At 41.2% G+C, this 251,985-nt stretch overlaps 1 protein-coding gene, 1 long non-coding RNA gene and 2 pseudogenes across 6 annotated transcripts; 1 reads left to right on the forward strand and 3 right to left on the reverse strand.

The window, feature by feature from the left end:
* Positions 1–49,880: 49,880 nt before the first annotated feature.
* On the reverse strand, positions 49,881–175,282 carry CEMIP2 (cell migration inducing hyaluronidase 2). Of its 5 annotated transcripts, none has more exons than XM_045772616.2 (24): positions 174,742–175,282; positions 157,669–158,011; positions 153,294–153,434; positions 152,136–152,697; positions 147,933–148,102; positions 143,299–143,487; positions 141,485–141,654; positions 139,751–139,960; positions 139,254–139,459; positions 139,040–139,109; positions 136,187–136,315; positions 133,599–133,687; positions 129,063–129,194; positions 127,741–127,776; positions 126,172–126,327; positions 123,632–123,809; positions 120,986–121,201; positions 117,337–117,545; positions 113,709–113,891; positions 111,217–111,436; positions 107,722–107,820; positions 103,389–103,543; positions 100,708–100,811; positions 81,391–82,666 (listed from the first exon to the last, which is right to left on the reverse strand). In XM_045772616.2, exons 2-24 carry the CDS (start codon positions 157,997–157,999, stop codon positions 82,587–82,589), a joined length of 4,035 nt encoding a protein of 1,344 aa, XP_045628572.2. In that variant the 5' UTR covers positions 158,000–158,011; positions 174,742–175,282; the 3' UTR covers positions 81,391–82,586. The 5 variants fall into 5 exon arrangements, with proteins under 5 accessions (XP_087714908.1, XP_087714909.1, XP_045628572.2 ...); XM_045772612.2 differs by lacking the exon at positions 81,391–82,666 and adding an exon at positions 98,319–100,358; XM_087858782.1 differs by lacking the exons at positions 81,391–82,666; positions 100,708–100,811 and adding an exon at positions 49,881–50,002.
* Positions 175,283–185,679: 10,397 nt separating this feature from the next.
* Positions 185,680–190,887, reverse strand: LOC123776476 (uncharacterized). The gene is made up of 3 exons (XR_015722909.1): positions 190,658–190,887; positions 189,936–190,172; positions 185,680–186,976 (listed from the first exon to the last, which is right to left on the reverse strand). It is a non-coding gene; the product is annotated as an uncharacterized LOC123776476 (long non-coding RNA).
* Positions 190,888–206,765: 15,878 nt separating this feature from the next.
* LOC123776423 (glucosamine-6-phosphate deaminase 2 pseudogene) lies at positions 206,766–207,175 on the forward strand (annotated as a pseudogene).
* Positions 207,176–230,501: 23,326 nt separating this feature from the next.
* LOC123776561 (U6 spliceosomal RNA) lies at positions 230,502–230,601 on the reverse strand (annotated as a pseudogene).
* Between the last annotated feature and the right edge of the window lie 21,384 nt (positions 230,602–251,985).

Below are 251,985 nucleotides of genomic sequence, written 5' to 3' on the forward strand. Positions count from 1 at the left end.
ATTATTCACAACATAGTCTTTAAGGATGAGTTCCTGAGTCTGGAGGTAGAGAATGGGACTGCAATTAACATGAAATTAAATGTTAGAGCTCTGTTCTCTACCTGACAAGAAACTTTGCCAGGAGATGGTAGTGCATTGCAGCAGAGATAACAAAAATGGACAAAAGACATTTCCTCCAGACCAAGAACATGTCATTCAGGGTGCCCAGCTAGAAACAACAGAGGACAGACAGCCAGGCACCCTCAGGTGTGGGGCACTGTCCACTGGGGAACTCAGACTCACAGAAATCTTCTGTGCTGTGATCTAACATGCGCTCAACAAGGTGGAACACCAAACCGTCATGACATAAAGATGGAATTACAACCGAGATCATGCGTGAGAAATGCTCTTGCCACCCAAGAGCCTACGAAGAACAGCAGAGGGACTAAAACTTCCTCAAAGGCACAGCGCCGGAAGAAGGAAGGTAAAGAAGCCACACAGAATATTTTTGTTTTCCAATGCTGCTACCCTCTTGGCCAACTTGGGCTGGCATATTTCTTCTTCTGTATTTTTATTTAAATATATTAAGTACATTCTTTAATTGCAAGTTCCCTGCGGGTATCTACTCTACTACATGAGCTTTTAGCATCCCCCATTCTGCACAGTGCTGTCTACAGAAAAACACATGCTCACACCCTTATTATTAGTTAAATTGAATTAAGAAATGCTTTTTTATTATAATAGTAAGAATGGCCAAGTTTTTCCTGCTTCTCTGGCTCAAATACGAGCTTTCACTGGTATTGCTTTTGCATGCAGAGGATGTGTAAGATTTGGGAGAAAATAAGCAACTGGCAGAAAATTAATAGAGCGGACAAAGCTGAGGGAAATTAGTTGGGCATCTTATGCAAAGCCTGTATTTTGGCTGATGTTCAACTCCATTTACTTTTTTTTTCTCTTATTCATCCGGACTAAGATGTATGTTCTCTCATTTCAAAAAGAAAGAAACCAAGAGCGAATGGAGGGATTGTTTGAGTCACAGCAAATATCTTTTCTAAAGAAGATTATATATGTCACATACAAATTAGATTTGAAGGGAAAAGTGAAGGGCAGGGGATTAGGAATTATGCCGTGAAGCTGGGGAAAGAAAAGATGAATTAAATAATGTGGAAGAGAGTAGTTAAATACCAAATCTATAATTCCTGACCAGTCTTACCTACATTTCACATTCTTGACGTTATTAATTGGAAGATATCAACACCTGGATGGGGAAGGGGGAATGAAAGGCGAGACCACAATATTTTAAAACAAAGTTGTGACACAATAGGACATGTGTTGAGCCTCCTGAAAATGCATTTAATCCTATTTAGTTTGGAAGCTTTGAGAAAAAGAAAACGCTAGTACATTTTAGAACAGGGCTGGTAAATTATAGCCCACTGGCCAAATTTGGCCCGCCACCTGTTTCTGTATGGCACACAAACCTGGGAATAAAGTTTTTCTTTTTTTTTTTTTTAAGATTTTATTTATTTATTTGACAGAGAGAGACAGCCAGTGAGAGAGGGAACACAAGCAGGGGGAGTGGGAGAGGAAGGAGCAGGCTTCCAGCGGAGGAGCCCGATGTGGGACTCGATCCCAGAACACGGGGATCATGCCCTGAGCTGAAGGCAGACACTTAACGACTGAGCCACCCAGGTGCCCCAAGTTTTTCATTTTTTAATGGCTGGAAAAAAATCAAAAGAAGAAGAATGTTTCATGACACTTGATGTTGTATGAAATTCAAATTACAATGCCCATAAATTTTACAGGAGCGCAGCGTCACTTACTCACATATTGCCTATGGATGCTATCATGCTCTGACAGCGGAGTTGAGTGATTGTGACAAGACACTGTAGTACTAACATAGCCAAAAATATTCGCTCTCTGGCCCTTGATAAAAAGTTGGCCTCCTCTTACTTTAAAGAATGCAGATGGATAGTAAGTTTGCTTTAACATAATGAGAGTTTTACCCACCCATATTTTTGTTGAATAGGAGCGGAGCGGGTGCCAGGGATTCTTATTCCCCTGGACTGCTCCATAGTACATGGGTCTAAGTTACAGTCACACCTGCTGCTCTGTGTCTATTGCCCTTGAAAGAAAACTCAGCCCCCCCCCAAGCCTAAGGAGATTATTTTATAGTGATTTGTCTTTATCATACTGGGTATACAAATTACTATTTCACATGTTATCATGTTTCTTCTTTTTTAAAATGTTATCAAAGAGCCGGTTTATTTTGCTACATCTCACATACAACCATGTTGTCAAAGAGAACTGCCCCACCACCTGGGTTTTGGGGGGGGGGTTAAGATTTTATTTATTTATTTGAGAGAGAGAGAGCATAGAGGGAGAGGGAAAGGCAGAAGCAGACTCCCCACTAATCAAAGGGCCCAATGCGGGGCTCGATCCCAGGACCCTGAGATCGTGACCTGAGCCGAAGGCAGACGCTTACCGATTGAGTCACCCAGGTGCCCCACCACTCTGTTTTATGACATAACTGTGTCATTACTTTGGAAATACAACTACCACAGCTTTATGGGACTTGACAGACCTTCAAAACAAGAGATTAGACATGGATGTGAATCATAAGGTGGATTAGTAAAATAAGTTGACAATGGAATAAATCACTGGTGGTCTTTTAATATTTGCCCCTGTTTCAATATCCACATTTTCCTTCTAAAGCCTAAATATTTTTACCAAATTTAATATAACAGCCTCATACTTTTAAAACCTGACTGTTTATAATCAAGGAAATCTTTCTACTACTCTTGCCCCCTCAATATGATGGAGTTTTCATGTAATATTCATTCTTGGTTGTGCTTTGCTTCCTATAGACTCCTTTTATTACTTAGCAACTTTGGTATTTTCCATGAGCTTTCTTTTTCTCTCCTGTAAAGCTCAAATAACAGTAAATATTAATGATAATTGCTGCTCCTGGCACCATTTACCTCCTTCGAAACAAATACCCAGTTGTACTTCTTAAAATTCGGGCCCCCAAACAAAGATTCCAGAAAGAGTTTCAGAATTCTTTATTAAACAAAAAAAATGTTAAACTCTCTTGAGGAGGGACTGTAATATTGAGCCAGATATCCAGCCTCCCCACATCTGAATCCCAAATATCCAAATTATTAAAATATAGAGATGAAAAGCTATATATGGCTCTGACTGGTTATTTATTTGGCTATAGTTGAAAGAGATTTCTTTTATTTCAATTTACCATGAGCATCACTAAGAAAATTAATTTTTTAAAATTTGAGTAGAGCTGGGGCGCCTGGGTAGCACAGCGGTTAAGCGTCTGCCTTCGGCTCAGGGCGTGATCCTGGCGTTCTGGGATCGAGCCCCACATCAGGCTCCTCTGCTATGAGCCTGCCTCTTCCTCTCCCACTCCCCCTGCTTGTGTTCCCTCTCTCGCTGGCTGTCTCTATCTCTGTCAAATAAATAAATAAAATCTTTAAAAAAAAAAAAAAATTTGAGTAGAGTTGACACACAATGTTATATTAGTTTCAGGTGTACAACATAGTGATTCAACTTCTCTATACATTATAATATGCTCACCACAAGTATAACTACCTGTCACCGTGCAACACTTTTACAATATCTTTGACTATATTCCTTATGCTGTGCCTTTTATTCCCAGGGTTTATTCATTCCATAACCAGAAATCTGTATCTCCCACTCCCCTTCACCTATTTTGCTCATCCCCAACTCCCTCCCCTCTGGCAGCTATCAACTGTTCTCTGTACTTATAGGTCTGATTCTGCTTTTTGTCTGTTTATTCACTTGGTTTTTTAGACTCCATATATGAGTGAAATCATATGGTATTTGTCTTTCTCACTCTGACTTATTTCACTTAGCATAATACCCTTTAGGTCCTTCAATGTTGTCACAAATGGCATTACCTCATCCTTTTTATGGCTATGTAATATTCCTGTGTGTGTGTGTGTGTGGGTGTGTGTGTGTGTGTGTGTGTGTGTCTCCACATCGTCCTTAGCCATTCATCTATCAATGGACACTTAGTTTGCTTCCATACCTTGGCTGTTATAAATAATGCTGCAATAAACATATGAGTGCATGTATCTTTTCCAATTAGTGTTTTTGTTTTCTTTGGCTAAATACCCAATAGTAGAATTATTGAATTATATGATATTTCTATTTTTAACTTTTTTAGCAACCTCCATACTATTTTCCACAGTAGCCATATCAGTTTATACTGTTACCAGCTATGCACAAGTGTTCCTTTTTGTCTACATCCTCACCAACATGTGTTATTTCTTGTCTTTTTTATTTTAGCCTTTCTGACAGGTATAAAATGCTATCCCATTATGGTTTTGATTTGCATTTCCTTGAATTAGTGATGTTAAGCATCTTTTCATGTGTCTATTGGCCATCTGTATGTTTTCTTTGGAAAAATATCTACTCGGGTTCTCTGCCCATTTAAGGAAAATTAACTTTAATAAAGTTTGACACAGTGCCTAGCATACAAAAGGCACTCAATATGTATTTTTTGAGTGAACAAAAGTAATTATAATAAACTATTATTTAGTGGTATTTTATCTTCCCAAAGCATTTTTCCATTTTCACACTTATCCTATCTCTGAGAGGTACCTAGGCAGGTGTTGTCAAAGATAATACCTGTCAGACCTTCACCAAAGCCCCAAAGGGTCGTTTATCATTAGACACAATCTGGTGAATATTAGAAGCGACAATTCCAAATTTCCAGCCAAGGAGTAGGCTTGAATTTGTCCATTATCTTAGCAGAAAAAGAAACTGGACTTTCTAGAAGAGATATGGGTCTACATGGCTACCAAATGCCCCAAAGTAACCATTTCTATTCTAGGGAAGCTAAAAACCATATGAACATATTAATGCAACTGATTGAAAATTAGCGAGTAATATTATAAGTCACCTCAAGATATTAATCATGAACCATTATGAGAAACAGAGGTAGCCATGATTTCCCACACACCCCTGCTTCTTAGGGAAGAACATACTCAGCCACGGTTTTGGAAAGTTCAGCTCTCCGTATAAAGGCTTCTTGCTTCATTGGTCATAGGCCATTGGTCTAGGGAACGATATTGTACTCAAAAGAGACTGTTTATCCATTCAGATGTGAGGAACAGGAACACTGAGTGCAGTGACCATTTGGCTTTGGTTTGGGGGGGCTTCCCAGAACCTAAATCCCCTTCTTAGGTTTGAGAAATTTCCCACCTTATGAGACACGGTGGGAGGAAGAGCCCTCTTTCCACTACAGAGCCTAGAAGCACCTGACACTGGCTTTCCCGACCTCCTTTAAAGGCAAGGAACTGGCACATGGCCTAGGCTGGACCAGTCAGACTGGACTTTGAAGTGGAAGCTAGTGATGCTCAGATACAGGGACACTAGTGAATCTGATTTCAGAAGGAACAGGATGAGCAGCCGTGAGAGCAGCACCAGCAGAATGCAAGAGCCTCCAGCATCAGGGGGCCAAGGATGAGTAGGGTCTAGTGTTCAGCAGCCATGGACTTCCCACGGGACCAGTTCTGTGGCACATTCTGCTGTGGTTCTGGCTGTGGAGTCTTCTGTTTCCTGCCCATTCCCCAGCCCTTCCAAACAATTCTGTGTGCTATATAATATCCTCCAGTAAGTTCCTTTCCTGCTTCAATTAGCCACAGTGGTTTCTGTTGTTTACAACAGAGAAGAGGAACTGATACACAGAGTCCAGGTCAGTTGGCTGCCAGCTTGAGACCACAAGATAGAGGAAATCTGAGATGTGAAGCTGCTGTTGGAGGCAGTCACGATAAGCCGTGTGAGAGCAGAAGACAGTCCACAGATCACCAAGAAAAGCAGACACCAAATACAATGAAGCTTTGGAAAAATAAAAGTCAAAGAAAGCGAGAGGCAGTCTGCACCCTATTTCCAAGTCCCAGTCCCATAAACACAGGCCAGACTTCATTTCCCACCTGTGGATTACCTCGAAATTCCCTGTTGTATCCTTGAAATGAATCCCTCCCTTTCCTAAAAACAGAGTTTTATTCCTTGCAACCAAATGTCTCCTGGTTAAGTCAGCCAGATAAATAGCAGATCATAATAATCGGGGGACATGCGAAACAGGACGACTGGGACCCAAAGGGACTTAGGGGACAAACCAAGAGGGGACTCTCTCTCCCTTTCTTCTCACAATGGAGAGTGGGGACTCTGCCTTTAGTTCAAGGGTCCTACAAGCATTATGTGCATGACTGTTGTATTGAAACTTAGGAATCAGCAAGTTAGTGATACTACCCAGTGCATACAAAAATCACTAGGTCACGTCTATATACTGCCCAAAGAGAACAGATAAAGATTTAGCTACAATGTTAACTGCAATTTAAGGGCTGAGAGAGCTCCCCTCAAAAAGGAAAACAGCTATAACATTGCATAAGAACCATCTGTCAAGATAGGCCCTGGATCAGAGAAGATGGTGGTGAGGCCTGCTGACAGATGGACAATCGGATCCACCCTGGGAGGAACGTAGACAGCCGGCTCCAATAGCCCAGGTTTCTGGCCATCCCTCGACACTTCCCAACTCCATCATGACTACTCCCAAATGCAGACACACCAATCTGAGCAAGCCACCCTTAGACGGCTGACTGCAGCTTGGGATCCTAGGGGGGACGGCACCACAGTCCACTCATTGCCCGAGAAACCAGAAAAGTACTCGGTTTCCTCCTGTCCCGGGGAGGGGGTACAGAAACCAGAAAGGTAATCTGCGATCCCCCTCTGCCTTCTGATCCTTTTTGGTCATTTTTCATTTTTTTCATTTCTCAGGTTAACCACGTTGGGAAACCATGAGAACCCTTTATAGAAACCACTTCGCTTCTGTTCCTGTTCTTGGGAGTGCTCCTGAATGGCCTTAAGCAAAGCCGCCTCTTGTCAAGGCAAGCTAAGGAATGATCATTCCAAATTCTGATAATCAAGGCAAAGACACCGATGTCATGGGAAATTCATAAGAATGACAATGACAAGACCTAAAGCTTGAGCAGAGCACAAAGCTCCATCAGTTTTCTCACTGATAAAAATCTATAGAATAACTCCAATTTGAAAATTCTGTGAATCCAAGATTAGCTGCTAAATTTTCAGAAAATCCCATCATCTCTCTGTATGATTAACATAAAAGTAGCTCTATTTACCTCAATGGCTTGTTGTAAGAATCAACTGAAAAAACATAAGAGTGGTTTGAAAGCTGTGTCGTACTAAATAGTCACAAAGCATTATCATTATAGGGGTAGTGCTAGTATTTGTAGACATACTTATCACCATTGATGTCTCTAGCAAGTTATCAGAATATAGAATCTGATCTTTGCAGATGATAGTTAAATGAGTCTGCTTATGTAATGTACTTAGAATAGAGTTCCAGGGTCAATACTCTGTAAGCATGAGTTTTTTATTAGGATGATGGGTGTTTTTTTTTTTAAGATTTTATGTATTTATTTGAGAGAGAGAGACAACACAAGCGGGGGGGGGGGGCAGGGAAGGGGCAGAGGGAGAAACAGACTCCCCACTGAGCTGGAAGCCCAACATGGGGCTCCATCCCAGGACCCTGAGATCACGACCTGAGCCGGAAACAGCCGCTTAACCGACTGAGCCACCTACTAGAATGATGATTCATAGCAGTAGCGGTTCCCATGATTCTCATCATTATTTTCAGTAATGGGATGGGGTTTTTGGCTTTACATACTACATAACTTTCTTATACTAGGAATTCAAGTGTTTGGGAACTATCAATCCCCTAATACTATCAGCCGGGATTACATTTACCAGCAGTTTATACCCAAGAAGGCAGCGTCTCACTACCGGCCCACAGACCCAGATTTATTATAGCTGCTGCCAAGAGACTGAGGATTTCTGTTGCATTTAGTTATGACCCCTTCTCAAAGTTTGCTTTTACATGAGCCTCTCCAAAAAGCCCCAAGGCCCTATATTTCTTTTTAATTAAAATGAAAGAAATTTTTGTTTGCAGCATTTCAAGGCAGCCCTTATTTCAAGGCATCACAAAACTCTTACTTTGGGGGAAATCTCTGTGTAATAGTTAAGTACTATTAAAGGCAGTCAAAAAGCCTTCTCAAATCATCCTAGAGTCTCAAGGCATAGTCTAAATACATAATAACTGATAAATTTAACACTCCATTATAGCCGCAAAACCAAGTCATATCACAGCCTGCTACAGCAAAAGGTCACTTCACGGGTGTCCCGGGGCCCAGCCATTGAAATGAGCCCAAGTTAGTTTCACCCAATGGCAACACTAGCATTCAACTGTCACCCTCTCCTTACATTAGCATGCTGTGATTATTCCCAGCAGTGGAGCTGGGCCTCCATGGTAACGCTCTTCAGGGAGCTGGGGAAGCTCTTTAATTATTAAAATGAATAATTCTTACCAACACATTTAATTGGAAAATATTGCATGTTAAAGGGGCACTAATGGAGCAGCTCTGAGAACTGAGCGGTATGATAGAGGATGCTTTTTGATGTGAATTTTAGCAATACTCTCCTCATCCCATCATACCATGCATTATTTACTTGCTTTTAAAAAAAAAATCTAGCATTTCATTTCTAAGTGGAGATGGACTTATTGAACCCACAAAAGCAAAGTTGTGAATTACTCCCATGTGTTTGAACCATTACCAACCCACAAAAATCAAATACTGTGAATTGTCACGTTATCTCTGATTGCTAGGAAATCAACCAAAAAATACCCTGCACATTATATTGGCCAGTTAATACAGACAGTCAGCATAGCTTTGCAGAGAGGTCTCTGCAGTATTTCCTTTCTTGAGAAACAAAAATTTAGATACTGAAAGTATTTGTCTAATTTCACCATGGATATCTGTAAGCATAGCTGCTGTATTTGCACGCTGTCATATCAATATGTGTTTCTCTGGGTGTGTTACGTATTCTCAGAGAAATGAGACAATCCAGAGCCAGACAGAAGAACGCAATCTTATTATTAATTTGTCACACTCGAATATAGATAATTTAAGCCCTCTGACATGTTTCCTTTAATGTTCTTAATAAAGAAAGTTTTAATCATTAAAGAAAGAAGGGGAAAAAAAACCAGGACCAGGGTTCTCATTCATTCTCTTCATTTTGAGGTTACAAAGCTGTTTCTATGAGGGAGGAAATGATAGAAACACAGGGGATAATCGTATGGAAAACTAAGGAATGGAAGACACACATACTTATCCATTGGCAAGAAGCTGTGTAATCATCAGAAATTTCACCCTTCAACTTGTAAGCATTTTCTTTGGAAGTAAAATGTTGCTGGTACTTGGCTTAAGGATTCCAAGAACTAATTAAAAAAAAAAAAAAGGCTAAAAGAGGCTACTTTGGTTCAGAGACCCTAGCTAGAGCTTTTCGTACATTCGGTTTAATAGATTTCACAAGGTTTGAGTAATGATAAACATCTCACATGCTGCCTACAAGAACAATGAGGCTAAAGTCATCCTAAAACTCCTCCCAGGGTCACCAGCACACCACCCATGGGCCCTCTGAGAGCGAGACACCCCTTGTGGGAGGAGTGCAAGAGCGGCCACCTCCAAGCACTCCCATCACCTTGGCTGGTTCTCCTGCCCACCCCACTCACTGCCCATCAGCACGGATCTTCGGGTCCTGAAATTCTCGCTCCTTGGCTCCACTTCTCAGTATCCCACACCCCCATCGAGTTTCTCCCCAGCAATGAAAAAGCATGACCCAACACACTTCTCAGATGGTGCAAATAGCAAACCACATTGCTGTCTCCAAATTCCCTAGCCAGCCTTCCAGATTCTCTAGCTTTCTAAAATCACCCTTCTCGTTCCACTGGATCTGTCAGACTGCCTGGTCCCCTAATGCTGGAGAAAAATCAAAGAGCTGCTTGACTGGAAAGACGTAATTACTATCAGTGACATTTCCATTAGGAAGTTTCCTATCGGGCTGCTCTCATCTTAATACCAAATACTCATATTAATGCTCCCCCAACTCCACTCCTTACACTAATTTTTTAAATTAAAATTCTAATGATTTATAATGAATGACTGCTCACTGCCAGGCTAGAAAACCAACAACTCGAGGGCACATAAATGACATGTATGTTTATCCACCTAGACTTCCATGTGCCTGATTTTACCTGTTCGGTTTACATCATATGTTAGGCTCCTGCAATTTTTAGTAGTTTAATGGCACAGGCAGCATAGAAGACATATAGACAAATAGAGCAATGGTTTTCAAACTTGCTTTAGCGGCGGCAACCTTACCTTCACATGAAATCTTACACTAAATGAGTATAAAGTCATTATTTATTAACATCCATTCGTTAGCATAAATGTAATTTATAAGTTTATATATGCAACAGTTTTAAGTCAGTAAATTTGTTTTATTAAAGAAAGCAGAAATCATGATTTTTTAAAAGATTTTATTTATTTATTTGAAAGAGAGAATGAGCGCACAAGCAGGGGGAGCAGCAGGCAGAGGGGAAAGCAGACTCCCTGCTGAGTAGGGAGCCCAATGTGGGGCTCGATCCCAGGACCCTGGGATCATGACCTGAGCCAAAAGCAGATGCTTCACCGACCGAGCCATCCTGGCACCCAGAAATCATGATTTAAATTGAATTATACATTCACCTCAATGCTCATTTTATTTGCATTTTTTTTTTGTTTCTTCACACAGATGAACTGTTTCTTACAGCTTGTCCTATGATCTCAAGATATTCCTCAATAAAGATGCAACAGCAGAGGTTTTATTCCAAAGCCTACAGGAAATCAAGATAAACTGGCACCCTAAGTTGGTGTGTAAGTGATTCGTAATGTGTGAAAGTTTGGTAATAACACACATGAGTTACTTCTTGAAGCTTGTTTGCATGTTATTTTATTACAGTTTTAATACTTGAAATGTATTTTTAAATGAAATCTGAATCGCACATTTAAGGAATCACTACAACGGGGCATGCAGAGCACAGTTTGAAAACCCCATGGAGGCAGATGTGATTGAAGTTTAGGGAGAAACAAGCAGCTAAGAGATAAGGAAATAGTTAACTCTCAGAAGGCTGTGGTTGTTGCTAATGGCAACCTCTCCCTCTTATCTCCCTCAGCACTTCCTGTATCCTTATCCCAGGGCTGATTCCATCCTCCTCGCCTTGCAGCGGGGTGAGCATGCCTGCCCCTCCAGGAGACAGGGTGCAACGGAAGGCACAGGATTGCTCATAGGGACTGAACTGAGTTCCTCCAAAATTCATATGCGGAAGCCCTCACAGGCCATGCGACTGTAGTTAGGATAGGGCCTTTAAGAAGGTAATTAAATTTAATGAGGTCATAAGGGTGGAGCCCTAACTGGATGAAACTGGTGTCCTTACAAGAAGAGGATGAGACACCAGAGGGGTGTGTGTGTACATACAGAGGAAAGGCCATGTGGGGACACAGCTGGAAAAGGGTCATCTACAGCCCTCCGAAAAAGGCTTCCCCAGAAACCAACCTTGCTAGCATCTTCCTCTTCAACTTCTAGCCTCCAGAACTTTGAGGAAAATAAATTTCTGTTGTGTAACCATCCACCTTGTGGTATGGAAGCCCAAGGAAACAAATGCAATCATGGAACAAATACAGCAGAAAAACATTGTTAAAATGAACACACTAAAGGAATTCCTTTTCGTCATTGTGAAGTCCCCTAAATTTGATACATTACAAAATGCTCAGTAAGATCACTGTGTAAGGACTGTCAAATTCTTCTGCCTAAATAAAAGTAAAAGCGTTTGGCATTCAAGCTTGACGGATGGATGTCCAAGGATCTGAAGGGATCTCAGCTTCACTGAACAGCTTTTCTCCCCAGAGCTCACAGCACAGGACTTTGTACATACACATTAAATTGGGAAAAGACATCTTTGGACTTTTTGAAACTAATGCATTTAGTTTTACATATTGCTTATGCTAGTTTCTTTTTCTTTACTCATGTTTTTCTCTTATACTAAGGAGAGCAAAATCTTGACACAGGTCTTGATAGTTACTTCTCTCTCAGTGCCTATGACAACCATGAATGATTGATCCTGACCCATTTCCCTCTAGGTTTAGACGGGGCTTCAGAATCCTTCTTAACACAGTTCCTCAGGCAGCCACTGTCCATCATCAGTTACGTAAAAGGAAAATCATTTGCCACCTCTTTAATGTCTTTTTTTTTTATCAGATATGGTTTTAGATCTCAGTATGTGACAGGAATTTCCAGTTTTAAATATTTTTATTTTTATTTTATTCTACTAAAGGGTAGATTTAGTGGTTGATTTTACCCTGAGCTGTTGAATTCATCAACTCCAAGGGCATCATTCATCCCCTGAGTTGTGCAATAGAAATCCTATAAAGGGGTGCCTGCGTGGCTCAGTCGATGAAGTGTCTGCCTTCAGCTCAGGTCATGATCTCAGGGTCCTGGGATCGAGCCCCAGGTTGGGCTCCTAGCTCATCAGGGAGCCTGCTTCTCCCTCTCTCCTGCTCTCTCTCAAATAAATACATAAAATCTTAAAAAAAAAAAAAAAAGCCTACACAGACTCACAGTATTCATATATACTCATTTTGTCACTTTTAACTATTTTGAAAAAAGTTACTTTTTTAGGCTGTCTTTGACTCCAATGTTAATGACTTACACATATAAACAACTAATTGGTTTTTCAATACCTTAAATCCCTCTAATAATTACCAAATAAAAATATTTATTTGCATTATTATTAAATGTTATTAAAAATAACTTACAATGGGATATCCAGTTTAGGATGGTGGCCCCAATGTAGCCTCTCCAAATTTTTCAACAAAATATCATCAGAAATAGAAAAAGATGGGGGCACCTGGGTGGCACAGCGGTTAAGCGTCTGTCTTCGGCTCAGGGCGTGATCCCGGAGTTATGGGATAGAGCCCCACATCAGGCTCCTCCACTATGAGCCTGCTTCTTCCTCTCCCACTCCCCCTGCTTGTGTTCCCTCTCTCGCTGGCTGTCCCTATCTCTGTCGAATAAATAAATAAAATCTTAAAAAAAAAAAAAAAGAAATAGAAAAAGATGAAAACATAATTCATTTTCAAAATCTAAGGCTGATAGACCATCAAGTCTAGGAGGTATCTGCATTCTCCACATAGTTAATCAAAGAGATTAAAAAATCATATTGGGGGGGGCGCCTGAGTAGCCCAGTCGGTTAAGTGTCTGGCTCTTAATCTCAGCTCCGGTTTTGATCTCAGGGTCATGAGATTGAGCCCCATATTGGGTTCTATGCTGGGTATGGAGCCTACTTAAAAAAAAAAAAAAAAATTTTTTTCAAAAAAAAAAAATCATATCAGTATCTGGAAGCAGAGGAAACCTTGGAGGCTGGGAATGCAGGACCAAACGTGTCAGTTCATCTGAGATTCAACTGCGGCACCAAAAGAGATGAAAATGATACCTAAGTGAACAGAATTAAGCCAAGGTCATCTGCATTTTCTCCTCCTTCAAGTATCATTAAATAGGGGACAAACACTGCCAGGCCTTCTTCTCCTTTTTTAAATTTGTTCACAATGCACTCTTTTGAGGACAACAACATTTTCTCTCCAGATGCTGCCATAGGTGATTTTCCTTTTCTTTTTTTTTAATACTTTTTTTTAAAGTAACTTCTACGCCCAATGCGGGGCTTGAACTCACAACCCTGAGATCAAGAGTCACATGCTCCACCAACTGAGCCAGCCAGGCACCTCAATGGTAGGTAAGTTTTCAAACCTCTGCCCTTCCTCTGGCTCTGCCCACTGCCTCTCTCTTGCTCTGCAAGGCTTCTTCCTAGACCTTTTTGGGTTGATTATCTCTACTCACCCTCAGGCCAAGGACAATTTGCCTGGGCTTAGGGTTGTCAGCAAGCAAGCTCTTTACATGACCTATATCCTGCTCTCCCTCTACTCTTAACCAGCCTCAGTCAAGATCCCTGATTTCATGCGAGCAAATGTAAGGGAGGAATATTTCAGTATTAACTGCTCTGGGCTTTCTACTCCCTCTTTTCAGATGCATTCAGGCCCTCCAGGCTTATGTCTTAGGGAAGGCAGGCCACAGGAGAACAACAGAGAAAAGTCATGTCTCAGCTGTCTCCGCATAGAGTTCGGAAATTCTCAGCACAGGTAATAAGGTGAGAAAGATGTTTCTGAGTCTCAAATCTCAGTTTTAAGTACCAAGAGGAAAAGTTTACCTTATTAATAATAGATAACTTAAAAGCCAGTTCTCCAGCCCAAATTTGATTAAAAGAGCAAAGAAAAAGGAAAAAAGTCAGACCCTGCAAAGTGTCCCCACCAGGTGCCCACCCTCTTGGGACAGATCTCAAGGGAGAGACAGCAAACTCCACACTGCGGTGGGGCCTGGAAAGCAGAAAGGACCTGAACTTACTTTCCAGGAGGGGCCTCCAGACTCTTGCACACACCTGGGGTGGTATGAGAGAAGAGTTCAAACCTTCCTGTATTCCCAAGAGCCTGCGGAAGTGGCTGAGAAAGGCTTGCCCACTGGGCAGCTCCTTGCAGACAGGAACAAATGCAGCCTGAGGACCCTGACACTAAGGCAGGGCTGAAGGTCAAAGGGCACAGATGTGAAATACCAAAGTCCACATGGGATGACTTCAATCTTCTACCTAGCAAAGAGACAGCTGCCAATCACAGGGACTGCCCACCCTCCCTGCAGTACCATCATGAGATTTAAGCCCCTAGGAGAAAAGAAGAGAGAAAATAAATTCTCATTTTATGGGGGTGGAGGTGGGGGAGGGAAGAGGTAGCAAGACCTGAATTGTCTGAATTGAAACCTGACATAACTGAAGTTAGCAAAAATGGACTAAGTGTCCAGTCACTAGGCACTTAAAATAAAGTCAAGTTGTGTTAGAAGAAACTGAAGAGAGTTATCATTTGTACTTCTAGGTAAAAATTCAGGGCCCTTCATAAATTTGGGGGCAGGTCCAGCTCTCAGTAGCACAATGAGATCTTCCTTTTACCCCCTTATTATGTTCTCTAATGTACTAACTGGAAATAGGACGTGAAAATTATAACTCCCAACCTCTGGGGCTAGGTGGGTTCTTTTCATCTGTCCCACACCCTTCCCTCCCCAACAGACAGAAAACAGCTACCAGCATACGCTGGACCTAGTTCGGCTTCAGAGCCTAGTTCTGCTCTGCCTGAATATGGAAAGAGAGAGGCACGGAACCACATGGGCTTAGGAGGGCTGCTTCTAGCTCACTGAGCATTTATTCTTTGCAAATCAGAAGAAGATGCCTGTTATACCAAGCACTCTTGTGCAGTACACAGCCTGCCCGAATGTACACAGTGGCCCTTGGTTGACAAATGAGAAACTTCATCTATTTTCTTCACAAACAAGAGCTAGGAGGAGGGATGCTCCTTTTCTGGTTGCTATTAGCCCTGGCACTACAAATAAGAAGCAGATGCAGAGGAAACAAGATGTTTTTCTGATTTTTTGTCAGATATTCTGTGTTTTATGAAGTAACCTGGTAAAACGATATGTGCTAATGCTTGTTTCTTTACTTAATTCACTCAATCCATCTCCAAATGCCTTTAAAAGAATGGCATTCCTGGGGCACTTGGGTGACTCGGTCAGTTGAACGTCTGACTTTTGATTTTGGCTCAGGTCATGATCTCAGGGTTGTGAGTGTGGAGCCTGCTTAAAATTCTCTCTATCCCTCTGCCCTCCCCCCAAATAAATGATAAAATAATGATAAAAAAATAATGGCATTCCTGGTCAGATACTGGAGTTAAGTCGTCCTTGACCGAAACCTACGTAGATGCCCTTCAAACTCAATGTATACCTTACATCTCCCCACAGAGCTCCAAGCTCCTAAGCTAAGCAAAGGCAACTACAGAAGATAAATTACCACTGGGCTCTCCTAGTAGTCCTTCCAGAGTTTTAAAGATGTTATATGTACTGATTCTTAGAGCTGTTTTTAGTATCTCCTGGAGATTTAGCATACATGTAAAATAGCCCCAGGTGGCATTCCTACGCAAATTATGTAAATTCACTAAGCCTCAGATTGCTTATAATCCAAATGGGGCTTACGGTATCCACCACGTAAGACGCTGTGACCCTAGCACATCTGAGAACGGCTAGCCCAGCACCCAGCACAGTGGATGCGTGTACACCTTCGTTTCATGAGCCTGTGGTTGTCAGGTCACACTGACGATGAGAATGCAGATCTCCCTGGCACGTGCCATATCTGCGTTGTGCAGGAGCTACGGATACATTTCAGAGATATAGATGATTAATTCTAGAAGGCCCAGGAGATGCCCCCGTGATTACAGTAGACGTTCATATAATTTCCCTCAGGGATTCCTCGCTTAAATCTGCTACTTACAGTCTCTGGAGGGCTGGACCTCATCACAGCCTCTATTCCAGATTCCACCACGATCATACCGGTGTCAGTGGTTCTAAAACAAGCCACTGTGGGCTGAAGCAAGCATCGCATTCCTGCTCTGCTAAACAGAAGAAAGCTAACCACCACGGCTCACTGTACCTCTTCTTCACAAAGCAACTCCGACAGTGTGTAGGGGGATCAACTGCCTCGTTTCTCAGGACTGTCCTGGTGTTAGTTTTGAAAATCCCACATACTTGAGAACCCTTGGTCCCAGGCAAACTAGAACAGTTAGTTATCCTACTTAAGTTTCAGGCACCAAACCTATGAAGCCCTCAGGGGAGCAGACATCATTCTCTATCCTCCAACTTCTACCCCATCCCAGTAAGCACACATGAACCTGTATTAGCTTCCTAGTACTGCCTAACAGATTACCACGAAGTTAGTGGTTTAAAACAGCACCCATTCATTAGCTCATGGTTTCTAAAGACCAGAAGTCTGAGGGCATCTCAGTTGAGATCTCTGCTCAGGGTCTTCTGTGGTAGAAACTGAGATATCAACCAGCCTGAGTTCTCATCTGAAGGCCATGGGGGAAAATCTACTAGTAAGCTCATTGAGGTTGTTGACCGAATTCGGTTCTTTGTGGTTGTAGGACTGAGGTCTTCATTATCTCACTGGCTGTCAGTTGGGGCCACTCTCAGCTCCTAGAAGCCATCTGTATTTCTTGCCACGTGGCCTCTCCATCTTCATAGCCACCAACAGGGAGTCTCCCTTGCATCAAATACCTCTCACACTTCCAACCTGTTCAAGGAGATCCCAGTCCCTTTCAAGGGCTCACCTGAGTAGGACAGGTCCACCCAGGATAATTTCCTTTTCTCAAAGTCATCTGGGCCAAATAACATAACTTAATTATTATCATATTTAATGGTTTCAGCCACTCTCAAGGAGAGGAGATTATACAAGGGTGAGGGTCATTGCAGGTCATCTTAGAATTCTGCCTACCACACCCCCTTTCCCAAAGTGTTTCAAAAGTTGCAAAAGATACCTGATGAGCGCAAGGCTCTAACACCTCACCGGACACAAGCAGACAGTCTCATTTGAGGTTCTTTAGAATCAACCAATGTCTTTGATACATTCATATATCCTTTCTCGTGGAATGAATCTTGATCAAAGGTCTATTATGACTTTAGCACTATGTCAAGTAATGGCGATCATGATGAACAAGAGATGGGACCCTTGCCCTTGTCTGATGAGGCAAAATGAACCCAATAATCATAAAATGTATTTGTGTCTTGGACCACTGTAAAGAATGTGAGATCCTATAAAGGGAGAATGTGACCCCATCCAGGGCACAGACTGCTGGTACCCACCAAAATCCACTCTCACATCCTCCTATAGAAGAAGGCAGAAGGCTGTCCAACTGTGCTGCATTTCCCAGCTTCTTGTACCCTTAGGTGTGGCCATGTGACAAAGTCCTCTCCAATGAGTACAAGGCAATCAGTACAATTTCTAGGCCTGGGCCATTAAACTCACGGTCACTCCCATGAGTGAAGATGGCATAGCCCAGAGCAACCATGAGCCATGTGTTGAGAATGCCAGAGCCTTGGTCAGGCTTAAGTTCTTGAACGACTATGTGGAAAGACTCTACCCCACTGCCAGACCCCCACCACTGCCACCACCAAAATCAGCCCAGACTGTTATATGGGAAGGAAAGAAATCTCTCTTTTGTTTGAGCCATTTCTTTTAGGTTTATTAATTCAGCAATTTAGGCTTCCTCAAGTAATAGAGAACTGCATGCTAGCAGGCAAAACAAAACACGACACTTTCTTATCGTACGTTTATGTAATGTGTAAAGGCTTTTGCATCTAGTAGGAGATTTAATCCTCTCAAAAACCCTATGAGGCAAGTGATAGGGCATCTATTATTACACCCACCTGCCAGATGAGGCTCAGAAGAATTCAGTGACTCAGGGAGGTTCCCATAGCTCATTAGTCATTTCTCGGATCTGTGACTGACTCACCATTTGGATTTGGACAAGTCATCCCTTTCTTTTTTCATCCATAGGATCATTCCTGTCTTCTCACCTAAGGGGAAGAAATTCTAGGGGGCTTGTCTATAAAATATTCTGACAGAAAGGCAACACAAATGTGATACTCAGTTCTGTAAGTTATGTATGCAGGAGAGCTATAATTTGGCAACGTCCTCCTAATTATTTACTCTTCAATATCTTGGGTCCATTGGAAGCAGATCGATATGCAAAACTATAAGCTACTAAGCCATTATTGATCTTAGATCTCAAATTTTAACATCCAAGCTAATCTCATTCTTGATCTTATTCTTGGTGGGCTCCTTTGGACTTCATTTACTCATCTGTGTATGTTATGTTTGCACCTTTTTAAAATCATTCATTCACTCATGTGTTCACCAAAATCGTACTATAAAAAAGTCCCTGTGCTAGGCAATAGGTATTCAATAGTAAACAACACAGGCATAGTCCTTGCCCTCAACAAGCTTATAGTCTAATCAGAGAAACCAGTAAACAGGCAATTTTATATAATTACAAATAGTCATCAACGTGAAGAAGAAACCGAGCAATGAAGAGAATAAAAACTGAAACAACACTCTTCTTATCTCTTTTTGCCTCTGGTTGCATAAACAATGCAGTCTACAGGGCAAGCCAGGGTTAGGATGATTCACAAATGTCTTATTTCCAAGTTGCCAAGATAGCCTATTTTCAAATTCTGCATGCTGGAGTAGTTTTGCTTTGCTTCTAGGAAGTTTGAGGAGCAACATTTGGTACTTAGCTTTAGTACATGGCTGAACTAAGATTTCTAATTCAGGTATCTTCCTGCTCCTAAATTGTTTCTGCTTTGCTTCCTTTTTCTGGTGGAAAAGAATAAAAGGAAGGAGGGAGAAAAGGAGGGAGAGAAGGAGAAAGGGAAAGAGAAAGCAAAGAGGGAAGGGAGGGAATGCTGTTATAACTGAAAGCCTTGCCATTTTGTTAAAGATTTATTTACTTGAGAGAGAGAGAAAGGGAGAGCATGCATGTGGGCGCATGTGCACACGCACGCGAGTAGGGGGAGGGGTAGCAGGAGAGAATCTTCAAGCGGACTCCCCACTGAGCGCAGACAGCTCAGTCTCACGACTCATGAGATCATGACCTGAGCCGAAACCAAGAGTCAGATGCTTAACCAACTGAGACACCCAGGCACACCGCACCTTGTTCTTTTGCACCCAACATTCTGATCATCTGTCCTCAGGCACTGACTGGGTAACCAGATGTGATGCGGGCCCTGAACCACCCTGGGAGGTACTTCTGTTCAAGGTCAAGGATGCCCCAGAACCATCATTTGGTTTGAGAAAACTACGCCCTTGCCCTGAAAGCCAAAGCAGAATAAGTGGCCTGTCACCACAGTTCTGTTTCCAGCAAGTGTGTTCTATGTCCCCAAACAAGCTGGCAGAAGAGCTGGTACGATCTGAAGCCTTGGGTGAGAAGAGAAATTATATCCAGAAAGAAGAACATTTACTTAAGTGCTTATTATATGCTTATTATAAATTACATATATATATATAATATATATAATAATATATATGTATATATATATATATATGTATATATATATATATATATATATATATATATATATATATATGTATGCGTGCTTCATGACAATTCTCTCGTTAAATCCTCCCAAACTTACCATTCCATAGTCTTCTCAGAGCATCCATCCTGCCCGCACCACCTGGCCCAGAGTGGTTAGGGTCTACTGTCATGCTCTCTTAAAAACCTCCCTGCATTTCTCAACCCAAAAGCAGAGGCAAGCCTCTCATATAGCTAGCCTGGCCATTTTACACACACCAATCCCCACACTTAACAAATGAAAACCTTACCAGAAACTGGATTAACATTTTAGGCAGATCATAGGCTCAGAGGCATATGGCAATGAGAGTAAAACCTTGGGCCTACACATTTTAATCCTGGTCTTTGTTCCAATCCCCTGCTCATGCATTTTGCCCTTTCTTTAAGCCTGGGAGACAGAGCACTGATGTTCTTGGCTCCCTACGTGTCAACGAGACACACCACCATGGAGCTGAAACCTTGGGGGAACACAGACCCAAAACATTTGAGAATAGAGCATATGGCTTCCTCGAAGCAGAAGAGCACAGTGACATGTGTCTTTACAAACTTAACAGGCTGTAATCTGCTACAGCTGCTATGGCACGGCCTGTCTGTCTTGGCATCCGACATCCTCTGTTCATAAATTAGCTTTTCAGCTGGGTTTAGGTGTGGAAACCAGACAGCTTCTAAAGTGAAAGAGGTTTCTGGAACAAAACTAAAAAGCATATTCGGATGCTGAGCCAAGTACTCATAATATTTAGGTATTTTGTTGATTAGCAGAACCGTCATTTCTTTATCAGTCATGGAAACACCAGCGCATCCATGGAGAAGCTTCCCAACCTTGCATACGCAGTTATCAGGGAAAATGACATTCCTTGTCTGGGGAGAAACCTCCTGATATGTAGCTAGGGAAGGGTTAGGTCCACAGCAGAGTTCTATGCTCTTCTTGACCACCACTGTCTGCTTCACCTCTCCCCACGGTCTGTTTCAGATGTTTCCAGGTGCTCCAGGAGCCACGGTGCATCACGGCGTTTTTTGGTTTTTGTTTTGTTTTGTTTTTATAGGAGGAGCGTTTCCTTTTTTTTTTTTTTTTTCTTTTTCTTTAAAGATTTTATTTATTTATTTGACAGAGAGAGAGACAGCCAGCGAGAGAGGGAACACAAGCAGGGGGAGTGGGAGAGGAAGAAGCAGGCTCCTAGTGGAGGGGGGAGTCTGATGTGGGGCTCGATCCCAGGACCCCAGGATCATGCCCTGAGCCGAAGGCAGACGCTTAACAACTGAGCCACCCAGGCGCCCCCATCACGGCGTTTACATGCTGTTCAACCCTTCCCGACTGGTGCATCCTCGCTAGTACGGTAGGTCAGTGACGGCAGAAATCACACTGATCCTGTGCACCCTTGTATTCCCACCACCTCACGCAGAATCTGCTGCATGAGAGGCGCACGGTGAGTATTTGTTGAATGGACAAACAAATTCCTTTATTCTTAGATCAGGTTTCTCCTCTTCCTTTGCACTCACTTTCTCCAGCTGTGGAGCATGCTTCCTGACCTCAGATTTTATTGTCCCCAGATGGTTCCTCACAAAATGAATTTTCTCAGAATCCCAATTTGTTGCATCCATGTGTTATCTGCAAAAGAAGTACTCTACTAGTGCACCTGCAGTCAGACAGTGGGTTTGTTCACTGCAGCCCGGGTGGAAGGAAGATTCCTCTTTCCTTGAGACCATAGAGAGATAGCAGTAATTTAGAATCAGCTAACATTTTATTTTTTTAAAGTGATTCTATTTATTGGGGCGCCTGGGTGGCTCAGTCGTTAGGCGTCTGCCTTTGGCTCAGGGCATGATCCCAGGTGGGATCGAGCCCCATATCAGGCTCCTCCGCTGGGAGCCTGCTTCTTCCTCTCCCACTCCCCCTGCTTGTGTTCCCTCTCTCTCTGGCTGTCTCTCGCTCTGTCAAATAAATAAATAAAATCTTAAAAAAAAAAAGATTCTATTTATGTATGTATGTACGTATTTATTTATTTGAGAGAGAGAGAGAAAGAACATGGCTGGGAGGGCCAGAGGGAGAGAGAGAAACTCAAGCAACCCCATGTTGAGTGTGGAGCCCAATGCAGGACTTGACCTCATGACCCTGAGATCACCATCTGAGCTGAAACCAAGCAAGAGTCAGACTGTGCCACCCAGGAAACCCTAAGTTTTTCTTTTTATTACCATAAAAGTAGCTACCGCTCGTTGTTATGGTGGGAAAAAAAAAAAAAAGCAAGCTACAAAAAGTGAAAACAAGATGAATAGAAAACCTCCCCTGGTGTCTGTGTCCACAGGTCACTATCCACACCCATCTCACTCCCTACACTAGTTCTTCTGTCACTATAGTTCTGTAATATAATACCTACCCCTTGAATGTTATGGCATTTTTCCTAGGATTCTGTCACCTTTTCCCCTCTTTTCTCACTTTACATACTGTTCCTGGCTTGTCTATATTATTATCAAGGCTTTGGGGACCCTACATGTTATTCAAATGCCCTTAGAGTTGTGCTGAATTGAATTGAATTACTCCTCTCTTCTCCTTCCCTTCAAGGCCTGGCCAACAGAGCATGCACTGGCCAAATAAACATCACAAGCCAAATAAAACATGCTGTTTATTAATGGTATTGGCGGAGCAGAGCTCTAGCAAAAGCTGGAATGGGAAACACAGCTCAGGCTCAAGGGACCCACTGCTTCCCAGCCTTGAGCCCCGAGACTCTGCTATGCCAGGAATAAGTGAGCAATAAAGGCCAGCACTGCACAGGCAACCCCAAATCCACTTACGTATCTACCCACATGGACACAGATTACAGGCCTGCTTCCCCAGCCCCAACACAGAGGAGCTGAGAGATGGCCACAGACAGAGCACGCTCACTCCAAAGCTTCACCCTGAGCTGATACGGCTTTGCAGTCGCCACCTGGCAGCCCAGTCTGACCCACGGGGGCAGACCAGCAGAAGGGAATAGCTGTTCTGCACACAAGGGGAAAGTCCTTAACTGTGAGCACCATGGATCCAGAGAGCAGAAAAAGAAGAAGGCATGCCATTAATAACACCATTAATACAGCGGCTCTGCCCACAGTAAAATGCAGTCCATTAACTTCAAGTTCTGAGCTACTGCTGAACCTTTTCTCTCTCCCTTAGCAGGGAGTAAATGAGGGAAGTGAGAAGAGAAAAAGCATGCTCCCCTGCACTCCCCCAATTAGTCCAATTATCTATGGGGTAAAGCTACAGTGAACAGCCAATACTGCTCCCCCAAACGTGCCTGGCACCTAGTAGATACGCCATAGATATTTGTTGACTAAATCAATCAAGAAATGACTATCAAATCTGTATGCCCGGTCCAGACCCCTGTCACGAACTCCAGTCCACTTCCCCTGAGCCTTCCTTCTTCTGTCCCATCTTAGTAAACAGAACCACTACCCACACATCATTCATGTTATCATCTTCCAGCTCGCTCCACCAAGGACAGATCACCCCCAAGAGAAATTAACTTATTACCCAGTAGTCAGAGTCTCTCTCCCTCTCCCTTTCATGTTTTTAACAAGAAGCAAGCAAAAACAAATTTTGCTTATTCAAAGGAATTTATCTAGACTTTTGATGTCCAAGAGACATTCCTTGAAGACAACAAAGATTGGATTCACATCCTCTTGCCTTCACTGTATCCACTTACTTGATGGATAAGTAGCCTGCAAACTTCCCTTGTCATAACTTATAAATTACGTTTTATGTCATTAAATCAAGTATATAAAATTATTTTTTTAACCACAACCTCCACCCCAAATGAAAACAAAAACAAAGAACTTCCTTGGATATTGTGTCTTACACACACATTTCTTTAGCAAATTAAAATTATTCTGCAACCCTTTCTCATGTTATCATGGTTAAAACTGTCTCCCACTGCCTTATTACCCCGTGTGATTTTTTTTTCTTGGCTTTAAAATTTTGGAAATCACCCTCCACTCCTAAATTACCAGTCAAGAAAAAGCGCTACTTTCTCTGTGATACGAAATGTTCAAAAGAATGTTAATAACTCTTTTTCCATGTAATTTTAAAACATCTCATTTCCTGTACAAGTTCTCTGAAAGTACCCAAAGGATCAAAGTATCAACATAAAAGACCCATCTCCACACCAATATCTTACCATACTTCATAGATTTTAAAAATTTGCCAACAGTTCTCATCTTAGCAAGAACCTAGATAATTCATTTACAGAACATCTCACAGCTCACTGGTTTGATTTGGCTAGAAATGGGTCACAAATGTGTAACACGACAAAGAATTCAAAGAAAACAATTAAGTATGGTATCAAACAGCAGTTGAATGAAAGAGAATAGGTATGTAACCAAGGCTTGGGTGTAAAAATAAATTAACACAATAAATGTGTAGACAGGGTAGAAATAAAATGTCACCCTTAGACAGGGGCTATTGTAGATGGAGACGTAACATTCATTCATTTATTCCTGGTTATTAAAGAAGAATATGATTTCTGCCCAGAAAGGATCTCAGAATGTTTATCCACTGGCTCATGAGGACTCTGTCCTGCATTTTATTTTAACTGGAATATTTGAATAACCAAAATATTCCATTCGCCAAGTTATAGAAATCAGTAAATCTTACTGTATAAACTAGTTCTTGGCATTCTCAGCCATTATTCCTACTTTTTATTATCCAGCCTGCATAAAGCTATTAAAGTAATTCTTTTCAGAATTGGGCATTTTTTTCTGGGAAAGTATTTGTAATAGCTTTCTTTTAACTTATGAATTTATTCAAATTAAATATCTGCAGGCAGGATCATCTCTGGAATATGAAGTAGTTGAAAAGTTCATATTCTATAAAGCCAGAGATCAGACCTCCAGTGGTCAATCTACCGCTTCTCCGCTGGGTGGCCCTGAGTGAATCATTTTTCTGACCTGCGAGGTTTTTATTTGTAAGATGGAGAGGATGACAATTCTTACCTCATAAGATTTTGGTGCAAATTTAGTGAAATTATACATGCAATGAAACAAAGACATGAAGGCACCCAATAAATCCTATTTTCAAAGAAAGTACAGGTGAATAATTTTATATCTTTTTAAAAAAGATTTTATTTATTTATTTTTTTACTTGAGAGAGCACAAGCAGGTGGAGTAGCAGGCATAGGGACAGGGAGACCCCCTGCTGAGCAGGAGGGAGCCCGACACGGGGCTCACTCCCAGGACTCTGGGATCATGACCTGAGCTGAAGGCAGATGCTTAACTGACCGAGCCACCCAGATGCCCCAGATAATTTTACATCTTTTTTTTTTTAAAGATTTTATTTATTTATTTGACAGAGACAGCCAGCGAGAGAGGGAACACAAGCAGGGGGAGTGGGAGAGGAAGAAGCAGGCTCCCAGTGGAGGAGCCTGATATGGGGCTCGATCCCAGAACGCTGGGATCACGCCCTGAGCCAAAGGCAGACGCTTAACGACTGCACCACCCAGGCGCCCCTAATTTTACATCTTTAAATGAGGAAATTCTTTCCATGCATGGTAAAAAACAAGAAACTATACATTAAAATATTAATATATTTACATAAAACAAAGTTTTTTGAGTAACAAAAATATTTCAGTCCAGAATAAAAGACACTTGGAGAAAAACATCTGCAATATATGCACCAGGAAAAGGGTAAATATGAGCAGTGCATCACATTCTTACAAATCAGTATGAGACAAACAAAAAAAATGGGTAAAGGATATGAATAGGTAATTCAATAAAAATGGGGCCAATACCTATATGAACAGATGTTCAGCCTCACTAGTAATCAAAGAAATATAAATAAAACAACAGATTGGGTATAATTAAAAAGATGGGCAAAACCCAGCATTTGCAAGAGTGGAGGCTTCTCTCATACATGTCTGGTAAGTATATTGATTGACTGAATCTTTTTAAAGGGCTCTTTGGTGATATGTATCAAAATTTTAAGTATGTACTCCCTTTCCTTGGTTGTACTTATTTGGGGGGGGAGATATTCTATATAGGTATTATTTCCACAATCGGACAAAAAATAAAGCTGTTTTCATTTTGTAAAATTAAAATAGTTTCTTCCCTTATTCTCAGGGTTGTTATGAGAATAGAATTACATTCTCTCCCAAGTAAGATCTCAGACAGCCTTACACGGAACGGTCACAGCTGTAATGACTGCTAACATCCCTGTACCACCTCATCAATGGCGAAGTACTGCCGCTCACCTTAATTCTCACAACTGCTGGCCATAAACAGAGCTGGAACTCTCATTGCTCTGTTATGAATGATTATGAGCCTGGAGGCTCTTTTTATCCCCACGTGGCATCAGGCATTGCCCCAAGGACTGGAAAAATGGAAAAGGGGCCAGAACTCAGGAACCTAGACCATCTTCTCCACTGGCCATCCCCTAGGGGGCACTCAACTGTCAGTAAGTTAGTACCTGCATAGCATCTTTAGGCTCTTTTGCCCATGGCTGGTTCCTTTGCCTACTGCAATATATCGCATAAAAGGGACTGCCTGCCATCTGCTGAATGCTGAAGAGCATCATTCCTCAATGCAACTTTGTGAAATCAGTCTTGTTCTTCAAGCTCTTTAACAGATCTGTCCATGGGATGTGAGAACTGCCCCCTTCCCGCCAGTAAGGCCTTAAATTTACACTCTTATCTATGACCCCATCAGAAATTGTGATGGACAAAATTAGGATGGGGCAAACTGCCCTGTAGTTATCCCAGACCCCAATCTCCACCCCCACCCACCCACCCCATCACACTTGTCAGGCCACTTTCCTACATTAGGGATCCAATATGCTTATCCTCTTTTCCTCTCACATTTTTTCAAGAAGAGAATGGAGGAAAAAAAAAATCCACAAGCCTTCTGAAACTCATTCATACCCTAGTATAAATGAGGCCAACAGCAATGGCATTCCATAACCACAGGATAAAAAATGTAAGGTAATATAATGAGGTTACTATACACGGGATCTCAGGGTATTCAATTATTTCCAAAATATTTTAAGGCAAGAGGCTTGTTTCTGACATCACATTAATAATGGTGGTGCCCCACAACATTTGTCCAGAGGACCTAGGCCCAAATTTAGCCAGATTTGGGTATCTAAAAATTGTTTATCAGTTTATCTTGAAAGTTAGGGAAATAGATTGTAATCTTCTCTATGGGACCTTAAACCTCACCAGCAATTGACTGTTAACAGCTGGTACGAGCATTAAGTTTACTTAGAATGTTCTGGAAAACCTTAAGAGAATTAGAATTTCTTTAAAATCTTAAAAAAGAATATGCCAAAGTATAGGAGTAGCACTTTTTGGCCTCAAATAAATCATAGCATCTACTATGAGCTCTATTACAAAAGAGCTTTATTAATGAAATCTTTTATTTTCTATATCCACAAAAGGTCAAATAAACTACAGCAGAATAGTATGGCATCAATAAGAATGACAATGTAGACTTATTTTTGAGGGCACAGAAATCTGTCCATGATATATATTTTGAAGTAGGTTAAAAGAATGAACATTATGACCCCATTTTTTAAATGCGTGTAATGGGACATTATTTTCAAGGAGGAGGAATTAAGCCAATGTGTTTTCATTCTCAATAATCCATAGTTGCAAGTCACCCTGTGGCTCCAATATCAAGACCTCTGTCAAATGGCCTCAGACAGGTTCTACTGGAGTGTAGAGAGGACACTCCTTCCAACAGTAGAAATCTATCCTGAGGCTGCCCCTTCCAGAGTGGATCAAGAAAGAATAAGGGAAAGGAGGTAAAGGATGCAGGTTTGTGCAGGCATTCTTTCTTGGGGCTGATGGCTCAGAGATGAGAAGGTGGGAGCCTATATGGTGCACAGATCGAAGAGAATGCCTAAGACAGAGGGACTTTCACTCTGCTTCCTTTAAGTAACCCTGAATTGCCCCTCAGCTTTTTTCTGAACTTTTTTTTTTTTTTAGATTTTATTTATTTATTAATTCAACAGAGATAGACACAGCCAGCGAGAGAGGGAACACAAGCAGGGGGAGTGGGAGAGGAAGAAGCAGGCTCATAGCGGAGGAGCCTGATGTGAGGCTCGATCCCATAACGCCGGGATCACACCCTGAGCCGAAGGCAGACGCTTAACCGCTGTGCCACCCAGGCGCCCCTTTTTTCTGAACTTAATAGGCATCAGACACTGTTGGAAAATCAAAAAGATACGTGGTTCCTGTTGTATCCCCATATCATACACACAAAAATAAACACACACAATTATGTGTGTGAGATGGGGAGAATATCACTTGCCCAGTAGAGATGACAGAAGTTGGAGCTAGATAAATAATGTGGCATGTGACTTAGAGCAGGCACTCTTCCAACTTGATCTGGCAGCAAACCTTCCTCCCTCATAGTAAACACAGGCTCCATCTCGCTTCAAAGCCCTGGCTACTTCTGGCCACCAGAAACGAACCAGTTCTCCAAACTAGACAAAAGACCATCTACTGGTTTCAATTAGTCATTAAAAGTGCTCTGTTAAGTAGAAAGAATATGGTCAGTGACCAACCCGAAGAATCCTCCCTAAGGAAAGTCTGCTTAAGATTCCCTAACAGAACAGCAAAAAAGAAGTTCTAGACAAAGCAGCTATGATTAGCAAATAAAAAGAAAAATAAGGGGGAGGAAAATCTCGTGGTTTAGGTTTCAAAACTGTCTATGTGCCATATAACACAATAACATGTTGCCAAATGCAGTCAGGCTATGGAAATCATGACCTATAATCATTAAAAATGGAGCTTAATGTCTTTCCATTGCCCACAAATTTAAGACAGATGACATGACTAGCCTCATCCCAGCCAAGCTAGACAGGGGTTTTGGGCTTGGGGGGTGGTGTTGGGTTTTTTTGTTTTGTTTTGTTTTTTGAGGTTTTTTTGGCCACTCATTATTCCCAGAGTATGATTTTCTAAGAACTAAAACCTTTACAAATATAACTAACCTTCCAACCAACTGCAGTTGCCAACTGGTTCTGAACCTAAGGCCATGTCCAGGGAGTTCTATAAATTTTGCATAGTGCCAAATACATAATCCTCGTTTCTAAACTTTCTCAATATGCTTTGACAATGGCAAGACAAAGGGAAAATTGTTATTGCAGTTAGAGCAATTGTTCAATGGAGCCCAGGCTTGTGGAAATATGCTGACTGCATTTAAAAACTTAGATTCTGCCTTCTTAGGTGTGACGTGGACCAAGGTACTACAGGGGGCACAACGAACAGCTTCCAAGGCCTTCTGCCTGCTGAGCAACCATGAAGCTGAGAGTCAAAACTCCGGACTTTAATTCTGATACCACATTTGGTTCACTGCTGCCCAAGTTTTGCTAAACATCACCATTCAATACCACTTAAATGTTTGGAAATCCTCTAATTGATGTGTTCTGTGGCCACATTTTCCCTTTTTTTTCTTGGAAATGCCAAAAGGGCTCAGTACCTACGTAGTTAAAGAATAACAAAAGCTGGAAAGCTACAATAGAAAATACTTCTAATATCATCGTGTGGCTGTTTAAGCCAAGCTTGGTTTTCTAGGTTTTCTGCAAAATTAATGTCGAAAGCAGTTTCTTTTTTCTGAGTAAGTTCTAATGGGGAGGGAATTGCAAATGAAAACTATTAACTGAAAACCATATAGCAATGTAGTACTATGCCTACATTGCAAAGTAAAAACAGGCAAATGAGATCGAGCACCTGCCATTGAAAATCTATAATTCGTATGTTCAAGTTAATTGTATTTAGCATCTACTATAGAACAAAAGAGCCATGATCCCTGCCTTTACAAAATGTGCAGAATGGTGAATTGATTGATAATTAAACAAGCAATTACATGGGGTGCCTGGATGGCTCAGTCAGTTGAGGATATAACTTTTGATTTCAGCTCAGGTCATTATCTCAGGGTTGTGGGATCGAGCCCTGCATCAGGCTCCATGCTCAGCACAGAGTCTGCTTGTCCCTCTCCCTCCCTCTGCTTACGTGCGCACACTCTCTCTCTCAAATAAATAAATAAAATCTTTTTAAAAAAATAAAATAAAATAAAAAGATAATTAACAAGCAATTACAATGTGTCATACTAGAAAGTCTGGGATGGTGTGGAGGCACAAAGGGACACCTACCATGAGCTTGGAAAAGTCAAGAAAGGCTTTCTAGAGAGGGCTAAAGCCTGAACTATGAATAGACTTTTCGAGATAAAACAGGAATACTCCCAGTTTTAGAAAAGATTATGCTGGTGAGGATAGGTGCTCATTTATGGCTTGAATTATTCATTCACCAATTCCACAAATATTTACTGAACACACACTGTATTCAGGTATACAGTAAAAGGGATTCCCTTCTTAATGTTATTATATTAGTAGTAATAGTTGCATCAAAGATAATGTTATCTCTATTATCTATAGGTTATGGATCATATGTTTATTAAATTTGTCTTTCATTCAGCAAGCACTGGACTGAATGCCTAAGAGGACAACTGACATTCCTCAAGTTGCTGACATGAAAAGGAGTCAAAATCAGACAAAGCTTCTGCCCACAATGTATGTCAATTCAACTGGCTAGATAATTATTCATTGTACTTCAATTCTTTGTGCTATGGAAAATATGTTGATTTTAAAATACACAGGAAGTTTTGTCAGGGATCTATGATTCTAGTCATTCCATTTATATATGAATACTAACTGTGCAGAATAATATATAGTATTAAACATATGATTAAAATATATGGAAAAATATATGGAAACAGTACCATAACTGGGGATGGAGACACTAATGTGGTGGTAGATGTTAAACAAGTTCTCGAGAAAACACAAAATATCTTACTCTGACTATTTCAGATTCTGTAATATAAATAGTCCCCACCATGGCCAATTGCAAACCATCAATGTTTTACCAATTGGTTTGCAAAATTTCTGAAAATTTATCAATCAACCTTCAGGAGCTGATATAAGCCAGCACTAGCACACCAGTAGGTGAAGGTAAGAGATGAAAACTCTTCCCAGTTTCATGCACTGTACTGGATGTATTAAAAGTAATAATTGATATTAGTCTCTAACAAATAATGATACAGATTGTCATTTCTAGGTAACTATTAAAAGAAGAGCAGAGGAACGTAGTAATAACAAGCAACTAGAGAGAAAATGGAATAATGAGAAATATTTAATCAAAGAAAATGCAAGAAAAGAGAGACAATGAAATGTAAAATAGGTAGGACAAATAAAAAACTAATAATAAGATTGTAGACATAAACTAAAGTATATCAGTAATTGTATTAAGTATAAACGGACAATATACCTCAATTAAATGTCAAAGTTCTCAGGGTGGATATAATCCAAGACCTAACTACATGCTACTTAACACCCTTTAAATATAAGGATATAAAATGAATAAAAGTAAAATGATGACATTTTGCAATATATACATACCAAATCATCATATTGTACACCTTAAACTTACACAATATTATATGTCAGTTATATCTCAACAAAGCTGAGAGGGGGAAAAAGCAACATATATTTCAAAAAAGCAAAATAATAGAAATATATAAACCACACAAATGTCAATTAATAAAAGCTCACTTAGCTATAATAATATTACATAAGGTAAATTTTAAGGTAAGAAAATTACTAGAGATAAACAGAGACATTTCATAATAATAATGGGTCAACTAGGAGGATAAAAAATTTTTTAAAAAGACAGAAAAATTTTTAATTTGTATTCAACAACAAAAAAAATTGATGAAATAGGAGCAACAGACAAATCCACAATTATAATTGGAGATTTCAATCCTCAGTAATTAATAGAATAAGAAGATAAGACAGTCAATAAGATTGTAGAAGATTTTAACACTATTAACCAACTTGGCCTAATTAACATTTATGCAACACTCAGCTACCAACTGTAATATATTTATTCTTTTCACCTGTACATAGAAACATATGCCAGGTCATAAGGCCAATTTCAACAAATTTTGACATGACTAAAGCCATATAGAGAACGATCTCTGACCACAGTTGAATTAATCATTTAATCAATATGAAAAGATAGCAAGAAAACTACAAATGTTTGGAAACTAAGCAATATATTTCTAAATAATCTGTGGGCCAATGAGGAAATCACAACGGAAATTAGAAGTATTTTAACTGAATGACAGCAAAAAAATATAACATACCAAAACATATTTGCTTCTAAAGCAGTCCATATAGAGAACTGTAGCACCTTAAATGCGTCTATTAGAAAAGGCTGAAAAATCAGTGACCTAAAAATACATCTCCAAAAGTTAGAAAAATAAGAGCAAAGGTGCTCAGGCAGTGAAGCAGGGCAGGATCCCACGTATGACACCATGATCTGAGGACCCCCTGGATTGTGAGAAGATCGGTTGGTGCCTAAGTACAGCATGGTTTTCAGGCATAGGCACCTGGAAGCCAGCTGAGAACAGCAAGTCTACAAGCTGGCTTTCTGCTCTGTATTGCCATAAACTGCAAACCGTTGCACAGTTGTGTGACTGCTTTCCTCAGACGGGTCCGAGCAAAAGACAGAAGCACAGCAAGACCCTTCCCGGGAAGGAATAGAGCAGGTCCGCTCCCCGGGAGTCCCTAAAATCTGGAGTTTTAAAACTCAGTCGTGTGCCCAAGATAAAAATGCTCAGACACAGGCAGGGTGAACACAGAGTTCTGACGGAAACCAGGGAGACAAGAGTGACTGACTGCTCTTCTGTGAAGACTCACTGACGAGTGGGGGGCACAAACTTCCAGCTCTGGGGCTAGAGAGCAGAGTGCTGCCATCTTAATCCCACCCATCAGGGCCAAAAGCCTTCAGAGAGCAAAACGGCACCACCTAGTGGAATCTGGAGCCGCTTACACCAAGCCCTGCCACCCTGCACACTGGAGACGCACTTCCACTAGGGCAAGTCCACCTGAGAATCAGTGCAACAGGCCCCTCCCCCAGAAGATCAGCACAAAGAACTCCCTCCCACCAAGGTTACTGATCATAGAGGGCTGCAAAGCTTCAGCTCTAGGGGAAAATAGTATCTAGCAACCTTTATACTTTTATTCTTTAGTTTTTTATTATTTTCTTATTTTTTCAATTCTTTTTTATTCTTTTTTAATTTTTATGTATGCTTTATATATATTTTTTATTTCCTTTCACTGTATTTTACTTTATTTATTTTTTCTTGCTTTCTTATTTTGGGACCTACTTTCTTTTAACAAGCTGACGAAAACACACCCAGGATATAGCTTGTTTGTTCGGTTTTTTTGCAGTTGTTTTTGTTATAATTGTTTTTGGTTTTGTTTTTCTTTCTTCTTTTCTTGTCTGGACAAAATGATGAGATGGAGAAATTCATCCCAAAAGAAAGAACAGGAGGTAGTACTTACAACCAGAGATTTAATCAATACAGATGTAAGTAAGATGTCTGAACTAGAACTTAAAACAATGATTATATGGATACTAGTTGTATGTGAAAAAAGCATAGAAGACACTAGAGGATCCCTTACTGTAGAGATAAAAGAACTAAAATCTAGTCAGGCCAAAATTAAAAGTGCTATAACCAAGATACAGTCCCAAGTGCAGGCCATAAAAACAGAGATGAAGAAAGCAGATGATCAGTGGTATAGAAGATAAAATGATCTCTCTCTCCCTCTCTTGCTCTGTCAAACAAATAAAGAAAATTAAAAAAAAAATACCATCAGCATTTTTCATAGAGCTAGAACAAATAATCTTAAAATTTGTATGGAATCAGAAAAGGCCCTGAATAGCCAAAAGAATGTTGAAAAAGAAAACCAAAGGTGGAGGCATCACAATTCCAGACTTCAAGCTATATTACAAAGCTATAATCATTAAGACAGTATGGTACTAGCACAAAAACAGACACACAGATCAATGGAACAAATAGAGAACTCAACTCTACGGTAAACCAACCTTTGACAAAGCAGAAAAGAATATCCAATGGAAACAAGAGAGTCTCTTCAACAAATGGTGTTGGGAAAACTGGACAGCCACATGCAGAAAAATGAAACCAGACCACTTTCTTACACCATACACAAAAATAAACTCACAATGGATGAGAAACCTAAATATGAAACAGGAATTCATCAAAATCCTATAGGAGAACACAGGCAACAACCTCTTTAACCTTGGCTGCAGCAACTTCTTGCTAGACACGTCTCCAAAGGCAAGGGAAACAAAAGCAAAAATGAACTACTGGGACTTCATCAGGATAAAAAGCTTTTGTATAGCAAAGGAAACAACAAAACTAAAAGGCAACCTATAGAATAGAAGATATTCGCAAATGACATATCAGATAAAGGGCTAGTATCCAAAATCTATAAAGAATTTCTCAAACTCAACAGCCAAAGAATAAATAGATCAAGAAATGGGCAGAAGACATGAACAGACATTTCTCCGAAGAAGACATACAAATGGCTAACAGACATATGAAAAAATGCTCAACGTCATTCAGCATCAGGGAAATACAAATCAAAACCACATGAGGGGTGCCCGGGTGGCTCATTCAGTCAAGCACCTGCCTTCAGCTCTGGTCATGATCTCAGGGTCCTGGGATCGAGCCTTGTGTCGGGTTCCCTGCTCAGCAAGGAGTCTGCTTCTCCCTCTCCCTCTGCCCCTACCCTCTGCTCATTCTCATTCTGTCTCTGTCTCAAATAAATAAAATCTTAAAAACAAACAAACAAACAAACAAACAAACAAACAAACCACAATGAGATACCACCTCACACCAGTCAGAATGGCTAAAATTAACAACTCAGGAAACAACAGATGGTACAGCCACTCTGGAAAACAGTATGGAGCTTTCTCAAAAAGTTTAAAACAGAGCTACCCTACCACCCAGCAACTGCACTACTAGGTATTTATCCAAAGAATACAAAAGTAATGATTCGAAGGGGCATATGCACCCCAATGTTTATGGCAGCAATGTCCACAATAGCCAAAATATGCAAAGAGCCCAGATGTCCGTCGATGGATGAAAAGATAAAGAAGATGTGTATACACACACACACACACACACACACACACACACACACACACACAGGAATATTACTCAGCCATCAAAAAGAATGAAACCTTGTTATTTGCAATAACATGGATAGAACTAGAGGGTATTATGCTAAGTGAAATAAGTCAGTCAGAGAAAGAAATATACCATATGATTTCACTCCTATGTAGAATTTAAGAAACAAAACAGATAAACATAGGGAAAGAGAAGGAAAAACAAAATAAGATAAAAACAGAGAGGGAAGCAAGCCACAGAGACTCTTAACTATATAGGGAACAAACTGAAGGTTGCTGGGTGAGGTGATGGGGTAACTGGGTGATGGGCAGTAAGGAGGGCACTTGATGTATGAGCACTGGGTGTTATATGCAACTGATGAATCACTTAATTCTACCCCTGAAACTAATAATACACTACATGTCAACTAAATCGAATTTAAATAAAATGATGATAATAATAATGAAAAAAAGAATCTTTCTACAAAGAAATCTGTAGGTTCAGCTGGCCTCATCAGTGATCCTACAAATAATTAAGGAGGAAATAAAAATATTATTTAATATTCCTTATTTATTCCAGAGAATAAATATGAAAAAACACTTCTAACTCATTTGATAAAGCCAGGATAACTTGCTTCCACAATCTGACAATACATTATAAGAAAGAAAATTCTAGGCTAAAATTCCTTATAAAGAGAAATTTTAGAAAATCAAATTAACAAATACATAAAAATTATGATATACCCTAATCAAATAAGGTTTATTTTAGGAATGTGGAGATGATTTAATGTGCTAAAATCAACCTAAGAAATCCTTCATATTAACAAGAGGAAAATCATGAAAATCTTAATAGATGCAAAAATATCATTTGATAAAATTAAAAACCCATTTATGACTTAAAACAAAAAAGCTGTTAGCAAAATGGGAACAGAAGGGAACTTCCTTTATCTTATAATGAGTATCTACATAAAAGCTACACAGCAAACATTTAGAGGATCAGTCTAAGAGGTCAATATCTAAATATTAGCAGTTCTAGAAAAAGAGAACAAAAACAAAAAGAAATTATCAAAGCAACAATAAAGGTGTTATCACAGTATATCAGCATATCACCAGTCAACAAAGAGAAAGTACTCTACAAATTTTGAAGAGATTTATCTTCTGTCCATTTATGGAAGAAAAAAATTTACCTTGAAAAAAAGATTATGTGAAATCTGCTAGCTCATATTTGCAGGGAATCCGGACCAAAAACTAGAAGAATTTCATCTGTAAGATTTGGACCCCTATAATTATTTCCCATTAATCCTTGATCTCCAAGGAAATGGAAGCAAACACCTCAGCTTTCAGGTACTGGAGTGAGTTTTTGCAGCCTGGCCACCTGCCTACCCCTTATATAAGAACCTCCACATTAGGAACAGAAAGGGGCCTTAAGTCACTGACATAAATAAAACCATAAACACACATTATCTCAGGAGGAATTCCTCAACCATGAATGGGTGTATTAGTAACATGCAGAAAATATTTTACAAAACTCACAATAATACAGAGGAATTACAACAAAAGCCATAAGATATGTTCACCCCCTACAGCCCATTTATTAAGAGATGGGTGTATTTAGGGGCACCTAGTTGGCCCAGTTGGTTAAGCATCCAATTCTTGATTTCAGCTCAGGTCTTGATCTCAGGGTTGTGAGTTCAAGACTCATACTGGCCTCCACATGGGACGTGGAGCCTATGTAAAAAAAAAAAAAAAGAAGAAGAAGAAGAAGAAGGAGGAGGAGGAGGAGGAGGAGGAGGAGGAGGAGGAGGAAAAGAAGGGGGGAGGAGGAGGAGAAGAGGAAAAGGAAGAAGAAGAGCAGGAGGAAGGGAAGGAGGTGGAGGAGGAGGAGAAGAAGAAAGAGAGACAGAGAGAGAGAGAAATGGATTATTTGGCTAGACAGTATTTTTAGAAATAGACAATTCATGTAACTTTCTCTTGATAACATTTGGGATATCTTGAAACATTTGGGTTTCTCTTGAAATGGTGAAGATCTAGCAATATTTGCCTGAATTTTCACAAGGCAACAACTGGCTGGTGTTGAGAAGCAGCTACCCCTTTAAAATGAAGCATTCAGTTCCTGATTGGCTATAGCAGCAACCCCTCCCTGTTGTCTTCGATCCTTTATATTACTTGGCTGGTGCCTCTGGGTATATAAGTTTGTGACCTGCGTCCTGTAGCTATGCCACTCAAAATGCAGTCCACAGACAAGCAGAATCAGTAATACCTAGAAGCAGGGAATAAATGCATATTCTCAATCCCTACTACAGACCCACTGAGTAAGAATCTCTGAGGGCAGCTTCCAGGAATCTGTGTCTTGACATGGTCTCTTGGGACACCTGGGCGGCTCAGTCAGTTACATGTCTACCTTCGGCTCAGGTCATGGTCCCAGGGTCCTGGGATCAAGCCCCGAGTCGGGTTCCCTGCTCAGCAGGCAGTCTGTTTGTCCCTCTCCCTCTGTCCTGCTCGTGCTCTCTCCCTCTCAGTCTTTCTCTCTCTAACAAATAAAAATCTTAAAACAAACAAACAAAAAAAACAACCACCATGGTCTCTTAATCACGTTTCTGTCCCACCTGAAACCATACGTTAGCAATTGCTTTTAGAACTTACCATGGAAAAGCTTTGTTTCCCATTAAGAATGGGTTTGTTTTTTCTTCTCACACAAAAATATATCCTACCTTCCCTTAGCTACCAGAAAGCTCAGACATTAGTTTGTGGATCTTTCTTGGAGTGACTATGTGTTCTGTCCCCCCGTCACTGCCCCTTGGTTTTTGCCTCCTAGTGAAATGTATTATTTCTTGTACAGCAATACTTTGGGGTTTTTTATATTAATGTCTTTTATTTTATGGAGTTCTTGAAAGAGCCTGAAATCCATCATAGAACGATATGAAGGTATGAATAGACACACAATGGTTCTGAAGTCTGACTGCCTTGGTTTTTTAAATCTTGGATATTCCATGTACTGGCTCTGTGATCACAGACAAGTCACTTAACAGTTCCTCATCTCTTAAATGAGGGATATATTTGTATGTCACAGGATAGCACTAGTGTTAGGGCTCAATCAGATAATTCATGAAAAGCAAATTAGCATGCCATCAGCAAACAGAAAGAATCACCAGTTAGGGATAAATTCCAGCTGCACAAAACAGAAGATCTACTTCAGAGATTACCAAATAAGAATTCATTTTTTCCCTCAAAAAATTTCACATTGAGGTGGTCTAAGAAAGCAACTCCTCAGCGTCATCAGCTGTCTCGAGTTACCCCTTTCTTTCTCTCTGCTCTGCCAACCTCAGTGAGTGGCCCTGATCCTATGGTCTCCTTGTTGCCTCAAGATGGAAACTCTACTCTAGCCTCATCTCAACCTTCCAATCAAAATGAGGCACTGGAAGTGACAAGAAGAAAGAGAGGGTAGTAATATTAGGAAAGGAAGACTTTTCCAGAAATCACCTACAAACCTCTGCTTCCTTTTCCTTGGTCAGAACTGTGTCACATAACTACTTCTAACTGCAAGACTTCGAGTTTTTTTAGCAGGGCACATTATGACTTTCTCAGTCAGGAAAAATGGAAGAAAAAACATTGTGTAGACAACAAGTTTTATCTGCCATCTAAAGACTCAATATCTGTTATTTTTATTTACAAAGAAAACTAAAAGATCAATCATATATACCAAAAAAAAGTTTGTGTGTATGTGTGTACACACACATACATAGTCTTGAAGCTTCCCAGTTGAAAGTTTCTATGCAAGCTTATATTGTTCAAGATGTTTATAAAATCACCAATATTAATAATAGCTACTGGCTATATCCAGGCATTAAAATATTTTATAATTACTACATTAAAAAAAATTTTTTTTATTAAGTAAACTCTACCCCCAACGTGGGGCTCGAGCTCATAACTCTGAGATCAAGAGTCACATGCTCTACTGCCTGAGCCAGCCAGGTACCCCCATACAATATTACATTTAATCTTCACAATACTATTAATAGCTATTAATATTTATACCCATTATATTGATGTGTAAACTTGAATATTTCAAAGAGATGATAACTAGCCCAAACTTACTTAGATAGTAAGTAGAATAGTTAGGATTTGGATTCAAATCTATTGTACTTCAAAAACCTCTGTTCTAAGATTCCTCTTTCTAAAGATCATTTCTTCCAGAAAAGAATACATTACTATTTCTTAACAAAGCAATAGCCTAGTCATTCTCACCCCCTTCATGGCTTTTTGTCCAAACATTCTCTCCTAGGCAGAATACATGTCTCATTAAAATATGGTCCATAGTTTCTCCTCACTGCCTGAACAAGGTTCCTGAGTGGGTATTTTTTTTTTATGTTTCTTTTTCCTACCAGAAAAAAAAAAAGAAAGAAAGAAAAGAAAAGTCTTTCAGGCATCGAAACACCCATTCTCCCCTTAACTCTTGCCCTTAGCCAAAGGCCACATTGCTCCTATTAGAGACACCGGAGCTCTGAGAGATGCATTTTAATAGTATTTTTGTAGAAATGTTGTAGATCTTTTTTAACACTCAGACCTTAAGAAGGTGAGAAAATGGCATGTGGGAAGACAAGTGTCCCTGCAGTTTATTATTTGAGAAGACAAATGGCTTTTTCACAGAAGATGAAAGATTATGAGAAAACAGCATTCGTTGCTAACCACACTTCACTGTTAGGATGGTTAAAAGGGAACTGACGTGCCGTTGGAAGAACAAAATCCAGGAGGACCACAGAGGGAGACAGTGGGCTACAGGCTGTCAACTTGCACTATGACCTCGTCCTTGCTGTGAAAGCAAAAACAAAGCCCTGGACCATCCAGCTGGATCTTAGAGAACTGAGAAAGGTACACAGGCTGGACTCCGGATGGTAAGTAACGCTTAAAAAAGGAAAAAAAGAGCTAAAGTTTCAACCTAGTTTTCCTCCCCATGGCCAGTTTTCCCAAAAGCATCCTTGCAAAAGATGGCTTATCCTTTTCGTCAGCAAATGAGGCATCCAGGTCCAATAACATAGTGCTAATGGGCAGCTCATTAAAATAAAAGGATGATACTTTTATGTCTCCCCTAAACTGGAGTTAGAATAATGGGTTGTTTCCCAACAGAGACCCAGCTCATCATCACTAATTAGATTCCCAAAATAGAGGTCTTTTTGAATATTCAGACTAGAACAAGAATCTCCTTTGTTTACGTCTTTGCAAGTATTTCTCATTAGATTCCATGGAAGCTGGCAGTAGATACCATGGATCAATGCACTCAACACCCACTTCAGGCTCCTTTTAGTATACGCCTTCATGTACTAGAAAGCTAATATCTACATAACCCAGATTCTCTTGTAAAAATACCTTTTAGAGACTTGTAATGCATAACCAAACAATGGGAGGTAGGGAGATCAGATCTGCCCACAAGAAGAAGCATCTGGATCTCCAGGGGCAACTGCAAATAAGGTTCTACTCTCAGGCCACTAACATCATAGATGTCAAGTGGCAAGTAATAGCAACAGAAAATCAGAGTTTCTCTAAACCATGTCTGACTGTATAGTATCCAAACTTAACTCCCCGACCCTCTTGGAAACATGATACGCTACTTAATGCTCTAAACTTAATCACTTTCTGTTTAAACTACTTAGAGTAGATTCTGTTATTTGCAACTAATAATACTGGACCATATGGAAATTTGCACCAGAAATGCTTGCCATAAATGGACCCTTTAAGAAAATGGTCACTTAATGTTAATTATATAAGTCTGCTCAGGCTGCCATAACAAAATACCAAAGACTGGTTGTTTAAACAACAGAAATTTATTCTCTCACACTTACGAAGCTGGGAAGTCCAGATCAAGGTGCCAGCTGATCTGGTTCCTTGGTAAGGGCCCTCTTTCTGCCTTCCAGATGGCTTTCTTCTCGAGGTATCCTCACATGGCAGAGAAAGAGCTCTGGTCTCTTTTCTTCTTCTTATAAAAACACTAATCCCATCCTGGGGACTCCACCTTCATGACTTCATCTAAACCTAATTGCATACCAAAGACCCCACCTCCAAATACCGTTTAGTCCATAACAGTTATTTATTCTGGTTAGGTGTAAAGCTGGTTAATGCTGATTAGCATTAGAGGTTGGGGCACTAACTGTCTAATGGACTTCCATAAAATTCAGTGTCAAATTACCAGTATGCATCTTGAAGGAAAGGGGCTCCTAGTGGGTTTTGGCAGACCAAGTTACTGCTATGAAAAGCTATGCTGACCAACATGGGGCATGCAATGGTTATGTGGGACGTGAGCTAGCTAGTTCAAACTGTGCTGGAGAGTTTTAATAAAAAATAATAATAAGTTTGGGATTTTAAATTCTTGGCCAAAGTCACAGTCAGAGAACCATGACTTTCATAATGTGGACATTATCTCTTGCCACTGCTGAGCAGATACTGCCAAAGAGAACTTGCAGGATCTGATCCTATGGGTTGTTAAAATATAACGTAAGTTCAATTCCAGCCTCATCCTAGAGTCCTACATGAGATTTAGAGCACTAATTTTGGAAGAGTAGATCCTCAAGAATAGGAATAGGGAAATTTGTGGGATTTGGAAGCTTCAAGTTACCCATCCTCTCTAACTCCACTGAACCTCCCTTATCAGCAAAAGCAGCTTTTGCCACCCTGTCTGATAAGACTTTTGCTGTCCCACTTGAAGACCTTGCCATGTTTCTTTAAAAGGATTGTCAATTCTCTTTACTTCTTACCTGTCCTCTCCTTATTACCTCCAAACCTATATAAAAGTCAGATCCCAGCATGTTTCAGGCCCATTACAGACTCAGAAGTTAAGGCTTTACACAGCAATACAATTTCAAGGTATAAATTTATACCAACATAATCCTAAAGGAGATTTGTGGGGATGGACTCTGAGAGTAATAAACAGAGCTGAGGGGGGGGGAAACCAATTTAAGATCAGGCCGATCTTTTTTATATAGGTGCACTTAGCAGATTCTGGATTCACTATGCTGTTTTGAATAGTTGGCAGGAACTCTGATTGCTCAACTAATTAATAACACTCAGCCTGATGGGGCCTCTGCTAAAAAAAGTAGCAGGGTTTTTCAAAGTGTCCTAGTGTTATCTTCTCTAGGCCAGAAATGAAGATAGGAGACACTGCTGCTGAGATAAATTTCCTAATTTCAATGGGATCCTGGAGCAACACAGGCCAAGTAACATCATTTAACTATAAGAAGCAAAGTGAGTGTAGTTACTGTGAGGATAGCAAGATGTAAGTAGTAATGAGAATGATTTGACCTGCAAAAATCTCTACAGTGGCTTATAAACCTTGAAATGCCTTAGATGAAAATTGGCAGCACACTCATTGTCATGATCTGTATAAAAGAAAACTCTAGGTTTGACAATGGACAGTTATGCTCTGTGAACCAATTTCAGACTTGAGTCAGTTTGCAGCTCCAGGGCCTCTTGAATCAAGAGGAGGTTGATCCTCTTAAAGAAGGTACCTTCTTTACCCTCAAAGGTACCTTCACTGTGGCTATTTATTAGGGGAAAGGGACATATTGATATCACTTGGAGATTCAATGAAGCTAATACTAATCTCTGGCGGCCCTGAACACCACTGCCAACTAACTGCCACAGTGGGAGCCTAAGTGAATCACCCGATAAACTACTTTTCTATTGAATATCACAGTGGTCTCAGAGGATCTTTAAATCCACTCTGTGGTCATTTCCATGCACCCTGAGTTTATGATTGAAATGAAGATACCTAGAAATTAACATAAACCATCCCCCACTGGTTTCATGACCATTGAGTAAAGACTTCTGTTATGAACTAAATGTCTGTGTATCCCCCAAAATTCATATGTTGAAGCCTAAACCTCCAATATGATGTATTTGGAGGTAGGGTCCATGAGAATGGCTCCCTCATCATAGGATTAGTACCTAGAAGATGAAAAGATGCAAGAGAGCTTGATCTCTCTCCTCCCATGAACATGAACAACAAAGAGATCATATGAGCACACAGCAAGATGGCCACCATCTATCTGCAACCCAGGAAGAGGGCCTTCCCTAAGAACCAAATCTGTCAACACCTTGATCCTAGACTTCCCAGCCTCCAGAACTGTGAGAAAAAATTGGCTGTTGTCTAAGCCATCTAGTCTATGGTATTCTGTCATAGCAACCTGAACTAAGACAACTTCTAAAATAATGGCTTAAAAAATACTACGTCTATGAGAGAATCCATGAGCAAGATGGTAATACCATTATATCTGTTTAACTTTCCTGTTTGACGTCTGTAAAACACAGCTGTTTCTTGGTAAATAACAGGTGTCTTATCATAAACTTAATCAGATGTTAATTCCAATGGCTGCTGCTGTTTTCATTTGTAACAATTTACCGGAGCAAGTCAACCCAGCATTTGGCATGTGATCTGCAACTATTTATCTGAAAAATGCTTTGCTTCTGTCCCATTATGGAACCCCAGAAGCAGTTTGTTTTCATCCAGTGGGGTCAGCAGATGCCCTACATTCTTTTGCCAGAGGGCACTATCTGACCTCTGGTTCTGTGCCATTATTTACTCTGTAGAGACTTTGTGTCGCCATTCCATGGGACATCATACTGGCCCACTACTCGAACGACATGATGACAGAAACTTGTAGACAGAGACAGTCAGGTACACTAGACGCCATTATGAGACACATGCCTGGCAGAATGTTAGAGATAAATTTCACGAATAATCAGATATCTGCCATCTCAGTAAAGTTCTGGAGGGACTAATGCTTTGTGACAATTGGGGGTAACACATACTTCATTTTGGTATGTTGCTCCTACTCTCTCACTGAGTAGTTTGTAAAGTTGCCAGCTTTGAATAAAGGGGAGAGAAGGCTCTCAGCCAATTAGTTACAGGGCGAATAATTCTGCCAATTGGCCCTTATGAACCAACAAACTCAAAGGTGTTTAAAGTATCTGTCACAAATCAGGATGTTATGTGGCAATAGTGGCAAGTCTAAAAAGGATGATCACAGGGGCGCCTGGGTGGCGCAGTCGTTAAGCATCTGCCTTCGGCTCAGGGCGTGATCCCGGCGTTATGGGATCGAGCCCCACATCAGGCTCCTCCGCTATGAGCCTGCTTCTTCCTCTCCCACTCCCCCTGCTTGTGTTCCCTCTCTCGCTGGCTGTCTCTCTCTGTCAAATAAATAAATAAAATCTTAAAAAAAAAAAAAGGATGATCACAGTGTAAGCAATCTGGAATTTGGAAAATAACCACACACTTTTTAGCAAATCACTATTTTCCTTCTAAAAAGTAGTTTCTGACTTGGTCCTAGGTCCTGAGAAGATGGACAGTGGGACACAAAGTAACCATGAGATCTGAAACACATGTGATAAATGCAGGTTATTGACCCACCAAGCCATAAACTTGAGTGTGCCCAGCAGCACCTTGTCATCAATGAAGTGTTACACTTTACATCAGTCTGGGGTAGGTCCCGAAAGCACAAGTTGCATGAGGATGTATTTTTATATACATATTCCTAATATGCCTATTTCTGTTGTACTGCCACTTACATGAACTGATGGGAAGTTGCCTTTTAGAAGTTGATTAAAGTGGGGCACCTGGGTGGCTCAGTTGTTAAGTGTCTGCCTTCACCTCAGGTCATGATCCCAAGGTCCTGGGATCGAGTCCTGCATGGGGCTCCCTGCTTCTCCCTCTGCCTGCTGCTCCCCCTGCTTGTGCTCTCTCTCTCTCTGTCAAATAAATAAATAAGATCTTTAAAAAAAAAGTTGATTAAAGTGGGGAAAAAATATCAGCTGGACTTACAAATGGTCTTGTTCAGCATCCTGGCATCAGCTGTAAATGGGCTAATTTCTAATTACAGCCTTAGTTAGGGGTGGCCTTAAAGAAGGGCAGGAGGAAAATGTATGGAGGAGAAATGACTGAAGTCTCAGATGTACAATAATTCACAGAAGGTAGAGGCTATTGGTTTTGTCCAAATGGTGGTGGACTTGGGTTTAATGACAAGATATCTGGAAAGAAATATATGTGTGATCTTTTCAGAATAAACCAAGTATAAATACATTTGTATTTAATACCCATCCAAAGTGCCCTCCTTAGAGTGTTTAACAGTAATCATGTAGACAACACGACTTATTCTCTGTATGTCAACTGACATCTTTATCCAGACCCCTCATCTATCAAGTAACAATAGTGGCAGGAATAAAGTTATGCACTGGTATAATGGCATCAAGGTCTAGCTGGCCAATACCACTGATGACTATTCAAACTTCCAGCCACAGAAACCAACTGCTAGCACCACATCTCTGGGAGATCAGCCATCCACTTGGTGGAGTGGGGAAACTACTTTGTCTTCTCTAGAATAGACATTTATTCTGAATATGGATTTGCCTTCCATGCCGGCCATGCTTATGCCAACATCACCACTCTGGGACTCTCCATTAAAGTAGACTAAAAATACCACTTCTGACCAATGAACTCAATTTTATAGCAAAATAAATAAAACAATGGGTACCACTTACAGGAGTCACTGACCTTGTGATGTTCTCCATCACTCAAAAGCAGTTGACTCTACTGAATAGTGGAACTGCCAACTGAAGAGTCGTAACATTAGCTGGGAGTTTGGATTGCTCTTCCGAAGTTTGCTCTAAACAAGTAAATATTTGTGCTGTTTCTTCCACATCCAAAATATACAGGCCCAGGATTATATTTATTTTCTTAGGCTGCCATCATCAAGTACCACAGACTGCATGGCTTAAGCAACCAAAAACCAAAATTCATTTTCTCACCGTTCTGGAGGCGGAAGTCTGAGATCAAGGCTCAGTAGGGTTGGTTCCTACTAAGACCCTTGAGGATTTCTCTCGTTGGCTTGTAGATGCCCTTCTTCTCCCTGTGTCCTCATTTCATCTTTTTTCTATATGTGTCTGTGTCTGAATTTTCTCTTTTTATAAGGACACCAGTCAATTTGGACTATGACCCAACTTAATGACCTCAATCTATCTTGATTTCCTCTATAAAGATCCTATTCCTAAATACAGTCACAGTCTCAGGTATGGGGGACTATGATTCAATGTACAAATTTTTGAGGAAGTCACAATTCAGCCCATAATAGGGACCAAAGGGGCAGAATTTGGAATGGCACTTGGCAGTGTTACCCCTGATAAACTCCTGACACAATTTTTGTTTTCCATTCTGGCATCTTTGGACTCAGCTTGTTTAGAGATCTCAGCACCTAAGGGTGAAAGAACAACTTTAGCTGACAAAATAATTGATCTAGAAAGTAAGAATCCTACCTGATAATTTCTCCTATTATTTCATATATGGTGCATTCATGGTGATTAATGTAAATTTAGTTATGGAATATCACAATGGAGTTATAACCAGCTAGGATAGGGATCAGCAAACTTTTACTGTAAAGGGTCCAATTTTAGTGGATATTTTAGTATTTCAGACTTTGTTGGTCATACAGTATCTATAGCAATTACTGACCTCCGCCATTGGGGGAGAAAAGCAGCCACAGACAATCCATTAAAAAAATGAGTATGGCTATGTTCCAACAAAACTTTATGTACAACAAGGGCACCTGGCTTGCTCAGTCTGTTGAGTGCATGACTCTTGATCTCAGGGTTCTGAGTTTGAGCCCCACACTGGGTGTAGGAATTACTTAGAATGAAAATCTTCTAAAAAAAAAAACAAACAAACAAACAAACAACAGAAACAAAAAACTTTATTTACAACAAAATGAGTGATGGGCTAGATTTAACCTGAAAACTGTAGTTTGCCAAATCCTAAACTAAAGGATAAAAGTGTGATTCAAGATATTTGCGGTAACTGTAAGACTGTGATTCTCCCCTTTGGGAAGAGGGTAAGGAATCATTGCATTCTGTTTTGCAGGAAAATGTTTTTGTTGTCATTATTGTTTTGAAGTCTAATTATCAGTCTTTGTAGTCCCAGCTAAAGAGGGAGACTGTGGAAGGTATTACAAACTTGCTCACTCAATTTATTTTTTTTTTAAAGATTTTATTTATTTATTTGACAGAGAGAACACAAGCAAGGGGAGCAGCAGGCAGAGGGAGAGGGAGAAGCAGGCTTCCCACTAAGCAGGGAGCCTGATATGTGGCTCGATCCCAGGACCCCGGGATCATGACCCAAGCTGAAGGCAATCGCTTAACCAGCTGAGCCACCCAGGCACCCACTCACTCAATGTCTAATCCCAATCCCTTTTACCATATTTTCCTGTACAGTAGAGAGTGGAAAGCTAACACTTCGCTTCTGAGAATCTGTTTTAGCTGGGGCTATACATGTGACCTGAGTTCCACCAAAAAAGACACATTCATTCAAGACCTGAGAGTAGAAATGAATAAAGAGAAACACAGCAGCCCTCAGGGAGATTAGATATTCAGACAAGCACACTGGCAGGAGTGTTTGGTTCTCTTAGTACTAAAATGGTGGAGATTTTACTGTGTGATCCCTAACGCCACTGGAGGAGAGCAGAAAGCAGCATTAGAGGGAAAATGCACTAGAAGACTTTTTGGCAGGACTGGAGATTTCTCCAGGCTGCACTGTTGTCAACTGAGCATCCCCCGTGGGTTTACTACCCTCCAAAAAAGAAACCTAAAAATTACAGTTGTTATTATATGAATCTCTCCTCTTCTGAATAAGGATTCTTGTTTTAATAACATTTTATTACCCAGAAACTAATATAATGCCTAACACAGAATTGGCACACATGAAACTGCAGCAACCTGAAATGAGCGCCTCATCAATACCCAGAACAGAAAGGATTATTGCCTGAAGTCCGGAGAATTCGGGTAAAGGTCACACCACTTTTCTTTTCCCTATACCAGCCAACTTCTGGGGACTTGGCTAGGGAAACTTATAACACAAAAACTTTAAAACGAAGACTCAAAAATGGAAGGCACAGATTTCACGGGGTTTTAAAACCTCACCTTTCACAAACAAAACCAGGTCTCTAGGGGTACACGAGATGACCACACAATAGCTGGTGCGTGTGTGGGTGGGTACACATGTGTGCGTGAAATCATTAATTTACATTTATAGCTAATAATAATTAATTTACACTAAACCTCTCAGTGCCAAAGCCTAGATATTAGAGGGGGAAGCATTTATGGTATATCTCCTATGCTTTAAGTAGTATGCTTCAAATGCTTTTTCTTACTTAATCCACACAACACTACAAAGTGGCTATTATTTCATCTTCACGGTCCCCACAAAATAGGTATTATGAGAAAACAAGGAGTGGGCTTGGTGAAATAACTGGTAACAGATATTTATTAAAAAGCCATTCTTAGGGGCGCTTGGGTGGCTCAGTTGGTTAAGCACCTGCCTTTGGCTTGGGTCATGATCCTGGGGTCCTGCGATGGAGCTCCACATCGAGCTCCCTGCTCTGCCAGTTGAAAACTAGTCACTGTGTGGCCATTAGATACGTCTGTCTTGTCTGCTAATGTGTAGGCTACATAGATCTGTCGCTTCCCATCCCCAGTGCCCAGCACAGAGTCTGACACATAGAGGCACTCAGGAAGCAGTTCCTGAATGAATAAACAAATAAACGAACAAATAAATTAATACCATGTACCAGGAGGATCGCAAAACACTTTACCTTAATTATCTCATTCAATCCTCAGAACAAACCTATAGGTTATGTCCTATTTTTGTCCCCATTTTGCAAATAAGGAAGCTGAAGGGCAGAAATAGAATAGCTTGCCTAAGTTCACATACATAGTGAGTGACAGAACTGAGATCCAAGTCTGGTATCTATCATATTGCTATTATATATTTCGATCGGCATCTTCAAATAGATTTTTATTGCCGTTCACATGAAAGTGAAGAATAAGTCACTACAAGACAAGCAAACAATCACAAACATAGCTTTATCACACGTAAAGGCTGCTAAGTGGAAGAAAACACAGTACCAGGGTTTTCTGGTATACCAGAATACCTCACTATACTGGGTTAGGTTTGAGACTTTTTCACACTTTTGTGGTAAGAAACCAAAGCTGAGGATTTCAGAAAACAAACTTGCACTGGGAGGGGTTTAGAAACAGCTCAACAGATCCTACCATTCTTCTACAACACCGTAATTTTAAAAAGTAGCCATTTTAGGCTTTTGCAAGAAAGAAAAAGGTCACAAATCAGAAATTATAAATAGATGAGTAAATTATCTTCCATACTGTTTCACTTTTATGGGATATTTTTTCATTAATTCCATCATCTGGACTATTTTACTTGCAAATGAACTTTTATTTATGAATATATGTATTTAAAAACAATTTTACATGAATGTATAAATGTGGACCTTTGACTTTTGTAATCTCTTATCTTTCCTCTACATACATCAGCTCTTACTCCCACCCCACGAGAATTCACTTTTACAACCTAGTCTATATCCTTTCATATATTATTTATGCTCACATAATTCTATTTAATCCTGTATATATACTTATCCATACACAACTAACATTAAAGAGACAAGTTTTTTGGTCGTTATTTTATAAGAGGGAGCTCACATCAACTATGCTTTTCGGTATCCTGCTTTTCTCCCTCAAACCCTCATGGAAATTCCTCCAAGTTTACTGGGATTGCTCTAATTAATTCTTTTCAAATGGCTCCATAGTATTCCATGGTCTGCATATAATTTATAGTAGTCCCCACCTTATCTACACAAGATGCGTTCCAAAACCCCTAGTGCATGCCTGAAACTATGCAGAGTACCAAACCCTATATATACTGTTTTTTCTTATACACACATACTTGTGATAAAGTTTAATTTATAAATTAGGCATGATAAGAGATTAACAACAATCACTAATAATAAATTAGAACAATTCTAACAATACACTGTAATGAAAGTTATGTGAATGTGGTCTCTCTCAAAATATTTTACTATACAGTACTCACCCTTCTTGCGATGATGTGAGATGATAAAATGCCTACGTGATGAGATGACGAGAGGTGAATGACGTAGGCATTGTGATGTAGCATTTTGTCAGAAGGATGGTCCACTTCCAGTCGCAGTTGACCTTGGGTAACTGAAAGGGCGGAAAGTAAAACATCGGATAAGGGGGTGGGGTACTACTGTATTCAATCTGGATCCTATTGATAGGAAATGTTCTTTTCCTATGGGCCACTAGAGAGCACCATTGGAGCAGTGTCAAGTTCAGCAGAGCCTAGTTTAGGGTGGAGAGTTGGGAGACTTATCCATTATCAGATATGCGTCATCATCCTCACTGTCCTGATCAAGTTTTGTTCATTCTCAGCTCTGGGAACCCAGAACTCGCTCGCTTCCTTCAATCAGTATCTTACCATTCCACCCCAAGTGGAATGATAATTGACTCACCCACAGTTGTTCACAGGCCCCGATGGAAAAGACTGCAGAAATATTATAATCGGCATACGCAACAAGAACAACTACTATCTCTGCTGTCACTGTAATTACTGCAATTTATGGAGAACAAAAAATTGCCAGTAATCAGGCTAAAACCTTGACATGTGTTACCTCACTTTATATTTACAACAATGCTGTGAAATAAGCACAACCATTATCCCATTCTACAGATGAAGTGTTTGGTACAGAGAGAACACACACCCAGATCCAGAACCTGGATCCAGAAATCCCAGGGATTTTCCTCCCATTTGTGTATTGAGTCTGTCACCGTGTGGCCTCTCCTGGATCTCCACGTTCAACCGCTAACAGCATCTGTCCCACCCCACACCTAATCCAAATTCCCTCCAGTTTTCCAGACTGCAGAGTTCCTATGATTTTGCATTTGTTATTGCTGCCTTCCTCAGCGTCCCAGACCCCAACCAACCCTTTATCTGGAAGACAAATGCTCCTTCTTCAAGGAGTCAGATTACATTTTTCCTTGTTTGGGGAGCTTCCCCAGGTAGACTTAAATACCCCTTCTACCTCAAGATAATGGGAAAAGTTGCTTACTTACCTAATTCTACCACTAGAAAGTTCTAAAGCCAAGTCTTACTGTCCCTAGCATCCCTGTGCCTGGTACAGTGGTTGGCACATGGCAGATATTCAATACGTGTTCATAAATGAATAAATGACTGAATGAATGAACTATAAAGGCTCTTTCTTTAAAAACCAAAGTCAAACCCAATTCTTAGCAGCATAAAATAAACACATAAAAGCCCAAAGACTTGGGTCACTTCCTTTCAGAGATTTCTGTGACAAATCCATTTACCAAGCCAATCAGTCACAAATAAAGAGCCCCTGGTTTTTGTGTGCAGCTGAGCCTGCAGTGCTCCCCCGCCTCTGGATCTGGACAGTTAAAACTGAAGGAAGAGAGAATGTGCCAGGCTATTCACATATGCCTAGGGTCTGCTATTAGTTGCTACTGAGAGATAAGATGAAAATTTTTATTAGAGTGGAAGTACTTCAGGCTCCAGAGTTACACAGCAGCTGTGAGGGAAAGGCTGGGGGAGAAAATTCACCTTTCATCAGAAAAATCTGTGGTAAAAATGGATAGCCTTTTTCTCTTTAACAACACATGCAGAAACTGTTTGGCTTGGTTGGTCTTATTATTTCCTCTTGCAAAAGGCTTGCCAGTCCTCCTGGGTAAAGAAATGAAGACCCAGCAATGTGAACGTCTTTGGGGCCACAATTAGAAATGTTCTTTCTCATGTGGTGTTTTCTTTCCTGTAAACTCCAGATACCACTAATGAGCATGCCCAATTATTACATCTGTTGACCAGGGGCAGTCCTCTTTTCTGCCCTGGAATACAACATTGTCTGGCAGCTCCTTCTAATGAGAAACTGGATTATTGCAGATTCTTTGCCCATGAATACAGTCAAGAAGTCAAAGTCTACGTTGAACTTGCAACCAAAAATGCATATATTCAGAGTTAAGAGATCTTTGGAGGGGGCCTGAGTGGCTCAATTGGTTAAGGGTCCAACTAGTGATTTAGGCTTAGATCATGATCTCATGGGTCATGAGATAGAGCCCTGCATCCACCTCCCAGCTCAGTGGGGAGTCTGCTTAAGATTCTCTCCTTCTGCCCCTCCCCCCCACTTGCATGTGGGCGCGCGCGCTCGCTCTCTCTCGCTCTCTCTCTCTCTCTCTCTCAAATACATAAATCTTTTAAAAAAGAAAGTGAGAGAGATGTTTGGAGAGTTTTTCTCCCTCTCTGGCAGAAGCTGGCTTTCTACTTATTTGTATGTTTCAAGCCTAATCAAATAGAAATAGGTATATTTTTCCTCTTCATGCCCCCAAATTTTAAATGCATATTTAATATCACAGAATTAGAAATTTGGATGGAAGCTCTAAACACAGGAAGCTCTGCAACACAGACAGAACTCTACTTAACTCATCCCTGGAAGCAAACCAGCCACCCTTTTCTCAGAAATATCTCAAAAGGACATCATACACCGGTGCATCCTGCTATCTCTTGGCACAATTTGCTTCCTTGAAGCTCACATACCATTGTCTTCATTTCCTCTGCTGCTCAAGTAGGAGCTTAGTTTTTCCCACTGTCTCCAAAGTCACTGTGGGCTTTTGGACTATAGAAAGATCTGTCTATAGACAGGTCCCTGAACACATTGTGCTGTTTTGTGCCTGTGTCTTTGAACCTACTTTGCCGTCTGCCTGGAAATCTTCTCTTTACCTGTGATCCACTCTCTCCCACATTACAAACCCCTACTGAATCTCCAATATCCAGGTACTTTGTGAAGAGCCTCTTCTTCCTCATCATGCTCTGTCACTCCCCAATCTAGGGATATTAAGTACTAGTTCTTAAGTGCTACCAACAGCTCTTTGAAAACCGCGCTATTCAAAATGTAGTCCTTAGACGAGCAACAATAGCATCACTTGGGAGATTATTGAAACTGGGCATTCACAGGTCCCACTTCTGACCTATTGAATCCTTTTATCTGGGGGTAGGGCCTGGGAATCCAGGTTTTAACAAGCTTGCTTGAATTTAAGAAGCACTGTTCCACAATATTTTAATCTCAGATAACCTTTGGTAATTGTAGATTTAATACTCTTGACAGACCAGAAGGTTCATGACATGGAACCATCATCATTTTATTGAACAAAAGTAGAACAGAATTGGAGGTCATTTAATGAAAAAAAATTATAATAGCCTGGACTCTGTGTATCACTAAAATTATCACTCTTCATTCTTAATTACAGACATATTTTGAGGAAGGAATTATATGGCAAATTTGGAAAGTCACAGATACCTCCCATGAGAATGTCAAACGTCAACACTTTTACCCTTTAAACGTTACATTGGAATTATTCCTTTGCATGTTTCTTTCACGTTAACTATAAAGTCTAGATCCTTCTCTTATTAGTTTTAAAATGAATGAGCACAGGCCCTGACACACGGTTAGCATTTAACATGTTAACTAAAACAATGAATGAATGAGTGAGTGAATGTTCACACAGAGCATTTTCTGAAAGCTCACTGCCTATTTTAGATAATATAGTCACCAAACTTAGCTTTGATTTGGTCTCTAAAAATAGTTTTCGCTTACACTAACGTTTTTTGAACTGACATCCCTAGACTAACCAGCTGCATCAGCATCGTCTGGGATGTATATAGTGTGCCGATTCCTAGACCTATCCTACAATATTGTTTCTGAATCTCCAGTTTGTGGAATCCAAAAATCCCACGATATTCTTATGTAGACAAAGTTAGAGAACCATCGGATTATGCGGTTACCCCAATTTGCAGCACTCTGAAACTGGTCACTAACCATCAAGTAAGGAAAAACTTCCCTAACCAGAAGGCTCATTATCTAAATTCAGTATAGGAGCAGTCCTAAAGAGATAGGAAAGAAAGCAAGAATCCCATGGAGAAATTTCATTACGTAAAGATTCAAACAGTCCCATGTGTTCCATTGTATGTTTGGATTGAAGTCCATACCTTTGTCTATAGTTGCTTTGGGAAGTAGGAAAAGAGTTTAAGAAGTTTCATTTGCCACCCCTTACATAAGAAAATGGTGAAATATACTCCCAGGAATTTAAATCAAGGGAAGGAAAACAAGTAAAGGAACTAGGGGAATTGTTTTTCAAAAAGAAAAGCGAAAAGCCAAACATAGAATTATATATTCTTCTCAAGCCCCTTCTCTCAAAAGAGTCTGATGCAAAGGCCCAGTAGACATCCATTTACCACGGTATGATCTCAAGAGGTTGAAAATTTGCTATCTGTTCCCTGAGAGCTCTTTAACTGGAGATGTGTTCTCCTGTTCCACAATTTAAGATAACATCTAAAATATAAATACACTAAAGGGAAGGAAAAAAAAACCCACCTTGGCTTAAATTCAAAATATAATAAGAGAAGATAGTGGTGAGAGTATGTAGCTTTTTTAATATCCCTAATCACCCCATAAAAACAGAGCCAAACCAACAAGCTACATACAGTATCTATAACATTAAGTAATAAGTTATTTCCAGAATTGGAGTAAGTGAGGACAACACACCAAGACTCGTGTATTATTAGCATCTATACAGGTAGAAGCCAAGGGAAGTAAGGGGGCATCTAGCAGATCTGAGAACAAGTTAACCCCAGAATTGCCTGTATATATATATTTTATCTATTTGAGAGACAGAAAGAGAGAGGGCAGTGGGGAAGAGCAGAGGCAGAGGGAGAGAATCTCAAGCAGACTCCCCGCTGAGCACGGTGCCCAACACAGGGCTCGATCTCATGACCCTGAGATCAGACCTGAGACAAAACCAAGAGTTGGCCACTCAGCGGACTACACCACCCAGGCACCCTGCCAATATATATTGACTGGAAAGTGTGGGTGGCCAATTTGAGGACCACAGCTGAACTGGAAGGGTTGTTCACAGGTGAGTGCAATGAGATGGCAGGAAGATTTTAAGAAGCTGGATTAATCTGGGACTTAACTATGGAAGTGAACTTGCCAAAGTGCTATTCCAGGACAAAGCTCAGCACTAGGGAGAAACTGCGGGGATATAACCTAATTTGACAAAGAAAAGGAGGAACAAAAGAGAAGGTCCAAAGAAAGTGGGGATGAGGAATAAAACCAGAAGAGCTCTAGAATTATGACACCATTTTTTTTTACAAAAACAATAAAATAACAGAAAGAAGGAACTCTGTAGCAATCAAGCTAGACAAGCAATCCTGACCCATCCTTCCCCCCAAAAGTTGAGAAAAACTAATCTCATGTGAAAATGAGCAACAGAAAGGAATTACAGTTGAATTTTATACATTTTTATAAGAAAATAGAAAACTAGGCACAGGAAAATATCTCTGTAGATAATGAAAGCTCACCAGAAAAAAAGACCACAGAACAGATGAAAACTATAACTTAATATTTTTCAAATGAACTAATGGAGATTTTTCTCATGATAGAGTATGATCTTGAGATCATGACCCTGAGATCAGACCTGAGACAAAACCAAGAGTTGGCCACTCAGCGGACTACACCACCCAGGCACCCTGCCAATATATATTGACTGGAAAGTGTGGGTAGCCACAAACCAACAAATCATCATCAATCAGAATGAAAAAAAACTCAGAAATGAGGTGATAGAGCTAAGGACAAAATATGAAAAAAATTTTTAAATCATTTCAAAATGTAACATAAATCCCACCACAAAAGAAGATATCCAAATGGCCAATAATAATGTGGAAAAAATGCCCAGTGTCACTAATCATCAGAAAGTCAAATTTAAGCCACAGCAAAATATGACTTCACCCCCCACACACACTAGAACAGCTAAAATCAAAAAGACTAATGATACCAAGCACTAGCAAGGATGTGGTGACAAACTCTTATACACTGGTGATGGGAATGTAAAGTGATACAGCTGCTTTAGAAAACTGCTTTGCAGTTTCTAATACAGGTAAAAATGCATCTGCCCTATGATCCAACAATTTGGCTCCAAGATGTATTTTCCAAGAGAAATGAATGCATATGTTCTCACAAAGATTTATACAAGAATGTTCATCACAGCTATAATTTATAATAGCCAAAATCTGGAAACAACACAAATGTCCATCCACAGAAGAAAGTATAAATTGTGGTGTTTAGATATGAATTGCCATAAGATTTAAAGAGGCTGGATATTGTATTGGATATTTTTTATTAATCTCAAAAAACATTACTTTGAGTGGAAGAAATCAGGCACAAGCATATATATAATTATCTTATGATCCACTAATTTGAAATTCAAGAACAGGCAAAACCAATCTCCAGCAATAGAAGTTGGACTAATTGTTACCTCTTTTTGGAAGTAAGGGTTTTTACTGGAAAGAAGCATGAGGAAACTTTCTGGCATGATAGAAATTTCTATATATTGATCTGTTTGATGGTTACACAGGTGTGTGTATGTGAGTCAGGAGACTGCAAGACCACTCCCAAGTTCAATGGTTTACAAGGAGGCCTCAAAGGACTCAGTATAGAGTCACAAGCATGGTTATAATGTATTACAAAAAAAAAAAAAAAAAAGGATGCAAAGTAAAATCAGCAAAGAGAAAAAGCACATGTGGCAAAGTTCAGAGTAAACCAGAAGCAAGAGTCTAAGAGTCCCAGTGAAGTCACACAGGATGCTGTTAATTCCTACAGCAATAAATGTGGTATGTGTGAAGTGCTGTCTCTGAGGGAAACCCATTGAAGACTTAGTGCTAAGATTTTTACTGGGAACTAGTCACAGAGGTAGCTTCTGCCTAGCATGTACCAAATTACAAACTCCCAGAAGAAAAGCAAATCTTCAGCATAAACCATATTGTTCCCACAAATACACAATGAGCCACTCTTTTAAAAAATTTAAATTCGTTTTATTTATTAATTAGCAATCCCTATACCAAATGTGAGACTCAAACTCACAACCCTGAGATCGAGAGTCGTATGCTCTTCCAACAGCCACCCAGGCACCCCTACAATGAGCCACTCTTACCAGAAAACAACACAAACCCTCTCAAAATTCAAATTCCTAGCAACCTTGCAAGCAAGCCTTTTTAAGGATAGCATTCAAGTCTTCTCGGCTAACTCTTTCCTGCACAATATGCAAAAAAAAAAAAAAAAAAAAAAAAGCCTCACCAAGCTGCACATTTTAAGACTTCGGTGTTTTACTTCATATAGATTACATATCAATTTTTAAAATTTAAACATATAAATAATATGAATGACAGTCTACAGATTCTCTTCTGTGAGCAGTTTGTCATGACAGTGAAATAAGAAAATCATAATGCTTTTGGAGGCCTACAAACAGGGCAAAGTAAAAAGGGGCTCTACCTCCCTCAACTTGTTAAGGCTCAGCTCTCTCGGGGTTGTAAGCAGCATAATGTAATGGAAAGAACGTGGACTTTGGCATCAAACTGGTCTTAAAATCTGGCTCCATCATTTGCTAGCTCGGTGATAACAGTCAAGATAACTCACTTATCTGAGCTCCAGTTCATCAGCAAGCTGAGGGTGGTTATTTGCCACTGAAATGTTGCCAGGATTAAATGAAATAACACATGCAGTTGGCACTCAAAAAAATGTCAAGTTCCTTCCTACAGGAGATAAAGCTCTAGAAGATAAGACATACATATGAAAAATTATAAGGCAAGAGAGAACTTGCTAAGTGCTGCAAGGGTTGTTCAAAGTTTTCACTGCTATAGGAGACCGGGCAGAAAGGTTCCTGGTAGCCTGAAACAGAACTCTGTGAGAGGTGGCATTTGAGCTGGTGACTCACTGTGTGGTTAAAATTTTGAGATTCAGAGGGGAAGACGGGGACATTTTATGACCGGGGAAGGGTACATGCACATTCACAAGCTGGATTTGTCTTGGGCTTTTGTCAGTCCAAACTCTGCTAGGAGAACTAGCATTGATTTACCTACATGATTTGCTGGGGCCAAACCATTATGGGGATCAAACATAATGCCATGCTGAAGGGGGTGATACAGTGGGTGCTTCCACCCTGCGTCTAAGGCCAATGCCATTTTTGCCTCTTGACATAGAGCAATATGGAGCATGGATATGACCTCAACCAGGAACACTACTGAATCCATAGGCCAAATAGTAGCTTCTATAGAAACATCAAACACAGGCACATCCTGCATTCATTACAGTCCCCTCAGACTCCACTCTTTTTTATTTATTTATTTATTCAATAGACATTTGTTGAGTGTGTAGTCTGTGCCGGGCATTGTGCTAGGATGAAATGTGTGGGTACCAGCCCCAAGGAGTTGACAGACTAGTCAGAAAGGTGACATGTAAATGCATGGATTACACTAGAGAACAGAACAGTAGGGGCTGTAGGGTAGAGATGAATGAAAGACCTCAGGATCATACAGGGTAGGGCTGGGCCCTAGTTCGATGCACGTGGTTCTACTTCAACAGTACTCTCACTGCTGACAGTTAAACCAAAGGACGGATCTGATAAGCTAGTTACTTTCCCAAACTGGTCAAATGAAAAAACACTGGGCTCTAGGTAAGGTCGGAGTGCCCTCTGCTGAAACAGGAAGCTGGAATCAGAAGACAAACTACTCTAGTCTCGTTTATATTTTTTTAAAAAAAAACCACTCTCTATACCTTTTAATTTGTAGAAATGAATAAATATCCTCTTGACCTAATATAATCCATTTTGAGTCTCATTGGATTCTTATGTTTATTGGTTTATTGGTTTGGGAGCATAAGGGACAGCAAACGCATGTGAACATCACATGGCAAAATAGGGTTAGGCTAACCAGCATATAAAAGCTTTCCAGGTTGACTGGTGGGCTATCAAAATCCAAGGTGGGTTAGCCTAGGGCCTTTTCATAGAATGACTTCATCACTGGAGCCTCGACTTCCTGGCAAGCTACTATGTGTTTTCATTCTCCCATCCCAACATTTTATGTGGATGAAAAGAAATTCGGCCATGAAAGACATGGATGAAACTTAACCACATATGACTACAGGAAAGAAGCCAACTTGAACAGTGTATGTACCACAATGATTCCAACTGCATGATGTTCTGAAAAAGGTAAAACCATGAGACAGAAAAAGATCAGGGGTTCCCAGGGGTGAGAAGGGAGGAATGAACAGGGCAGAAACCACTCTGGTGGATACATGGCATTATACATTTGTCCAAATCCACAGAAAGTACAACAGCAAGAGGGAACTGTCAGCTGCGGACTTTGGGTGATAATGGTGTGTCAACACAGGTTTGTGATTGTAACAAGTGTACCACTTTGGTGGGGGATGATGACAGTAGAGGGGGCAGCACTGGGGAGGGGGAGGGATGATGTATATATGGGCACTCTCCTACTTTATGCTCAGTTTTGTTGTGAACCTAAAAATCGATCTATTAAAAAAAACAGAAAACATCAATCCCAGCTAAATTCATAAGGGCAGACCTCAGGAGGCAAAACAAGTTCATAAAAAGGTAATTTGTTTTACCATCTAAAGGGGCCGCAGATCGGAAGAGAGGATGTGTGTGTGAGGGAATGTATGGCAGTGTGAGCTTCAAAAAAATGCCTCATTTCTCTCCTCTTGCTCCAACCTCCATAGCAAGCGACAAATCCCAAAGACAATGACGACCATTACATGTGGCTTACTTTGTGACCGATTTAGTAAAGACTGAAACCTTCACTCCGAAGTAGTAGAGAGTGATCTTAATTAACTCATATTTTTAACATGCATCCCAGACTGCAGCTCACGCAGACATTCAGATTGCTGTGTGACTGCGGAGGGGGAAGTGGCCCGCTTCAGGACCCACCTCCAGCAGCCTGGGGCGGTCCAGCTCTGCTGATGGAAGTGTGCTGAGAACACAGCCCTGGTTTGCTCTTACGCAATCGGAAAGGCAGTAGCAACACCGCGGATCATACACGGGGAGGCTCTAGAATAAGGACTCTCTAGCAAACGGGTTACCTTAAAGCAGCAATCGGGGCTGCTGAAAGTCAGTGTCTTTCTTTTGGGCTGGATTATGTGATCTGAAGTCCTTTTTTCCACTCTGAATTAACTTCCCAAAACGGATCCCCTATTTTGAAACAGTGTGATTAATGAATTTTCAAAAATGTCCCAGAAGAACCACTGTAGTTATTTACTTAACTGGCATTTAGAGTAAAATAATTAATTTTACTCTAAAATTTTAGAAACGTTCCTTGCCTCTTTAATTATGGAGGCTAAATATCTCGTCACTCCTGATAATTAACATGCTAGCACACATGAAAAGGTAAGGGGGAGGTCTCTTGAAACAGGTGCTGAATGCCTTACTTGCAATAAATATCCCCAGCCACCATGAGTTCCTACATCTGGTAGAGATTTTGTAGCCATGAACATCTGGAATTTAATTTGCTACACGTAGTAGAAACCCTTTTCATTAAAAAAATATATAAATTCTTCTTTATTCAAAGTAATTTGCAGTCTTTTATAATCCACTCACACACACCCCTACAAACCCCCTTTGAAAAAAAAAATCTCCACAATGCCTATTGTGAAAATCCTAGGAATTTTTTGGCTTTGCAAAATAGTAACAATGCAATTCAAGCGAGGTTATTCCAATTCCTTTCTCCTCATTTCAACGCACTGATGAGCTCTGGCTTTATAATTAAAGTGGCCTCTTATGTTATTTCAACCTAATTATTCAATGATGTCATCTACCTTATTCCATGGCCTGTGGATTCAACAGTATGTATGAAGGCGTGATAAAAGGTGGTGGGATGGGGGTGAGGGGGGCAGCAGCAAGTTCATTTGTGTTTATTGCACACAGTGTTCTTTTCCTGTGGAAATGGGCTTTTGTGACTGTCCTTTTCCTAGTTCCATGGATTGCCTGCCCCACTGCAAAAGGCTGCTACCAATAACACCCTTACTTTCATTTGTGAGACCCCGCCACCACTTCCTGGAGATAAAAGTGGCTTAGATTTAGGCACAATGTAAAACATATTCCAAGACATTTCTTGAATGGCATTAGGATATTTAAAGAAAACCTAACAGACAGACCTTAGGCAAAATGGCCCTTGCTTTTTTATGTTTTGCCATCTTCAAATATGGCATCAATCCAGCTCCAGAAAGCAAAAAGGAGCCATTTGATAACATCAGCCCCCTTTGTCAGTCTCAATGGTGGCAGGGTGCCCCAAAGGACAAAAGGCTAGAAGCTGACATTGAGATCCTGAATGTGTCTTTCTCAATTCTTTTGTAAACTTGGCCTGTGGGCAGTGTCCTGCACCCTATAAACCAGTAAGTACTTCTCAGAATGATTTCCTCCTCCTTTGAAACAGATCCCGAAAGGAAAGGAAACGTTGACTCTGACTTTTCCCTCAATTACTCATACTCAGCATTTTCTACGTTCACTAACACCCATCTCATTAAAAGAAATCTGTCCTCAAACAGTTACAGCTGTTACAAAAATGTTATGCTCCTTTCCTTCATCTATTTCTCCTTACAACAAATTTTCCCTTTGGGTCAAATACATCATATTCAATCATCAATTCAAGTGTTAAAGCACTTCGTTATTTTTCTAATAATTGAAATGTGAATTGATTGCCTGCAAAAAAAACATGTTCAGTCCAGAGAAACACATCCCTGTAGGTGGGACCTTTTGAAATGGGATGGTTACATATGGGAAATACACAATATGGGAACAGTTTAGGGTGGTTCCCCTACGTGGGTACCAGCTGACCTTCCAGTAGTCCTTAGCTTTAAGACGAAATGAAACGTAAAGTTGGGGGAGTAAAGGAGGACTTATGGTCAGCTTTGTATTGTATATGAGATTGGGAACATATGTTTTTTAAGGAAAGGAAGCCTGACACAGTGAAGCCTTTTGACACAACAAAGGAAGGAAATTGATCTAAGTGTCTGCCTGTACTGTGCCATTTGCTGTGATCAGTCTCTCATTCAAGCCTGATCTCTGGCGTCCCTGTTTGTATTGGAGCCATTTCCTGCATGATAGTACATTCCTGTGTGACACACCATGCCTGGGAAAAGGCAGTATCACCTACCCCCACCCAGGCAGACACAAACTGTAAGACGTCATCAGAACTCTTCCGTTTCCGTTGCTGGGCGTTGGCCATTCTGCGGGGCTTGCATCTTTCTCTATTGACTTCCTGCTCAGTTAAGGGAAAACTATAGAAGTGTCCAAAGACTTGATTTCAAGATGAATTGGCAAAGCATAGAAATGGAAGACAAGAAAGAGGGGGAAATATATTTCAAGGTCCAAGATTTTATCATCAGAATTTTGAAGCCTTATAGACTTTATCTGTTCCTTGCACTCAAAGTGTGATCCCTGGACCAGCAGCATCAAATTACATGGCTGCCTATTATAAATGTAAAACCTCAGACCCTACCTAAGACCTACTAAATCAGAAACTGTATTTAAACATGATACTCAGGTACTTTGTGTGCTCCCTTCAGTTTAAGAGGCCCTTGCCTCTCAACCCATTTATTTACAGATTAAAAAAAAAAAAAAAAAAAACAGAGTCTCAAGTAAGTAGCTTGTGCCAAACCATAAAGTTTTACATCAGAGAAGCTAAGACAAGGACCTTAATATGAATGCTTCAGCTACTCTATTTTTGCTGTATGTGAAAGGAAGACCTACAGCTCAAATGCCCCAGGAACAAAATTCCTTCAAACTCATCAACATCTTTCACCTCACAGGCCAAACCAATTTCACCTTATCCATGAGAGTCTCTTCACTTCTGTCTTCATCATCTTGGAGTCCATTACAATCCTCCTCCTCCTGTAAACTCCTGAACTTCCCTAGGCCTCTTTCTCAAAGTACCTACCATGACTGAACTCAACTGCCCACATTCTCCTACCTACACCCAAACAGACGAGCAAAGCTGGAGAAAAATCACTCCACTGAATATATTGCTATCACTTCACATTTAAAATCAGCAACCTCAGCCCTGAACCCTCAGCAGTGCCGATTAATCTTGCTGTTTTTCTCTTGGAGTAGCTTTTCCACTATTTTTATACCGTTTCCAATTTCCTTACACTTTCCATCATGCATTCTCAAGTAATGACTTGTCTCCAACTTCACAGAGGTCATACAAGGAATTAGCCATCAAACCCCTCAACTTCCCACCACTGATTCTAAATCAACATAACCTCCTGCATCTGCCCATGCCCATCTTCTCCTGTCCCCCCCCCTTTTACAGTAGATAAATCACCCATCTCCTAACAAAGGTTAGGTCAGAATAGATTGTGAAACTCATTCACTGTGCTCTTCTCTGGAAGGGACTCCCCCGCTCCACAGATCGCCTCTCTTCCCTAAAGACGCCACATGCACACATTCTTGCTTCTGAGTCCATTTAATCTGCATTCAGGTTTATTCTAATACCTCCCTTCTTAAAGAAGAAGCCAGCCAGCAAAATCCTAGAGAAAAATCTCTCTAGTTTGATCCCTATTTCAGTGTGGTCCTTCACAGGTAGCTTGTAAGCTTGTAGTTTGTAAAGTTCTCCACAAATGTTCATTGTGCTTTTTCATCTCTCATTCACTATTTTTCACAATGACTCCATTGATGTATGATCATTTATTTTTAATTTAAGTAATAGGGGGAAAATTAGAGAAGAAAGCAAAAAAAAAAAAAAAAATACTGGTACTCTCACAACCCCAAAATAAGCATCTTTTTTCTCTTTGTACCATTTTTTTTCATCCAAAAAGAAGATGAGTAAGTAGCGGGGGTGGGGAGTATAAAATGTAAAATGAAACTGTACTCTATATACAATCTTTTTAATGTAAAATTTAATTGTTCTTGAATTTAACAGAAGAAATTAAGACCGACTCCTTACTCTGAACAATAAGGAAATTTGCCTTTTGTAATTCACATTTTTAGTTTCATAAGTTATATTATTATTTTAACTTTGTCAAGATTTTTAATACTTAAAATCTGTTTTGTAATTATAATCCTCCAAGTAGTCAGTCCTGGCTTTCTACTTAAACGTATCTAACCCTGAACACTGATCATTTTTACCATGGGTTTTCCATTCCTGAGTATATTCAATACATATGTTTGGGGTATCTGGACACTGGGGAGATGAGTATGAAAAAAATGGGTAAGATCCTGCATTCGCAGAACCTACATTCTAAAGAGGGAGAAAGAAAATAAACAAGGCAAAACAAAACCAGATACTTCTCAGACTGTGTGTGGTAAGTGCTACGTATGTAAGGATACATGGTGAATAAGTAGGAGGAAAAGCTATTTTAGCAAAGAAAGGCGTCTCTTTAGATGTGACATGTAAGCTGAGTCCTGAATAATTCAAAAGACTCCATCAATAAAAGGCCTTAGAGGAGAAACCTTCTACATGGAAGGAACAGAAAATGCCTAAGGCAAAAATAAGTGTGGCTTCTTTAAGTACCAGAAAGAAGGTCAATGTAGCTACAGCTTAGTGGGAGAGTAGGAGAGGAGCCTATGAGGTAAGAGATAGTCAGAAGTCATTTCACACAGAAAATTTCAGATGATGAAATTCAAAATGCAATGTAAAAGCTTTAGAAGGTATAAGCAAGAGGGCGGAAGAGGGATGTGAAGTGATTTACATTTTTAGAAGACCAATTTGACTAATGCGTAGAAGATGAATTGAAAGAAGAGGTGGGATGAAAAAATAGAAGCAGAAAGTCCAGCTAGGAGATAATACTAGTAATCCAGGCAAGAGATGATGATGTGGACTAGGGTAGTAACAGTGAAGACATGGAGAGTGACGTCTTTGGGATGTACATCGCAAACAAAATGGATGGAACTTCCTCGAGTAGATGGAATGACCAGTGGAGGAAGAAGAAAAATGGAACCAAGGGCAAATTCTAATGCTCTGTGTGTTTGATTGGTTTGTTGGTTGGTTTTGTTCTACTTGAGCAACTGGGTTAAAATTAGTGCTGCTTACTGAAATGGACGAGGCTGGAGAAGTAATAGGTTGGATTGAGAACAGGGGTCCAGAGTGTCACATTTCAGATATCTATCAGAAATCCAGTAGACAAGAGGTACCTATGTCTAGTCTAGAGTTCAATGGAAAGAGAAATTTAGAAATGGCCAACATATGAGTAAAATTAACACCAGGAGGAAAATCACCATGGGTAGACAGTGGTCTTCCACCCTCACTGTGCAACAAAATCATCTGAGCTTTAAGAAATATTTGTGCCCAGTTCTCTAACCCCAAAACAAACAGCATATGTGAGGACTGAACATGGCACCAATGTAGATAGAAAAGTGGACCCAGGACTAAGCCTTTGGGTACAGTCACATCTGGAGGTTGGGAAAAGGAGAATCCAATAAAGAAGACTGAGAAGGAAGAGCTAGGGAGAAAGGAGAAGTAGGTGTTGTCCTAGAAGCCAAGAAAAGAAAGTGATTCATGAAGGAAGGAGAGGCTACTCTGCCGCTGAAGACACCGGAAGGATGAGAATCAAGTATCTATGGTGGAGGAAGCCAAATTACCAACCATATATTTTTATCAGGTAAAGGGAAGCCATCAGCTAAGAGAGTGTAGGAACAGAGTGATACTAAAGGTTGTAGGAGAGAGAGGAAAGTATATAAAGATCATTTTGAAGATTTAGAGAGCAAGGAGAACACACAAAGAAAGCCAGGAAGCGTCAAATGCTCTTCTGATAATTATGGGCATAAATTTTAAGTGGGACTGTGACCAGTCTATTTGTATTAGTTACTCCAACCTCATTCAGGTGCTCAAAGCAGCAGATTGTTGGATTTAATCATGGTAGGGTTTTTGTTTAGAGTTTTGTTTTAGTTTTTATTTGTTTTGCAAGTGAATATAATAAAAGAAGAGAGGGAGGCAGCGCAGTGAACTTACACCCTCATTTCCTCAGGGTTGACCGCAGTGACAGCCCATAGCATAAAAGCCTTTGATAGAGGGTATCTCTTGCCTTAAACCAAGCACCAGCCATACCAGAAAGGCTATCATTCCAGGGAGAATTTGCCAAAAAGATAAAATAAAACAACAACAGAAGTATTGCTCCTACTTTCAAAGAATGCATTAAGTAAATCTAAGCTGGATACGGTGGGAGTGAGGCAAGAAAGCTTGATGAATTATGAAACGTGGTAGGTCACTGGGCTGATAATACCAGTGAAGTGGAAGAATTGGTAGGATTTGGACTTGAGAGTGAGCCAGGAGCCCAGTGGTGGTGAGACTCTGTTCTAATTGCTTTCAACTCTTGCATTTTCCTTCTGGGTGCACTCTGAAATCTTCAGCTTTCTCTCTATGGAAGTAATTTGATTTTCAGCTGTGTGTACTCTGTTCTTTGTTGTCTCTAATTTATGCGTAAGTTTTGCAATGACGTTGTTTTGGTCCTTAATTTGTTCCCTTAGCTCTGAAATCTTCTGCATTTCATGCTGTTGTTTTTTTACCATTCTGTCCTTGAGTCCTTATTTTTTATGTTCCTGTTCTAATAAAGAATGCCTGGGGTGCCTGGGTAGCTCAGTGGGTTATGCAACGGACTCTTGAATTCGGCTTGGGTCATGATCTCAGGGCGGTGACACTGAGCCCTTCATCCGGCTCCACAATGAGCATGGAACCTGCTTAAGATTCTCCCTCTCCTTCTGCCCCTCCCCCCTCTAAAAAGAATTCCTGTTCATACATCATAAAGATGCAAAGCACCCATGGAAATATGGACTGAACTATTCATCTGTGTCTTATTATGTTCTCACTCCTTCCCTTCTTCACCCTCTCCTTCCCTTTCCTTCCTTCTTTCCTTTTTCCCTTTCATTTCCTTATTCCTTCGGGCCTATCCTTCTTCCTTCCTTCCTTCCTTCCTTCCTTCCTTCCTTCCTTCCTTCCTTCCTTTGGTCCTCCCTTCATTTTCTCCTTCCCCTTTCTTCCTTCAACTCTCTTTTCCTTTCTTCCACTTCCCTTTTTCCTTCCTTCCTTCTTCTCAATCTATCTAGCACCATGCCTTTTTTTTTTTACCCACCTTTAAGGGGGACAGCTCTAACCAAACTTCTCTGTGCTCAGATAGAATACAAATCAGTTCTCATTGACACCTTTGCAGCTCATTTGACACTGCACTGTTTTCTCCTCTGAGTTATGGGTTAAAGAGTAACTATTGTTTTAGATTCATTTTCCCATAGTCTCTGGCGCAAAGGAAAAGAGGAGAACTCTGCTGGGGCTCTGGGTAACTTTAATTTGCAGACACAAGTTCTATTTTTTCAGAAATTTCCTTAATATCATAAAATGCACATTACCTGTGAGTGCTATCTCCCCTAAAACTATTCCCATGGGGCAAGGGTGCCCAGACTTCTTCCTATGCTGCCTACTCACTTCCTTCATCTGCTTCTCCACAAATTTGGCAATATTTATAAACATTTTATAAGAATTTTCACCTACTGGGGCACATGAGTGGCTCAGTTGAATGTCGGACTCTTGATTTTAGCTCAGGTCATGATCTTAAGGTTGTGAGATCGAGCCCCGTGTCGGGCTCCATGCTAGGTGTGGAGCCTGCTTAAGATTCTCTATCCCTCTTCCTCTGCCCCTCCCCCTTCTCCCTCTCTTATTAAAAAAAAAAAAAAAAAGAATCTTCACCTCCTATTTCCCCTTGTGCTGCTTCTGGAAGGTGGAAGTGGGTGAGAAGCCATGCTAAGCACCGTGACTACAGACTCTCCTAATTCTTTCTTCGGCTACCAGGTTCTCACAGTTAGAGAGTGAGATTATAGCCATTTCCCTGTTTGCTTGCTACTGGTGAACTCATTGCTGGTTTCTACTGTATTTGTTTGAGGAACAGAGATTTTTCTGATCCTCTTTCACACTACTGTCTAACACGGGAGCAGCAGAAATGCAGTCTCCACCCTCGGAGAACTCACATTCTAGTGGAAGGAGAAAATCAACCAACCAACCAACCTTGCAAAGACAGACAAAGTTTCATGGTATTTCAACAGAAATAAAAGGCAAGGAAAATAACATCTCTTTAGAAGTGTCTCACTAATTTTACTGTTTACTCCCTGGATCAATTACTCACAGGAGTCCAGTCCTGTGAAAGAGCACATCACAGCAGTCCCACGTCTTAGGTGCATGGAAGCTTGAAGGGAGGCTGCTGTTAAGTGGGTTGTGATCCCACACTTAATAGCAACACTTGTGATTGGGGATAGTCATGGGAGCACTCACAGGTTAGACCCACTAAACCAGTTCTGTCAACTGGCTTGCAGCACATAGAGGGACACCCTGACAGGTAGGGTTTACAAATTTCTGTGGTCGGCTCACACCATGCGATTTCAAGCTACGAACAATCTAATAACCAGCTTGAAAAGTCCTGAATAGTTAACAGTGGGCTCTGTAGGCCAATACAAGACAGCAAGAGGCAAGCCTTTGAGCCTGTGACCATGAGGGCTGCTGCTCTGGGAACCAAGCTGCAATCCTCATTTTTGGAATGGCTTTGAACACATTAGTCTTAGTCTCCATATTTTCATTTTTATAAGAGGATCAGTGGCATCTAGCGGAGAGAAATTTGTGAAGGTTAAATCAGATAATGAGTTGTCTGTAAAATCTTCCTAGATCATCAAGAACATACAGTGGAGGATCTACTTGTGAGCTGAGCTCTGAACCAGGGATTTGGGGGAGCCTCAAAATAACTGAAGACTGGTTTGTGCACCTAGTCTCGGTATCACTCAGGTATGCAGGTGCGTTTCCTTCTAACAGGTCCTATTTCTCCCGTACACATGTGTCCGGTTTAAGCCACCTGAGTGTCCAGGAGTGACAAGTGGGCCTCCTGCTCTAGTCCTGACTCTGTGGGGACTTCTGCCCAGGTAATCTGGCTCTTCGTTCTGCTACATTCTTCCTGATTTGGAAGAAGCAGCTGGTTCTCAGCACTCAGGCCTGGAGACCTCAGAGGGAAGTTTTCCATAGTAGATGGGATTAAGCAAGAATTTTACCTCCCTCCATAGCCTCTGGTCCATTATTATATGTGACCCTGAGCATTCCTCTCCTCAAAGACTCCTAAATAGGGCAATCCACAAAAGGCAGCCAGGTTGCCATGGGTCACATCAGCCAAGGCACGTTTCTATCCTGGAAGACAAAGCCCTGCCCATGCATTCCCTGGATAGCTGAGCTCTGCCCCCTGAGGAAAAACCTCCTTATGGGAAGGCAGAAAGCACTAGGTTTGGATACAGACAAAGGCCACAGTTTTCTCATCAGTAACCTGGGCATCATAATTATACACACTTCACAGTGTCATGTAAACACCAATTGAGATCATGTATGTGAAATATTCAGTCTAGCAGCTCATACATGTTAGCTCGAATTATTGTTAAGTACATCTGCTTATTATTAAAGATATCTTTCTAGTCTTTGTGAAGCATTACCTATGACTGTCTTAAAACATATGCCTTTAAGTAAACCTCAAACTTACTATTCAGGACTTGTTTCCCTGTGTTGCTATTTTTTAATTTATCCAAAGAGTCTTCTCTGATTCTTTATGCCATTTTGCCTGACAGGAATTTTTTTGTGTGGTTTTGCTGAAGATGTCAGTTTTTACTGTTATAAAAATAAAAAACTTATTCAAGAGTCATTTGTCCAACATTTTTTTGAAAAATCTTTTTATCTTATTTCTATTACTTCCCTTTTTCTTTATTTTTATAATGCAGACTGAGAAGGAACCAGGGCCAGGATGATAGCCATGGGGAAATTTTTAGAGGAGGCTAGATCCATTTATTCACTTCACACACACACCTGTTGAGTACATGTCTCATGCCTCTGTGCCAGCCACTACTCTAGGAACTGAGGCCACAGAGGACAAAAACACAGTCCTTGGCCTCAAGGACCCTAGTGATTAAGCAGAAGATACAAACAAGCCAAGGAGCAATAAATGTATGGTGTGAGAAATGCTAGATACAAAACTTCTGATGCTACAGAGCCTGTGGGTCAGGGTAAGCTACACTGGGAAAGACAGAGACAGGAAAGCCTTTGGTAGTTGGAAGTGACAACTGAGTGGCTGAGGTATGGTCAGCTAGGAAAGGGGACAAGGAAGTCCCAGACAGAGGGAACAGCATATGCATAATTACAAAACCACAACAGAGACTGGTATGCTCAGAGAACCATATGCAGTGTGATTTTGTTAGAAATCAGGAACATCCTGATGGCAGTGGGGAGTGATCAAAGGACCTTAATCAGGGGAATGAAGAGACCAGATCTGTTCTTGGAGAGGTCGCTTGGTAGGGATATGGAAAGACTTAAAGGGGAGAAAGCCTGAAGACAGAGAGACTACTTAGCAGGTGAGTACAACAGGCAGAAAATGAGGACGGTCTAAGCCAAGGCAATTGCAGTGGAATGCAGAAAAGTAGAGAGCTAAAGAGATATGAAGTAGCCAAATCAATAACTCTCAGTATCCATATAGACATGGGCAGTAAGGGGGGCAGAAGGATCAAACTTGATTCTTAAATGCTTGACCTAGGCATCTAGACAGAGAAATTAAAGTGGCATTCGCTGACAGGAAGCACAGGAGGAAGGTGGATGTAAGGAATTAAATAGTTACCCATTTTTAGGTATTTTAGGTTGAACTGCCCATAAAATATACAGATCAGATAGAAAGAGTGGTGCGGTAAACATGTTACAATATGTATGTGCACAAATCATTCCATTGTGTATCTTAAATTTACACAATGTTATATATCAATGATTCTGTAACAAAGCTGGGGGGAGAGGGGGAGGTGGTGAAATAAATCTAGTTTGGAGTCCAAGAGACAGATCTAAGGAGGGGATAAGTGGCAATCAAGGTCAGAGACACATGTCAAGAATAAGTAGAATGAGAAGAGAATAGAGAATCAAGGAAGCAAGCCTGAGGAACATAAATACCAAAAAAGAAGAGACATGGAAAGACAAAGCCAAAGAGATATAAAGGAAATAAGAAAAGTTGGAAACCATATTAATACCCAAGTTTCAAGACTCAGTTCAGGTACCACCTTCTCCAGAAAAGCCTTCTCTTGGTGTCCCCCCACCTCACCAGCCTATTTTTTCTGTTTGCTTATAAGCAGAGTTACAGCCCAGCGCCCATGCCCTTCTACTGAAGCACAATTTCCCTGTCTCCTCCATACCCCCCATCTCCAGCCTTTAAAGCTCTCAAGAACAGGGTTCAAGTCTTACTCATCTCCATATCTCTGGCACCTAGTTTGGTTTCTGGTACATCCTATCTACCCCATCAATAAATGTCCATTCAACTAAATTGAAATCAAGGGAGGAAAGGCATTCAATAAGTGGAAATAATCAGCTTTATGAATGACTTCCAAGAAGCCAAGTCAAAACACTGTACTTACCCACACACAGTGAACTGACAATGCTCTTGGCAAGAGAACTTAGTGAATTAAGAGAGGCAGAGACCAAACAACCATGGGAGTGGATGGAGACAGTGGAGAACATACTAGCAGCTTTCTCTTTTAAGGAATTTGATGGTGAAGGGTTATGTCACTGCATGTATTAGCTGGTCAGAAACGGATTTTCACCCTAATGGCTCTTCATTTAGCAACAAAAGTTTTCAGAAATCAGTGTTGTTAAAGGAGGAATAAATAGGCATAATGGAAATGGGAAAGTCATGGAAAATCAAGGAGGACTTTTTTTTTTAAGTTGGAAGATAGTGAAGCATAATTGTAGACCAAAGGGAAATAAAAACACGTAAAGAGAGAATAAAGACAGGGGAGTCGGAGGCGCCATCGATAAACTGATACTCTGAGAAAGTAAAACGAGAGGAGATCCAGAACACGGGTCAGTGAACAGATGTAGAAGGAAGGCCACTGTTCTCACAGAAACAGAGGGGCATGAAGGGAATAAAGGATTTGGATTCAGATCCATGTGTCAGTAAGCAGGGGAGGAGAAGCTCAAGTGGGAATGCTTACTGACCTCTCTTTTTCTGATTACATGCTAGGTGGCATCCTCTGCTGAGGGTGGGGCACTGCTGGGGAGCGTTAGGAGACCGGGGAAGGTGTGTGTAGTTGCAGACAAACAAGAGGCTGCTAACTGGAAATGTGCAAGAAGGTTACTGCGCGGTGTGAAAGATGCTGCCAGCTTGCTGCTGCTAGCAGCCCACGACTGCCCCTATAGGGCTCCTGCTACAGGAGTTCAGTATGTTTGCATAGCATCTGCATGAACAAAAGCTGGGGTGGGAGGATGGGGAAGGAACACCGCTGTGTGGCATTGGTCTGTAAGAATTACATTTATGAAGGAAAGAACACATTTTTACATATTTTTTATTCATCTTGTATATATACAGTACTGTTTTGAATGTTTAAATTGTTTAAATAAGTGTCACCTCCAGGTCCATATTCAACAATTTGCTTTTTTCACTCTTTTTGTTTTTGAGACTTACCTTATTAATACATGTAACTGGAAAATTAGATTTAGTATTATAGTTTTAAGTGAATGCTAGAAACACTAATTAATTTTACTTCAAAAAAATACTTTTGCAGAGAGCAAGATTTTAATTATGCTTTCTTAATTTTTTTAAAGATTTTATTTATTTTGAGAGAGAGAGCAAGAGCATGAAGGGAAGGGCAGAGCCACAGGCAGAGGGAGAGAGAGAATCTCAAGTAGACTCCACACTGAACGAGGAGGGCACAATCCCACGACCCTCAGATCATGACCTGAGCCAAAATCAAGAGTAAGACACTTAACTGACTGAGCCACCCAGGTGCCCCTATGCTTTCTTAATTTTAATGAACTTTTTAAAATACACTGGCTCTATTAATTGAAACAAGAACAGAAGAATACTTTATTTAAGTGAAAAATACAATTATCTATTACAAATTCTATGACGAACAAAATAAACACACATTGTTTCAAGTTCACAAGTTAACCATCTTTGGACAAGAACTATTAAACAAACTTCTGCATATTACGCAAAGTTCTTTGTTCTGTTTAGTAAATAGACTTAGAGATAATTTCATGATAACAAAATATAAAAGAAGCATAGATTAATTTCAAACTTGGTTACTGGAATGGAAATACTCTTTAACTTTCTGCATTATCTTTGTAATCTAAACAAATAGTGGCTAACCCAGCGTTTTGGGTTCACAAAAGCCCTCATGTCAAGGACTTCATGGAAATTTCTTATTTATCATTGAAACTATAAACTACATGTTTCAATGATAATTTTAGCTGAGGCTAGTTCCAAGTATCTGGGGTCAACAACGTTGTCTAGTAAAGAACATTAAAGAACCCACAGGTAGAATTTATCTCCACATAGTACCAATTCATTTAATTCTTTGCAGTATTCCCTTTTATGAAGATCTGACATTTTTATCCACTTGCTGGTGAAAGAGTTAGGTTATTTCCAGTTTTTCATTATCACAAGCAATGCCACAAGAGCATTCATGCCCACACCTCCATGTGCAGAGATGCAAGAGTTCTGATAGGATCCTAGTAAGCAGAACTGCTGGGTCCCAGAGAATATGCATCTTTAGTTGGATATGATATGAGCACCATATCCTTACGAGGTAGTATCAGACTGTTCACAAAGGAATTGTACCAGTGCATCCTCTCACCACCTAGATGGGAGACTTCTGTCTTGTTTCTCCACATCCCTGCTCACATTTAGAATTATCAGGCTTTTAAGTTTTCATGATCTGTTGGGTAAGAACACATGTTTTAACTTGTGTCTCTGGTTGCTAATGAGACAAAACACCTTCCTGGGCTTGTTGATCATGCTGGTTTCCTTTTTTTGCCTAATCATATCATTTGCAAATTTTCTCAAGGTTTTGTCCTTTCTTTAAAGATTGACAAGGGTTCTTAATATATCCTAGATACAAATTCCTTTTCAGTTTGATGTGTTGCAGAAACTGTCTTCCAGTCTATAGATTCAGTTTCACTGTCTTCATTTGTGTTTACTATTCTCCTTTTCTTCTTCATTATGTTTTCTTCCTTCTTGCCTTCTGTTGTACTTACAACATTTTTATATATATTTTTTTCTCCTTTGTGGTTTTAAAGCTGTTTCTACGCTTTTCATGGTTACTCAGTTTTTTGACCTACAGAGCTAGCTACAATATTTTTCTACTGCAGTCTGGAGGAGTGGCTCTCAAAGTGTGGATCCCAGACTGGTAGCATCAGTATCACCTGGTAATTGTTAGAAATGTAAATTCTCACGTCCTACCATAGACCTAACGAATCAGAACCTCCAGGTGGGGCCCACAACCCATGTATACCAATTGATTCTTAATGTACGCCAAAGTTTGAGAATTACTGAACATCTCTACCCATCTCCTAAACAACCAAAGTCTTCTTTTCCTACCCAATCGAAAAATCTCAACTCCCATTTCTGCCTTTCCTGCTTCCTTGGTATTCTTATGTAGAATTTTGAGTGCGTGTGCATGTGTGTATGTGAATAGTTCCAATCGTTAAATAAAATAATATCATATTATTTTCTGGTTTTTTGAATCCCCAATTCTTAGATATCTGTTAATAGCTATTTCACTGAGAATGTTAAGCAGCATTTTTTCCTAATGCTTTTTGAAACTGTATGGTCCTTATTTGAGTCATACTTTATTTGGATTTCGAATTCAATTTTTGCACTTACTTGCTATCAGCACCTTGAAAGTGTTACTTTGTTATAACCTGGCATCAGCAGGTAATAAGCCTGTTGTTCATCTAACAGGTTTTTATTAGCAGGCATTCTGTCTCTCTTGTGGTTTTTAAGACTTTTCTCTCCGTGCTTCGAGTTCCACAATATTACCATTCTGTGTCCATGTGCATCTATTTCTATTTATCCTCTTCATTATCCTTTGTGTTCATTTACATGTGAGGGTTTGTGACTTTAAATGTGAAAAGTCCTTAGTCTCTCTCTGAATATTGTTTCTCACCCTCCTTCCTTTCTTCTGAACTTCCTGTTGGATGTAAGCTTCTTGATCTATCTTCTATGTCCTTCCCCTATTTCTCCATGTATTTTTTCCTCTTCTCTCTCTCTACTACATTCTTGGAGAATTTCTTTTTTTTTTTTAACATTTTTTAAAAAGATTTTATATATTTATTTATTTATTTATTTGAGCGAGAGAGACAGAGCGCAAGAGCATGAGCAGGAGGAGTGGCAGAGGGAGAAGCAGACTGCCCGCTGAGCAGGGAGCCCAATCCTGGGATCATGACCTGAGCCGAAGGCAGAGAGCTTAACTGACTGAGCCACCCAGGCGCCCCATTTCTTGGCGAATTTCTTATGCAATTACTGAAAGCACAGTATTTTTCTTCATATGTGTCAGGAGAACGTTGATGCAACCTACTGCGTGCTTATTTCAGCCTACATTTTTCATGCACAAGATACGTAAGTGGCTCTATTTCACATATACTTCTTCATTTCATTTCTGCTTATTTTTGTTTGGTTAATTCTTGCTCTTTTTATGGAAGCCCTTCTTTCTTTTTTTTTTTTTTAAGATTTTATTTATTTGACAGAGAGAGAGACAGCCAGCGAGAGAGGGAACACAAGCAGGGGGAGTGGGAGAGGAAGAAGCAGGCTCCCAGCAGAGGAGCCTGATGTGGGGCTTGATCCCAGGACTCCGGGATCACTCCCTGAGCCGAAAGCAGATGCTTAACAACTGAGTCGCCCAGGTGCCCCTGGAAGTCCTTATTTCATTTACCACTCTAAGGATCCTAAAAACACATATTTAAAGTCTTTTTCATATTTCTCTATTATTTTCATTGTACCTAAAGTGAATTTGTCTCCAATGGTGGGCAGTCATAGGCTAGATTTCTTCATATGTTCTGGAATTTGCACCCCAAGTTCTCTTGGGTGAAATCTCTCTTTCCTTGCCTTCCAGCCAGCCTCCCACTTCTGGTGGGGGACTTGTAATCTCCTCTGGCCCTGCATGCCCTTGATGGTACTGCAGATAATGAAGATCTGCCACTGTCTGAGGCCGGCCTCATTTGGGGTTGTGAACTTGTACAGTGTCTTTCTTTCCTGGACACAAAGTTTCATAATGTAGCAACGCTAAGGAGCTTTCCAGTCTCCTTTCTTAACTAGGGGAGCCTCACTCCAAGCCCTAGTTTCTAGAAGCTCCTATCTACTTTCAGACATACAGCCCAGCCAGGTCCAACCCCAAACGCAACCATAGCTCTTTTTGTTGTGTTTCTGGTATGGGAAAATATTATTCTTTCTTGTTAATGTATGTATTACTTTCATTTTCTCTTTTTATACTGTTACATGTTTGGAGCAAAGATGGAGCTTCCAAAAATAAATTTATAACGTCTCCTTGATACCCAAGGTCTGACAAGGAATCTGCTTTATTATGTTTTTAGGACCCAGGAAGGCATACAGAATGCTGTAGACTTCCAGTTACCAATCGGCATGTAAAGAGCTTGGAAACTATCATTCCAGCCTAACAATGAGTTAAAAGCCAAATAACCTGAAGATCAATAACTGAACATACAGAGAATCACAGCTTAGGAAAACAGAAACCTCCAATGAAACCAATACCGGGGAGGAAACCTCAAATGTAACTGACAAATTGCTGGAGGCTCAGTGCTGACAAGTGGACAGTGACTATTGGAGAAAAATCCTTTCATGCTTCCAGCAGGGGAAAAGGATCCATTTTGAAATATGCTAGAGAATTTTCTTTTTTTTTTTTTTTAAAGATTTTATTTATTTATTTGACAGAGATAGAGACAGCCAGCGAGAGAGGGAACACAAGCAGGGGGAGTGGAAGAGGAAGAAGCAGGCTCATAGCAGAGGAGCCTGATGTGGGGCTCGATCCCATAACGCCGGGATCACACCCTGAGCCGAAGGCAGACGCTCAACCGCTGTGCCACCCAGGCGCCCCGCTAGAGAATTTTCTTAACAAGACCTGCTCTCAAGAGAGCCTGACCTGCTGGGATTTTTATCAGAACCTAACCAATTTCTGGGAAGGGAGCTATCCAACTAGAGCTCACTCCCATCCACCCCACCTAACTGGGAGGGGTGGGGGAGGCAGAGGCACGTGTGAAATTGACAGTGCAGAGGCACTGGCTCTGGAACACTGAGACCTAATTGTAGGGCTATCAAACACCTCCTCCTCCCCCACACCACACCACCACACTACTAAAGGTCTATTTACTAGAGGGTTTTTTTTTAACCAGTACACCATGTCTGGCTTTTAACAAAAAAGCACAAAACATGCTAAAGCAAAAAACAGTTTGAAGAGACAGAACAAACATCAGAACCAGACTCAGACATGCCAGGAATGAGAACTATTATTAGGTCTATTATTATGAGACCGGGAATTTAAAACCACTGTGATTAATATGCCCAGGGCTCTAATGGAAAAAAATTGACAACAGGCAAGAATAGATGGGTAATCAGAGAGATGGAAATTCTAAAAAAGAATCAAAAAGAAATGCTAGCAATCAAAACCAGCATAACAGAAATGAAAAATGCCTTCAATGCGCTTGTCTGTAGACCAGATACAGCTGAGGAAAGAACCTCTAGGTTTGTGCAAATGTCAACAGGAACTTCAAAATGTGAAATGCAAAAAGAATGAGGACTGAAAAAAACAGACAAACAAACGGAATACTGAAGAGCTGTGGAACAATTACAAAAAGTGTGACATCTAAGTGTAATGCGAATATCAGAAGCGGAATGATGTATAGTAATCAAGCTTGCATCTGTATGACCAATTAAGAGAAGTACTCTCCCTGTAACTCTTTGTGAAATTTCCGCACCACCAGATCATAAGCCACCCAAGAAGAGCATCTTTGAAGGCACACCTCATGTGCAGCAGGGATAGATGTAGAAACCATAAAGACCATCACTGTAACATAGTTTGAATAAGGTCTAAACAGGTGCTGGCAGATGCTGGCACAGATACTATGGCTGAGCTAGGTAAGCAGCTGCTATATTCCTCCCACAGTACCTTGGCAGCACCTCATGACCCTTCTCAATGCAATGCATTGAGCAGTTGCTTCCAATTTACTGGAGTTAGCATGCAAAAGGAATTCTGGTATTCATATTTCTAAGCTGTGTCTGAGGCAGCTTCCTTCTACAAAACAGTAATTGGTTAAAAATAATAATAATAACAATAATAATAAATAATAATGTCAAATGAACTTGAAAATACCAAATCAAAACTATACAGTTGTTTTTAACTGCCAAACTTCACCATGTACGTTATTCATTTCTATTTTCCGAACTTCCTACACCAGGAAGGAACAGCTCACAGAATGAGTGCTCCCTGGAACAGACTTCAACACAATTGGTTCTAGAAGCATTCATGGATCCACGGTTTATGGGAAAATAGAGAAGTCTGGAGAGAGAGCAGCAGTTAGCAAATTTTCTCCATAAAAGGCCAGTTAGTAAATATGGGGGTTTTACAGACCAGGAGGTCTCTGTCACAACTACTAACCTCTGCTATGGTAGCCAAAAAACAACCATAGTCAACACTGGGTGTAGCTGTGTTCCAATAAAACTTTATTTAGGAAAAGAGGCCTGTGAGCTATAGTTGGCCAGCTCCTGCTATAGAGCATAACGACGATACTTTGACCAAAAAAAAAAATCTTTTATTCAACAAATGCTAATTGAGTGCCTACTATGTGTGCTCTGCTCTGCACAGATGAATATATGTGTTGGGGGAGACCATAGGATTTCGGGCACAGACACACACAAAGTCACAAGAACATCATAGTTTACATTTACAGGCAGTTTTTCACTTGACTTGTTTTAAAACTAGTATTTTTAGGGATGCCTGGGTGGCTCAGTCGGTTACGCACCTGCCTTTGGCTCAGGTCATAATCCCAGGGCCCCACGTCGAGCCCCACGTCGGGCTCCCTACTCTGCAGGGAATCTGCTTCTCCCTCTCCCTCTGCCCACCCTACCCCCCTCCACCCCCGCTCGTGATCTCTCTAACAATAAAATCTTTAAAAAATAAAATAAAATTGGTATTTTTAGTACCACCATTGCACAGAAAAGGACATGAGACTCAAAGTTCCTTGGGTGGCCGGCCGTGCTGGAGAAGGCCGCTAGAAATGGAAGGTGGATGGCCACACCTCTAGTATGGCATTTTTAGGTCACCTATACTTTCTGTGTCAACTTAACATTGCCTTCAATTTATATTGAAAACATCAGGAAAAAAATAGCTTATCAGCTTTTGCCTTAGGCGATGGAAATAAATCCAAGCCCAGGGGGTTCTACGTTCCAGGGTGGAAGAGATTCTTGGGTTGTTCAAAGAGACTGACCACATCTCTTCCAACTCACTAGTCGTCTCGCAGAACTCAAAACTTGGCCAGTGGGAAGGCAAGATAGAAGTACCCTCTGTTCTTTTTCAATGTTTTGTTTCAAAATCCTGAACGAAGAGCTTTATTGAAGTCTGACTAGCCTTTATCCTGCAAAACTTTCTGAACAAAGCCTCCACAGCTTGGTTCTTTTCCAGGTTCTGTTGATTCTGGGAAATCAAGCTAACCTCAGACATGCTTGGGCTTTGTTCAAATCACCACCAGCCTCTATTTACACGCCTGTTCCCCGTGTCAGCTGTTTAGACTATGGCCTTCAGATAACTGCTGCCCCCAGTTACACCACGTCCTTCCCTAGGAAAAGAGAACTCCAGGACGATTCAAGCATTTGGCATCTCCCAACTACAGAAGCAGGGAAGAGGAAGCAACTTACAATGAAAGGGGATATTGGTGCCCACGATTACTTTCTCAAGCTCTGTTCCTGTATCCTTTCTAATTGTAACCTTTTTGAATAAGCACTAGGAGTTAGCCTCTTTTAGACAAAAGAAACCATTGAAGTCCCCATAACACTATATACCAAGTGGCTGTTGTGAAACAATTAGCATTGTGGCCAGACATAGGGCTCGGATTTTAAAAAGTGCTGCGTTCCTTGAAATTCCGTAGGCTTGGCTGCCCCGCTGGCCACAGACAGAGCCACTGGAATGTTTCACACAGCAAATGTTGCTCTCGGCCTAAGCCGTTTGTTTCTCTTTTTAGAATTCCTATGGAAAATTTCCTATGAAACAGATTTGAGAGTCAGAATGAATAAAGAGCTTCCCTTTGAACAACTGTCTTCCACTCCCCCATCCCTGCCACACCAGATGAAAGAACAAAAAAAAAAAAAAAATTGTTCTCAGACTACACAAGAGAATTTGGGCCTCCTAAGGGCTTATAAAAGCTAAAGAAAGTGGGGGCCATTCTTGTATGTGTTTAAATGAATGATCGACATGAAAGCAAATTCCTGAAATTCTCCTTGGACTGGCATCATTCAGTATAGGCCATTCCCAAACCAAAGTATTGTGCCTACATCCGCCAACGGGGATTGTCACCACTCGTAAACATCTGTAGATTTAACTCACCCCAGAGCTCTAAAGAAGGGGAATCGGGCCTTCATGATTTCTGCAGAACAAACCCAGCTTGACCCCACAGGGGACAAAAACAAAGCAAAGCAAAATGAAATCACAAGAAATAGCTATGATTATGGGAAGGCAGAATACAGAGATAGGGAATGGAGAAGAGGGTTGTGCTTGGGAATTTGTAACAGACAGTAAGGAACACCTGACCAGCACTGAGAACCCTGCCTTCCCTTAGGCAAATAAGGAAGCCATACATTGACGTGGCTTTAATGCCCTAGCAGCTTACCTAATAAACTCACCAAAATCTCAGCCTATACAGACCGTCCCTGACCTACCATGGTTTAAGATTTTTCTCCTTTAGGATGGTGCAAAAGCGACATATCTTCAGTAGAAACAGTGCCTCGAATTTCGAATTTGGATCTTTTCCCAGCTTAGCAAGATGCAGTGCCCACCCTCTGAGCCGGGCAGGGAGGGGCAGCGAGCTACGGCCCCCAGGCGTCCCCACAATCACCAGGGTAAATAACGGAGAGGCTTACAACTGTTCTGTACCCACTCAGCCATTCCGGTTTTCATTTTCAGGGCAGTATTCAATAAATTATATAAGATCTTCAAAACTTGGTTATAAAATGGGCTTCGTGTTAGATGAATTCGCCCAGCTCTCCGTTCATGTGCTCTGCGCACGTTGAAGGAGGCCTAGGCGAAGCTCTGGTGTTCCTTAGGTTAGATGTACTCCAGGCATTTTCAACTTAAGATATTTCAACTTACAAAGGGTTTGTGGAGATGGAACCCCATCTGAAGTAAAGGACGATCTGTCCCCGCCTCAAAGTTGCAAAATCAAAACACCAACCAAGCCAACTAGGTTTTAAAGTCGTAGCCAATCAGGGGCGCCTGGGTGGCACAGCGGTTGAGCGTCTGCCTTCGGCTCAGGGCGTGATCCCAGCGTTATGGGATCGAGCCCCACATCAGGCTCCTCCGCTATGAGCCTGCTTCTTCCTCTCCCACTCCCCCTGCTTGTGTTCCCTCTCTCGCTGGCTGTCTCTATCTCTGTCGAATAAATAAATAAAATGTTAAAAAAAAAAAAGTCGTAGCCAATCAGTAATTTCCTTACTTTGCTTCCACCTTTTCTCCAAAAGAAACTCCCCGCAGCCGCTGTGGGTGGGGCGCTCGTGGCTAGGCAGCTCGGGGCTGCTGGATTTGACTCACTGTTTGCTCAAATACATTCTTAATATTGTACGTGTGCCTCAGTTTATCTTTTAACAGTCCTGATGTCAGGAGCGGGAACTGAAGAGACCCCCCCCCCCTACCCGGCCCCTCACGACGCCCGTCCCCCACCGCCACCACGTGCCCGGGGAGCAACGAGCCAGCCGGCGCACCCACCTGTTGAGCCCTTCGGCTCACTGCTTCTGGGGGGGGCGGTGGGGGGAGGCCTCTGGCAGTCGCCTTCCTATCCCAGCGTCACGGATTCTGTGAGGCGCTTTCAGACTCCCAGAGCATTTCTTCTTCCAGGACTGAGTGTGGAGACCGGCCCGAGTCAGACTGGGTCCGACTTCGAAAGCGGTCCGGACCTGGGTCCGACTTGGAAACCAGTCCGGGTCTGGATCCGACTAGGAAACCGGCCCGGGCATCTGTCGGACCGAGTCTGACCTGGAAAACAAACCTTACCTGGGTCAGACTGGGTGCGACTTGGAAAGTGTACCGAGTCAGGGGTCAGACTAGGTCCGACTTAGAAAAAGGACTCTGTCAGACTGAGACACCCTGACTTTCTGTTTGATTTCCATCTTAGTCGAAGATCCTCTCCCCGATGTAAAGAAGCAAATTAATAATGTGCCTGGGGCGGGGGAAACCTGGATATCATTCAAGTTGAAACACTGTGGTTCTTTAATGTTTCGTTTTTTCAGATTTAAGGAAAGCCTTCTCTCTTTTTCTCTAAGCTATCGGCAATTTTGTAACGTATACTTTTGTGAACAGAATTCAAACGTTTGCTATTTCTCCGTACCGGAGCCCTCCAGTTCTAGAGGCCAGGAGTCCAAAATCAAGGTGTCATTAGTGTTGGTACCTTCTGGAGGCTCATAGAGAACGCATTTCTTACCTCTTCTCTATTGTGTGATGGCTGCTGGCAATCCCTGGCATTCCTTGGCCTGTGATCGCATGACTCCAGTCTCTGTCCCCAGCTTCGCACCGCCTTTGTCCTGTATCTTTGCCAAATCTTCCTCCCCTTCCTCTTAGAAGGATACCTGTCACCATATTTAGAGCCCATCCTAAATCTAGGGTAATCTCATCCCAAGATCCTTAATTTTATTACATCTGCAAAGACCCAACTTCCAAATAAGGTCATATTCACAAGTACCAGGGATTAAGCCTTGAACAGATCCATTGGGGGAATACTACACAGTCCTTTTGAAAGCATGAGAACAATGATTCCACACCCCCTTTTTCATTTCAGGAACGGAGCCAGATACCAGAAACCCATAAATGAGTAAAATTAATGCAGTCCTTATCCTCAGGCTCAGACGAGTCTTCACCTTCTCTCCTGCCGATAGCCCGTTGGAAATGGTTTCCGAATTTTTCTCCTGGCTTCAAGTCTAACAAGTGTTACATCTGAAACAAGACAAGACAAAACAAGACAAAACAAAACAAAAAACCTATAATAGCCCAAACAGGCACGGTTATGCTACAATAACAACCACTATGTCTCCGTGTCTCCAAACAACGGTTTAGGTCTTATTTGTGTCTGTGACAAATGAGCTGAGGATCTTCTCAGTGTCATTCTCACTCGGAGACAAAGGCTCATGCTTCCATAGCAGCTCAGGCAGGAAAATGCTCAATGACAAATCAGATAGCGTCTCTTAGGGTTTCTGCCCAAAAGTGGCACATGTCACATTCATTCATTAGCATTCGTCACTGTAAGGTCTGCGGCCATGCCTAACTTCAAGGCAGGGAGAGAAGTACAATCCTGATAGAGGCTTTGAAGTAGGAAACACTGGAAATAGTCAGCAAAGAGCTCTAACAGCTCCCATGATCGTCATACTGTTTAAGCATCTTCCATGGATACATCCCACCTGCAGGGCAAAATGTACACTCCTTAGCATGGCCCCCGGGCTCTATGTAGTGACCCCACTGTTGTTTTCAGCTTCATTTCTCCCTCCTTCGTTCACACACACACACACACACACACACACACACATATGCTCCAGATACTCTAAATTTAACTACTCAAAATTCCCTGCCAGGTCAGCCTCTCTGTAGCCTCAGGGCATTTGTTCACCCCCTTACCTTTACCCGGAGCAACCTTTGCCCTTATTCTTTCTCCAAGATTTTTCTTAAAGGTCACTTCCTCTCTGAAATCATCTCCTCAGCTCAAATTAAACCCCCCATCTGTGATCACATTTCCTTCTTGCATATCTCATTTTTGCGTTGATTTAAGCACTCGAGAAGCAAATTGTGTGCCGAGCACTGTGTTGCAATAGAGAAAAGGGCCCAGCCCCAGCGCTCAAACGCTTGTGTCGCTTGTGGCGTGGGGGAGAGATCTGGGTAGAGAGCAAAGGGTGTGTGAAGCTCAGAGATGAGAAAACATGTGGTGGTTTGGAGAACTGAAAATATGTACTTAGGAAATACAGGGGAAATATGTGGCCTCCATTATAAAGCAAACTGAACCACGGATCTTGAATTAGAGAACAAGAGAGTGCCTATTTCCTACTTTCATGATTCATCATGATTTGGCTCCTTTTCTATCAGTCTCTAAGAGAGATATTCCTCTTTGTCTCTCTCTTTTTTTTAATTAAATTCTGCCTCCAACGTGGGGTTTGAACTCATGACCCCAAGAGCAGGAGTCGTATGCTCTACCCACTGAGCCAGCCAGATACCCCCCTCCTCTTTGTCTCTCAATGGCACCTCCTATTATTATGTGTTATCTTTCTTTTTCTCTACACAATTTCTTGCTTAATACCCTATTAGAATTCTCTTAATGTTAACATTTTTCAATATTAATATTGTTACATCAAATTTGTTAGTATATCAGTTTCTCTCCTTTCATTTTGATCACTCCAAATCCTTTTAAGGCATATCTATAAATAGCATATAATTATTATGTTTTTTAAATTGAAGTATAATTGCCATATAACCTTATATTAGTTCCAGGTGTAAAACATAATGATTCGGTATTTGTATTTACTGCAAAATGATCGCTACAAGTCTAGTTAACAAGTTACCATACATACTTACGCATTTTTTTCTTGGGAAGAGAACTTTTAAGATCTACCCTCTTACGAATTTCACTGTTTAATCCCAAACTGAGAGATTTTTGTATTCAATATTAAGAGAAGTGAGAATAACCTGCATCTATGTATTATAATTATTGATGTATTTGGGTTAATTTCTACCATCTTTATATTTTATTTATTTATTTATTTACTTTTGCTCTTCATTCTTATTGTTTTTCTTCTTTCTGCTTTCATTAAATAGATCAATTTTTTCGGCTTCTTTCTTTTCACTTTCCAGTTTGGAAGTTACGCATTTTGTTTACGCTTAGCATACATTCTTACACTTACAATATGCTGACAAAGTCAAAGTTAATCAGTATCTCTATTCTCTATTGGAAAAGACGGGACCTTGGCACACAGTAACTTCCTCTGCATCCTGATGAGGCCGGACACTTGGTTCCCGGAGCCGTTTTGAAAGCATAAGCAGAACTGTAGTTGTTTAGTTGTGCTATTAACTTAGCTCCACGTTCTGTTTTGTTCCCTACTTATGCACCCCTTAACCTCACGCACAGTCATTGACTTGGCCTTTTTACCTCTACTCTCTGTTTATGCACCGATTGTACAAACTTAATGGGGACTGGAGGGTAACATTTGTCTTGAAATTATCTAATGTTCCTGATAGAACCAGTTCTGAAGGGTGCCTCATGGTCCAGAAGAACACAGGGCTCTAGGTTGTTTCAAGCCCCGCCCCCTTAAAGTTTTCAAGAAACCCCTCAGTCTCCTCTCAGGTATCCACCTCCTTCCCCAAACATATATAAGCTGCCCCTGGGCTCCACAGGGCAAGACAGCTTTGAGAATCATCCCTTGCCTTCCTTTTGGGCTGCCCTTCTGATAATAAAGCTCTCTTTGCTTCAAAACCAGCGTCTCGGACATTGGCTTACTGCTCATCAGATGCACGGACAAGTTGAATCTGGTAACAATGACTTCCAAGTTATTATGAAGTGTTTTATTTCCAGCTTGTTTCCAAACACAAATATTGTTATACTTGTTAGGTTATGAAAAGTACTTTTTAAAACCATGTTCCATGTTTTACTGCTCTCTTTATTCATCGTTGCTTCTCGGACCGCATAGCATCACTCTGCAATCAGAGGAGCCTGCCTCATTTTGGTCGAGGAGAGCATCTTCATCAGTGGTAGGTAGAATCTTGCTTTGTGGGTGCAGTTGTCTACTGCTAATTACCAAGGGGGAAGTTAGCTATTTAGATGTGCCCATCTGCTGTCTACAGCACCACCGTCAGAACTGAGCATCTGGGACCCTGGAGTGGGACCCAGCATTTGGAGGGTTTCTCTTGCCCCCCATCCACAGTGGCCATCTTCAAGAACCAAGGAATCCAGGAGCCCAAGAAGACACAAACCTCTGCGCATGCACCTCTTGTCCTCTTCTGGACCATGTTTCAAAGATTCAGGACTCGACTCTCCTGTGTGGATGGCAATATTTAGGGGCTGGCTTTCAGTATAAGTTTCTAGTCCCAGTGAAACTTCTGCTCCCGCTCTTTGAACTAGTTGCTTCCTAGTTTCCAACAAGTATACATTTTCCTTTATTCATTTTGAGTTCAGCTATGTGTGTGCAGGGGTGGGGCGAATTTGAAAAAAATGCATTACTAATAATTCTATATGTTTTGAGTAGAGGGGTTGTTGGAGGCTAGGGAAGCTAGATTTAGTATGTACTAAATCCACTGCCTTAACCTTAATTTTACATGTAAATTAAAGTAAAATAAAATTCGTTGAATCACATTAATTAGCTTTAAAAAAAACTACTAGGGACGCCTGGGTGGCTCAGTCGGTTAAGTGTCTGCCTTCGGCTCAGGTTATGATCCCAGGGTCCTGGGATTGAGTCCCACATCAGGCTCCCTGCTCAGCAGGGAGTCTGCTTCTCCCACTGCCTGCTGCTCCCCCTGCTTGTGCGTGCTCCCTCTCTGGCAAATAAATAAATAAAAAAAACTGCTATACATTAAGTAATCCTCTTACTGTGGCCCAAATCATACCTTGAACTAAGTATGATTAATGCTAAGGCCTAGGGCAAATTGCTTTATCATTCTGAGCTACAATTTCTCTCTTTTTTAAAAGATTTTATTTATTTATTTATTTATTTATTTATTTATTTATTTAAGAAACAGAGAAAGCATGAGGGGAGAAGGGACTGAGGGAGAGGGAGAAGCAGGTTCCTCACTGAGCAGGGATCCCAACATGGGGCTCAACATGAGGCTCAATCCCAGGCCCTGGGATCATGACCTGACCCAAAGTCAGACACTTAAGCTACTGAGCCACCCAGACACCCCAACAATTTCTCTTTTTAAAAAAGGTGAGTGGGTTGGGGCGCCTGGGTGGCACAGCGGTTAAGCGTCTGCCTTCGGGTCAGGGCGTGATCCCGGCATTATGGGATCGAGCCCCACATCAGGCTCCTCTGCTATGAGCCTGCTTCTTCCTCTCCCACTCCCCCTGCTTGTGTTCTCTCTCTCGCTGGCTGTCTCTACCTCTGTCAAATAAATAAATAAAATCTTTAAAATAAATAAAATAAAATAAAATAAAATAAAATAAAATAAAATAAAATAAAAAAGGAGAGTGGTATGGGCTGCACATAGCAACTTCCTTCCAAAGAGTACAGCCTAGAAAGAGGAGAAAACAGAGTAACTTTACAGATGAGAAACCGACAAACACTACCTCTGCCAGAGACTCAAGGTTAACATCAAAGATGATAAGTCATGTTAATAATATGTATACTTGATACAATCTGATGAGAACAGTACTTTACTTCTGTGGTGGTCTTCTCCAATGTAATTATGAGAAAAATATCAGGCCAATTCCAATGAAGGACAGTGTACGAATTCCCTAACTACTACACTCAAAACTGGCAAAGTCATTAGAAACAACAAAAAAGGGAAAGTCTGAGAAACTGCTATAACTGAGAGGAGCCCAAGGAGACATGACAAATACATTCACATAGTATCTTAGATGGGATTCTAGAACAGATAAAGTACATTAGTTAAAAACCAACATAGATTGAATAAAACATAAACTCTATTTGGTTCATTAATTGTAGCAAACGTACCAACTACTGTAAGATGTTAATTATATGGAAAACTAGGTGTGGGGATATATGGGAACTCTTTGTGCTGTACAATCTTCACAATTTTTCTATCCATCTAAAACTATTCTAAAATTAAAAGTTCATTTAAAAAGATCTTTTTAAAAAGGAAAAAATTGGATGAGATAATTTTTTTTTAAAGCTCAATGTTCTTTTTTCTTTTTTTAAGATTTTAGTTATTTACTTTCACAGAGACAGCCAGCGAGAGAGGGAACACAAGCAGGGGGAGTGGGAGAGGAAGAAGCAGGCTCCTAGCGGAGAAGCCTGATGTGGGGCTTGATCCCAGAACGCTGGGATCACGCCCTGAGCCGAAGGCAGACGCTTAACTGCTGTGCCACCCAGGCGCCCCTGGATGAGATGAGTTTTAAGAGTTTTTAACCTCAACATTCTGATATCTAAATCTAAAATAATGAATCTCTAAGGTCAGCAAGAGTAGAAGGAAACTGGATCATGCAGCTTCAACAATATGTTTGCAACCATAAATATCATGTCACCAATACTTCTGTATTTATTTGTACCTTCTCTATGTAAGGGCCAAGGGCAGGCCACCCACAAGTAGGGCCACTTTGGCAGGAACATTTTTTTCTGTGAAAAGCAATCAAAACCCAGCAGATTCTGGAAAAGCTGTTTATCTCCCCCCTCAATTGTCGCTTACATCAGGAAGAAAGCTGTGTAACAGAGTCCCCTTTACCCAAGAAACTTACCGTGTCATAGGGAAACCTTTGACTCCAAACATCTCCTCTCACCTTCTTGTTAATGGTCTTTCTCCCTTTTGCATCCTCAGACCCCTACCCCTCTCCTTAGCTCACAGAAGCATCATGTTGCCTCACTGTCTGGAATTTCCATGTCTGTGGATTCCCTATACATACGTGATTAAATTTGATTTTCTCCTGTTAATCTGTCTCACATCAGTTTGATTCTTAGTCCAGCTAGAAGGACCTTGAAGAGAAGAGGAAATTCTTCCTCTCCAACAATTGACTTAGTTGGCAGGATACTTGAACTCAGAGGACATTGCTTGCCCCGGACACCGCTGCAGTGGAGAGGTCATTGGGAAATCTGACAAATAGGCAGCACATGTTAACATTTCTTGCCCTGGCAGCTTCCTGACATCTCTATATCTGTGGAGTCAGACGAAGGGTAAGTAGTGAGAGTCCTGACACTATGTCACCTCTAACCTCAAGAAAACTTCCGTGTAATGAGGTACACTGTAAAACCACACACAGCCAACAACCCCATGGCATATACATGGCATATACCTCTTAGGTGTTAATATGGCTCCAATAGACCCAAAGCTCAGCTAATGCTGTTAATGTACATATTAGTTTCCTTTTGTCTTGTTCTATGTCCTAAGAGCTTGGCTTTGTGACCAATGAGAACCTTCTCTTTGGTCTCTACCATCCTGAGGGTGCACTTAACTGAGGTGCACTTTGGAGGCCAAACAGACCAGGAATCCAAGTCTCTCTCCCTCTCCCTCTCTTTCTGTCTGGCCATGCCAGCTCTCAGGGGTGTTTGTCATGAGATGTTCCAACCCACAGGAACCTTTGTCATGTCAATCTTTGTTGCCTGGTAGCGTGGAAAGTCCCATTCCAGTACTGCCAGCCCAGCGTCGCAGATTAGCAGGTCTGTGGCTAGAGGTATGTCATGCGCTGGGGGGAGGCTGGAGACACTGTTTTCATTACACCATGCTTACCACCTGTGCAACAAACATCTTTGTTTTTGTAGGCTAATTTTGACAGTGAACTTTTGGATCATGGGGCTGCATCAGCTATGCCCTCTTTGGACACCTCTTGCATCTTTGGTTAAGCCATTAAGCCATATTGGTTTGAGTCATTATTAATAGATCCTACTCATCAATGGCCAGATGATGGATCCTTTAAATTGCCTGTATTTACAAGAAAAATATTCTATCTTTGGAATTTCCATGCCTGTGTGGATTTCCCATATATATGCTATTAACTTTGACTTTTCTCCTATCACTCTGTCTTATGTCAATTTGATTCTTAGTCCAGCTAGAAAGACTTTGAAAGGAAGAGGAAATTCTTCCTCCCCAACATCTACCAGTATTACCCTTTCTAAATGTATTTATATTGATACTTAAACATAATTCATTCATTTTAACTGGAATATATTAGTGCATTTTATGAGTACACTATAATGTATTTATGTGATCCCTCAATAATGAGCATCCAGGTTCTGTCCCAATTTTTTACTCATATAAACCCAGCCATAAATATCCCCACATATTTCCTTGCACACATGAACAGGAAACTCATAGGAATATATATATAACTAGGATAACTTATATACAAAACTATTAGATACTACCAATTTGATCTCCAAAGTGTTTTTACTCACTTTCCAGCCAACAATATATCCAAAAGTTTCATTTCCTCTACATATTCATAAACCCTTTGAATAGTATCTTTTTTTTTTTTTTTTAAGATTTCTTTATTTCAGAGAGAGCACATGGGCGGAGGGGCAGAGAGAGTCTTAAGCAGACTCCTGCACTGAGTTTGGAGCCCAATGTTGGGGCGAAATCTCATGACCCTGAGATCACAACCTGAGCTGAAACCAAGAGTCAGTTGCTTAACTGACTGCACCACCCAGGCACCCCAATATCTCACTTTTTAATTGCGTTATCCCTAAACACTAATATCTTTTTCAAATATGTATTTGCTTCTCAGGTTTCCTGTTCTGAGTTGGATATGATTAACACTCACCCATTTTCCCTTGGTTTGCTTTTATTTTTAATGTTAATGATTTATATAAGTTCTTTATATGTTTTTGAGTTACACTAGTTACAAATACCTTATCCAAATTTATGCTGTGTCTCTTGGCTTTGCTTGAGATACTGTCATACAAAATGATTACATTGTAATCTAGTAAACAATTTCTTTTTTTTTCTTATTTTTTTAAGATCTATTTATTTAGGAGTGCCTGGGTGGCTCAGTCGGTTAAGTGTCTGCCTTAGACTCAGGTCATGATCTCGGGGTCCTGGGATAGAGTCCCTCATTGGGTTCTCTGCTCAGACGGAGAGGGAAAATTTAGCAGACTCTGCACTCAGCCCAGAGCCGCACATGGGGCTCAGTCTCAGGACCCTGAGATCACCTGAGCCAAAACCAAGAGTGGGATGCTTAACCAACTGCACCACCCAGGTGCCCCTGTGTTTTTTATATATTTAACATCTATTTCTCTCTTCCAATGTCAAAACTATATTCTTCTGTATTTTCTCTAAAAGTTTTATAGTTCTACTTTTCACACTTAAATGTTTAATTCATATGGAGTTTGTTTTTCTTCACGGTGTTTGGTAGGAATCCAACTGTATCTTTTTCCATGGAGAACCATTTATTCTCACTCTATTTATTGAGTAGTTTATCTCTTACCCACTGATTGTAATGCCATCATTGTTAGAAGTCTATTTCTGGGTGCTGTGATTCATTCCACTGTTTAGGCTGCTTATTTAAATGCAGATTTGGGGGTTTCAACCAAAAATTCTAACTCAATCCACCTAAAATGGAACCCCTGAATCTGCAGTTTTAACAGTAAATTCCACGGTTCTGATGGAAACAGCCCATAAACCTCATTTTAAACGGATAATTCTGGGCTTTGGAAAACAATCGAGAACAAAACCCAGAAGATAACACTCCATAACAGTGATGTCTGTCCTTTATAACCATTCTTTTTCCATGTGGTACCTGAAACCTTAACATTCACCGTTACAGCCCATTTCAAGGCAACCTCACAGAAGTCTCATCAGAAAGGCTAAACTGTTCTTTCTCTCTAAACGTAGAAACTCATACCAAGCAGATGGGCACATCTAAATAGCTAACTTCCCCCATGGTAATTAGCAGTAGACTTAACTTCAACCACAAAGGAAGATTCTACTTACCTCTGATGAAGATGCTCTCCTTGACCAGAATGAGTCAGGCTCCTCTGGCTTCTTCTTCTGACTAGGCCCCTGACCTTGGGTTCTTGGGACCTTTGGGCCCATTTAATCCAGTTTTAGCAGGATTCCTGCTGTGTCAGTTTAGGGAAAATCCCCCACCCTTGGTATCTTATCACCCTGTCAAAAATCCTGTAAGGCCGGAATCCCCCTACTCCTGTTTCCTCTTACTAATTTCCCATCACCCAATCTCCACCCTGCTCCTTGGCTATGAATGTCCATTTGTCCTTGTTGTATTCCGAACTGAGCTCCATCCACTCTCCTGGTACAAAACTCCATTGTAATACCCCTTGAATAAAGTCCACCTTACCGTCTTTCACAAGAGTCCTGAGCATTTTTTTTTTTTTGTTTAACACTGTACATACCAGTAAAATATTCTCTGTATAGCCCTCACCAAGACAAAGTCCTTTAACAGGGTAGGAACCAAATTTCGTTTTTAAAATGTAAGTATTTGACATGTGGTGGATCTCATCCCAAATCCTCAATTATATAATTACAAAAAAAGAAAAGAAAATCTATGTTTCAAAGAAACATCCTTAATATAAAATTCATGTCACTTATCTCAAAGTTAGACACCCAAGCGTATTAAGGCTAAACAAAACAGAAGCAGTATTCAAAAATGCAAATTGCATTGAACATTGTGAAGAATCTGTGTTAATAAATAACACAATACATACTTTTTTACACACTAAAATGATACATCGGTGCACAATACGATAAAAGTCATAATGTTGAAGACTCAATTAAATTCAAGGTTGTCATGTTGAGAACTTTTAACTAAATTAAAGTGAGATAGCATTGAAAACTCAATTCAAGGTGAAGGTTGAAGTGATAAAGACTTTAAATTCATGGTTATAGTGATGACATCACGCATAACCTCTCAGGCATATTAGACAGACAGACAGACAGACACACACACACACACACACACACACACAGTAACAAGGAGGGCAGGATTTCTTTAAAATGAGCACTGGGTATTATATAAGACTGATGAATCACAGGCCTGTATCCCTGAAACAAATAATACATTATATGTTAACTAATTGAATTTAAATTTATTTTAAAAGTTCATTGCTTTTTTGTAAAAAATAAAATAGCAAACTCAGAAATTTAGTGACAAGACTCCACTGGCTCTGACCTGCTAACTGAAGTGTAGAAATATTTAATGGAAAAAGTTAAAAAAAAAAAGTTAAAAAAAAACACACAAAGTTATTTTTCTTCATCTCATTCTGTATTTCCAACTACTACTCTTTAAGTCTTTCATTGGGTACCTTTATGCTTCATATTAATCATTTGTCTTTTGTAAACAGATAAAGGACCGAATAAAATGAAAAGAACTTCTCCTGTTAATTCAAATATATAGCAAGGATATAGGTATTAAGTTGATAATTTCAAAGTTGACTATCCAAAATATCCAGTAATTATACTTGTCAATAGATTCTGAATCCCATTATTTTAGGTAATAGCGCATTAAAATTCACAACTGAAATTTAAAAATTATCCCATTTCAAGGAATTGGAAACAAGAGCCAGAAAATATAATCAATATAATAAAATCACCCTGCCTTCACCCCCAAAATAATAATTTTGTATTTGTAATTGACCTTCTTCCTCTGGATCAAAGTGCACAGGAAACTCCTAATCCTTATGATCTCTAATCTTGTTTATGTATCATCTATCCACTTGGATCCTCATTTAACCTTGCGGGCGTATGTTTTCAATATGAGGCTGTAAGAAAGGAAAGCTATAATTACCCAATCTCTTCCTTTCAGCTATTGAAATAAAGCCATTTACAAAAATGCAAGACACTATAAACAAAGGGGATTTTTCCAGTGCTCACAGAGCACAGCTTCCAGGAAGATGCTGGCATAAATACGCTTTCTTGTGGCCAAGCCCCTGGGCCTGGAATCCAAACAGATTATATGTTTCAGAGTCAGGTAGGGTTACTCATCGAGCCTGTGTTCTGAGAACATAACTAAGGGGTAGGAATATCAGAGTATTATCCATCACCTTCTTGAAGATGATCAGAAGGGATTCCATTCAAATACAAATGCTGGTATCTTGTCCATGGTATTGACCCCATTACCCAGGGACTGATGATCTGGTTTGTGGACTTTCCAGATTGGTAACTTCCCCTAGGCTTTGATAGCTTCAGCTTCATCTGTAGGCGAAGTAAGCAGGAGAGCAAAATTGCTTCAGATCAGGTACATGAAACTTCCAGCAACAAATTACTTGTAGCATTATAAGCACTATGGGCTGATACTAAAATGGCATCGTTGCCTAAGAGGAAACTAGTTTTAGACGTGAGGACTCATCTGACTTCGAACTCGTTTAGCAAGGGCTCAGGATCCTGAGGGCTGGGCATGGAATATGTAAGCAGTGGTGTGAAAGGTACAAAGAGGTCTGGGAATGTGGTCTTGCCCAGTCTGAGCAGACCACAGCAGTGGACCCCGGGCAGTCAGGAGGAAGCATGACAAGGAAGAAATGGGGGTGCAGAGAGACATGGGAAAGTTGGCTGCTCATTTTCCCATCCCTCCGCTCAACTTCAGCTTGTCGTATCAACCTCAGCTTTGAACCATTTCACCGTATGTTAGCATTTTTCCTGCTTGATAAGAACAAAAGTGAAAATGTGGGTGGCTGAAGGATAGAGCAAGAATTAGAAATGAGTTGTTTCTAGCCCATGTGAGTTTAGGGCAAGAGGGATTGGAAGAGACAAACTATTAGCTGAGCTGCAGTTTTCCCTTCCAGGAACGGAGAGCAAAAGCCGCACACACCAGCTGTGAAACAGGGTGCAGACACATGGTCTCACTTCAGAGCTGCCTTTCCACGTCGCGTAGCGCTGGCCTGTACACAGCTGGCTTGCTGAGTCAGAGGGCTGGCACAACCAAGGGCACAAATGCAGGTATCATGAGGACGCTCAAACCAAGTCACTGAACACATACTGCCGGGCCCAAAGTCCTGTTTTCTAGATACAAACAACTCAGTACAGAAAGCGTGTTAGAAGTAGGCCGCGGGCTTTCGCAGGGACTTTCCAGGGGTTCCCAAATCTGGCATTATCTCCAAAGTTTGCTTTAAACAATAGAGATTCCCTAATCCGTAGCCCTGGAAAAACTCCTAAATTAGAATTCACAAGTGTCTGGAAGTCTACGTTTTTTTCTGTTTGTTTTTGTTTTTGTTTTTTTTGTAAACAAACCACCCAGGCATTGTTACTGTTGATGATGGACCATGTTTGGGAACCATGGCTGTCTCATTTAATCTCCTTTGTAATTTTACCCCAATATCGTTAGTCCCATTTTACAGACAAGAAAGCTGAAGATCAGGAGTAGGAATCCACTCGAAGTAACACTGCTAGTAAAGACCCCTGAGGGGCATCAAACCTAGCTTGGTCACCAGAATATCCATGGTATCTAAGGCAATGAACTGTCTCAAATCCACTAACAACTCCCCAAGAGCCATTTTCCTTAGAAGACTGCTCACGTGCACATTTTGGGAGGCAACAGGTTTTGGGTGGGTTCTCTCTCCCCGACCAGAACCTCTTCTTCCCTGCCACATTGGGAACTAACAGTGTTCCTTGCCCCCTGAGATCTAGCTGATCTAAGCCTTCCACTCTCAGGAACTGGGTGTTTAAGACCAACATGGGCTGGTGGGAGGAGGTGGAAGAAGGGGAGCCCTGCCACAGTCTCCCACAGAGTGTCCCAGCCTCTCTCGGCAAAGAACAATTTCATAATCCCCCAAGCCCATCCAATGGCCTCCCACCCCTCCATAAAGTTTACATGTTAAAAGGCTTTCACTTACAAATCAAACTGCTTGTATGAAGTCCTTCACTCTATCTTTAAAAAAAAAAAAAATCTGCAATTGGTCATGAGCTCTTCCAAGAATGTGAAATAACCAGGGTGGATACAGTTCCATCCCAAAGCAAAGAAACTATGCTTTTGTTAATCTGTGCAGCTTGATTGTGGCTGAACAAACATTTTCTTTTAAACCTAAAACTAACAAGAAGAACGTGCGGAGAACAAAGGATGGCTGGCACTCCATCATGGGAATAACTAAGCCAAACGAATAATTCTAACAATGAGAATTTCAGATGACGGAGAGAGGCTTTTATCACAGGCTCCAAACCTCTGCCCCAGGAACAGTTATAGACTGTGCTGTGCACATGGGATCTGCCTTGCATCTGACACAAAAAGTTCTAGGAAAGACTGCAGAGATCAGGGTTAAAAAACACAACATTCAGATTTGTCCACATGTGCTCTGTGCTGAAGGAAAGGAGAGGGAGAAGTAACAGGAGCTCACTACACCTTATGGGCTTCTCAAAAAAGTTCTCAGGTTTTTCTTTAGAAGAAACACCTGGGGAGCTTGTTATAAAATTACATTCCCAGCTCCAACCCCCGGAGATGCCCATTCTCCAGTCTGAGTTGGGGCTAGAGATTCTCCACCCTCATCAAGCACCTCAGGTGATTCTGATGCTGGTTTTTTCCGTAACTTTCTACTTAAAAAATTCTCAAACCTTATGAAAGCCCCGAGAAGAGGATAATGAACACCAGTAGACCCTTCACCAAGAGCAAGGGTCAGCAAACATCCTTCATAAAGGAACACAGTAAACATTTTCAGCTTTGGAAGCCATGTAGACTACCCAGCAAGCCACTCAGGTCTGCCATTGGGACCCGTGAACTAGTCCACATATAAGCCAATAGGTGTGGCTGTTTTCCAATAAGACTTCACTTATGAACACTGAACTTTAATTTTCACATCACAAAATCATGCTCTTCTTTGACTTTTTCCAACGTGTTACCTTTAAAGATGTAAAAGCCATTCTTAACTCAGAATTGGTACTACACCAGTCAGGGGGCAAATCTGTCCTCCATGTCACTTTGCTGACCTCTAAGGAATCCAACTGTGGTCGTACAGTCTGAGCTCTTCTGAGGATGAACTTGAACTTGATGACTTTTCATATCCAGACTAATCACACTGTCCATCTTAGGAAAATTGAAAAACTGAATCTATGAGGTTGTTTTCTGACTCTCTGATGTATTTTCAGATGGAACATTTCACAGCTTCCTAATGGCTTATATTTTTGGATGCCCTGTGGGGCGCAGTTCTTCATTTAGAAATCTTCATAGTTCAGTCAGTCACTCTCTAATTTTATCACACAAAACAAAGTGTGTGTATGTCCTTCCCCACAACACTAGGGCCTGATTAGCATCTTCTTCAGTTTCTCTCTTTTTAAAATTTTATTTATGAGAGAGAGAGAGAGAGAGAGAGAGAGAGAGAATGAGCAGAGGCAGAGGGAGCAGCAGAGTCCCCACTGAGCAGGGAGCCTGACACGGAGATCGATTCCAGGACCCTGAGATCATGACCTGAGCCGAAGGCAGATGCTTAACGGACTGAGCCACCCAGGCACCCCCAGCTTCTCTCTTATTTTGAGGACAAATGGGTAAAAAATAAAACAAAACCCTCTGCCTCCCAAATGGTCCAGCAAGATATGAATAGAATTTTATTATTTGTGAACAAGGGACTGAGGATGCCTTTCCTTGATTTTTCCCTCTCTGACCTTTGGTTGCAAATCAGCTCCTGCCCAGAGTATCTGCTAGCATTTCTAGCAGACTGGGTTATTACCAAGTTAAGACAACAGTAATGATACAAATCTGTTACCCAATTACTCCCATTCACAGTCTTCACCTTTAGGGGAATTTCTCAAGTTATTAAATATGGTTTCCTAAGTATCTGAAAGCCAAACAAGAATTCTGGAAGGTAAGGTCCAACTCTGCATCACAGAATCAACAAACACGGTCATGATGGGATCTGGGTACTTACCTACAAGGACCAACTGGGGTGGAGGGGAAGCCCACCTGAATTCACTAAGTGCATTCCTGTTTATTAAAATGCTTTCCACTGGACTTACCCAAACATGACCTCATCTCTCAGGGAATGAACACCTAGTTATCTGAAGCCTTCAAGCGTCTATCACCTCATGGCCTGCCCCTCCTCACAACAAAGTTATCCACTTAATGGCAAGAGATGTGTTCTCTCCTGATGAAGCTGGAGAACAGAGGTCATAAAAGCCCCCTCACCAGCCCTGCATCTGAATGTCAGCTTAGCTGCTGCTAAGAGACCAGGCACCTGCCTTTCAATCTTCCTGCAAGCTCTCCTCCAGCTTCCAAAGAGCCTATGTGGCACACGGGCTCAATTGCGGAGGCAGGAACCTCACAGCAGAGACTTATACCCCGCGTCCGAGACATCTGAAGGCCCTGTGTTTCTCATCAGCTGGCTGATATGTGGACGGCCACATTTCTGGAGCCCCGCCAACTGCCTCACCTGATGGAAACTGCTTACGAACTTATAAATCACCATTGAATCTATTTTCCCCACAGAAATAAAACAGATCGCTGGCTCCCCATTGCCAGAAATGTATTTAAAAGCTTAGTTGACCGACTTAACAATGTGAGACGATTAAGGACTAAAAACTGTATTTAAAGTTCTATTAAAAGAAGACAATAGTGAAGTGCTGTTTAGGGCTGAGGGTTCTGGAACATAGGAACAGCAAATAAGAATAATAGATAAATGTGATTTTGTTTGAGTCACAAAAAATTACGGACTCGAGTTAAACAGTGGACCCATTATATTAGTGCAGTGGTTTTTAAACCTGGCTGTGTGCTGGAATCACCCAGGGAGCTTTAAAAAAATTCCAATACCCAGGCTGCATCCTACCCCAATTAAATCTGAGTGTCGGGGTCGGGGGTGAGGCCCAGGGCTTAGTATTTTTTAAAGCTCCCAGGCAATTCCATTGCACAGGCTCGGGGGAGAAGGTCTGCACTGCAGAATGGGGTCCCTGCCCTTCTGAAGCTTAGCGTTTCCAAATCTACTTGGCAGACAATTTCCCTTCCTCATCTCTGCCAAGAGCTTTTCACGGCTGGAAGCTGGAATAAAAAAATGACTGATCGATTGACTGAGTCACACGCATATATAAAAAATACATGCACACGTATTTTTATTTAACTTAGGCCCTGATAATTAGCATACAAATCAGAAAAACCGAGTGCTTCAGAACTTATATCGCCTCTCCAATTCTTCAAAGAACCAAACTCTAAAAAAACACGCATAAAAGATATTTAAGTCATAAAAAACACACACGCACACACAAACTTTAATCACCTTCAGGAACCATGATCCAATAATATATTTGATAGGTAAGATCTCACTCATCGATATACAAAAGAAAAAACAACATCAACGACAACAACCCTCAACTTTAAGACACATGCCCTTAGCAAGAGCACTTAGAGTTAGAATGGTTTATCGGTAGCATTTTGAGGTAGCATGTTTTGTAAAGTAACAGAAGTCTCAGACCTGCTCTGCAGTTTCTCCTGGACACAAAGGGACAGACCCTCGGCCTTTGCTCTTGGTAGAGGAGAGTGAATTTGTCCGTATTTACTGCCAAGTCAGCCTGAACTCACTTCCTACCCTCTCGCCATGGCCATGTCTTCATACGCTCCATGTAGTGCAGGTTTGGGAAAAGGCAAAGGCATTTTTCGATCCTTCTTTCCCCTCGGTGTGGTGTCATCCCTGGCGGTGGAGCTAATCTTTCTGCTACATACAATTCTCTCCGGCAGGACATTCACGCACCCAGGGGGAAGGGAAATCGGGCATCGCGGCACTTTCTTTCTTTTAATTGGCTCTAACAATTTAATTAAGAGGGACCAACTCCTCTAAGGCTCTACAAAGTATTGTTTCTGAATGTCCCCCCTCCATGATTCTGGCTCGTCAAAGGCTCTCCCTTTTTTCTCCCCGAGTACAATATTTTGGGGTATCATTAAGCTTTCTGTAATTTTCCTGGCAGGATGTTGAGCAGAAAAGCTTAAAAAGAAAAAAATCACACAAAAACAACAATGAAATCGGGTACAGGAGCAACCCCAAGAACAGACTTCCTTTGTGCCAGTTGAAATGACCCACATTTACAGTTCAGAAACAAGGCCTTCTTCTTTTTAAAAAAATGTAAATAGTCAGCTCAGCTCTGCATTTTAAACACAAATATACAGTCAAAAGAGGCTAAGGATTAAAGCTGCAAATTCGGTCCCAATAATTTCAGACCTTGGTGAAGATCAAATTTTTTGCCCAGAGGCGCAAGTTTAGAGGGATGTTAAATCCCTAAAGCCCTTTCGTCCCAGTATGCTTTCCGTTGAAAAGTTCAACCCTTGGAAGGAATCAATGTACAAATGAATAAAAATAGCACATGCCCCAGGCAAAAAAGGGCATGAGCTGGGCCTGAGTTGCCACTTAAGACTGTCATTGAGTATCCTATATAATCTGCAAAGGCTGCCGCCCCGATCCAGGGCTCCAGGGCCCGGGCAGCACCAAACACACCAGTCACCCGAGTCAACTACTGACCCAAAGCCAAAGACACGACCAGGTATCAGATTTCAAGTATCCAAGGTGCTACAAGAGCTGGTCCGCTCCAGAACTCGGGCTGACCCTCAGAGGCCCCCACCTCCCTCCCCTGGCATCCTGTCCTACAAAAGGTGAAGCTGCTTATAATCACTAAGACACACGGAGTGGCCGTGGAGGGACAGGAGAAATGCTCTCCGAATATACCAGCCTAACAAACACAAATAAATTCTTCAACACTTTGTACAACTAGCAGGTGTGCCTGCTGGTATTCAAGCCATCACTTCAAATTCTTTCGTCCCCTCTCTGTATCAAACAGGAAAATGGTTCCATTGGGTTAACAGTGTCATTTTTAAAATGCCATAAATTAAATAAGTTAGTTCACATTTTTTCTTCCCCCAGCACTTAAGTTACAGTGAGTCCCTAATGTGCTTTTGCAGTCTGCATTAACAGCTCCAGATCTCTCCGGCGGACAACGCTGGCTTGGGGACAACCGTATTCTTCCAGCTGCAAAGGTAGGAATTGTTCAAGCAGCCCGAGGCCCTGGCCAGCAGGACTGGTAAACAGCTTAGCCCAAGATGGTTTAAAGTTTCCGCTGAATCCCAAAAATATGGTACTCCCTTTAAAAAAAAAAAAAAAAAAAAAGGGCAATTTGTCCATCTACTTGTTCCAGGCAAGACAATGTGGGAGGTGAGTCAGAGGTGAGCAAAACAAAGACAGCTATGAAACAGAAAAGCTACACTTCTTTACGTCATTCAATGAACTCTGACCACCCACCTCTTGCCCCAAATAACAAACCACATCCCCAAACACTTCCTCTAATAATGTCTCCTTATTTAACAATTATCTTAATGATACCCACTCCAGCAAAATAAGCTCATGAAGACAGGCTGGGGGCTATATTCCACCATAAAAAATGCTTCTGTGGCTGGACTCACAAAAATGTCAAGGAACAATACAAATACAAACCTTTGTTATAAAGATGAGCTGGTTTGGCTAATCCCAGAGGTACTAATGAATTAGAAATATTTAAACGCTTTATTTCTCCTCTTGTGCTCAACAGAACAATTGACCTGTATGTAAAAGTCAGAAAATTGGAGGGAATTTCAATAAATGAGCATGTATTAGTTGAGAACCTTTCTGAGATGAATACAGCAGAGAAATACTAGATAAAAGCAGAACTAAAAACACACAGGAAAAAAAGAAACAAAAACCAAGATGCTTTTCTCGTCCCTGCTGTTAAAAGTTCTGTCCCTGCTGTTAGAAGCTCAGGCTTCCCGGCCCCACCCAGGACCCACCCAGGACTTAACGTTGCTATTACAAGGTGTCTCCAAGTGTTGGGAAAGCAAAGTTCATTTAGGTCTGTTGACCCAATAGCTGAACTGGGACTCATCTCTTTTATGGAATATATTAATAAGGGAGGTTGGTTTTGTTTCAGATGCTCTATTTATCTATTCATGTCCTATTATCTACTTATAAAATAAAAGAATAAACACCAATTCTAAAATGAAATAAAATAAAATCCGCGCCCCAAGGTTTGGTTTAAATTCCATGTTTATTATGCAGCATATCAACACATATACTAAAATCTGTCTGGATTTTCTCTTCTCCTGATCTCTCTCTCTCTCTCCTCTGCCAATGCTATGCGGGCTTAATTACTATGGCCTCATGATTTATTTTAATGTTATAAAACAAGCCCCCTTGTATTATTTTAAGTTGTTTACAAAGATTTTATTATTCTCCCACATTTATTCTTCTACTACCCTTTTCTTGAACTGTTATATATCCATTAGTATTCATTTTCTTAATATGGGTCTTGGCATGTTGATGTCATTCTAAAGCAAGGGTGACCATTCAGAGTCTGAAGGGAGGTCCGACCACAGCAACCCTACAGGCCTGACCCTCTTCAGGCTCGTCCCATGAGATCATTTACAGGTCCCCAGGGACCCCCAACACCCCAACATGTGCCTGGTTCTCTAGAAGACACTAATAGTTGTTCCATAACCTCTTAACACTTTGTTAACACTTTGTTAAGATACAACATACAGGGGCACCTGGGTGGCTCAGTCAGTTAAGCATCTGCCTTTGGCTCAGGTCATGATGCCAGGGTCCTGGGACTGAGCCCCACGCTGGGCTCCCTGCTCAGCAAGGAATCTGCTTCTCCCTCTCCCTCTATAGCTCCCCCTGCTTATGTTCTCTCTCCCTCTCTCAAATAAATAAATAAATAAAATCTTCAGGGGAAAAAAAAAAGATACAACATACATACAGAAAAGTATCACTAAGTGCATAGCACATTGAAATTCTGCACACTGAACATACTTATGCAACCAGCCCAGATGAAGAAACAGATCATTACCCACATCTTAAAAGCTTCCTTCAGTCCCCTTTCCAGAAACAACCTAGTGACTTTTTAACGAGTTGGGTTTTAACTCTTAAATCTATAAGGTACCTTACAGGACTGCCGTGTTATCCTAAAAATTTATGGTGAGCGGTATGCCCTGGATTGGTTTAGGTGAACTGAGTACGTGTTTTCACCATTAGGAAAAATCTTTAAATCCTTAAAGAAAATTGAGGACTTGGAAAGGAATTCCCTAGAAGTATCTTTTTTTTTTTTTTTAAGATTTTATTTATTTATTTGACAGAGAGAGACAGCCAGCGAGAGAGGGAACACAAGCAGGGGGAGTGGGAGAGGAAGAAGCAGGCTCCTAGCGGAGGAGCCTGATGTGGGGCTCGATCCCAGAACGCTAGGATCACGCCCTGAGCCGAAGGCAGACGCTTAAGGACTGCGCCACCCAGGCGCCCCTCCCTAGAAGTATCTTAAAGCAGAAGACAGAGCTAGACCTGCACACTGACTATTACACTCAAATAATCCAATGACTTTATGGGACTTCCTGTCATGTGCAAAGAGTGTAAGTCATCAGATGACCAAAGATGCATTCAAAAACCAGACAGGACCTTACTCCCCAGGAAGCTTATGCCCTTCCCTCAGTTGCTTCACTAAGTGAAGGTCTGCATGTAAATTAGCGTCCGCGGCACAGCCAAGGGAGGAAGAAAGGAGCCTGAATTCATCTCCTTGCCTCTAAGCAGGGACTAACCAGTCCCTAGAAAGAAAGGTTTTGCTCATGTGCATGCTTCTTCAGAGCCCAACAAAACAAAACCAATCAGGCCAGGGCTCTTAAGAGACCAGGTATGTGTCCACTTAAAACTCAGTTGACTCCTTTCCAGTCACTTCCACGTGAGCCAGGTGGTGAACTCACAGCACAATGCTGTCTGCGGGCTTACCAGTGCGACAGAGGGCCCCAAAGGTCAAATTGCCTATCAAATTGCTTTAAACGGGAAATGAACCTTCTAAGTGAGTTAGGTGCAAAGTAATTGAGCAAATACTAAAAAATGGGATAGAAATGTTCCAAAATACTGAGCAATGCCCGTTCTAAGAGCCTTCACGCCATTTGCAAACTCTGCTCACATCCGGGCTTTCACTGTGCAATGCTATGCAGCTTAGAACACATGGGTGTCAATCTGAGACGAGGATTTCAACAGCCCTAAATGCCCACACAGTTAAAGGGTGGAAAGACAAACCAAAGCTCAGAGTTAACCAGGTGTCAGCTGTTCCAACGGCCTGTCCCTGTTACAGAACAAGCGTCACCTACCTTGGAGGGATGCCTGTTCTCAAATACTCTTCCATGCGACTGACATCGGCAGGAGAGAAAATCTTTTTTTCCACTAACCGGAAGGGAACGCTGCAGGCATCCACAATGAGGAGGAGGACACCTGGGTTTTGGATGGTAAAGTCGGTGCCATTGACCTGTGAACAGAGAAACGTCTTCTGCTGTCACCAGCCCTTCGTATCTCCAGGATAACTCATCTTTCTCGGTCTTCTAAACCCATAAATCAAGTTCTATTTCCAGGATTCAAACCGCATAATCCAGTGATGCTTTCTCCACCAACACCTGAAACCCTGCCAGTGTTCTCCTAGGCTGTGCCCTTGATCGGTCTTTACTGGTTGGATTGGATGCTCCCCGCAAGGCATAGCAGCCCACACTCTGCTGAGCAGCGTGACTCTCGCTGAAGGCGTAAGGACTTCATGCCTACCCCCCACTCTCTCACTGGGGTCAAAGCTCTCACACTCAGCGATCAGGTCCCAGCCTCTGTACCACAGTTCCGACAGCTCACTTACTGTCACACTGGTTCAGAGAAAAACATTATACCTTCCCCGACACAGAAACCCTCCCAGTAGAGTTTGGGTTTGGAACATCAGAGGAGCCAGATGGCCTCATCTCCTTTGTCCCATCCACAGCTCTCCTTTAAAATCAAAATGGAAAAGTGGTCATTTCACCAGGATGCTAAGCCACAAGGTATTAATATATTTTGTTCACAGTTATTGTGAGCTGAAATTTCCAGTAGTCCTCTCTAAATTACATTAGTGGTTTGAGACCTCTTCAAGAAAAAGGAACTCCAGACACATCCAAATATCATTAATTCATTAGCCAAAAAAGAAGGAAAAAAACTCATTGGATTAAAACAATGATCGAATGCTAATTTAAGGCATAGCCGCTGTTCCTATTTTAAATGTATAAAATTGGGGCACCTGGCTGGCTCAGTCAGAGGAACGTATGGCTCTTGATCTCAGGGTCCTGAGTTTAAGCCCTGCACTGAATACAGAGATTATTTAAATAAATAAATAAATACAAACTTAAAAAAAAAAAAAAAAGGTTTGTGGCGCCTGGGTGGCTCAGTGGTTAAGTGTCTGCCTTGGGCTCAGGGTGTGATCCGGGCGTTCTGGGATCGAGCCCCGCATCGGGCTCCTCCACTGGGAGCCTGCTTCTTCCTCTCCCACTCCCCCTGCCTGGGTTCCCTCTCTCGCTGGCTATGTCTCTGTCAAATAAATAAATAAAATCTTTAAAAAAAAAAAAGGTTTTCCTTGAAAAAAATAAAATGTGTAAAATTATAAACTATGCTAAAAGCTAACAAAGGAGAAATGCCATCACCACTACACTCGCTTTTGTTTGGGGAAATTACATTTAAATTTTTTTTTTTTAAGATTTTATTTATTTGAGAGAGAGAACGAGAAGGGCAGAAGGACAAGCAGATTTCACACTGAACACAGAGCCCAACATGGGACTCGATCCCAGGACCCCAAGATCATGACCCCAGCTAAGGTCAGATGCCCAACCAACTGAGCCACCCAGGCACACCTAAATTTTATTTCTAATTGCTACTGGTCTCACAGGAATCAAAATGACTTTTTGGCTATGTTTATATTGCTCTAATCCAGAGAACAACTATGGAAATCCTTGAGGTAAAGTACCACTTTATTTTTTTATTTTTTTATTTTTTAAAAAGATTTTATTTATTTATTTGACAGAGACAGAGACAGCCAGCGAGAGACGGAACACAAGCAGGGGGAGTGGGAGAGGAAGAAGCAGGCTCACAGCAGAGGAGCCTGACGTGGGGCTCAATCCCACAACTCTGGGATCACGCCCTGAGCCAAAGGCAGACGCTTAACTGCTGTGCCACCCAGGCGCCCCTAAAGTACCACTTTATATCTGGAAAGACTGGAAGTGATTATTCTCTTATTTTTAAAAATCTGAATACTAAAACAATTTGAGAAAAATATATATAATGATCCCCAATACACTTAAACTGTCCTCTTGAAAAGCACCCCCTAAAACCTATTACTTAAAGAAAACACAAAAGTTTCCATAAAGACTAAAGCAACGCCATGTCCTAGCAAGGACTCCTCAGGCAAATGCTTGCTGTGTGACTTTTCTGGGGTCCTGAACACCCAGTGTGCAGTAACGGAGTTAAAAAAGTGTCTTCAGACCCTGGAGCAGAGCCTGCCTGAGATTTTTTTTGGGCAAAACAATATCTTCTTGAATTGTTTAAGTGAAGTTAGTAGAGCAGAGCGACTCAGCACCCCCTTGCTTCCCTTCTGCAACGGATGCCTACCACAGACCACGCCAACAAGGCTGGGATCAGGTTCTCCATGCGGCCGACTGCATGGAGATGCTGAGCCAACAAATTTTATGCCAAAAAAAATTACATCATGAACCTACTACTCAATGAACAGTTGCTAACGGAAGGCAATAGGCATAAATACATAGTTGGGAAATCTTTGAGCTACATTTAAATTGGGATAGTCTCTATTTATTTTTAATTTTGTGTGTGTAAGGTCACGAGATCCATCCGTTTCACAAATTTTAAGTGCACGATACCTAATTACTGACTATAGGGACAATGTCTTACAGCAGATCTGGGGAGCTTATCCATCTTACTCACCTGAAACTACATGGCCTGTTGACCAGTAACACCCATTTCACCCTCCTGTCCCCCCAAGCAGGGATATTCTTAATTCAGAGTTATTGAAAAGTTTTTTTTTAAGTTTTTTTATTTATTCATTTGACAGAAAGAGAGACAGCCAGCGAGAGAGGCAACACAAACAGGGGGAGTGGGAGAGGAAGAAGCAGGCTCCCAGCACAGCATGGAGCACGATGCAGGGCTCGATCCCAAGACCCCAGGATCATGCCCTGAGCCGAAGGCAGACACTTGACGATTGAGCTGCCCAAGTGCCCGTATTGAAAAGTTCTTAATTCAGAGTTCAGTCCTGGAGATGCACGGTGGTGGTGCTCGCATACCATATGAATGTACTTCACACCACTGAACTATACACTTAAAAATGGTTAAGACGATGAATTTTATGTTATGCATATTTTAACACAACAAAAGAAATTTGGAAAGAAATAAAGAATAAGACGCAATTTTGTCCACATACATGTCGATTTGTGATTGTGTTGTCCACCACTTTAAAAAACTGAGCTCCCATGGTTGGAGGATGGGTCAAACAGGTGTAGGGGATTAAGAGGTACAGACTTTTCCAGTTATAAAATACATAAAGTCACAGGGAGGAAAAGTACAGCATAGGGAACAGAGTCAATAATACTGTAATAACTTTGTATGGTGACAGGTGATAACTACACTTACCATGGTGAGCATTGCATAATGTACATAGATGTCAAATTGCTATGTGGTACGCCTGAAACTAATATAACATTGTATGTCAGCTATACTTTGATTATAAAAAAAACAAACAAACAACAAAAAATGAGCTCTTTAAAGAGACCATGTGAAGGGTCCCTGGGTGGCTCAGTCGGTTAAGCATCTGCCTTTGGCTCAGGTCATGATCCCAGGCTCCTGGGATCGAGCCCCACATCAGGCTCCCCACTCAGCGGGAAGCCTGCTTCTCCCTCTACCTCTGCTGCACCCCCTGCGTGTGCTCACTCTCGCTCTCTCTCTCTGGCAAATAAATAAAATCTTTTTAAGAAAATTAAAAATAGGGGCAGCTAGGTGGCTCAGTCAGTTAAGCATCTACCTTTGGCTCAGATCATGATCCCAGTGTCCTGGGATCGAGTCCAGCTCAGTGGGGACCCTGCTTCTCCCTCTCCCACTCCCCCTGCTTATGCTCTCTGTCAAATAAATAAATAAAATCTTTTAAAAAAATAAAAAATAAAAATAAAGAGACCACATGAGACTGGGACCAAGCCCTGGCTAGATATCAATTAGATGGCTAGACACCTGCCACCTGCCACCTCAAGAGATCCTATACGGTGGCACTCAGGTCAACCTGATTCTGGACAGATCTCATGCCAAGAGCTGGTTACCACTGGCTAGCTTGGCTCTTCACCCAAATTCTATGCATTGACAAGGAAGCTCAGGCCTATACTTCCATAAACCCGCCTAGAACAGAGGACTAGCACTTTGTGAACCAATTTTAACATTCACCTCAAAGTCATCAATAAACACAGTCTAGTGAGAAAAAAGGACTTAATACATTTAACTTATTTAAAAACACAAATGTTAAGGCGGTATTTATGCCTCTATTATATTGCTTGCCACCAAGTAACTGTTGCCAGGGATAATTCATGTCACCGGGATGAAACATGAAAGTGGGAAACTGAGGCAGGGTACATGCCAGATGGTACTTACAGTGATAATAGACAGGTCTCCACGCTGAGTCTCTGCTTTACTGGGTGACTGGAATTGCACAGGGAGGTAGCTTTTATGAGGATCGCTAGTAAACACCACCTAAACAGGGAGGAAGATCGGTATTTCTGTCAACCACATCTTCCTTCAAAAAGGCCTCAAAATCAACTCAATTATATCAAACCCAATTGTGGCTTTTTTTCCCCCCTGTGAACTTTTTGTACAGATTGAATGGCCTGGAATTCCATCTTTTGATCCAGATTTAATACAAGAAGTGTATATCCCTCATTTTCTGAAATAATCCCAGTCTCAAATAATTGTAATCTTGTTCAGAAAATCAATTCTGCAAAGGACTGAGTAAATGTGCTTTACACTTACATCTTTGTCCTTTTCAGGTCCTTTTCAGACCAGTTATCTTAAACTGGGACTCAGTCACTCCAGAACTAAGAGAAGTAAAGGTGACAAGGATTACACTGTTCAAAACCTTTCAGCAGGCAGTGCATCACCAGACTAGCTTCCTCTACCTGACTTGCAACGTGTCCCATAAATCAAGCCACGCCTTATATCCAGGCTCCTTTTTTTTTTTTTTAAAGATTTTATATATTTATTCGACAGAGATAGAGACAGCCAGCAAGAGAGGGAACACAAGCAGGGGGGAGTGGGAGAGGAAGAAGCAGGCTCATAGCGGAGAAGCCTGATGTGGGGCTCGATCCCATAACGCCAGGATCACGCCCTGAGCTGAAGGCAGACGCTTAACCGCTGTGCCACCCAGGCGCCCCTATATCCAGGCTCCTAATCCCACTGTTCTACCACCTTCTGCAGACAGCGTAGCAACCTTGATTTCCTACAAGTGCTTCATCTCCTTTCCCGCCACTCTGCCTTTGCAGATGCTGTTCCCTCCCCAGGAATGCCCTCCCCTGTTTCTTTCTACTCCATGAAATCACTCCCAGCCTCCAAGTCCCACCTTGCACCTCCTCCCCAAAGGCTTTCTTCTCATTCAAAAGCAGGCCTAACTCTCACACAATTCAGTACTTAAAGTATCTATCCTTATGAATGCATGTCAACAACTTGATTCCAAGGGCAAACAATCATGATACTCAACATTCAGAAGCTCAGGTTTGCAGTCAAAAATCTGTGTGAATTTTCCTACTTACTCCTCATGTATGTGTGTTTCTGATACTCAAACTCATTCCTTCAAATTTCCAAGTAAAAGTGAGGTTTCCAAATGCTTCAAGTACTTTGCATATGCACCAAGTCAGTAATCGATACATTTTTTAAAAAATAAATTCTAATCAATGTTTCAAGTACACACAGAAAAACCAGGACATTAATAAATATTAACGTATGGAACCATTTAAAAAGATACGCTTATAATATTTCCAATGATGATTATTTTTATAAATTATCATGTTGCGGTTGTTACAATAAATTATATCGTCTTTCCTGTAATGAAGGACTTTAACAAATTCAGCTTGAGAATTAGGCTGGAGAATTTACTTCCCCACAAAGATTATCTAAAAATATCACTTTAGGGGCACTTGGGTGACTAAGTCAGTTAAGCGTCTGACGCTTGATTTTGGCTCAGGTCATGATCTCAAGGGTTGTGAGACTGAGCCCCACACAACGGGCTCTGCGCTGGGCATGGAGCCTGCTTAAGATTCTCTCTCTCCCTCTTTCCCTCTCCCCAGAATATAAAAATTAAAATAAAATAAAAAATAGATAAAATGTTACTTTAACACTCAAGATATTACATGGGACAGGCAAGGATCTATATAAACTTCTTCATATACATGGTTGGCTTGGTTGGTGAGTTGGTTGGCTGGTTGGGTGGGTGTTAAGTGGGTTGGTTGGCTGGAGGTGGATTGGTGGGCTGGCTGGTTGGTTGATAAGTGGGTTGGTTGACAGGTGGGTTGGTTGGTTGGTAGGTGGGTTGGTTGGGTGGTTGGATGGTTGGTTCGTTGGTAGGCTGGTTTGTTGGTTAATAGGTGGATTGGTGGGCTGGTTGGTTGGTGGTAGGTGGGTTGGTGGACTGGTTGGTTGGTTGGTAGGTGCGTTGGTTGGCTGATTGGTTGGGTGGTGGATGGGTTGGTGGGCTGGTTTTAGCTGAGGTGGAGAATAGAAGCGGCACAGGGATATGAAAGATTGAAACTGTGGATAGGAGTTGCCATTGAAAAAGTACTCATATATCATAACAGGAGGAATAAATCCATGTTCCTCTCCCTGCTCTTACTACCACCAAAAGGCAAAAACAGGGGCGCCTGGGTGGCACAGCAGTTAAGCGTCTGCCTTCGGTTCAGGGCGTGATCCCGGCGTTCTGGGATTGAGCCCCACATCAGGCTCCTCCGCTATGAGCCTGCTTCTTCCTCTCCCACTCCCCCCTGCTTGTGTTCCCTCTCTCACTGGCTGTCTCTATCTCTGTCTAATAAATAAATAAAATCTTTAAAAAAAAAAAAGGCAAAAACAAATGAGAAACATTTTTGATTCAGTAGGACTGGAGTGGGACCAAGAATTCTAGTATTTCACAAGTTCCCAGGTGATGCTGACGAAGTTGGTCTGGGACCACACTTTGAGTACCATTTCACTTAACCCATATTTGTCTGTGTAAAGGTTAAATATTAATTAGAGCAATATTAACTCTATACTTCTTTTTCACTCAGAGTTGGTCTGACTTCTTTGAAAACCCCATGCCCAATTTGAGCTCATATTTTGGATTTACTTTGATTGCCATGTTTTCTTAAGATCCAGAGGGAGAACTTGTAATGAAGAATATGTCAGGAGAAGAATTTCACTTCTAGCCAAAGTTAGTTTGTACTTTTAATTGCAGGTAAATATAACAGTACATGCTTCAAAATTAATGGTAGCTTTCCACCTTAAAAAAGGGGGGGGGAACAATTTTCATATGAGTTGCGTTTTTTAAAAGATTTATTTATTTATTTTAGTGGGGAGGGGCAAAGGGAGAGAGAAACTCAAGCAGACTCCATGCTAAGTGTGGAGACTGACGCGGGACTGGATCCCACAACCCTGAGATCATGATCTGAGACAAAATCAAGAGCCAGGATCTTAACCAACTGAACCACCCCAGGCACCCCATATATGAGTTGCATTTCTGGAAGAGAAATTTTATAGTCCTCAATAAAACAAAATATTTTTCTACATTACTGATGTATAAATCCAATAGCAATACTGTAACAGAATTACACCTGGGGGAGAGAGGGGAGGAAAATGAGGACCAAAAAGTCTACAGTCATCCAGGGTAGAGTGATGTATCACAGGGGTCAGATATTTCTATTATGAATTTGGGCTAATTTGCTTCTTAGGATTATCACATTCTAGAATGGGCCAAAATTCAGGAGAACTCATGCAATATTTATAAATTGGCAATACAGATGTTTCAAAGAAAAATGTGCCTATTGGCAAAATAAAGAAACAAACAAAAAAACAAAACAAAACTGCTTTTGTTTCTTTCCTACCCACAGCCCACTCTTCTTCCTTGTTTACCTGGCGGGTCCCGCAGCCTTGACAGAGTCTGGTGAGCATGGAGGGCATGCGCTTGAGTGCCGACGGCTTCTTGTAATACTGGGGATACGCTTTGGCCATGCAGTTACTGGTATCTTTTGAGTCTGTTGCTGCCTGGATCTTGACTCTTTCACATCCCTGAGATGAACAGTAACTGTGGCCATCCCTGTGGCTTTTGGCTTTGAGATACAAAAACAGCAACCTGAACAGAACACAAACCAATCCATGGGATGTTAGAACGGAGTCTCACAAACTCACAAAAATTCCTCACACTGGCTCATGGCCCAAAGGGCTATTCCTCTAACAAAATAACTTTCCCTTAAAAGAAAATAAACTACAAATCTAATAAAGTTGTTTCTCCTTCCTTTCTATCCTCCTAGGGCCCTATGTCAAATGCAACACTACTTTCAGAAAATATTTTGATAACCCAATTCAGTCATTCCGGAACATATCAAAGTTAATTTCTGGAGTGAATTAGTTCAATAGGTAATTTGGGAGGATGGACTTTGGTTTGGTTCAGAACTTACTTGGAAAATTTTAGACTTGTGTTGAGTTTAGGATTTCGTAAATTAGTATGCTTTTATTTTTTTAATTTTGGTTTATGAAACATTTTGGTTTAAGGCATAAATTTGAAATAAATAAAAATAGCAACTGTGACTTGCTTGGCTAAGGCCAAGATCTGGTCTCACATCGATTCCTGTGATGTTTACTAAGAGCAGATGGGCCTGAGGTCCTTCTGTCTGTACTTCGGCCAAAATCAAGGGAAAGGAACAGTCCCACCCACTCTGAATTATCCTCCTGCTGCCAAGATGAATGGAAAAGTAACTTCCAGGCAACAGTCCAACATCTGTCAGCAAACCTAGTCTTTCTGAAGCAAAGGAAGTCAAGATTGTAAAGCATTTGATCAAATGTGATTGATTACTAGAGATCATGAATTTATACTTAATATGAAGTCAGTGAACAATGAAAAGTTGCGTTTATGAGGTAAAAATCAGCCATTGTCCTCACATCAGTACTTTTAACATACATACATAAGGAATGAAAGGGACCTAATTAGGCCTTGGCCTTCTGACATAATTAATAATCATCAAAATGAACAGAATTAAAAAGAATTAGAACCTCGAAGGCTGAGGGATTCTAAAAATACCGGAATGGAAAAAAATATTTCCCAGCTAATCATTCATTTGTGATCCCCAGACCATCCTCACAAATTAGGGTGTCCATTTATTTTTGTGGGAAATCAATGGGGAATGTGGAAGTTCTGTCATCTGTAGAATAAAAATCTAAGTAGGTTGTCTTAAGTCTTACTAGAAACTGAAAATCAGCAACAATTATGATCAGAAAAGACTTCAGCTGGTCACACGGGCTGCTGGAGGAGCCCTGGAGGGCAAATGAGCTGCATCCTCTTCAAAAACGAAGAAGACACTTGACTGAACCCCAACCTCACGCCCCCTTCTCCCCATTCTGAACTTTCGTCTTTCCCCCAAACATGCCATGCCACGTTCTTCCATGCCTTCATGCACCTATCCACACTGCTCCTGGGGACACCTGACCCCTCTCTTTTTCCATCTCCTCCAACTCATTCCTCAGGAGTTAACTCCAGTGTCACCCTCTTGGGATGTCACTGGTCACCCTAGGCTGAGCTTCCGGGTGACCTCGGAAGGCACACTGAATATCCCACTATAGGAATTACAGCATTTAAGTCTCTAGCTCACTAATGACTTGCTTTACAAGCCCACATCCTTCAATGGACTGTGAATTTGCGGAAGAAATGGGTCTTATTCACATGAGTACCTTTACAGTACCTAGACGATGGCATGTGATAGGAATGTCAGCTTAAGGAATGGATACTGAAGGAGCATGCTACTTGCTGGAAGAGTACAGGAGATCGAGCCTACCATAACCCAAAGGCTGAGAGACTGTAACTGGATAAAGGCAGACAAAGCCAACAGGACCCCGGGTGAACAGGATTAGAATTAAAAAGTGGAAAGACGCAGCCTAGAGAAAGTTGAAAGCAAATATGCCATGGTTATACAGTGGTTTGGTTTTGGTGGTTTTTTTAAACTCAAGGTCAACTTGAGAGATCACCTTAAAGGAAGAAAAAAAGGAGCTTTCCCTGAAATATGAACTCTATCCCATGTCAATAATCATCTTAAGGGTTGTCACAGAAAAAAAAATTATTTTAATTTTCAATTGGGCCTACTGGTTCTTTATTGACAAGGGTAATTTCTCTCTCGAAATTGCCTTAATAGGTATATGGCAAACAGCTTCATTTGATTCCTGCCGCCAAGTGTAATTATGAGTTATTCTACTGCTCTAAACCTCTAATAGTGATGAGCAGAGAATTACCCACATCAGCTGCTTTTCTGAACAGCCGTCCCATCACAACCTATTCTTAGTTAGGCTGAAGAACTAGTAATTTCACCATTAAAGAAAAATAGCAATAATTCTCATTCACGGTTGCGCCCAATTACCCCGTGCTGGAGTCAAAATAGAATTTCCTCTCCGACTGCTTCCTCTGCAATTCTTCCAGGGAATGCACAGGCTCATAGTCTTCCATTTTGGATAATGAGCCATTATGGCGCTGTAAAAAGCCAAAGGTAACCTGAAAACTTGTGTTTGATGGATAGCAGAGGCCAACTCGAATCCAGTCATTCCTATAAAGGAGAGACAATAAAACAATGAATTCACACTTGAGCCTATATATATATTTTGAGTACTATAGCATATGTAAATTTCAGCCACGATTTTTCTCCTCCTTCAATGTCTGATGTGTATTGATTGAGCCACTAACAATGGAGGCTCTGTGCCCCAAATACTAGCAAATCGTCCACCTCTGTAGGTTCCCCAAACTTCTCTTATCAATGTATTTACAGCAATCGTCTGGCTTACAGAAATGTCTTGGTCTCGACAGGACTTCAGAGAATGTGAACAGAAGCTGGATAAAATGTACTTAGACACTGAAAGAGGATAATAAAATTAAGTGAGATGGCTGGGAATGGGGTCTATGAAAATGGATGAAACGCTAATAGCCTGACAGTGGGAGTGTACGCTGGTAAAACCTTTACAAAAATTTTTTTAAAATTTTACTTACTTACTTTTTTTAAGTAATCTCTACACCCAAAGTGGGGCTCAAACTCACAACCCTGAGATCGGGAGTCGCACGCTCCACCCACTAGCCAGCCAGTTGCCCCTCCAAAGATTTTTTGGTTCATAAATATATTTTTTTGTTTTATGATTGCATTAGGATAAATACTTAGTTGTAAAACTGCTGGATATAAAGGCATATGTATTTTTAAAGCTTTCGATGTGTATTACCAAATTGCTGGGGTTTTTTTTTTTTCTTATGTAATATCCTGTCTCTAGATATAAAATCAACACTTCCTGGAAACCATTAAAAATATTTCCCCTTTTTTAATCATTTGCTGTTTGAGGGCATTTTGTAAGTTGTGTTAAAATACACATAACCAGGGGCGCCTGGGTGGCACAGCGGTTGGGCGTCTGCCTTCGGCTCAGGGCGTGATCCCGGCGTTATGGGATCGAGCCCCACGTCAGGCTCCTCCGCTATGAGCCTGCTTCTTCCTCTCCCACTCCCCCTGCTTGTGTTCCCTCTCTCACTGGCTGTCTCTATCTCTGTCTAATAAATAAATAAAATCTAAAAAAATAAAATAAAATAAAATACACATAACCAAAAATTTATCTTTTTATCCATTTTTTAAGTCCGCGGTTCAGTGGCATTAAGTACTTTCACAAGGTTCTACAATTACCACCACTCTTCCAAAGAATTTTTAAATAATAGGTAACAAGGCCTTAAAATTATTCATTCAGGTTTTACCAGTAATCCCTCTAAAGAATAATTAGTAACGTAGACCAGGAGAGATGCTCTATGAGGTACCATTTATAATAGCAAAGAGGGGGTATAGAGGGGCTGGCAGAAGAAAAACAAGGTGCATGCTCACAGAGGAAGAGAGGAGTCAAATAAATTTTGGTATATCTATATGCTCCGAAAACACACGAGGGTGGAGAAAGAGAGAAATAATAAGTTTCTAATGCCTCACTTTGATTAGAAGAATTATAGGTTATTTCAAGTTTCTTGATGTTTTTTCTTTATTTTCCTTGTTTTGTTTAATGAATAAGCACAGCTTTTATTATTTTTAAAGTGTTATTTGTAGAAATGGCACTATGACAAAATCTGTGACCTCTCTATAATCACATTAAATTCGGGGAAAAAATTGTCCATCCCTTCCTCTTGCCTCTGCCCATGATGTAATTTTTACAAACTTTGAGCTACTAAGCAAGGAAAGTCTGACTGAACTTCAAAAGCCCATGCAGATTCTTGAAACTTCTTGGTTCAGCCTCGTTTCACTTTAAAAGATTTTTATTCACTCACTATTTGTTCAAAAGTTACGTGTGATCCTTACAGAACCTTGCATACCATTTGGTTGTCATCTCTCACCTCAAGTTCATACCCCTCCAGATAGAAGTCTTCGGATTCCTGATCACTCTGACATTTCTCCTTGGTCCTCTCTGACCATTGCTGTTCCTTTCACTGCCTTCCCTGCAGCTTACTCCTGGGACTGGTCATACCAGACTGGCTTTTAGAAACCTCACCCTGGACACAATGTGAACCAAGGACTGGAGGTGGGGAGATCATGTAGGATCCAGGCAAGAGATGATGATGGCCTGAACTCAGTCACAAGCAGCAGGGGTGGAAAGAAGTGGAGAGACTGGAACACCATTAAGGAGATAGGACCAACAGGCTTTGGTCGCTGATGGGATGGGATGAAGGAAAGAAGAGTCAATGATGAGCCCTGGGATTTTTTGCCTTGGTTGACTCAGTAGGCAGGGGTGCGGTTCTCCAACAAAGGCACAGAGAAACAGCAAGTGTTAGAGGAAAACAGTCATGGTCCAGTTTAGAGCAGGTGCTGGGGCCCTAACATCTCAGAAGAAGGGCATCCACTAATACTCACAGATCCTTGGAAGTGACCTACTTACAGCTGAATTCCTACATGTTCTAGGCCCACCTCTCTTCATTTCAAGTGGGTGTTTTAAGAGAGTTATGACAAGTCAGAGTGTTATGACCAGCCAAGGAAATAAGCCATTTCAATTTTTCCAGTACCCATCTGAGCAGTTTCAGGGAGTCCCCTGGGTTCACCATCACACATAACTAGATTGATTACCTCTGCCTTTCAAAACAGTCCCATTCCTCCTTTCCAGTGTCACCTGTCACTTCCCATGACACACCCCACGCTCCCATCACCCTGACTCCATCAGTCCCTGAGCAGAACCAGCCCTTTCTCAATGGTATTGCTTTTATAACAAGACTGATCACTTAGTACCACTTCCTCCGTGCACCCTGGCCCCGCCCCTGTAGGCAGCATTATTGCTCTATCCTCTGTCCACTAAAAATAGCATTGGTTTGTCGACTTACTTAAAATTTTTTCAACCTGGATAACAGAACTTCCCGCTGGATAATAGAAGCTCCCGAGAGGCAAGTACTTTCGTTCATCTTTAGATCAGCGGGTACACAGAAAACACTTGAATAAATTAATGTAAAAATAGAGCCTTTGATTGAAAGTAATATTATCAGGACAGACAACTGAAATCAAGAAGGGACAGAAAGAAGCTTTCAGGCAGGGGTGGTTAAGTGCCTGGCATCATGGCCCACTTCGTCCCCCTCTTGCCTGGAGCTGACATTAGTTGTCAATCACACCACTCTCTTCTGTCAGGTCTGAACTCGGCCTCAAAAATCTTTCCATTTTCTAGATAACCAAGAGCTCAGTTGGAACGCCAGATAAAACTTCGTCCCACCCCAGCTACGGGGAATTAAAGCACTCAGCAGACTATAGTAAAAGCTCTTGTTAAGTGGCTTTCTGCACACTATACCTCGACCCCAGACAAAAAGAAATGTTTTTAAAATGACAGGATTTAATCTGTGAAATGGCTTAATTCCATCAACAAAAAATATACAGCCTCCACACAAGAGGAACAAAGTACGTGAAACTGGCATTCTCCACTTGCTACAAAAGCAATATGGTATCATTTGTCTCCACGAAATTATGACTGGCTCCACCGGGTGATGTAACAGGAACAGAAACATACCTGTTGAAGTTTATGAGGTATAGAAAAGCAGTTCTTGGTGCCGGTCCATTCCAGTGGATGGTGTAGCCCTTCTCCAGCATGATCACAGGCTGGTACTGAGGAAAGGCAGCCTTCTGGTTAATGCCCCTGAGCACCATAGGGTAGGAGGGATACTCGTCTCGCGCGATGGTCATCGTCAGATTCTGAGCGCTCCACGTCTGCACATAAACCTTCAACAAGCAATTAAGAATTAAAGGGGAGAAGACTCTTAACTACAGAGAGCACACTCGTGGTTACGGGGGGCGGGGGGAGTGGGGGGCAGGGGGAGAGGGGTGAAATAGGGACTGGGGATTCAAGAGTACTCTTATCATGATGAGCACTGAGTCATGGGTAGAATTGCTGAATCACTACATCACACATCTAAAACTAATCGAACACTTTAGGTTAACTATACTGGAATTAAGAAAATTAAAAACTTAAGGGGCACCTGGGTGGCTGAGTCAGTAAGCGTCTGCCTTCGGCTCAGGTCATGATCTCGGGGTCCTGGGATCGAGTCCCACTAGGGCTCCCTGCATAAAAATCTTTTTAAAAAATTAAAAACTTAATAAAAAAAATTTTTTTAGAAGAATTAAAAAGGAGGGAACGAAAGCTTAGATAAGCGAAACAAACATTTCCAGCACAAAGTTCAGTGCCTCTCCTTCCAGAACAGAGGTTCTGTGATCAGAGCCAGACTAAATGAGTAGCCGCCAACTCCATCCTAAGTTATACTTAAAATGCAGCCGACTTAAACTGAAATGGTAAAAACAGACCAAGCACCCTGCTAGCCAAGATCTTCCTCACCCCTCCACAGCCGCAGGCCAGCTTATTCATCAGAATATAAAACCTTTGCGGCTTATATAGCTTGTCAAAGAAATACCTCAGCCTGAAGAACACACATACAAAGAATCCGTAAATTAATGTGAAACTGATACCCTCCAGTCAAATCTGAAAGACTTTCCTCTAAAATAAGAGATGGAAAATGGAAATACCTTAGAGTTTCGGCTTTCAGTTTTCCATGACCTACATCAGCCCGAGAAGTCATTTTTCATCCATTCAAAAAAAAAAGCTATAAAGCACTTTGCAAAAACTGGAAAAATATATTAAACAGAGACGAATTTGAAAATCCTGAATTTAGTCCAGTGGCATTTGCGCCCCTTGCTGTGCCAAAACAAAACCTTCTCCAAATGCATCTTCCAAAGAACAAACCTCGGAACAATTCCCTAAAGCAAATCATTATCCTGTAACAGAATTCTCCAGAAGGATTAAAACATTTAATCCACAGAAGACTGCATTTAATCCACAATACTTCTCTATTTTTCTTCCTCTCATTTCTACAGTTTTGTCTATATTGATTCCTCATGTATACAACCTGTGAGCCAGAAAAGCTCCTTAAGTCTCATTCATGTTTGACTATTTCAATATAATAATACTCTTCTTTACAGACATCACTTAAAGATTTAAAAATAAAGATAGGAAACATATATTTTGAGACTACCAGTTGTCATTTAAATATATTTAATTAGTCTGTAGTATATATTATAGTTACTACACATACATATTGTACTTATTTTAAAAATATATTTCTATTTAACCCATATTTACTATATAGGTTATATAAATACACAATATAGAATATTGAATATAAGTTGAAATAATAATGTAATTTTATTTTTTTTTTAAGATTTTATTTATTTATTTGACAGAGAGAGAGACAGCCAGTGAGAGAGGGAACACAAGCAGGGGGAGTGGGAGAGGAAGAAGCAGGCTCATAGCAGAGGAGCCTGATGTGGGGCTCGATCCTATAACACTGGGATCACGCCCTGAGCCGAAGGCAGACGCTTAATGACTGAGCCACCCAGGTGCCCCGAAATAATAATGTAATTTTAAAACTAGGTTGTAATATAAAAAACAGATTATATGTAATAGGTTATATGTAATATACATATACGTATCAATCAATCCATCTCCTGCCTTCTTCCAAATCCAGGAAGAATAGGAAGTGACACATGTAACTTTATTTTATTTTTTTTAAGATTTTATTTATTTATTTGAGAGAGAGAGAGCGCACGAACAGGGGGAGCAGCAAAGGCAGAGGGAGAAGCAGACTCCCCGCTGAGCAGGGAGCCCGATGGGACTCAATCCCAGGATCCTGGGATTGTAACTTGAGCCGAAGGCAGACGCTTAAACCGACAGAGCCACCCAGGCGCGCCAGTAATTTTAGTTCTCCTTATGTTTCCACCTTTCTTCCTCAGCCCCTTTAACCCTTGGGTTAGCAAAGAGCTAAAATATATTTACAAAGAGCCAATTATTATTCTATCTTGAGATCCAGGTGCTTCTACCTTTTGCCTGAAAACATATAGTCTTATTTTGTTTCTACCTTTTGCCTAAAAACATATCATCTTATACATTATCTAAGTAACAACGAATGGCCGCAAATCTGGGCTCCCAGCCCAAATCCCAAATTCTCAGGAGAAAATTTCTGACTTATGGTCCTACCATTCCCAGAACCTCCTTGGAAGCATTAGATGACTTACTTCTTTCTTCATCCTCCAATAAAAGTTGAATTACTGCTCTGCTTTGTAAGATAGGAGGATCAGGTTGACATTCTCGAATATATTTGAAATCCAAAGGGTTGACGGGCACATCTATAATAATTTTCTATTTTTTTTATAAAGATTTTATTTATTTATTTAACAGAGACAGCCAGTGAGAGAGGGAACACAAGCAGGGGGAATGCGAGAGGAAGAAGCAGGCTCCCAGCGGAGGAGCCTGATGTGGGGCTCGATCCCATAATGCCGGGATCACTCCCTGAGCTGAAGGCAGACGCTTAACGACTGCACCACCCAGGCGCCCCAATAATTTTCTATTTCACTGGCGAGCACACACCACTTTCAGACAGACACACACCCATGAAATTTAGCTAAAACTGTAGCTACAAAAAAGAGCTAAAAGCTCTTTGGTTTTTGCTTTAACTCTAGAATGTCTACAGCATCCTAGGTTAACTTCGTTTTAGCAGGCAATTCTGATTAAGGATAAGATGAAAGGAAAAAGAAATTACATTTCAAACCACATTCTTTTCTTCTCTAGTTAATTCTCCATTTTTTCCTTGACTTTCCCAGAACTTAAGAATAACATTTTTTTTCCTTATGGGGATGAGAAATCCCACAACAAAGAAGCTAATACTCCTTTAAAATTAAGCCAGAAAAACTCCCTCCCATCTTTAACCCTCTGCCTAATTCTCTAATTTAGTACAGAGAATGACCCCGAAAGCAAAGAATAAATCTCCTTCTCAGTGGGCACAGCGGTAGCATGGCAAGAAAACCAGGCCTAAGACTTAGGAAATATGGGTTCTCACCCCCAACTATATCCCACATATTTAACCAAGGACAAATCGTCCTACCACTCTTGGACCCACTTTTCCATTTGTTTAATTGCCTTGGAGCAGAACTTGAAATAAAATTGTAGGAGTCCATGATCCCTCATAAATTTTTTTTTTCCTTTTTATCCTAAAGAAAAACCATGGTTAGAAAGGATCAATCATGCTGGAGAGCAGGAGAGCACTCCTCACGGAAGCGATGCTGTTAGGAGCTGGTTCGGAGTCAGGCCTCATATCGATTGCACAACGGCCTACCTGGGCATAGTTCCCGCTGCAGACCACCGCGTTCCATTTGGTAATGTTCACACAGCTCGGGTGGCGGATCAGGTAGTTGTCAATTCTTCCCACGTAAGCATCCTTGTATCCTGTCACAGACCCATCGATGTCGTGGAATATGGAGTTCTTATCACCATCCAGCTCACAATCTTCAAACCAGGGGCCGGGCTTTCCAAAGAAGACATTCAAAGAGACCTGCCGGCAGTGAAAAACCAGGACGTCACAACACGGAGGCTCCTATCACCCTGGCCGGTGTCCCCTGCAAGGACCCCACGGCATATGCCTTACAACTGGTTTAAGCTTAGAGCAGTTGCGAGTCACAGTTCATGGTCATCAACGATGGCACCCAAACAAAGTGTTCAATTAATTACGACATGGTTGGGCAAAAAAAAAAAAAAAAGTTACATAGCCTTATGGAGGTCAAGTAGCAAATGCTGAAAACATATTTGGTGTTTTCCTTTTTCTCCCATTTAAAAACAATTACCTGCTCTCCAGACAAAACTAACCTTGATAAGAGAATTAGAAGAGTTGTGGGAAGGGGAAATATGCAGTCATGTATATTTGTTAAAAATTATAAACTTTACACTTAAGGTGTGTGCATTTCCCTGCCTGCAAATTATACCTCAATTAAATAAAAATCTATTATAAATTCTATCTTCTGAGCTAGTTCATCCTTTTATTTCACTCCAAATGCTTTAGTTGCTTGTTCATTTGACTCTCCCCCCATCACCACCAAAAAACAAGTATAGTTGCAAACTGAAACACCTTCCAAGTGTTGTCTTGGTATGCAGGGTGACTGCTGAACTCACTAGAATCTGCTGAAAAGTGTATGTTACCTTCTCCTCAACATAGACCAAACCCAGCTCAGTGACTTTCATGTCAGGTAGAGTTAATTTAAGGCTTTGATTAAACACATAGTACAGAGCTGCAAAGCAAGCTGCAGGTGACATGTTTATAGTCCTTAGCTGCTTCTTATTAGTGGTAAATTATTCACGCTATGCATGCCTTGCAGATGCACCTCTACAATGCTTTCATGCACTCAGCACCCTCGGATGTCGTAAAATCAACTCAACATCTAAATGATAGGCAACTCAAAGAAAAATCAGTGATGTCTGGGACAAGTGGCTCTAAATTCCTAGGTGTAGCCTTTTTTTTTTTTTTTTTTTTCATTTCCCTTGTACCTTCTATGGTTAAATTTAAGAAACGTTTAGGGCATATTTCCCACCTGTTCGGGGAGAATAAAACTGCCTTTACAAACCGTTCCCAGGGCATCAGCACCATCAGACCCCCAGGCTGATGACCACTACACTTGAACAGCACGGATGTTAGAACTTGGGAACCCCACAGCCAATGTAACACCCAATGAACTGTTTTTCAGAACGACTGTGTCAGCGGTCACTAGAACTCCATGTGTGGGAAGGTCTGTGTAGGAGGCAAGTGAACACCCAACCTCCACCCTGGAAAGCTGCTCCAAGGACCGCCCTATTTATTTATGTGGGAAGCTATCTGCCTAGTGTAGCCCTCCCTCTTCCCCCGGAGTCATAGGACCTAAAAGAGAACCAGCCAACCAAGCTGGCATCCCAATTTGCACCTGGGCTTCAATTTCATGCCTCATTCTAGAAAACCAGATATAGACTCTGGTCCTATCCCATGTTCTATTTTAAACTAGGCAACCGCAGAGTCAGCCTGTGGACTCTGAATGAATGAGAGAAATATGAGCCACTTCCCAGTTGCAGCCGCCTGTGGGAGCGGTGAGCGACACCACCTGAGACTCAACCTCCCTGTACCATGGTCATCTTGGAACAGGCAAGATGGCGGAGGGTCAGGTACGTCATCAGACTGTCCTATGTGCTCAGGGTCCAGAGAGCACTGATGAAACTACTAAGAAAACCATTTCTGTGGGCCACTGTATTGAAAGCAATTATTTCTCAGTCTTCTTTGCAGTCTTCATAAAAATCTTCCAACAGTGTGTATCTGTATCTGTCTTATTTTTTTTTTTAAGATTTTATTTATTCGACAGAGATAGAGACAGCCAGCGAGAGAGGGAACACAAGCAGGGGGAGTGGGAGAGGAAGAAGCAGGCTCATAGCGGAGGAGCCTGATGTGGGGCTCAATCCCACAACGCCGGGATCACGCCCTGAGCCGAAGGCAGACGCCTAACCGCTGTGCCACCCAAGCGCCCCGGTATCTGTCTTATTATACAAGCCCAGTACTCCTCTTCTTTCCCATCCTTTTATCCTCTGGTTCCCCAGAAGAATAAGCCCCAGACAAGTAAAATACCAGGAAGAACTCAACTCTCTTCATAGATTATTACAAATGAACTCCCCCAAATCCTATGTCCTGCTGTTCCTCTGAAACTCTCCCACGCCATGTCATCACTTTAAGTCATGGTCCCTTCCGAGGTGTAACTTGAAGGTCAAAAATACCTCAAGTCACGTGGGACTTCTTTTCTCACCTTGAACCCAACGGGACAGCATGGATGGAAAGAGGAGTCTTTCTTGCATCTACTTCTCCTCCCAGTTATAAAGACTCAGTACGAATACTTTGTGTTTTTGTCTTTGGGAATGTGCTATCCCCCCTCCTCCTGCCATGGTCACCACACAGATCCCATAAGGACATACTTACATGTGGACCAAACTTCACGAGGGAGATGTTATTCCTGGGAGTTATCTGCCAGGGATTCTTCACGAGGAAGCCAATAGCGCTGGTGTACCTATCCGGGGTGGGCACGTATTTTTTGAAAGTACACCTGGTTAGATGAATGGGCCCGTCATAAATCTGAAAGCCTCTAATAGGGAATGTCCTGTTGAGATACAAGATTTTGTTTAATGCACACGGGCCTCTCCCTGTACCCGCACTTCACGCACACATTTGTTTTATAAACACTGTTGGATCTCCCGGACACGCTAAGCACAATTCTAGGAGCCAATGGTACCAAGATAAGATCGCTGCTCAAATGAAACATATACTGCAGTGGCAGAGGCAAACAGGAAAAGAAAGGATAATTTCAGATAGTAAGTGTTGTGGGGGACAGTGAGACACAGTACTACGACCGATGGGGGGTGAGAGACACGCTGTCTGGGACAGAATGGAGTCCTCTCTGAAGACGTGACTTTTGCTGCCTTGAATAACCCAGTTCAGACCTTTTATTTGGGAACTCATACACTTTCGTTTTGGTTCCAAAATCTCTGGCAGGAGAACAAAAGACAAATCTTGTGCTTTCACGGAGAGAACCTCCCCTCAAGCCACTAAATGACAGTAATAAGATAAAATGATACACTTAAAAGTATCAAAGTGTAAATCCTCAAGGCTTACTACGTCAAAGGGGCTGGCTGGAGTGAGAAGTTCGGTTTCTTCATTTTCCTCCTTTCTGTTAAAACACAAGCTCCTTAACTACTAATCATAGATCATTAATCATAATTAAGGTACAAAACCCATAATATTCTGGATCCCTTAGGTGTCTAACCCTGTGAAATTCTGTAATGGAACTGCCGCGGACTTCTACAGCAACTTTAGTTTACAACTTGGCAGTGTTTTACAGTCGAAGCGTACTGCGAGCAAGGAAATGAAATAGCTTGGTTAAAAAAAATCTATGCATTCTGATGTATTTGTAAGGATAGATCCCAAAATGGTTCTCTCACATAGAAAAAGTTTTCAAGACATAGTAATATAAAGACTGGATCCATCGACTAATGAGGAGTCTTTGTTTTGGAAAAGCCTCCTTTGCAAAGAAGCAGGGGGCATTTTGAAATAAAACTGGAGGACGTAATGTATGTGACTGTAGAGTTGGTATTTTGCACACCTGAAACATAATACTGTAAGTCAATTGTACTTCAATCAAAAAAACAGAGAAAGAAAAGGGGAAAAAAAAAAAAAAAACCAACCCAGAGGCTAACATTAAAAAGAAAAACCAAAAACGGAGTTGGCCACCATCATCCCGCCACCATATGCCAACCAACACAGCCATTTCTCGTTACACATCAGAAAGACAGCTACAGCTGACTGTGACAGCCTCCACTTTCAGTAAGGTCCTCGTTTATAAAGCAGGATAATGACAGTACCTACCTCACTGGGCTTTGCAAGGATTAAGCGGAGAATAAAGTATTTAGAACAGGGCCTGACACATCGTCAGCATTTAATAAATGTTAGCTATTAAAAATCCATGAAGTTTCTTTCCCAGTGGCTTCCAAATAGTCTGGCTAACAGGAGTGCTACACAGAGCGTAGCTTATAATGGCATTCTAGATTTCCCAAAGACAAGCACAGGGGCAGCGGAACCAAGCTCACTCTTTGCCAGAAGCTAGTAAAGCCCTTCGGCCAACCAGCACCGCTCCGGCCCTCCAAGCTAGCAGCCCGCTGGGCCCATCCCCCCCGACCTATCCTAGCCCAACGGCCACATACGGAGCACAACTTTTAAGGGGACAGCTGCTTGATGAATTCTGGCAGAAGCTCTAACACGAGACCTTTAGAGCAGGAGTTTTTCCTCTGTTTTTCTCACAAGGAAAATGAGGACAATTCCAAACTGTGTCTCAGAACTAAGGTATGGATTAATTAGTTAATAGCTCCCTAAAAGCTCTGAAGAATCTTTCTGGGGATAAGTACAATTTTAACGACTCTGTGATTACTTTGACAGAAAACATGCCAAGAGTCTCCTCCATACAACTGAAACACTGGTAATGATATGGCCGTGGTTCAGGTTTGAGTCAGCCTTGCCATCAACCCACTCTTATTTTCTAGGACTCTTTTCAATAGGTTATTTCCTTTTTCCAGTGGCTATTTCTGCAAACCAACCTCACAAATTGAGGCAAAAGTGACCTCATGTCATAGTTTACAGTTTGGCCAACTTTCTGTGGTTCAAGAAAATAAGAAAACAAAAAAATCAGCAGCTTATAGAAGGCCTCATGCAAGGAATGGAAAACTGAGATAGCTTCCTTCGTTACGAAATCTATAAAGCATTTGACCGTTAAATGCTCCAGATTTCCAGAAGATAATATATACAACTGTAATAGCAACAGTACCAAAAATAATAATAGAGGTAATCAGGTAAGGTGGGAAAAGTGTCACAGTGGGAACCAATCCACCCAGGATTAATATTAGAAATGTCCATAAGGGTTAGGTTTTCATTTCTTGTTCAAATATAACAGTCCGCTGTTAAGCAATGCTTACCTGTTCCGAGGCAGGGTCCGGGGCTTCTGGTCTATTCCTCCAGTGCCCATATACTTGTTCTGACCTCCCTGGAAGCCGTAATTCCTGCTCTCCCCAACAAAGAGAGACTCAGATACTTCCTGGCTGGAACCTTCATCACTTGGAAAGCTTCCATCGCTGTGAAAAGGAGTAAAACCATTACCGTCCCCTCTCCAGGAGATTGAAACTGACCCTCAGATAAAGGCAAGCGATAGCTGGGGACACCTGAGAGGCTCAGTCGGATGGGCATCTGCCTTTGGCTCAGGTCATGATCTCACGGTCCTGGGATCAAGTCCCGCATCGGGCTCCCTGCTCAATGGGGAATCTGTTTCTCCTTCTCCCTCTGCCTGCTCCTCCCTCTGCTTGTGCTCTCTCACTCTCTCTCGCTCTCTAATAAATAAATAAATTAAATCTTAAAAAAAAAAAAAGGCAAGCTATACCTGAAAAAGCTAAAAGTTTTCAAAGCAGCCAGGAGTTTTTTCAAATACAGATTATCAAGTCATCAAAAAGTCCTTCTAAACTGTGAACCGTACCTCATAGAAATCAATACATGGTTTGCAGAGTAAAGAGATGAAACTGCATTTAGTAGCAACAATGGATTAGTTTAGTCTCGAGCAACAGCACTGCACATGGGAGAATGAACTTGCTCTGAATGTAACAGTTCGAGGGCAAGCGTGTTTAAGACAGCAGCCAAAAGAACTGCTGTCCGGAGACAAATATGGCACATAAAAAGTTCAGGTCTTAGGGGCGCCTGGGTGGCACAGCGGCTAAGCGTCTGCCTTCGGCTCAGGGCGTGATCCCGGCGTTATGGGATCGAGCCCCACATCAGGCTCCTCCACTATGAGCCTGCTTCTTCCTCTCCCACTTCCCCTGCTGTGTTCCCTCTCTCGCTGGCTGTTTCTATCTCTGTGTAATAAATAAATAAAATCTTAAAAAAAAAAAAAAAGTTCAGGTCTTAAAGATCACTGCAAAGTTAGACCAGCATCTGAGAAAGAAGTTATTTAATATGTTCCCAACTGTTATTCCCTTCCTCTCAAGTGTTTTCTTCTTCTTCTTTTCTCTTGTTTGAAGATTTTATTTATTTATTTGACAGAGAGAGAGAAAGAGCAAGGACGTGCACAAGCAGGGGGGAGGGGCAGAGATGGAGAAGCAGGCTCCCCGCTGAGCAAGGAGCCTGATGCCTGGATACCGGGATGTGGGGCTCTATCCCAGCACCCTGGGATCATGACCCGAGCCAAACGCAGACGCTCAACTGACTGAGCCACCCAGGCACCCCTCAAGTGTTTCCTTCTAAGCAAAAAATTTGACGGGCCTACCTTTCTATGGAATTCCAGCTATATTAACCTCCAACTTTGGTACAAATTCAATTAATTAAGAAAAATCTATTTTTGGCCCTCTAGTGGTATTAGGAAATGGGTGTTTTTTTAATGCTAACATAATGATAAAACATTCCTATGTCCAATCAAACAAAAACAAAAACAAAAAACCCCGGGCTATTTTATCTTACAGCTTTAAAATAATCAAGGAAGTATTTTTAAAGTGACTACAAACCTGGCAAAGGTCAGCCCTATTCCATTATCTGCAAATCTATAAGAGAAAAGAGAATAAAAGAACATTTAATTTACCACCTCATGTAACAAGAGGTAATTTCTCTCAGTATTCAAGTTTTAGGAAACCCAGAAGGTTCCAATGTTTACTCTCAAAGACCACAGAAAGCGTTTCAATTCCCAATAGCCAAAAGCACAGACTCCACAGTGAAGGAGCCCAGTTCAAATCTTGGCTTTGCCGATTTCTGGCTGCGTGACCCTCTGTGACCTTGGGCAAGGGACTCGACCTGACTCTTCCTCAGTTTGCCCACCTAGAAGTTGAAGCAGTAACATAACCCTCCTCACCGATACTCAAGGGCATTAAACATACTAATTAATCCCACCCTTTAGGACAGTGCCTGGCACAGAGTACAGCAGCCTATAGTCTGCACTATAATTGTTACTTTAATAATTATTTTTGAAAACAATTAGATCTTGGTATTCTCCTCAAAATTTTCAACACTAATACCCAAGCTACTTCTACAGACGTAATACAGAATTCATTTTTTTGCACGATGAAAGTCAGAGGTGACAGTAAAATGCCAAGGAGCTAACATCTGTGCCAGCCAGAAAAAACATGTTTTTCTAGACTCTTGAACACCAACTCTTAGCTCAACGTACATCAAGACTTCTCCTAAAATTATACAAATGGGAAAAAAGTGAGACGCTTACTGCCTCAAGTCATGTTAAGACAGAAGTCAACAGACTTATTAAGGTGGAATTCACAACTTTTGTTTTGAATGGCAGTGGAGAAGCATCAGGAAAACTTTTGAGTTTCCAAAAGGAAAGGAAAAAGATCCAGGTAGTTTCAAAATCTTTATTTAGCTCTCTGACATAGACCATGTTTGTTCTATGAAGTTAAATCCCCAGCTTCTGCTCAATCTCATCAAAAAACTCTGATGTCACCAGACAAGTTCAGTTCCAATAAAAGCAGCAGAATGAGACGATTCCAAACATTTGCAGTCTGTGAGCGCGAGCGCACTTCCTCAGAGCTCACCCTGTCTCTTCGTAATAATAATATGATTCCAGGGGCGCCTGGCTGGCTCAGGCAGAAGAGTGTGCAACCCTTGATCTCAGAGTTGTGAGTTCGAGCCCCACGTTGAATGTAGAGACGACCAAAAATAAACTTAAAAATAATAATAATAGTAGAATTCCAGAAACTATCACTGTACTTTTAGTACGCTGGCTTTTTTAATAGCCTTAAAAAATAAATACACTGAAAAATAAATAAATAAATTCATACATACATTGGTATTATCAGATAATGACTTTGCAGGGAATACCTACGCTGAATTCTGAACGATGATGTCTCCCCCTCTGACCCAAGCTCCGTTGTCATTATTTTTAAAAGAAATGAGCCTGTCAATTAAAGCAGCAACGCGTGGCTTTTCAGGGTCTGCATCCTGATGAGGCCTAAACCTTGGGGTTTAAAAAAAAAAAAAAAAAAACTTTTTAAAAAAGTATTGGAAACCAACTATTTACAATTGTAAGCTTAAGTGTCAAAAGGCAGGATTTATATTTGACCAAAACAAACAAACAGAACCTTGAGGCACAACTTACAAATTCATTATTTGTATTCCAGATATTAAAAAAAAATTACATTTATTTACACAAGATTCCAGAGAACTGCTTTCATAACTTCTTAGTTGTTTTTTTAAATCAATTTATATTATAGAATGGGACACTGCAGAATAGTCTAAGCACTAAAACCATTTCGAAACAAACAAACCACCACCACCACCAACAAAAAACCCGAAGACCAGGAAATCTGGTATGTTTTCACAAATTCTTAAGCTATGCGATACGAATATAAACATACTGAATAAATTCGTCAGGTATTTCAACATACGTATATGTGAACTAGAATATTATTTGAGTTGTGTGCTGATGAAATGTTTTAGATACAGAGATAAAACTAGTACAAGATCTTAAACATGCCTAAATTTAAGACAGATTGTATTTAATTAACTTATTCATTACAGAGACTGAATTTTACCTTTTATTCTGTTCCTTTTAAAACAGTTAATAAAAAGGTCAAAAATTGGTGTCAAAACCATCCCCTATAACAGATCAAATTAATAATTCCACAAGGTCAACCTATTTTTTTTTTTTTTTTAAAGATCATTTCTATCTTAATCTTACAAAGCTTGGTAGGGGGGGACAAACTAGAGAGCTTTCCGAAAACCAATTCAGCAGTTTGAGATTTTCAAACATGCAATCAGGAAATACCATTTGCTCAAATGCCACTACCTTGGTTGCTGGCACACAGTAGGTGCTGCGATAGGAGAAGCAGCCAGAGAACAGCAAGTGCAAAGTCCTTGGTCATGGCTGAGCTTGGTACATTCAGAGAACAAGCAAGTTGGCTGGAGAGTAAAAAGCTTGGGGCAGGGGCACCTGGGTGGCTCAGTTGGTTAAGCATCTGCCTTCGGCTCAGGTCATGATCCCAGGGTCCTGGGATTGAGCCCCGAATGAGGCTCCCTGCTCAGTGGGGAGTCTTGCTTCTCCTTCTGCCTGTAGCTCCCCCTGCTTGTGCTCACTCTCTCTCTCTCTCTCTCTCTCTCTAATAAATAAGTAAAATCTTAAAAAAATATAGAAAAATAGAAAAAGCATGGGGCAGAGGATAGAGAGCCGAGCATGTACCAGGCAAGGACGTGGTTCTTTATTCTAAATACAGTGGGAAAAACAGAGCACAGAATACTGGCTGTAAGGACCTGGGGGGAGCAGGGTACAGGCAGGTGATGGCCAAAGGGTATAAAGTTTTACTTATGCAAGATAAATAAATTACAATTTTTTTTTGAGAGAGAGAGAGAACATGTGTGCATGTGCCTAGGCTAGAAGGGGCAGAGGGAGAGAGAGAGGAAGAATCTGAAACAGGTTCCACGCTCAGTGAGACCCCCACACAGGGCTCGATCTCACGACCGTGAGCTGAAATCAAGAGTCGACTCAACCAACTGAGCCACCCAGGTGCCCCTGTGCAAAATAAATAAAGTCTAGAGATCTACCGTACAGCATGGTGCCCATAGCTAATAATCCTCTATTGTGCACTTAACATTTGCTAAGAGAGTAGATCTTAGGGTAAATACTCTTACCACAGATACATAAAAAATATTCCTAAATTTTTTAAATGATAAAGGAAGTGGGGGAAAACTTTGGGAGGTGATGGCTGTGTCTATGACCCTGATGGTGGTGATGGTTTCATGGGTGTATACCTATCTCCAACTCCCCGAGTTGTATACATTAAATATGCACAGTTACATGGTAATCATACCTCAATAAAGCAGGTGGATAAACAGACAGACAGACAGACAGACGTGATGGTAAATCTTCAGAAGCAGGGAAGCAGGGAGTGATACAACTAGATTTCACCTTCTTTTTTTTTTAACTGGTCACTAGCTGCTACTTGGTGAAAGGACTGGCGACAATGGACCACAGGAGACCAGTCTGGCAAGTGTTATATCCGCCCTTTGACTGTGTATATGACCCTTACACTAAATAGCTCTGAGCTAAGGGGTGAAAAGTCTGACTCTAAGCCGTCACCCACCCTCTGGCATTGCGGATGCTGGCAGACAGCTTCACAGTCATTACATAATATCAGGCAGATGGAAGAGTTCTGGAAAGAAAACTATACAATGTTCTAAAAGCCGGCCAAAAAAAAAAAAAAAAAAAAAGTATCCTAATGCAACATTGCTGCCGCCATCTTGTCTCTTCTGAAATTCCTGTCCATATACATCAATTGTTGACCATTTGCTTGGATACTCCTTATTTTCAACCTCTTTCCCACTTGATGTGTAGATGATAGTTAACTTTCCCAATTTTTCTCATCCTCATCCATGAGCTTTCAGCATGATTTCCAACCTCCCTTAATTGTCCTCCGCTTTAAATACTAGTTGGCTTTCATGCTCTTTCGTTCCATTGGATGAAATGTCCCAATCTCAAACCAAGAGTTTTCCCGCGTTACAATTTCCCATCTTTGGATGCCTGTCGTTTCTCATCTTGAAGACACAAGGAAAGGCTCATCTGATTAACTGTTGAGTCAACTTCCCCTTTGTTGAACAGACTAAATACCTTCTGGATCCCATGAGCCTGATGTTTAATTCATGGGCTGGCTTATTACTCATTGTGTTAGAGTTTTATCATTTTTACTCATGTCTGGACTGCATGAATGCATGTGGGCCTAGTCTACACATTAGTTTATACAAAATTAAATGTATACACCAGCTGCCAAATGTCTTGTTACTCATCTTCTATAATCAGTTCTTTTCAATAACAACTTCCAAATGGAGTCTAATTCCTAATATGTATGCATTTAGAAACTGGCAAGAGAAATAATGAAGAGCAGAGAAAAAACTACCATCATCATAGTATCATATACACATACCCGGTAAAGAACTTCTCAGGCCATGATGGATAAACTGTTTCATTGGCAAGTCTAATTAATTCTAATTAATTCAGAATTCTCATGAACTCTGAAATATATATTCTCATCCATCCACTCATACACACACATCATTTTTTAGGGCAGGGTAGAGTCAACTGTGGTGTGTTTAAGGACCTTTCTGTTAACACTAAGCAAAGTACACACTATTAGTTCTACCAGTTAAAATAAACTCTTAAAAAGCACCAGTGTCCTGCTAGCAAAGATTTCTTTGTTTTGCCAGTTAATATTCTCTTCTTGGTTCATCGTTGGTTGTCATCTCTATGCTCCTTTTTCTTTTTAAAGTTTATCTCTTCTTTTCCCATTTCATATCTCACTCAGCTGTTAGGTATCTGGCAACTTGTGTTTTATTTAAATAATGTCCATAGTTTCTTGGCTTCTCAAATGCCATCTGATCGTTGCCTGAAGATATTTCAGGCTCAACTTGACCTTTAAGGAATCCTGATGAGTAATTTTACTAACTGTACTTTGCCCAGTTTTCTCCTGACCTCATGCTTTATTACTGTGTTGCAAGAATCCTGCTTCGCACTTAAATGCACTCACCGACCTACAGTGTGGCTCTTATCTTATTCCCTTGTGAACAACAGGGCCTGGCATCTTTTTCTTAAATGTCTATCAACAGAGTCTCTTAAATCTAGCACCCTTTCAAAACCGGACGCTGGTCAGTCAACTTGAAGTATCGGAAAATAACACACACACAGTTTCTGCTGAATAGGACTTTAAGTTGCTATCTCTTTTCCAGAAACTCTTAATTCCATTGGAGACATGTTATTGATTTTGGCTCTTATTTAGCATGTACGAGAATTTTGCTGAAATGTTCTCCCTATTCCAACCACATTCTGTGGTTATAAAGGAGAGCAACATAGAGCCCAGCGATGATGGGACTCTGTGACTACAGACAACTGAACCAAACTAGCTTGCTCATCAAGTTCAAGACCTTTCCCTGTGAAATACATTCAATGCAACGTTCCATTTTGACCACTAACAATAAATTCTACATGCCTTGGTTTTCAGGAATGACACTAAAACATCTTAGCTCGTTTTTTCAATGAATCATGTTCTACTTCAGGCCAAATGTAGGCCTGTTTTCAACATCTCTCTCTCCTTTTTTCTTTCTCCTTCTGCATCTCTCTCTAACATCAATTTACAACTGTGAAAAAAATGGAGAAAGTACTGATTTCTTTGGCATCTCAGTAAGATTTTAAAACCAACCAACCAACCACAGGACGTAGAACAACAGAAAACAATGTTTTTCCCAATACCCTCCTGCAAACCTTGAAAACTTCAGTTTAAACGTGTTAGTGGAGAAGAGAGCACAATGGCTTAACTCAGGAAGTTTTGCTTTAGCAAGATATGGCCAGAGTGTAGGGTCAGAGGACGAGCTCTACCTTGCACTGTTATCCAAACAGAGGTACTCCCTTGGGTCTGCCGCACTGGCGTTGGTTGTTTTGACACCTTTGTCAATAAATAAGCCAGCCTGGAAAATATAATAATGGACCGAAATGAGTATGAAACCTAAGTTAGATCTACGTATATATGAGGATTCATGAAAATTAGTTGTAGCTTCTCACATCCACCAAAACGAGGGGAAAAGGAACAAACAGCAAAGGTTTTATGAAAACAATTACTTTTCTGGATATTTTACTTCATATAATTTTATTCAATCAGTCATTCCACAAATATTGATTTAGTGCCTACCTTATGGGAGGCACCAAGCATGATACATTAACAAGAAAGCCATGGTCTCTGCTGTTGCTGACACAGAAGCTAGCAGGAAGACGTGCAATTCAATAAACAATTACAACCCAGTATGAGAAGCATATGATGAAGGAAGTAGACGGAGCTTTAGCAACACAGAAGACAGGCACCCACTGTGATCTTTCTCATAGGTGGGAGACACGGGACGCAGGGGAGGTCCCCGCAAAGCAGCGACCTCCTAAAGCTGAACCAGGTTGGGGAGAACATAACCACACAAAAGAATGGGTTGGGATGAAGGGCGGGGACTGCGTCGGAAGCAGCTGAAGAGCCCAGAGGAAAGGACTCAAGGAAATCGTTTGTACAAAAAGACTGGAGATGAGGGAGAGCGTGACCCACCTGAGAAGAAAGTCTCAGATGGACTCCCAGGAAATGGATGGAGGGAGGAGGAAAGGCAAGGAAGAATGCTAAAGAGAAGCAAATGGCAGACAACATAGAGTTGATACATCAGCGTCAATTCAATGGGGCTTTTAATAAAGGCAATGTAATTAACTGCATGTTAAGAACAAAAGCTCTAGCCAAGAGGACGGATAATGGATTAGAAAGGGATAAAGATGGGGTAACTGCGTTATGGGTATTAAGGAGGGCACCTGATGCAATGAGTACTGGGTGTTATATGCAACTGATGAACCACTAAATTCTACCTCTGAAACAAATAATATATTCTATGTTAAGTATAAATAAATAAATAAATAAATAAATAAATAAATAAATAAATAAATGACAAAAAGAGCGCTAAGAGATAAGGTAGGACATGACCTCGATAATCCAGAAGAAAAATTAAGATGACCTAGATTTGTGGCAGTCGTTAGCGGGGGAAAATGGATAGAGTGAGACTTCTTTACGAGGCACGATTAGCTTTAGTAATTAACAAAATGTCCAAGGTGAGGGAAAGGGAGTGATAAAGATTCATTTGTTTCTAAGTTTGGGAAATTGGGTGGCCAGTGGTTTCACTTAGTAGAACAGAGATATGGGAATGGGTCTGAGGATAAAAATAAGGATTTTTAATTCTGAACACATTTTACTTATGTGTCCCTGAGCCATCCAAATGGTACTCGGTTGGCGGTCAGACAGACGATGACTGACCTGTACTAGATACAGATTTGGGGAGCATAAGCAACCGAAGCAGAAGGGTCAGCGTTGCTGTATTTATGACTGATTCAAAGATGACAGGTTACTCTCAGAGGACTCCCAGGGTTGGGTTTGCCTTGGCTATAAAAGTATTATTCTGGATAGTCAGTCCCAAATTAAACAAATTAAAACCTAATCATCCACTCATTATTTAGAACTCATATTCTTATAATTAATAGATTTCTACACATCCTCATGGCATTGGGCATTAAAAATTAATTAGAATGAGATGTTTTTTTATACCACTATAATTAGAAAATTTTGAGGATTTCCACTTTGAAATGGTACTCTCAACAATGATTCGCCTTAATCAGCTACTCCGCTCACACACAAAAAAAATTCTGACTAAGGTGTTTTTGCTCTCTCAAGTCTTCAAGTGATTCCACTCTTCAAATTATAGCACACTTAGGTTTCTAAAGCATCCTCTCAGTACCAGAAATGGGAAGTATTAATTGAACTTTGATGTGGAGCACATCAGGGTAGGCACTGTATCACAGAAATGAAAATATCAAAGGGCCGTGTGAGCACAAAATGAGGCAAACGAGTTATCTCTCAAGGGTGGGGATGAAAGCTAAATATCGTGGAAACTGGACTTCCTAAGTGGCCTTCTGTTTACTTGATCTGCATCATTTTAAGTTAGGTCAAATATCATAAACAATATTTTACTACATAATTAGTATTAAACACCCAAGAGGACTCTACTGACACTGTGAACTGAGAGGAGAAAGTATACTTCTTATCTAATGTGTACATCCCTAAAACATGATACTAACGATTGGAAAGAAGGTGGGAGGGAGGGAAGGAAGGTATGAGGGAGGGAACAAGGGCACAGGGATCAAGTCCATCATTATAATTATTCAGATTGTATGCACACGCGTTGTGTGGGTGGCTATGCCTGTGCGTGTATAAATGGGATATTGCACATAATCCTGAATGTGGAAGGGTTATGGGTCTGCTTCTTTAATCACAAATTACTTTTTCTGATGACAAGTTTTACCGAAAACTGACATTTCTCACTTGCATTTCTCAGCATTCCATCCTTCACCCAGGAAATCACATGAACTGATTTTGTTAAAACCTAGGAACCTACCTTAAAACTTGAATGGACTCTGTTGTTATAAAATATTCCCAATGGAGTGAGTTCTGGTTTTGCTAAGAGCTGCAATCCACTGGATTCCCCTGTAGGTTCCTTGTGGAATAAATACCATATTCCAGCATCCTGTCATTGAAAGGGCAAGATCAAAGCCTTACTTTATGAAGCCACTCTAGGATACACGCTCATTAAACGAAGTGCTTTGTAAGCAAACTGAATCTTTTCAACACTAATTTTTCATTGTTTCGGGCTCAGAGTTGACGAGGAAAGTTGTGCACTCATCCAGCGCGCTCAGAGCCATTATAATCAGGCTTTAAAAAAACAAATTTAATTCTGCTTGCAGTACCGGATAGAAGTAATTGCTGATACCAAAACTCATTTTCAAAATATACTTCTCCCAACATTATCTACTTTCAAAAGTTATGCAGAATGAGAACCAAGCAAGCCTTCCTTCCTTCCATGTGACCAGAACAGCACGGCCTTTTAGCAATGAGTGTTTTTCTGTTTACCTCCAAACCTGATCAATAGATGAGTCATACTCATTAAACAACCATCCGCCAACACGCAGAGCTCACTGACTTCTTTCAAACAACTCCACTGCCCTTCCTGTCCCGAGGCAGATTTTTGCCAAAGAGAAAAAACCACCACACGCATGAATCAGGATGCTGTCTCAGTCTGGATCCTGTCTGTTCACTTTCAGTATTACTGACCTTAACAGGAGTAGCAGACCAGTTTTCATAATGTCTGACACTCAAAATGAGATATAAAAATCAAAACTAGTGGTCTTAATCCCCACAACAAGTGTTTTATTTTACATTTTAATTAAAAACCAGCCTGATGCAAAGAACGAGTTCATGCGATAGAACTTTGATTGAATAGGTTGTTCATACTTTAACATAAAGTCCAAAACTATGCTATAGAGTCACGTGCGGCAAACATTTGTTTAGTGACCACTCTGTGCCAGGTGTAGGGTAAGGCTATTCTCAAAGAATTCAGTCTCATGGGAAATAGAGAACTAAAATATATGTATTAGGTATCACATTCATTGTAACAAAGTTTTTTAGAAGCACAGAGAGATGAATTGTGGGAAGCAAACATACCATATCCACCAAAATGAGTGCAATATTTAACATTTTTCCACGATAAAGGCTTAGAGATGGGTCTTCCTAAAACAAACTACCCTGAAAAAATGTCTTTGCCTCCTCTACACTTCGGGGCACAAAACAGAGCACAGAAGACCTGGAGGCCCCATACCACAGCCCTAAAAGCTGAGGGTAGAGCAAACCCTCCCAGGACTCAATGGAGTCGTGGGGGGGGATCAAGGGGGTAGCAGCTGTTTCCTGTTAAACACTGTGGTGTCAAAACAGGTAAAGGGAGCTTTGTAAAAGGCAGTGGAAACGTACAAGAAGAAAGAGTTTGATTTATTTTGGGAGGAAAACTCTTGCCAAAACATGAGTTTTACTGGAACAGTTTTTCTAGAAAGAAAAGAAAGAACTCACAGAATGAAAAGGAAGAAGAACGAATATAAGATGGAAAACAAGAGACCCTCTTTCTTCGTGTCTCACATGAGCCCTAGGAAGGGTTTCTGGCAACCTCGTCTTACATTTTTTCATGAACCATTTGCAATTTGCTTTCATCTTCAACCCGTGACTTCTGAAACAAGCTGAAAGGAACCTCTGCTCTGACTATTCATTTGAAATGTAACACAGATCAGAAGATGATCCCAGGGTAAGGCTGCGTATCAAACCCGAGGCCATCTTGGCCCCAAAACTCATCTTCTAATTAGAAACTCTCAGTACAAACTTGATAGAGGCTCAACAAACATTTGATGAAAAATGAAAGGATGGAAACCTGAAATGATTAGATGTCCAGGTTAAGTAAGAATTTTGTTTTATGTTTTTAAGGAAAATCACAGAAGTGAATTCCACCGTCACCCAGTGATGCCCATATTCTAGTTATGTGGAAGAAATACTCCCTTCCACTACTCTTTTACTTAGTCTTGGGAAATAATGCTAGGTACCTCTTTCCTTTTAAACATTTTAATAGCCAAAATATACAAATATGAATAGTTAGGCGTTGCTGCAAAGCTCATATTTCTGTCCTAAGCTTTGCAGCACAGACATAATCATAATAGTATAATGTCTTCAAGATTCGCTCTTCCATTATAAATTAACAGTTTTAAATCACACTCAATTATAAATGTAAATCTCTCCCAAGTTTATCCAGGAGACATTTCTGCCATCCAAAAATAGTTCATTTATTCTCTTAAGTTATTCTTGTATGTGTACATGTCTCTGAAATAATTCAAGGCACACAGTTAATTTAAGGCACTGAGTTTAGCTGTTTCACCAAGGAGATGAAGCCCCTGAGTGTGTATGAGCCCTTCAGTGAACAAAAGGAAGTATGCTTTGACTAGTGTGACCACTGTCATAATGTTCTACAGAACAATCCATTCCCATAAAGAAAAGCTAAGGCTTTCTTTGTTCATCAAAACTGAAAACTGAAATGATCAGGCACTTGGCCACGCGTGACTTAGCTACAAGAAGCCAGAAAGATTGCACGTGGTCCACTAAAATGCACTCTGCAGGTCCGATAACCCCACACATCGGCCCCACCTCTCTTCCTCCATTTGGCATCTGTCTTTCCACACTCATAAATACCAAGTGGCATGAATGACGCAGAAGAAACAAAAGAACCATCTCAACCATATCCTGCTTTCAATGAAATAAGCAGTTTCAGAAAACATCGCTGTGCTCGAGCTGGATTGTCACACATGACCTCACATCCCTATAAACCGGAATACTTCTAAACGTGAATACCAAACAACTGAAAGCATTTGCTATTACTTACCTGCGAGCCTGCAGCTGCATTACTAATCAGGTTATTGTTGGGATGAGCAATCCAGAAAGTTGAAACAGCCCTGCAAGGCATTTTTTAAAAGTGACTTAAACATCAGTCATGCAAAAATCCTGCCCACTAAAAAACTTCCCCCAGAACACCTTCCCCCAAAGTCAAAGGCCTTGAGCATCACTCATGAGTCTCTCTCTCTCTACCAGTTACTCACATGCAGTCCGTGGCAGGCACAGGGACATAAGTGCCAAACACCTTGTCTCTCATGGTGGTGCACATGGAGTTATTTCTGTCAGTGGGGAGGAGGGTGCCGGGTTTGGTGAGGAGGCCCAGATTGTGGAACAAAGTATTTCTCTGCTCGACACCGTCTTCCAAAAAGAAACAATGACCCAGTGCGTCAAATCCGATTGTGTCTTTAATCTGCAGAAACACAAATGTGTAATGTCATTGGTAACATGGTTGATCAGGGTTTAAGTGACAAATGCTATCCATATAGCATGCTCAGTACAGACGCAAAGAGAAGTTTTCATCTTAACTGAAGGGGCAAACCCAAATGTCAGGTGTTACCGATCTCTTAACAGAGAAAAACATCAGAATTTTCAGTCAAAGGAGGACAGAGTAAGGCATGCGCTACAAGCATTTACATCAAATGGAGAGGTTGTGACAATGAAGGAGAGTAACTATGCGTCAGCGTAGTGACAGGCTACGTACCAGCAGACCGTTGGTCCCGTGCACAGTGATGCAGCGGGAGAAGCTGTGATGAATAGATAAGCCATCCACAAATGTCTCATGTCTGTACCCCCCCTTGTAATCCACGTCTCCACACAGGTGAAAATGAACAGGATACCGCCCCAGCTGCTGCTGACCCATGTGTTTCAATTCCACGTAAGAAAGATGGACGGAAGTGAAATTTTTCCTTATCTGGAGGACGAGATAACCGAAATCAAACCGATACACTTTGGAATATTCAAGTAGCAAAAAATATGGTTCTAATAGAAAATGTCTAAAGGAGAATGCATATTAAAGTATTTCTTTTCTTTGGCACCCTGCTTTCCTGGATCTCCAGTTACTAATTTAGCAAATGCTTCTTTTTTTCTTCTTCTAAGTAATCTCTATGCCCAAGGTAGGACTCGAACTCACGAGAGCAGGAGTCACATGCTCTACTGACTGAACCAGCTGGGTGCCCCAGCAAATGCTTCTTAACATAAGTGAGTACTTCAAGGAGCCATAAAAAATAGCCTCTAATTAGGAATAAAAGGAAATGTAACCAGGAAAGCTACAGAAATGATTTCTATATATGTACTGTGTTTTGGTTTGTTCAAATATTTTGGTCATTTCCAGTCTTGTCTTGTTCTTTCATTTCTATAACCTCCACCACAGTTCGAAAAATAGTTATTTGTAAATCCTCCCTCAATGTTTTAGCACATAATATTATTTACTTCAGTTCTTTTTAAAAATTTATCTGTGATCCACAATTTCAGCACTCTATTTTTAAACACTGGGTTTTTAATCATGATACTAAAAACAAAGGAATAACACGGACCAACATTTTAGAACACAGTGTAACAGAAATGCTGCTAACAGCCAAAACCTACTCAAGGGCAAAAAAAACTGATTTTAAAACACATGTAGCCAAAACTCAGCCCAGAAGTCCAATCACGTCCAATTAGAATGCAGTGCAAGGCTTCCCATGTGGCAAGTGCTCAATACTTTTACAGAAGAAAAATTTGCATACAAAAAATATTTTTACAGAAAGATATTTTGTATGTGCATATCACTACTGCTTACCCTTTCATAATATCAAGTTTTTTGTTGTGGTTTTTTTTTTTTTAAAGATTTTATTTATTTATGTGACAGAGAGACAGCCAGCGAGAAAGGGAACACAGCAGGGGAGTGGGAGAGGAAGAAGCAGGCTCCCAGCGGAGGAGGAGCCTGATGCGGGGCTCGATCCCAGAACACCGGGATCACGCCCTGAGCTGAAGGTAGATGCTTAACGACTGAGCCACCCAGGCACCCCCATAATATCAAGTTTTAAAAAGACTCATTTGATCCTTTCAGAGACTGCATGCTTGAGACAAAATGGTTTAACTACAGGTGGAGGTCAACCAAATGAAGATATAACTTTCTCTTTTAATTATGCAAAATCTCTTCACCGTCACTGAAGAGAAAACTAAAATATGATTTCTTTTTAATATCACATAGATCTCATTCGAAAACTTGGAAGTTTTGGGGCTCCTGGGTGGCTCAGCTTTGATCCCAGGATCGAGCCCCACGTTGGGCTCCCTGCTCAGTGGGGAGTCTGCCTCTCCCTCTCTCTCTGCTCCTCCCTGCCCTGTTCATTCTCTCTAATAAATAAATTTTTAAAAAATCTTTAAGAAAAAAAAACTTGACAGTGTTTGCAAACGTGTATTTAACAACCGAGGAACTCATTAAATCTTTGCCTACCATGACATGTCCCCCAAAGGTATCATAATCAAAGAATTGGCACTGGTTTCCAGCATAGCATGAGTCTTCCATTTCTCCTCGGATTACAATGTTCCGGGTGAGAATCCCGACCTCTGCTCGCATGTCTACACCATCAGTGATCTCACCCATGTGCAGGAACTGAGGGGCTTCTGATTGACATGGACGAGAGACAAAAAATACTTTAAAAAAGAACATATGAAACATACCAAAAAGACAGTCCTCTTTATTCTGCAACTCCAAGATATCAAAATTTATTGTCTGCTTCCATTCCGTAATACCTCAGAATCACAGAATAAAAGGAAGCAAGGATTTTAAATATTTACTCTATAACCATTCACTCAATGTCAAAACCACACACAGACAGGGAGCTTAATCCTCTCCTGAATGGCACCAATATTCTGGAATCTACCTAAGTATCGCCCCCCCCCCCTGCCCGTCTCTCTCTCTCTCTCATTCTCAGGTTCCTGTCCTTATGCTCCTGTTCTAATCCCCTGAGGGCACATGAAGAACCAAAGGCATGGTGAATCCAGAAGAATGAATGTTTTTGTAGATGTTGATAACGGGGTATCACGTTGTTTTTGCTTTTACTTCAAAGCTAAAGTAACATGCATTTAAATGTTAACAGTACAAACATTACCATATTTCCTTTCCTATTTCTTCTTATTTTAACATTTGTATGCATTCTTTTAAATTTGCATCTTTTTGGAAGTCTAGAAACACTTTAATAATGAGCTTTTCTCCGATGTTTTTATTACATAACCTCAGGAAGGAAAAATACAAATAAATCAAGCAGTTGAGATCATGGGAGATTCATTATCATGTAGACTTGTTAACAAGAGTGAGAATTTCCAAACAAAATTAATGCCAGATGGTAACATAGTTTTTTGGGTTTTCTGCTTATGCTCTATATTATCAAGAAGGAAAAGTACAACACTGAATGAAACACAGAGAGAAAGTGCCAAGTGAGCCAATCGTCCTATTTTTTTTTTTTAAAGCAAAACCTCTTTCCCTTAAACTACAAAGCTCTAAATTGCCCACCAATGTGTGCTTATTAAATAGTTACTGTAAACTCCTTGGTTTTATATCGTAAATGTATATAATCTTGAGTACAGAAGGAAGGGGGATGATGTAATAAATGAAATGCATAATGGCAACATATAGATGTGCTTTGCCTATTACCTGGCTCAGGGTAAGTACCTGGTAAATGTCAGCCACTCTTCCTAAACAGAGCTTCCAGTATGGACCTCACTGCACCCTGCCTTCCCTCAAAAAACATACGATTCCAGCTTCGGACAAAAAATGTAGTCTATGAAAATACCTTTCTGGTTCTATTTTAAATATTAGTGAGATCTGTTTTTTTGCCAAGGAAGTAGGCACTCAAAAATCATGAGATTTTTTAATTAAGAAGAAAGCCTTCTATTTAAACACGAATCAGTTGATAATTGAGATTATTATTATTTGATAGCAGAAAATTAATAAGAAAGAAGTTGGATAGGATCTTGAAAAAAAAATCAATCCATCTAGTATGTCTCTTTTTTTTTTTTTAAACAAAGAAATAGCACAAAACACTGATTCGCCTGTTACGTATCATTCACAGCAACACTACTGCTCACTAACTACTCTTACTCACATCCTCTGGGATGTAGTGTTCAACGCACCCCACTGCTAAGATCTTCAACATCCAGATGATGATGGTGATGGTGATGATGAGGGCCCTGGCTTTGGGGTGGGGTGGGGGGACGGGGGATACTGCAGGAACCAAATGCCAAGAAGCATGCTGAGCAGTCCGATACCTTTGACTTTGACTTGGAAGCGGTTGCACTCAGGACAGGGGAGTAGAGTGAACTCTTCCGCTTGGTACATAGAATAGTCTGTGCTTGCAACCACGATCTGGTCTCCAGGTTTCCAACTACTAACATCATCCAGCAGATGAAGCTTCACTCCATCTACAACCTCCACCCGGAAACCTGAAAGAGAAACACCTAAACCAAAAAGCAAGAGAAAAAATGATGCATTAGTAGGCATTTTTCCCCCCTAAAATCAACCAACTCACTGACTCACAAAATTTGAGATACACAGAAGTCAGTATATTTTTACCAACACTAACCATGTGCCTGTCATTCTGCAGATACTGATGATAAAAAGATGAACATGGACAGCCCTGACCTCCAGGGTCGAGAGCCCCATGTTCCCCTAACATGGGACAGGAAACGTCACACGCCAGCAACTATTCTTTTATAATTCTGAAGAAGGCTCCCGATCCCCAAATCTCTGGCTGTACTTCAACTCAGTGCTAAAACTATAATACTGCTTCCAAGCAGTCCTAAAATGTTGTAAGAACTTATCCTACATAAGGAGACGCTGCCAAACACAGAACAGGTCTGTAATAAATGCTCAGTGCTTCAGTGTGATCCGGACACAGGATGAGAGACAGAACATCAGCATGTTATGTAATCTTAAGAATAAAAGTTTGCCTTAGGCAATCTCTCATTTCTGAGCCTTTATTCATCCTTTATTCTTCAGCTACAATGTCCTTCCACTCTTGATCCACCAACCAAAATACTATCCCCATCTTATGAAGGTCAGGCAAATCTTTTTTTTTTTTTTTTTAAGTTGATTTAAGTAATCTTCCCCCAACATGGGGCTTGAACTCACGACCCTAAGGTCAAGAGCCACATGCTTTACCAATTGAGCCAGCCAGGCGGCCCAAGATCAGGCAAATCTTTAAAGACTTCCCCAACATCCTTCTCATTCTAGCGTTCCCTCTGGTATTATTCATGCCCGTCCAATGGGAGAATAGCTCACTTCCCTGGAAGGTACATTCATGAAGGCAGCAGAGTGGGTCTACCTGTATATTTGCGCCTCTATTCCGTCATGCAAACTCACAGATGTCTGGTGAAGGGATAAGCACTCCCACTATGATCTGCAATGTCACCCAGAAGCCACAAGATAGTGTCCCTGTCCAACTCCATTCCTTCCCTGTGATAACGCCAACTCTGCAGTCTATGCGACCCAGGGACTACTGATCACTGATCTCTCCCAATGCCTTCTTTTGAAACTAGAAGTTGGTTCCCAACTGGGCAGACAAAAACTGAAAAGTTGATCCAACATCTCCTTCACTTACTCTTTTATGTGCAACCATGTGTAGAAACATTTCCCGCTTCTAAAACATCCGCGATAGAATCGGTCACAAGCCAAAAGCTGACTCAATGCAACTGTATACACAATAAATAGAAGTCACTTCATAAGATCGCTAAAGAAGGAAAAACACTGCATCTCAAAGGTATTTATTTCCTTGTATCTATACTCATGACCATCCTTCTGATTAACTGCTACACTATTCTGGGGTGACTTTAAGATATTGATCGACACGAAGGGCCAATGGCAGGAGTGAAGAAACACACTGACTCAAGTTAGGGAAACAAAAAGAGGGAAATTCGGGCAAGGCACATGGAATGCTACAGATACCCCAACAATCCTGAGCCAACTCTCCTGAAAAAACCTAACCTGAGTGAGTCGTGGATTCTGTTCCTTGAGATGCCAACCTACTATGCGTTTGTTTTCACAAAGGACCAAAAAGTAAAGTAGCTCTCTTTTGTATATATTTCTTGCATCCAGATACTAAAGCCTATGATGGGATTTGGTCTAAATAACATTAATAATAATGACTCTAATAACAACAGCCAATAGTTGCTGGGACTTCACATGCATAAATAAATAAACTTTTCGGTATGCCTGGGTGGCTCAGTCGGTTAAGTATTTGCCTTCAGCTCAGGTCATGATCCCAGAGTCCTGGGATGGAGCCCCGCATCGGGCTCCCTGCTCAGCCGGGAGTCTTCTTCTTCCTCTCGCTCTGCACCCCCTGCCTTCCACTTGTGCTCTCTTTCAAATAAATAAATAAAATCTTTTTAAAAATTAATTAATTTAATACATAAATAACTTTTCATCAAAACAACTGGGAGAGACAGAAACCACTATGTGCACTAGAGATGAAGAAACCAGAAGTCAGGGAGTTTGAAGAACAGCTGGAAAATGGTAGACCCCACAACTGAATACTAATTGAACTCCAGAGCCCAGTTTCCTAACTTGGTCATTATTCTGCCCTCCCAAGAATCAGAAGCACAGGGGCGCCTGGGTGGCTCAGTCGTTAAGCGTCTGCCTTCGGCTCAGGGCGTGATCCCAGCATTCTGGGATCGAGCCCCACATCAGGCTCCTCTGCTGGGAACCTGCTTCTTCCTCTCCCACTCCCCCTGCCTGTGTTCCCTCTCTCGCTGGCTGTCTCTCTCTCTGTCGAATGAATAAATAAAATCTTAAAAAAAAAAAAAAAAAAGAATCAGAAGCACAAAGATAACCAAGAACCTCAGCAGCAATGAAAATCGCTGCCCAAATTTTCAGATATTACCAAAAAAAAAAAAAAAAAACTAAAAAAGAACTAAGAAACATTAATTTTTTCCATATAATTTTTCAAAAACTGCTTTTTAAAGATGAGGACGGCTAGATACATCAGGTTCAACTTCAAAGACCATTAGAATTTGTTGCTGTTTAAAAAGAAGTGCAGAAGGTTAGACCGGGAAGATCTGTGTTATTCACAAAGTCCTCACTTTTTCCTAGCTTCAGAAGAAAATCCTGCCTAAGACTTCCTCCCATTAACACTAGTGAACTGGAAATATGAAAGGAAATAAGCTCACCCTCCTTGCTTCCTGGAGAGATTTTCCACCTCTTCCAGAAAGCAAGCGTCATTGAGAACTCAGGACCCAGTATCCTACAATAGCTAGAAGCGACCCTCTTCCAGAAATGAGTAGTCGTTGGTAATGTGGAAATGAAAACAAAAATTTCCACAGAGGAAATGTTGACCTGAGGTTTGTCAGTAATTATCCTCTGCATGAACTCTTACTGGAAGCACTTCCACTAAGCTCTTCGTGCAGGACCAAATTCTTGCAAAGAAATGCTTGTCATCCGCCTTTGCCTTTTGCCAGAGGCAACCATGATGGGGTAGAAAGCAGTGGTCTTGGAGGCAGAAAGCTGACCTTCCTCGTCCATAGTAGGTACGGTCTCCTCAGCCCAAACCAGAAGGCTGCTTAGAAGCAACATGTGAAAGTCTCTGTGACATAGGAGGAACTCTACTTACCTGCTTATTTTAAAGCAAAAGACTTTCTCTCTTTAACTGCAATGCTACAAAATACACCATTATACCCCAAGTCATGTTTGGATCATCATTAAAATAGCTAACACCGAAGGCTTCCTAGGCACGTGGTGCGAAAAACTTCATAGTCTTCCCCCTGGCTACCCGAAGCAGCCCTCTGTGGTAGTTTCTCTCATCCTGCCCATTTTTCAGATGAGGAAACTGAGCGTTAGGAAGGTAAAGTCACATGCCCACCATCATATAGTAAGTGAAAGAGCTGGGCTGTTTCCAGAATTCCATCTTAGGAAACATACTGCCACCCTGACGCTCAAAACCGAGGTATGAGCCCTAAAATCAACCTTTCTGGGTAATAAGGCACTGCTCGATTACTCATTTCACAATAATTTTGGTATAATTTTTGCTTGCAAAAGAAAAGGTAGTGGGCAAGCACAGACAGGAGGCTGCCTATTCATACCTGGCTTCAAAAAACCTGGCAGCGAAGGAGGTGAGTAAACATCGTTAAAGAAACAAGTCAGAGGTGCCCTAAACCCAGGACTGGGCATTATTTGAACAAATTATGGTTCTTCTGAAAAGTGAATGAGAATAAAAATTATGTAAGAAAATGTTAAAGACCTAAGGTAACCGTATAAAATGTTACTTAAAGCGAGAGAAACAGGTTAAAACAAAATGAACACTAGGGGAGAAAACACATTTAAGATAAAAATGACGAGATTATTTACACAAAAACAATTCTCTCTGAATGACAGGGTTAGAGTTTAATTTTTACTTTGGACTTTTCTGAGTTTTCTGATTCGTTTAGAAGATAAACGCATTAGCTGGATCATCAAGGAGAAATTGCTACGAAAACGAGATGTCTGTTTGTATGGCATGTGTGCAAAAGCAGTATTTGCTCCATGTCTACATAAAGAGATGATCCAAAGTACAAAAGCATACTCACTGTCACTGAGCATAACCGAAGGCAACTCTTCCTATCACATGTAGATTGGTTCAAACGGTACCAAATCCAGGAAGCAAATCCATCTCTAATAGTTAACCACACTTTATGACTCGAAAATCAAGAACAAAGTCCAGTTGGGAGTGACCAAACCAGAACAGAGCATTGTCCAATCCAGCAAGAACCCTTTGAGTCGAAGGGATCGACTATAGCAGGGAAACTATTGGTTTCATCTTCAACCAGCTGAGAAATCTAATCAGACTGTCTTCTGAATACACCACCACCTAAAAAAAACAGCCTTTCACAGTACTTACCAATGTCTTAGGGGAGTTTAAACCGTACTTGCTTACCTTCAATCCATTCACTATAAGCTGTCACGGCGAACTTCTGACCATCCACAGTATAAAATTCTCTTTGGGCAAGAGCCTTCCCTCCACTGCTATGATTTTCATAGTTTCTCACGGATTCATTGCAAGAAGTACTTCCTCCATCGATGACACCAACCAAAGCCCACGCTTGCCTAGAAGGGAAAAGAGCATGTGCCTTATTTGTCATGGTACCAACCCAGATCCTTGACACAGATGTTATGTCAGATGCTGCTTAATGCTTGAATTTCATTTTTATCAATCTCTCTATCTCTTTTGCCATGAGGCTACAAGTTCAAACCTTGACTGAAATAACCGACGTCACAGAAGGAAATGCATCTGGATTTTAAATCCTTGTTTGTCCAGCTCTGTAACAAGTGAAACACCGATGGCTAGGACTAAAATGAATCACTGTCTTCCTTCCACCATACACACCCCTATTATTCACCTATCATTCTGGCCACAAACCTATTTATTTCCCTTCTTTTAAAACGAGTAAGGCACGCACCCCTATGTTTACAGCAGCATTATCTACAATAGCCCAAATATGGAAAGAGCCCAGATGTCCATCGACTGATGAATGGATAAAGAAGAGATGGTATATACATACAATGGAATATTAGTCAGTCATAAAAAAGAATGAACTCTTGCCATTTTCGAAGACGTGGATGGAACTAGAGTTTATCATGCTAAGCGAAATAAGTCAGTCAGAGAAGGACAAATACCATATCATTTCAGTCATACGTGGAATTTAGGAAACAAAACAGATGCACATGGGGCAAGGGAAAAAAAGAGAGGGAGAGAGAGAGAGGGAAGAAAACCATAAGTGACTCTTAACTATAGTAAACAAACTGACAGTTACCAGAGGGGAGGTGGACGGGGGGTGGGGGGGGTGCGGGAATGGATGAAACAGGTGATAGAGATTAAGGAGTGCACCTGTCATGGTGTGTTCAATCACTATATTGTACACCTGAAACTAATATTAAGCTGTATGCTAACTAACTGGAAATCTAAATTAAAACTTTAAAAGGAGAGAAAAGAAACATAAATAAAAATAAAATGAGAATTGCCTGCTCTCTTTTGAACTCTCAGAATGTTCTCAAATCTGGCTGCATCACAGAATAACATGGGGAGCTTTAGGAAGCCACCCACACTCAGACCCAGCCCAGACTGATGCCACCATCATCTCCCCAGGTGGGGCATGGCATTAGTATGTTTTCAAAGTTCCCCAGATGATTTGAATGTGCAGTCACACTTGAGAACCACTGAGTTAGAGAATGGTTCTCAGACTTTGGTCCAGTCACATCGCTGGGCCCCACCCTCAGATTGCTTGAGGTGGGGTCAGAGTATGTGCATGTCTAATAAGCACCCAGGTGATGCTGATGCTACTAGTCTGGGGACCACACTGAGTTAGAGGTCAGAGGTTAGAGCAGCAGTGATCACCCCTGACTGCACATCAAACACCTGTGGGTCCTACCCTTCGGAGATTCTTATGTAAAAATTTCCAGCGGGGCCCTGGGCATGGGATTTTTAAAAATCTCAGGAGTGCAAAGCTGAAACCCACTGGGTTACTGGTTTCTTAACAACCTTAAATCAAAGTTGTATAATCACTATCCAACAGATTTAAATTTTTACATGCCCTATATCTATTTGTTGAAAGCAACTGTGTTTGAAAATGCCCTTTAATTTCATTTTATTTCTGTAATAAACATCCCAGGGACTTGCTCAAACTTGTGGCCAAAATAAAAAAAGAACGAAGACAAAAAGCCAAAAAAAATTTGCCTTAAGATTCCTGGTTTAAAACCCGGAAAGAAAAATGTCAATTTCCCACTCCAGAGGGAGATCATATATATATCTCAAATGTAATCTATGCCAGACAGATGGCGGGATGTTCACAGATACAAGTTAACCAAAGCATGCCTATATCCTTATAAATTCCACACCTGCCCCTGCCTGGATTAGCGACTCTTCAGCTGACTATGCTTTATAACTCTATTTATATTCCTCGATACAGCACAAAGAATCAAATGCCAAATGTCTCCACTTATTATCTCCTATGTGAGAGGAAAGGAGAAGAAATATCAGAGGCTTCCTTTATTTACCAGAGCTGCCTCGGCAACTATAGAACAATGTTCTATTCTCCTGACATTATCTCCAAAACACTCCTACTTCCCTCCTCCACTTGAGGAAAATTTCACTGCACCAGAACAGTATCTTCAAAGGCGTATGTTTATGTACATTGGAGATAACGTCAAAGCAATGGAACATTGGCAAAGGATCACAACTCAAATTCCTGTCCAATCAGCAGCACTATTTTAAAGGGAATTTAGAAACCAGGAGGAAAGGAACCCAAAAAAGTCAAACAAGGATCACACGAACCCAGAAAAACAATGGAGTAAAGAGACAAGAGTTGTCCTCCTGGCATATCCTGGATAATGAAACGAAGTAGGTATCTAACTTTGAAAAGATGTTTCCACTTCTAGGTCAATACATTACAGACTATGGACACATGGGTTTTAAGAGATGGATGAAAGAACATTTGGAGAAGCCCTTTTTGTAAGAGAGGTCCGAACTAGAAGAGATGTCCAGCAGTGAATACACTGGGGTAGAGCCGTACAAGAGAAAATGAACAGCAATGAAAACAAACCAGCACTACACCCACCAACCTACACAACCCTCAGTGAACACAGAGCTGAGCAAAGAAGCCAGATACAAAATAGGATATACTGTCTGCTCCCATTGATACAAAGTCCAGAAACAGGCAAACCTGAACTTTTATGTTCTCCACAAATGCTGGTGAGCGCTTATCTTCGGTGAGCAGAAGGAGTGATCAGTGAAACAGAGGGGACAGCACAGGAGCTTTCGGGCCACTGGCAATGATCTCTGTCTTGACCTGGATGGTGGCTATCCAGGTGTCACGTTGTGATAAGTCATTAAACCCTGCATTCTTGTTTTTAGCACTTTTCTGCGTGGGTTATTCTATTTAATCCTCATTTTTCAGGAACCCACCTCCGAGGTCTGGCACCTGCTATTCCCTATCTGGAAAGCCCTCCCTCTCCAACTGCCTACAGAGCATGCTCCTGAAGTGCCCTCAGGTTTCTCTCCTTTGGGAAGCCTCCACAGACGGCCCAGGCCAATTTGGGGGCTCCCTCTATTTGCACTCCCATCCCAGCCTGGAAGCAAGGGTCTCACTGTATGCTCCTCCTTAGGAGTGTTTATTCACTGGATTAAACAAGGGCTCTGAGGTCGTGTTCTGTCATCTCAGCACCTAGGGGTACCCAGCCCTCAACACCTCCTCAATATCCCCGGGGTGAAGAAAAGGCATTTCAAGAACATTCCTGACACTCTTCTTCATTAACTTTGTCTTCTTAACTTTCTCTAGAATTTCCACAGGTACCCTTCCATCCCAACAACCTATCGATGGAAAATAATAACTAGATCCATCCACCAACTAAGGAAAAAATAACTAGACCCTCTCAACATGTGAGTTTTAACACCTTCTTCCTTTCACAGCAGACATTCCCTGGCTTTAGGAAGAACAGTCAGCAGAATGAAACTTCTCTTTTCTGAATGACTTGTGCAGCCAGCTACTTCCCCCAGCCTCAGGGCTGCAGGAGGAAAGCCTGGTGAGCGAGCGTAGGAGGGCCGGGCGCGCCGGGCAGCAGCAGTGACTCCTACTGTGCGCGCGAACTTCCGAGCCCTGCAGCTGCTCGCTTTCAGACCTGCACCAATCAGACACGCAGATGCAAATCAGCACGCAGAGGACTCCAAAAAAGGAAAAGAAAGGGGCAGCGCCCCTCTCTCAGTTTTTTTAGACAACTTTGACACCTCCGCGTGCAGAATCAAGTAGCCTGGGTTTCAAACGGTCTGCCCAAGGTAATGAAAGAGGGAAGTAAACTGCCCTGGAGCAGCCTGGCTGTTTCCCAGCCGCACATCTCTCTTCTTCACTTTCCAAAGCCTGACGCTCCGGTTCCCAAAGTGCTTAATAAACCGGAGCCAAGATAAGAGTGTTTTGTAACCAGCATCCTGCTCCCCCACCCCCGTCCCATGTTTCGAGGCAAGAGTGGCCATTCTGACACCCCGAAGCCAGGCTATGGTGCGTTCTGTCCCCTTCTGCAGGCCCTTCTCCTGTCACACAGACACAGACTCCAACACGTAGCTGGGAAGTAAGGTAAAAGGTCAGCCCACCTGTAGCCCAGGCCTTGGATCAGCTTACTTCCCAACCGGTCCTGGATCATTTGTATGGTTCCTTGTAAGAGGCTCTTGGCTGCCGAGTCTCCAACGGCTATGGCAACAATCCGGCCTGGATCCTGTATTCTCAGAAACTCCTGCAGCCGTCTACTCTCATTGTGGTATTCGTGGGTATCAAACCTGGCACTCTCCAAAATTTTGGCCGTGTCTTGGTCAATGATTCTCACGTTGAGGCCCCTAGAAAAGTCCTTTTCAAAGGCATAGGACCCAAAGGTCAAGCCCGAGGAATGCAGAGTTCTCGCCAACAACGTCCATGAGACCTTCTGTGCCCCGTGTATCTCCAGTGTCCCGCCAGCTTCCACACCAATAAATTTTTTGCCAAATGTTGGCATACTTTCACCTTCATCTGACTTGCCATACAAGGCAATTGTCGCTTTGGATTTATAGCGGCATTTTTCTGCTCCAATATGAAGCGCCCCACCATCCTTGATCAGGATGTAACGAGTCCTCAAAGTAATATTTCTGGATCCATCTTTATCATCCCCAAATACAAGCAATCCTGCAAGGAACAACACTAGTATCAGCCACCTTCTGAAACATCTCTCTGGGATATAAAGAAATAGAGTTTACCTTAGTGGGGGTGGGGAAGAAAAGACTCTTCTGCAATGAACTGGGGGGAAAATTATTAGGAGTCTGCTTAGAAAATTAAGCCTGTTTTCAAAATAGTAAAGGTAGAAATGGACAGTTCATGTCTCAACATGCTAGAAATGCCCCGGGGCATGAATTTCAATCCGTTCATTTTAGGACTAAATTATTTTTAGAAAAATATCTAAGAGCCTACAAATCATTTTTACATGTTAACCCATGTTAATTCTCTCATCACTCTCTGTGGCTATAACAAAGATTTAGCTATGAGAGATCAGCTTCTGTAACTGTTTCCTTCCCTATCACTCAGAGGTCTTGACTTGAATGATTTCTAAGGGCCTTTTAGCTCTTGAATTCTATGGTTCTACCTTAGGAACTCCTCATGCCCCATGGATGGACCGACACCGCATTCTAAAGGCTAAGAATAGTTTTCTACTTAAAGACCATCAAATGCTCCCCCCATAGGAACAAGCAGCCTTGCAGCTCCCATAGGCAGGGACCATTCCTTACCTCCATCCTGAATGACTATAGAATTCACCGTGGCATCTGAGGTCAGACGGAACATATCTCCCTCCTTGATAACAACTTGCTTCGCAGAATCTTGTCCTGGATCCCAGTTCCTGAGACGTGGGTTTTGATCTGGGCAATTCTCTATTAAAAAAAAAAAAAAAAAAAAAAAAAAGCAACATCGGTATCCCATCAATGCAACAAAATGCAAGAATGCCTTTAGCCAGAGCCAAGTACTATAATCATTTACAGCAATCTGCAAGTGATGGGCAGACCTGTTTTAAGTTCCTGCCCTAAGGATGGAAATCCCATCCCATTCCACCCAGCAGATATGTCCAATACTTTACTTCAATGCATAAAAAAGTTTGCTCTACAAAACTAAGTTGCTACCACCTAGTTCAGATCAAACTCCACGAGATAAACACGGAGTCCCCCTGCATCATCTACTCTGAAAATAAATTAACAGCAAGAGGCAAAACTGTGAACTGTCTTTGGACCCACACTAGGAAGAGGTTTTAGAAAAAAAAATATATTCGCAACATACTAGTAAATTAAAAATGGGAACTGCTGAGTAATAGGTATGTCAGCTCTTCCCAGGTTCCTTCCTGCACATGTGAATCATAAAGTAGGCGACAGAAGCACCTCTATCACTCCACAGATGGCAGCTGATAAATGTCAGCTATGTGCAGATACGCACGCTTTCCCAGTGAAACTGCAAGATGCAAACGGCCAAAGGCATGACTTCTCATTTTTCAGAGATGAGGAAACTACAGATCAGGGAAGCCAAATCCAAGATTACTCAGCAAGTTGAGAGATATGCAAGTTCCCCCTTAAGAAATGAGGTTTACTGGACGTGTGGTATTCCTTTACTAGAATTAGGATTTGCCCCTTGAGTAGATGATGAAGGAAACATGAAGGTATTCTGCATTGCTACAGCTATGTAATGCATGAGACCTGCTAGAATTTAGGGGGCAAGGGACAGGAATGACACTGGTTTTGATCAACTCATGACCAAGTATTTATGGAGGATCCATTTGCTCATTTTATCCTAGATACTATAAAATTTATAAAGCATAGAATGAACTCACAGTCTGCAGAGCTTGTGAGAAAAGCCACCAGATAGGAAATAATTAAACACTGAACAATGTGGTAGTTGTGTGATGCGCAAATGAGCTCAGAGAAAGGAAGGGTAGGCTGGAGCACCTAGGCAGTTTCGACAGAGCCGAAGGACACGAGACCTGGCCCTTCAAAGGGTAGATAGTACTTAAATAAGAGCATGGGGGCGCCTGGATGGCTCAGTAGCTTAAGCGTCTGACTCTTGATTTCGCCTCGGGTCATAATCTCAGGGTCGTGAGATCAAGCCCTGTGTCGAGCTCCGTGCTGGACACAGAGCTTGCTTAAGATTCTCTCTCTCCCTCTCCCTCTGCCCTTCTCCCAGCCCCCTCTCCAAAAAAAAAAAAAAGAAGAAGAAGAGCATGAAGGTGAGAGATGCAAGTTCCCCTCGCTATCTAAGTCTGTTGTTTGCTCAGTTAGAAGAGCAAGGGGCAGCCCATGATGAAACTCAGCCCAGGCAGGGATAGGCAAGGTGTGCTTGGGAATCATATGAAGGTAGGAGGTACATGTTGGGAAATCACAGGAGGGAAAGTGGAGAGGCTGAGTGCAGCACAAAGATATTAATTTTTATAGAAAGAAAATTCTGATTCCTCATTTTGAATTGCATAACCCTTAATGCCAACGTCTCACTTCTAAGCACTCATGTTGCCCTAGGCTCGTACTTTCTCTTTGAGGTGATGGTAACTACTGCAGTTCAAATCAGCCTCACTGGTTAAGTCCTTGGCAATTATCTCATAGAATTTTTCTCAAAGCAGTTTCATAATCACCGATACGTAATTCAGATAAGTCAGTGATCATCACTATTAGACTAGAAATAATCCTTAAATGTTTCTTTCCATTGAAGAAACAAGAAATCTCTTGAGGGGCGCCTGGGTGGCTCAGTCGTTAAGCATCTGCCTTCAGCTCAGGGCGTGATCCCGGTGTTGTAGGATCGAGCCCCACGTCAGGCTCTTCTGCTGGGAGCCTGCTTCTTCCTCTCCCACTCCCCCTGCTGTGTTCCCTCTCTCGCTGGCTGTCTCTGTCAAATAAATAAATAAAATCTTTAAAAAATATATATATATGTGTATATATATATATATATATATATATATATATATATATAAAAAAAAAAAGAAATCTCTTGAATGTGTTCTGACTTAATACTAAGGATTTCTTCAGCTTCTCTTCAACCTCCCTCTCTTTCCATAAAACAGCGAGCAGGAATTCTCCACGATGTTATATCACAAGCAAATGGATGCCCCATATAACAAGCACTATATGCCCAGCTACTGAGAAGGAAATCCAGTCTTTTGACATGTAGTGCCTACTGAATGGTTATATAATTTCGCTTGGTTTTTGTTTTGTTGTTGCTGTTGGTTTGTTTTTTTAGAGAGGAAGAGAAAGACTCTTCAGCAAGCTCCATGCCCAGTGTAGAGCCCCACGCAGGGCTCGATCTCACAACACTGAGATCGTGACCTGAGCCAAAATCAAGAGTCGGACGCTTAATTGACTAGCCACCCAGGTGCCCCAATTCTTCTTGTTTTTAATTATTTCCCAGGACAGCATGCTTCCCTAGGAACCATCGCCAAAAACTCTATTTCTTCCCAGTAAAGTACACTTAATGAGAAAATACATGGTCTGCAGAAAGCACTGACGAGCAGATCCGCAGCCCTGCCTTCCCGGCTGCCCACGGCTAGGCTGCGGGTTCATTATCAAGATTATGTAACAGCAATAACCACAGTGAGGCTGACCCTGAAGGATGTCAGCATACAACATATTTCCAATGAAGTTCTACACTTAAACTGCCAAAATGTGAAACTAAAGAATGTTGATTCAAAGGAACCACATCAGTGATTCACTGTCTTAGATGGAAAATGAAAACATCAATTAAAGCCACAGATTTCAGCTTTGATCCTCCCCCCAGATCTGACATCTCTTTACTGCAGATTACTTGGGAAGAATGAACCAACTGCAGTGAACTTCGTTATTTCGCGGGAGAAAAGGGGATAGGAAGTCAGTGTGAAGAGCCAATAGAAAGCAACGTGACCAATTCCTTCTGTGGTCTACTGGCGTGGTCAACGAAGACGCTGATATGAACATCTCTCTTACTTCAGGTCTGTTCTCTTAGAAGCACTGACACAATCTCCCCCAGAACTTCAAAGTCTATAAAAACCCCTAAAGCACCCATGGAAACAAAATAAAATAGTATCTGTAAGTCCTACAAAGGATAACATGCTTCTCAGATGTTCTATCCATTTAAGGAGGCATCTAATTGGACAAAAATCTGCTGTAGAGAGGAAAGGAAAAAAAATTGCAGACAAAAATGATGCCCAACCCAGGGTGTTATGGTCCACTTCTCCTCCAACAGCCCTGAGCCCTCGGGTTTTCAGACTGGTGGATGGGACCCTATCATGAGGCCATTCTTTGTTGATACTAGATTAAGGCTGACTGACAATGAATTTCTTCAAAACCATTTTAAGTATTGATCCATTACCCATCTGAAAAGCAAAGGCCATTTCAGAAATGAAAACCTGCCCACATGATATTTAACTATGAAGGAATGAGTGATTTTTAGAGAAATGTATCAGATCTTAAAGCTCCTAATGGATATTTTCCTTCGAGAATATACACTGTTCCTCAAAAGTACTTGAAGCTTCTCTTTTAGAATAGTCTCCCAGTCAGTTTCAAGCCACAGAACACAAATCTTAGTATTTTCACTCATTTTTACAAAAAAAAAAAATCAAATGTAGTTTTATCACTACATTTAGTAATTTTTTTAAGATATATTATTTTTTCACTTTTCATTTTAAGTAGGCTCCACACCCAACATGGGGCTCGAACTCACAATCATGAAATCAAGTCACATACACTCTACGGCCTGAGCCAGCCAGGTGCCCCTATAATTCAGTAATTTTTATCACTAAAAACGTTGGCACTCAGAAAACCATATCTACCAGGATAAAATTGTGCTACCACAAGAATTCAGTAGACTCTTAAAATGAACATTTTGAAAGGAAATGCTCCAAGAACATCTTGAGAGCTGGGACAAAGCAGCAAAGTGGAAAGAAGAGCAATCCTTCGATTATATCATTTCCACTGGATTCCTTTAACAATTGCTTTAATAAGCAGTTATGCCTCCTATTCTCTAATTATATATGAATTAGCTAGAGCCAAGTTAACACAAGTTTTCCTTTTTAGTTCCATTCTACTATTTCCTTCCCTCCTTCTCCTAGACCATGTGCTTTGTACGCGTGCATGCCCACACGTGCATACAGGCGCCACTTACCATCTGGAGCGTATTTTGAGGAGATCCCTAAAATGACCGCGAGTGCAACAAAAAATGAGAAACTAGTGATAGCAAAGCAAATGAAAGTATTTTTGTGCCGCTTCTGCTTTCGGCTTTCTCTCTGGGCTTGCTGCTCTTCAGGCGAGAAAGCAAAGGTGGCCCGGGCTTCCTGTCTGATGGAGGTCAATTTGGCTGAAGCTTGGCTCTTTGGAGGAGGAGGGGGCCGCAGGGGCACAACCTTCCCTGGAACATAGCCGGATGAGCGATGGCTGTTTCCATTCTGAGGCTGAAGGAAAGCAGGGGAGTGTCCCCTGGAATCAGTGGCATGCATGATACACTGTCACTGTGAAAAGAAAAAAATCAAGGTTCAGAAACACTGAGAGTTATAATGTTTTTTTTTTTAAGATTTATTTATTTGAGAGAGCGCACAGACGAGCTAGCAGGGGGAGGGACGGAGGGAGAGGGAGAGAATCTTCAAGCAGACTCCCTGCTGAGCGCAGAGCCTGACATGGGGCTCGATTCCAGGACCCTGAGATTATGACCTGACCCGAAACCAAGAGCTGGCGGCCCAACCGACTGAGCCCCCCAGGCACCCCTGTAATGGCTTTGTGAAGTGGTTTTATTGTGATCAAATCACGTAGCAGAAAACTCACCACTTTAACCATTTTTAAAGTGCACAGTCCCGTGGCATTCAGTACCTTCATGATTTTGCACAGTCGTCACCACCACCCATCTCCAGGACATTTTCATCATCCCAAACAGAAACTCTGTAGCCATCTGGCAAGAATTCCCCATTCCTCCCTCCCCCTAGTCCCGGGTAACCACTGTAATGACTCTGAAAATACCGAGTCAGTGCACACCTCTGATAAAATCACTAACTGTCTTCTAATGTCAATGACCCTGGCTACACCTCTGAATCACCCGCTAACAGGAGTGCCCCGTGCCACACCCCGAACAATGAAGTCAGGATCCAAGCATCTCCATCTTTTAAATGCTCCCCCCGACCCCGCCACCAAGTGATTCTAACAAGCATCTTGGCTGAGAGCCACTCTCCTAATGCAACTGTTCTCAATTTTCATTGTGCCTAAGAATCACCAGGGTATTTGTTAAAAATGTAGATTCCTGGGCTCTCTACGCCAGGGATTCCAGCCCCACTGGTGCAAAGAGGGCCACGGATTTTACATCTTTAACACATACCTGGTGGGACACTGAAGCAAGTGGTCACACTTTTTGCGAATCATGACTCTAAGCTCTTCAAACTGAAGTTAAAGTCCATGCATCCTACGAGGACCCCACGTTGGCTTGTTCCAATAGACAAGGTGTTATGTCGAGGTGTTCGATTTCCCCACTGGATTTATCTTTCAGTGAAGCAACTTAAGCATTTGTACCTGTGTTATCCTTTAACTATGGACTAATTCATAGATTATGAATTCATTTAGTGAGAAAACCTAAAGTCTACATTCTCTGGTTGAAAAAGAGACCACAGGCCCAAAATGTGCTAAGGCCACGTCACCAAACTGAGACTTAACACTTAACCTAAATGAGGTCTCAGGCTCTCTCAGGAATGTAACCTTTAACCAGTCTGGAATTACCTGGTAAGCACTAGTAAAATAATCTGCCTGACAGACCCCTGCCTTCCCCAAAGGAAAGTGACCTCGCCTGAAACAATCCACTCTTTGCTAGAAACTTCTTTTTCTGCCCCCTCTGCCTAAAAAAGCCTTTCATTTTGCACAGCTCCTTGGAGCCCTTTTCTATCTGCTAACGTGAGATGCTGCCTGATTCATGGATCATTAAGTAAAGCCAATTAGATCTTCCAACTCACTCAACTGAATGCTGTTTTTTAACAATCTCCTTAAATCCTCAAATTTTGTTTAAAAATAGGCATTCAAATATTATAGTTAGAATAGTTTTTTTAAAAAATCTAACTCAGAGTCCTTATTGCCAGGCACTGTTCTAAACCTCTCACGTGTATTAGTCATCTAATACATTTTATACAACAAATCTCAGTAGCTCCCATGGTCCCCATTTTACACATGAGAAAAACTGAGGCCTAGAAAGGTTCATTAGCTAGTATATGGGGAAGCCAGGATTCAAACCCAGGGCGCTAGAGTTCAGGCTCTTAACCATTATACTAACCATATACTAACCATTATACTAATGTGTGTTTCAAAGCAAATGAGGCAATAATGTCAAAGAAATCAGTTTTCTGATTTGCAAGCTAGAATGAGCTAAGTATGAATATTATATTCATTAGTCAGCACATTAATATTTTTACAAATTCCTCATGCAAAAGTTCACTACAAATGATTCTTACCCAAGAGAAGCTGACACACACATAAAACAAGGTCAGGCCCTTTTTATTCTTTATAGTAAGCACTTGTAAGTTTCTGAATGAAAGAGTAAAGTTATGAATGCAACCCTATTCTGTTACTTTGCAGAGTCAAAGAAAGAATGCAGGGAAGCAAGAAATGCTATGCTTGGGGCGCCTGGGTGGCACAGCGGTTAAGCGTCTGCCTTCGGCTCAGGGCGTGATCCCGGCGTTGTGGGATCGAGCCCCACATCAGGCTCTTCCGCTGTGAGCCTGCTTCTTCCTCTCCCACTCCCCCTGATTGTGTTCCCTCTCTCTCTGGCTGTCTCTATCTCTGTCGAATGAATAAAATCTTTAAAAAAAAAAAAAAAAAAGAAATGCTATGCTTATATCATGTTCTTTTTGCAAGGACCATGGATAAATGTGTTCAGTGGCTTCAGAAACACGATGTTCAACCACTTCCATTACTTCCCTTCCTTAATAACTAGAGCATCTCAGAGTCACCTGTTCATTCAGTACCGTTGTAACTAATCCCCTCATCTTCTGCCAAAACAATGAATAAGATCCGCATCATAACGGTCCCCCAAATTGCTCTAAAACACAGCAAATCCATGAAACACAAAATGTGGTCATTAGAAAAGCCATCAATAAGCATTCCCAGGGCCCAAACGACATGGAAATTAATGGGAACAGAAAGGGAATCTAATCAGGAGTTGATGCTGATTTTACATGGGGCAAAGAACATTCTCAGAGTCAGTGTGTCTGTCAAAAACACTTGGTTAGCGGGGTTTGATTTCTGAACAAAAGTAATTATTTAGAAGAAGCTTAAGCTCCGTGACAAAGGGAAGAGAACACGATTCAAGGTGCTATTGAAGAAACTGCTGCATGTGCCAAACAGCAGAGCGAAATAATGGAGACATCCTGCTGGAACAAATGAGAGAGTATAACAAAGACCCCTTTATGATCCTTTATTAACAAAGAAAGGGCTAAACTAGATATTCTTGAGTGCCTGGCTCACCAGGGTGGGAGGGGAATCATGGCTCTAATCTGCTCTGAAAGGGAGTGGGAAGCTTTTGTTTGAGGCAGCAATCATCAGATACTTCATTGTTTCGGGGTGAGAAAGGTTGTTATTACTTAACAGGCTGGAGGGCCCTTTTGTGGGAGATGATGCGTCTCCAGATGTACCCACAATATAATAACAGGCAGTAAGAGGCTAAATGAAGCCACCAACCCACTGGGAATAATTTGTGTCTTCACATTGACAAAATGATATCCTAACATGGAAAACTCAGATGCTCTCTGCCACAAACTAAAATGGTCAATAAATGAAAAATAACTGTGGCTGTGTTTTGCCCATAATTCTTTTGTAAAACCAAATATATATATATATTTTTTTTTTAATTTTTATTTTTTTTAAGTAAACTCCACACCCAACATGGGGCTTGAACTCATGACCCCTGAGATCAAGAGTTGCATGTTCTACCAACTGAGCCACCCAGGTGCCCCAAAACTAAATATATTTATGTTCATATTCGGAGCCCATAAGCTCCACTTTACTGGAAAACGTGTAAATGCATAAGCAACAAATACAATCATTCTTTTCCTAAGAAGTAAACACACTGTTGAAAACTACCTTAAAACTACAACCAGGGACGTCTGGCTGGCTCAGTCAGAAGAACATGTGATGCTTGACCTCGGGGTCGTGAGTTCAAGCCCCATGTTGGCTGTAGACATTACTTATATAAATAAATAAACATTTAAAACATTACAACTAAAAGAATCATTTTATGCAGATTTCTCTTTCAATTTATCATGATTTTTAAAGATACAAGATACAAATACACTGCTTTAGAATTTCATTTGATATTTGTGAGTTTAGGAGCAGTATTATGAATCAATTACTTAAAAATATAATGATTGCTAGTTATAGATTTAAATTATTTGTAGGAAGAACTGACATTTCACTCATTCAATTGTGAGCTCCTGCGGTCACTAGAGAATCGTGGTAAGCACCAGGGAGGACAGACAAAAGATTTGCAGCATCCAAAAAAATTCCTAAATTCAATTTTAATCACTTGCTTGAAGGCAGAGTGGAACTGACCAAGGAAATACAGTTGACCCTTGATTTGGGGGGTGGCTAGGGGCACTGATCCCTGCCTCCCCTGCCCAAGCAGTCAAAAATCCATGTATAACTTTTGACTCTCCAAAAATTTAACTAATAATGGCTTACTATTGGCTAGAAGCCTTATGGATGACATAAAGGTTGGTTACCACACACTTTATAAAATGTTATATGTATTATACACTGTATTCTTACAATAAAGGAAGCTAGAGAAAAGAAATTGCTATTAAGAAAACCACAGGAAACAGAAAATACATGTACAGCACTGGGCTAGTGTGAGTTTGGGGTTCTGAGAACAAAGAGGCACCTAACAGAAGAATGCATGAAGAGTTCCCTCTGGCTTTCCAGACTTCAAGGTGAGTATGAGCTGTCATTTTAAAGTTTTTATGACAGACCAGTGTTTTTACTCAATACACTAATAATTTGCTCATATTACATGTCGTTTTTAAGAGGGCTGTCTTTCTAGTGTAAGAACACAGCACTCTACAGAAGGAACATGTTAGCATTTTATGATGTATTTGAACAGCTATTGCAGCCTAAGCTAAATCCCTAAACACAGACAGATAATCCAAAACGGGAGAAAACCAAGTCATTCGTGTTGAGTTTGGAAATGCACTCCATGAAGGTTCTGAAGCATAACTTTTGGTATGTGAAAGAATTATCTCATATGTATTTACCAGATGGTAAAAAGGCTTACCTGAAAGGCTTAGCAGCAACTAATTAATTAAAAAGTAAAACAGTAAGTAAAAAAATATCATATGTCATACTTCATACTATCATATAAATAAATAAATATCATGCCATTAAAGATCTTCCCAGGGAATTTAGGCAAACATTTAAAGTACATAATACAAGAAATTACTAAGAATATGAAACCATATCAACTTGAAAGATATAAATGCAAACGCTAAAAAAGGGAAAGCATTCAAAACCTACTACTTTTGTCTAAAAAAAAACTCACAAAAAAAAAACCTTTAAAGCTTGCTGTTATTTTAAATAGAATTCTTCTGTTGGATAAAAAGAGTGTATAATCTCGGGGCTCCTGGGTGGCTCAGCCGTTAAGCGGCTGCCTTCGGCTCAGGTCATGATCCCAGGGTCCTGGGATCGAGCCCCACATCACATCGGGCTGCCTGCTCGGTGGGAAGCCAGCTTCTCCCTCTCATACTTCCCTTGCTTGTGTTCCCTCTCTTGCTGTCTCTCTCTGTCAAATAAATAAATAAAATATTGTTTTAAAAAAGTGTATAACCTCAAACAGTAACTCGAGATGGGAAGGGTCTGTGCATTTGGCGAGAGCACTCAATGAAAAGGAGTAATCACAGAAAATAGTTTATTTTGGAATTTCAATAACGTTAAAGGAGATCAGACTGGCGAGAGTTTCTTGGGCCTATAAAAAAAGAGCATGACTTTAAGAAAACTGAGATATGCTCATTTAAAGTTGTCAAACACCATGCTATCCTATCCCATCCATGAAGCCCTGTCATCTCAGGATTCTACAAGAAGTTTCTTGGCTGTTCTTCCCTGCACTCTATCTAAAACTCTTATTGGGGGGCTCCTGTACTGGCTGGCTCAGTTGGTAGAGCCTCTAACTCTTGATCTTGGGGTCATGAGTTCAAGCCCCACATCGAGTGTAGAGATTACTAAAAAAAAATTTCTTAAATAAAACTCTTGTTGGATCATCTTGCTTTCTGCCTTATGTTTCAGTTCGCATGTGGACTTGTCCATCCAAACTCTGCAGTTGAATATGAGCTTCTTGAGTACAGGGACTAGTCTTACGTAACTCAGTATTCTCACAGGGCCTTACAACACACAGTAGGTCCTCACTAGGTGCTTGTTGAACTTAGATCACACCCTACCTCTATAGACCACACACACACACACACACACACACACACACACACACACAGAGGTTGGAATTTCCCACTCAATCTTTCTTCAACATCCTTGAGGCTCAGGGAAATTTGTCTTATCTGCCTATATCTGTTGCCCTGATTTGGGAAAAACTAAGAACATTTACTACTTCAAGCAAAAAACCCAAAGCATTAATTTTTACAAAATGCAATCCTAGCGTGCAATCTAGCAGGTGGCTAAAGATATTATTACCAACTGCAAACAGGAATTCTAAAGATAAAAAGCGGCAAACTAGACAAGCTCAACATTTCACAATATTTTGTAATACTTGCAGCAAAACAGTAGGAAATGCAGTAGGCACATAGGAAAAAGGAAGGTGTTCCACCCCACTTCATATCATGCAGACAGACGATAAGTGCTGTCATCTGGGGCGCCTGGCTGGCTCAGTCGGTAGAGTGTGCAACTCTTCATCAGCAGGTCGTGAGTTCGAGCCCCACATTGGGCACAGAGCTTACTTTGAAAACGATGTTGGGATCAAAGGGAAAATCTTCTCAATACAGACACAGCGGTAATTCAAAGCCAGTAAGCGCTCTTTAAAAGGGCTGAGTTTTCACGTTCTTTCTACTGCCCAGATGCTAACATCAAAGACAAACCGCCTACTATACATGCTTATTATTCACACAGTGGTTGAGGACGCTTGCCCTCGAGGCTGTATATTCAGTCCCCCAAACCACGCAGCCTCTCCAACCCAGTGGAGAGGGGCTCTTCTAGCCCACTGCCATGCCATGCGTACTGACCCCATCCTATCGAACGCCTAATGAAAATGCACTACTTTCAACTCATTTAAAGTCTTTTAAATCCTACCTACACTTGCTATGCGAACTTATTTTTGAATGGAAAATTCAGGCTTACAGGAACAGTCAAGAAGCTGGCATCACCTCAAGTTTACTCTTCTTTGATCAAGCACATAATTTTTGAAACAGTATCCAGTCTAAAGGTCGATTTTGCAAATTATAGTCGAGTTTCGGAACAACTGGCCAAAATCTGGCTGAGGAAACTTCCTTTTATCAAGATCTTGGTTGGTCTTTACCACACACCCACTGGTATGCTCTCGGTCACAACAAAAAGTAACGCACGCCAGGAACAAGAGGTGTTTGTGAATTATCTTGAAAATAAATGACAGATGTTTGTAATTATTAGTAATTATGACCTAATTAAAATTTTAACCAGCTCCTAATGGCCTTGAACTTCCAATGAACGGTTCCAAGTTCCAATCTCCCAATTTTAGGAGAAAGATAACATCAAGGAATCAAGTATAGGGTGTTGGGGGAGGGTGTAGTTGTAGATTCAGATTATGTCTATAGTTGGTTAACAATGAGCTCAGCACTTTAATCATATAAAGCTGTTCTGTAAGAAATAAGCTTAGAAAAACCGACTTTTTGGCCCTTTAGTTTCTCAAAATGTCAAATAAATACTTAAGTGCGATCAATATTTTCATGAAGATTACGTATTTAAATACGTATCATAAAGATTTTTCAAAAACAGTGGTTGAGGGGCGCCTGGGTGGCTTAGTTGTTAAGCGTCTGCCTTCAGCTCAGGATGTGATCCCAGTGTTCTGGGATCGAGCCCCACATCAGGCTCCTCCGCTAGAAGCCTGCTTCTTCCTCTCCCACTCCCCCTGCTTGTGTTCCCTCTCTCGCTGGCTGTCTCTGTTGAATAAATAAATAAAATCTTTAAAAAAACAAAAACAATGGTTGAAAAGTTTCTGGGGGAACATCCTTCTACACATAGTTTAGGGGAATATCTTTGAATGCATATCCTATTCCCAGAGCATATAGGATAAAATAAATTTTTAAACAATAATCCTTGCAACAGAATTCAACAGAAATGCTAGGTCTGTACTTATAGCTTTTTGGAAGAGAACAGACAGATGGTGGAGGAAAATTAAGTTCAGTTCCATTCAGAGATCAGCTTGGTTTGTGCAAGCACACACCTGAAGAATCCAAAGCCCTGAGACTTCCAAACAGAACAGTGCTCTCAGACAAACCTATTCTCCATCATTACCTTGCACAGGAAGGCCTTTTGTCTCTTCTTTTCAACTCTCCAAACCACGGTGAGTCACTATCACCTGCAGTTGCCTGACATGTCTCCAAGAAATACGACACTTGGCATGGTTAGTTTATTTACATTCATTCTGGTTTACTTTTACTAAGCTGATCCTGCCCAGGCCAATGTTCAGAGGCAGAGGGGAAGCACCAACCCTCCATTAAAAACCTCTCCCTATGCAGGGAAAGGATACAGGCTGAGAAATCTTCATTTTTATTCTCCTACCTTCTTTTTCCACTTGGTCAATTTAGACACATACGATGAATGATACTCCCCAAAGTTGAGCAACTATTACGTATAAACACCAATACACCCAGACTTCTAGTCTAGTCCCATGCATCATTGTTCACAGTACCTCTTGCCTCAGAAGGAAACCACTCTCCCAGTACATACTAACTCTGTGAAAATATAATAGGGAGAAATGACAAGGAAATTTTCAAACCTATAATCTCCTAAAAAGACTAAATTGACTAAAAATTATTTTTTGTCGCAAAGCATCTGAGTCAGAATAAGTATTATTTAAAGGCAGAAGACATTGGGTTTTTTTTCCTGCTGAGATACTCACTTTTTGTTAAGCTCTACTGTTATTAAGCTCTTGGCCAGAAAACCATAGTCAGGAAATAATAAATCCCTGGAAAACAAAAATTAACTAAAAATACTAAGAGTTGGGTTATGTGGAAAAAAACAAGGAACAAATGAATGCTGAGTTTACGGGTCTGCAGTGAAGGAATTCAGATTAGCAAATCGGCTACAATTTCACTAAAGTGGATATATCCTCGAAAATTAGGTTGGAATCCCCTGTTAAATATGGATTCCTCTGAACAAAGAGTCTTTATTCATAATATCTGGTGCACAAAGTAAACCAAGTGAACACTTTCCCATCTTAAAGTTATATAGGCGACTTTTAAGAAATGTTTTCAGTTCATTCTTATAGTCCTCTCATTTATGCAAGGGACAGGAGACAGATGTCTGATTTTCCTGACACCAAACATACTCATTAATCCTGTCTTTTTCAAATCTGTTAAGCATCTCCCTGAAAAGCAGTGCTTGACCCCAAAGCCAAGATGGCGGACAGAGCGAAAAGGCTGAAGAACATTACCAAGGGCAACAAAAGACAAGCAAAAGAAAAAAGGAAACAGACCCACAGACCAACAGGAGAGAAAGGCTGACGATGAAGAATTTCGAACACTCCTGACCCAGTCAAAAATAAATTTCAAAAAAGCAAAGTAGATAGACCCCTGGGTGGAAGGAAAGAACTGAAGGATAAACAAAATTGAAGGCAGAACAATCTTCAACTTGGAAAACGGGAGAAAGGAGAGGGTGGGTCGTTTTACCTACCAGTCCTCTGCTCTTCACTCCTATTTCCTTTTCCCAATTATTATTCCTCAGCTTCTTTTTTCTCCTTAATTCTCTCTATTGAAAAGCTGCCCTCCTTTCTCCCCTCCTTCCCAATGCTCCTTAGACCATCCCCCTCCGCCCTTGTTCCCCACAGGCTGGGAGGACACAGGCTCCCAACCTGCTGACAGTGACGGATGGCTGCCAGAGAGGCACACAATGCCCGATGCAGGCGTGTCATCAGCCTTGCAGCTGGCCTTCGAAAGAAAGAACCAAAGCCAGCGTCTGACCTGAGGGAGGCTGATTTAATTAAGGTTACAGCGAAGGGCAGAGCCCGCCTGTGGGCTGCATTCTCTGCCGAGCGCCAGGGACAAAGCCCGAAAATACTTCTCAAGAAGAAAGAGCCAAGAAAGTTAACGTTGGTTAAATTATTGAAAGTAGGAAAAAAAGAAAAGGCAACAGAGATTTGCCTGATAAAGAAGCAGAGGCGCATCAAAAGTCCACGATCTCTTGAGATACAGACACCAAAACGCAATGACAGTAGAAAGCGGGTAACGAGGCGGTTTGGACATGCCTTCCAAACTAGGAAATATTCCAAATGAAGAATGAGATGCTCCGACTGAAGTGATCTGGGGCCACTCAATCCAGCATCAAAGCGAAGTTTCTATTAATGGCAGGGCCGGGACTGGAATCCAAATGTACCATTTCTTTTACCTACAACACATAGCCTATTTTAAATACAATTCTCACCACTGAGAGTAAAGGCCTGCCCGACAGGGAACACATTTAGGCTGGAACATCTCTTAAGAGACTCTGCTAGATGATGGGGACCCAACAGTGTACAAACAAACAAACAAACAAATCTCTACCTTCAAGGAGCTCAGAGCTCAGTGTCGGGGGGTCAGGAGAGGACCCAAGTTAACAAGTAAGTACAGTGCATGTCAGGGTAAAGACCCTGGGCTGGTGGGTCTGAGGAGGTGATCGCCTGAGTTTATTAGATCTCTATGAATGGAATGGAGTTACATTTTTAAAACCCCTAGCAAACTGACTTACCCAAATGCACGCCACCAGACCACGACCGATAGCTTCCTTTGCACGTAGAAACTAAAAGTTACCACAGAACTCAGCCCCTAACACGACAACACACTGTCCAACAATGACCAGTATGGGAGGAAAACAACAGAAGTTTCTTGAATTCTCTGGAAGGCTGGCAGGCACAGCATCACCTGCAGATGCGTCCCTGGTCAAAATAAAAACAGTCCTAGTGCCTGATCTCCTGGGGCGTCTGAAACCTAGGTTTCTGTAAGGGACCATATTACACCTCCTCCCATCTCGAAGTCCAGCAAAGTCAGCAGGGAGGACCAACGAATGAGCAATTACTCTGCACTAGAGGGTGCATGGCCTCTGCATAGCTGAGCAGGGACAGAATACCGCCAGTAGCAGTGGGACAGGTAAACAGGGGCTGCATGATGAGCTCAAGGGCCTTAAGCACAAAGAGGGAGCAAGAAGAAATACTTGAAGTTAGCCAAGCTCAGACCACAGAGTAACTCAGCAGCGGGGGAAAGTTATCCATGAGCTAGCTGACCATACATTGTGAAGCGTGACCATAGGGAGAGGACAGGCAGTGTCTAAACCAGCACAAGCACTCGGGAAAGCAGCTATTAATATTCATCGAAAGACGTCATTAACCGTGTTGAAAAGACGATTCATCTTCCATTTGGCCTTTTCAGCTCTATCTCTCTACACAGCCCACTCGCTACCAAACTGCTAGCTTCTCAATATTACTAGCACTTTGTTTCTATCTGAGCACGTCCTAGGGTGGCTGGGGAAGGGCTGTCATCAAGTACCCACTGCACGATTAAAGCCACATCTCCGGCATTAAGGAAACAGAATTTTTTAAATCCTCACACGAAGTGGATTTATAGAGGTGACACTGGTGGTAGTAAAAACCAGTATGTTTTTTTACCACAATAAGAAAAAAAAAAAGACTCATTTTTCTCATTCCTTCTGAAACAGGAATCAGGCATTTGTCCTTGTGCTCAACTTAATCTTTCCACTCCCTAAAATGTTAATAATTAATTTTCCAACCTCACTGTATGCGGAAAAAAACTCTTCATTCTTCAGGGAAGTGAGTCACCATCAGTGAGGACCATTATAAGAACAGAAGATCGGCAGTATCCGAGTGCGAGCCAACAATTAGGCAGGAGCCCCCAAATCAATAATAATTTCACTCCTCGGAGAGACTTCATAATTAGATAGGACCAAAACATCTGGCTTGTGGTGGATATTCAAATGTTTTAAGATATTTATATCAAACTCAGAGTCAATGAGGACAATTCTTTTCTCCGTGGCTTAACATGGATCGTCTTAAATTGCAATCCTTTCAGGCAACAAAGTTCCAATCACACTTCTATGCAGTGTTAACACCATTTTAAAAACTATATTAAAGCTAAGACTGCTACCAGCTCTCTGAGGCAAACTTTTCATAATATAAAGCGTCCAAGTGCTGTCAATCTTTTACTTATTGTCCAAACGAAAGTGGAGCCCTGATAAAGTAAATATCAAAGGTTGATCACTTGTGGCCAGGTAATGAAAATAAATGTCACGTTCCAAATCTGCCTACAAGGTTAGACTAATACTAACAATTTCAAGACAGATTTGCCTAATCGATGAAAAGACAGATTTGATGGGAGATAGCAAGTCCGTGTTTTCAGTGATATGCAGCATCCCAGGCTGTGCCATTTTTTTTAAAGAGGCATTTTCATAAGGACCCTATGCTTCCTTCATCTTGGTACTGCTCACAGCAACCAGCACAGAGCCTTGCACATCTTAGGAATGCAATAAAATATTTGCCGAACATAGTTCCCGACAACCAACATTAATGGCTTCCCAAAGCAAGAACAGGGAAAACAAAAGGCCATGCCAACATATTTCTAATACACTTGTATCCTATGATTCACAACACAAATCTGAATAATGTTTCCAGGAACTTGTTTTTAAAAAATGTGCACTTCTACAATATTTTACATTTGTGTACTATTCGTGAAAGATGCAAGTAAAGCTAACATTATTTTTACACTTAGTTCCTTATTTGCCAGAAATTTCTTACAAGTAACATCACCCCACTGTGTACATCATATCATGTGTAAATCCTCCCAGACACAAAAGGTGGAGTGTCTGCTTTAAACTTGGGTGCAATGGGTTTCTAAGCCCAAATGCAAATTATTTCCCCATTAAAACATTAAAATAACTAAATTGCTAACAAAACCAAACAGGAACAAATTAGAGTATATTAGAGGGGGAAAAAATGCTGACTGGAAGTAAGGACAAAGGGGTTCTTGTCCCTGCTCAGCCATTAATTTACTATATGACCTTTACCTAATTAGTTAGCCTCTCTGGGTCTCAACTTCCTCATTTTAATATTACTTTTAAAGTCCTTTCAAACTACATGCTAAGATTCAACATGTCCTGAAAACTGATTTACATTCGTACTGACCCCCTCCTCCCCAAATCACACTGAACGTGCTAGTTTCAAATATGAGTATGGATTTCTATCGAACGCAATTTATTAAAATGTCAGATGAGCTTAAGTCCATTTCAAGCAGAGAATCAGGCAAGGAGATTAAAACAAATAGTGCTTGTAGATTCAAGTTTCACCTAGATAGCAACTGTTCTTCCGGGGGGAACAGCCTTTTCCTTTAACAGCATCCTTGAAAATTGTACCTCTTTACAAATGGAGAAAACTAGTCAGGGCCATTGCCAGGGTCTCAAAAATGCAGCGGTATGGCTTTTCCTTCCTTTTCCCTTTTCCATATTCATCTTGTGAGGGGAGAGGAGAGCAGAAGGGCTAGCGTGATTGAGAGAGAGGGTAGAAGAACGTGGCAGTTTCAGGACAGACCCAGACAAGCCCCTCTCAATTGAGGTACTGTACAAGTCAGCCCATCCTTCTAATGAGTGCTCACAACCCAAACGCAATGAAAAGATTTCCTGTGGCTGTGATGGGAAGAGGCCTGGACACGTTGAGGAATGCCCTATGACAATAACCAACATAACCATCTGAAAAACTGCACTCAAGCTGAGATTCAGAACGCTCCGGAAAGGGTCAACAAAACAGAAATCTGCCACTGAGACCAGTTAGACTAAGTTATGATCTGGAGCTTAAAAAATTCTGAAAAGAACATATTCTGGAAGTACCTTTTGATACCAAACAGCACTAACCTGTATGGTACTTTCTTATATACGCAGCAAGTTAAATCAAAGTTAATCCACAAAGAATTCAACAAATTATTCTTAAACGAATTTTACAGATGAACAAACAACATGTAAAGAACTGGGGGATCCGGCCAGCAGCAAACGGTTAGCAAATGTCAGAGCCTTGTTTTAAACTCCATTCTGACTTCAAGTACTCCAATCTTTACATTTCAAAAATGGTACCACTGATGCCCGTGTTCACTCCCTATTATTTTTGTCCGATTTAGAAAATTTTATTTTTCACTAAAATGCTTCCATGCCTCCCCACCGCCCCCGCCAACTCCCAATCTGGTCCTCCTCTGGCTTCTTAAAACTTTCTATGCATCATGCTCCGAACACTCATACACACTGACCGGGCCTTCTCCAATTGTTCATTTCCTTTTCCCCCAGCCTGGGCTCATTCCTTCCAACAGCAGAGACTGCCTCATCTTTCTTTATAGATGGAAGGCACCGCACAGATTAGCTTGGCTCCCTGTGACTTCCAAGTTTGAACCATTCCATCCAACTCCCTCTCTCCACCGACAAGCACACGGTGGGGATTCAGATTGCTTCCCAAGTGCCTGACACTCGATAGGTGAATAAGAATTGTTAGTTGAATGCGTGGTGGGTGGGTGGGTGGATGATGCAAGATCCTATTTTATAGCAGTTTACAAAGTACACATTTACAGCCAGTATCCCGTGGGAATCTAAAACTGTGCACTTAGGGGCGCCTGGGTGGCATAGCGGTTAAGCGTCTGCCTTCGGCTCAGGGCGTGATCCCTGCGTTGTGGGATTGAGCCCCACATCAGGCTCCTCCACTAGGAGCCTGCTTCTTCCTCTCCCATCCCCCTGCTTGTGTTCCCTGTCTCGCTGGCTATCTCTATCTCTGTCGAGTAAATAAATAAAAAATCTTTAAAAAAAATAAAATAAATAAAACTGTGCACTTAATAATAATTTCAGGGCACCTGGGTGGCTCAGTTGGTTGGGAGTCTGCCTCTGGCTCGGATCATGATCCCAGGATCCTGGGATCAAGTCCCATATCGGGCTCCCTGCTCTGCGGGTGGCCTGCTTCTCCCTCTCCCTCTCCCTCTGCCTGCAGCTCTCCCTGCTTGTGTGCTCTCTCTCTTGCTCTGTCAAATAAGTAAAATCTTTAAAAAGTAATAATAATAATAATAATCATTTCAGTGTTCTCTTTCTGCACTGCGGCTCATCACATCATTCTCAAATTCAGAACCGGGCCCAGAGGTGCAGAGCTGGTTAGTAGCCTTTCAACTTCTGAAATGGCCCACCACTACTTTCCTTTATAAGCCTGTCTTCTCGCCACTCCCAAGGTAGCTTGGGAATAGGCTAGACTAGGTTCATTAGAACACGAAGGAGGTGTTGTCCCATTCTGGTTTCCTATTGTGAAATCTGAGACTTCGGAAAATCTGTAGGTTACAGGTTAGATCAACAAAAGAGCCTGGACTCAAACAAATTCGCTGTGACCAAGAAAACCTAAACAAGCACAAGGGAGGAATGTACTAATTGGACCTCCCTGTCCACACACGCCTAGGCTTCCTGCACAGGCTGTTAAAGCAGACAGGGAGGTGAGGGCTCAAAATTCACTTCTAACCTTAATTTTCTGAGCTTAAACACACATTCATCAGATAAAACAGGATCAGGTGGAATAACTGAAAGCCAGGAGCAGACTTCCAGTTCCACCCCACACACTCTGACCCTGTAGTGCAGGTACACAGAAAGTGAGGGGAGTGACTGTAAGGTAAAGGACCCAACACCAGGAGGTACTACCCAGTGTCTACTAAGCACAAGTACCCACTGCACTTTCTTCTGCTTTGCCAAGAAATGCAAACCCAAAAGAGCCCTTGAATAGCTAATCAAAGGCACATAACCAGAGCATGATGCCCAGACCAGTTCTGAAAATAGCAAGCTTCCTTCAAGGGTCAAAGATTAAGAGCTCCTTTTTGCCCACCAAAGAACCCTAAGGCTAAATACTTGAAATGCATTTTTAACACAGAGCCACTTCCAACAGGTAGGTCTGGCTGCCCAGAGGGCTGAGGCCTCCCTCAGCTCAGGTGAAATCTCCCTCCATCCCACTGCCTCTAAATTCTCATTTTGTCCTGGTAAGGGCTCCCAAAAACAACGCGTGCACACCCTCAACACATGCAATTATGCAACAACCCATCACATTGTCACACTGAAACCAGGAGAGTGGACACAAGCCAATAAGTGGCTCCTGTGCGGAATTAAAGTTCTTAAAATTATTAAGCACTCCATCATTAACCCCGACTGTTGATGAAAGGAGACGTATATCGAAGTCTGTTTTCCTAACCTTAGGCAGAGAATTTAAGTGAGTGGTTTCCGCTCCCTCAGCAGAGAGCATCCAGGGACATGGGGACCTTGGTTTTATTGCAAAGGATGTAGCAACTGGCATTAACTACTAACTCCGGGATCCTCACAGAACGGGATCCCCTCCTTTGCCAAGACCTCCCAACTCTGCAAAGTAAAGCTGGGAGTGGGGTCCAGTGCTGAGACTACCCCAGCCGTAAAGAAAGCTGCAAGCATTTTAACCCCCCCCCTTACTTTTACCAACACAAAGCGGGGTAAGGTCTGAAGGGTTGGTTCACCAACCCAGGGGAATAGTAGACAAAGGTCACCCCAAACGCATCCGCGCGCGCACCGACGCCGAGACTCTGCAATGCACATTCTACCAACCTTTCACCGTGGTCGGCTTCCTGTGGGGTTTACACCCCCCACCCCAACACTCTCCGGAAAGTTTGAGGCTGTTCACACCGACTTTCAAAGGTCCATTGTTTCCTTCCCCGTAAACGTAATGAAAAGAGAGACGGAGAGAAAGAAATCAAGACGCGGTTCCCCAGACCCTTTCTTACGGAGAGGATTTACTCCGGGGGAGTCCGGTTACTCCGGATCCGGAGAGGAGAGAGACCGGGAACGGCGGAGCGCGGGGGGAGGGCGGGAGGATGTTTTCCATTTCAGCAGAAATGCCTAAATGCCAGGCCGCCGGGAGCCGGGACTGTGCGCGGGGCCGCCGGCGGCGACCTCGCACTGGCCCCCGCTGGCAGCTGGGGAGGCGGGGCGGGGCGGGGGGAACCCCTCCGCGGCTTACCTTCCCCTCCCCCACTTAGCGTCGGCTACTTCAGGTGCCTACACCGCAGTCCAAAGAGACGGAGCCGAGCTCCTAGCGTCCCCGTGTCCGGATCTGCTCTCCATGGCCAGAGAGCCCCTGGAGCCCCACGCCTGCTGCCGCTGCCGCTGCCGCCGCGGCCGCCGCTGCTTTTATGCAACTGGCAGCCGCAGCCTCTGCCTGGAGGTGAAACGCTCTCCTCCCGGGAATGACGCGCACTTCCCTCCGCCTCCGCCTCCTCCTCCTCCAGCCCCGAGCCTCGGGGGCAGGGGCCTCGGCGCGCTCGCTCCTGGAGCAGCCGCTCGGCTTTCTCCGCTCTTTCCCCTCCGGGAGTAAGAGAACCTCAGCCCTGGCGGCGCGCGCCCCAGCGTCCCCGCGACGATGGCAGGAGGCGGCAGCGCGGGGCAGAGTGGGGGTCCCGGGAGTCGCGCTTGTCCCTGGTCGGCGGGCGCCGCGGCTCGCTACGGTCGCGCTCAGCCTCCGCCGGCCAGACAAGCCACCCGGCTCTGCTGGGCCGAGGGCTGCCGATTGGGCGGGCGGGCGGACGAGACGGAGGAGGCGGGGGTAGAGGAGGAGCCTGCGGCCGGAGGAGGCGGTGACCGCGCTGGGCTCCTCCCGCCGCCCGGCTCCGCTGGAGCTCCGGACCCCAGCGCTCAGCGCCTCCCGCCGCGGAGCCAGGGAACCGCGTCCCCCCGGCTGCGGCTGCAAACTCCTACCCGGCCAGCCTGAACCTGAGCCGGCGCCCCCAGCACCTCGAGGCCGAGCCTGACAATAAGCCTGCCTCACCCCCCGGCCGAACCTGACAGTGAGCCCCCATCACTCCCGACCGAGCCTGACAATGAGCCCCCATCACTCCCTGGTGGAGCCTGCTCTCCCCCATCCTGTTCTGGTTGAGCCAGACACTGTGCCCCCATCGCCTCCCGGCTGAGCCTGACTGCGCCCCAACACCCTACGGCTGAGCTGGACACTGCGCCTTCACCGCTCCCGCCAGAGCCAGACTCTGAGCCGAGCCATCCCCAAAGGGACTTCCATAACTCGCGAAAATGTTCTGTGCGCCAGGCCAGCGCACCACGGCCGCCCCCACCTGGCCAACCGTGGGCGCTGGGTTCTCAGCCCTTTCCGAAGAAACAGCCCGCTCTCGGACTCGGGACAGCTCCTCTGGCAGCGCAGAACGGTCCCGGCACCCGGCTCTCCAGCCAGAATAAATATAACTTTGTTTCCCCACGCCCCCTGCCCGCGTCACTCTGGACTGGCTGCCGCTTGCAGGGGTGGCTCTGAGCAAGCCCGCCCACCCCGATGCCTATGGACCTCTCTACCGACTCCCGCACCCAGGCTGGAGTAGCCCAGCCGCCACCACCCCGCCCCTCGCTGGACCTGCCCCCATCGAGGAAAAGCCTTGGCTCCCGCCGAGGGCGCGGCCGGGGCTTCATCAGTCAGACCCACGAGGTCCCCAGCTAGTGACAGCAGCAGGACTGCCAAATCCAGGCAGTCGTCATCCTCTGTTTAAACCGGAATTGGAAGTTGTCCCGAAAGGGAACTCTTTCAGTGAATACTGTACAGATAGGGGTGTTCATTTTTCAGGGGCGCTCTTCCTCCCCCTCCCCCGCCTTTTAATAAAACCTTAGTCATGTAACAATGACACACCCAGCAGGCGGGAAAGGGAATTCCCTATTTCCACGAGTCTGGTGCAGGAGTTTGTAGAAATCAAAAAATTTCCAAATCTTGGCTGATGATAAGAATCCCCTGGGGAGCTTTGAAAAATTCGGATTCCCAAACTTCACACAACCTACTGAATCACAGGTGCCTGGAGTATGTAAATTTGAGAAACGGTGCTACATCCCCGAATTAATTAAGACCTTGGAAAGATGCCTGCACAATAGCAACATGGTCCAGTGCTGAGAATTTAATGAAACTACCCAACTTGGGGAGCCACTGTCCCTCTGGGAGAGGGAGGAAGGTTCTTGGAGTGAGGCAGATGCAGGTGCCTTCAGCTGGGGCCCTGATCTCCCGGTCCTGGGATGGAGCCCCATGTGGGGCTTCCCCAGCAAGGGCAGTCTGCTTCTCCTTCTCCCTCTGCCTCTCCTACCTGCTCCTTCTCGCTCTCAAATAAATAAATAAAATCTTTTTAAAAAAGAAAAGAAAAAGACAGATGGTTTTGAATGACAAACAGGAAGGGACAATGGACTATTTTAGTGATCAAAGGTGAAATGTTTAGGACCATGCCTTATAAAGACAGGATAGGAAATGTGTCACCCTGTGATCCTAATCACTAGAACCCAGAAGTGTTGCTTTATACGGAAACAGGGTCTTTGCAGATGGGATTAAATTAAAGATCCTGAGTTGGGGAGATGATCCTGGGTTATCAGGGTGGGCCCTAAGTGCCATCGCATGTATCCGTACAAAAGGGAGGCAGTCGGAAGACAATGTGAGCACGCAAGCAGAGGCAGCCACAGGAACGGAGTGGCAGCAGCTGCCAGAAGCCAGAAGGGGCAAGGAAGGATTCTACCCTAGAGCCTCCAGAAGGAGGGGGGTCCTGCCCACTGGGTGATTTCAGACTTCCGGACTCCAGGAGCATGAGAGAATACATTTCTGCTGTTTTAAGCCACCAAGTTTACAGTAATGTGTTACAGGAGCCATGGAAAACACATACATCCTCTGGCCTGCGCAGTGCCAACTTTGCATTAAAATGCCCATTTTCTGAATCTTTGTTAAGTTGCAGGCACTTTGCTTGGAGTTTGAATATGTTATGTAGTTTAATTCTCCCAAAAATTGTTATTCCAACTGCAGACACAAGGACACTAGGATTCAGAAAGTCTAGAGAGCCTGCCATAGCAAGAGCCTATTGGAACCAAGTCTGCCAACCATTCAAACATTAAAAATAACAATTAAAAACTCACATAAACTATTTTAATCAAAGTTTTGGGTTTAAAGAGGTCTTACTTCCATAGCCTATACCTATTGCCAAAATCAAAAGAAATGGACATGGATATATGGGGATATTGTGCCTGGAGGGTGGGGTGGGCAGGGGATGTAGGAGACTCCGTACCTTCTGCTCATTATTGTTGTGAACCTAAAACTGCTCTAAATAAAGCCTTTTGCGGGTGCCTGGCTGGCTCAGTCAGTAGAGTATGCGACTCTTGATCTCAGGGTTGTAAGTTCAACCCCCATGTTGGGTGTAAGGATTACTTAAAAATAAAATCTTAAAAAAGAATTTTTTAATAAAAAAATAAAGTTTATCAACACAGAAGGGGGCATTGAATCCTTGTGTGGCTGACCTTTGAGAACTTATGTTCTTGGGTGTTTATCAGGAAACATAAAAAAATCAAAGGTTCTTAAAATAAGGTAGATGGTTTTGAGAATACAGACAGTCCCCAGCTTCCGATGGTTTGACTTAATTGTTCAGCTTTATGATGGTGCAAATGTGAAACGCATTCAGTAGAAACTATACTTCAAATTTCAAAGTTGGATCTTTTCCTGGTCCAGCCAGAAGTGGTATGAGACTCTTTCGTGATGCCTGGCAGAGACAGGGAGCCCATAGGTCTCGGTCAGCCCAGCGATCACGGGGGTCAACAACCGATACACTCACAACCATTCTGTACCCAGACAACCATTCTGTTTTTCACTTTCAGCACAGTACTCAATACATTACAGGAGATATTCAACACTTCGTTATAAAATAGGCTTTGTGTTAGATGATTTGGCCCAACTGTAGGGTAATGTGGGTGTTCTGAGCACGTTTAAGCTGAGCCAGGCTAAGCTATCATGTTCGGTAGGTTATGTGTCCTAAATGCATTTTTGACATGATATTTTCAGCATATCGTGGGTTTACCCACGTGAGCTGAGGACGTTCTGTAATGTGAACGGAAGTTACACTGGACGCAAAGTGAGAGGCCACAGACTTCTCTGGTCAATGGAATTAATGTTGTTACAGATTGGGTTCCCAGGGAAGCAGGCTCTGAGACAGAGTGGCAAGATGTTCATTAAAAAATCTCCATGAGGTCAATACCTTTGCAGGGAGGGACAGGAAGCAGGATGGGACAGAGGGAAAAGTTGAGCTGCCATGTGAAACCAGCAACGGGCTCAGCCAACCTCCCCTGGAGGCACAGGAGCCAGCATGGCCCTACTGAATTACTGCCCCTAGACGCCGGACCTTTACATAGCCCCCTGAACTGGTCATTGGATGTGGTGCATCCTGGCAAGTGGCATGACCTTGGGAAAGGCAGCTCAGCAGCCCAGGCAGACCTAGGCAGTCCTGGAGAGGGCTGGCTATGAATAACCCTCAGAACTGGTCCTCCCTTGAAGGCAGATCTGGTAGTCTAGTACAAGTAGGTAGTCACCTACTCCCTCACTGTTTTTCTGTCCTTTCCAGATGAGGAGGGAAAGCCCCAGGATAAGTGAGATGCTCATATTATGCCTTGTTGTTTGTTGTCCTGGTGGTGGCAGTGCTCACAGTCTTGAGGCAGAATAGCACCTTGGCTAAGAGTGGAGGCCCTTCGGTCACACTGCCTGCATTAGAACCATCCCTGCAGGATAACTTCAGACAAGATGCCCAGCCTCTCTGTGCCTATGTCTTCATCTAAAAATGGGAATAGGAGGGGCGCCTGGGTGGCACAGCGGTTAAGCGTCTGCCTTCGGCTCATGGCGTGATTCCGGCGTTATGGGATCGAGCCCCACATCAGGCTTCTCCGCTATGAGCCTGCTTCTTCCTCTCCCACTCCCCCTGCTTGTGTTCCCTCTCTCGCTGGCTGTCTCTATCTCTGTCGAATAAATAAATAAAATCTTAAAAAAAAAAAAAAAAGGGAATAGGGGCAGGGCACCTGGCCTGCTCAGTCAGTTAAGCATCTGCCTTCAGCTCAGGTCATGATCTCAGGGTCCTGGGATTGAGTCCCGCACTGGGCTCCCTGCTCAGTGGGGAGTCTCCTTCTCCCACTACTTCCCCCTCTGCTGCTCCCCCCACTTGCATGCTCACACTCTCTCCCTCAAATAAATAAAATCCTTTAAAAAAATGGGAATAGGGGCACCTGGTTGGCTCAGTGAATAGAGCATGTGACTCTTGATCTTGGAGTTGTAAGTTCGAGGCCCACATTTGGCATAGAGCTTACTTTGAATGGATGAATGAATGAATAAATGAATGAATGATAGTACCTAGTCCATGCAGTTGTTATGAGGGCTAACTATGATAACGCTATAAAGGGCGTAGCCACACACTTCATAAGCACTCAGTGCCTCCGGCCCTCTCTTCTTTAGCCTTCCATGATTGGCTAAATTAGAATCTTATATCAGGTTACACTCACAATGACTTTTTTGGTGGGGATTGGAAACTGAGTGCTCTAAGATACAGGCTGGAGGTCAAGGCCATGAAAACATACAGTGAACACGATCTAAAGGAAGCTGGAACTTTCTTTTTAATGGTGAGGAACAATGGCCACACTCCAACATGCCTTATTCTTTCAGCCTTTCTGGCTCTGTACACACATCCTTTCCCCATCTCTCTGAAATGCCAGTTCTCCTGGCTGGCACATCCCTTCCCACACTTACCACTGTCCCTTTACCTCCTGAAAACTAGATCAAATGTGACCCTCTTTGTGAACATTCTAGGGTCAGTCAGGGCCTCCCCTCAGCTCCAATGGCTCTATACACACATCTGTTACACCCTACCAGCACCACGTCGTGATGGTTAAGTACTTCTTATCCCCAGCCATCCCCATCCTGCCTGCTTCCTTGCAGCTGGCAGACTGGACACCTGAAGAATCAGATTCAAGATGGAGCCTCATTTTTTAAATAAATAAATAAATAAATAAATAAATAAATAAATAAATAAATAAATTTATTTATGTATGTATGTAATCTCTACACCCAACGTGGGACTCGAACTCACCACCCTGAGATCAAGATCGCATGCTCTTCTGACCGAGCCAGTCAGGCACCCAACCCTCATTTGTTTTTAAATCCTAAGGGTCTAGGGCAGTATTGATGACAAAGGAGTCCACAGAGCCCTTCAGTAGAGGGGAGAGGATCAAACACCATGACCTGGAAAGAACTTGTACACCTCAGCGTTCAGTGTTTTAATGCCCCTCCTTGCTTCCTACGCTCCAGCTCCAAAGCCTTTGCAGGCATAACCTCCCTTGACTACCAGCCACCCTTCCCCTCTGTTTCCCCCCCCCCACCACCAGGCTATTAGAAATTAATTCCTACAAACAGTGTTTCATTCTATAAGGGTCTGAACACATCGTTTTCAAATCTCGTTTTTCTGTTCATCCTTGTTCCTGGCTATATTTGGTGTTTGGGTGTGGAAATGATTCTCCAGGTGACTAATGCTCCTCCAGGAAGGTGTTGATATGCTGTTTGCCATCCTCACCTTAATTAAAAGTCTTAGAAGAATTTTCCCTCATTGACCGAATGCAATAACATTACGGAATGTTAGTGTGACCTTTCTCCACTGGGGTCCAGCTGAGTGTCTACAAAACCATCTTTTCTTTCTTTATGTCCTTGCATCCAACCAACCTCATTCTCACACTTCATCAGCTTGTCGTGAAGACTGTATGTTTCCAGTTAAACTCTCTGGATCCTTGCTTTAAAGTATGATGTAAGCAATTCTGATAAAGCTAAAACTCTGACACAGTCTTTTCAGAGAGAGAAGAAATATTTATTTATCAGCCTCCTAGATCTGTTGGGTACATAGGAATGAAACCTCTTGTCTTTTTCTCATCTGAAAACACAGCCTTCTACTCTTAAAAAGTGACATTCCATTCTGATTCCTATGCAATATATATAAAATATGCACAAAATCAATTTAAGTTATATACTATCTCTATATAAGTGGTTTTGCTTTGTTGGTGGTGAACCAACACCTAGAATGTCTTTCACAACCAAAGACACTGTCCCTGAGAAGGGAAGTAGGTTGTCTGAGGTCACTCAGCTAGAATAAAGCTGCTCCTATAACGTATTTTGTATGAAGATTTTCTTTTACCATGTCTAAGGTATATGCAGTATTTTCACCATTATCTTATAGGTTTGCTGTATGAGGATTAGATGATAAATGCAAACTGAAGAAATACACATGAGAAATGTATTATCTTTTTGTTATATTCACAAATGGATGTGTACTGAGAGATTTTAAGTAACAAATTAGCACAAGAATTGAGAAAGTTGATTATGCATAAACTACATAATTTAAAATAACACCAACATTCTGGGGCACCTGGCCAGCTCAGTGTGTGGAGCATGTGACTCTTGATTTAGGGGTTGTAAGTTCAAGGCCCATGTTGGGCATACCGCCTACTAAAAAATAAAAAAAAATTTTTTTTAAGTTTTTTTAATAAAATAAATAAATAATACCGACATCCCGAAGTCATGCATTATCTCCTGGGTTTTATCCCTTCCTTCCTGTTCCTCCCTTCCAGGCTACCAACAAAGAAGCATAAGCCCACTGTACCCTGAAAGATTAAGAATCCTGTGTATTCATCAAAGAAGCAGAATTAGAAAGGAGAAGCAAAATTAGGAGCACCTTACCTGCATAAATTCATAGCTGTCAAATTCCCCAAAGTATATTGTATAAAAGGTCCGGGACACCTCAGTGGCTCAAGATGGTCAAGCGTCCAGCTCTGGATCTCAGCTCAAGTCTTGATCTCAAAGTCAGGAGTTCAGACTCCAGATTAAGCTCCATGCAAAAAAAAAAAAAAAAAGCTCTCTGAATTTCCCATAGTTACAATTAAAAACTAACATAGAATAAAAAAAAAAAATAGATCCCTACAGTCTCAGGGGCATCTGGATGACAAAACAGCTGTTCAGGAAACTTGAAGTCACCAATGATTTGAAAGTCCGCAGTGAAGAACTTGTTAGAAGTTACTCTCAGTCTACCGCAATTCTACAAATCTCTTCTGCGATATGTCCACATTCCTCTCTAAAGAAATGAATGTGAGGGACGCCTGGGTGGCTCAGTCGTTAAGCATCTGCCTTCGGCTCAGGGCCTGATCCCAGCATTCTGGGATCGAGCCCTGCATCAGGCTCCTCCAGTGGGAGCCTGCTTCTTCCTCTCCCACTCCCCCTGCTTGTGTTTGTTCCCTCTCTTGCTGGCTGTCTCTCTCTCTCAAATGAATAAATAAAATCTTTAAAAAAATAAAAGTAAAATAAAAATAAAGAAATGAACATGAAACTATTTTGAAAGACAATCAAGATTACTTGAGGCAAAGGACAAAGACCGTATGATTCCACTTACATGAGGCGCCTAGAGTAATCAAATTCACAAGGACAGAAAGTAGAATGGTGGTTGCCAGGGGCTAGAGGAGAGCGGCATTGTTCATCTTTAGTAGATACAGAGTTTCAGTTTGGGAAGATGAAAAAGTTGCAAAGATGACTGGCGGCGGTGGTTGTACAATAGGAATATGTTTAATACCATTGAAACTGACACTTAAAAATGGTAAATTTTACATTGCCACAGTAAAAAGATTACATCTTGAAATATTATAAACTAACAAAGGTCATCAAATATTTCCCAAGTTTCTGAGAGTACAATGGAGAAATGACAAAAGTAGAAAAATCTGATTTTATGTTCCATTTGGATGTAAGAAATTACTGCAACTTTAAATGGAGGCATTGTTTTCAGAAAACTGTTAAAATGCACTACTAAGGTGGGGGGATGCTGGATGGCTCAGTTGGTGGAGGACGTGGGGTCATGAGTTCAAGCCCCACACTGGGTGTAGAGATTAGTCTAAAAATTAACAAATAAATAAAAATGTACTATAAGTGCTTAAAAATGGAGAGAGGAATTTCAGCCCTTTCCATGGTCACATCAACACAGGTTTTCTTGTGTAAATGAGCTGAATACAGCTTAGGAAACTCAGAGCTCAGTTATTTATTCAACAAATATTTATTGTTGGCCAATGTGCCAAACACTGACAGATTCTGGCGGTAAGACAATACGGCCAATACACTTCTGTAGGAGTTCCTCTCTCTCATCAAAGGAAATTGACAAGTAAACCAGTAAGCAAATGATAATACGGATTGTGATAAATTCTTTAAAGGACTTAAACAGAATTATGAATGACGAGTGGGACAGAAGACATTGATGGCCCTCAATAACCCATGCTCCCAGTATCCATGCTCTTGTGAGGTCCCTTCCCACACTAGCTCTGGACTTGGCCATGTGACTTGCTTTGGCCAATGCAACAATGGTGGAGTGATGTAAGCAGAGGCTTCAAAAGCATTTGCACAAGTTTTGGGGGTTGAGGTGGGGAAAGGGGTATTTAAGATCATGTGGTCAGGGAATACAAAGACAGTGGTAGTTAAGATCTAAAGGATGTTAACTCTGAGAACAAAAATTTGAAAAGAAAAATACATTATAGGGGCGCCTGGGTGGCTCAGTCGTTAAGCCTCTGCCTTCGGCTCAGGGCATGATCTCAGAGTCCTAGGATCGAGCCCCCCATCAGGCTCCTCGGCTGGGACCCTGCTTCTTCCTCTCCCACTCCCCCTGCTTGTGTTCCCTCTCTCACTGGCTGTCTCTCTCTCTGTCAAATAAATAAATAAAACCTTAAAAAAGAGAGAGAGAGAAATGTGGATCTACATGAAAGGTGTATGTATTTATGACTTTGATAAATAATTGTCAGTCTTTCGTAGAGGCTATGCCCGTGTATTTTCCCAAGATCAATCATGAGAATATCTCTCACCAGCAGCATATATCAGCACATATGTAGATAAATAGATATAAATACAGACATAGATATAGATATGCACCTATCTTTGCCATAGGAAAAAATACCATCCCTTTGGCATGTATTTGTCTAATCATAATCAAGGATGAGGGTCCTTTCACATATACGAGAGTCATCTGTAGTTCCTCTTCTGTGACTTGTCTATTCATACCCTTTGCTTGTTTTTCTACTGGGCTGTTGTCCTTGTCATTGATTTGTAAAAGCTCTGTATAGGTTAAGGAAATTACCCCTTTGTTTGTGATTTGAGTTGAACGTATGATTTCCCAGTTTAGCAGACTGATGTAGGGTGGTCAATAGCTAGAAAGTAAACTATACCAAGACAACCGCACTTAAATGAAAAAACGTTTGTAAGCTACAGCTTGAACCATTGTAAGAAAGTAACAACGGACGTGCTGAGGAAAAAAAACTAGTACCTGCGGGCAAGAAGCACACAATGAGGGACAGAGAGAAGCAGCACGTGGGAGGAGGGGGCTGAAGAGAGGGGGCACTGCTGTCAGAGGAGAGGAAGCCCCCTCTGAGGCCAGACTGTGAACCTGAGAGACTGAATTTCAAACTGTAGGAAATTATTTAAAGCAGTAGGTGATACCACAGGTCAAAGATCGGGCTCTAAGTTCAGTCGGTAAGCTCCTGTTCACCTTCTGAACCGTTCAAGTCTTGTTCCTCTCTCTGTCTCACTGATACAAAAATGGCTACCAATGAGAGACACTTAATAAGCAAGGCTCCTAGAGCCACACTGTTTCAGATCAACTCTCAGCAATAGCACCTACTTGCGTGTGCCTTTGGGTGACTTACTTCAGCTCTCTGGGCCTCCGTTTCCTTATCTGTAAAATGGGACTAATCGTAGTACACACCCCTACAGAGTTATTATGACAGTATATGAGTTGAAAAATGTGAAGCGTTTAGAAGAGCACCTGGTACATATATGCATTCGGTTAAAGTTATTTAATGTTACTGGGGCACCTGGGTGGCTCAGTCAGTTAAACGTCTGACTGGATTTCAGCTCAAGTCATGATCCCAGGGTCGTGGGATCCAGTCCTGCCTTGGGCTCCGTGCTCAATTCAGAGTCTGCTTGTCTTTCTCCCTCTGCTCCTCCCCCACTCATGCTCTCTCTCTCTCTCAAATAAATAAATAAAAATCTTTAAAAAATAAAAATAAATTTATTTAATGTTATTTTTTTTTTAAGATTTTATTTATTTGACAGAAAGAGAGAGCACAAGCAGGGGGAATGGCAGAGGGAGAGGGAGAAGCAGACTCCCTGCTGAGCAGGGAGCCTGATGTGGGGCTCAATCCCAGGACCCTGAGATCATGACCTGAGCAGAAGGTAGATGCTTAACCGAAAGGCAGACGCTTAACCGACTGAGCCACTGAGGTGCCCCTTAATGTTAATATACACTAATACACACATATACTTAGTGTATTTCAGACAAGTAACACAGTCTCTCAGATTTTCAACCACTGTTGTGTACAATTATCCTCATTTCACAGTAGCAAAACTGAGGCTCAGGAAAGTATATAAGACCCACTTTTTTCATCACCTTTGGGTCACCTCCCAATATTAAAGAAAATAGTATCTTTACAAGGAAAGCTTGTAGAAAAAAAAATCTTACACAGGCAACCAGAAACTATCTTCAAGTATAGGAAGGGTTATCATGAGGACCAGAAATTAATGTTGTTCTGTTGCTCAGGGGGCAGAAGCACTATCAATAGGTAAAAAATCAAGGGATGCAGAATTTGGTTCAACCTTATGAAGAAGTTGCTGTTTATACTTTCCAATGTAGCTCCATTTCCCAGCTCAGTACTTGGCAACAGCTCTCAGCTCCCAATAAATATTTGTTGAATGAATGAATGAATGAATGAATGAATGAATGAATAGCTTTCCAAAATGGCACAGATGGCCTCAGAAGCACTCCATCCTGACATGTGTACGAAGAGGCTACCGTGAAGCACCTGATGGAGGGCTACAAGAAATGACTGACATACAATTATGCTGAGTCTTCAGGAAGAAGCATCATCTAGAGAATATGCAGTAAGAGAAGTTCTTCTCAGAACCACTAAGGGACTGAATTCTGGCTTTGAAAGTTTCTGTACTATAGGTGAAAGTAACTTCAAAGGGGACCCTCGTCAAATGTTTCTCATTGTTTCTGTGGGACACAGGTGTCCAGAGGCAAGACCACTCTACTGACATTTTAAACAGGTAAAATCAAGCAAAGGAAAAAGGCTGTAAGCGGCACGCCACGGCAAGAGGGCAAAAAAAAGAAGAAGGAACGGATGGTTCAAAAGAGCATGGCAACGTATGAAGTATTAATATAAATTAATGATAATTCCTACCATTTGAGGATTTATGATGTGCCAACCACTGTGAGAAACTGAAGTCTCCATGGAAAAATGAGTTATCTTCCAATTTTTGAAGGTACTGGAGCCCGAGAGGACCAAGTTCAAATTCTGACTGGAACGTTTAATCACGGTTTGACTCTAGGCAAGCTTCCCAAATCCTCTGGTCTTCAATTCTGTCACATGTAAATCAACAAAATTGGAGATAAATAATTCCACAGAGATAGAACACACTAGATGCAAAACGTCTCCCACAGGACCCGATATATTCTGGCACTGCCCCCAGTCGGTAAAATATAAGGAGCTGCCTATGATAGCTGAAACGGACCAACGGTTCAACGGCTTGCTTCATAAGCTGGGGAGTTCTCCATCTCTGGAGGTGCTTATGCAGAGGCTACCCAGCTACGTGCAAACAGCAACACTTACATAATGCTTCCGACGCGCCAGGAACTGCTGTGTGTGATTATAGATATTTATGAATTCTGCTGATCCTCCCAACCCTATGAGGTAGATACTGTTAGCCACATTTTTACAGATGAGGGAACTAAGGAGCAGCTAAGTGGTTTGTGTGACAGGATAACCACTAGAAGGTGCCAGAAATTTCAACCCAGAAGTCCTGCCCTTAACCACTTCATTAACTGCCTGTAAGCAATAGTGTGAAGGACATTTCGCTTTTAGTGGTCGCGTGCTGGAGTCCATGACCTTGACGTCCCTTGCAGCACAGAGATCCCATGGCCCCTAAAGTCTGTCTCGTGTGAACAGCTAAAGGGCTTCGACCACGACAGACAGAAGAGCTCAGTTTCACAGGAGAAGCAGTAGATGGCCGCACGAGGGGCGACCCGAGGCGCAGCGCGTCCCACGTTCCAACAGCGCCCCTCGGACAGGGGCTGCTCAGACCCACAGAACAGCTGGCAGGTCAAGGCCAGGCAGCGAAGCGAAGGCGTTTCCCGGAGCCAGACCCTAGGTGTCACCAGTGCGACAGCACCGCCACTCACCCTCCCGTCCTCTGCACTTGGGTTGCCACAGGAAATAACACTGTCAGCAGCGCGGAGCTGGGGCGCTGACGCACGGAGGGCGGAAAGGGCGTGGGTGCGAGGGCCGAGGGCCCGGCTGTTTGTGCCAGCAGCGCCCTGCTGCCCCAGCCGCGCTCCGCCCGCCGCCGCTCGCTTCCTTGCCCTGCAGCTGCTCAGAGGGGGAGCGGGGAACCCACCGCCCAGAGTTCCAACTTTGGTTTTAAAGGTTATTACCGTGGATTTAGGCTTGGGGTTTGGACTTTGAGGGGAAAGGGGAACAGAGAATGAACGGGTCATAACAGAACTTTTCTTCCTTTGTCCCCCCTGCCTTGAACTGCATTTAAAGTCTCATGCTAGCTCAGTCTGCTGGAGAAAATAATAAAGCCGTGCTGACTGACACGTGCGTATTCGTGAAGAGAATGCTTTCACACGCTCTGTCTTGTTTGACCCTCCTAACACACCTGTGCAAGAGACAGGACAAGGGTGATCATCCCCATTATACAGATGAGAACAGTGAGGCTCAAGGAGATGGTAAACTACTCAAAACGGTACCCACTTTGTCTCCAAGAGATAAAAGCATCCCTGGTTTTTAAATTAAATACTTCTGTATGATGAGCCCATGTAATCTATAAAGACTCGGCACTATTCAAACTCCTTATTCATCATCTCCCCGCCCGCCCCCCCCCCGCCCTCCATTATATTTACTGGTCACAAGAGGAAAAAAGTTACCACCCAGAGAAAGGAAGAAGTCAGTTTTAGATGAAAAGAGACTTAAAATACACACTAAGTGCAATCTATGGTCCTTGATGGGATCCTGATTTGAATGAATCAATGAAAGGCACATTTGGGATCAAATGCGAAATTTTGAATATAGACTAGGCATTAGGTAACATTAAGGAATTATTGTTAATCTTGGCAGGGATGATGATGGTATTGTACTTATAAAGAAAAACGTTCTTGTTTTTAGAGCTTCCTCATGACATCTTTAAAATATATTACTGGGACGCCCTGGTGGCTCAGTAGGTTAAGTGTCTGCCTTGGGCTCAGGTCATGATCCCAGGGTTTTGGGACTGAGTCCCACAAGGGAATCCTTGCTCATCAGGGAGCCTGCTTCTCCTTCTGCCTGCCACTCCCCCTGTTTATGCTCTCTCTCTCTGACAAATCATAAATAAAATCTAAAAAAATAAAATATGTTAGCAAAAAACTAATACATAAATGAAATATGTTAGCAAAAAATAATAATAGAGCATATGTGACAATATGCTGACAATTGTTAACTCTAGGTTATGGATATACATATAGGTGTTTATTTTACTATTCTATTTTTCTTGAGGTTTAAGTTTTTCATAGTAAGTTAAAAAAACTGCTGAGAAAAACAGTGACTCATTCTTCCTTTTACAGTTAAGCGTCTTTGTCTTTTTAATTTTTTTTGTATTTTGACATTCTCCTTGACTGCCTTTCAGTGTATAGAAAATTTGATGGGTGGGACACCTGGCTGGCTCAGTTGGAGGAGTGAGTGACTCTTGATCTCAAGGTCATAAGTTCGAGCCCCACATCAGGGGTAGAGATTACTTAAATAAATAAATAAACTTAAAAAGAAAAAGAAAATTTGGTGTGAAACATAAATGCAGGAAGAGACTTCATCTTAACATTTGACTAAAATTTTACAGCTATAATTGTCTTTGATCACACCCTGCAGATTACAAACAGGAGCCTAATACATAGAATGTGAAAAAGTTCCTCTTAAAAGAAAAGAAAATGGTGCTCTGATGGATTTTTTTTTCCCTTTTGCGTTTCATTTTGAAACCATCCAAACTTACAGGAGTTGCAAGAATGGTATAAGGACTCCTGTGGACCCTTCACCCTGATGCATCAATTGTTAACACGTTGCCATGTTTGCTCACCACTCTCTTTCTATCTACACAGTTGTATGTATTTTTTCTGGACCATTTGAAAATAAACAGCAGTCATTCCCTTTTACCCCTAAATACTTCAGCGTGTATCTCATGGGAACGGGGACTTTTTTACATAACAACACAACTAAATTCAGGAATTTTTAGCATATACAGTCCCTATTCAAACTTTGCCAACTGGCCCAACAATGTCCTTTACAGTATCTTACCCCAATCCAGAATTCAGGATCAAACCTTTGATCATGTATTGCATTTGGCTGGTGCCTCTCTTTAGTTCGTCTTAATCTAGAACAGCCGGTTAGCCTTCCTCTGTCTTTCGTGACATGAACAATGAAGAGTATAGTCCAGTTGTTGTGTATAATTTCCCTTAATTTAGGCAGAAAACCTACTAACGCTCTTTATAATTCCAAGAATTTTACCAATTCATCTCCTCTCTTCTTCAAGACCTAGAATTACATTTACAGGAGAAAAGAAAAATTGAACTGTTAAACCTTGAAAGTATATATAAAGAACTTTATTCTCCCAGAGAGGATACAGAGAGGCCTCACTGATGAATGAAATTAGTTAAATAAATTTACAACAATATCAGGTTTAAACTAGGTGAAAAGATTAACTGGTGACTGTAATAATTTAGTAATAAAACATACTACTAAGGGAATCTCTAGTGATCTCTAAAAATTTGGGTTTCTTTTATTTTAATTATTATTATTTTTTTACTTTAAAAAAGGGGCACCTGGGTGGCTCAGTTGGTTAAGTGTCTGCCTTCAGTTCAGGTCATGATCCCAGGGGACTGGGATCAAGCATCAGGCTCCCTGCTCAGCAGAGAATGTGCTTCTTCCTCCCTCTGCCTCTCCCCCTGCTCATGCTCTCTCTCTCTCTCAAGTAAATAAATAAAATCTTTAAATACATACATACACACATACATACATACCAAACAGGAGTGCCTGGCTGGCTCAGTTGGTGGAGCATGTGACTCTTGATCTCAGGGTCATGAGTTCAAGCACCAGGTTGGGCATGAAGGCTACTTTAAAAAACAAAACAAAAAACAGCAAACAAACAAAAGCCTTAAAAAATTGCATACACCTTTTTTTATCTGGGACATGTAAGGTATGTTTATACAAAAATAAGAAAATCAAACTACAGCTTAAGATATCTTCCACAATGTGGATTCTGCGATAGAAGTAACCTTAGAGATTATCCAAGCAACTGATATTTTACAGAAAAAAAAAAAAAACACCAAAACCCAGACTATATCCTACAGAAATATTCAGACAAGTGTATATGGGTATTTTTACAAGGATGTTTCCCCAATACTGTTTATAATAATGGGGGGAGGGAATGATCCCAACGTCCATCAATGGAAGGGTTTTTCTTTCATTAGGCAAATTTTTCAGAAGTTATTTTTAAAAATTTGGGGGGGAGGGTTGCCTGGCTGTCTCAGTCAGTAGAGGATGTGACGCCTGATGTCAGGGTCATGAGTTCAAGCCCCAAGTTTGGCGTGCAGCCTACTTTAAAAAATAATAAAAATAAATTTTTAGGGGCGCCTGGGTGGCACAGCGGTTAAGCGTCTGCCTTCGGCTCAGGGCGTGATCCTGGCAATCTGGGATCGAGCCCCACATCAGGCTCTTCTGCTATGAGCCTGCTTCTTCCTCTCCCACTCCCCCTGCTTGTGTTCCCTCTCTCGATGCCTGTCTCTATCTCTGTCAAATAAATAAATAAAATAAAAAAATAATAAAATAAAAAAAATAAATTTTTAAAAATAATTTTTATTATGAGGATTTTAAAAATTGTTTTTGTCAATATATGAAACTCTCTATAGCCATAAAATAATAACGCAAATGTATATTTAATAAAACACGCCCATTATATATGAAATGGCAAAGCAAACTCCAAAATATCATCTTCAGTATAATCCACCCTTTTCTAACTAAATGCATATAGGTGTGTGTGGGAACTGAAAAAAATGAAAATAAACATACCAAAATATCACTAGTGATGGATGGCCTCCAGGCAAGACTAGAATTGATTTCAATTGACTATTTTATCTTTAGTAAAGTGTGAATTTTATATCAATCATTACTTCATTAAACAGGAAAAATAAAGTTACTTTCATTCCAAGAAGAAACAAGTATCTTCTTTTCATTTCCACTTTGACCAGTGAATATTAACCATGTCCCAAAGCATGTGGAACAATGCTATGGAATCATTACTGGCTGGAGACATTATTCTTAATATCCAAGATTAGAATTGCACTAAAGGTAACATGGAAGAAAGACATACCAACAGTGTATTTGTAAGTGGCATTATGTCACTGGGATCAGAAAGCAAAAAAAGAAAGAAAGAAAGAAAGAAAGAAAGAAAGAAAGAAAGAAAGAAAGAAAGAAAGAAAGAAAGAAAGAGGGAGGGAGGAAAGAAGGAAGGAAGGAAGGAAGGAAGGAAGAAAGCAAGAAAGCAAGAAAGCAAGAAAGCAAGCAAGAAAGAAAGAAAGAAAGAAAGAAAGAAAGAAAGAAAGAAAAGGAAAAGAAAAGAAAAGAAAAGAAGAAAAAGCAGAGTATGTCTCACTCATTTGACAATGACATGCTGTGGGAAATTTTTTGGATGGATGGGTGGATGGGTGGATGGATGGGTGGATGGGTGGATGGATGGATGGATGGATGGATGGATGGATGGATGGATGGATAGATGGACTGACAGGTAGGTGAATGGATGGGTGGATGGATAGATGGGCAGATGGGTGGATGGACAGATGTGTGGATGGATGAATGGGCAGATGGATGGACGGACAGTCGGATGGATGGGTGGATGGAAAGATGGATGAACAGATGGATGGACGAACAGACTTCAATATGTGTGAATGTACATGGCATACCATTCCATAAAGAACTGGAGGCAGCTGGGAAGAGAGTTGAACAGCTAGATTGATCTAGGTTTTCATTCTTTAGTATTTATAGTCAACTTTCCCAGTGACTGTACTTTTCTCAGGTTATTACACCCTTCTAAGGAAGAGAAGGGAGAAGTTCAGCCTCTGCTACTCCTCCAATCTCTGCCCTATAAAGAGCAACAAGGAGTGGATGAAAGCATGGGGAAGAGTGATAACCACCACTATTTGATGAATTCTTAACCTCTGGAGGAGATTTCTGCATAATCCAGAAATATGTACACCCAATTCTGGCTCTATTTCCGGAGATTCTTGAGGTCCCTGAATCCCACCCATTACTTTCGTTGAGACTCACCATGTCCATGTTAAGAACTCCCAGGTTAAACTGCAGCAAGAGAGGACTGGACCTGGCAATGACAGGCAGAACAGACCATAAAAGCTTTAGAGATCAAGCCCTGGTATTTCTATTTGACATAGGGGATCTTGCTACCTTGAATGGAGCTGCAGCAAACAGGCACTTAAAATTAGAATGGAAAGGGATGGAAGTTAGTATATTTTTCTGGTTAATACTTTGAGTTAAAACAATGCCTTTCAAAACAAATAATTCACCACAGTTCCAAGTGGTGAATTAACGACAAGAGTCCATGATTCCTCGCAAAGAAAAAGAAAGACAACTGAGCATGCATTTATTTATTAAACAAATCTATATTGAGTTTCCACTGTATGCCAGGCCTTGTTCCAGGAGCTGGAGACGTACCAAGGAACAAACAAAGCCTGCCACGTGGAACATGCTTTCTTGTTGAGGTGGGGGAGGAAGACAATAAACAAGTAAACAAGCAATTATATGATATAATGTCACAATGTAATAAGTGCCAGAAAGAAAAATACCATAGGGGAAAGAGAAAAAGAGCAATGGGAAGGTTTTATGACAGAGGAGAGTTAGGGAAGGCTTGGCTGAGAAAAAGACACTTGAACAGACGCCAGAATGGAGTGAAGGAGCAAGCCATGTAAGCATCTGGGGGAAGAGTTTTCCAGGAAAACAGAACAGGAAATGCAAAAGCCCTGGAGAGGGAATGTGCTCCATGTGTTAGAAACAGCTAGGAGGCCACTGCGGTTGGAGGGAGGTGAACAGGGGAGAGGGCGGAGCTAAATCCAGGAGGTAAGCTGGTGTCAAACCACGTAAAGGCTTGGCAGCCATAGGAGAGGCTTTGAATTGTCTTCTAAGAGCTGTGAGAAGCCACCAGAAGGAGGCTTTCAGAAGGGCAGTATCATGATCTGACATATTTTATAATGGGTCATTGTAGCTGCTATGTGGGAAAGAGGCAGAAGGAGGGTGAGAGCAGAGAAGAAACAAGAGAATGCTTATTTTTCCCTTTCCACATGGTACTGGTGATTTTTGGTGGCCCAGGGAAAGAGAACAGAGATATAAAAATTATTGGATCAAACTGAATCCTTCAGACCAGTTCATTTTACCAGAATGTCACCAACATCTGGCTGATGGGCCCTGGAAATGAGACAGCAGTCTCCCACCTAATGTTAACTGTGATATTGTGGTTTATAATAATATATATTTGGTCTTTGTCCCAATTTCTTGCACAGAGCTTCTAAAACCCTTGGAATTTCCTTAAGTGATGAGAGCAACAAGAGTGTCTTTGGTTGTATTAATAAGGCATCTTTAAGACGGAACCTAAGGATGGGGACTGGTTACCCGGGGAACCAACCATATGACTAGAGGGTTGGAACTTTCAGCCCCATCCATCCCCCGATCTCTGGGGAAAGGAGAGGGGTTGGAGGTTGAATCAATCTCCAATGGTCAGTAATTTAATCAATCATTCCTATGTAATGAAGCCTCCATGAATACCCAAAAGGACAGGGTTCAGAGACCTTCCAGGTTGGTGAACACATGGAGATTCACGGAGAGTGGCTTGCTCTAGAGAGAGCACGAAAGCTCCACATCTTCCCTTGCCCCATACCTTGCCCTCTGCATCTCTGGCCTCTAGCTGCTCCTAAGTTATATTCTTTTATAATAAACCAGTAATCTAGTAAGTAAAATGTTTCTTTGAGTTTTGTGATCCCCTCTAGCAAATTAATCAAACTTAAGTGGAGGGTCTTGGGAACCTCCAATCTAGCTGGCCAGTCTGACGCCTAGGTGACAAGCTGACTCGTGATTGGTATCTGATGTGGGGAGGTGGTAGGCAGTCTTGTAGGACTGAGCCTTTAACCTGTGGAATATGATACTATTTCCAGGTAGATAGCGTCAGAATTGATTTGAATTGTAGGACACCCTGCTGGTACCTGAAAGTTGCTTGGTGGTGTGTGAGGCTGCAGATGTGGCCCATACCTCCTTGTTAATTGTATCCTAGCATCTAAAGGATTTAGGGATTTGGCCTCCATCATATTTCCATTAATTCACCAGTCTGGCACCTGCAGAATGAATCTGGTAGGACAAACTGAGTAGTAGTCTGATCACAGCTGCCAGGCCAGATGTAGTATCTTAGGTAGAGATTAACATGGCCTCAGGCACATAGATTATAGAAGACCTGTCAATAGACATCCCTAGACACAGTGTTTCTGTTGGACACGGGTACCCAGCAACATCAGTTGTAAGCACCGATGATAATCTAGCTTAATTTCTGAGACAAGTCTCAACCCTGGAGGTCTAAACCAATAATACCCCACTCTGAAAAGGTAATCGAGATAACAGTTGAAGTCTCTTTCTTCCTCCAGTCTGGAAGAGTGTCAAGATGTCTTTCCATAAGCCATCAAAAAGAATGAAATATTGCCATTTGCAAAAACATGGATAGAACTAGAGGTATTACGCTAAGCGAAATAAGTCAGTCAGAGAAAGACAAATACCATATGATTTCACTCATGTGGAATTTAAGAAACAAAACAGATGAACATAGGGGAAAGGAAGGAAAAATAAAATAAGATGAAAATTGAGAGGGAGGCAAACCACAAGAGACTCTGAACTCTAGGGAACAAACTGAGGCTTGGAGGAGAGGTGGGTGGGGGGATGGGCTAAATGGGGGATGGGCATTAAGGAGGGCACTTGATGTAATAAGCACTGGGTGTTGTATGCAACTGGTGAATCACTAAATTTCACCCTTGAAACTAATAATACAATATATGTTAACTAAATTGAATTTAAATAAGGAATTTTAAAAAATCTTTCCATAGATCAAGCTTGTATTCTTGATTTTTTTTCTTACATTTTATTAATTTATTAGGGAGAGAGAGCATGTGAGAGAGAGACAGAGAGAGAGACAGAGAGAGAAAGAGCAGGAGCAGGGGCAGAGGGAGGGGGGGGGAGAAGCAGACTCCCCCCTAAGCAGGGAGCCTGATGCGGGGCTCAATCCCAAGACCCTGGGATCATGACCTGAGCTGAAGGCAGATGCTTAACAACTGAGCCACCCAGACACCCCTACAGTTGATCATTTTTATACCACTTTTATAAGTATTCCTGTTCACATTCTACTTCAGCTTTGAATGTGGTTACCAAGTGTCTAACCCTTAAATTTCTAGATAGTATTGTCCTCTCTGGCCAAAGAAGCACTTTCCCTAGAAAGCCATACTCCAGCAATGACACTTGTGCCAAAGTGTATACCATTTGTACAATATCATATAGGCCAACTGTAAATATCTCAGAGAACAATCACTGTTCTTAAGTACTCTGAAATTTTTTTCTATGTAAATTATTGTAAACCATTTTAATGATTGGGACAATGGAAGTTGATTTTGATTCCGCAGACGTGTTCTTTTCTATCCCAATCCGAAAAGGACCAGAAACAGCTTGAATTCACATGTAATAGACAACACTATACATTTACGGCTTTCCCTCTGCGTTATATTAGCTCTCCTTCCTTCTGTCACAGTACAGCCCAAAGAGATCTAGATCATCTCGACAGCCCACGGAACATCCCGTTAATCTATGACTCTGGCAACACTGTGCTGATAACATCAGAGGCCTTGGTAAGACGCGTGCTCCAGAGGCTGAGAGGCTTGCCGCATCTGTATCTGAAGGGATATTTTATCTTGTATCTTCTACTGTGAAGAAGGAAACACAGTGCCCTCTGGGCCTTTTTAGGTTTCAAAGGCAGCATATTACACAGCTAGAGGTAAGGCTTTGACCCATGTACTGGGTGACACAAAAGGCTGCCAGCCTTGAGTGAGGCCTGGAGCAGGAAACAGGTCTGCATCAAGTCCACACTACAGTGCTAGCAACCCTGCCACGAGGCCACGGACTCCGTCAGACCCTATGGTGTCAAAGATACAGTGTGGCGTTCACAGCAAGTCCCAGTGAGAATCCCAGCACAGGCCATCCTCCCCAGGTAGTGTCTCTGAGCTGGTCCTCAAGCCATGCCTTCAACGACTTGTTCCGACACTCCCTCAATCAGCAAGGTAGCTTCTGGGGGCGTGGTGTGTGATAGGGCCGTGATCGCAGACCCACTCCCACATTTCCTGTGCTGTAAAGTGAGCCCCAGTCCCTGGACTGATGCCACGTTACATGGGATCCCACACCAGGGAATGAAACACTTCGTAAGCCCTCACGGAGTGGTTCTGGCTGAGGCTCAGAATGCAGAGAAAGGCAAACCCAGGCTCAGGAGATGTGTCTATTCCTGAGAATAAACTGCTGGGCCTTCCAGGATAAAAGGAACCCATTATACTCAACGTCTTCCCTAAGGTCTGTTGCTAGCAGCTGGACATTCATCAGTGGCAGTCTTGGTAAGTGGAAATCAGTAATGCTTGTTCCCTGCATAGTCTCTGTCCCCGCTACCATGGACACTTGATTCATGCGTCTATCATGCTAGCAATGAGATAGCCATTGACAGGGGCTGGCCATCAGTCAACGGACCAGGTCATTTTGTCTACTTGGTTGTTTACTGCCTCTTCTGTAGATGCTCTCTGAGAGATGTTAACACTTGAGAGGTTTCATGCCTACTCCTGTATTTCTATTCATATGCCCCTATGCCAGACCTCCTTGTCTGCAGCCTTCCAATCTCCTTTTTCCTTCCAGATCCCTGGTCAACTGGCCAGGCCATCTGCCACTGCCCATGAGTTTTCATATATATTCTAACCTCAGGCTACGTCTCTCCCGCACAAAGTACACTACTCAAAACTCTATCCACCGGGAGGACTCTCCCTTGCCATTGTCTTTTAAGGCTGCTGAGAAGGCTGTAGAAAAGATACCATTCATTTTTAGCTTGCACTCACATGTAGGGTGGACCCATCTGCCAAACAAAATTGACTTTTTTCATTCTTTGGTTGGTCATGCAGAATGCCCGTACAGCCATGAGTGTGAGCTCTGGAGGGTCACTGGGGTAACTGGTAGAGGGATCATGGCGGAGGAGAGAGGGTATCTGGGATCTTGCTCATGCAGCTTACTTGTACCCTCTGGTCCTGCCTCTTCTCAATTCTGGATGTAGCACCTTCATTTTATGATGGATTGCTTCTAGGATCCCCTTATTTATGACGTGGTTGATCCACTCCAGTTCATGATGAGAAGTTTTACTGCATGATCACTTGGTAACCAATTGACAGGCCTGCCTTCTATCTTGACCAGAGCTTTACAGAATGGCAGGAGTCATTTTTCAAAGGCACGTGATTCTCTACAGCAGATAGCATGACCTTGCTCACCATTCCCGAGGCCCTGAATCATGATCCCCCACTGGAACTTGCCACAAAATCTACACAGCATATTTTCCTACCATTGAGAGCAACACCGTGGGGTCTGCAGGCTCACATGGCCTGAGGGATCGCCCTGGACCTGAGACACAGTGCTTTCCTGCACAAGATCCCACAGAAACCTGGCAGTCCTACACGTCACTGAGTATAAGAACGGCAGCAGAAACCAAAAAATACATATGCCTTCAAGTTTTCATCTATTTTTGATAAACATGACAGTGAAGGTGGTTGAAACCTGGAGGACCCAGCAGAAATACTTCAATTTGCATGTAGGGACCCAGCCCAGGTAAATAAAAGCTAGAGAACACAACCCTAAAACCATCTAGGATCTTTTCTTCCTGAGGCATGCAAATATCTAACTTTCTAGTTGATCAGCCAGGCATGAGAGTTCTACCTTGAAAACAAAAAAGTACATCCTGTTGTCCTCATGTCTTGATCTCAAATGGGTTCTTGTTAGCTATTAATACATTGCATTTTTTTAAGCAGAGGAAGTGGTTAGGGCAAATTATTTTCTCAAAGGCTTAGAATGGTACAATGCTCCATTTCCCCCCACCACATACTCAGAAAAGATATCCAAGTATCTATCTGGCTGAAATTCAAAAAGTTTTCATTGACTCAAGTCTAGCAGAAGGGTCCCAGTAGTAATACAATGTCCTAAGCGTCCCAATTTTCTACTATACATAAAAGCTTAGTACTTACTTGTGATTATTTTAGGGGAATCCACTTTGGAAAGTATTCAGAAAAGTTCAAGCTTGGCTAGTGCCATTTTCCTGTTCCATGTCCTTTAGCATAAGATTCAAATTCACCATATGGTTTTCACGAGATAAATAATACTTCTAGCTACCATGTATTAGTGTTTATTATTTATTACTATAATATTATGCTAAGTATAATCATATTTTTTACTAGAAAAATCTAGCAAAGTAAGGTTGTGTGAGGGGTCTACAAGGCCACTCCCAGTCTTAATGATTTGCTAGGGAATGATTTACATGACACTCAGCATATTGTCACATTCATGGCTATAATTTATAACAGTAAGTAGCTATAAAGACAAATCAGCTTCGGGAAAAGTTGTGTAGGGTGGAGTTTAGAGAAAACCATGAGCTTTCAAGAGTCTTCTCCTGGTACAGTCACACAGGACATGTGTAATTTCTCCAGTAATGAGTTGGGACAATGCAAGTAAGATGTTGTCTAGCAGAGAAAGCTCACTGGGAGACTACGTGCCCAAGATTTTTATGGGGGGCTGCTCAGACAGGCACTCTGTGCTTAGCATGTCTTAGATTCCAGACTCCCTGAAGGAAATCAGGTGTTTGGCATAAACCATATCACTTGCACAATTTCAGCACAGTAAGCAACTCTGTTTTTTTTTTTTTTTAAGATTTTATTTATTTATTTGACAGAGAGAGAGACAGCCAGCGAGAGGGAACACAAGCAGGGGGAGTAGAAGAGGAAGAAGCAGGCTCCCAGCCGAACAGCCTGATGTGGGGCTCGATCCCAGGACCCTGGGATCACACCCTGAGCTGAAGGCAGATGCTTAACGACTGATCCACCCAGGTGCCAGTAAGCAACTCTTAATGAGACAACAGTGGGAACCCTTCCCAAATCCAGATTGCCAACCAAGGGCCAACCTTGCAAGCAGGACTTTCAAAGGATGGCAACCTCAGGACTGCTATGTCTGCCTGTGCTACATCTTTTAACCCTTTACTGCATACAGGCATTATTAACCTTCTTTTTTTTTTTTTTTTTTTTTAAAGATTTTATTTATTTATTTAACAGAGATAGAGACAGCCAGCGAGAGAGGGAACACAAGCAGGGGGAGCGGGAGAGGAAGAAGCAGGCTCATAGCTGAAGAGCCTGATGTGGGGCTCGATCCCATAACGCCAGGATCACGCCCTGAGCCGAAGGCAGACGCTTAACCGCTGTGCCACCCAGGCGCCCCCATTATTAACCTTCTTAAAATATATTTTACATTTTTACATTTTATATTTTTCAATCCATTCTACTTATATTACATATTTATTTAAAATATTTATATTATATTTTTAAGGTGCCTGGGTGGCTCAGTTGGTTAAGCATCTGCCTTTGGCTCAGGTTGTGATCCCAGGGTCCTGGGATCAAGCCCTGCATCGGGCTCCCTGCTCAGCAGGGAGCTTGCTTCTCCCTCTCCCTCTGCTGCTTCCCCTGCTTGCACTCTCTGTGTGTGTCTGTGTCAAATAAATAAATAAAATCTTAAAAAAAAAAAAAAAAAGAAAAGAAAAGAAACTCAAATAGGCTGATATCTTGCTCAAGACCATACAGGTCATATATGGCAAAGCCAGTGTCTGAACCACAGTATATGTGGTTTACTACTACGTTGTAATGTCTCAAATCATAGCATCTAACATACGTAAAATAGGTTTCATTTTGAGATTATCTTACATACACGCCAATCTTCTATGAATAAATTCTTCCACTGATAATTATAGCTGCTATCAGTCTACAGACAGAAGGAAGAAAAGGTAGAGGTGTTAGTCTCGGTATTTCTCATTTCTAAAAGATGTGTGAGGACTTTTGCTTTCCAGGACTGCATCTAAGAAGCTGAGAAGTCACCACCCCATCCTAACAAAAAGCAAAAAGCTGAATAAACTGAAAAATCAACAATTATTTTTTGATTTCTTAGACAAGGGAAGTCACTGGGCAAACTGCTACCACCCCCCCCCAACCCGAATTGGAGAGACTGACAGGTAGATACAGAGGATTTACCAAAGCAGCAACCTCCATGGGAACCAGTGTCAGGGTAGGAAAAGCTGAACTGTCATTGGTGAACTACTGGAGGCTCAGTGTGGACAAGTCCAAGAGATACAAACTTCAGGAATTCAGTTATCAGGAGGACCCCATCCTTCTTGTTTCACGTCCTGGAGCTCTACCACTTTCTCCCCTGGGCTGGGGGGGGGGGAGTGGAATAAGGAATTATTCTGAAATACATCAGATCAGGGCACCTGGCTGGCTCAGTCAGGAGAGCACACGACTCTGGATCTCAGGGTTGTAGGTTCGAGCCCTACCTTCAGTGCAGAGACTTACTTAAAAATAAAACCTAAAAGGGGGCATCTGGGTGGCTCAGTCAGTTGAGTGTCCAACTCTTGATTTTGGCTCAGGTCATGATATGAGGCTCGTGAGATCGAGTCCCGCTACAGGCTCTCTGCTAAGTGGGAAATCTGCTTGAGATTCTCTCCCTCTCTCTCTGCTCCTTCCTGCACTCGTGCTCTCTCTCTCTCTCAAATAAATCTTTAAAAAAAAAAAACACCTAAAAAAATAGAAATATATCAGATCATTCCCTTGTTAACAAGGTCTGCCCTCAGGGGAAACTCTTTTTTTTTTTTTTTTAACATTTCATTTATTTATTTGAGAGAAAGGGAGAGACAGCCAATGAGAGAGGGAGCACAAGCAGGGGGAGTGGGAGAGGAAGAAGCAGGCTTTCCGCTGAGCAGGGAGCCCGATGCGGGGCTGGATCCCAGGACTCCAGGATCACGCCCTGAGCTAAAGGCAGACGCTTAAGGACTGAGCCACCCAGGCGCCCCTCAGGGGAAACTCTTTGACCAGAATCTAACCTGCAGGGGTTTATCAGAGCCCAAGAGGTTGGGGAAAGGGAAATATCCAACCCCGCCTAGCTTTCCAAATGGGAGAAAAGAAATCCCCAGCTCCAGCCCAGTCTAGCCATCCTGTCCCACCTGAGGAGAGGAGGAAAAGAAGAGAAGCAGCTGGAAAGCTCACAGTCCACAGGCACAGGCTCATCAAGAGACTGAGACCTAATCACAGCACCACAGAACGCTTCTCCTCCCCCACCTCACCATTCAAGTAGGTGGATGGGACGAACACAAGAAAAACAGACTCAAATACAGAGAGCAAACTGGTGGTTGCCGGCATGGAGGCGGATGAGGGCATGGGTGACTAGGGAAAAGGCATTAAGAGGTACAAACTTCCAGTTATAAAATAAACAAGTCACAGAGATGAAGAGTACAGCATAGGGAATATAGTCAATACCATTGGTCAAAACAAATGAAGAAATAACGTGTGTATTTCTGAGCCTTTTAACCCAAAAATGAGGCCACCCACGAAAGACGCTTATCCCCCCTTTACCGTACTAAAGCACAAATACAAAGAGATAAAAACATTGTCTAAAAATAATAATGAATCAATCTATTCTTACCCACTTCTGCAGTGCAGAGAAACTACTTTGTAGCAGTGTAAACCCTGGCCTTTGGCTCTGCAAGCTCCTTGCATTTGATTTGCAAAGCAGAAAAGGATTCTCTTATGGGTCGTTATTTATATATCAGCACAACAAATACTCTGATCAACTGCCCAATCCTAACAAAATGAGGGACCTTTCCTGATTCACCTCAGCCGCACGTTTCCTATCAAATCATAGAAGCTTTATATAAATGAATCAGGTTTAGGCTTAAGACAGGAAGTCAGTGGTTACTTCAATCACCCCTTGGCCCATCTGTCGTTCCTTTGTCTCCCTAAACAATGCTTTTACGACCCAAATGCCACTCTAGCCTTGGTGAAAATTTCAGCTCCACAATTTGCAAATGAAGTGAGCTTGAGCTAACTACTCTGACTTTCTGAATCTCCTTTTTTCTCATCTGTAAAATGGGGATAAGAGTAACAGTTTTTTCATGAAATGACTCTAAGGATTTCATGATATAATGCATGTAAAGCTCTTGGCACAGTGCCTGGCATTAAAAAAATACTCAGTTAATTTTATGTTTCTCACTATAATCACAAGGGCCATTAATGATTATCAGCAATCTTTTTTGACATCTATGCAATCTATTAGAACAAACATCTCTCTCTCTCCCCTTCCTCTCTCTGTCCGTTATTTTTTTACCGGTAGCATTTATGTAATGTTAGCATTATTCTTATCTACGGGGGCTGGATATTGGAAAAGTCATGGAAAGATCCAAATGGGACCTTTGGTGCCAAATGTTGGGAGTGATGGGATTCATCTGGGAATTTTCCAGTGCTCGTGAGCAAGAGCGGAATGTCACAAGATGCCAAGACAGCAGGAAAGTGAGCACCAGTGCAGACCTGGAGATAACTTTGTAACTAGGAATGGAGGCTGCATTTGCTGGCACTTTCTTGTAATCTTTCCTGATAAACTTCTGCTTATTTGGCATGTGGGTTGCTAAGGTGATGGGATGACAGGAGGGAATTGTGCAACAGATGGTCCTAATATATTTAAACTTGACTAAGGTTTATTCCTTCGAGGTAAAGCTGTAACCGTAACCTAGCTGCCAAGATCCAGTGAGCATCTTAAGCTTAGACTGGCTTATCTTTCCTACATTTCCTTTTGACGCAGAAAGCCACCACTTGGGCCCAGCAGTAGTAGGGTTTGGGGAGGAGTGGGGAGTGCTGATAGCAGTAGAGTTTGCTTAGGTTATAAGTTTGAGCCCCACATAGGATGTAGAGATGACTTTAAAAAAAAAAAATCGAAGAGTCAAATGGATTAACAATTGTGGGAACGTGTAACAAAATGCCACACATCATAACAATATTATGGTATTACCTAATTACTGCTTTGGACTGAGGCTTCATACAACCTTTTCAGAGAAAGGTGCTGCTTCCTGCCTCCCAGAATGAGCTGCATGAACTGAATTAGAAGGTGACACTCCCCAATAATCCAGCAATTTAATGACCATCTCAAATAAAATCTCTGGAAAAGGGGACAACTGGCTGGCTCATTTGGTAGAGCACCATGATGCTGGATTTTGGGTTCATGAGTTGTAGCCCATGTTGGGTATAGGGTTTACTTAAAAAAAACAAAACAAGGGTCACCTGGGTGGCTCGGTCAGTTAAGCGTCTGCCTTCTGCTCTGGTCATGATCCCAGGGTCCTGGGATTGAGCCCTGATTGGGGTTCCCTGCTCAGCGGGCAGTCTGCTTCTTCCTCTGGCTGCCGCTCCCCTGGCTTGTGTATGCTCTCTACCCGCCCCCACCCCCTGTGTCAAATAAATAAATAAAATCTTATAAACAAAACAAAGAAAAAACTCTGGAAAAGTACTACATTCAACATAATTTTTTTTAAACCTGTTAATTGCCTTCTCTCCTAAGTTCCTCAATAGGAAACACTACACGTAAAACAAAATTAAAACTGTAGAGTTAGAAGTTCACCCTATGTTTCAAATGACAAGCCTGGTCATTTATTTATTAAAAAACGGAAATAGAGATTGGAAGTAGTACAGGTCCCTTTAGACCTTACCTAAATAGAAAGAATCAAGCTATAAAATTTAGTGACACTTCAAAAATATTATCTAGAGGAATAATAAACCACTTTGGCTTATCTCTCTGAAAGATGCCATTAGCAAGTATGAGTGAGGTTGCTCAATATTTTTCAGGTTGATTTGTCAACCTAATAAAAGGTTTGCCTCAGTTTCCTTGTAATAAGTATCATGAATTGTTACCAGGCAAAGGTCAAGACTTCTGTACTCAGGGTTACAATTTTTAACAATGTGACTAGCTTCGAGAAGATTTTTTAAGTAAGAAAATTAAGACAGAGAGCTTTTTACTTTTATTTATATGATTAATTTTTGTCTTTGAATATTCTATCATGTGACATACATAAATGTTGTAAGGGCTTGAATTTACCTAAGCCCATTAATAACAGCAGAGCAAATCAAATTTCAACACATGTGAAGGTCATAGTTGCATAAGATTTTTTTTTTTAACATATGCTTAGATTTTCTATCTGTTCTGTCTTCAAAGATGCCACATCCTTTGTAAAGAGCATGAACAAAATATAAAGGTATCTTTCCAATTCGGCAGGGTATTTTTCACTTCACTGAACTTACTACATAGATTCATGTAGAACATTCTAAAATTATTAGATAAGATTTAATCCGTTTTTTAATTGGCTTTTTTTTTTCATTGAAAAGAAAACTTTTTTTCATCATATGCTGTATTCTACAAGGTTTGCAATAACATTTTCAAAAGAATTTTCCTCTCGGTACGAATAGTCTTTTTTCTTCTTAGTTACGCAATAAGTGGAACTATGCGAAAGAAGCTATTGGTTTAAAAATACATGGCAATATAAAAGGCTTTTGTTTTCCCTTGCTTTGAGGAAATTCAATATAGTGGTGTAGCAAGGTTGGCAGGGGTGCTCCTAGAGAGAAAAGGGGGCCCCCTTGCCCCACTTTCAAGTGTTTGAAACTGAACTTGTATTCTAGGCCATACTATGTGTGGCGGTTGGGTCCTTGAATTAGAATAGTTTGCATAGGCAAAGAGAGCCACCTTTTTTTTTTTTTTTTTTTAAAGGAAGTGTTTCGTAATATATATGGGAAATAAAAATAAGGTGGAAGCAATTCGTACCGCACTGTGATGTCAGGCTGCCTGTGCCAGATTCTTCCTGTCCCAAAACACAGTCGTCCTCGGTGGTTGGATGCGGGACACTTTCAGGCCTCTGTTGGCAATGACACCATGAAAGGAACATACAAAGTGAGTATGGTTATTTGGATGCAGTCTCTGTTAATAAAGACATGAAGATTACCTCTGAACATCTGGTTCACTGTCAAATGACTCATCATTTTTGGCTGTCGTGCCAATACATGTCTACATCAGCACAAAGGAAGTAGAAAATCATCATGATTAAAAAGAACAGAATATGGAAGTTTAATTTTAAAAAATAGAAAGTGGCATCTATTTTTTTGTATGCAAAGGATTTGGGGTCATTATGATGAGGGATAGAAGCAGAAAAATGTTCACCTTTAGCCCAGAAAGCTGACCTATAGCCTGCATAGTTCCCATGATGATCAAATACGTCTGATTGCCAAATTTTTTAAGGGACTCATGACTGCCTGTATATCTCACCAATATTTAAAATAAAACTGAATGATAAGCACCAGAGACATCTTGCAAAAGTAGTTTTACAAGTAGAAATTCGAAGAAGACATTTATGATCTAATATTCCCTGCACGTCGCCTTGCCCTTGACCACTAAGTGTATCACCCCCAGCTTCACACAGGGCAAGGGCAGCTCCTTCTTCCTTCCGGTAGCTCTTTCTATCCTCCTGTTACTTAAATAAACCTACTAAGTTGCAGCATACAATGTCTCAAGAACTCTTTCTTGCCAGCTATGATCCCCAACCCTGCAATAACTGTATCTAAAATTGTAGCATCATCCAAGTTACTCTGTTAATAATTGGAAGTTCAGAAGCTGATGTGTGTAAGTGATCATTCACAACTCCTGCCAAGGGGAAGAATGAAATCAACACAGTTGAGTATTTAATAATGTGTGATAAGTCAGGTGACTTTTTTCTCTGAAAAAGTTATCAGGGGTTCCTACTGCCCCAGCATCAGAAGAGTTGATTGGTCTAGAAGGTGTACTAACATACATCATTAGTATCTTCTAAAAACAAACAAACAAACAAACAAAAAAACCCAACAGTTGTCAACAGAACATCACAAGAATGGAGAGCGCTCTTTTAAACACGTGAAGACAATTAACATGGATGAATATGTAGAATTTCCCATCAATTGTCCTGAAAGCTACCATTCGTCAGTGTGGAGTAACTTTTTAAAGCATATTGACATAGATCCTAAAATGCTCATATCCTTGATGGGAATGCTCCAGATTTACAAACAGAATGTGATGCATTTGAAAAGAAAATAAAAGAAGCTGGCACAGTAGACCTACTTGTTGGAGGTAATGATTCTCATAATAGGCCCACACAAGTCATTTGCCCTCTACGCAGCAATGGAAGAAGTCACCCATGTGTGGACCATGTCACCTTTCCAGCATCATCTCTGAACTACATTTGTACATGATGAAGATGTTACTTTAGAACTAAGAGTTACTACTGTAAACGACTTAAAGGTTTAATGTATGTGCACAATAAACTTACAGGTCCACTATAGGGTGTGGTAGTAGGAAATTGAAGGAGATTGGAGCAAAATTCTGCTTGAATGAACAAAATACTTTTTCTAAGAAGTAGATGAATTTCAGTTTTGCAATATAATGGAACATGGGGAATTTTTAAGAATACCATTAAAAATTTTTTAAAAATTCATTTGGGACAGAGAGATACACAGAGAGAGAGAGAGATAGCATGAGCAGGGGGAGCTGCAGAGGGAGAGGGAGAAGCAGACTCCCTGCTGAGTGGGGAGCCTGACTCAGGGGCTCAATTCCCGGACCCTGCGATCATGACCTGAGCTGAAGGCAGACACTTAACTGACTGAGCCATCCAGGTGGCCCTCATTGCAAACTTTAATTTTCAAAAAATATCTTTCTATTTTATCTGCATTATACACAAGCCTTCTGCACACGACTGCCTTAGTCATCTTCTTACAGTGCCATCTGGACATCAGAAGTCCTGCTATATACTGTTGGTAAAGGAATTTGAAGAGAAGACAGTGCCAAAACGTGCAGTTTATGTCCTTTTGAAAAATATGTAGAGTGCATATTTTTGTTGCACCTTCTTCAAGAAATGTGCTTTTGGCAGCAGCTTTCTGCCCAAGGATCCTGTCCCCATGCTTTAATAAAATCACCTTTTTTGCACCCCCCCCCAAAAAATGTGCTTTTATTTTTATTTAATGAGTTAGGTTCAGGCCCTTACTATAAACATCTTGGCTATTATGAGCTTCATACCAATAGTACACTAAGGAAATTCTTTTGAAGAGAATTTTATCATTATTGCTAAATATCCTAAATGATTAACCTTATTCCTCATATATAAAAAAGTCTAAAAGGATAATATGACAGAGTATATATAAAAGGAATCACTGTAAACTATTTTAGATTGCCATAGCAACTTGAATCTTAAATTACAAATGAAAGTACATTATTTTCTACCTTTAACTCAAATAAATCTCATATAAACAAAAAGCTAGCTGGAAAATCTTAGTGTGCTATACAAGCGGATTCTCCATTTCCTTTTCGGAAATGCTCCACTCTGCCGCTAGAGGGCACCATGTGCATACTGGGCAGAGACCGAGCCAAAATTTAAGTACATCTACCTCTTCTCAATTTTTTTCCCTGAAGGAATAACCCAGCCAACGTGGGTATGAGTGGAGATCAAAGCTGGGGGATAGGTTGCTACAGCACTTCCATGCAACTTCAAAGTCTTTTTTTTTTTTTTTTTTTTTTAGGGAGAGAGGAGGCCAGAGGGGCAGAAGAAGAGGGAGAGAGAGAATCTTAAGCAGGCTCCATACCCAGCGTGAAACTGAGGTGGGACTTGATCTCACAACCCTGCGGTCATGACCTGAACCAAATCAAGAGTCAGAAGCTTAACGGACTGAGACACCCAGGCGCCCCAACTTCAAACTTTTTTTATGATGTCCCTAATCATTTCAGCCCCCAGGAAAGCCGGAGTTCAGCCTTGATTCGGCTGGGAGCACAGAGTGCAATTCTGATTGAAAGACTGTTTTTAGAGGTTGTCCATATTGCTGGCAATATGGACAAAGAGTTAAGAACTGAGGAGGGTTCTTTGTGTTTGAGACAGTCCACTGCAACAAAAATCAGACCAAGCCTGGAAGTCAGAAGACCTTTTTCTATTCTCAGTTATACCAATTTCTGAGTAACTTTGTACGCATTAAGAGGGGGAACCAAGTTCCATATACAAATATTTGGCTTGAAAGAATAGATTCATACTTTTAACACATCGGATGTTTAAAGATCTTACTCCAGGGATGTCTGGCCAGTTCAGTGGTAAAGCATCCGACTTGATCTTGGGTTCGTGAGTTCAAGCCCCACATTGGATGTCGATATTACTTTAAAAAAAAAAAAAGTGAAAAATTAAGCTGATATATATTATATTAATATTCATTTTTATATATATTAATATTTTTAAAAACTTAATGTTAACATAATTCAAAGTAACCTAACTAATTTCATATCTAGCAAAGAACAGATAGCAACGGCTGACGTTATTGCAGAAATTTGCAAAATTGTGCATATTTGATTCAATATTTACTTGAGACTCTCCTAAAAGCAGACCTGCAATGTCTCAAGATAAAAATGCCCAGCTTTCCAAAGGCAGAATTTTATATGGGGGAAAAATCTATACTGATGAATTGTTCAAAATATTAAAGAAAAATATATGGGAAGAAACTGATACATAATACAGGGTCTCTTTTTCTGTTTTTTAATAACATTATGAATGATGCCTGCAGCTTAAGTAGCTCTCTCTAGCTCTTAAATCGAACCTGAAAACAACAGGACCAGGGCATGTCCAGGTACATCACATTGTCACGTCTGTAAGGAAGACAAATCCTGCTCCAAAGAGCAATGAAGAGTTAACACAGATCTTACCCCTGGGTCTCTTGAAAAGGCAGCAGAACATGGAATTTCATCGCATGACACAAAGCAAATCATCCTAAACATCTTCCTTAGCAAACACCCACCTTACCTTTCCTTCTCCCCAGTGTCAGCTGTTCGTTCTAATTTCTTCAATCCTCCTTTTAAAAACATTCACCATTCCAGCCTTCTTCTCAATTCTCTTGCTCCTCATTCTTGTCTTTGCTTGGGTGGTTTCTCGTGCCTGCCTCTGTAGTATACTCAGCTTTCTTCAGTGATAGATCTTTTCCATTTCCTCCCTCAACCGAAGATATCCCTTGGAAAGTAAAGGAAGAAGAAAGTCTGTATTTCTGGGGCACCTGGGTGGCTCAGTCCTTAAGCACCTGCCTTCAGCTCAGGGCGTGATCCCAGCATTCTGGGATCGAGCCCCCATCAGGCTCCTCCGCTGGGAGCCTGCTTCTTCCTCTCCCACTCCCCCTACTTGTGTTCCCTCTCTCACTGGCTGTCTTGCTCTCTGTCAAATAAATAAATAAAATCTTTTTTTTTTTTTAAAGTCTGTATTTCTATGTACACCACATAAAAAGTGGTGGGAATATCATACTGTCAAAAATGAGAAGGGAAAGAATAGGAGAGAAAGAAACTACCTCTTCTAAGAGATACTTTGTGAAATGATATTTGCTTTTGTTAGATTTGACATCAGCCAAATTTGACAGAATCTGGCCCAATCCCATTCTCAAAATCACAAATAGAATCACAAACTCTTTGACCTGGAAGGGATCAACAAGCCCAAATCCCACATTTTACAGATCAGAAGGCTGACACCAAGAGAGGGGACTGAATTATCCAAAGTTCTCCCACTGGTCACAGAGCTGGGTTCAGAACCCAAATCCACTCACCCTGACCTCCTTTGTCCATTACAGCACACTGCTTTGAGCTCAGTTTTGACTTTGAGCTTAGAGGATTTTTTTGTTTGTTTTGTTTTGTTTTTTTTGTTTTTAACATACATATTATATTGAGGTCTTCCTTCCAAGAAAAGCCAAAATCTTAAAACAGAAATAAAATCATCTTTCTTAGGATTTTCTTCCCCCATTGCAATTATAGAAATACTTTTTGGGGCGCCTGGGTGGCACAGCAGTTAAGTGTCTGCCTTCGGCTCAGGGCGTGATCCCAGCGTTACGGGATCGAGCCCCACATCAGGCTCCTATGCTATGGGCCTGCTTCTTCCTCTCCCACTCCCCCTGCTTGTGTTCCCTCTCTCGCTGGCTGTCTCTATCTCTGTCAAATAAATAAATAAATAAATAAAATCTTTAAAAAAAAAAAGAAAAAAAATATTTTTCTGCCTATATGTAGAATAAACGATCAATATTAAAATATTATTGATTGCAAACATTTTAATCTAAATGATAAACTATAAACATTTCAGAAATATGGGGTGCCTGGGTGGCTCAGTCGTTAAGCATCTGCCTTCGGCTCAGGGCGTGATCCCGGGGTACTGGGATCGAGCCCTACGTTGGGCTCCCTCCTCTGTTAGAAGCCTGCTTCTTCCTCTCCCACTCCTCCTGCTTGTGTATCCTCTCTTGCTGGCTGTCTCTGTGGCAAATAAATTAATAAAAACTTTAAAAAAAAAAAAAAGAAGAAAGAAATATAGTGTATATATTTTTATAAAAGTGATTTTTGTAAATATTGGAAAAACCATAGGTAGGTAATATTACACTTGTTTATTTGTTTCTTTCTTTATTTATTTAAATTGTCTGTACTTTATTTTATTTTATTTTATTTTATTTTATTTTATTTTATTTTATTTTATTTTATTTTATTTTAAAGTAACCTCTATGCCCAAAGTGGGGCTTGAACTCACAACCCTGAGGTCAAGAGTCACATGTTCTACTGACTGAGCCAGCAACGCACCTCTATACTTGCTTATTTTAAATTGAACACACCAGGGACACATGGGTGGCACAGTTGGTTAGGCGTCTGGCTTTTGGTTTTGGCTCAGGTCGTGATTTCAGGGTCATGGGATTGAGCCCCGCATCAGGCTCAATGCTCAGCCTGAAGTCGGCTTGAGATTCTCTCCTTCCCTCTCCCTCTGCCATCCCCCCTGCTCATGATCTCTTTCTCTCTGTCTCTAAAATAATAAATAAATAAATCTTTTTTTAAAGGATGTAAAATAAAGCACAACTATAGAACTTTTTAAAAATTGAGATTTATCTTATCATCTCCATTTCTTTGATAGAAAACATAAAGAACTTTTTTTTTTCTCCTTTACCACTGAGGGTTTTCTTCTCAGATCAAGTACAACCCTTCCTGAGACATACTAAATTCTGATTAGAATGCATTTTCCAGCTCACCTACAGGCTCCTGGAATACAAGGATGAGTAAGCCATTCTCTTGAGCACCTCAGTTTAGTAGAACAATCTAGCCATGCTCACTCCTAGTTGTTGAAACCATCCCACCAACCAGAATGCCATGTTCCTCACTATCATCTCTTTTTAAGATTTTTATTTTTAAGTAATGTCTACACCCAACATGGGGCTCGAGCTTACAACCCTGAGATCAAGAGTTGCATGCTCTACCAACTGAGCCAGCCAGGTGCCTCTCTCACTGGCATCTTTTAAGTAATTCCACCAAAAATGTTTCACATTTTCTTTCCTAGCAGGTTACAAAAAACTACTCCAACAATACCTCTACTTTACGAAACACAAAATACATTTCCTTTTTATCGAAATATCGCTACAGAGAAGAATTTATCTTGACTTTCCCAGTGGCATACCTAAGATACTCACAGAAATAAACAATTGTTGGAAATATTCTGTATTGTAACTGCAAAAGGCAAGATGACCACTTTTTTCTCTTCAAAAAAACAAACATATATAAGGGTTATCTGCTCTGGGATGAGTATTATCATCTGCAAACAGAAAATGAATTTAAGATTGCAACATGGCTTTTTGTGTGATTAACAAGAAAACGAAAAGATTGTATATGCAAAAATAGCCCAAGTATGATTCTCTTTATCTGGGAACAAACCTGACAGTCTATGAGCTTTTGTAACCTTAGCTTGGTCTAAATTAAGGAAATGTGGGGTGCCTGGCTTTGCTCAGTTGGAAGAGAATGTGACTCTTGATCTCAGGGTCATGAGTTCGAGTCATATGTTGGGTGTAGAGATTACTAAAAAAATAAATACATAAACTTTGAAAAAATTAATTAATTAAGGAAATGTGCAGTGGTCAACCACCTACATTTAAGTGTAATGGTAGACATTTTTCACTTAGCACATTTTCCATTTATCACATTATCAAAGATTTTAAAAGCAAACTCTCCATAGTAGCGAGCACACTGAGAAATTTGCCAGTGGTCTACATTCGTGGAAATGTAACTTGCTATAACCTTGCTCAAAGGCAATTTGGCAGTGGATATTAAAACTTTTAAACTAGAAACTAGTCATGACTTCGATTCACCAATTTTGTTTTTAGGATTTGCTTATGAAAATAACCCGAGTTAGGCAAGAAGAAGGTTTATCATTCATTACTTCAAATAACAAAAAGCTGAAGAACGCTTAAATATCCAACAATAGGGGCATACGCATATGGTATATGCCCAGGATGGAATACAATGCAGCTGCTAAAAATATTGTTAAATAAGGTCTAGTGGTATATAAAATTGTTTATTATATATTTTAAGAAAGAAAGCATATATAAATACATGTAGAATCCATATTCGTATATTTTAAAAGCTGTAAAGAGTATATAACTAAAACTTCCTGATGATTCCCCTGGAATGGTAATCAAATACATGGCATTATTTTCTTCTCTATATTTTTGTGTACTTTCTAAATTTTCTACAATAAACGTGTAGTGCTTTTGTAATTAAGAAAAAAATCCTGGGACACCTAGCTGACTCAGTCTGCACAGCATGCGACTCTTAATCTCAGGGTTTTAAATTTAATCCCCCCCCCCTTGGGTGCAGAGATTACTTAAAAATAAAATCTTTAAAAAAAAATTCTTTTCTTTTTTTAATCCAGGCCTTTCTCAATGGACTGTCCAAATGGGATAATGACGGGAATTACTAGTAGGAGACAGTTTGCAAGAGTGCTGCAATTGTGTTCAGATCACACTTGCTGTTGCAGATGCATGCAGACCATTTGTCCTGCTGGCTCTGGAGCTCAGCAGTTTCCTCTCCTGCAGCAGCACACAATCCAAGGAGGAGTGCCTCAGTGGGCTGGCCCCCAGCCACCACGCCTTCCAAAACCCTGTTGGAAGAGCAGAAAGGCCAATTCCCCACTAACAGGCAGATGGTGAAACATCCTCTTGGCTCCTGTAAATTCAGCCATATTGGTGCAGACACAGCTGAAAAAAGGCAAGCAAGTTCTGCAAGGCCAGGCAAAATTAGTCCTCTCTCAAGGGAGTGCTGTGCCATGCCAGCTGGCATTTCCTGCCATGCCCCCAGCCCCTTCAAGGCTGAGAAACTAAGTGGATGGTGTGCAAAAAAGTGAGGCCTGGGCATCTCAACTGGTGAGGAGGTGGGCTTAGAGCCGTGTGAATATGAAACTGTCCCCCACAGGGTTAATGAGGTAAAAACTGTCCCAAGCAAGACTCCTACTGATCCCCCCACCCCCTTCTTCCACAGGAATGTGAACCTTATCTTTTGGAGGCAAACAACAGGAAGAGCTCCAGCCAGCAGTGTGAGCTTGACTCACACCTGCAGGGATGGACCATGGGGTGTCCACAATTACCTCTACTTCATTGTAATGCTAAAATCTCCACGGAGGGGGAGCACAAGCTTTGTTAATACAATATAGGATGCATGTATAGCCATGTGTCCCAAGTACCCCTGCACAACCTTATTCTGGCCTTTACCTGCAATGCCAAAATTCCCCTTTCTGAACATTCATCTTAACCCTAAATAGGAGAAATCCACTCACCCTCACTCCGGGAGCCTTGGCTTTGGAAGTTATTCCCTGTGATCTCCTTCTCTTCTGCAAATAAAGTTCTTTTTGTGTGACAACTCCACTTGGTGTAGCCTCTTTTCTGTCGCTTACCAGAGTGAACTCATGTTAGTTCAGTTACAAATACAAACATGCTGTCAGGAATCAGAAAGAATTCCACAGGACAGTGAAGTGGAAGGAGTTCTGGATTGTGAATTTGGAGTCCTGGGTGCCGCTTATGTCTCCCTTTCTCTCTCTCTAAATTTTAGTTCCTTCTTCTTCGAAAATAGTGGGATAGATTGGGGGGGGGGGTGATAGATGAAAGGAGCTATAAAGTTGCTTCCAGCTTTCAGAACCTTTATAATGATTTATAATGAAGTTATATCAAATACATTTCACTCACTACAAATTCACTCAGTGCCTATGTACTTAGCAAGCAGGAGCCAAGGTGAAAAATAAAACAACAAAAAAACACTGCCTACCCACAGGACTCACAGTCAAAAGCATTGACAAATTTCTCAGTTCCAACATGTATAATTATTCACTACACCATTTATTTAAGAGAATGTTTTGCACCAAGATTGAATTTTTTCCATTGCCAATAAAGCTGCTTGGCTCATTGTTAGGAAACAATGTGTTTACTATATAGTGGGGAACAATGTAGGTTTGGGTTAAAAGCTTGAGACAGAATCAGAGAGTTCTAGTTCAATCTGAACCTCCTCTTTGCTAACAGGATGACACTGGAAAAATTACTTAAATTTGGCTTCCTTGCCTGTAAAATAATAAGAATAATAGTACCTACTTCCTAGGGTAATTATAGGAAGTAAATGAGCTGAAGCATGCCAACTAAGTTCTCAGTAAATCATTATTTGTTGTTAATATAGAAAGTGTAGAAATAATTTTAATATAAAACAAAGCACAAAATCTTAGGGTTTTTTTTGGGGGGGAGGTTTGCTTTTTACAAAATCTTCGAATTTGTAAAGGGACCTTAGAAAGAATCAATTTCGTTTCAATCCTTTCAAGTTACATAAAGCAACTGTGATTCAGAGAGTTTGAATAGGGCCCTGGGCCACTAAGAGTTATTTTATTTTCTTTGTATGTGCTAATAATTAATTAGAAAATGTACTGTGCTTTCCTGAGGGGGGGGGAAATTTCTATATCATGTGGAAATTATTTCTATGATTTCTATTATTTTGAGTCTTCTATTTGCTTCTTACTGAAATTTGACTGCCATTTCAGAAAGTCTTTCCAAAAAGAATCTGGAATTTTGGCTAACTAGCCCACTTGATCCCTGCCCCAGCGTCTTTGCAAAATCCATCGTGATTGCTTCAAGTAAACTTAGAATCTCCCTTTCTGTGTGTATGTGCCATGCAGCCTGTTTTCTCTCGGTTTTTTAAGCCACTTTTGACTAGTTAGAAAAAATACTTTCAACTTTAGACAAGCCAGGTTTGGTTCATTGACACCAACCAGACAAATATTTTCTCTGGAAATCAAGACTCTGCATATGCAAATGTGTGCAAGGCAATGAGACAGAAGGAAAGGGCACTAGTAGAGAACTGAGAGAAAGCGAATTAACATTTATCCCAAGCTTTCCACATGCCCACGGACTCCCCTAATCTTCACGACAACCCAGTGAATTAGATTTTACTATTCTAAAGGTGAAAAATCTGGGCGCCAGAGGGCAACTTGCCTGAAGTCACACAGCCAGGAGATGATGGAGTTGAAATTTGAACCCAGGCCAGTCTGCTTCCAAATTCTTTCCAGTGTATTAGCCATACTCTTGCTCACTCACAGTCTTCATGACATTCAATTGATGGAGTACCTCTTGATGTAAAACAAACAACAACAACAAACAAAACAACACCTCCCCCCAATTCCTACAAGATGGTTTGGTCACACATTTGGAGAAAAGAAATCCATTATGCAATTCACTAAAAAGTGTGTTGAATGTCTAAGAGGTGTTACCAAGGCAGTGTGCTTCAATTGTTAAGACTCAGCCCATGTAAGGTAAGTGATGCTTTAGTCCTTCCTGATAAGATTTTCTTGTATCACTATGTGTTATGATTCTTGTATCACAAGACAGAGGAACTTAATGGATGAAGACAAGAAGAGTTGTATAGATTTTATTTCCATTAAAACTTCTCTCTAAATCCAATCTCCTTGTAATTGATCAAGCCATTTTTGTGGCCTTTTTGAGGTTAAAGGTTTCGTGTTCTCCTTCACCTCCCTCCTCTGGCTTTTTTTCAAGCATTTTTCCAGTCCACTTACAGTTCAGAACAGATGTAGATGCTGGCTTGCTCCCAGAATCTTGCTGCTAAATCATGACTCCACCGTTCCCCATGGACTGAGTAGTGCCAAAGTAGAAAATGACTTCAACCCACAGCAAAATCTGTGCTGCTGCCAATCCGTTTTAAGCCCAAAGGAAGCAATTCTATTTGCAGCTTTTTTAAAAATTTCCAGTTTATGCTGAGAAGGTATAGTACATCACATTTTGGTCATCTATACAGTACGTCTTACGGCCTGTCTCTCCCCTATGGCCCCAAAATGTTGTCATTTGTCAATTCCCCAGACTGGGAGCCAAAAAAAAAAAAAAAAAAAAAAGGCAAGGTCTTCAGAATATCAGAGATAAGCACATGAACAGGAACTCAACAAGAAAATAAAATGATCTCTATAAAAAAAACCCCAAAACTGCAAATCATTTAAAATACGAATAAAGAAAGAGGATATGACCCGGAAGATGAATAAAAGATAACTTTGGGTTGCTCACATGTAATAATGTCTGCTGTATCATTTCCCTGTCACTGATGGGTACAGGAAACTGTACTATGTTGATAAAGAGCAGATGATAAAGGGAACAGCTGTCAGTAACTGAGTCCTTTGTTACGGAAAAACTACTCCAGAAAACCCCAGGCTCAAAAAACTGCAGCATGCAGTAAACAGCAGAAAGCGAAGGGACCAAAAAGTACCGTTACAACATTCAATTCCGGAAACATGTGGAGAATATCCATCATGGAAAGGCCTTGACTAGGTGTAGCTGAACATCTTCATTAGGGATCAAGCAGAAGTACCAAGTGGTATCTTGATGACAAATTTGGGGACTTAAAGAACCTGTCTTTTCAGGGTTCCCTTTTTTACTTGCTTTAATATATTTAGGTTTTTAGAGCTCTGACATTTCCTCAAACAGGCTTATTAATCTCATTCATTTATTCCTTCACCAAGTATGTGTTGAGCTCCTAGTAGGGTCAGGCATTGTCTGAGGCACTGGAACGGAGTATTGAATAAGAAAGACCAGGTCCCTGCTACTATGAAGCACTCATTCCAGACTCACACTTCTTATGTTTCCAAAGAGCAAATTTTAAGCAGGTGACCTATTTTATCACTGTAGAAAATACTCAGACCCCTCACGTTGCAGCTGAGGCCCAGGAGTGCAAGAGCATCTGGACCTGGGGGCCCAAACAGATAGGGTTCAGCCACTTGCTGCTGACAAAATCCAAAGGCAGAGAAACACGTGGCGATGAAACAAGAAAGGAATTTATTTCAGTAAGGCCAATACTAGGAAGACAGTGGACTAGCATCTCAAAGACAGTCTCCAAAGTGCTGAAAATACTTCTAGGTTTATATAAGGAAAATGTGGGACAAAGGTCAGTGGGTACGTGCAGGTGGGCAGTAAAGGTCAGGTGGATCATTGTCTTGGGGTCAATCATGCAGGGTCTTGCTGGCTCAGGGCAGTCCTTGTTGCTTGAGGAGGTAGTTTCGGTTACCATCACGGGATGCTTTGCCCTCAAGGTCTTTTGCTTAAGTTAAGAGATAAGCTGGAAAGAACATAATCAATTAGAAAGTACAGACTGAGGTCAAAATGAAGGTAGTTGATGTGCTCTTTGAAAGTGGTATTTCAAAGTGAGTATATTTTACTGCCAATAATTTTTCTTCATCAAGGGATCCCTTCGTTTTTAGCCACGAAACATATGGCCTTAAATGGTAGTAAAAACAAGCAATGAGAACTTGGAACTTTTAGAAGGGTCATTTATTACTATACATAGTGCTAAGCCTGCCCTACCCTAAAATCTCCACAGAATGAAAACCAAGAATCCAAAGAGATATACACCCACCAGTGGGGCATAATCGCCTTTTACTTAAATAACTCTCAAGAAATAACTTGTTAGTTTCTATTAACATTTGATGAACTTTGACAAATTAACACAAAGGATTAAATGAAATGACCTTTGTTAACAGGAAGCCAAAGCAAAGGGAAGAGAAAATAAAATGTAACAGAAGGGGTGCAGAATATGCTACCTCAAAATAAACCTCTTTGGCATAAAGATTACTTTAGGCTGATTAGTTTTGAGAAGCTGCAGACATAATAGAAGTAGAAATTGTCCCTCTTTTCTGAGGGACATTTACATTTATAAGGAACATCTCCATTTATAAGGGTGTCTCCCTCTCTGTATCAGGAAGAGAAGACAGTATCCAAATCTCTAGAAACTTATCAATGGAGAAGGTCTGACTTAAATCTACATAACAACTTTACCCTTTGTTTACTGTGCTTTTCCTGGTAATCTCCCATAATTAGTTTCCCTGCCCTACCCAAACATCTTTCTTTTGTCATTAGCTGATGATGGTTTTTAAGGTGGTGGCTTGAGCCCTTTCAGGGAGTTACCCAGTCTTCCTAGTCTGTGCATGTATACAAGAGGTATATATGTTATTATACTTCCCTTTGTTTTTCTTTTGTTAATCTCTCTTATATTACAAGGAGGTACTGGGGAGGAAAAGTAATTTTCCCTCTACCCTTCTAGGTTCTTGGCTGAGACCACACACCTCCGACCTTGAATATCATCTTCAGCTGAAGACAAAAGAAATATGTAGGAGGCAGGAAGCCAGTTATGGGAGGTTACCAGGAAAAGCATGGTAAACAAGTTGTAGGGTTGTTATGCAGATTTAACTGGTGTCTTCTCCATTAATGAAAGTTTCCAGAATTTTAGTCATCCTCTCTCTGGTACAGAGGGAGACACCCTCACAAATGGTGATATCTCTTATAAATGTAAATGTCCCTTACAAAAGGGCAACTTCTACTTGTTTTCAGAGTTTATTTTGCATCTGCTGTTTCTTAAGCATACCCAGATGAAGAAAACACTCATGCCAAAGAGGCATATTTTAGGGTGGCATATTTACTCCTCTTCAAGAGTCTCAGCCAAGAACCTAGAAGAGTAGTGAAAAAATTATTTTTCCTCCCATACCCAAATCTCTTACAAAGGATACTGAACTAAAGTCTGTCTTTTTTTATAAATGAGAAAACTAAGCCTTCTAGGAGGTAAAGTAACTGGTTCCAAAACACAGAATAAGGAACTAAGCCTTCTAGGAGGTAAAGTAACTGGTTCCAAAGCACAGAATAAGGGAAGGGGCCGTGCCTGGGTAAGGTTCAGTTGGTTAAGCATCTGCCGTGGGCTCAGGTCATGATCTCAGGGTGCTGGGAATCAGCCCCACATCAGGCTCCCTGCTTCGTGTGGAGTCTGCTCCCCCTATCCCTCTGTCCCTCCCACCTCCACGCATGCTCTCTCTCTTTCTCAAATAAATAAATAAACAAACAAAATCTTAGGGAAAAAATGGAGTAAGAAGGAGTTCTCTGGGGTTGGAGGAAGTCTATAAGGCAATGATGACCACTGGATTTCAACTTCTCATTAGTAATGTCTCACTTCCTCCACATGTGGAAAAAATTAAAAAAAAAAAAAAAATTGGGGAGAGTAGCCAGGAACCAAGCTTCAGCTGGGAACAACAGGAAGCCACAGCAAATTCAGTGTCATTGTGGCCACTGCAAATAGCAAAAGGTAAGGAACAACCATGGCCTGGCAAATACAAATGTACCTAGGAGTACAAGAGGACAGAAATTGGGATTTTAGGTGCCAGGGTGCAATAATGAGTAAGACTTGGGGGATTCTGTTCTTCAAGATCTTCTGAGTTTAGTATAAGAAACAGACTAATTGTACTACGTGAGAAAAAGGCAGAGGAGTCAAAATGAGAAACACATTTAGCCCAAGGGAGTCAAGTGATTAATTCTGTCAAAAAAACATAGGCATCATACAGGAGGGATTGTATGCTGGGTATTGAAATATAAATAGGAATTTTCCAGGTAGACAAGTGGTAAAGACCACAGCATTCCAAATTAGTGAACGCCCAAGTGCAAAAGTAAAGAACTACAATCATGTATTATGGCTGAAGCTTAAACTTCAAGGAGGAAAAATAGTAGATGAGTCTGAAGAAGTAGGTAAGCCAGTGAAGTTTTTTGTTTGTTTTGAAAATCATTTCAAATTTACAAAAAGTTCCAACAATAGAAAAAAGAGTACATAAAAAACTGGCATGCCATTTATCCAGGTTCGTCTATTGCTTTTTTTAAAAGATTTTTTACTTATTTATTTGTGAGAGAGAGAGGGAGGGAGAGCGCATGCACATGCACGAGCTGCGGGAGGGGCAGAGGGACAAGCAGACTCCTGCTGAGGGCAGAGCCTACCCTTAGGGCTCTATCCCAGGACCCTGAGATCAGTGACCTGAGCTGAAGTTAGACATATGCTTAACCAACTGAGACACTGAGGCACCCCCAGATTCATCTATTGTTAATATTTTGTCCCATTTGCTTTCTCATTCTCTCTTTACACACACATAACACTTTTTAGCACCCTTTGAGAGTAAATTGCATACAGCCATTGATGTGATTTTGTTTGTGGGAGAACATGATCGGATTTGTTTTTTGTTTTTTAAAGATTTTATTTATTTGACAGAGACAGCGAGAGACAGGAAACACAAGCAGGGAGAGGGTGAGAAGGAGAAGCAGGCTTCCTGCTGAGCAGGGAGCCTGACATGGGGCTCAATCCCAGGACCCAACCACTGAGTCACTCAGGTGCCCACATAATCGGATTTGTGTTTTAAAACTAATCACTCAGGGAGGGAGGGAGACTTTCAGGAAGACATTGTGGGGGTCTGGAAGTAAAATAATGAGTGATTAAATGAAGGATGCATCTATGGAGATGAGGAGGAGGGAGTAGATTCAAGAGAGGAATAAGTATTAGCAGTTGGACGTAGTATCTGAGAAACAGGGAAGACCATGGTGGAACCTGGGATTTAGGACTTAGTGGTAAAAGTCCTGCCAAGACAAGAGAATGATGATGGTTACACAGCAACATGAATCATTGAGATATATTAGATGCTGATTATATACTAAGGATTTTTCTAAAAGCTTTAGATTATAGGGGCTAAGGGGAGACCACCCCAAGATGGGTCACTTTGGCAGGAACATTATCTTGAGTTAAAAGCAATCAAAACCCGGCAGATTCAGGAAAAGCTCTTTACTTCCCCCTCAACTGCTCCCTTACACCAAGAAGACAGCTATTAAAAGAGATTCCTCTTTACCTAAGACACTTATCTACATAATAGGGCAAGCTTTGTTTTCCAAACATCTCTCACCTTCCTCCTAATGGAATCCTCAGATCCTACCCCCTCCTTAGCTTAGTGTCAACTTTAGCTAAGTTTCAACCTCCCCCAGAAATGTAGTCTTAACTATAGCCAATGAGTCAGCGTCAATGAGTGCCACAAGGGCCCTCTCTATCTCAAAAATAATCTGCATAAGACCCCTTGCTTTTTCCCTAAGGAAAAGCCAACTTACCCCCAACAGTCCTTTTCTTTTGCTAATAACTTTCTTTCCCCACCCTCCTTCTATGAAAATACTACTTGCTAGATAGGATACTGCCTGATTCCTGTATCATTTAATGAAGCCAATTAGACTTTTCAAACTTATTCTGTTGAATTTTTGTTATTTAACAATACATATTACATAGTTTTAGCTCATGCATGAGAAAATTAAACCCCGAATACCAAAGAGTAAAAGATACTTTCAACCACAAATTTATTTCAAGTTGTATGAGGCAAAATTAGATATGGAAATGACAAGTCAATTTTATTTCTATTTTAATATTCAAAATGGTTTTAAAACAACTGAGATGGCAATCGGTATCTCCCAGGCGCCCCCTTGTGGCTTGGTTTACTGATTCCCAAATTTATCTGATGGGCAGAATCTACCTGGAGAACTTCATGAAAATAGTTTCCAAGGCTGCATCTGCAAGTGATCAGAACAGGGTAGAAGGAGATCTATCTATCTATCTATCTATCTATCTATCTATCTATCTATCTATCTATCTATCTATCTATCTAGTTTTAAAGCTCTCCAGAGGGATTTTGATTTTGATGACCAGTCACTGTAGAAACTGGCAGCTTAAAAATTTCCCCCTTTTCAAGTTCACTTGAAACAAATTTCAGAAACAAAGTTTTCAGAGCCAGAAAGAGACAAAGAGAGCATTTTGTCCCATTGTTTCATTTTACATGTGAAAAAACTGAAACTGAAAACGAGAAAGGCCTCGCCCAAGGGCACAGAGGATGTAAATGGCAAAATCAAGAGCAGAGTCTGAAATCTTCAGCTGGCTCTCAATTCAGCAAGGTTAATCGGAACAATTCTGTCTGTCCCATCCATCTCCACATGTTTATCCCTCAACTCACTGAGAGCTCAAAGTCCCTACACCCCATATCACTTCAGACCGAGGACAGTACAGGCAAAAAGGCCAACAGATATCCTTTGGAGAGAAATACTTCCCTTTCTAACATTTGGCATGTCTTAAAGATTGATTTTAAGGAGGCACAGGGAATGAAGCAGGATAAAATGTTCCCTATAGGAAAAGTCACGTGAATGGGCAGAGTCTCTCCTCTTTTCCAGGATTTGTCTATGTTGGATATTTAATTTTTTTTAAAGATTTTTATTTATTTATTTGACAGAGCAAGAGAGCATAAGCAGGGCGAACAGCAGAGGGAGAGGGAGAAGCAGGTTCCCCGCTTAGCAGGTCCCTGGGATCATGACCTGAGCCAAAGGCAGATGCTTAACCAACTGAGCCATCCAGGCGCCCCATACGTATTTAACATGTTTTGCCTGTTGTTCCACATTTAAAACTTTATTCTTTTGGGTCTTGAAACTTGAAAGTGCAGTTGCAAACAGAACGTTCTAGGCAGAGTATGCAGGACGGTAACAGGAAAAACCGCTTTCTAGTCTGACCCTAGACAAGGATTAGTTACTTAATCCACAGAAAGGGACTACTGCATAGGGAAGGCGCTGAATGCGGAAAGGAATTTGAAAAGTGGAAACAGGCCTGGGAAAATCTGTCTGCCCTGCCATTTTGCAAGGTGTAACGCTGTTTATCCCCAACATAATTACATTTCTGGGATTCCTTTGGGTCCTTTCCCTTTGATCTTTCTCGGTGTCCGCAACTACTCAGAGTAGTTCTGGGCTCATCTCAAACCTTGCTTTTCCAAAAGTCAGACTAGCAGCTTGGGCATACCCTGGGAGCCAGTTAAAAATGTAAAATCTTGAGCCCCACCCCAAAGCTACTGAAGCAGAATTGGCATTTTAACGAGAGCCCCATGTGATTCATATGCACATTAAGGATTGAGAAATAGTGCTCTAAAAAAAAAATGCAAGAATCCCATGGCTGAGAGAGAAGCAAAAGGTTACCTAGGCCAGTTCAGAGTTTTCTCCACTGTATTGAAATCAAGGGTTTCATGGTATGTTTCCATGATTCCAAGAAGCATAACCTTTTGCTGAAATTACTGTATGTATAAATATTTTAAGCTTGAGGACTATATCACGACCCAGTTTCTTTCTCTCTTCCTTTATTTTTTTTTAAAGTCTCTCTCTCTCTCTCTCTTTTAAAAATAATCTCTAGACCTAACGTAGGGCATAAACTCATTACCCTGAGATCAAGAATTGCACAGTCTCCTGACTGAGCCAGGCAGGTGCCTCTCTCTCTTCCTTTAAATTACATACACTTAACTCCACCTATGGTTGGGCATTTGTTTCTAAATGGAATCAAAGGGAATTAGTTCAAGCGTTGTCATTTGAGGTAAAAGCTCCCAGCATGTAAATGAGTTGTGCGGACTTCAGCAAATTGGCTGTCTTGAGCATGAGTCACCACAGCCATAAGATACAGATGCTACAGTCTACCCTGTGCATCTCCCAAGAATAGCAAAGGATCAAAAGAATTCCTCATCTCTGGATTCCCTTCATTCCCTCATACTCTGCTGATTACTTCGTGGCTCAAATCAGAAGTGTAGGGACCAGTCTTCACTTCCCACATCAGCTCCACCATCAATGACTAGCAAGCTTATCACTTCTCAACACCTTCCATTTCTTTTATCCTCACTGCCACTCATCTGGACTCGAGCCACTATCATATTTCACCTCAATGAGGGCCTCCTCTGGGCAACCCCTACCTCTAATGCCCTTCAAATCATCATATACCCTGAACTAAGAGACTTTTTTTTTTTTAAAGCACAATTTTGATCACAAAATTCCCCTACATAGAACTCTTCAATGGCTTTCAAGGGCTTGAGTCCCAAATCCCCATGTGACTCATTCATCTGGCCACCTTCTCTACAATCTCTTCTCTTGACACTCTCTAATTGCATTGATTTTGAAAATCAGAACTAGTAGAACTTTATCAGGAAACAACTTAGTATCTGTCTCCCGCTGTTCCTTTCACCTTTCCTGTCTCTTATTTCATGCTTGGATGAAACTGCCAGCAGTTGCGATGACTTTTTGGTTTCCTACTGGGTAATACAAAATATTATGGTCACCTCCAGTGTCACACATTCTCAGTTCAATATTTCAAAATATCTAGTCCTATGTAACACGGAAAATACCAAATTCAATTTAAGATGAAATTGTGCTCATCCCTAGGCTGGAGCCCCATGTGGGCTTGCTGCTTGTGGAGGAAGGGGTTAAGTCATGGTGCTCTCTCTCCCACACAGTACTCCAAACCTCCTCCACCCCCTGCATTTTGCTCAATCTCTGACTCCAAAAGGGGGTTGAAGCAAAGACAGAGAGGTGAGGTGAGGATTCAATTTTTTTTCCCCTGGCCAGTGTTATGGAAAGATGCCACACCAAATGTAGAAATCAAGCTGTTCCCACTTCTGGCCTCTCTCCTAGTGTGTAACTGTGGACAACTACAGTCATTTCACCTGTGCACTTTTTAAAGCATGACTTGACATCATCTACCATGTTCTCTGAACACCATGTCCCTCAGGATATATCAAATTCTCCTCCTGGTCTAACTGAAGTCCTTCTCTTCAATCCTGAGGTGAAAGGGTAGCACCCACCCTCCCCCTTGGAGGAGTTGAAGGAAACAGTTCTCCCACCAAAAAAACATCTCCACAGAGCATTCCTCCACAAATCATTCCTGCATTTCCACTCTCTCAACTGTTTTATATCCTTATGTGGCTAAGGGATTCCAGAGTCATATTACCAGTGTCTGGATATTGACATGGAAATTACTACAGGGTGGTCTGTCTTGAAATGTGCTTCAGTTTCAAAACTCTCTCACCTTTAGTCAAAGCTTGCCTTTCATCATTGTGTTGTGTGGGATTCAGTTGGTTTCTGGAACACACCACATTCTCATTGACTTCTGGGTTTTCAAACACGGTGTCTCCTCTTCTTGGGACACACATTAGGCCCCATTCCTCCTCATTTGCTTCACCACTTCTCATGTATCTGCAATTCCTCATCCACACCGTGGATATAGGAGGGTTGAGAAAGTAAAGATAAAGAAAGGATTTGTGAGCCAAGGATATATTTCATAGATGAGGAAATCAGAAAAGCCAATAAAACTATGAAAAGATATTCAACCAAATCAATTATGGAGAAACTACAAATTGAACCTATAGGCTATCGTTTTCCACCCATCAAACTAGCAAATGAAATGAAAAAGTGTGACAATACCAAATATTGGGACATACAAATGCTGAATTATTGCTTGTAGCAGTGTAAAGAGGCCCAAACTCTTCAGAAAACAATTTGACATTGTCTTATGAAGGTGAACATGTGCATACCCTAAAACTCAGCAATTTACTTCTAGGTAGTATGTACCTAGAGAAACATAGATGCAATCAAGAGACATGCACAAGAATGTTCATGGTAGCACTGTGATGATCAAAAACTGGAAACAATCCACATGTCCTCTGACAGAATGGGCAGTAGATTGACTTAAAGCAGGGCTAAAGAAACAGAATGCATATTTTTAATTGATTCTGTCTTTCTTTGAGCCGAGTTCCAAGTATGTTCATATGATGGGACACAATACAGCAGAGAAAATGAATGAATTATAGCTCTATGTGACAACATAGATAAATCCAGGGGCATCATGTTAAATAAAAAAGCATATTGCAGAAGAATACTTCCAGCATAATACTTTACATATAATGTTTAAAAGCAAAGTTAATGATGTATTTTGTACATACATATACAAAGACACGTAATAAAACCATAAAGAAAGACAAGGAAAAGCTAAACAAAAAATTCAGGATAGTGGTTATTTGTGGGTCAAAGATACAGTGAAGAAATGAGACATAGAACTGGGTTATAGACACATGAGTGTTTATTTATTATAGTCTTTATGGCATCTCTATTTTATACACATTAAAGATATATGAGTGACATATCCATAGGTGATTTTATATGTCTAAAATATTTGATTGAACAAATCAACAAAAAGTATGAGTTTAGGGACGCCTGGGTGGCTTGACCAGTCAGTTAAGCATCTGACTCTTGGTTTTGGCTCAGGTCATGATCTGAGGGTCATTAGATCGAGCCCTGTGGAGGGCTCTGTGCTGGGTATGGAGTCTGCTTAAGATTCTCTCTCCAAAAAAAAAAAAAAAATCTCTCCCTCTCCTTTTGCCCTCTCCCCGCTGCCCCCCCCCCCATGCTTGCTCTCTCCAAAGAAGAAAAAAAGTATGAGTTTACTTATTTCTCCCTTTATTTGTCAAAATCAGTTGTCTTTGTTATTTCGAGGCAGGGTCTATGATTCTTGAACACCAACTTGTTTCAAGGCCGTACTCTGAGCCCCAGTTCTGAGGAGGCGTTTTGCCCATGTACTTAATCCAGTTTCAGTCAACAAGGAAAGTGGGAGATTAAGAGCTGTGTCCCACTCCTGGCCCTGCCATGTATCAGCCCTGCGATTTCAGGAATCTCAGCCTCAGCTTGCTTGCCTACAAAATGGTACTAACAACTCCAGCCTTACAGGGCTGCTGGGAGGATTCCATGAGACAAATGTGCACAAAGCACTCGGGACATAGTGCTCAGATCATGTTCGCTTCCTTCCCCATCATGACAAATAGGTAAGGGTGTGTGTGTACGATGGTGTGCAATCATCACCGTTCTTTTTTAAAGATTTATCTGTCTAGGGGCGCCTGGTTGGCTCAGTTGTTAAGCGTCTGCCTTCAGCTCAGGGCGTGATCCCGGTGTTCTGGGATGGAGCCCCACATCAGGCTCCTCTGCTGGGAGCCTGCTTCTTCCTCTCCCACTCCCCCTGCTTGTGTTCCCTCTCTAGCTGGCCGTCTCTCTCTCTGTCAAATAAATAAATAAAATCTTAAAAAAAAAAAAAAAGCACATGTTCCTTCAGTTGTTCTGCTCTTTAAAAAAAAAAAAGATTTATTTGTCTATTATTTTACAGAAAGAGAGAGAGAGGGAGAGCGAGCAGCGGGGGAGGGACAGAAGGAAAGGGAGAGAGAGAACCTGAAGTAGGCTGCATGCTCAGCACAGAGCCCCAGTGGGGTTCGGTCTCATTACTCTGAGATCACGACCTGAGCTGAAATCAAGAGTCAGACGCTCAACCGACGGAGTCACCCAGGAGCCCCATCACCATTCTTTACAAACCAGGTTTAAGCTTGTGCACTCCTTCAGTCAACTTTCATTCATTGATAATGGATGGGTAGCTTCGATTGCGCAAGTGAAAAATGGCATCTTTCTAACCTCAGGATTAGGCCTAATGAAGAGATTTCTGACCCACATTGTGCACCACATAAGAATAGAGTTATAGGGACTTAGGGGATGGGCCAGAAAAATGTTTAATAAATAATGAAAATATGACCCTTGGCGCCAGTATGGTCCTTAAGGCCATTCATACTCCCCTGCCGTTCGCTGAGTCATTGCTAAGCTGGGGAAACATGAGCTCCTGAAGCTACCTGGAAGGCTGGTTATGTCATCTCTGGTTGAAATGGATCCCAAAATGGATGTCATCTCCTGGAGGGAGGGGTTTAACTCCTAGGAAGTGAGATATTACTTTGTTGCAGTTTGCAAAACAGATCTATTAGACTCCATTCCCAGAAACTGTCTTCTGAATGACTTAAAGCAGGGCTAAAGAAACACAATGCATATTTTTAATTGATTCTGTCTTTCTTTGAGCCGAGTTCCAAGTTGCCTAATACATTTTTAAATTCCCGAAGAGCTAGCTGCATTCAGAGTGACTCCAAAAAACTTGTTCTAATTTGGGATGTCATAGGCATCACTGCCATACATCCTCACAACAACAATGGCAACTCTGGCTAATTGGGGGATATATGAAAGGCTGTTCTCTTCATCTTCCTAATCTGCCTTCTCCTTCACTTTATTGGGTAGCAGTTCTTAAAATTAGGGGTATGAATATGATCTATCCCCTCATTAATTCAGAAGCTGGGTCACAGGAGGACCCTAGGATTTCAGAGCTAGCAGCTGGAGCTGAGTTCTTGCACGCATTTCCCAAGGTCACATCTTAGTGCAGTGGTTCTCAAACTGCAGTGTGCAACAGAATCACTGGGAGGGCATGCTAAAACACAGATTGCTGGGTTCCACTCCCAGAGTTTCTGATTCAGTCTTTGATGTATAGGGTGGGGCCCAAGAATTCACATTTTTTGGCAAGTTTTTGGCATTTTTGATGCTTCTGGTCCAGGGACCACAGTGTAAGAACCACTGTCTCAGCTAATTGAAGGACCAGGTATAGAGGCCAATGCTTAAGCAGCCCAGTACTTTCTCCAAGCAGGCTCTTCTACTGGGTATAGATTTCATGCTTACAGTATGGAAACCAGAGGTTCCTCTCCTCTGGGACTTCTGAAAGGGGAAAACTGCATTGCAGGTAGAACTAAAAGCACGACCTTTAGAATCAGAAAGACCTGGGTGAGGGATCTGCCAGTCCATGGTTTAGTTTTCTGACTTTGGGCAAGTTGTTTAAGGTTATTTGAATCCCAGTTTCTTCATTTGTAAATCAGAAATGATTAGTTCTTCTAACAATTTGAGACTTCTGAAGAATAGTCCAAGAACTATTTGACATAGAGTTATAGGAGTATAAGCCATTAACAGAGCATCTAATTTAATTCTTCACTTTTCAGATGTAGAAACAAAGACCCAGGGAAAGTGTCTTAGCTACGATGTCATAGCATATGACAGAATGAGGACCAGAATCCAGGTCTTTTAATGAGCTTTGTTTTGTTTTAATCATTCATATTGGATGAGTATTTCTAAACCAAACCCTTCAAAACTAAACACTTTAGTAGTGGAAATCCATTCATATGTCAAGATGTAGACTTATGATAAATATTTTAGAGAGTCATATTAGCCAAGTTCTATGATTTAATCTTATTTTTTTTTTCTTTAGAGAGAGAGAGCATAAGCGGGGGGCGGGGGTGTTGGGAGGGGCAGAGGCAGACAGGAAGAGAGAATTTTAAGCAGGTTCCACGCTCAGCGTGGAATGACCCTGAGATCAATCATGACACGACCCAGAATCAGGAGTCACTTAACCAACTGAGCCATCTAGGCACCCCTAATCTATTTTTCAAAATACCAATTCTTTTTTTTTTTTTTTAAGATTTTATTTATTTGTCCAAAAGAGTGAGTGAGTGAGCGCACAAGCAGGGGGAGCGGCAGGCAGAGGGAGAAGCAGGCTCCCCACTGAGCAGGGAGCCCAATGTGGGACTCGATCCCAGGACCCTGGGATCACGACCTGAGCTGAAGGTAGACACCCAACCGACTGAGCCACCCAGGCATCTCTCAAAATCCCACTTCTCCCACAATGTTACACATTATACTTTTTTGTTTCTTTAGTGAAAAGAATGATCTTTAATGTTTTGGCAAAGTCTTTTTCAGCCTAGAATAAACATGAAATAAGAAGGCTGGAGTGAAACATTTCACAGGGTACAAAAATATGGCACTCTTCACAAATTTGTCATTCTTGTGCAGGGGCCATCCTAATCTCTGTATCATTCCAATTTCAGCATATGTGAGGCCAAAGTGAGCACCACATTACTTTTATACAATGGGACATATTATGGGAAGATAATTAGAATTTGTTCTGCTCACTCTTAACTATTAAAACTTACAGCAACTCTCTAAAATTGATTTTATTTTTCTTTAAGTGGATTTTCAAAAAGTCTTCCTTGTGGCATAATAATGTTTTGGAAAAAGGGTGTGGCTATTTACAGAATTCTTGTCTTTGCTACTAGAAATAAATACTCTTGAAAAAGGAGAGTTTAGTAGATGGGAAATCAATTTCCACATGAAGGAGGAAAAAGTTTTAAATGTATTAGGAAAATTATAGTAAACGTTTAAAAGAAAAAAATGGAACTCAAAGGACATTATTCACTGAAGCTATACTTATTTGAGGTGTATACAAATTAGAATATTTTAGCTAGTTGGGGCGCCTGGGTGGCACAGCGGTTAAGCGTCTGCCTTCGGCTCAGGGCATGATCCCGGCATTACGGGATCGAGCCCCACATCAGGCTCCTCCGCTATGAGCCTGCTTCTTCCTCTCCCACTCCCCCTGCTTGTGTTCCCTCTCTCGCTGGCTGTCTCTATCTCTGTAGAATAAATAAAATCTTAAAAAAAAAAAAAAGAATATTTTAGCTAGCTAAAAGTCCTCATCTAGTAGACATGGACCTTGTGGTGCAAGAGAGTTGAGAGAAAATATTAATATTTTTCAAAATATTAATATTTAGTGAAGCCAAGAAATAAAGGTAATTAAGAAACCCGAGTATGCATGCAAAAGAATGAAACTGGATCACTTTCTTACATGCTACACAAAAATAAACTCAAAATGGATTAAAGACCTAAATGTGATCCCTGAAATCACAGAACTCTTAGAAGAGAGCACAGGCAGTAATTTTTCTGACATTGGCCATAGTAATATTTTTCTAGATAGGTCTCCCAAAACAAGGGAAACAAAAGCAAGAATAAACTACTGGGACTACATCAAAATAAAAAGCTTCCCATTTGGAACAACATGGATGCAGCTAGAAAATATAATGTTAAGTGAAATGAGTCAGTCAGAGAAAGGCAAATACCATATGATTTCACTCATATGTGGAATTTAAGAAACAAAACAAACAAGCATAGGAAAACAAAACAGAGAGACAAGCCAAGAAACACGCTTAACTATTGGGAACAAACCAATGGTTACCAGAGAGGAAGTGGGTGGGGGACCAGTGAAATAGGTGATGGGGATTAAGGAGTGCACTTGTGAGGAGCACCGGGTGTTGTATAGAACTGTTGAATCACCATATTGTACACCTGAAACTAATATAACACTGTATATTAACTATACTGGAATTAAAATAAAAATTTTTAAAAAGCAGTATAAAAAAACAAAAAATAAGAAGCTATTGCACAGGGGTACCTGGCTGGCTCAGTTGGTGGAGCATGCGACTCTTAATCTCAGGGTCATGAGTTCAATCCCCCATGTTGAGTGTGGAGATTACTTAACAAAGAAAAAAAGCTTCTGCACAGCAAAGGAAACAATCAACAAAACAAAAAGAAAACCTACTGAATGGAGAAGATATTTGCAAATGATATATCTGAGAAGAGGTTAATATCCAAAATATATAAAGAACTTGTACAACTCGATACACACACACACACACACACACACACACACACACACACACACACAATGTGATGAAAATTTGGCAGACAACTTGGATGGATGTTTTGCCAAAGACATCCAGATGGCCAACAGACAAAGATGCTCAGCATCACTCATCATCAGGGAAATACAAATCAAAACTACAATGAGGTATCACCTCACATCTGGCTAAAATAAAAAACACAAGAAACAACAAGTGACAAGGATGTGGAGAAAAAAGAACCCTCGTGCACTGCACTGCTGGTGAGAATGCAAACTGGTGCAGCCACTGTGGAAAACAGTATGAAGTTTCCTCAAAAAAATAAAAAATACAACTACCCTATGATCCAGTAATTAATTCCACTGCTGGGTATTTATCCAAGGAATATGCAACCACTGATTCAAAAAGACATACGCACCCCATGTTTATTGCAGCATTATTTACAATAGCCAAATTACGGAAGCAGTTCAAGTATCCATTGATTGATGAATGGATAAAGAAGATGTAATATGTGTGCGTATATATACTGATGTAGTGTACACACACACACACACACACACATGTGCGCGCGCACACAATGGAATAGTACTCAGCCATAAAAAAGAAAGAAATCTTGCCATTTGCAACAACATGGATGGATCTAGAGGGTATAATGGTACATGAAATAAGTCAGAGAAAAACAAACACCATATGATTTCACTCCTATGTGGAATTTAAGAAACAAAACAAAGATAAAAAGAGACAAAAAACTAGACTCCTAAATATAGAGAACAAGCTAGTGGTCACCAGAGGGGAGATGGGAGAGATGGGTAAGATAGGTAAAGGGAATTAAGAATATACTTATTGTGATAAACACTGAGTAATGTACAGAATTGCTGGATCACTATATTATACTTCTGAAACCAATATAACAGTGTAATTATATTGCAATTAAAAAAAAAAGGAAGAAATTAGGGTTTGCTTTGGTGCTCTCTTGTTATTTGTCCTGATGTGAGCCAAATGTTTACACCTAAATCACCACTTGGTTTATTGTAAGACTAGGACCAATGACTTATTTTTTAAAGTTTATTTGATCCAAGGAAATTAAAGCTTTTATTCTGAGTGGATATGTATCCACTAAGTGGCCACCTGCTGACTACAGAGACAAATAATGGGCCTTTTCTCACAACTCCTTAGTGACCTGTGGTAACCTTCAGTATCCAGATTTAATCAGTGATGTGGCCATTCCAAGGCGGCAAGAAGTTTGAATTGCCTGAAAGGACATACAGATCTGTCATACAACAGGGCAGCAGGAGAAGGTTTTGTTCATAGCTAAGGGACAGAGGATTGTGCATATCAAGAAGCCTAGCTTATCTGCACAGCACCTGATAATTAACAACCCTTACTGATGGGAAGGTGCAGACCCAGGGGGATAATGACGGAAAACCCTTTTAAAAAGCCAATTTGACCTTGGCCAAAATTTGCAGTGCGCTCCATCTCAGATGAATCAGAGCTCATTTTAATGGCCTTGGAAATCTGAAAATAAATTATTTTGAAGGGATGACATAAATTATGTATGAGTATCAATTGAATATTCAAGTATAATGAGTTTATAGAATACAAGAGAGTATTTCTTTTGAGATGCTGCAATACTGCTATTGTTAGGTTCAGAGCCCAGCTGATTGCTTATAGGGAGTCTTTGTGCAAATTTGAAAAAGGCACCCCCTCTGGGTGATGCGGCTCTGTGGGTACATGATTTGGCAAGCAGAGCCTGGGCTGTATCTTAGCTTCTTTTTGTCCCATTGGTTGGGTGCCTTTGTGCAATGCACACACGGCCCTTAAGGGGCAGCTCCAATTGCTATTTGAAATGTGTGCCAGCAGAAAGGATTTAAAGCCTTGAAGTCCTTGTGTTGGTTTTTAGAGACTACACTTGAAATATATAAAAGTGATGGTTCCTTCTCTTAACCCAATGCAGAATTTATCAGCAAGAGATAAAGAGTCAATTAAGCTCTAAAATGGCATGAAAGCCGAAGAAGCCTCCACGATAGAGAACAGAGATCTGATCTTGGCAGGTTATGTTCTCTGAAGAAGCACAGCTAGTAGACCTCACTTCCCAAGCCCGAGGCAAATAACCTAACACCTGGGATTTAGATTTCTGGCACCAGAATTGTCTTACTTACCCATTGCTGCACGGACACTGGAGGGGGAAAGCTATGTTGTGTAGGTGTGGAGCTAAAACCCTTTACATCCACTTAAATGGATTGAAACTTAGGGGTGGTGAGTATTAGCAATAAAAAGCATATAAGCTTGAATGTCCGTTTTTCTTTGTGGAACAACTGCCTTGTGGTACCATTGCAATGAGAGCAGAACCACAGGTATCTGAAATTGAGTTTCCAGTTTGGACAAAATGGAGTAGACACACATCTCCCTACTCCTCTGGCTAAGTACACCTAAAGCCTGGATATTGACTATAAAGGTTCTAAAAGGTAGAGAGGAGGCAGGCCTGCCACAGATCTTAGGACCCAAGAAGCATGGTGACAAGGGTTTTCTTCCTGACTCATATAGCCCAAACTGGGTGCTGGAGAAGCCAACAGACACAGACCCCCCCCCCCCAAAAAAAAAGCCCCAAGAAAAGTCAGCTCTCTCTAGCTACAGGATGAGGAAAGGGGCAGCCTAGCAGAACAGGTAACTTTCAGACAATAACTGCTCTACTCCAGCCAAATACCATGGAAAAAATGTGAGTAAAGAGCCTAGATTTTTGTCCAAACTATATCAAAGCACTTTTCCGCCCTCCCCCGGGGTGGTGTTGAGAAAGCTGACTGGGGAGTCAGAACTTTTATCCACACCTGGTAATAATGAGATCACCCCAACCTCTGCCCCAGGTTGTCAGTAAAGACCATGAGGGAAGCCAGGAATTCCATCCCCACCCAGTGGTAATGAGGTACCCCTCCCTGCCAAGGTGGTATCAAAGAGCGCTGAGTGGGAGGTTATGACTTTTACCACATTCCAGTAGTAACTAGACTTCCCAGCCCCCTGCAGTGTCAGCAGAGGCCCTAGTGGGGATCCTGAACTCCCACTTCCACCCTAAAACAATGAGATGCTCTTCTGCTTCCCATCTCAAGGTTCAATGGAAGCCAAGTGGGGAACCTGAACTTTCACACCACCTTTCCTCCAGTGCTGTGGTGTCATAGGACACCTGCTAAAACAGAAGATGATCCAGAATCTCATAACATTGTAGCAAAAATGTCCAAGATACAGGGTGCCTGGGTGACGCAGTTAACTGAGCAACGATCTCTTGGTTTTGGCTCAGGTTGTGATCTCAGGGTTGTGAGATCAAGTCCCAAGTTGGGCTCTGCACTGAGCATGTAATCTGCTTGAGATTCTCTCTCCCTTTTCCTCTGGCCCTCCCACTCATGCTCTCTCTCTCTAAAATAAACAAATAAATGTTAAAAAAAAATTGTCCAAGATACAACTGAAAATCACTTATATCAGCAACCAGAAAAATTCCAACTTAAATAAGAGGCAATCAATAGACATCATACCAAGATTATACAGATGTTGGAATTATCTGGCAAGGATTTAAAAGCAGCTATCATAAAAAAATGCTTTGACAGGGGCACGTGGGTGGTATAATTTGTTAAGCGACTGACTCTTGATTTCAGTTCAGATCATGATCTCAGGGTCATGGGATTGAGCCTTGTGTCGGGCTCCATGCTCAGTGCAGAGTCTGCTAAAGACTCTCTCCAGGGGCGCCTGGGTGGCTCAGTCAGTTACGTGTCTGCACTTGGCTCAAGTCATGATCCTGGAGTCCCGGATTGAGCCCCACGTCAGGCTCCCTGTTCAGTGGGGAGTCTCCTTCTCCCTCTGCTTCTCCACTGGCTCGTGTTCCGCCCCCCTCAAATAAGTAAATAAATAAAAATCTTAAAAAAGAAAAAAGACTCTATCCCTCTCCCTCTCTCTTGGCTTGTACACACTCTTTCTAAAAATAAATAATCTTTAAAAAAATGCTTTGACATGCAATTACGAACACAAATACAACATGCCATTTGTTGTATTTATGGGCATACTGAGTCTATTACCAGCTTTAGTCTGATATTCTCGGGAATTACAGCTTTGGTTGGGTATTCTGATTCTTTGGATAATGTTCTTTAATTTTTTCCTCCCAAACCATAGAAATAAACTCCTTATTATGTGACCCTGTTTAGTATCCAGAATACTGCTGAATACTTTCAACCAGAAGCCTGGTGAACAGTTAAAAAATCCAAATAAATCTTTGTATATATGTTGTAAAACCTCACTCTTTCCTTCTCCAGCCAGTCATAATGGCCAAACTAGAAATTCTCTGAACAAGAACATATCAATTTGTTATCCTCCTCTCCCCCAAGGATCAAAACTATCCTTTAGAATGTCTATTTCTTCTTTCTTTTCTCTTCATTCTTCTTGTATCCAAATGAATTTTGCCATTTAGCATTTCCCTGATGTTTTCCTCTTCCCATCCTTGCCCTTATTTGATCACAGGAATTGCAAGAACAGGATGTAATCCTCAGGGTATATTGAAAGGGTTCAGTTGGTTTCTCATCTTGTTCACAAGAGATTAATCTGGGAAAGTCTTTAGTCCTTTCCAAAACAACGTGACCTGAATCTGCTAAGGTCTGTGGTAGTTTGAATTTGATGTTTTTGGCATCTTCTTTAGAATCCCTTCATTCTCTAAATTTGTGTCTAAAAATGCTAAGGTTTGGGCATGGCTAATGATGTTTGAATTAAAAATATGGTATAACCTAATGTCATATAAAGTTTGACAATAGAAGAAAATGTATTCTCTTAGCACTGTGCCTACTATATGCTTCTTTTTTTTTTTTTTAAAGTTATTTATTTATTTATTTGACAGAGATAGAGACAGCCAGCAAGAGAGGGAACACAAGCAGGGGGAGTGGGAGAGGAAGAAGCAGGCTCACAGAGGAGGAGCCTGACGTGGGGCTCGAACCTGGAACGCCGGGATCACGCCCTGAGCCGAAGGCAGACGCTTTAACCGCTGTGCCACCCAGGCGCCCCCTACTATATGCTTCTTAAAACATACGTGGGGGTAGAGACAAATTTCAGTCAGCTAATTTAAATAAACAAAATCTGGTTAGCCCCACCCCTACTAATACAGCAGGCTGGACCCTGTTTAACCTCATGATATCAACAAGTCAGTCAGTCCTTTTCTTTTTTTTAAGAGTGACATGATTTGACTTACATTTTTATTTTAATTTTTTTTTAGGAATCTCTATACCCAGTGTGGGTCTCAAACTCATGACCCTGAGGTCAAGAGTCACATGCTTTTCCAACTGAGCCAGCAGGTACCCCCGTCAGTTATTTCTTGATACAAATGATTTCACTTTTTTTTTTTTAAGATTTTGATTATTTGTTCAACAGAGATAGAGACAGCCAGCGAGAGAGGGAACACAAGCAGAGGGAGTGGGAGAGGAAGAAGCAGGCTCACAGCGGAGGAGCCTGATGTGGGGCTCGATCCCATAACGCTGGGATCACGCCCTGAGCCGAAGGCAGACGCTTAACCGCTGTGCCACCCAGGCGCCCCAATGATTTCACTTTTCAACATGAGGTGGTAAGCATGGATTACGTGGTGGTTACTGTTTGTTTTTATTACCCAAGTTAGAATGATATAACAGCATGGGAAAACCATCTATTGTTGGGTTAGTAAAGAAAATTTTCAATGGGATTCAGATGAAAAGCAAGAGAGGGAAGAGAAGGAAGAAAGGGAGAGGTAAGGGGCAAAATTAGAGGTTAAATATGAAATACATGGTTTTTCATGTATTTCAAGGAGAATGTGGAAAGAAAACAGCTATAAAGAATAATAGAGAAGCTAACCTAAAAAGTTCTTTAGCAACAAAAATATGCTTCCCTGTTTATTCTGATTAAAAAGCAGCAATGAATCCTCCTTAACATGCATCTGAAATAGCTAAACATTCCAAATGCAAAACACATCAACTAACTTGCATGTAGTGCAGAGAAGAAAACATTTAATAGCCTATCTGCAACATAATTTGTCTAAGCTCCATTTCCTCTGCAATTGTGTTATAAGCTAGGTTCTACAGCCACCTCTATCCATTTCTAAAACGGAGTGATTCAGGGTGAAAGCTTATTAAGATTTTATTCATTTCTAAATATTTATTTATTTATTATTTTTAAAAAAGATTTTATTTATTTATTTGACAGAGATAGAGACAGCCAGCGAGAGAGGGAACACAAACAGGGGGAGTGGGAGAGGAAGAAGCAGGCTCCCAGTGGAGCAGGGAGCCTGATGTGGGGCTTGATCCCATAACGCCGGGATCACGCCCTGAGCCGAAGGTAGACGCTTAACCGCTGCCACCCAGGCGCCCCTATGTATTTATTTTTTAGTACTTTCTACACCTAACGTGGGACTGGAGCTCATGACCCTGAGATCAAGAGTTGCATGCTCTACTGACTGAGGCAACCAGGTGTGCTAGCTTATCTTTCAGATCTGCATTTTCTTGGATGATTTACAGTGGAGATTTAATTATTTTCCTGTATACTCTGAGTATGAACAGTTAAGGAGAAATTAAATCTTCTTTGGATTACCCCCACTTTTTTCTACATATGATTGTAGCAAATGATGATTCAGACAATTTTTTCCTGCGTTCATGTGCTATTAGATGGTATGTCCTAATGGTACACAATATCTGCCTCAAGTGGCATTACAAGTGCAAAGCATATGGCCTATTTCATCTGTATAGCTTTTTCTTCTCATTTTATGTTTTCTTTTAAATCTTTGAACATATTTACAGTAACTGTTTTACATTCTTTGTTAGCTAATTCCATCATTTCTGTTATTTTTGATCTATAATTCTTCTCCAGGTTATAGAATAGAATTTGCTTTTTTTGGGGTGTGTCTAGTAATTTTGAGATTTTGCTGTTCTCTTTAAAAATAAAATATTTAAATTAGGGATACCTGGATGGCTCAGTCAGTTAAGTGTCTGCCTTTGCCTCAGGTCATGATCCCGGGGTCCTGGGATCAAGTCCCAAGTTGGGCTCCTTGCTTATCAGGGAGCCTGCTTCTCCCTCTGCCTGCTGTTCTCCCTGCTTGTGAGCACTCTCTCCCCCACTCTCTGACAAATAAATAAATAAAATCTTAAAAAAAAAAAGCATTCAAATTAGTTTTGGTAGGCAGTTCATTTATCTGCAGATCACCTTGATTCTATTGAAACTTGATTTAAAGCTTTGCTATCATGGTTGTAGTGTTGACTTTATTCTGGGGCCAATTAGCCCTACTACTAAGGTGTGATCCTTCTCAGATCTCTTTTGATGACCCCAAATGTTCAAAGAAGTCTCTGTGACCCAGATGGATGGAATTCAAATGTCCTCAAGTCCTGCGTGAAGAGTTTTTGGTCCTTTTTTTTTTTTTAAAGATTTTATTTATTTGACAGAGAGACAGTGGCAGAGGGAACATAAACAGAGGGAGTGGGAGAGGGAGAAGCAGGCTCCCTGTGGAGCGGGGAGCCCGGTGCGGGGCTGTATCCCAGGACCCTGGGATCATGACCTGAGCTAAAGGCAGATGCTTAACGACTGAGCCACCCAGGTGCCCCTCACCACTTTTTTTTTTTTTTTTTTTTTTTTGTCCTGGCTTTGTGGAATTTCACTCTATACATACACGGGGAAAAATTCAGCCAATGGACCTGGAGGACCCTTGTAAAAATTTCTGGGGCTCTTTCCATATGCAGCTTGTTCCCTTATAGTATTCTGCCCTGCAAATTCCAGCCACCCCAGCCTCACCATACTAGAATTTGTTTCCTCATCCTATAGAAATTAGCATGCTCCATTTGAGTTTCTTCTTCCTTTACTGCAGTTTAAAAATTGCTCCCAGTAGGGTTCCTGGATTTAGCAAAAATCCAACACTGCATTTTTATATATAGTTCTACAAAAAATTATTCATTATGTATCTGAAATTCAAATTTAACTAGATTATCTTGTATTTTCCCTGGCAACCCTACTGCTAGGCAGAAAGCCAGGAAAATTGTGGGGCTCACTTAGATTATTTCTCTAATCTCAGAAATCACAATCGTGAACATATACTGTGGTCCCAATGTCTGAAAACAGTTGTTTCATAAATGTTGTCCAATTTTCTAGTTTATAATGGGAGGATAATTCTATATCAGTTACTCCTTCTTGGCTAGACATAGAATTCCACAGTGAACCTTTAAAGGAAACAACCAAACAAATAGGGTAGCTGCCTATCTGGAATTGTTCAGGGGAGTCATTAAGAAACAGTAAATAAATGTGTCACTTCTGCTCATCATGGAGTATGCTATATAGAGTTAGTTATTCATGTGAAAAAGAGCTCTATTACAGTTCAAGGCGTCTTATCTGAAATCATTTTATTTGAAATCTTCTTACTTAAAATCACTATTTCTCTTCTACTTTATGGGCTTTAAATTTATGTCAGTTTCAGCTGGTCTGTACAATGTTAACCTATTTCTTTGGGAAGTCACAAGAATCCTGCAAGGTGAATTCTGGGCCCTTTACGCATTGTCTACTGTTAGAGCATTTCCCATATATCCTCAAAAGTTATGAGATGTTACACAGGCATCTCCACACAGGAGAGTTCATTTTATTTACATAGATAATTACAATAACTCATTTCTTAGGAAGTTCAAAGAGATAGTGTTCATAAAACAATAGTTACATGGCATGGTAAAAAGAACCTGTGCCTTGTGAAGATGAGAGGGCAACTAATATTTATTGAGTATCTACTCCATGCCAAGTGTTTTATATTCAGTGGTGTGCTCGAGCCAGTCTGTGCCAGCTCGTACGCGCTTGTGAGAGGCAATTGTTAAGTTTTTAGGAATCTTGCCAGCCATTTTTTAAACCATTGGAAGCTTGAAATTGACAACAGGAGGAATATTTATACCACGAAAATGATCAAATGCCACCACTTATGGTTCCTCCATCAATTCCAAGAGCTGATTGTTAAGCATTTACCAGCACATCACTGTCATCACATTTCTTATATTACTGTATCCTTCCAGCAGCTCTGTAAGATATTTATTAGAATGCACAGTTTAAAGGTGGAAAAAAGACACCAATTACATAAGCAATGTGTCCAAATTTTTCTAGAGAGTAAGAAACAAAACCAATTCTGTGTAACTCTATTTCCTTTCTGCTTACCTCTCCACACCTTTGGGCCAGGAAGACTTAAACTGAGTTGTTGCCTTAATGTTGACTGTATGTTCTTGGACCAATACCTGACCACTATGGATCAGCATTTGTTTATCTGTAAAGTTGGAAGCAATGAACTACTCAATATCCAAGGTCTCTTTTGGATGTAATAGTCTCTATTGTTTAATAATTCTTCCTCTGCCCAACTGTGGAAAAAATGCTAAGAATAAACACCTACCAAATGGTTGTTAGAGAAAGGGATTTGTACTAGGAGGGGCTTCATGGGACTCAAAGCTATGATACTACCAGATTTTTTTCCCCCCTCAAATGTCCACCATCAAGGAGATATAACAGAGAAAATGTATATAGCAGGTTGATTTATTAAAAATTTGACAGGGCAAAGTAACTTGTTGTAAATTAGGTGTCTTGTTCTATCAGTCTTTGACTAAAAGTTATCCACCAGTACCCTCTGGTCCCAGAAGAATAAACAAGTCTTTGTGTCACTGATGGGCTTATCACTGAGGTCAACTATGTAGATCTTTGTTTTCAAAGGATTCATTAAGGGAGAAAATTAAGGAAGAGGACTTCAAAAGTAGAGGAGAATAATTCCATTTTAGAAGATGGATATATTCCTAAACACTGCGAGAAGAATTGCAGGATAATTTATAAAGTTCAGAAGACTCAGTTTATGGGTTGCAAATGGGGAAGATTGTAGGGATGTCTATACGGAACAGGCACTAAGTGCCTTGTCTGTAGGGCTCCAACAGCCCTAATAATGGGGCACTACTAGAGTCGAGGCTTTAGAACAACCCCTAGCCTTTGAATGGACCAAGAAGTGATTTCTGACGCAAACATAGACTTAGAATCAGGACTTCCTTATTTAGCTTAGGATCGAGAAGTAGGTTCTGAAGACTGAGACTGTTACTTGATTTTAGTGATTGGGCCTTAAACCAAGTTTAATCTGGTTGTCATGGAGGAATGTATACCTGTTATATACAAATAGATATAATTCATAATATCCAATATTATCAGCAAAGACAGTCCATAATTATACTTGTGTAGCAGAGTGGTTAAAAATGATGCTCTTAAGTGCTGGCATCATGGTTCTTCTTACGGAGTATTTCAGTTCAGGTCTTCCAAGAAGCAGATGGAATTGTATGTGCAATAGACTTACTGGGGAGAAAGATGTGAAGGATAAAGCAGAGAAGGGAGGAGTAGGCGAGGAGGATCTTCAGGTTATGATGAAAATCTAATGATGACAAGAGGAGACTAGAGGAAGAATTTCCAGGATAAGCAGTAGAGTTCTGAGAAAGTCTTGGCCAGGTCCCTGAGTAAAGTTCCAGGGACTCAGATGGAGAAATCCCACGTCAGGCAAGAATGACCACACCAGTGTGCTAACTCTGTGGAGTCACTGGCTGGGGGAAGCTTGGGGAAGAACAGCCTCAACATGAATGCCACAGTGGAGACAAAGGTTTGGCAGTTGGAAGCTACCTGTGGTCTATGCTCCTGCAGCACATTCTCTTGCAGGGAGTTCAGAGGGGTGCCTGCCATGTTTTGGAAAATTATGTTTGTAAAAAACATACCAGGAGCTACTGCTGTGGGGTAGAAAGTAAGACCTGAGGCATGAGGTCCTTGGGGAAAAGACAGTAAAAGAGTGCTAAAATTTTCACCTTGATAGGATTAGAAATTTGGGGGCATGATTCAAGAATAAAGGAGACACAGTTTGAACACAGGCAGAAAAATGGCTAAGGGCCCTTTTACAAACAGGGGTATCTAATATCCAGAATTAATTTTATTAAGTTCTAAATCCCCACCACTCCAAACCTTAAATAAAAACTGACACATGTACAATTGCCCCATGGGATTGTATGTGTGTGTGTTTGTGTGTAAATCAAGGAAATAAGTTGAATTCTATCTATGAGTCATCAAGATACAAAACAGAGACTTTGTACATGGAAAAGAAAGACAATCCATAACTGAATTAATTCCGTAGAAACAGGAATATAGAGCCAAGGTGGCCACTAAAGAGCATAATCTCCCAGGAATTCACAGAAACCTTGCAAGGTCATAAGAAATTCCATAGATTGTGCAATAAGAACACTGGATCAATCTTGTCTAGTCTGTTAGGGTCCATTAAGACTGACTGCCACTACAAGGCCTTCATGCTTAGCCACTGCCAAACCACAGACCTGTATGGAGAGGTGAAACAGTGGTAAGAACATAGAGGCCAGGAAATCACATTGCTCTCCAGGGGTTCCCTCCCTTTCTGGTCCCTCTGTCTTCTAGGCAATTTCTAGTGTAATCTGGCTGATCTCTCTTTTCTCCTTCTGTACCTCTTCTACAGCAGCATGGTTTCCAGGGTCTATCACACAGAACCCCACTCTTCAGATTGGGCAAGGAAGAAACTATATAATCTGTAAAGTACTAGACATTAGTTTTCCCTGTTTTGTAAACAAGTTTTTTGTCATAAAGCCAGACGATCAGGGTCACCGGGGTGGCTCTGTCAGTTAAACATCTGCCTTCAGCTCAGATCATGATCCCAGGGTCCTGGGATTGAGCCCCAGGCTCCCTATTCAGTGGGGAGTCTGCCCCTCCCCCTACTGGTGTTCTTGCAGGCTCTCTCTCTCAAATAAATAAATAAAATCTTCAAAAAAAAAAAAAAATAAAGCTAGCTGATCTAATAGCATTACTCCCATAACCAACCACCTGCCTCTGGCCTGAAAGGCTTTCTTTCTTCATGTATCACAATTTCAACTGCTGCCTTGAAGCTTTCCTCAATTAATAATTACAACAATAATTTCTGTGTGAATGTCTGTCTATCAGATTATTTTAAATGTATTACCTAATTAGATCTTTGTGAAGACCCATAAAGTAGGCTGGACAAGTCCCCACTTATAGATGAGGACACGGAGGTTTAGAAAGTGTTGCATAAAGTCACACAGCTAAGAAGATAATCTAAATCTAGATAATTCTTGCTCCAAAGTTCCCTCTCTATCCACTGTATTAACTTTCCCAAAGTTCCTGCCATGTATGTAGGTAACTTCCATGATTCAGTGACTCTAGGAGTTACAATGTTTTAAGCAATGGCAGTATCTTTTTAGGAATTCCCAGAAGTAGAAGTAGACCCCAAGATAACAATTTCAGTGCAAGTAGTTTATTTGCTTCTATCTGGTTGGACAGCGAAGTTGGCTCAGATAGCAAGAGAAAGCCTTCAAGGAAAGAAATACAAGTGCTGGCAGGTGGTAGCTGGGCGTGGCTGTGTGAAGTGGTAAGAGTGTAAGTGAGGTACCAACAGCACCTCATTGGAGGCATCAATGAAATATTTTATACACAGTCATCATACTCATATATTCCTAATAAAAAAAATAATCATTAGAATTAAATATGGTATTACAATTTTAAGAGCCCTTTCACATATATCATCTCACAGGATTATCAAATGGTCCTTTGATGTAAGCAGCATTGTGCAGATGGAAAAGCAAGATGTACATTTTCTCTTCTCCATGAGGAGATATCATAAATTTAAAAGTACGTCTTTTCTCATATCAAGTTGTATTCTAAGTTCCAGTTTTCCTTATTTTGGGAATTTGTAGAACATTTTTTGGTGGGACAGGCATGGGAAGTAGGAAAATTTAACAGCTGGGAGTAATGAAGAATGGTTTTGGACCCCAATCTAAAAAACCTTTTTCTCAGAACTATAGGACCTAAAATAGCATATTAGAACTTAATTAAAAAATAAACAAAGCTAATATTAGTTATAATCAGAAAAGACAAATCATGTATAGATGAAACTTAAGTCAATTAAATTTGTTCATTTATACACATTTTAGGTCATATTATGCAAGAAGGAACATTTTTTTCAGTAAGTGATTTAAACCAACATGTTCCTCCTCACCCCTTCTCCAAGTCTGGCAAGATGAGCTTATTTCAATGAAGCCACCACTGGGAGTACTGGGAGAACCCTAGGACAGTCGGAGGCAGATTTTATATTTTCTAGCTTGTGTTTCAAGGTGGCTAAATGATGGACAACCGTTTTAATGAGATTTTCTCTTCTGGGTTGAATTGCTGTTTGTAAGGATTTTTCCACTGATGCTTGGATAAAGCAAAGGAGTGACTCTGCTCTTAAAACATTATAATGAGAGGGGCGCCTGGGTGGCACAGCGGTTAAGCGTCTGCCTTCGGCTCAGGGCGTGATCCTGGAGTTATGGGATCGAGCCCCACATCAGGCTCTTCTGCTATGAGCCTGCTTCTTCCTCTCCCACTCCCCCTGCTTGTGTTCCCTCTCTCCCTGGCTGTCTCTATCTCTGTTGAATAAATAAACAAAATCTTAAAAAAACAAAACAAAAAAACCCCCAACACATTATAATGAGAAAATAAAAAACAGATTATGACAAGAACTTGGTCAAGATATAGCTTCCTGCAGGCCATGTTTTTGTTTTATCATAAAGGCAAATCTTGTATTACATTATGAAATTAAAGGATTTACATTTTAAAATCCTTGATAAAAAGGATGAAATCTTATTGTTTATTAACATGCTAGTAGTTTTAAAAGTTTTAAAAGTTAAACATCAAACCTCCAAGAAATTAAATTTAAATAATTCTTTTATCAGTGGAGAAGCACTGTGATTGAAAAAATGTATTCAGGATTTTAAAATTTAATTTTAGTAAAAATGAGCACTCCGATTTAACACTGCAGACCAAATCTCTTCTGAAACCATGAGATTTTCATTTCAGCTGTCCCAGTGTTATTTGTTTGTCCTGCCTCCTGCCTTTCCAGTTTAACTCTCAAAACTAAGAACACAAAGGCAGTATGTTTAGGGACAATAGGACACATTTGGAGCCAAAGCGTCAAGGGAGCAAAGCAGGGTTGGACAAGACAAAAGGTGCATTTGCTCTCATTTGCTATGGTTCATCCAGCTGTTGTTGCCTTCCTAGCCTGACCAACATTTTAAGCCATGTCAGATAGAACTTTTGGTTGCTTTAGATTCTACCAGTCCTATAAATATGGCCAGTGTAAGAAATGGGCCAGCATTTATCACAGAGTTGCACGGACTCAAGTTCTCTGCAAATTTGCTAGTATATTGGCACATTATAAAGAATAAATATTCCCTAAAAACGATCTAACAGTAATTCATGGATTGACATTCATTTCTATACGCAGATCCACCCTTACAACACAAACAACCCCTTACATTTTTATATTTCTTTAGAGCACTGAAAGTATTCCCATTTAGTATTATCATTTGATCATTATAGTAAACCTCTAATGTCAACAGAATGCATATTTTCAATATTACCATTTAACTGAAAATGAAAACTCTGCCTCCCAGACATTAATTAGTAGGTCTAAGATTTTAAGAGCTAACCCACCCTCCAACCCCTCTTGCACTGTTAATTTGCTAGTTTTTTTCTCTAATAATTTAAAGATACAAAAGGAAAATATAAAGTCACAGCTCTGAATTATGAGGAAAAGTCCTACCCCTTTGGAACATTTTCATCTCTTAATATTAATTTAAGTGTCAGGAAGCTTTCAGTGACAGGTAAGGATAAAGAATATATAGAGAGGGAAAGACACATTCTCTGCCCTTCAGTTTCTCGCCCTAATAGATAAAGGTAAAAGATAGTGTCCTGGAGGGCAGATCTACAATGTGAAAGCATGTGTCTCTGGGGGTCTTCTTTCTTTACAGTGCTCTGTAGGACACTGTTTAGAGATCTAGAACTGGTAGAAATAAAAGAGCCTGTACACAGTTCAGTGTCTCTTGTGTCTCATTCCATCTTTTTGGAATGGGGCTTCAAGTCGGTATTTTCTGTGAAACAATGGGAAGGCCCTGAAAGACTGCTGCTGCAGCCACTAGCTATTGTTAGGCTTTCTTACGAAGTGCTCTTTTATATTATTTTAATCAATGTTTTTTGCTTATTTCTCTTCAGTTCAGGAGCACAAAAATGAAGAAATCAAATGCAGTGAAAACAAAGGCTTAATGAGTGCTGAAAAGTCAAGACTAACTCCTGATCATACTCCCACCATTATGGCCGATTTCTAGCATTTAAAAAACATTTCCACAGTATTTACTCATATTTAAATTATTAACCCAGTCTTTTAATTTTTAAAAATTTTTTGATAGTGATCCAGGTATCTCATGAATTGTCAAGTACTCCTTAACTGACAGGATGTTTGGGCTGTATTTGTGTCTACCCTACCTTTCTCCTGATTGTGGATATTTGTTTGGAAGGATTTATTAGTCTTGAAGCATACTGCTTTGTTTCCTCCTATCCTGCTTCTTTCTGAAATGGATTAGCCTGTTCCTTCATTTTCAACATCACTCTGAATTCTATTCCATATTCCTTCGTGTTTGCAATTGCATACCTTTTGTCTTCATGTCTTTAAAGAGGAGTACTTTCAAATTCACCATCTTAGTCAATGATGGTTATTAGTGCTAAGCTCAAGGCTGAGTGTGCATACTACCACTTCATATGTTCCCTCTTAAGTTTCTCAGATTGGTGCTAAATCGTTTAGAAGTCACTGTTTCAACATTGGCAACACTGGAAATGGAATGTCGTTCTGTTTCTTGAAAATTCATAACTTTTTAAAAACAAGAGTCATAGAAGAGAATAGCAATAACATTTGCCAGAGAAGCAAGCTCCTAGCAGCCTGCCCTAGAAATCCAGATCTTCTAAATGGAACCCAATCCCCTGGGCAGGCAGCGACTAATGCTTACCTCAAGGTAGGGTAGCCTCGGTCTTCGCTGTCAGACTGTAGCTCATAGCATGGTCTTTCAGAGCTTCAAAAGCGGAGCCATGTTGCTCTTAATTTAGACATACTTAAAGTAGTTCAGTTATATTTGGTTTCCTAGATAATCTGAATAGAAACAGAGAAATATCAAGTTAGAGCAGAGGAAATAAGCTCACAGAAGCAACTGGTGGCAGTTAACACTCTGAAAGGCCAACAGAGGAAACTTGAAAGCAAACACTGGAACCTGAAAAGCAATGCAGCCTGGGGCCCACTAATTAAGAGCAGATGACCAAATTTATAATCATTGTAGCCCTTGAATTGAGAAAACTGGGAGAGAAAGATGATGATATTTGAAAAATGGCAAAAACAAAAACCTACACACCCAGGAACCCCAATGAAGAGACCCACAGATAGACATATCAGAGTAAAAAGGCTAAAAATCAAAGACAAGGAAAATATCTTGGAAGAAGCTGGAGAAAAAGTATCACTTACAATGAAGCCCAGTCAGATGAATGGCTGACTTCTCAGCAGGAACAATGAAAGCCAGAAGGCAGTGGGAAAACATTCAAAGTGCTCAAAAAGAATACTGTCAACAAAGACTCTGATACCCAGCAAAGGTATCTTTAAAAAATGAATGTGAAATAAAGACTTTCCCAGGTAAACAGAAACTGAAAGAATTTGTTGCCAGGCCAACTCAACAAGAGATATTTTAGGAAGTACTTCAGATGGAAAGCAAATGATGTCAGACAGTACCACAAGACCAGAGAACCCCGTTAAACTATAAATGCGAATTTTTTCTCTTTTCTTAAATGAGTTAAAAAGCAATTTCATAAAATATGTACATACAGTTGACCCATATACAACATGGGGGTTGGGGTACCATTCTGCTACACAAACATCCATGTATAACTTTTGACTCCCACAAAACTTTACAGAGCCTTACCAAATAACATAAACAGTTGATTAACATGTTTTATATCTATTATATACTGTATATTTACAATAAAGTAAGCTAGAAATGAAAATGTTATTAAGAAAATCGTAGTCATCGGCACCTGGGTGGCTCAGCTGGTTAAACATCTTCAGCTCAGGTAATAATCCCAGGGTCCTGGGATCGAGCCCCACATTGGGTTCCCTTCTCCCTCTGCTGCTCCCCCTGCTTGTGCTCTCTTGCTCTAATAAAATTTTAAAAAATTGTTAAGTAAAATTAATGGTACTATTCTGTATGCATTGCAAATATCTGCATATAAATGGACTTCTATAGTTCATATTTGTGTTATTCAAGCGTCAACTGTAACCTATTACTGGGCCTACAATATTTAGAAGTGTAATACAAAGCTGTAACAAGCTGAGGAAATGAGCACAGATGGTAAAGTAATAATTGTTAACAATGCATTATTAGGTTTGTAACAATAACAGATGTAATACATTGGGATTGCCTAGAAAATACTTATTAGACTTGGTACTCAATAACATTTTAGGTATTATAACCTAACCTCCCAAAAAACCCACAAAAAACTCATCATCCAGGGGTGCCTGGGTGGCTCAGTCGTTAAGCATCTGCCTTCAGCTCAGGGTGTGATCCCAGGGTCCTGGGATTGAGCCCCACATTGGGCTCCCTGCTCCGCTGGGAAGCCTGCTTCTGTTCCCTCTCTCACTGGCTGTCTCTGTCAAATAAATAAATAAAATCTTTTAAAAAATAAAAAAAAAAAAAAAAAACAAAAACACCCCCCCCCCCATCATCCAAATAAAGGAATCCTTTACTGGCTTTTATTTGCTGCTCCACCAGCCAGGCTATAAACTTATTTGGAGTTCTTTTTCTGTGGTCCATCCTGGGATCCAGATTTCAGAAGCCCAGACTTTAAAAAGAAGAGCCAATTTCTGAGAGTGAAAATAAGAACAAGTTTTTTTCTTTTTTAATCACAAAAAAATAACATAGCAACATGGAGGATGTCTAAGAAAAAGAAAAAAACTCATCTATAAACCCATTACCTCAACAATCATTCTCTTTTATTCCATAGGCATTTATATTTTATTTTACAGAAGTATAACAATTTATATTTTTGTTTTTCAACTGGGATTCTATACTTTAGCAAATTTATCATTTTTGATAGCATCACATGTATACAGGGATATATAAGCTACTTTCTTGGGTCTCTTTCCTACCTGCTCAACCTGTTTTCTCATGGTAGACTTAGAAGGCCTGGAACCCAAACTTCCAGACTTCAAAGAGCTGGGGGATAAGGGGAGCAAAATCTCTGAACTTTGGTGAAGCAATCTAGATGACCTCTGGACATTGCCAGCTTTAAACATTAATATACCTACACAATTTGAAATTATTTAAATACATATTTCATCTGAGTAAGATTTATATTGTAAATGCTAACTAGAAGTCTTGATTTATAGTCCATGAATCCACCATACTTTGAATAATTTGGAACAGAGCAGTACATTTTAAATTTTAAAATTCAGATACTCCTTGGGGAACATGGGTGGCTTAGGCAGTTAGCGCCTGCCTTCGGCTCAGGTCATGAACCCAGGGTCCTGGGACCGAGCCTCACATGGGACTCTCTGCTCAGCTGGGAGCTGCCTTCTCCCTTCTGCCTACTGGTGCTGTGTCAAATAAAATCTTAGAATTAAATTCAACTACTCCTATATCCACAGACCTACCCACTACCCTTCTTACTGCCTCAATGCAATACACTACCTTAAGCAGTAATTTTGTGGGGATTAAAAAAACCCCTCAACTTTGAAATTAACCTAGGACAATAGCTGAAACGTGCACTATATCAGCAGATACAAAATATCACAAATTGTTAAAAAACAGCATTTTCCCCGTATAATTTTAATGTATTTCTCTAATAAGAATTTCATTTAAATCGTACTATTAAAGCATTTTTTTAAGTGTTAAAATGGTATTATGACTATTTAGTACATGGCCTACTAGACAAAGAGGAGTAAAATAATTTCAAGTCCATCCGGTTTCTAATTAAAGAATCAGTTTAGCAGCTTTTAGCTCACTAACATTTATAAAGACTCTATGCTTTACTTCCTGTTTTTTTTTTTTTTTTAAACTAATGTCTAGTGGGTCATTCCCAGGCTTGAGGTATTTGCTTCCTTCCTTGGTATTACTCATTCAACTACTCAGTCAGATGCATAACCTATTTAAGAGATGTAGTAGACAAATGCCTTCTCTCCACATCCTGCCTATCAAATCACAATTCTAAGTATTCTATGTGTAGCTCCTTTTTTGGTTACTGGATACTTGGCATGTACATCACCATTAGAATTTAACATGCTACCACAATAACTATAATGCCTGTTTAAAATTAAGGCAAAAAATTAAAAGCCCACCCACATTTAGTAATAACTGCTTTGATACTTTTTTCAATGTAATTGCTTATTCTCAGCATTATATTTGTAGTAAATGTGTTGCTTAAACATTTGACTGTTTATTCATTTGACTATCTAATTTTCAATAGTTTTAAGACAACCCTAGTAAAAATGGATTAATGTTAAAATAAATACATAAATCATTGTTTTGATAAATGTGAAAGGCACAACCTACCAACTTAGTATTCAATGAATAATTAGCTGGTAAGGAGAAACCTAAGAGCCATTTAAAAAATAAAATCATGATTAATACTGGAGAGCAAATACACTTATGTCGTATTATAATTCAAAAGGATCATTGGTGTATTTGTCCAGATAAATTTGATGAAGAGAAGTACAGTACAATTAATGGCAATCGTATTATACATTTTGGCAAAGTTACTTTTGGGTTTGTTTCCTCAGCTGTAAAATGAAGGGATCAAGCTATTTCATATCTAAAGTTTTTAAGATTTAGGAGTTTGTCTGGCTTTCCATAATACCTGTTCATGAAAAATTTTTGTCATATAGAA

This window comes from Ursus americanus, chromosome 34 (assembly GCF_024610735.1).
Source record: "Ursus americanus isolate L20-20 chromosome 34, mUrsAme1.1.p, whole genome shotgun sequence".
In the NCBI taxonomy this organism is placed as follows: domain Eukaryota; kingdom Metazoa; phylum Chordata; class Mammalia; order Carnivora; family Ursidae; genus Ursus; species Ursus americanus.

Bases quoted from the DNA above. Each gene is read 5' to 3' on its own strand.
- CEMIP2 (XM_045772612.2), bottom strand. From the start codon at position 157,999: ATGCATGCCACTGATTCCAGGGGACACTCCCCTGCTTTCCTTCAGCCT. The intron at 148,103-152,135 runs GTGGGCTGACCT...TTTCCCTTCTAG, and splicing joins ATCCAAGGCCTGGGCTACAG to GCAAGCGTGGGCTTTGGTTG. The intron at 129,195-133,598 runs GTAGAGCTCGTC...TTAAACCCCAAG, and splicing joins TGTTTGGATAACAGTGCAAG to GTTTAGGCCTCATCAGGATG.